This window comes from Camellia sinensis, chromosome 9, assembly GCF_055761805.1.
Source record: "Camellia sinensis isolate YWXY chromosome 9, ASM5576180v1, whole genome shotgun sequence".
NCBI classification, from domain to species: Eukaryota; Viridiplantae; Streptophyta; class Magnoliopsida; order Ericales; family Theaceae; genus Camellia; species Camellia sinensis.
Window position 1 is genome coordinate 133,049,691 of NC_138969.1, and position 288,358 is coordinate 133,338,048.

At 41.6% G+C, this 288,358-nt stretch overlaps 3 protein-coding genes, 2 long non-coding RNA genes and 1 pseudogene across 7 annotated transcripts; all 6 read right to left on the reverse strand.

Moving 5' to 3' along the window:
* Positions 1 to 67,209: 67,209 nt before the first annotated feature.
* On the reverse strand, positions 67,210 to 68,350 carry LOC145798765 (uncharacterized). Its single transcript, XR_014340323.1, has 3 exons — positions 68,295 to 68,350; positions 67,954 to 68,159; positions 67,210 to 67,585 (listed from the first exon to the last, which is right to left on the reverse strand). It is a non-coding gene; the product is annotated as an uncharacterized LOC145798765 (long non-coding RNA).
* A 471-nt stretch (positions 68,351 to 68,821) lies between these two features.
* LOC114316216 (uncharacterized) lies at positions 68,822 to 71,589 on the reverse strand. Of its 3 annotated transcripts, none has more exons than XR_014340325.1 (6): positions 71,557 to 71,589; positions 70,933 to 71,092; positions 70,215 to 70,761; positions 70,049 to 70,103; positions 69,884 to 69,932; positions 68,822 to 69,024 (listed from the first exon to the last, which is right to left on the reverse strand). It is a non-coding gene; the product is annotated as an uncharacterized LOC114316216 (long non-coding RNA). The 3 variants fall into 3 exon arrangements; XR_014340326.1 differs by lacking the exon at positions 71,557 to 71,589 and having other exon boundaries at positions 70,215 to 70,500; positions 70,628 to 70,761; positions 70,933 to 71,547; XR_014340324.1 differs by lacking the exon at positions 71,557 to 71,589 and having other exon boundaries at positions 70,933 to 71,547.
* Positions 71,590 to 74,553: 2,964 nt separating this feature from the next.
* Positions 74,554 to 76,940, reverse strand: LOC114295947 (uncharacterized). Its single transcript, XM_082889388.1, has 7 exons — positions 76,638 to 76,940; positions 76,212 to 76,488; positions 75,848 to 76,101; positions 75,527 to 75,751; positions 75,361 to 75,453; positions 75,175 to 75,276; positions 74,554 to 75,092 (listed from the first exon to the last, which is right to left on the reverse strand). The coding sequence occupies exons 1-7, from the start codon at positions 76,938 to 76,940 to the stop codon at positions 74,694 to 74,696; spliced, it is 1,653 nt and encodes a 550-aa protein (XP_082745514.1). The 3' UTR covers positions 74,554 to 74,693.
* A 2,063-nt stretch (positions 76,941 to 79,003) lies between these two features.
* LOC145799757 (uncharacterized) lies at positions 79,004 to 80,791 on the reverse strand. The gene has a single exon (XM_082889389.1). It carries the CDS (start codon positions 80,789 to 80,791, stop codon positions 79,004 to 79,006), a length of 1,788 nt encoding a protein of 595 aa, XP_082745515.1.
* A 14,751-nt stretch (positions 80,792 to 95,542) lies between these two features.
* Positions 95,543 to 189,244, reverse strand: LOC114281232 (O-fucosyltransferase 30-like; annotated as a pseudogene).
* Positions 189,245 to 241,210: 51,966 nt separating this feature from the next.
* LOC145799758 (uncharacterized) lies at positions 241,211 to 241,835 on the reverse strand. Its single transcript, XM_082889391.1, has 3 exons — positions 241,587 to 241,835; positions 241,341 to 241,479; positions 241,211 to 241,230 (listed from the first exon to the last, which is right to left on the reverse strand). The coding sequence occupies exons 1-3, from the start codon at positions 241,833 to 241,835 to the stop codon at positions 241,211 to 241,213; spliced, it is 408 nt and encodes a 135-aa protein (XP_082745517.1).
* Positions 241,836 to 288,358: the final 46,523 nt, after the last annotated feature.

Genomic DNA, 288,358 nt, shown 5'->3' on the forward strand with positions numbered 1-288,358 from the left:
ATTCATGTGTGCACCGCACTCTCCTCCATGGATGGCCTCCATCAGGCGCTTCGATTCTTCAGCTTCTACACAGAGCTTATGCATTCCCAGATGACCTCTCTTGTACAACTTACCCCTACAGATGATGAACTGAACAGCCATTCTTCTGATTGCCCTTTTATCCTTGGCATTTGCCCTTGGTGGATACGCCTCCTTTTCCAAGAAGTTCCAAATGTCGTAATACCAGGGGTTGTCGTCCTGAGCCTCATCTATGGCGGAAATTGACTCGTATGCTGGCGCAAACTTCTAGTCAATAATGACTGGACGCATCCGGACTCCGGACAGGATGTCTATCATGGAAGATAGAGTTACTAGTGAATCTGCGAACCTGTTGTTCTCTCTTACTAGGTGGGTGAAATTTAGCTTCTCAAATCGAGGAATTAACAAATCCAAAGTTTGGTGGCAAATTATCATTCTTTCCTCTTTGACTTTCCAGTCTCCTTTTGCTTGGGATACAACAAGGTTCAAGTCCCCAATAACGTCCAACCGTCTTGCCCCTAGTTCTAGGGCTGCTTCTAGGCCAGCAATACATGCCTCATATTCTGCTTCATTGTTCGAGACTTTGAACCGGAGCTTGAATGCTAAAGGGATACGGGAATCGTCCAGCGCTATCAGCAACACTCCTATCCCGTACCCGTATTGGTTCGACGCTCCGTTAAAGTACATCGTCCAAGTTTCATATTCGATGTGCAGAATGGCTTCATCTGGGAACAGGTACTCAACCGCTTCATCCCCTTCAACCGGGTGGTCGACAAGGAACTCCGCTACTGCTCTTCCTTTTACTGACTTGCGTGTTACATACTTCAGATCAAATTCAGAAAGCAACAGCAGCCAGCGAGCTAGCCTACCCGTAAGTGCCGGTTTCTCGAAAAGATATTTGATGGGATCCAAGCGTGAAACCAACATTACAGAGTGAGCTAACAAGTAGTGCCGCAGCTTCCTGGTAGCCCATACCAAGGCCAAGCAAGCCTTCTCCAATGGAGTGTAACGGGTCTCGTAATCCAGCATCTTCTTGCTCAGATAGTAGATGGCCCTTTCCACTTTGTCCTCTGACTCTTGTGCAAGCATTCAGCCCATGGTGGTCTCAGTTACTGAAAGGTACAATACCAACGGTCTCCCTGGTTCTGGCGGTGACAACACGGGCGGGTTCTGTAAATATTCTTTGATCTGTTCAAAAGCTGCTTGACATCGGCCGTCCCATTGGAATTTCTTTCCTTTCTTCAGGCGACCGAAAAGTGGTTCACAAGTCAAGGTTAATTTTGAGATAAACCGTCTTATGAATTGCACTTTACCTAGAAAGCCTCGCACCTCCTTTTCAGTCATTGGTGGTGGCATTTCCAAGATGGCCTTGATCTTGGAAGGGTCGACCTCGATGCCCCTTTGTGTAATCAGAAACCCTAACATTTTCCCTGCTGTAACACTGAATGTACACTTCTGGGGATTCAACCTCAGCCGAAACTCTCTGATCCTTTGAAAGAACTTTTGTAAGGCGGTGTAGTGGCCCTCTCTTTCTTTGGACTTGACAATCATGTCGTCCACGTACACCTCGACCTCTTTATGGATCGTATCATGCAATATCGTGGTTGTTGCCCGTTGATAAGTAGCTCCAGCGTTCTTCAACCCAAATGGCATCACTCTGTAGCAATATGTACCCCACGGGGTAGTGAATGCAGTCTTCTCCCGGTCTTCGGGTGTCATTACTATCTGATTATAGCCTGAGAAGCCATCCATAAACGAAAGCAAGGCGTGTCCTGCCGTGAAATCTACCAATTCATCAATGTGCGGCAAGGGAAAGTCGTCCTTTGGACTGGCCCTGTTCAAATCTCTGAAGTCTACACATACCCGAATCCTGCCATCCTTCTTCGGCACCGGAACAATGTTGGCTAACCAAGTTGGGTATTCGGATACCAGCAGGAAGCCTGCATCGATTTGCTTGGTGACCTCTTCCTTGATCTTAATGGCCCAATCAGGGCGGATCCTTCTGAGTTTCTGCTTGACAGGTCGGGCCTCGGGATCAAGAGGGATCCAGTGCTGTACAATCTCAGGATTGATTCCAGGTATGTCTTCGTAGGACCACGCGAAAACATCTTTGAAATCTTTTAATAAAGTGACTAAGCGCTCGCGTTCCTCCGAAAACAACGTGGACCCGATCTGGACCAGCCGCAGGTCCTCCTCAGTACCAACATTCACAGTAGTGATTTCATCCATTAAGGGTTTAACAAATCTTTCCTGCTCTTGATCAACTAACCGTTGCAAAACCGGAGGAATTTCTTCCTCGTCGTTTTCATCAAAATTTTGAAAATCCTGATTTAAGCAATAAATCAAAGGCACAGAAAAATACTCAGAAACCACATTCACATCGTTCTCATTAAATACTTCCAAGCCGTCTGATTCTTCTGCTACAACAGACTCGAAAGAGAAAGAAAATGACGACCTAGACAGGACTGTGGCATCCGGGTTATCACCCGCAGGAATACCGGACTCAGACTCAGTCGAGCTGGAACCTAATTCCGACTCACAGGACTCGGTGGAATCAGATTCCGGCTCACTACCTGACCCGGTGCTGTTGGACAAAAATCCTTCTTCATATTGCCAGACGAGAGAGGGTGCGATGGATGCATCCAAAATAGTTGCCGGTAGGCTTGCAGCCGTTTTGTTCCCAATCACGCATACCGAGGAGTTATCCCCCAAGCACTTCTGTTCGATCGAAGGATCTGAAAGTAGACATGCTAGTGCTACCCCCATTTCATTTTCAGCGTCCTCAGACTGCACTTCCTTACTGTGTTCAGCCTCAGCCGATAGATCTGCCTTCCCTTCGACGACGTCATTCTCAGGTAGTTGTAAATCAAAGAAGATCTCAAACCCCGGTACGTGCTTCTTCTTCGCATTCAGCCATGGTTCTGGGAAGCCGCAGAACGGAAAGTACTTCCCCTCCCGGACGAAGCGTCCGTTTAGGGTACCCTGAATGGGCCTATGCATCAATTCAAAAGGCTTCCCGGCCTTCTTTGCTTTGGCTCTCCCAGCCATCTCTTTACCCTTCCTTACCCAGTCCTCTTTGGTGGGCATATAACCCAATCCAAAGGTATGAGGGTTGTGTGGCACTTCGGCCAATGCTGCGACGCCCTTCCGGCCGCTCTTGCCCAATCCCATCCCGGGGATGTGTTGGAGCTTGTTCATGAGATAGACTGCCTGAGCACTGACATATACCCCTTAACTAGCAGCCATGATGTCCTGTACAACCCGAGCCTCAGCCAAGGTAAAACCCGATATGAACACATCTTCCATACCGTGCTCAATTTCTAGAACAGGAGTAGATACTTCTGGCGGCGGATGAATCGATGAATTTCCGAAAATGATGGCTACTCCCTTCCCATAGGGGTATTTCACCACTTGATGTAGGGTGGAGGAGACTGCCTTTACCTGATGCAGCCACGGCCGCCCTAAAAGCAAGTTGAAAGTTGCAGGAACCTCCAAGACATGGAAATCTATCTCATGTTGTCCCGGCCCAACCTTTGTTCGGATCTTAACTGTTCCCATTACTTCCCGGCTCGTGTTGTCATACGCCCGAATCACCTGGGCCGTTGGCACAAAATCCACAATTTTCAAACCGATCGCATAGGCTGTCCTTCCCGGGCAGACGTTGATGGCGGACCCCGTGTCGACCAGTACCACGGGTATCCATTTATCTCTGCACTCCACAGAGATGTAGAGTGGCTTGTTATGGTTCACACCCTCAGGTGGCAGTTCTTTGTCAGAAAAGGTCAACATCGGGGTAGTCCTTCCCGAAAAAACTAGGCCCACCAGCTGTTCGGGCGTGGTGTCTATAGAAAGCTTGGCTTTATCCATGGCTGAAAGGACAGCCTGTCTATGTACTCAAGAAGCCATAAGCAGCCCCCAGATGGAGATGTCTGCTTGTATCTTCTTCAATTGTCTCAATACGGCCTCATCTTCGAGTTGCTTTTCTTTTTGCTTCTCTACCTCCTTATCTTTTCCAGACGCCTCTGGTTGGTCCAGGTATGGAGGCTTGAAGTACCGTCCACTCCTAGTCATGTGATCGACTTCGCCGATATACCAGGTATCATCTGGTTGGTTACCTCCCCAATCCTCGTCTGTGTGGGCAAGACATAGATCGTCGTATTCCCACCACATTCCATCTGCAGCTGACAGGCAGCTGTCCGGTTCTGGCATGACTGTTCCAATACTTGCAGTACCTTCTATTCCTATGCTCACGGCATTCTCCATTTCTGTACTTGCGGCGGTCTCAACCCCCACATGGGCTTTTGCCTTCCTGATTCTCTCGGAATCTTCGAATCTTTCCCGTTCTGACTGTGTCAATGCAGTAGAATGTTCAATAATCCCTGTACTCAAAATGCTCCAATCCCGAGCGAAACTCTTGACACCGGCGCTCTCCGGCGATGTACTCTGTTCTTCGACCCTCCCGGCTGTTACTAACATTCCTGCCCCTGTTGGGCCTCGTTCTGACTGAAACTCTCCTACCACATCTGCCTGATCGTCCAACCATCCCGTGGCCTCTGTCTATTCCTCATAATCGAACCAGTTGACGGCTGAGTCTTCTGGATCTTGCTTACTGTAAAACTGGAACTTGGCAAGATCCTCTTCCACAGCTGTCAAATCATCCTTTCCCTGTCCTGGACTGTCCCCTTGGATTGCACACAACTCTCCTCCTGCTGGAAATTCCACATCTGGTCTATTCTGGCCCATTGGTGAAATGTAGTCACTCGAACTATAAGCATTCCCAACATCACTCCCAGACTCCGTAGACTCTGGCTCGACAACCTCCTTCTCCTTTGGAGTCTTCTCTCTCCTGCTCTCGATGGTCACCACCACTGGCTTGGGTTGGGTTATGGAGACGTCCATCATGCACAAATTGGTGCAATCAGGAAAGAAAACCTCCGGCTTAGGCAGGTAGGAGGGTGTGATATAGATATTAGGATCGTAGGACACGACCCTAGTGTGGATGAAATTGATTCTTTTGGGTGGTGGAGCTTGGTTATGTGTGAGGAGAGGATTTGTAGTAACATTGGGTTTCTCAGGAGGTAAAATCACCCCGTTATTGATGAGATCTTGAATCTCATGACGCACTCGAAAGCACAGGTCGGTGTCGTGACCGTGCTGCTGGTGAAATGCACAATACTTGGCTGGATTGTGGGCAGCGGGGAGTCTTTCCGGTAAGGGCCGCGGCTCTAGGGCCTTCAGATGCCCTTTTCTGATCACAACCCCCAAAGCTTTGGACAGGGGCATATAAAGCGGAGCGAAGGTTCTGGTGTTTTCGGGAGGGTATTTGGCTGTTTGTGGGTTGCTTCCAGACGCACCAGAGAATGGTGTGGCTGCCATAGTTCTCGGGGAAGGGTTGGTGGTGACCATACTCACTTCAGAGGTCCTGGTAGTTGTAGCGCCACTCGGGCCTGCATTAGTATTACGATTGAAAGTTCTGCGGGGTTGCTCCCGGTCATTATCAATCAAGCCTTGTTTTAAGGCATCCTCGATCTGCACCCCCATTTCATGCAGATCAGAAAAGGTAGGGAAGGGGAGTACAATCATCTTTTGCATTAGCTTCGGCTGAAGATTGCGCACAATCATCCGAATCTGGTCTTTGTCCGTGGGTCTTAAGGTCATCATCGAAGCCTTAGCCCGCCATCTGGTTACGAATTCTGAGAAGCTCTCCTTGGGTTCTTGCCTCGTTGTCTCGAGATCCCGGGTCGTGATCTCGATTTGTGTATTATATGAGTACTGCAGGATGAAGGCCTCAGCCATCTCGTCCCAACTTCTCTTGACGTCATCCTCCAATTTGGCATACCATGTGGCCGCTACACCCGATAGGGTCCGGCCAAATAATGACAGCTTCTGCAGTCTAGTGAGGCCCATTGGCCTTAGGACGTCTGAAAATAGTCGCAGGTGCACCATGGGATCCCCGGATCCGTCAAAACGATCAATTTGTGGCATCTTAAACCGATCTGGCAGCGTCACAGCCGCGTTGGTGTATCCGTCTCCAATGTCCGGAATGGACTTCACACCTTGAGATTTCTTGAACAGCTTTTCAAGCTTGCGCATTTTTAATGCCACGGGGTCGACCTCGGACTCGAAGGGAGAATCCGATTGATTGGTAGGATTGGGTGCCTTGGATAGTTGAGGCAAAATCGGGGGTGAAGCCGGCCCCGTTGGGATGTCTGTATCTTCTTGGACATTCCGGGCATTTAGCGTCTCTTCGGGTATCGGAACCCTTAGTGGGGGAGGGACTTGCTGTGAAGTAGATGCTCCAGTTTGCTGCTGCAATCTTACGATTAACTCTGCTTGCTCATTTATAACTGTGGCTTGTTGTTTGGCGAATTCTGCCTGTCGGACAACATCCTGCTGCATCACTTTCATGCTTTCTTGGAGTTGGCGCACCATCTCTTATAAACTAGCCATGCTGTTCTGTTCTGACTGAATTGTCGGTATATATTCCCTTTCTGTGGGTGAAACAGGATCCCGATCCCTACTGTACACAGGTGGGGTAGATAAAGCCCTCTGTACTGACTGTTGAACTGATGCCCTCTGCCTAGTTGCCCTCCGTCTAGTAACCGGGGGTAGAGAGTGGTACACTGGTTGTCCGTCTATCAGATCCTCAGATCGATGGAGCCGACGACCTCTAATCCAGAGTGCTTGGGGAATATTAACCGGGTTGGAAGCAATGATGTTAAACTACCTAGCAAAAAGATAAATAAAGCAGTAAATAAACAAACAATCGGACAGCATAACGGCATAAAATAAACACATACAATGCACAGTTGGGTATTCATAACACACAGTTGGTAAGCCGAACACACTGTTCCTCGACACTGATCACTGTTCCCCAAAATCACTGTTCTCAAAACTGAACCTGATACTCGCAGATAACTGATTCTCATAAACTAATACTGATGCCCTCAAGTCTAATACTCAATCTTGCAAACTGATATGCATGTTCCTGTAGAGCGACACTCTAAAAGCACAGAGCAAGTAAAGAGAGCCAAAACACCCCTATGTTGGGGTAGGGTTTCCCTGTCCTATTTTGTCAGGAGCTAGGGTTTCACTATGCACGCGGCAGTTTTCAAACAACCTAACATCGGGTAAGCAACCTGTTCTAACTTGCAATGGTCACTATGGAATTCGATATGCACTAGGTCGAATGGTCAAAAAGGGTGCCCCGGCAGAACCGGGGTTTGTGTTCCCATACTGTCAGAGCCCATAACCGGTCAGCCTTATGGTCATGCCTTGACAAGACAAGCCTCCGGCAAACCGTTCAGGAATGGCAGATGGCAAACACGGTGTCCTAGGCGCACCAATGCAAATGCAATGCAAAGAGACACATAAATGAAATCAAAATAGGATATCACGAGTTCGAGTCAAGCTCTCTAAGTACCCAGCAGAGTCGCCAGAAACTGTAGCACGTCCGCGAGGGACCCAGCTACAGTTCAGACTCGATTTGTGTCACGGTTCTTAATCTTGAACCAAAGAGTCCAAATCCGGCAAATCGTTTTGAGAAATAGATTTTTGAAAAGAAGTGCCAAACATGGACTGCTTTGCCAGATACAGAGTCGCCACCTAAATATTTTTTATGGGGGAATTTAGGAAACCCTGACTCGGTGCCGAAGGCCACATGTCCGTCATCACCGGAGTTGTCTCGGCTCGGGAGCTAGGGTACGATTGGGGAAGGTCAGCTATGAGCACCCCCTCTCGCCCGATCCGAAGATCGACCTCTACTAACCGTGATATCCATTTTTTGAAAACGTTATGTGTTCTTATTCCAGTTATTAGCCTAGAATTACTATATTATGCGCACAGCAAACAAGTATAGACTAGATTGCCTAATTTGGAAATAAGCATTGCATATCTGTTTGTTTTGGAAAAATGTTTTGGAATTTGCTACTCGCAAGTAGGCTAAAATACGGATTTTCAATGAACTTTTCCAACTCAGGCGGTCCAACCTTCACCCACAGGCGTTCAAACAATTTATCACATAAGCATTTAGCCGCATAGCAAGCATAATGTCATGGCAACACTCACACGCATGCGGGATGCTAAAGCATAAATACTTACATCGTACTCCGTGCCAAAACAATATACTAGTTAGCCAACATGCATGGTCCTATTTCATGTCAAATTGCCTAATGTAACACATACAGGATGCAATCAAAGTAGGCTCGGCTAACCTAAGCATGGCATGTGAAATGCGATCAATTGATGCACGTATTCCATTTGGAATTGAAGTACAAATGCAGTTAGCGTGATGTACCGAGCCTGATGCATGCAATACAAATGCATGAATGCACGCATGCATAGCATAAGGCATGCTAATTTTAAATATGCCCTAGTCTACCATCATAAGCAGGTAAATAAAAGGGAAGAAAGACGTGGTGTTGGAAGACATACACACACTCACGCACACTTATTACATCATTGCCCTCACTCAGAGGGTACAAATAAATATTACAGTCCGAATGATAAGCAAATAAATTATTACAGAATTTCTAATTTACTTAACATAATGAGTGCAAAAAATAAAGAAAGGTGACCACAGCCCCCGCCTCGGGATGCGCAAATGATGCATGCTCAAACCTGTGTCGCCTGAAAAGTCCGTACCATACCATTGTTGCCTCTGTTTTCACTGCCTTGCTTCTTTAAAAAATCCAATGTTCTGGGACAGGTTCCTTGCACACTGCAGAATACCATCGGCAGGGGGAAATTCCCACCGGCAGTGTATAACTTCCATCGGCTGATGATTGAGTCATCGGCCATTCACCAATGGCCGGTCGGCACTGAATTCTGCCGGTCGGCAGAATCTTCTTGCAGAAGACAGTTTTGACAGCAACAGAGGACAGACAGCATATGGCATGGGATTTCAGGCACATGTAAGCATGGTCATGTTCCCCATCATGTGTTGAACTCGGGGAGGCATGGCCCTCGATCCTCGAGCCATCAATGGTGCATGATAGCCCAAGAAATCAAGCTTGCCACTTGATGTAAAAATGCATGCAATCACACAAATGAGGACCAAGACCCTATCATACCGTAGTCAAGGGCCCCGGTGACCGAGAGTCAAGGCACATTACATCACTTATAGTATGAATGCTCCTTGACCCTCACACTTGGTTTGACACCCCAAACCAAGTAATGCAATGCATGTAATGGGAACAATGACTCAAAGGTACAACATGAGATTGGAAATGCAAGGCATGCCAAATGCCATGCAACTAATATGGCAAGTATGCAATGCTAGGCATGCAAGAGGCAAGTGTAATGCAAACATGGACAATTTAAGCAATAGGATCAACATATTACAACACTTAATGAAGCAATTATGCAATGGACATGAGACGAGCATGCAAAGGGGCCTTAAACCATAGAAGGGCAGACCTTGATCCACCCCAAAACAGTGGCCAAAAGTGCCTAAAAAGGTGGACAAATACTCATGCCAACAAGCAAGCCAATGGTCCTAAAGTTAAGGCGCAAAAGGGGGTACTTCACTTCCACCAACATGACCACTCATGGCATGAATTGGACAAGCCAAAACAGAAACTTAGCAAGCAAAAGTAGACCCCAAAACCTACTAACATGGAAGCTAAAGTGGCTCCAAAGAGACGTATGCACCGAAGCTCATTTCTAGGCATAAGAGGGCACACCCTCAAGGAATGAAAGAGGTCACACATGCACACATATAAACTTGATTTATGGACTGAAATATGGTCCTAAATGATTCCAAATCATGAGGATGGTCATAGCTACGCATGCTAGAGGTCAATATGCTCAAAGCTTACAAGCCAAAACACAAAGAGATGACACCAAACAAGGCAAGCATGACTGAAATAGATGGCCAACAGACCTTAAACATGGTAAAATAATGCCAACACCTTCATGGAACTAAGCCAACACATGCAAGAATCATGGCCTAAACACAATGTGCATTTCTAGGCCAAATAGAGGAATGTAAAGCGAGTATGTTAAGCATGCAAAAGGGCACAAATCCGACCAAAAACAGAGATTACATGTGACCTAAAAACAACCAAAAACCTCTGAAAAAGGGCCAAACCTAGTCAAGCATGCATGTTACCCTTTATGCCAAAATGCAAGGAAATAAGACAATGAAGGGAGAGGGGTGTCCCTCCCCTATGCAAGACTTCAAACCACCTTCCTCACCACTGAAAATCCACTGGTTTTCAGTGGTGAGAAGACCAAAACACTTAAGCAAACAAGGCCTTACCAAGGAGGCAACAAAAAGGCCAAATAAGGCCTAAGAGGGTGAGTTTGAACTCAAACCACAAAAGACCCTTAATGAAAGTTCTTAAGCATGAAAATATAAGCCTTTTTTATGTTATACACAAAAACTAAATCAGCAAGAAAGATAGGTAAAAGACTAGTGCAAGTTTGGGGAAACTAAAGCAAAGTGCTCACCCTTGAAGCACACCTCAAGAGCAGCCAATGCAGCCCCCTTCTTTTGATAAAAAACAGCCCAAAAACTCAAGAATCAACCCTCAAAGTCCTCAATCTCGGAGCAAGGTGTAATGGTGTGTGTATTAGTGCAAAAGTAAGGTAAAAACACACTTTTAGGCCAAGAAACACACACAAGGGAGGAGAGAGAGAGAAATATAGAAAGAGGGTGTATCTATATGTATAAGCTCTGGTTTTGCCTTCAAAGTTTCTAACCTAGAACAAGGAGAAGACCTCTCCTCTTATAGAAGTCCCTCTTGCCAAGCTTACACAACAAGCTTGCTTAGAGGGAAATCCCTCCATACACGTGTATGGAGGGAAGCAGAGTTGGTGCCAGCTATCACAGCTGGCACAAAATATCTACATAAAGTAGATGAACAGTGGTCGGCTACTCAAAATTGCCATTTTGACAAAAAGGAGTGCCGATTGGCAACAAATAGTGCCGACCGGCAAAATATATTGCCGACGGCGACAAAAACCAGCCGGTGGCCTGTAGCTACGGCCGGTGGTGTGTGGGGATGCCTCACAAGGCATTCCCTGCCCCTCCAAGGCAAAACACAAGTGTTTGGTGCAAAACCGGACACTAAACGGTCGAGTTCGGAGATCCTGAGGCAAGGCGCGTAGCCGGGACCTTCGGGAACTCCAAACGAACACAAACATGGATGATCACCGGGTGTTCAAACGGTGACGCCCAAGTCTTGAGGACGGTCAAAAATGGGGTGTCTACACTATCTAAGCATGGCAGCTAAGGAAAGCAGGAAAGCAGGAGCCTCAGAGGGAGAGCAATGCATGTAAGCCCGGTCACGTCGTTCGAACACCTTTTCCTCCAAGATCCGTGCTTCACACGCGTTTTTCAACGCCGCTCGCGAAGTTGATTCGCTAAAACCTTTCGGTTTCCTTCGTTTTGAACCGATCAAAATTTGTTTTCAGAGCCATTTTCTCCATTTTCACCACTTGAGGTTTGTTTCCCTCAAGTTTGTCTTGAGTTTGACGCCTTTTCCCTGGCTTTGACTTTTTTTCCCATTTTCTCTCTCTAAGAGTTGACTTTTGTTGACTTTTGGCACTTTTGGCCCATTTTTCTCATTTTCGCCTACTTTCACACCTTCTTTCCAGATGGCAGACGATGCTCCACATGACGGGGGTTCTCTGGGGATGGAGGGGCCTAGAGTCCGGCCTTTCGACCCGGAGAGGTATCGCCCCAAGGCGCATGCATTACCACGTAGTACAGTTCGTCACTTCAGCGGGTTTGCATGACATGCACCAGTGGATCTCCTGCTACGAGAGCCAGAGTCTCACATATCCCACGGTGCCTCCGAGATACGAACTGCATTCTTACATTTCCTACAATGTACTTTACATTTCTTGCATAGCTCGCACTTTTCCACTGTATTTCATCTGCTCATTCTGAACACATGTACACTATATTTCTGCTCATTCTGAACACATTCACACACTATACTTCTTCTTATCTACACAGGTAGACTCCCATATTACCGAAGGGTATGGGTCCACTGCAGCGAGGGAGTGGTATATGGACCTTCCCAACGGCGTCCAGCAAATCATTGATGTGGCGGGGTTCAGTTTGTTTTGCATAAGGCTGTCGCATCTCATGGCGAACAGGACCTGTAACAAGTCCGCGGGGGGGACCTCGCTGCTACAGTTCGGACTCGATTTGTGTCACGGTTCTTAATCTGAACCAAAGAGTCCAAATCTGGTAAATCGTTTTGAGAAACAGATTTTTGAAAAAGTAGTGCCAAACATGGACTGCTTTGCCAGATACAGAGTCGCCACCTAAATATTTTTTGTGGGAGAATTTAGGAAACCCTGACTCGGTGCCGAAGGCCACATGTCCGTCATCACCGGAGTTGTCTTGGCTCGGGAGCTTGGGTACGATCGGGGAAGGTCAGCTATGAGCACCCCCTTTCGCCCGGTCCGAAGACCGGCCTCTACTAACCGTGATATCCTTTTTTGAAAACTTTACGTGTTCTAAAACCAATTATTAGCCTAGAATTACTATGTTATGCGCACAGCAAACAAGTATAGACTAGATTGCCTAATTTGGAAATAAACATTGCATATCCGTTCGGTTTGAAAATGCTTTGGAATTTGCTACTTGCAAGTAGGCTAAAATACGGATTTCAACGAGTTTTTCCAACTCAAACAATCCAACCTTCACCCACAGGCATTCAAAACAGTTTAACACATAAGCATCTAGCCACATGTTAAGCATGCTGTCATGGCAATATTCACACTCATGTGATATGCTAAAGCGGAAATACTTACATAGTACTCCGTGCCAAAAAAAAGAACTTGTTAGCAAACATGCATGATCCAAGTCCATGTGAAGTGCCTAATGCATCGCATACAAAATGTTACTAGAATAGGCTCGGCTATCCTAAACATGTTATGTGAAAATGCACAATTATCACATATTCAATTTTTGATTTGAAGTACGAATGCAATTAGCATGATGTACCGAGCCTAATGCATGTAATACAAAATGCATGAATGCACGCATGCATAGCATAAGGTATGCTGAATTTAAACATGCCCTAATCTACCACCGTAAGCAGGTAAATAAAAGGGAAGAAAGAAGTGGGGTTGGAAGACATACACACCACCTGCACACACTTATTACAGATTTACCCTCACTCGGAGGGACCGAATAAATATTACAAATTAATTAACTACGCAAGCTAATTAATATTACAAATTAACTAATTTAATTAACAAATTAAATAAATTAATTAAAGTAGGAAAATGCCTCAGGAAGCGCGCCACCATGCATGGGCTGCCTCTGTTTTCCTTCCTTTCCTCCTCTGGAGGCTGTCAAAGCCTCAGAACTGATCCCTTGGACAGAGAGGATCACCATCGGCTGATTGAAATTGCCACCGGCAGTGTATTCCTGCCGGTCGGCACATTACACTGCCGGTCGGCAGAGTATTCCTGCAGAACCTGCAACTCACAGCAACAGAGGGCAAAACAAAGCATGGCAACACAATTCAAGGCATGTATGCACCAACCATGTCCCTTATCATTGTGATGACTCAAAGGGACATGTGCCTCGGTTCTCGGACCACCAATCACGCATTTCCATGCATGATGGCCCAAAGAACCAAGTATGCAACTTTGATTTCAAATGTATGCAAACCAATCAAACAAAACTCCCAATCCCTATCACCCAAGTCAAGGGACAAGGAATGCATGCAAGATGCAATGCAACCTAGGCATACAAGCTAAGGATGCAACATGGCATGGCAAAACACTTATGCAAGCATACAAGCATACATATGGCAATGCAAATAAATGGAAAGATGGACTTATACATGAATTAGGCAGCTCTAAAATAGACCTAAAACAGTGGCCATAAGTGCTAAAGAGTGAGGGCTAAATGGCATACACACACACATGCACATAAGGACCAACACTTAAGCACAAATCAAGCAACATTCAAACACACTTGAAAGGGACAAACATGAACAATTAGCATGCATTATAAGCCTTGAAATCATGCTAATACATGGTGCCAAACCAAGCAACAAATCAAGCCAAGCATGCACCAAATGGCTTAAGTGTTCAAAGCAAATCAATGAGGCATTGAACTACACTTAACATGACCAAACATGGCATGAAAAGAAGGACCAAAATCAGAGGTTTAGCATGTTAAAACAAAGCTAAAGGACTACTTAGATGGCATCTAAGTGACTCAAAAAACAAAGACATGCATAAACAACGAAACTTGGAGCATTGCTACACAAGCTTCCAAAGCATTAAAGAGGCATGCAAGGCAATCAAACAAGCATGGAAATGGGACTGAAATGGCATGTAGAATGATCCCAAATCACCAAAAAAATGCAAAGATGGCATGCTACACATGCACATACTCAAGGCCAACAAGCCCAAATACAAAGGAGCTATATCAAGCATGCCAAAATCAACCCAAACACTTATGGACAGACCTAGAACATGGCAAAATAAGCACATAATCTTCACAAGACTAAGCCTAAAACATGCTCCAACAAAGGCTAACAACCTAAGGCACATTAAGGCATAAACAAGGCATTACATGGCAACTATGCTAAGCATGCATGGAGTTCCAAAACCAACTTGAAATCATGTTATATTATGGATATATAAGCATGAAAAACAAACCAAACATGCTCAACACACACTTAAGCATAGGCTTCCTTAAGAGGCCAAAATGTGTCCTTTTCAAGGACAACAAGGAGAGGGGGTGGCCCTCTCCTTCTTGGGACTTCAAAGCATCATCTTCACCACTGAAATCCCTCAAGATTTCAGTGGTGAAGAGACCTCAACACCAAAATCCCAGAGCTAGCACAAAATGGCTCAAAATGAGGCCTTTTAAGGCCTAAGGGTGGTCAACAACCCTTAAACAACAAAACACTCTTAATAAACAATAAAGAGGGCCTAAAAACAGAACTTTTTTATGTTATACAATAATCACAAAAACAGCTCTAAGATAGGTATAAAATCAATGCAAAAAATGGGAAAAAAAAGGACTAGAATCTCACCTTGAAGACCCCTTTACAAATGATGCTCCAATGACCTCCTTTGGCTTGAATCCAACACCAAAATCTCAAAACAAACCCTTTAGAACCTCAGCTCCAAGAGGAAGGTGAAACACTAGGTGTTTGTGTGCAATAGTGAGACACAAAACACCTAGTGAACAAAATGAGAGGGAAAGAGAGATAGAATGTGTATCTCACCCAAACCCTAGAACAAGAGCTCAACAATGGCTGTTTTGCTCTCCAAAATATCCTAAGTCTAACCTTGTCTCTCCTTTTTTGCCTTAGAGAGAGCTCTTCTCTATATGCCTCTTGTAAAGCTTACAAGACAAGCTTTGCAAGAGGGAGATCCCTCCATACACGTGTATGGAGGGGAGCAAAAGCAATACAGCTGTCTAAAAATATCTGCAAAAGCAGATGAACAGCAATCGGCCGGCCAAAAATGCCATCTTGGCCAAAAAGAGTGCCGGTCGGCAACAAATAGTGCTGACCGGCAACAAAGAGTGCCGGCCGGCAAACTATATTGCCAGTGGCAGCAAAAACCAGCCGGTGGCATCTAGCCACTGCTGGTGGTGGGTGGGGATGGTCTACAAGCCCCACCCTGCCTCTCAAAGGCAAGATGCAAGTGTTTGGTGCAAAACCAGACACTAAACGGTCGAATTCGGGGATCCTGAGGCATGGCGCGCGAGCCGAGACCTCCGGGAACTCCAAATGAACACAAACATGGATAATCACCGAGTGTTCAAACGGTGACGTCCAAGTCTTGAGGACGGTCAAAAATGGGGTGTCTACAGTTGCCCCTCTTTGACAGAACTCGAAAGTCATAACAATGACGGGAGTGAATGTCAAAGCCCAGAGACGACCCATTTTTGACAAGGCCGAAGACTCAGACAAACATACAAGACAAATAAGATATGCGCCCGAAGGCAGGGGCAAAATGCAAGACAATGCACGAAGCCGAACATAACTTATGATCATGCAAAAAAAGCTGTAATGAAGCAAACATGCGACAGTTTTAAGCTAGCATACCAAACTACACTACAATGCAGAAAGGATGTAAGAGAATTATGGAATTCTCAATACGTCTCACTCGGGAGATACAATACCTGTGCGGCTCGTCTGGTTGCACCAGCTTCAAATGAACCGTACATACAATATCGCGCCTGAAAAGAAAACAAACTTAACAGGTACAATATTGTTAGCAATATGCACAGTAGCATACTTGAAATGCGTGACAACGCAAGGCAAGTGGGGAGCATAACAATGCTGTGGAAAGACAATCAGGTAAGTGGAGTAAACGGTCTACGCCGGCAACAAAATTGATCATGAACATGCGGTCTACGCAGGTGATGATATTTAGCAAATATGCGGTCTACGCAGTTGAAACATGCGGTCTACGCAGGTGATGAAACTGAACATGCGGTCTACGCAATCAAAACATGCGGTCTACGCAGATGTTGAAATTAAATACGCGGTCTACGCAAGTAATGAAATTAAACATGCGGTCTACGCGATCAAAACATGCGGTCTACGCAAGTATTGAAATTAAACATGCGGTCTACGCAATCAAAACATGCGGTCTACGCAGGTAATGGAATTAAGCATGCGGTCTACGCAATCAAAACATGCGGTCTAGGCAGGTAATGAAATTAAGCATGCGGTCTACGCAATCAAAACATGCGGTCTACGCAGGTAGTGGAATTAAGCATGCGGTCTACGCAATCAGAACATGCGGTCTACGCAGGTAATGGAATTAAGAATACGGTCTACGCAATCAAAACATGCGGTCTACGCAGGTAATGGAATTAAACATGCGGTCTACGCAGGTAATGGAATTAAACATGCGGTCTACGCAGGTAATGGAATTGAACAATTATGCGGTCTACGCAAGCAATACATGCGGTCTACACAGGTAAAGAAATTGAACGATAAATATGCGGTCTACGCAAGGAAAGAAATTGAACAATTATGCGGTCTACGCAAGCAATACATGCGGTCTACGCAGGTAAAGAAATTGAACAATAAATATGCGGTCTACGCAAGGAAAGAATTTGAACAATTATGCGGTCTACGAAAGCAATACATGCGGTCTACGCAGGTAATGAAATGATTACAAACATGCGGTCTACGCAGGTAATGTAATTAACATGCGGTCTACGCAAGTAATGAAATGATTACAAACATGCGGTCTACGCAGGTAATGAAATGATTACAAACATGCGGTCTACGCAGGTAATGTAATTAACATGCGGTCTACGCAAGTAATGAAATTAATATGGGGTCTACCCAAACGAAACATGCGGTCTACGCAGGTAATGATATAATGCGGTCTACGCAGTCAAAACATGCGGTCTACGCAGGTAATGAAAATAGTAATGCGGTCTACGCAATCAAAACATGCGGTCTACGCAGGTAATGAAAATAGTAATGCGGTCTACGCAATCAAAACATGCGGTCTACGCAGGTAATGGAATTAAACATGCGGTCTACGCAATCAAAACATGCGGTCTACGCAGGTAATGGAATTGAGCAATTATGCGGTCTACGCAAGCAATACATGCGGTCTACGCAGGTAAAGAAATTGAACGATAAATATGCGGTCTACGCAAGGAAAGAAATTGAACAATTATGCGGTCTACGCAAGCAATACATGCGGTCTACGCAGGTAAAGAAATTGAACAATAAATATGCGGTCTACGCAAGGAAAGAATTTGAACAATTATGCGGTCTACGCAAGCAATACATGCGGTCTACGCAGGTAATGAAATGATTACAAACATGCGGTCTACGCAGGTAATGTAATTAACATGCGGTCTACGCAAGTAATGAAATGATTACAAACATGCGGTCTACGCAGGTAATGAAATGATTACAAACATGCGGTCTACGCAGGTAATGTAATTAACATGCGGTCTACGCAAGTAATGAAATTAATATGGGGTCTACCCAAACGAAACATGCGGTCTACGCAGGTAATGATATAATGCGGTCTACGCAGTCAAAACATGCGGTCTACGCAGGTAATGAAAATAGTAATGCGGTCTACGCAATCAAAACATGCGGTCTACGCAGGTAATGGAATTAAACATGCGGTCTACGCAATCAAAACATGCGGTCTACGCAGGTAATGGAATTGAACAATTATGCGGTCTACGCAAGCAATGCATGCGGTCTACGCAGGTAAAGAAATTGAACGATAAATATGCGGTCTACGCAAGGAAAGAAATTGAACAATTATGCGGTCTACGCAAGCAATACATGCGGTCTACGCAGGTAAAGAAATTGAACAATAAATATGCGGTCTACGCAAGGAAAGAATTTGAACAATTATGCGGTCTACGCAAGCAATACATGCGGTCTACGCAGGTAATGAAATGATTACAAACATGCGGTCTACGCAGGTAATGTAATTAACATGCGGTCTACGCAAGTAATGAAATGATTACAAACATGCGGTCTACGCAGGTAATGAAATGATTACAAACATGCGGTCTACGCAGGTAATGTAATTAACATGCGGTCTACGCAAGTAATGAAATTAATATGGGGTCTACCCAAACGAAACATGCGGTCTATGCAGGTAATGATATAATGCGGTCTACGCAGTCAAAACATGTGGTCTACACAGGTAATGAAAATAGTAATGCCGTCTACGCAATCAAAACATGCGGTCTACGCAGGTAATGAAAATAGTAATGCGATCTACGCAATCAAAACATGCGGTCTACGCAAGTAATGAAATGATTACAAACATGCGGTCTACGCAGGTAATGTAATGAGATGCGCAAAACCGCGCAACGGAATGCAATGCACAAAACAGTGTGACGATTTGAAATACACAAAACAGTGCGATGATTTGAAATGCACAAAAAAGTGCGCCGATTTGAAATGCACAAAACAGTGTGCCGATTTGAAATGCACAAAACAGTGCGACGATTTGAAATGCACAAAACAGTGCGCCGGTTTGAAATGCACAAAATAGTGCGACGATTTGAAATGCACAAAATAGTGCGCCGGTTTGAAATGCACAAAACAGTGCAACGATTTGAAATGCACAAAACAGTGCGATGCGCAGAACAGCGCGAGGTTTGAAACGCAAAAAACAGTGTGATGCGCAGAACAGCGCGAACAACTTTGAAATGCACAAAACAGTGCGATGCGCAGGACAGCGCGAGGTTTGAAATGCACAAAACAGTGCGATGCGCAGAACAGCGCGAAGTTTGAAATGCACAAAACAGTGCGATGCGCAGAACAGCGCGAACAACTTTGAAATGCCCAAAATAGTGCGATGCGCAGGACAGCGCGAGGTTTGAAATGCACAAAACAATGCAATGCTAAGTGCGACATGCATGCCACACGGAATGTAAATGGGCTTAAATGCGCAACAACGCACGTATTCCAGAATGCATGACAATGCATGGAATGGAAATGCAATGATGATGCATGAGAAATGTGCACGATAATGCAAAGGGGTACGTGTTGCAACGCATGTAACACGTGCATAACAATGCAAATGTGTGGCGTATGACAGCGCAATGTAATGCACCGAAGTAGTGTGATGAACTCGTGCAACACACATGGGGCAACTTTTGAATTTAAAAAAGGATACAAAAAGGATACACCTTGCATGAATTCGAGTGCCACGCACTGGAGACATGGCCCGCGGTCAAAACGGAGGCCGGTTGAATGTCGGAGATGCACTTTCTTGCACTTTCTTGAGCTATGAAGACCCAAAACAGCTCAAATGGCCTAAACAAGGCTGTGGGAACCCCACCGGCCGAAAGATGAGGCCACCGGCTGGCCATCGGCACAAAAACAATTCCATCGGCACAAAAAAGTGTCGGCCGGCACAAAACATTGCCGACCGGCAAACAGTTGCTGATGCGGGGCAGTTTTGACTTTTCACCTTGGGTGTTATAAAATAGGGCTTCAAGCCCTCTTTTCTCATTTCCTCCACGCCGAAATCCCTTGCTCTCTCTCTCTAGAGCTTTTTCTCTTCCCCGTTTCTCCGTTTCTTCGCGTTCTACGCCCGTTTCGTCGTCGGATTCGCGTTTCTCTTCGCGTTTCGGACGTTTTCGACCGATCACATTCTCGTTTCGGTGCCTCGTTTGGCGTTCTCGCCTTTTCGGGGTTTGTTCCCCTCACTTTCCTCTTCATTTCCGTGCCCTTTCACATTCCGGCCTTCCCGGCCATTTCCGACCTTCTCGGGAGTTGACTTTCCGGTTGACTCTTCGTATTCCGACCCGGTTTTCCTTTTCCGGGCCATTTTCACACCACTCTCTTCATGGCGGACAACATTCCACGTGGCGGGACTCCCCCGGACCACGAGATGGATCCCGGGGTCGAGCTCTTACCACTGAGCAAGCGCCCGTTCGACCCGGCGACCTACCGGCCGGCGATCCACGTTCTGCCCCCAGACGGCCTGCGTCAGTTCCGGAGCTTTGAGAGGTACGCGGCGCCTGAGCTACTACTACGCGAGCCTACCTCCCATCTGTCTTTCAGCACTTCCAAGGTAACTTTTCATCTTCTGTTTTACTTTCTGCAATGTAGGATACAAAACTGCCATAGTTAGTTGTATTCTCTAACTGCTGAAATCTGATATGCCGTAGACCGTAGTTGACTGTAAACATACGTACAACTGATATCTTCTTGAGACTGACACATGCACACACACTGCACTAGCCCTGAATCACTCAAACACACTGTACTCACTATATTCTACTGCACACACACTGGTACCTAGTATTTGTCTGAATCTGACAAACTTGCATACATGTCATATCTGTCCTTTCAAAACTGCATTTTGAATGTTGTCTTGCAATTGTCATTTTCTGTTTGCAGGAGGGTTCCCATACCATTCGCGGGTATGGGAATACTGGTGCACGGGAGTGGTATGATGAGCTCCCTGATGCGGTCCAGCGCATCGTGGACCGGGCAGGCTTCGGCACCTTCTGCCGAGGGCTCTCCTGGTTGTCCACATGCAGGCCTCTCCTTGCCGCTATGGCGGAGAGATGGTGGGACACCACCGATTCTTTCCACTTCTCTGCTGCAGGGGACATGACGATGACCCCTTATGACTTCTTGATGCTCACAGGCATCGGGGTAGGGGGTGATCCGATCCCCTTCGACACCGACATGGATGAGTGGATCGCCGCTCAGGTCCATTTACTGGGGGAGGCCCCACCACTAGCTCGTCCAGGCTTCGTGCGGTACTCCTGGTTCGAGACACAGTTCAGGGTTCAGCCCGTTTTGGAGGAGGTGCAGATGACCCCAGAGGACGAGGAGAGGTATGCTCGCGGCTTCCTCATGTTCTTGTTCGGGACTACCATCTTCGCCGACCGGGAGAACACCGTGCCTCTCTGCCTTCTCAGCGCACTGGTGGACGTCCGGGATATCTTGAACTACGATTGGGGCGGCGCTGCTCTGGCCACCCTGTACGAATATATGAGCTCGGCTTCTCGTGGCAGCGGCCAGCTGCTTGGAGGTTACTGGCGGGCTTGGGAGGTACATTTCTTCTCCACTTTTTCATTCCTGTCTCGTACTTTCTGTACTCAGTACATTGCACACACTGTGGTCTGCTCTATACTTGCTGTATACTGTACACACGGCACACACATACATTCTACTTTACACTGACTGTACATTGCTCACACTGTACACTATACACAATACACTGCACAACACACGGCTCTGCCATTTCTGCTTCATTCTGTGTATCCTGCTTTATCTGATGGTCATACTGACATCTGTTTTGCAGCTGTGGGTTTACGCCTACTTTCTTAGGCTTGCCCCCGTGCCAGTCGCGGAGACTCCTCTGGCCGTCCCGTTTTCGAGTCGCTTCGATGGGAGATGCACCCGGCGACCACGGGAGACATTCGGCTTCTTCCGCCGATACTTCAATACCATTACCCCTACCGAGGTATGTTTTACTTACAGTTCATTTAAGCTTCGCTTTTCCACTGTATATTTCCAATAACAGTAGATAACAAACTGTCCGTCACTTTCAGATCACATGGCGGCCATGGGCCTCCTTGCCGTCGGTGATGCGGGGTCGGTTCCCTGGTGCTGAGGAGACCTCGCGTTTCCGGATCTTGCTAGAGGGCCCGGTCTGTTGGGCTTGGTACCTGGGGGAGCGTTTTCTACGCCAGACCCGCGGGTTACCTGAGCAGATAGTCCCGGCTCACCCTCCTGCAGAGATGAGGGAGACCGAGGGGCTGACCACTGAGCAGCTGGATGATTACTCCATCGGCTGGGAGGAGGCCGGCTTCCGAGGCACCGGCGACTATCAGGAGTATGTGCGGACGTACCTGATGCGCCCCCTGAGCGGTCGTCGAGCAGAGGGGGCCAGGCCTGTAGCATCGGCGGCTGGGGCCGGAGCGGGAGCAGGGGCTGGATCTTCGAGGAGGGCCCGGGTCCGTGGTAGGGGTAGAGTGCAGGGAGGACGGGGAGCTGGCTGGCCTGCCCTGCCTGCTGTACTGACTTTCCAGGGGCAGGGTGGGTCGACCTATCAGATCCCCTTCGCCCCTCCACCGGCTGGTCACGAGTTCATTGATGTCCCCGACTTACCTCCAGTACATATTACTGCATTTTTGTACAGTCATTCACCTCAGTTTACTTGATATTCCACAGAATATTGATGCCTCTGATACTTTTGCAGGCCTCTTCTGAGTACACCCGTCAGTCGTTGGCGATGAATGCCTCGATGATGGGGATGCTCCAGCGGACTTTTGACCTCCTAGCCCTCTACAGCATACCGGTATGTCCTTATGACACTGGCCTCAAACCATTCACATACTGATTCGCATAATCTGATGTACGGCATGACACCTGATCCACTGATCTCACAGTATTTGACACACTGCATACACTGCATTCTGCACCGTACTCTGTACTGATAAACTGCTCACGGCATTCTCACACTGCACTCATATACTGCATTCTGCACTGATAAACTGCTCACGGCATTCATACACTGTACTCACACACTGCATTCTGCACCGATAGACTGCTCACGACATTCATACACTGTACTCGACATTGCATTCTGCATTGATAAACTGTCTACAGTATACTGATGCACTTCACTTTTGTGCACTTTTTCAGCCTCCTTTCCAGATTCTCATGGCAGGAGGTGCTCCAGCTGGGCCTTCTGTCTCTGCTCGGGGGAGAGATGAGGGGGGCAGGATATTTCCCCGTACCAGGGGAGGGCGTACTCACGTCGGGAGTAGCTCGCGAGCTCCAGTCCCGGATGATGACGACGACGAGGAGTCAGAGGCGGAGGTCGAGGCGGAGTCCGAGTCATCGGAGGAGGAGACCGGAGGCGGTTCTAGCTCGGGCTCTGACGACGACGCTGATGATGCTCCTGGACCCTCGTCCAGGAAGAGGACCAGGACAGACTGACGGCCCTTCGGAGTTGCTTGACATGGATGCAGATTTTTGCTATCTTCTTCTTTCTGTACTTTTCTCTTTGTTGGTAGATAGATTGCCTTGTACTGCCGCAGGCAGATTTTTGCTTCCAAAACTTGTACATTTGAAAAGATAGTTAAATGAAACGGACTTTTTATCTGAAAAAGTGTTTACATTTACACATTTCATGCATTGCATCGCATTTCATCATGTTACACCTCAATGTGAATGAAATTGATTGGTTGTCTAAAAGTTAAACACTTGCACTGTAATAATCAGATAACTTAAACAGCCAACAACAAAATACACCCAAGCAACCCACTGCCTGATTCTGGACACACAGCCCTTGCTCTATTGGGGATTAATTTGCATACAGCTCATAACACAACATTCGATTCATTCTGCACACGACGATTCTCAAACAAACAGCCCAATTCGACAGGACGGACCTCAAAGATGGAACTGGTTGGAGTCGAAACATGTTCAAATGTAGAGAATGGCACAGCATTCTGAGCATAAATGATTTTTGAAATCGAATGAGGGTTTTTCAAACCGGGATATCGAGCCTACAACTGAACACAGCGGGGAGGACTCAAATATAAAGGTACACGACCTAAACACAACGAGACACGCTCGAAAAAGACCTAAAACAAAGGTGGAGATATACAAAACAAAAGACATGACATACAGACGCGTTAGCGAAGGTGGGGGACCTCGGACCACGAGGAGCCAGTTTCTCTAGGCAGTGTTTCCCGCCCTGTCTGATTTGTGATTCTCACATCACTCGGCTCTCGAGCTCGGATTTTTTTTCTCAAAACCCTTTTCCTCACTTTTCTCTCAACTTACACCTCTCTATTCTTCATTCTCTCATTTTTCATCCCTCCCTGGGGTGATTGATGGATAAATAGAAAGGTGTGGGTTCATGCTCAACACCGTTAGCTCACGGCTATTTCTTCCGGCGGGTAGAGCGCTCTTCTGGCAAGTAACGCCTGGCTCAACTGTGCCCCTAGCTCATCATTTTAACCATTCTTTGTTTTTGCTTTTTACTAAAACAGTTTTGATCAAAATGAGAGTCGGATTAACATACTTGTTCGATTTTTGACTTGAAAACCATGCAAGTCTGGCAGCAAGCACTGAAAATTTTCCTTTTTTGGGTCCAAGACAATGGTCCGATTTTGGAAAATGGAATAGTTTTCGAGAAAATAGTCAACTTCAGTAAAAATTTTCAAAAACTATTTTTCAAACAGCTGATGCTCAACAAGCATAGAACTTACCCTTCGAGATGCGCAACCTCGGATCGGAGGCAATGGAAAATTGCCCCTGGTTTAAAGGGGGTGGGAGGCAACGGAAAGTTGCCCCTAGTTTAGGATGGTGCCGCAGCAATCTGCAGACAGTCTTCATTGGCGGTGGTCGAGCTCTTGGACACAGCGATGACGAAGACGGTCACAACATATATATGGACACAATCACCTTGAAGGGTGTTGGCCACTGGACTTTGGGGATGAAATCGAAACCATTGCATGGACTGAGACGCTATGAAAGCGTTGGGGGCTAGACTTCATGGTGAAGTTGCCTACGTATCCCAAACATGGGAATCAAGCCTCACGTAGTTCCGGTTAAGGTCCACTCGGGTATTTTAACCTTCACTTTGTTTGGCTCTCACTTTTGCCAAGGCGCCCAATGCGGGTTTTCGACCTTGCGAGCTTTTTTATTTTCTATTTCTTGTATCATCTCTTTTTTCAATTTTCTTTTTTTTTTCTTTTTTTTTCTTTTCTTTTCTTCTTTCTTTTTTGTATTTTTTTTCTTGCTCTAACTTTTGCTTGGGCCGCCCTTCCGGGTTTTCGACCCAGCGAGCCTCTCAAAGGGTAAAAGTGTAACAAGTCCATGCCAAATGGTTTTTTTGGAATTGAAGCCCCTCTGTGTCCAGGAGAACGGCTGTTGCACTGATTCGCAGAAGAATCCATCACGGTTGCTCCATGAGCTTCTTCCGGCGAGATCCACTCCTTCTGATTTGGCTTTTGGTGCCTCTTGCTCGAGGGCTACTTCAAAACTGGCCACACGGGCCTTTCATGGCGTTTGTCCGTTGAACTTTCTGAATGTTCTGAACGGGTTCAAAGTCGGAGAACAAGTAGATTGAATCTTGAGGCTGAGAGCGATCCTAGGCTGCGCAATCTCAAGAGCGATTCCACACAGGTCTTCGCAGGGCCGCGTAAAACATTTTCTTTTGAAAGTTTTTAAGAAAGCGACAAATCGCTCGCGCCGAAGATAGTGTGGAACCAATCTGGATCAGGCCAGGATCCTCCTCAGTACTCACGCCGACAAGCATGGCTTTATTCATAAAAAGGCTTAGCACGCCTCTCTTTCTCTCAAAATGATCAAAATTTTACAAAACCCGAGGAATTCCTTCCTCTTCGTATTTATCACCGCAGTGTTCAAAAGTTTGTTTTTTTTGAAAAACTTAGGTTAATGCAATGAGTTTGGCACACAGGAGAGCAGGCGAGATGTACTGTCAGCCCATTCAAATTCTCCGGCACTTATGCTGAAAGTAAGCATGAAGTTGAGATAGCAACAGCTGTTTCAATCGGTTCTGTTGGTGCAACTAGCCCCTCGGCAGAAACAGACTCAAAAGAAAAACAGATAATTACAAAACAAAAACGGCGTTCGGGACAACAACCCCAGAATCGCCTGGTATTATATACAACGGGAACTGACTCGATACAACCAGACAGACCCTTAAGCAAAAAAGACTGACTCGATATCCAAGCCAGGATTTACAAAACTCGGTTTCACCGATGCTCAAAATGCGTGCCAGACGCTTCATCCAAAATACACCAAATGTTGCCCGCAGGCGTTTCACTTCACATACTCGCAGTATCTGAGCCCTCGAAATCCAACAACTGAGTGGTGACGGGCTTGCCTGAGGTGGGTGGTAGGATAACCTTGTTATCAATCAAATCCTGCACTTCATGACGAAGGCGGGAACATCCATCGGTGCTGTGACCGGACTGTTGGTGGTACGCGCAGTACAAGGTAGCATCATGAGTGGCGGGGAGATTCTTCGGGAGTGGCCGGGGCTCCAAAGGCTTAAGATGCCCATTCTTCGCCAATATTAGCAATGCCCTAGACAAAGGCATGTGGAGGTCGTGAAAGACCCTGCGCCCTCGGGGCAGGTACTTTGCCGTTTGAGGATTCTTGCCAGATGCGCTGGCGAAAGGATCAGCTGGCGCTGCCTTGGCCTTTTGAACCTTTCCCGGTGCAGGGTTGGGAACTACAGGAACTGTCTGGGCATGACGGGGCCCATCCCGGTTTTCTGCCTGGCTTGAACTGCCTTTGATCGGAGTGGGGAAAGCATCATCCACAGCTTTGGTCACTATTGCAGACGTTTGTTGCTTGTTCATCCCTCTGACTTTCAGAGCCTCGACTGCCCACAGCAGTTGCTCAATGGGGTCGGCATCTGCCTTCATTTTATCTTTTCCTCCGGCCTCAGCCTGGTCAAGGGTTTGGGTTGCTACTTCAGAGCGAAACCCAGTTGTTGCTGACATGTCGCAGCTATAGCCGGAAGCCACCTCTGGCTGGCTGAGCTCAATCACAATCCGCCCCAGTAGCGGGGGCTCCTGTGATACAAAATTCCCGGCATACGGCGCCGCTGGAGGTGAAGCCGACATTCCATAGGCGAGGTCTGCCACAGACCTTTGGAGATCGCCTATCATCCCCATCAATTCGAAGGTGGTGGGTTGACGAGCCTGGTATAACTGGGGAGCCCAAACCGGGTGCACAACGGGCGACCTGGGCGGGTATGACATACTGATGCTGGCCTCACTCTGCGGAACAGTCCCCTGTTCCAATGCAGCCGTCATAACCACAATTTCTTCTGAACTTTGTGTCGCCATAAATCTTGCCTCAGCAAGGGGAGACACTGACTGTTCTGTATCAACTCTGCAACTCTCTGAACCTTGAAAGAAAAACAGACAGCATTTCAGCCCAAACTGATCAATCACGGGTGTAGCCAAACAACTGTACCCTACTGCTGATCACTGTTCCCAGAAGTCACTGTTCCCAAAAGCTGAACCAATACCCGCGGATAACTGATTCTCACAACTGATACTGATACTGGTGTCCCCAGGTTTGATACTCAAACTTGCAAACTGACATGTGCGTTCCTGTAGAGCAACATTCTAAAAGCACATAGCAAGTAAAGAGAACAAAACACCCCTATGTTGGGGTAGGGTTTCCCTGTCCTATTTTGTCAGGAGCTAGGGTTTCACTACGCACACAGTGGTTTCAAACAGCTTAGCATCGGGTAAGCAACCTGTCCTAATTTGGAATGGTCACTATGGATCCGAATATGCACTAGGTCGAATGGTCAAAAAGGGTGCCCCGGTAAACCGGGGTTTGTGTTCCCATGCTGTCAGAGCCCATAGCCGGTCAGCCTTATGGACATGCCTTGACAAGGCAAGCCTCCGGCAAACCGTTCAGGAATGGCAGATGGCAAACACTGTGTTCCTAGGCGCACCAATGCACATGCAATGCAAAGAAACACATAAATGAGATCAAAACAGGATATCACAAGTTCGAGTCAAGCTCTCTAAGTTTCCCCAGCAGAGTCGCCAGAAACTGTAACAAGTCCGCGGGGGGGACCTCGCTGCTACAGTTCGGACTCGATTTGTGTCACGGTTCTTAATCTGAACCAAAGAGTCCAAATCTGGCAAATCGTTTTGAGAAACAGATTTTTGAAAAAGTAGTGCCAAACATGGACTGCTTTGCCAGATACAGAGTCGCCACCTAAATATTTTTTGTGGGAGAATTTAGGAAACCCTGACTCGGTGCCGAAGGCCACATGTCCGTCATCACCGGAGTTGTCTCGGCTCGGGAGCTTGGGTACGATCGGGGAAGGTCAGCTATGAGCACCCCCTTTCGCCCGGTCCGAAGACCGGCCTCTACTAACCGTGATATCCTTTTTTGAAAACTTTACGTGTTCTAAAACCAATTATTAGCCTAGAATTACTATGTTATGCGCACAACAAACAAGTATAGACTAGATTGCCTAATTTGGAAATAAACATTGCATATCCGTTCGGTTTGAAAATGCTTTGGAATTTGCTACTCGCAAGTAGGCTAAAATACGGATTTCAACGAGTTTTTCCAACTCAAACAATCCAACCTTCACCCACAGGCATTCAAAACAGTTTAACACATAAGCATCTAGCCACATGTTAAGCATGCTGTCATGGCAATATTCACACTCATGTGATATGCTAAAGCGGAAATACTTACATAGTGCTCCGTGCCAAAACAAAGAACTTGTTAGCAAACATGCATGATCCAAGTCCATGTGAAGTGCCTAATGCATCGCATACAAAATGTTACTAGAATAGGCTCGGCTATCCTAAACATGTTATGTGAAAATGCACAATTATCACATATTCAATTTTTGATTTGAAGTACGAATGCAATTAGCATGATGTACCGAGCCTAATGCATGTAATACAAAATGCATGAATGCACGCATGCATAGCATAAGGTATGCTGAATTTAAACATGCCCTAATCTACCACCGTAAGCAGGTAAATAAAAGGGAAGAAAGAAGTGGGGTTGGAAGACATACACACCACCCACACACACTTATTACAGATTTACCCTCACTCGGAGGGACCGAATAAATATTAAAAATTAATTAACTACGCAAGCTAATTAATATTACAAATTAACTAATTTAATTAACAAATTAAATAAATTAATTAAAGCAGGAAAACGCCTCGGGAAGCGCGCCACCATGCATGGGCTGCCTCTGTTTTCCTTCCTTTCCTCCTCTGGAGGCTGTCAAAGCCTCAGGACTGATCCCTTGGACAGAGAGGATCACCACCGGCTGATTGAAATTGCCACCGGCAGTGTGGTATGGCCATCGGCACAAAATTGAATCTGTCGGCAGAGAAAATGGTGCCGGTCGGCACATTACACAGCCGGTCGGCAGAGTATTCCTGCAGAACCTGCAACTCACAGCAACAGAGGGCAAAACAAAGCATGGCAACACAATTCAAGGCATGTATGCACCAACCATGTCCCTTATCATTGTGATGACTCAAAGGGACATGTGCCTCGGTTCTCGGACCACCAATCACGCATTTCCATGCATGATGGCCCAAAGAACCAAGTATGCAACTTTGATTTCAAATGTATGCAAACCAATCAAACAAAACTCCCAATCCCTATCACCCAAGTCAAGGGACAAGGAATGCATGCAAGATGCAATGCAACCTAGGCATACAAGCTAAGGATGCAACATGGCATGGAAAAGCACTTATGCAAGCATACAAGCATACATATGGCAATGCAAATAAATGGAAAGATGGACTTATACATGAATTAGGCAGCTCTAAAATAGACCTAAAACAGTGGCCATAAGTGCTAAAGAGTGAGGGCTAAATGGCATACACACACACATGCACATAAGGACCAACACTTAAGCACAAATCAAGCAACATTCAAACACACTTGAAAGGGACAAACATGAACAATTAGCATGCATTATAAGCCTTGAAATCATGCTAATACATGGTGCCAAACCAAGCAACAAATCAAGCCAAGCATGCACCAAATGGCCTAAGTGTTCAAAGCAAATCAATGAGGCATTGAACTACACTTAACATGACCAAACATGGCATGAAAAGAAGGACCAAAATCAGAGGTTTAGCATGTTAAAACAAAGCTAAAGGACTACTTAGATGGCATCTAAGTGACTCAAAAAACAAAGACATGCATAAACAACGAAACTTGGAGCATTGCTACACAAGCTTCCAAAGCATTAAAGAGGCATGCAAGGCAATCAAACAAGCATGGAAATGGGACTGAAATGGCATGTAGAATGATCCCAAATCACCAAAACAATGCAAAGATGGCATGCTACACATGCACATACTCAAGGCCAACAAGCCCAAATACAAAGGAGCTATATCAAGCATGCCAAAATCAACCCAAACACTTATGGACAGACCTAGAACATGGCAAAATAAGCACATAATCTTCACAAGACTAAGCCTAAAACATGCTCCAACAAAGGCTAACAACCTAAGGCACATTAAGGCATAAACAAGGCATTACATGGCAACTATGCTAAGCATGCATGGAGTTCCAAAACCAACTTGAAATCATGTTATATTATGGATATATAAGCATGAAAAACAAACCAAACATGCTCAACACACACTTAAGCATAGGCTTCCTTAAGAGGCCAAAATGTGTCCTTTTCAAGGACAACAAGGAGAGGGGGTGGCCCTCTCCTTCTTGGGACTTCAAAGCATCATCTTCACCACTGAAATCCCTCAAGATTTCAGTGGTGAAGAGACCTCAACACCAAAATCCCGGAGCTAGCACAAAATGGCTCAAAATGAGGCCTTTTAAGGCCTAAGGGTGGTCAACAACCCTTAAACAACAAAACACTCTTAATAAACAACAAAGAGGGCCTAAAAACAGAACTTTTTTATGTTATACAATAATCACAAAAATAGCTCTAAGATAGGTATAAAATCAATGCAAAAATGGGGAAAAAAAGGACTAGAATCTCACCCTTGAAGACCCCTTTACAAATGATGCTCCAATGACCTCCTTTGGCTTGAATCCAACACCAAAATCTCAAAACAAACCCTTTAGAACCTCAGCTCCAAGAGGAAGGTGAAACACTAGGTGTTTGTGTGCAATAGTGAGACACAAAACACCTAGTGAACAAAATGAGAGGGAAAGAGAGATAGAATGTGTATCTCACCCAAACCCTAGAACAAGAGCTCAACAATGGCTGTTTTGCTCTCCAAAATATCCTAAGTCTAACCTTGTCTCTCCTTTTTTGCCTTAGAGAGAGCTCTTCTCTATATGCCTCTTGTAAAGCTTACAAGACAAGCTTTGCAAGAGGGAGATCCCTCCATACACGTGTATGGAGGGGAGCAAAAGCAATACAGCTGTCTAAAAATATCTGCAAAAGCAGATGAACAGCAATTGGCTGGCCAAAAATGCCATCTTGGCCAAAAAGAGTGCCGGTCGGCAACAAATAGTGCTGACCGGCAACAAAGAGTGCCGGCCGGCAAACTATATTGCCGGTGGCAGCAAAAACCAGCCGGTGGCATCTAGCCACTGCCGGTGGTGGGTGGGGATGGTCTACAAGCCCCACCCTGCCTCTCAAAGGCAAGATGCAAGTGTTTGGTGCAAAACCAGACACTAAACGGTCGAATTCGGGGATCCTGAGGCATGGCGCGCGAGCCGAGACCTCCGGGAACTCCAAATGAACACAAACATGGATAATCACCGAGTGTTCAAACGGTGACGTCCAAGTCTTGAGGACGGTCAAAAATGGGGTGTCTACAGGACCGTCTTAGGCGCACTGGTAGAAGATGGTGGGACACCACCAACTCTTTCCATTTCTCCACCACCGGGGATATGACGATGACCCCATATGATTTCGCTATGTTGATGGGCCATCAGGTGGGAGGCCGGCCGATCCCGTACGACTCCGATTTGGGTGAGTGAGAGGCCGCTTGGACCTATTTGCTACGAGCACACCTGCCTATCTTCCGATTAGGTATGGTCCGATATACCTGGTTCGTAGACCACTTAAGAGGGACAGACCTAGTGACTGTAGAGGGGACTGAGTAGTATGCCCGAGGTTTTCCGATGTTCCTCTTCAGCACTACCTTGTTTGCCGATAGGGCGAACACAGTCGGGCTATATCTTTTGCACGCCTTAGTGGACTTATCCCAGGTTCGGTAATATGATTGGGGCGGTGCCGGCCTCGCTACTCTATACTGTTACATGAGCTCGACCACCCACAAGAGCAGGAACAGAGTGGACGGCTATTGGTTAGCCTGGGAGGTATGCTTTACTTTTCTGCTTTACATTCTCTGTCGTGCTTTCTGCTTTAGAATTTATGTACATTACACACACATAGTCTAATTTCTGCATTTGTACTTGTACTTTCCATACACTGTGCCACGCACCTTGCTTTCTGTATTTTCTGTATTCTTGTATTCTTTGCATTCTGCATTTTCTAGACATTGCACACATGCACTATTTTCCGTATTATCTGGGCTTATCTGTATTCTCACTGCCGCCTTCTTGCTTTTCACAGCTATGGGTGTACGCCAATTTCCCGGCGCTTGCTCCTGAGCCGGAGGTCGAGACGCCCTTTGAGGTGCCATACTAGCATCGATATGATGGTCGGTGCCAGTCGAGGACCCAGGAGACCCTCTCATTCCTTCGCCAGTAATTGGACACAATGAGGGCGGTAGAGGTAACTCAAAAACTCACAGTTCTTTCTACTTTCAACTTCAATTCATTTTACATATCTAATGGCAACTTATCAGCCTATGCAATTGCTGTCTGCAAATCACATGGAAGCCCTGGGCGACGATGCCAGAGGGTGCCAAATTTCATTTTGCCGGAGCTTGGGGCGCTTCCCGATATCGGCTCCTGCTTGAGGGGCCAGTAGGCCGAGCCTAGTTTCTTAGCGAGCGCTTTATGCACTAGACACTGGGCCTACCATTACAGTCGGTTCCATTACTGCCACCACCTTCTATGCGAGGCACAAAGAGTCTTTCCCCATAGGAGATTGCTGACTTCATGCGTGGCGCAGATACAGACCTGTTCATCGAGGACGGGGACTATATGACTTATCTCAGACATACTTCATGCCTCCTCTGACAGGTGTTCGTGTTCACACGGGGAGGGTAGGTGATATCCCTTCGTCGAGCGAGGCCCGAGTAGCAAATGCTCCTTCGACAAGCAGGGCCCGAGCACCAAGGGGTGGGGCTAGAGGGATGCTTCCTACCCGGCAGAGTGTTGGGTGGCTAGATCTTCCGACTGAGCTGACAGGTTGGCAGTACTCTAGAGTGCCTTATCAGATTCCGATTGAGCCCCCGTTGCCTGATTATCGATATGTCAGAACACCTAACTTACCACCGGTATACTTTACAGCTTTCATTTTTCCACTTTTGCGATACTCATTCATTCATTCACTAATCATTTCAACTTGCATTTGCTGCCCTCCATAGGATATGTCGAGGGGTTACTCGAGGTGTTGGCCTCATTCGAGGGCATGATCTTGAGGAGAGAGATGATACTTATCTCCCACGACATTCAGGTAATTTTTTAGTTTTCTTGCATTTCGGTTATCATATTTATGTTGATATACTGAAACTGACATCTCAATTGAACATTTTTCCATATTGCACTGATGCACTGCATGCATAGATCACATCTGATACATTGCATTGACATACCGTATCTGACTTCTGTATGTACTCACTCTGCACACCATACTTGCAACTGATACACATACTATGATTGATACATTCAAACTTTCTTTTCAGGTCACATCTCTACAGACAAGACCATCAGAGCCTTCTCCAGCAGCAGGGAGAGAGATTCCGGCACGTGGCTAAGGGAAACGTCGGGAGCCTGTCATGCACGATGACGATGATGAGTCTAGTGAGGACGAGAAGCCAGCGAGTCTCCAGTCAAAGTCATCTGAGGGTAGAGGCGACGGCACCAGCTCAAGTTCTGAGGGTGATGACGATGCTGAGGAGGGCTCCGAGGATGGGAGTGAAGACAGCTCTGGTTCAAGCTCCGGCTCAGATTCAGACAATGGCACTGATGGCGATAGCTCTGAGTCCGCTTAGCCGAGGAAGATGATGAAGAGGGCCTCTCGATCTTGAGATGGGTGGCACCAATTTAGACACTTTTTGCTTTGTTTCTCTTTTTGCTAGTAGTGTTAGTACATTGTACAGCCATAGGCAATTTTATTTTCTTTAAAACTTGTACTCTTTCTAAAAAGAAACCATGTTTGGAATGAAAACGGCTTTTTGATGAAAACGTGTTGTATTTCATATTCTGAGCATCACATTGCACCATTTTACACAAAAATGGGATTTGATGGAAATTGGATATTGTACATTGTCTTGACAATTGCCTAGTTAGGTAGTGAACCAACCAAAATTCTGAGAATTCTGAGAAACTCACTTTGGGTTCTTGCCTTGTTGTCTCGAGATCCCGGGTCGTAATCTCGATTTGTGTATTGTATGAGTACTGCAAGATGAAGGCCTCAGCCATTTCGTCCCAGCTTCCCTTGACGTCATCCTCCAATTTGGCATACCATATGGCCGCTACACCCGACAGGGTCCGGCCAAATAGAGACAGCTTCTGCAGTCTAGTGAGGCCCATTGGCCTTAGGATATCTGAAAACAACCTCAGGTGCACCATGGGGTCCCCGGACCCATCAAACCGATCAATGTGCGGCATTTTGAATCTGTCAGGCAGCGTCACAGTTATATCGGTGTATCCATCTTCAATGTCAGGGATGGTCTTGACTCCCTGGGACTTCTTAAACATCTTTTCCAACTTGCTTAATTTTAAGGCTGTGGGGTCCACTTCGAACTCAAAAGGAGAGTCCGGTATATTGACAGGCGTGGGCGCCTTGGACAGTTGTGGTGGAATCGGGGGCGGAGCTGGCCCCGCTGGAAGGTCTGTATCCTCTTGGACATTCTGGACATTTGGTGTTTCTTCGGGTATCGGAACCTTTAGTGGGGGAGGGACTTGCTATGAAGCAGATGCTCCGGTTTGCTGTTGTAACCTCACGATTAACTCTGCTTGTTCATTCATAACCGTGGCCTGCTGTTTGGCGAACTCTGCCTGTCGGACAGCATCCTGCTGCATCACTTTCATGCTTTCTTGGAGTTGGCGCACCATCTCCTCTAAACTAGCCATACTGTTCTGTTCTGACTGAATTATCGGTATATGTTCCCTCTCTGTGGGTGAAACTGAACCCTGATCCCTACTGTACTCTGGTGGGGTAGATAAGGCCCTCTGAACTGACTGCTGAACTGATGCCCTGGCCCTAACTGCCCTCCGTTTAGTAATCGGGGTGAAGAATGGCACACTGGTTGTCCGCCTACCATATCCTTGGATCGATGGAGTCGACGACCTCTAGGCCAGAGTGCTTGGGGAATATCTACCGGGTTGGAAGCAATTGTGCTAAACTACCAAGCAAAAAGATAAATAAAGCAATAAATAACCCGACAATCGGACAGCATAATGGCGTAAAATAAACACACACAACGCACAGTTGGGTATTTATAACACACAGTTGGTAAGCCGAACACACTGTTCCTCGATACTGATCATTGTTCTCAAATCACCGTTCCCAAAACTGAACTTGATACCCGCAGATAATTGATTTCTCAACAACACTGATACTGGTGCCCTCGGGCCTAATACTCAATCTTGCAAACTGATATGTACGTTCCTGTAGAGATACACTCTAAAGCACATAGCAGATAAGTGAGAGCCAAAACACCCCTATGTTGGGGTAGGGTTTCCCTGTCCTATTTTGCCAGGAGCTAGGGTTTCACTATGCACACAGTGGTTTCAAACAACCTATGATCGGGTAAGCAACCTGCCCTAGCTTGGAATGGTCACTATAGATTTCGATATGCACTAGGTCGAGTGGTCAAAAAGGGTGCCCTGGTAAAACCGGGGTTTGTGTTCCCATACTGTCAGAGCCCACAACCGGTCAGCCTTATGGTCATGTCTTGACAAGACAAGCCTCCGGCAAACCGTTCAGGAATGGCAAATGGCAAACACGGTGTCCTAGGCGCACCAATGCACATGCAATGCAAAGAAACACATAAATGAAATCAAAATAGGATATCACGAGTTCGAGTCAAGCTCTCTAAAATCCCCAGCGGAGTCGCTAGAAACTGTAACACGTCCGCGAGGAACCCCGCTACAGTTCAGACTCGATTTGTGTCACAGTTCTAAATCTGAACCAAAGAGTCCAAATCTGGCAAATCGTTTTTAGAAAACAGATTTTTAGAAAAGAAGTGCCAAACATGGACTGCTTTGCCAGATACAAAGTCGCCACCTAAATATTTTATTTTGTGGGAATTCAGGAAACCCTGACTCGGTGCCAAAGGCTACGTGTCCGTCATCACCAAAGTTGCCTCGGCTCAGGAACTTGGGTACGATTGCGGAAGGTCAGCTATGAGCACCCCCTCTCGCCCGATTCGAAGATCGGCCTCTACTAACCATGATATCCATTTTTGAAAACGTTATGCGTTCTTATTCCGATTATTAGCCTAAATTTACTATGTTATGCGCACTACAGACAAGTATAGACCAAATCACCTAAATTAGAACAAAACATTTCATGTTTGTTTCAGAAATGGTTTGCTACTCACAAGTAGGCTAAAATGCAGATTTTGCCACCCTCAAGTGGGCTTTAGAAGAAAATGATTTTGCCACTATCTAGTGGGCTTAAAACTCACAGTTTTAATGCATTATTCCAATTTAGGTGATTCCACCTCCATCCACAGGCATTCAAGCAGTTATATCACATAAGCAGCTAGCCTCATGGTAATCATGCTATCATGGCAACACTCACACGCATGCAAGGATGCTAAAGCAAAAGAACTTACAGAGTACTCCAAGCCAAAACAGAAACTAGTTAGTAATCATATGCATGATCCTAGTTCATGTTAAGATGGCTAATGCAACACATGCAAAATTCAACTAAGATAGGCTCGGCTAATCTACAATGACATGTGAAATGCTACAACTAACACGTATTCAATTTGAAATTAAAATACAAATGCAGTTACAGTGATGCGCCAAGCCCGATGCATGTAAGACAAATGTGTGGATGCACGCATGCATAGCATACGGTATGCTAATTTAAATATGTCCTAGTCTACCATCATAAGCGGGTAAATAAAAGGAAAGAATGATGTGGGGTTGGAAGACATACACACACTCACGCACACTTATTACACAATTGCCCTCGCTCGGAGGGTCCGAATAAATATTACAGTCCGAATAAATAATACTAAATTAATTATTAAAAAATTTCTAATCTAATTAACAAATTAAATGCAAAGAGAAGATGGTCGCAGCCCCCGCCTCGGGATGCGTGAATGATGCATGCTCGGATTTATCTTGCCCCGAAAGCCCGTACCATACCACTGCTGCCTCTGTTTACACTGCCCTGCTTCTCTGAAAACTGCCAAAATCCTGGGACAGGTTCCCTGAACCCTGTAGGACACCATCGGCTGAAGGGAATACCCACCGGCCATGGAACTTATCCATCGGCTGGGGTTTCATATTATCGGCCACCAATCCATGGCCGGTCGGCACTCTACAGTGCCGGTCGGAAAAAACTCCCTGCAGAAACTGGTTTTTGACAGCAACAAGGACAGACAGTGTATGGCATGGAATTTCAAGCAAATGTATGCGCGGACACACTCCCTATCATGCAAGGGACTCAAGGGAGCATGACCCTCGACCCTCTGGCCATCAACCATGCATTTTGATGCGTGATGGCCTAAGGGGCCAAGGTTGCAATTCAATGAAAATGCATGCAACATATAAATGAATACCAAAACCCTATCATGTCAAAGTCAAGGGCCTCGGTGACCGAGAGTTGAGACACGTTACATCACTTGTAGTATGAACACTTCTCCCCCCTCACACTTGGTTTGACACCCCAAACCAAGCAATGCAATGCATGTTATGCAAACATGGCTCGAAAATGCAGCATATCACTAAAATGCAAAGCATGCCAAATGTAATGCAACATATCATGGCAAGCATGCAATGTTCCTAACATGCAATGCTACAATACAACTCATCATGCAATGCTAATATGGTACAATGCAAACATGCGATTAGAGGCAACAAGTGATGCATACAACCATGTCTGAGAAGGGGCTTAGACTGAAATGGGAGGCCTCAAACACCCCCAAAACAGTGGCCAAAAGTGTCTCAAGTGATGGACAAAATGCACTACAAGCATGCAAGTCAAAAGGGGCCCAAGGCTAAGGCATAACAACAGGGCACTCCACTACCACTAACCCAAACAAGCATGGAATGAACTATACAACCCAAAAATAGAATTTTAGCATGCAAAATAGCTCCAAAACTCGCTGGTATGGAAGCCCTAAAATGACCCAAACACATAGGCATACACAATGCACATGTCAAGGCATGAAAACACAACACTTCAAGGCATTGAAAGAGACACAAAGGACAATGTAAGGCCACATTATATGGACTGGAACATGATCTCAACTAATGCCAAATGATGATAATAGGCCAAGCTAGGCATGTTAATGATCCATACACTCAAGGCTCATGATCCAAAACGCAAAGCAACTATATCAAGCATGCTACACAAGACCAAATCAGTGGCCAACAGATCTCATGCATGACAAAATATGGTCAAGAACGTCACAAAGTGAAGCCAAAATATGAGAGCATGGTAGTCAAAAGTCATGATGCATTTCTAGGCACAAACAAGGGAATACAAAGCAAGTATGTTAAGCATGCAAAGGGCCACCAATCCGACCAAAAACAGAGATAACATGTGACCTAAATAGCACCAACAACCAAGCATATATGCTACCCTTTGAGCCCAAAACATGCACAAATGAGACACAAAGGGAGAGGGGTGTCCCTCCCCTATACAAGACTTCAAACCAACTTCTTCACCATTGAAAATCCACTAGATTTCAGTGGTGAGAAGGCTAATACAACAAAGCAAATAAGGCTTAAAGAAAAAGACACCAAAAGGGGCCAAAAGAGACCTAAGAGGGGGATTTCGACCCCCAATGCCAAAACACCCTTAATGAAAGTTCTTAAGCATGAAAATATAAGACTTTTTTTAGTTATACTGAAAGCTCAAATCAATATGCAAGATAGGTCAAAAGCCAATGCAAGATTGGGGAAAATAAAGCAAGAAACTCACCCTTGAAGAACATTTCAAGAACAGTTGGTCCAGCCACTCTTTTCTGACCAAAATCAATCCAAAACCTTAAGAATCAACCCTCAATGTCTCTCAAACTCGAAGCAAGGTGTGGTAGTGTGTGTCTTAGTGCAAAACTAAGGTAAAAATGCACTTTTAGGCCACAAAACACACACAAGGGAGGAGAGAGAGTAAAATATAGAGAGAGAGGGTGTATATATCAGATATATATATGTATAAGCTCTGGTTTTTCTTTCAAAACCACCAACCCTTGACAATGGGAGAAGAGGGGTCCTTATATAGGCAAAGGGAAATGGTTTAAGCTTCTCAAAGAAGGCAAGTGAAAGGGGCAAAGGGGGCAAAGGAGTCAAGGCTTCTTGAGGAAGCTAGGACAGCTGGCCAAGCTTCCTCAAGAAGCTTGGCCAAAGGGTTCAACCTTCTAGAAGGAAAAGGGGTGAAAAGGCTCAAAACAGCCACTTCATGCACGGGGAGAAGTGTTGGTGCATTCCAGCTGGCACAACTGGCATGCACTAAGTCTGAAGGGTGGAAAAGGGTCACACCGGCCAGCAAAAAAAGGTCACCGGCCAAAACAAAGTGCCGGTCATCAAAATATAGTGCTGACCGGTCATTGGTTTTAAGAAACCACTGCTAGTGGCACCAATAAACGGCCGGTGATGTGAGGGGACAGCCAGTGGGGTGTGGGAATGGCCAACAAGCCATTCCCTGCCTTTCAAGGCAAAAACACAAGTGTTTGGTGCAAAACCTGACACGAAAAAGTCAAGTCGAGAGATCCTGAGGCGAGGCGCGCAGCCGAGACCTCCGGGAACTCGAGACGAACACAAGCACGGATGATCATCGAGTGTTCCAACGATGACGTCCAAGTCTTGAGGACGGTCAAAAATGGGGTGTCTACAATTGCCCCTCTTTGACAGAACTCGAAAGTCATAATAATGACGGGAGTGAATGTCAAAGCCCAGAGACGACCCATTTTTGACAAGGCTGAAGACTTAGACAGACATGCAAGACAAGCAGGATATGTGCCCGAAGGCAGGGGCAAAATGCAAGACAATGCACAAAGCCGAACATAACTTATGATCATGCAAAGAAAGCTGTAACGAAGCCCACATGCAACAGTTTTAAGCTAGCATACACCGAACTACACTATACTGCAGAAACGATGTAAGAGAATTATACGATTCTCGATATGTCTCACTCGGAGTATACCATACCCGTCCAGTTCGTCGGGTTGCACCAGCCTTAAATGAACCGTACATACAATATCGTGCCTGCAAAGAAAACAAACTTAACAGGTACAATGTGATTAACAACATGGATATTAATGTACTTGAAAATGCGTGACAACGCAAAGCAAGTGGCAAGCATAGCAATGCTATGAAAGCACAGACGTGTAAGTGGACCACGTGGTCTACGCAGGCGACGAAATTGATCATAAGCATGCGGTCTATGCAAGCAATGAAATTGCTTTCAAACGTGCGGTCTACGCAAGTAGAACATGCGGTCTACGCAAGTAATAAATTTGAACATAAGAATGCGGTCCACGCAAGCAGAACATGCGGTCTACGCAAGCAAAACATGCAGTCTACGCAAGTAATGAAATTGATTACAAACATGCAGTCTACGCAAGTAGCGTAATTAATTATAAACATGCGGTCTACACAAGCAAAACATGCGGTCTACGCAAGTAATGAAATTGGTTACAAACATGTGATCTGCGCAAGCAAAACAGGCGGTCTACGCAAGTAAAACATGCGGTCTACGCAAGTAAAACATGCGGTCTACGCAAGCAAAACATGCGGTCTACGCAAGCAAAACATGCGGTCTACGCAAGTAATGAAATTGATTACAAACATGCAGTCTACGCAAGTACCGTAATTAATTATAAACACGCAGTCTACGCAAGCAAAACATGCGGTCTATGCAAGAAAAACATGCGGTCTACGCAAGTAATGAAATTGATTACAAACATGCGGTCTACACAAGTAAAACATGCGGTCTACGCAAGCAAAACATGCGGTCTACGCAAGTAATGAAATTGATTACAAACATGCGGTCTACGCAAGTAGCGTAATTAATTATAAACATGCGGTCTACGCAAGCAAAACATGCGGTCTACGCAAGTATTGAAATTGGTTACAAACATGCGGTCTACGCAAGTAAGACATGCGGTCTACGCAAGTAATGAAATTGATTACAAACATGCGGTCTACGCAAGTAACGTAATTAATTATAAACATATGGTCTACGCAAGCAAAACATGCTGTCTACGCAAGTAATGAAATTGATTACAAACATGCGGTCTACGCAAGTAGTGTGTATGAGAAGAGTTGAATGTACACATGTAAGTAAAAACATGTTATTCACGATGCTAGAATGTAAAGTACTGTAACACAGCATAATTGAAACGATTTGTGGAATCCACAAGACATGAAAAGGATACGGGAAGGGACGTTCTTCGTACGTACCGAGCATTGCTCGTAGAAGTTGTGGCCTGAGGTCAACTCGAAGGTTCATGTTTCAAAAGTGTGCTTTCCCGCATTGTCTCGAGTGATGAAGGTGCCAAACCATGTAGTTAACCCGAACAAAGGTGCGAAAGGTGCGTTGACCGCAAGGGGAGTTTTACTGGTATCAATTCCGACACTTTGCTACCCTGCCATTCTATGCTCTACTTTCCTTTTTACTAGTAGTTTAAGCACATTGCACTGTCTCGGGCAGGTTTTATTCTTTCTCGAAATTACATATTTTGCAAAACACGTGATGGGAATCAAACGACCATTTTGTTCAAAAGATGTTGCATTTGTAAATTTTCTATGCATCGCATCGCAAGGTATCACACCACAATGTGAACGAAATTGAACCTGTTTTGAACATTGAGTACTTGCATCGTAATAATCAGGTAGTGAACCAACTTACAACTCGATAAGCAAAACAAAGGCATGATATAACCAATCAAGTGTGAGTACAACTCGATAAACAAATCAAAGACTTAAAGAGAGTGAAATACAACTCGATAAGCAAATGTACAATAACTCGATAAGCAGACAGGTGTGAATCCGCAAGAATCGATCACCGGGGGGGGGGGGTTTGGAGGTGGTGGAGTTCCCCAATCCCTAGCATAAACAGCTTAGGGAACAAGAAGGAAGACCATCGGCCAGGGGTAAAGGCCATCGGCCACAAGAAATGGCCATCGGCTAGAAATTTGTTCGGTCGGCAAAAAGTGATGGCCAATCGGCACAATATTTGGCCGGCCGGCCATGAATGAAGGAATCACCAGAATGTTGACACATGTCCTCCACCTAACCTTATCTCCTACCAAAGACCTTAGCTTCGTAGTTTTTCTCAATCCCACACTGATTTGCTCTAATGGAAGAGTTTCTTGCTCAAAATCTCACAGCTTGGATTGCTAGCTTGGATGGCTCGGAAAAGTTGAATTTCTGGGGTTTCGACATAAATGCACTATTCACTCTGGGTCGTACCCCGTTGCACCTTCCGTTTCTCCTTGCCGCGGCGAGGTTTTGGAATCCGGTGACGCATGTCTTTAGCTTCGCTGGGCAAGAGGTATGTCCTACCTTCGAAGATTTCCGAGCCTTAATGGAGTCCGAGCGCGACGAGGAGCTCCTGTCCCAACTTAATTTTTGCCATGCCCAATCCTTAGGGCAAATGTGTGGACTCATTATGCGTGACGCTCGGTCTCTGATTTGTGACAAGATGCTAGATATTCCGAGTTTGATCGATCGGTTTTCTGATGCCGGTGATCGCAACAACCATCATTGGCATGGCTTCCGACGACACGCCCTCTATTTGTGCATGCTATCTCATTTTCTATTTGTCTCAGGCTCCGGAGGGTCTAGTGTCCGGCTGACCAAGGTTGCTCAAGGCTTGAAGGAGGACAAGAGCTATATTGCCATGACTCTGGCTGAGACGTTGATGGGCTTAGACGCCTTTTATCGTCGTGAGACGACCAGATTAGCAGGGAGTCCACTACTACTACAGGTAATGTTTCCCACCCAATCTCACATATGTATCGCTCACATCACTCGGCCCTCAAGCTCGGTTTTTCTCACAAAAACCCTATTCTCACTTTTCTCTCATCGTACATGTCTCTATTCTTTATTCTCTCATTTTTCATCCCTTCCCAGGTATGGTTGATGGACAAACTGCAGGTTGTGGACTCTTACCCAGCATATTCAGCTCGCGGCTACTTCTTCCGGCACCGTCTAGTCAATGCTCTTGATGAGGGATGGTGGTTCTCTTGGATGTGCCGCTTGTCCGCAGACCGTATTGCTTGGCGGTGCCCTTGGCTCAGCCTTCCAGCAATGAGTTACAACATGTCCCGGCAGACTGGGATTCAATTGATTGGTCTCACTCACTGTGTATTCTACTTCCCATTCTGGATTCGACGCCAATTTGGCCATGATCAGACCTGCCCGCCAGAGGGGATAGAGTATCCTGCTGCATTCCCAGCCCGAGGTGCACAGCTTGCTCGGCAGGCCACCGCGTGGAGGACGAGAGAAATTCTGGCCCCCGCTCTCACTTTCAATTGCACTTTATCTGATGAGTGCTTGGATTGGCTTAATGAGGAGGCACAGGTCGGGCCCATCTTGGCGTCACAGGTTTCGACCGGGCTCTGGGAGGGGGCGCAGGAGCACCTGACTTGACTATGCCTCGGATTTATTGTTTTATTAGTACTTTCAAGTTTTCTTTATGAATGTAATAAAAAGCAACTTCGATTGTATGCAAGAGCAGGAGAACTCTGTTTTGAAATCAATGAAATTGAAGGTTGTGGCACTGAAAATTTTCTGCTTTGGTCCAAAAATGGTCTTAGTTGTAAAAAGATTAATTTGAACAAAGTCAACTTTTATTAAAACTTTTCAGAATCATTTTCGATATGGATCAGAACTGGACACACCTGAGATCTGTCTCTGAGATGTACAACCCCGGATCTCTGCAACTGGAAAGTTGCCCCTAGTCTGAATAGTGCCGCAGCACTGCATAGCAACGGAAAGTTGCCTCTAGTCTGCAAAGCACTGTACTGGGGACCTTAATCAAAGTTCTTGAATGCTGATAGACAAAGATGATCGAGATGATCAGAAGGACAGAGTTGATCGGGGAAAAGGTTACGGCTGAACTCCAGGATGAAGTTGCCTACGTATCCCAAAGATGGGAATCAAGCCTTACGTAGTTCAGGCCTGGGGTTCACTCGGGTATTTTCAATCTCCTTTTGCGCTCTAACTTTTGCCAAGGCCGCCTTTTGCGGGTTTTCAACCTTGCGAGCTCAGTTTTTATATTTTCCAATTTTTTATATGCTCTAAATTTTGCCTAGGTCGCCCTTTCAGGTTTTCGGCTTAGCGAGCCTCTCAGGGGTAATATTTTTTCAACTTGTCCATGTTGATCAGTTGGGAGAACTCTAGGCCATCTAGATCCATCAGAACCACAGCTCCACCTGACCAGATAGTTTTGATGATGTAGGGACCAGTCCAATTGGGTCTGAACTTGCCCCTAGGGTCGTGGATGGGAGCTCAGTTGTCCTTGAGCACCAAATCTCCCTCCTTTAGATTCGTGGACTTGACTTTCTTGTTGAAAGCCCGGGCAATTCGGCGCTGATAACTTTGAACATGGTACAATGCTTTCAGTCTTCTTTCATCAAAGAGCATGGGTTCCTCAAACCTGCTCTGCTGCCAATCTGCTTCAGCTATTTGACACTCAGCCAATACTCGCAATGGCGGAACCTCAATTTTGATAGGTAGAACGGCCTCCATTCCATAAACCAATGAATACGGAGTCGCTCCGGTAGAAGTTCTAATTGAAGTCCTGTAGCCCCATAGAGCAAACGGCAGCTTATCTGGCCAATCCCGGTAGGTTTCCACCATCTTCTGCAGTATGTGTTTGATATTCTTATTGGCGGCCTCGACCGCTCCGTTGGTTTGCGGCCGGTATGTGGATGACTTGTGAAAAGCCACGTTATATTTCTCCAACAAGTCAATCACTTCCTTCTTAAAGTGGGAACCATTATCCGAAATGACCTCGTTTGGGACCCCATAGCGACAGATGATATTGTTTCTAATAAATTTTGCAACGTGCGACGCCTTCAACACCGCATATGATTGGGCCTCGACCCACTTTGTAAAGTAATCTATCGCGACCACGATGAACTCATGCCCATTCGACCCTTTTGGAGTGATAGCCCCGATCACATCGATTCCCCAAACTGAAAACGGCCATGGCGAAGTCATGTTGTACAGCTTCGACGGCGGGATATTCATGCGATTTGCATGGATCTGACATTTGTGGCATCGCCGGACAAAATCGATACAAACTTCCTCCATGGTGGACCAGTAGTAGCCCTGTCTGAGGATCTTCCGTGCTAGCATTACTCCGTTCATGTGTGCACCGCACTCTCCTCCATGGATGGCCTCCATCAGGCGCTTTGATTCCTCAGCTTCAACACACAGCTTATGCATTCCCAGATGACCTCTCTTGTACAATTTACCTCCGCAGATGATGAACTGAACGGCCATTCTTCTGATTGCCCTTTTATCCTTGGCATTTACCCCTGGCGGGTATGCTTCCTTCTCTAAGAAATTCCAAATGTCGTAATACCAGGGGTTTTCGTCTTGAACCTCATCTACAGCAGCAATTGACTCATAGGTTGGCGCAAATTTCTGGTCAATGATGGTTGGACGCATCTGGACTCCGAATGGGATGTCTATCATGGAATATAGAGTTGCTAAAGAATCTACGAACCTGTTGTTCTCTCTTAGTAAATGAGCAAAGTTTAGCTTCTCAAACCGAGGAATTAACAAGTCCAAGGTCCAGTGATACATTATCATTTTTTTTTCTTTGACTTTCCAGTCTTCTTTTGCTTGAGACACAACAAGGTTCGAGTCCCCGATGACGTCCAACCGTCTTGCCCCTAGTTCCAGGCTGCTTCTAGATCGGCAATGCATGCCTCATATTCTGCTTCGTTGTTCGAGACTTTGAACCGGAGTTTGAAGGCTAGAGGGATACGGGAATTGTCGGGTGCTATCAGCAACATTCCTATCCCATACCCGTACTGATTTGACGCTCCGTCAAAGTACATCGTCCAATACTCGTCATCGATGTGCAAAATGGCTTCATCTGGAAATAGGTATTCAACTGCTTCACCCCCTTCCACTGGATGATCGGCTAAGAACTTTGCCACTGCTCTTTCCTTGACTGACTTGCGCGTCACATATTTTGGGTCAAATTCGGAAAGCAACAGCAACCAACGAGCTAGCCTACCCGTAAGTGCTGGTTTCTCGAAAAGATATTTGATGGGATCTAGTCGTGAAACCAACATTACAGAGTGAGCTAACAGGTAGTGCCGCAGCTTCTTGGTAGCCCATACCAAAGCTAAGCAAGCCTTCTCTAATGGTGCGTAGCAAGTCTCATACTCTAGCATCCTCTTGCTCAAATAGTAGATGGCTCTCTCCACTTTGTCCTCTAATTCTTGCGCAAGCATGCAACCCATCGTGGTCTCAGTCACTGAAAGATACAATACCAACGGTCTCCCCTGCTCTGGCGGCGACAACACGGGCAGGTTCTGTAAATATTCTTTGATCTGTTCAAAAGCAGCTTGGCATCGGCCGTCCCATTGTAATTTCCTTCCTTTCTTCATGAGACCAAAAAGTGGTTCACAAGTCAAGGTTAATTTTGAGATAAACCGTCTTATGAATTGCACTTTACCCAGAAAGCCTCGCACCTCCTTTTCAGTCCTCGGTGGTGGCATTTCTAAGATGGCCTTGATTTTGGAAGGGTCGACTTCGATGCCCCTTTGTGTAATTAGAAACCCTAGCATTTTTCCCGCTGTAACACCAAATGTACATTTCTGAGGATTTAGCCGCAACCAAAATTCTCTGATCCTTTGAAAGAACTTTTGCAAGGCGGTGTAGTGGCCCTCTCTTTCCTTGGATTTGACAATCATGTCATCCACGTACACCTCAACCTCTTTATGGATCATATCATGCAATATTGTGGTCGCAACCCGTTGATACGTAGCTCCAGCATTCTTCAACCCGAATGGCATCACTCTGTAGCAGTAAGTCCCCCACGGGGTGGTCAAAGCAGTCTTCTCCTGATCTTCAGGTGCCATCACTATCTGATTGTAGCCTGAGAAACCATCCATAAACGAGAGCAAAGCATGCCCCGCTGTAAAATCCACCAACTCATCAATATGTGGCAAGGGAAAGTCGTCCTTCAGACTAGCTCTGTTCAAATCCCTGAAATCCACGCATACTCGAATCTTGCCATCCTTCTTCGGCACTGGAACAATGTTGGCCAACCAAGTTGGGTATTCGGATACTAACAGGAAGCCTGCGTCGATTTGCTTGGTGACCTCTTCCTTAATCCTGAGAGCCCAGTCCGGGCGGATCCTCCTGAGTTTCTGTTTGATCGGTCGGGCCTCGGGGTCAAGAGGGATCCGGTGCTGTACAATCTCAGGATCGATTCCAGGCATGTCTTCATAGGACCACGTGAAAACGTCTTTGAAATCTTTTAATAAAGCGGCTAAGCGCTCGCGTTCCTCCGAAGACAACGTGGACCCGATCTGGACCAGCCGCGGTCCTTCTCAGTACCAATATTCACAGTAGTGATTTCATCAACTAAAGGTTTAACAAATCTTTCCTGCTCTTGATCAATTAATCGTTGCAAAACCGAAGGAATTTCTTCCTCGTCGTTTTTGTCAAAATTTTGAAAGTCCTGATTTAAGCAATATATCAAAGGCACAGAAAAGTACTCGGAAACCACATCCACATTATTCTCATTAAATACTTCCAAACCATCCGATTCTTCTATTACAACAGACTCAAAGGAGAAAGAAAAAGACGACCTGGACAAGACTGTGGCATCCGGGTTATCACCCCCAGGAATACCGGACTCAGACTCAGTTGAGCTGGAACCTGATTCCGACTCACAAGACTCGGTGGAATCAGATTCCGGCTCACTACCTGAACCGGTGCTGCTTGATAAAAATCCCTCTTCGTATTGCCAAACGAGAGGGGGTGTGATGGATGCATCCAAAATAGTTTATGGTAGGCCCGCAACCGTTTCATTCCCGATCATGCATACCGAGAAGTTATCCCCCAAGCACTTCTGTTCGATCGGAGGATCTGAAAGTAGACATGCCAGCGCTACCCCCATTTCATTTTCAGCGTCCTCAGACTACACTTCCTTACTCTGCTCAGCCTCAGCTAATGGGTCTGTCTGCTCTTCGGCAATGTTATCCCCAGGTAACTGCAGGTCAAAGAAAATCTCAAACCTCGGCACGCGCTTCCTCCCCGCGTTCAGCCACGGCTCTGAGAAGCCACAGAACGGAAAGTCCTCCCCCTCCCGGACGAAGCGTCCGTTTAGGGTACCCTGAATGGGCCGGTGCATTAAGTCAAAAGGCTTCCCCATCTGTTTCGCTCTGGCTCTTCCGGCCATTTCCTTTCCTATCCTTACGCAATCCTCTTTCGTGGGCAGATAACCCAAGCCAAAGGTATATGGGTTATGTGGCACTTCGGCCAATACTGCGACGCCCTTCCGGCCGCTCTTTCCCAATCCCATCCCAGGGATATGTGGAAGCTTGTTCATGAGGTATATCGCTTGGGCACTGACATATACCCCCTCGTTAGCGGCCATGATGTCCTGTACAACCCGAGCCTCAGCAAGGGTGAAACCTGACATAAACACGTCCTCCATGCCGTGCTTAATTTCCAAAACTGGCGTAGATACTTCTGGTGGTGGATGGATCGATGAATTCTCAAAAATAATGGCTACTCCCTTTCCATAGGGGTATTTCACCATTTGATGCAAGGTAGAAGAGACTGCCTTGACTTGATGCAGCCACGGTCGCCCCAAGAGTAGATTGAAAGTGGCGGGAACCTCTAGGATGTGAAAGTCAATTTCATGCTGCCCTGGCCCAACCTTGGTCTGGATCTTCACTGTTCCCATGACTTCTCGGCTTATGTTGTCATATGCCCGAATCACCTGGGCTGTTGGCACAAAGTTCGCGATTTTCAAACCGATCGCATAGGCTGTCCTTGCCGGGCAGACGTTGATGGCGGACCCTGTGTCAACAAGGACCACCGGTATCCATGTATTCCTACACTCCACAGAGATGTAGAGTGGCTTGTTATGGTTTTCCCCATCGGGTGGTAATTCCTTGTCGAAAAATGTCAGCATCGGGGTAGCTCCTCCCGGAAAAACCAATCCAACCAACTGCTCCGGCGTAGTCTCTATCGAGAGTTTGGCCTTGTCCATAGCTGAAAGGACAGCCTGTCTATGTACTCGAGAAGCCATAAGCAGCCCCCAGATGGAGATCTCTGCTTGTATCTTTTTCAATTGTCTCAATACGGCCTCATCCTCGAGTTGCTTTTCTTTTTGCTTCTCTGCCTCCCTATCTTTTCCATACGCCTCTGGTTGATCTAGGTGTGGAGGCTTGAAATACCGTCCACTCCTAGTCATGTGATCGACTTCGCCGATATACCAGGTATCATCTGGTTGGTTACTCCCCCAATCTTCGTCTGTGTGGGCAAGACATAGATCAACGTCCTCCCACCACATTCCATCTGCAGCCGACAGGCACCTGTCCGGCTCTGGCATGACTGTTCTCATACTCGCAGTACCTTCTATCCCTATACTCACGACATTCTCCATTTCTGTGCTCACAGCAGTCTCAGTCCCCACATGGGCTTTTGCCTTCCTGATTCTATCGGAATCTTCGAATCTTTCCAGTTCCGACTGTGTCAATGCAGCTGACTGTTCAATAATCCCCGTACTCGAAATGCTCCAATCCCGAGCGAAATTCTTGACACCGGCGCTCTCCGGCGATGCACTCTGTTCTTCAACCCTTTCGACTGTCACTGACATTCTTGCCCCTGCCGGGCCTTGTTGTCGCTGAAACTCTTCTACCACATCTGGTTGATCGTCCAACCATCCCGTAGCCTCTGTTGATTCCTCATAATCAAACCAGTTGACGGCTGAGTCTCCTGGATCTTGGTTACTGTAAAACTGGAGCTTGGCAAGGTCCTCATCCACAGCCGTTAAATCATCCGTTCCCTGTCCCAGACTGTCCCCTTGGATCACACACAGCTCCCCCTCTGTTGGTAGTTCCATATCTGGCCTATCCTGGCCTATTGACAAAATGTAGTCACCTGGACTATAAGCTTTCTCAACACCACTCCCAGATTCCGCAGACTCTGGCACAACAACCCCCTTCTCCTTTGGAATCTTCTCTCTCATGTCCTCGACAGTCATCACCGTTGGCTTAGGTTGGGTTATGGAGATGTCCATCATGCACAAATCGGTGCAATCGGAAAGGAACACTTCCGGTTTAGGTAGGTGGGAAGGAGTGATATAGATGCTAGGATCGTAAGGCATGACCCCAGTTTGGATGAAGTTGACTCTTTTGGGTGGTGGTGCATGGTTATGTGTGGGGAGAGGGTTTGTAGTAACATTGGGTTTCTCGAGAGGCAAAATCACCCCGTTATCAATGAGATCTTGAATCTCATGACGTAATCGGAAGCACAGATCGGTGTCATGACCATGCTATTAGTGAAATGCACAATATTTGGCTGGGTTGTGGGTAGCGGGGAGTCTTTCTGGTAAGGGCCGCGGCTCTAGGGGTTTCAGATGCCCTTTTCTGATTAAAACACCCAAAGCTTTGGACAGGGGCATATAAAGCGGAGCGAAGGTTCTGGTATTTTTGGGTGGGTATTTGGTTGTTTGTGGGTTGCTTCCGGATGCACCAGAGAATGGTGCAGCCGCCATAGTTCTTGGGGGAGGGTTGGTGGTGACCATACTCACTTCGAAGGTCCTAGTAGTTGTAGCGCCACTCGAGCCTGCATTAATGTTATGATTGAAAGTTCTACAGGGTTGCTTCCGGTCATTATCAATTAAGCCTTGCTTCAGTGCATCCTCAATCTGTACCCCCGTTTCATGTAAATCGAAAAAGGTAGGAAAGGGGAGTACGATCATCTTCTGCATTAACTTGGGCTGAAGATTGTGCACAATCATTCGAATTTGATCTTTGTCTGTGGGCATTAAGGTCATCATCGAAGCCTTAGCCCGCCATCTGGTCACGAATTCTGAGAAGCTCTCTTTGGGTTCTTGCCTCATTGTCTCGAGATCCCGGGTCGTAATCTCGATTTGTGTATTGTATGAGTACTGCAAGATGAAGGCCTCAGCCATTTCGTCCCAGCTTCTCTTGATGTCATCCTCCAATTTAGCATACCATATGGCCGCTACACCCGACAGGGTCCGGCCAAATAGAGACAGCTTCTGCAGTCTAGTGAGGCCCATTGGCCTTAGGATATCTGAAAACAACCTCAGGTGCACCATGGGGTCCCCGGACCCATCAAATCGATCAATGTGCGGCATTTTGAATCTGTCAGGCAGCGTCACAGCTGTGTCGGTGTATCCATCTTCGATGTCAGGGATGGTCTTGACTCCCTGGGACTTCTTAAACATCTTTTCCAACTTGCTTAATTTTAAGGCTGTGGGGTCCACTTCGAACTCAAAAGGAGAGTCCGGTATATTGACAGGCTTGGGCGCCTTGGATAGTTGTGGTGGAATCGGGGGCGGAGCTGGCCCCGCTGGAAGGTCTGTATCCTCTTGGACATTTCGGACATTCGGTGTTTCTTCGGGTATCGGAACCCTTAGTGGGGGAGGGACTTGCTGTGAAGCAGATGCTCCGGTTTGCTGTTGTAACCTCACGATTAACTCTGCTTGTTCATTCATAACCGTGGCCTGCTGTTTGGCGAACTCTGCCTGTCAGACAGCATCCTGGTGCATCACTTTCATGTTTTCTTGGAGTTGGCGCACCATCTCCTCTAAACTAGCCAAACTATTCTGTTCTGATTGAATTATCGGTATATGTTCCCTCTCTGTGGGTGAAACAGAACCCTGATCCCTACTGTACTCTGGTGGGGTAGATAAGGCCCTCTGAACTGACTGCTGAACTGATGCCCTTGGCCTAACTGCCCTCCGTTTAGTAACCGGGGGTAAAGAATGGTACACTGGTTGTCTGCCTACCAGATCCTTGGATCGATGGAGTCGACGACCTCTAGTCCAGAGTGCTTGGGGATTATCCACCGGGTTGGAAGCAATTGTGCTAAACTACCTAGCAAAAAGATAAATAAAGCAATAAATAACCAGACAATCGGACAACATAACGGCGTAAAATAAACACACACAACGCACAGTTGGGTATTTATAACACACAGTTGGTAAGCCGAACACACTGTTCCTCGATACTGATCATTTTTCTCAAATCACCGTTCCCAAAACTGAACTTGATACCCGTAGATAACTGATTTCTCAACAACACTGATACTGGTGCCCTCGGGCCTAATACTCAATCTTGCAAACTGATATGTACGTTCCTGCAGAGATACACTCTAAAGCACATAGCAGATAAGTGAGAGCCAAAACACCCCTATGTTGGGGTAGGGTTTCCCTGTCCTATTTTGTCAGGAGCTAGGGTTTCACTATGCACACAACGGTTTCAAACAACCTATGATCGGGTAAGCAACCTGCCCTAGCTTGGAATGGTCACTATGGATTTCGATATGCACTAGGTCGAGTGGTCAAAAAGGGTGCCCTGGTAAAACCGGGGTTTGTGTTCCCATACTGTCAGAGCCCACAACCGGTCAGCCTTATGGTCATGTCTTGACAAGACAAGCCTCCGGCAAACCGTTCAGGAATGGCAGATGGCAAACACGGTGTCCTAGGAGCACCAATGCACATGCAATGCAAAGAAACGCATAAATGAAATCAAAACAGGATATCATGAGTTCGAGTCAAGCTCTCTAAAATCCCCAGCGGAGTCGCCAGAAACTGTAACACGTCCACGAGGGACCCCGCTACAGTTCGTACTCGATTTGTGTCACGGTTCTTAATCTGAACCAAAGTGTCCAAATCCGGCAAATCGTTTTGACAAAACAGATTTTTAGAAAAGAAGTGCCAAATATGGACTGTTTTCCCAGATACAGAGTCGCCACCTAAATATTTTATTTTGGGGGAATTTAGGAAACCTTGACTCGGTGCCAAAGGCCACGTGTCCGTCATCACCAAAGTTGCCTCGGCTCAGGAACTTGGGTACGATTGCGGAAGGTCAGCTATGAGCGCCCCCTCTCGCCCAAACACATAGGCATACACAATGCACATGTCAAGGCATGAAAACACAACACTTCAAGGCATTGAAAGAGACACAAAGGACAATGTAAGACCACATTATATGGACTGGAATATGATCTCAACTAATGCCAAATGATGATAATAGGCCAAGCTAGGCATGTTAATGATCCATACACTCAAGGTTCATGATCCAAAATGCAAAGCAACTATATCAAGCGTGCTAAACAAGACCAAATCAGTGGCCAACAGACCTCATGCATGACAAAATATGGTCAAGAACTTCACAAAGTGAAGCCAAAATATGAGAGCATGGTAGTGAAAAGTCATGATGCATTTCTAGGCACAAACAAGGGAATACAAAGCAAGTATGTTAAGCATACAAACGGCCACCAATATGACCAAAAATAGAGATAACATGTGGCCTAAATAGCACCAAAAACATCTGATATGGAGCCAAAAACAACCAAGCATATATGCTACCCTTATGAGCCCAAAACATGCACAAATGAGACACAAAGGGAGAGGGGTGTCCCTCCCCTATACAAGACTTCAAACCATCTTCTTCACCACTGAAAATCCACTAGATTTCAGTGGTGAGAAGGATAATACAACAAAGCAAATAAGGCTTAAAGAAAAAGACACCAAAAGGGGCCAAAAGAGACCTAAGAGGGGGATTTTGACCCCCAATGACAAAACACCCTTAATGAAAGTTCTTAAGCATGAAAATATAAGACTTTTTTTAGTTATACACAAAGCTCAAATCAATATGCAAGATAGGTCAAAAGCCAATGCAAGATTGGAGAAAATAAAGCAAGAAACTCACCCTTGAAGAACACTTCAAGAACAGTTGGTCTAGCCACCCTTTTCTGACCAAAATCAGTCCAAAACCTTAAGAATCAACCCTCAATGTCTCTCAAACTCGAAGCAAGGTGTGGTAGTGTGTGTCTTAGTGCAAAACTAAGGTAAAAATGCACTTTTAGGCCACAAAACACACACAAGGGAGGAGAGAGAGTAAAACATAGAGAGAGAGGGTGTATATATCAGATATATATATATATATATATATATGTATAAGCTCTGGTTTTTCTTTCAAAACCACCAACCCTTGACAATGGGTGAAGAGGGGTCCTTATATAGGCAAAGGGAAATGGTTTAAGCTTCTCAAAGAAGCTAAGTGAAAGTGGCAAAGGGGGCAAAGGAGTTAAGGCTTCTTGAGGAAGCTAGGACAGCTGGCCAAGCTTGGCCAAAGGGTTCAACCTTCTAGAAGGAAAAGGGGTGAAAAGGCTCAAAACAGCCACTTCATGCACGGGGAGGAGTGTTGGTGCATTCCAGCTGGCATGCACCAAGTCTGAAGGGTGCAAAAGGGTCACACCGGCCAGCAAAAAAAGGTCACCGGCCAAAACAAAGTGTCGGTCGGCAAAATATAGTGTCGACCGGCCATTGGTTTTAAGAAACCACTGCCGGTGGCACCAATAAACGGCCGGTGATGTAAGGGGACAGCCGGTGGGGTGTGGGAATGGCCAACAAGCCATTCCCTGCCTTTCAAGGCGAAAACACAAGTGTTCGGTGCAAAACCAGACACTGAAAAGTCGAGTCGAGAGATCTTGAGGCGAGGCGCGCAGCCGAGACCTCCGGGAACTCGAGACGAACACAAGCACGGATGATCACCGAGTGTTCCAACGGTGACGTCCAAGTCTTGAGGATGATCAAAAATAGGGTGTCTACATACACACATTCCTTGAAAATGCTTTGTTTTGCCTCTGTTTCTCTCTGTTGCAACAAAAGCAGAAGTCCAGAAATGTGGGTGGCCGACCAGCCACTTGAAGTAGCCGACCGGCCAGTTAAGGTGGCCGACAGCCACTTTTTGTGGCCGACTAGCCACCAGTGAATTTTTGTGCAAGTGTGTTCCTATGTTGGAGCAGAGGTAACCTGGAAGTTGGGATGCAATTTTCCAAGATCAATGAGCCCAAACAGAGGCATCCGATGCCAAGGCAAGGGAATTTTCGGGAGGAAGCAACCGAGCATGCATGCATCCCTCGTCCCTCAAGGCCATTTAAATTGCTTTACTAGTTAGTTAGCGTAACTAATCATTCAATTCATTTTGTAATATTTTAATTAGCTTAGCATAGCTAGTGATTCAATTGTATTGTAATAATTAATTAGCTAGAATAGTTAATTAGTTCGTTTTGTAATGATTAGCTTAGCTTAGTGTAGCTTAGCTTATTCATTCGGACCCTCCTTCGCGAGGGCATAATGTTGTAATAAGTGTAAGTGTGCATGTGTGTGTACATGTGTTCCAACCCCACGTCTTTCCCCCTTTTATTTATCCGCTTTTAATGGTTAGATTAGGGATCATGTTTCAATTAGCATACCTTATGCTTGCATGTTTGCATCATTCATTTGTCTTACATGCACCGAGGCTCGGCGCATCATTGAAACTGTATTGTCAATTCAATACTTATTTGAATACATGTTTCAAAGCATGTTATCAAATTGTATCATATGTCATATTAGTAGTCGAGCCTTTTAATTGTATTATTGCATGTGTTGCATTAGGCTTCTTGTATAGTTAGGATCATACATCTTCCTAGCTAGTTTTTATTTTGGCTTGGAGTACTCGGTAAGTTTTACGCTTTTGCATGAGTGTGAGTATTGTCATGATAGCATGCTTTCCATGAGGCTATTTGCTTAAGTGATTAACTGCATGAATGCCTGTGGATGAAGCCTTTGTTGCTTGAATTGGAACAATTCAACGAATGTGTGTTTTAAGCCCACTTTGCGAAGTGACAAATCACGTTTTTAAGCTCATCATGTTTGATGGAAAATTTGCATTTTAGCCCACTTGAGGGTGAAAAATTCAAACCATTTTCGAAAACAAACGTGAGTTGATTTGTTCTAATTCTTGCGATTTTAGTCTATACTTGCTTGCGTACATGTCACATAGTAATGTTAGCTAATAATCAAAATAAGAACACATGAGGTTTATAAAATAACATATCATGATTAGTAGAGGCCGATCTTTTGATCAGGCGAGCGGGGGTGCTCCTTTCAGGACCTTCCCCTCTCGTACCCAAGTTCCTGAGCCGAGGCAACTTTGGTAATGACGAACACGTGGCCTTTGGCACGAGTCAGGGTTTCCTAAATTTCCCTACAATAAAATATTTAGGTGGTGACGCTGTAATCTGGCAAAGCAGTCTAGTTTTGGCATTATTTGATTCAAAATCGATTTTCTAAAATTATTTACCGGATTCGACTCTTTTGGTGTTTATCAGTTTCACATTGCACTTTACGAGATTAGATTTAGAACCGTGACAAGAGTCCGAACTGTAGGACCAATTCGAGCTCTCCGAAAGGGGGCGCGAAGAAAGTCATGCTACAGTTTCTGGCAACTCTACTGGGGATTTACAAAACTTGACTTGAACTCATGATATGTTCTTTTATTTACATTTATGTGTTTCTTTGCATTGCATTTGCATTGGAGCACTTAACTCACTGTGTTTGCCATCTGCTATTCCTGAGCGGTTTGTCGAAGGGTTGATTGGAAAAGCGTGCCATAAGGCTAACCGGCTGCGGGCTCTGCCACGATGGGAACATAAGCCTTGGATCTTGACTACCGCTGTACCGTTTGATCCTCCTTTAACTTCTCGGTGTTAGGTGCAAGAGCTATACTAGGTGGCCTTGTTGAGGTACCCCCTTTGACCATCTGGCCTAGTTGCATATCGGAGGCCATAGAGACTGTTCCAAACTAGGACAGGTTGCTCACCCGAATGCAGGATTGTATGAAACCACTTGTTTGCGTAGTGAAACCCTAGCTCCTGACGAAACTAGGACAAGGTAACCCTACCCCATCATAGGTGTGTTTTGGCTCTCATTTTAACTAGTATGTGCTTTACAGCGAAACTGCACAAGAATGTGCATATCAGTTGCCAATTTGGTATCTGATTTTGGGACAGAATTCAGTAAAGAGTATAGTCATTCCGCTATGCTCATATCTATCCTGGTGAAAATCAGGCTGAGGTGCTGTCTGTTTTCTCTTTTGCAAGGTAGTCCTGGAACTATATCTTCAGAAGGCTCCAATATCCCCCGAGTACATTGGACTTGTGTTGATAGACTTTGTCAGATCGGATATTCAGTTGAAAATAGCAACTAGTGTTTCTTTCGCCAGTGGCAGGGCAAAGAAGGGCCAGATAGGGCTCACCGGTTCAACTGATCCGACAGGCACCAGTTAGATCATCTTTGCCAACTCAACAGACCCGTGATGGCACAGAGTTCGGAAGAAGTTGTGGACATGATAGCAGCATTAAACCAGGGAATCGCTATGCAGGATGAGACCAATGCTGAAATGCAACGCTCATCTGGAGCACCTACCATCTTTTTTCTTACTGTTTTGGGGATGGTTTTGAACTGTAAAAACTCTGTTTTTGTGGCCTAAAATTGCTAGTTTGGGACTCTTTTTTTGTTAAAGAGTGGTTCACCCTTCTTGCATACTAGTTTGTAAAGCTTTTGTGCCTTTTTTCATCACTTTCAAATCAACTTTTTTGGGCCTTTTAACCATTGAATTTCAGAAGTTTTTCAGTGGTAAAAAACTCATTTTGAAGTCCAAAATTGGAGGGGTTAGCATGCCCTCCTTGTGTCTTGTTTGCATGCCTAGTTAGCTTTACATGTTAGCATGTTTTTCTAGCTTAACTTAGCTCACATCCAGCATGTTTTAGTCTCTAAAATAACCTGTTTTAGCTCTGTTTTGGGCTGGTGTGTTTGTTTGAGTCATGTTTTGCATGGTTGTGGTGTAACCCCATGTATTAGCTTAATGTTTTGGCTTTTGTGTGACTTAAGTCCAACATGTTTTAGACCATATTTAGGGTTGTTTTGCCCCTGTTTTTGGTTATTTGTTTCATTTAAGCCTTGTATGGCATGGTTGTAGTGTTTATTCCTTCACTAGCTTAGTGTTTTAAGGCTTTAACTAACATTGGTTTGAGTTGGTTGCATGTTTTAGTGTTTTTTCCACTTCATTTCAGCACTTATAATCTCTACAATCTCCCTCATTTCTTCACTTTTTGGTTTTGCTTTGAAAATGATTGCAAACCACTTGTTTGCCTAAGTGTGAAATGGAGGTGCTACACCTAATGGTTTAATCCCTTAGGGGGTTCATTACCAACAGTGTAATGCCTCTTTCATGTCGAAAGCAACTTGTGGTTTGAACCCTCTTTCCATTAGAGGACACTCACCAATGGACAAATGGATTAATGAATGATTTGGTAATTAAAATGAGTAAACAAAATTGACAAGCAAAAGAGGCAAGATAAGTATTCTTATGTTGCATTGCATGTGTTCAAATCAGACGTTAATTTAAACACAAGGAAAATGGAACATTTCATACTCAAAAGTGATGAAATATGTCATTTTCCTTGGTCTCCATTGCCCTGAATCATGCATGATAGGGTGATTGACATTTTGGTCATGTTTTGCATTTATTGAACTTGCACAATCGGTTTCACAAGCCATCATGCAATGAAATTTCTTGATTAATGGTTTATGAACCAAAGTTTGTCCCTCCTTTGATTTTCCCATGAAAATGAGAGGAAAAGTGTGCAAACAACCCTTGAGAATACACTGTTTTGCTCTATATTACAGCAAGGAAGTTCAAACCAGCAGTGGCCGATAGCCATCACCAGTGGCCGACCGGCCACCAATGGTAGCCGACCGGCCCCCTATCGGCCACCAATGAAATTTGCATGGTGCATTAGTAAGTTGGAACAGAGGTGTTCTAGAAGTGGGCAGCTTTTTTGGTGTTCAGATGTGCAAACAGAGGCTTTCAGCAGCAAGGTAGTGGCTTTTCCGGTGGAAACCGAGCATCCATGGGCCTCCCTCACTTCCCGGGATTAGCTAATTAGTTTTATTAGCATTAGATCAAGTATATGTGTTGTAATTAATTAGTTGTAGCTAATTAAGTATTGTAAATAATTAGTTAGTTTAACTATTTATTCGATTTCAGTTTGTAATAATTAATTAACTAGAATAGTTAATTAGTCTTGAGTTTTGTAATAATTAGTTAGCTTAATTAGTGTAGCTAGTTGGTTAGCTTATTCATTTGGACCCTCCTTCGCGAGGGCGTAATGTTGTAATAAGTGTGCGTGCGTGTGTATATCTTCCAACCCCACTTCTTTCTCCTTTTTACTTATCCGCTTTTGATGGTTAGATTAAGGTCACGTTTCAATTAGCATACCTTATGCTTGCATCCATTCATTCTGTATTGCATGCACCGAGGCTCAGCGCATCATTCAAACTGCATTGACATTTCAATATCTTATTTGAATACATGTTTAATCGCATGTTATCAAACAGATCCATATGCCATATTAGTAGCCAAGTCTATTAATTGCATCTTGCGTGTGTTGCATTAGGCATCTTCTATAATTAGGATCATGCATCTTTCTAACTAGTTTCTTTTTTGGCTTGGAGTACTTGGTAAGTTTTTACGCTTTAGCATACTTGCATAAGTGTGAATGTTGACATGATTAGCATGCTTGCCATGAGGTTATGTGCGTAAATGCTAAACTGCATGAATGCCAATGGATGAAGGCTTGTTGTTTGAATTGAAACAATTCAACAAATGTGAGTTTTAAGCCCACTTTGTTTAGTAGCAAATCATGTTTTAAGCACACTATGTTTGGTGGCAAATCCGCAATCTTCAAGCCCACTTGAGGTGGCAAATTCAAACCATTTTCGCAAAACAAACATGAGTTGAATTATTCCAAATTGAGCAAACTAGTCTATACTTGCTTGCGCACATCACATAGTAAAACTAGTTTAATAACCGGAACAGGAGCACATAATATTTATAAAAAATCATATCAAGATTAGTAGAGGCCGATCTTTGATCGGGCGAGCGGGGATGCTCAATTCATGGCTTTCCCCTCTTGTACCCAAGTTCCCAAGCTGAGGCAACTTTGGTGATGACGGACACGTGGCCTTCGGCACGAGTCAGGGTTTCCTAAATTTCCCTAAAACAAAAAATATTTAGGTGCAACTCTGTATCTGGCAAAGCAGTCCAATTTTGGCACTTTTTAAATTCAAAATCAATTTTCCAAAACGATTTGCCGGATTTGGACTCTTTGGTGCTTATCAGTTTCACATTGCACTTGTGAGATTAGATTCAGAACCACAGGAGTCCGAACTGTGAAGCCTTTCTTTTCAAACCTTCCGAAAGGGGGCGCGGAGAAAGGCGAGTCCACAATTATCAGTTTTTTCAATTTTTAAAATTAAGAATATTATCAATTTTGTATGGCAATGTTCCAGATAATTATTTCATTAACTGATAAAAAAAAAATAGAGCATGAGATTAAACATTTTTGCCCTTCTACTTATGGTTTAATTCAACTATTCAATAAGACCAAGAACATTATCAGTTTTTTTCCAATCTTAAAACTGAGAACATTAGTTTTAAAAACTAAATTTATTTTTTCTAGTTTTTTTTTTTTAATTTTGAATATCATCATGCTCCTTTATAGACACAAAATTATCAGTTTTTTCTAGTTTTAAAACTAAGAACATTATCAGTTTTTTCATTTTTAAAGTTTTTTTTTTCAATTTTGCACATCAATGTTCCATCATCATGCTCCTTTATAGATACAAAATTATCAGTTTTTTCTAGTTTTAAAACTAAAAACATTATCAATTTTTTCATTTTTAAAGTTTCTTTTTTTCAATTTTGCACATCAATGTTCCATCATCATGGCCCTTTATAGACACAAAAATTTCAAGTTTGTACAAAAAACTAATTCAATTTTTTCAATTTTTTTTCCACATATTTCTTTTTTAGTTTTTTCAATTTGAAAGATGATGTTTTAAAGTTTTGAAAAACAAAATAAATATCAAATCATCGTGTTCCTTTATAGATAAACATAAACAATGAACAATCATTGTTTGAAGGGCAATTCCGACTTTTAAAATTTTAATGGGACTTGACGGTCCAAAAATTCTTAATTAGGACTTAATGGAGTACAAGTTCATAAATTAGGACCTGTCTATAAATGCCCCCTTTTTTTTCAATTTAAACTCTAGAATTTCAATTTCGACTTAGACTGTAGAATTTCATCTATGTTTTAATGTGAAACTTCTGTCCATCTCAATTGCACTTCATCTTCTTCGTTCTTTCAGATGTTTGGGAAGCGACCCGTTCAGCTAAAAAGTCAAACAGTCACTAAAAAAACCAAAAAGCCAACAACCCATACCAAAAAGTCAAATATTCTCTTTTATCTCTACTTTTTGCACATATTTTCGTAAAAAGTCAAAAAGTCATCCCAAACATACTAGTTTTTTTTTACCCCATATTTTAACCAAACAGCAAAAAAGTTACTAAATTAGCCTGTTCCCAAACGAGGCCTCACCCTCTTGTTCAAACCCTTATATCTTGTTCGTCGTAATTCCGTTTCGCCTCATTTTTTCGTCATTAGATTCACCTCATGCTTTAGTTTTCATTCCACACATCTCATACGCCTTATTTCACCTCTTTTTGTATGCCGTCAAAACTTTGAAAATTGGCCAAAAATAATGGTAGCATTTGGTTTACTTTTCAAAAATCAACTCTATTTTTAAATTATGATTTGAATACAACATGTTAACCAAACATATTTTTAAAATACAATTCAAAATTACTTTCAAAACTTCTCTCTTCTCTATTTTTATTGTTATTATTAATTAATCAATCAATCACTTTTTCTTTCTCCTCTCCTTTCACATTTTATACATCAATCAATCAAAAAAAATTAAAAAAAATTACGAATCATCCCAAAACTATTTTCAAAACTCATAACCAAACAAATTTTCTTTTTTCAAATCATGATTCGAAAACTCAAAACACAACTCCATACTCAAATCATAATTCTAAAACTAAACTAAATGGGCTTTCCCCCCCCCCCTTTTTTTTTTTGTCCCCCTCTATCTTCTATCTCCATGCTTCTTCCTTCTTCCTTCTTCCTTTCCACAATTATTCTATATTTTTTTCTCTTCCTTCATAGCCCTTCCATTGAGTTCGTGGTGGCTACCAAATCTCCAACAGCGACGGTGCTGTTGAGTGGTAATAGGTATACAACTACTAACAAAAATAAAAAACCAAATGGGCCGGTGAGCATGTTTGGGTGCCTTGTTTTCCAATCAGGCATCATCCATTGCTTCTCTGTTGCCAAGAATATTATCATGATAGCAGCAAGAAAAAAAGGGGGAGGGGGGAGGGAAAGAAAAATCTTATTTTTAACCAATTTTTGGAGCTTCGATGGCATGCAAATAAAAGTGGAACAAGGTGTATGAGGGGTAGAATGAAAATTAGACCATAAGGTGAATCCAATGACACAAAAATGAGGTGAAATGGAGTTACGACGAGAGAGATACAAGGGTTTGGACATGTGAGTTTGAATCTGAAGAGAGAGAGAGAGAGAGAGAGAGAGAGAGACAGAGAGACAGAGAGAGAAGAGAGAAATTTTATTTTTGGCCAACTTTCAGAGCTCTGATGGCATGAAAAAAGAGGTGGAACAAGGCGTGAAGGGTGAAATGAAAATTAGGCCATGAGGTGAATCCAACGATGCAAAAATGAGACGAAACGAAATTACGACAAAGGAGATACAAGGGTTTGAACATGTGGGTTTGAATTTGAAAAATGGAAGAAGATGAAATAAGATAGAGATGGACCCTCCATTCATATTAAAATATGGTTGAAACTCTAGGGTTTAATTTGTCGAAATTGAAACTCTAGGCTTTAAATTGAAAAATACGCGAGAAGTCAATCTTCGCAAATTGCCCCATTATTGCTTTTAGGTTTCTGCTCCATTGCAAATGGATAGTGGTGAAAGTATTTTATGTGAATAAGTGGTTAATAGAAAGTTATAGAATAAACTACACTAATGTTTTTTAATTAAGAAAAATACACCAAGCCTTATAACTTTGGCAAAATTAAATTGTGCTTGCTTATTTATTTTATTTTTTTTAAAAAAAATTCATGTAAATACTTTATCTCCATTTCCTGCAATCATTCATTATTCGTATTAATGAAAAATAATATTATCTCTTTTATAATAAAATATATATTTACCATTGATTCTCTATATTTTGTTACTCAACATGAATGTAAGAAAATATTTTATTTATATATCTTTTCATGATTGTAGAAGTCAATGTTGTAGTTTATACATTTCTTTTAAAATTTTTGTTAGTATATATGTTTGCCTCTCATGTTAGAATTCTAAGTCTGTCTCTGTTTATTATGACTTGGTTATGATGATTTTTTATAATGTTGGTTATGATTTAGTTATGACTTATGATGGTTGTTATTTTAGTTATGATTGAAGAAGCCTTTAATTATATTTCAAGTGGTGTTTGGTTATTACCCGTTTTGGTATTGGTTATGATTTAATTATGACTTATTGTAATATCGGTTATGAACTATATTTTTGTTTTTTTTTTTTTATTATGTCTCAAGTGATAAGCTGTTATGCATTTTTTTTTCATTGAAACGAACCATTGTACTTGTTTTACTTATCACATTTATAGTATCAATATCACAAATTATTATAACTTAAAAAAAAAAAAGTATGCATTATAAAAAGATCCCAAATATTGTATAAGTGAAACATTTCTTAGCATCAATTAATTTGAAGTCTCTGCCATATCTAATGTTATAAAAATATATATATATATATATATATGTATAAGTGTAACATTCGTTGACAAGTTTTTTTAGGAACCACTATGGTCATGGTTGAGACAGTGAGTGGTAATTTGAAGTCTTTGCCATATTGAATGTTATAATATATATATATATATATATATAAAAGTGTAACATTCCTTGGCAAGTTCTTTTAGGAACAACTATCGTCATGAATGAGTCAGTGAGTGGAACAAAAACCCTAGTTAGAAAATACGTACACAAACACCACCAAAAGTATTCCAAACCACACGCAAAGTCGCACATACATACAAAAAGCACAACGTGGATTCCTCCGTAGATACACTTTTTTCTAATTATAACAAATAAGTTGTAACAATATCTATTACTATTATAAAGTGTGAACAATATCTATTACTATTATAAAGTGTAAGTGTGAACATTATCTATTACTATTATAAAGTGTGAACATCTTGACATATTTTTTATTTTTTTTAAATTTTAATTTCATCTTCTTAAATTTATTATACCTTCGTTTGGCATGCTAAACTTTTTGGCTTTTTAAATATTTTAGTCACAAAAAGATAAAATAGGTTTTTTAACCCAATAAGACAAAATATCACATCCAAACTATAATCATTTTATTTTTTCTCTCAAAAATGTCAAAAAAACCAAAAAACCTATCCCAAACGAGACCTTTTACCCCTAGGCTAAAATAGCCAAAAAGTCAAAAAGTCAACCCACATCGCAAACGAACCCTATATTTTCTAAAAGTCATGAAAAGTCATATATAAACCAACTATCTCTTTATTTTTTCAGTTAAACACTAAAAAATGATATATCTGCTTTCAAAAGTTCTATATAAATATAAATAAATTGTCTCCCTTCTTATCCAAAAAAAAAAAAAAAAAAAAGAAAAGAAAAGTCATCTCCCTATTTTTTATGTTGATGATGATTTAAGAACAAAAAATAATTACTCTTTCTTATTTTCTATGTTTGCTTTTATATTGATATACATAATATTTACAATTGTCTATCATAAATCAAATCACTGTAAATAATTTTTGTTGAATCTTAAAATTATATGCATTCGTTCAAGTCTAGATAGAGGAAAGCACATGCATTTTTAAAACAGAGATTTGTACTGCGTCTCAAAAATTCGCAAGTTGTCTTTATACACTTTCTTGTTGTTTAAATTATATTTTACGAACTGTAATATTTTACATGGTACTTTAATGATCAAGGTATGATGTCAAAATTCTAAATAAAAATCACTTTCGCTGGTTTTATTTTTTAAATATGTTTTTTAATTTTTAATTTTTCATATTTTTTCAATTTTAGTGATTAAAGATGCTGAAATTTTTTCGTATATTATATTTAAATTATACTTTTATTTCAAAATCTAATATCTAATAATCGAAATAGAATTAAAAAGTAAAATATTGGTAAAACTATTTCCAAATTCAAACAAGTATTGATTTTTTATTATTATATTTTTTTTGTTATTATTATTATTATTATTTAATATTAATACTTTTTTTCTAAAAATAATACACAACAAATTATTTTCTAAATGTATTTAGATTAAGTGAATCTAAATCTAAAAATAAAATTAAAAATAGAAAAGTATCAAATTAAGTAAATCTAAAAAGAAAATAAAAAGGGTCATTAAAAAAATAGTGTTAGACAAAAAACTTGAAAACCAAAAAATTCAAGATAAATTTTTTTAAAAATAAATCAAACCTAACAAAACATTATAAATTTGTCTTTTTTAAAAATTTTATTCGATAATATCTAATTTTATACAAATTATTCACAAATTCCTTTCAATTTTTATGTGAATTTAATAATCTAATTAAAAAATGGCGCACACACAAAAATGTAATAATAACCATTTATTTTATAACCAACTATTTAATTATGAATAATTAATTTGCAAACACTTATAAATATAGATCTATAAAAATCGTAAAAACAATTTGAAATTCCTATATCGATCGAAATATTAAGCTATAATATCATTCCATTTTCTTAAAAAAATATTCTATATTTTCTACATAAATAAAAATATACTAATGACTAATATTTTATTTTTCATCATGCAAGATATTTGTGGCACAGGAATCGAGATTCAATAACTCTTAATGTATAAAAATATATTACATGTTGATATTAATGCCTTCTTAGTAATTATTCGGTAATTCTAGAGTATGGACAGGTGGTATTCCATAATATTATGATTGGTGGAGAAGATAGATAGGTGAAATATTATGTTGGGTGATTGAGAAATATGAGAAGACATATTGAACGATAATTTATTTGGCAGTACAAACACAGTATTCTAAAAATATTTAATAATTTCCTGAAGAGTGTTAAGAATATATATATATATATATATATACATATATAAATAATAAATAAAATATAAAATAATTAAAGAGTGCAGTGAGTCCCACCCACTGCACTGATCAGCCGCCTCTCTCGTTCTCTTCTCACTACAAGAAATTGCATTTTTCGCAACGCAACAAAATATGTTGCTAAAAGGAAAAATTCGTTGGCAAAGAGTTTTGCCGACACACAAAGCTACGTTGGCAACCCGTAGGCAAAAGTGAGTTGGCAAAAGTTTTTGCCGACGAAATTATCATTGCGTTGGTAAAAGTTATACCTTCAGCGACGAACATAGTCGTCGCTAAAAGCCTCCATCCATCGTCGGTAATTTACCTTGCGTTGGTAAAAGTCATTCAAATATGATGATTGTGTGGCACTTTTCGCGACACAAATTTGCATGGGCAAAAAATATACTTTTAGCAACAACATATGCATCGGCAAAAGTAAACTTTTGGCGACACATTTACGTCGGTAAATGTTGCCATTTGCCGACGATTTGTTTGTCGCTAAAGCTTTACTTTTGGCAACGACAAATTAGCATTGGCAAAAAATACACTTCTACCAACACAATATGAGTGGGGAAAAGTAACTTTTAGCGACACATTTACGTCGGTAAATGTTGCCATTTGCCAACGATTTGGTTGTCGATAAAGCTTTAGTTTTGGCAACGACAAATTGGCATTGGCAAAAAATACACTTTTAGCAACACAATATGAGTAGGCAAAAATAAACTTTTGGCTACACATTTACCGACAAGTTATTTGTCGAGAAAGCTTTACTTTTTTAACAACGACAAATTTACAACGGCAAAAATAATTCAAACTCATTTATAATTTTTTAAAAGATTTACAGCTTTACAAGAGGCATCCCTCAGGCACCACTATAACAAACTAATAACATTGATATGAAATCACACAAAATACCCCCTCCATACCCTTCCATCCAAAACACCAGCAGTTGCCCGAAATTACACCTAATGACAACCCCCATTAATGAAAACCTGATCTATTACAGATTGGACAAAAAGTCCTACACCCTTCCAAACATCAACAACACCGCAGCACCTCATCGTAACAATCACCATCACAGCAGCATCACCACAGCATCTCAGCAACAACAGCAACATCACAGCAGCACCAGAAGAATAGCAGATTAGTATAGCAGATCAGCAAACTGATGCAACACAGATCATCACCAGTTCAGAAAACCATTTCAACTCAACAACCCAAACAAAATCATATAACCAAATCAGAATTGACGCAGCAATTAACCTTATTTACCAGAACAGTCAGAAAACAAATCAAACAAAACCAGCAACAAAACTATACAAAATGCTCAGAAATCAGTTTACCATGTTTGTCATCCATTAATTGTTCAAACAGCCCTCAAAACTATACAATTCTTAGTAACTTTTAAGTCATCAGGTTAACAGAAGTCAAGTAAAAATTCAAACTAATTCACTGGCTGTCATGTTTATACTAGGAGAGTAAGTTATATAAAAACACTCAATTCAAGTACACCACAATGTTTACCAAGCTAACCTTATACCAATGCACTGGAAACAGTAAAAGTAACTAAGCATTGGGATTGTCCATACACCAAAATGTTCACTGATGGCTCTCTTCATTGCTTTAGAATGTGACCAGGTTTTCAAAGTAGTCAGTCAATCCAGTGTTACATATGAGTGACAAGCAGCAGCAGCAGATTCCACTTTTGACTGACCAATATATGCTTCAGTATGGATAATCTGCAGTATAGTAATACAAGTTAGCTGATGAAGAATTACAAATTTGATTCTCTCCCTGGAAGCACTTATAGCAATATCATCATCATCTCCATCAAAGAAGATTTACAAATATCAGAATACAATTGAGAGTCCTACCTGCCTGTGCAGATTGTTAAGCTGAACTACATCATGATCGACAATACCTAAGCAACCTAGAAAGGTTTAAAAACAACAAAATAGTTAATTTCCGAAACAAAAAGTCCTAATGTAAGATTATATATTATGATTCCATTGAAGCACCCATCCATTTAGAGTGATGTTCAAACCACTTTTGATTTTTACAAAGCAAGCTTTTTTTCTTTTTTTCTTTTGGTCTGGTACAGATGAAGACAAGCTATCAACAACAAATCTCTATCAAGATCAAGACAGAAAACGTCTGAATCGGTCATAACAATAGACATTTGATTCCTAACAACAACCAAAAATGCAAAGACTTATTGGGATCGTACAAATTATGCATCAATCAAATACCAAAAGAAAAGTCATGTAAATATAATATAATTGTCATTTGTGAATTCTCAATACAGATTGGTGTCGTAAACAATAAGTGGGGGAGAAGAAATTTGACGGTGAAGGAAATGGACAAGGTATAAAGCTTGTTGAAAACAAGAATGCTGCACCTTTTTGAGTTGAGAATCATGATCTGATCCCTGGTTTTTCTATTTGTCAGTGAGGAGATGGCCAAAGAAACATCAGACAACATCTTCTGAATTGTATCAGAAAGTACTGCTGCAACACTAAAGGAGCAACTGCCTGGACTTGATGTTGCAAGGACAGAGTTTCGTTATTTGTCAACTCCGTCAACCACTGATTCAGGTGTTGTTTTCTGCGCAAAGCCATTAGTTTTTTTTTTTTAACCAAATTTTAATTCCACTTTTTGTTTCCAATAGTTACATGGTATCAAAGCCATATCACTACTAAGAAGCAGCCTATCAGTTCTTGTATTCCTGTCAAGTAAAAAAAATCTCCTATGGTTTCCTAGTGCTGTCTTGTGAATTTTCTAGTCTCCAATGGTTCAATAGTTACATGTTGAATATTGTTATAATTTAGCAATAAAAAGAGACAAAATGCTATATATTAGCAATGTTGCTCCAATGATGACTTTGCTCCCTCCATTTATTCTCCCATTTCAACTATCATTTCAAAATAACAAGTACATGCTACTTAATCAAACTTTATTAACTTAATTTAGAGTTACATACTGCAAAATAAAATAACATAAGACATAATCATGGAAGAGGAAGAACATAATAATCTGAGTTGCTTGATCATGCCAAAATTTTTGTGCCTGATCGTTCATTTAAAGGTATCTCAAGTCAGCTCTTGTGAAATGGATCCTGTGCTCTAACCATGATCACTTAAAATTGAAAGCATTTAGTGATACAAATTGGGTTGGTTCAATCGATGATAGACAAAATGCAAACATATGTGTGTATAAGAAGAGAACATGTGCCTACTGTTGGTGTCTCTCATTAGCCTTTTCCTGTATTTCTCTCTCTTCTCTCCCTCTCTCTCTCTCTCTCTCTCTCTCTCTCTCTCTCTCTCTCTCTCTTCTTGTCTTCATCTTTTACCCTAAATTTAATTGTCACCAATTTTATATGAAAATTTGTCTCAACAACACAATTCAAATTGTTATAAAATCTAAACATGACAAAGAAATTGGTAAGATTGTGAAGAAAGCCCACCTTCCAGCACCAAGTGCCCCCTCAAAAACATAAAGTTTCTCACTCATAGCTGTTTGAAAAACACAATAGTTTGTCTTAGAGATGAAATAGAAAATTTAAAAGTAGTGATCAAAAAACTGAATCCTCATGCAAGTGTTGCAGAGTAGTGACATAAGTAGATTGTACCAGAGAGAATAGGGCGTGCCCTTGTAATGGCATCCAACTGTCCTGATGAAATAATCTGCGTATTATAGAAATATCAGCTTCAGCCAGTTATAAAATAGCAAAACAAAAGCAAAATGATCCTCTACTTATGTGAGGAAGAAATAGGATATGAGATATATAATCTTACCATTATTTTGCCATTCAAAACCTCTGGCATTGACACAGATTCCAGTGAACACTGCTTCCATATAAAGAATACATCTAATTAAACATACTGACATATGCATAGCTCAGCTCCCATTCCTAATGCAATATTGAACCTGCTGCCATGTCATGATCCTTGCTCCATTTAGCAGCAACTAAAAGTGATAACTCAGAGCCCACCCAGCAACAGGGCAGCCTTCTTATAAGCCCAGAGAACTTGAGGCCAATCCACAGCAATAGACAACAATATCACCAACCTCAAGGCCACACTCCAAAACAGCATGTCAATTTAGTTTCAGTTAGGTAAAACAACATGTAAATCCAAATCTGTTAGAAGAAAAATTCCAAACAGCATGTCAATTTAATGTCAAGGGATGATCCATTGATGAGGCTTACCTCCTTCTGCAGCTTAATTGACAAAATCTCTGATTTTGCCCCAAGCTCAGAGAATACCTTTCCAAGAGCATCTCCTTCACAAGTGCCAAGAAGTTTGACTGCCTTCCCAAAATCTGACAGGGATTGCCCCAATTCTGTGGAAACACAATAAAAAATTAGGAATGAATTTTATTTGATTTTATTCAAATATTAGAACAAACAAAGAAGAAAGCGGAATAAATGAAGATAATCCACAAAATATGATTTAAAGTAAGTTTGAAAAAGTGGCACACCACAGAACCAAAAAAAATAAAGTCCTTAAATACCTCTGTGTCTCTTTACTAGGCGATATGCATGCTTCTGAGCTTCAGCTAAGTGATCTTCAAGCTCAAAGATATAATGTTTCAGTTTCTCATATTCAGGATTCGATTCTTCAACTGGTTTTTCCTTTCCAAGTACAACAGCACTTACTTTAGATTGTACATCCTGTCAAAAATCATAGAGAAGTCATATGGCAGATCATTCATCTTTTCAAATGGACATCATTCCCATTTCAGTGCCCCTTGCAATCCCAATTGGGAGCCAATGCAGTCACTTCACAGAGAAAAGATGACTGACTCAGATAACTGATGAGCTCTCTAATAGCAGAATTGTGCCCTTCGATTTATAAGATTGGTGCAAGGACTGGGGGACACTTTTTTTAAAGTGAACAAAATTCTTAATCAGTTCAATTTGACATATTAATAATAGGACTCTTGAACTATTGAGTGAGAGAGGTAATTTCAAGATCCACAGCATAGTTAGACTCTTCATCCCATGTACTATATCGCTATTCCACATATCACTGCTCATTATCATGTACATAGCATATCAAACACATAACTAAGCATCTTCTGGGGGAAAATAAAAAACATCATGACCACTAACAGAGTTGGTCTTTTTATGGAAACCTTATTGATTGCAGGTTCATCGCTTCCCAGTCCCAACAAATTGTACAGCAGGGCAGAAAGAGAATGTCCAAAATTCTCCAATGTTTTGTGAAATCATTTTAACATTAGATTATGGAATATTATTATTGGCCCACTAATCATTCGAACATTAGATCATCGAATAGTAGTTATTCACACACTCTATCATCATTCAATAACAAGGATGTGTTTACTTTTTAACCTCAAGTTACCTTGAAGATTTGCATCAACTCAGCTGGCTTCTTCTTAAAAATACCAGTCTCTTGAGATCTGTCCCTTTCCATTGTCTGCAAAATAAGGCAAGAAAATGACATCAGATTGATGACAGTGAAGAAAATGACATACTGACACTGCTTCCATATCAAGAAGACTAAGAAACTGTAGCTTAGGGAGTGATGCAAGAGGATCAATCTCAACCAAATTCGTTAGTTGATTGTTAGTGAGAACCAAAGTATGCAACTTGGGCAAGAACTCTGCAAATCCACAAAACAGAACATATTTGAATGATTGTAATTGCATAAGCATGTCACCTGCTTTGAGTGTATGAGAATTTTGTCAAACTCCCTCTTCTCAGCAAACGCAGTAACAACTTTTGGAGTCACTCTTGCTTTAATGTAAATTTTCAGTGCAAGGTCATTATCCATTGTCTGCAATAGAAACAGGATTCATTACATCAGAAATTCCAATAGAACATATCTGATAAATAATATAGAACAAGCAACTTTGGGAAATTATTTTCAATTCAGGTAAATTTTTGTAAGTATAGTTTAAACAATGAGTAAATTTGAAACAGAAAGATTAAAAATAAAGGATTACAGAAAAGTTTTGTATAAGAACTATAGCACAATAAACATCATGGGTGTCCTCGAATCCTCCAAATCAAACCTTCACAAGATCTCCAAGCTCCTCGCTACATTCAAGTTTGTCCTCTGCCAACCAATTTTCCAAAAGATTCTTTTTGTTCTGATTTACAAAAAGATGAGATAGTTCCAATGACTCAAAAGCATTGAGCTTTCCCCTAGTTAAAAGAGTTCCAAAGTACTGCAGCAAAGGAGGTGTTTGCCCAGCTTGCACTGGAACACTCTGCAAAGCATAAAGAGTAAATGAGGGCCTTGACATTTACACCTTCTGAAGACAAATGGTTAGGGCTGATATCATGTTAATAAAACCTGAAATTTAGCAACAGTGTCAGAAGTGCGCAGAATTCCCTGCGGTGACTCTGCAGCAAGTTCCGCAGCCTCCTTATACTTCCTCCTCCCAACCAACCCATCAATTCCCAGAACACCACTATCAGAGCATCTTTGACATGCTGTCGTAGGAGGTGGAGTTGGAAATAGGCACCGATAACATGGACCTCCATTGTAATTGTAAACTGTAAGCTACACAAATGATTTAAGGATGCAGTTGCAGTAAGAATTTGAACAATATAAAACAAGAAATTCCACAAAGCTAACTTTGAAAAGGACAAGCAGCATATTTTGACTTTTTTGTGTGCTTTTACCTGAAGGTCTCATTACAACTTCTAAATCACATATTAACACCTGCAGTTTCAGGTCCTTAGAAATAAAACCAACCCCAAGTTTAACCAATGACTGCCGTAAGCTGACTCTGATTTCACCAACAGATACAGATTCAACAGCACCATGTGAATTGTCAAAGTCATAATAACGTGAACAAACATAATCCTATAGATGCACTCTGTCATCAGATAAAATATTCCATTGACTCTTTCCTTATACAAGTATGATGTTCAATAAAACTCAAGCAAAAGCCAAATAGTTATATCTCCAACTAATTATATCCTTTTAAAACCAAAATTGCTTTCAGCCTTGGTAAAGGGAACCTTTATAAATAAAAAATCAAAAACCAAGAATAATATGAAAGGAAAAAACAAAAAATAGGTTGACATAGATGGAAAGCTTGTACAATAAAAATTATAAAATAAAAACTCACTGCTACCAACAAGAACAGAGGTATCAAAATATTCTCAGTCATCGTTCATACCATTTTAAAAGCCATCCAAAGAGAATCATTTCCAAGACATAAACTCAACTCAACAAGCCTTTGTCCCAATTACTTGGGGCCGGCTGCATGGATCCATTTCCTCCAGTTGATTCCCAAATTAATTAGAGAGACATGATAGCCAAAAAATGAATAAAGAATACAGCTTAAAAAGTGTTATGATGAGAAAGAATTCACAGAGAACAGTTAGACAGTCATTTTTTATTGGATGTATGATTTTCCAATATAAGCACAATGAAAATCATGGCCTATAATTCTTCCTAAAATATTAGAGAGACATGATAGCCAAAAAATGCAATAATAATGTGAAGACCACATAAATCTTCCTAAAATATGGACCATGAAATTTCCTAAAGATTAGCCCCATATTAGTAGAATGTAATATGTATCCATCAAGAAATTAATATCAACGTGATCTCAGAGCAGGATTTTATCGAAGCATCAAAGTGCGTCCACCATTAAAAAAAGAAAGCAGAAGAATGTTTGTGAGTGCATGTCGTACTTGTAATCCATTATTCTGACAACTGGTGGAGCACTAAGAAAATCAAAAAACGGTGAAGGAGATCCTCAGCCATGGAAGTAAAAAATGCTCAGCATCTTAACAGAGATGTAACCAAATTAATATCAAATGCATTTCAATATCCCAAATTTTATTCAAATATCCAACAAAACTAAACATAAGAATCCTAAAATGCGTCTAACTATATCCAACAATCCAAAACATAATAATTCCCAAAAGTATATAAACATTCAACAGAAAAACCTATAAAACGAAACAAAGAAAAATTAAATGAATGCCAACGTGCAAAACGATATATATCGCTACTGAACCACGAACATCCATCACCAACCTGTGAACAAAAGGATAAAAACATGAGTATTTTATTAATGCATTAACTTCAACAATAATATACAAATATAGTTAAAATTAATCAAAAAATTGTTGTGAAGCTTTCATATATATCAAGCTATTGTATACAAAGGTTGTAATGCTAGGATTGTAATACAAAGTTTATATAATTTTATATTGTTGACACATGTTAGGATTGGTTAAATAAAGTAAATCAATTTAATGAGGTGTCAAATTTACCTCTATTTCAACCAAGAGAAGTTTCATCCTCCCTTACACCCGATGCATCCTCACCAGCATTGTTGCTTGGAACTAACCCCGGAATGTTTGCTAGATCTATCCCATTTTTTGCTGCCAACATTTGAATGATAGTTTGCATTGTACTCATGCTTTGAGCCTGGTCAACTAACTGCTTTCCTTGGTCAGCTAATTGTTGTCGCTGGTCAACTAACTGCTGTTGAAGAACAATCACCTCGGAGTTAGGAGCCTCAAAATGTGTAGAAGATGAAGTACTGTCCTTGCGGATCCCGTATCCCTTCAAGAAGACCGACCTCTTCCCAAGTACTTCTCTAGAAATCTGCTCCTCAGACAATGGATGTGTGACACTAGGTTGAGATTGCTCAGCGATCTTTGAAACCATAGTGGCCTATGAATGAAACATAAATAAGCTTAAAACATAATATCAAAATGCAAACATTTATTATTGAAATTGAAATAGTTATGGTTACATGATGTTCCTCAGCTGTGTTATTTATCCACACTCCCCCATGTCGGTGACGTTTGTGGGTGTCCTCGAATAGTTTCGTAATAGTCGGTTTGCTTCCTTGTACCTTTCATTTCATTAGATTTTCTAGTCAATCAAAAAATTATATATTTATAATTTAGTATGTTCAAATTTGTAAATCTACACTTACAATGATAGATGCTCGCGATGCAAATGATCTCGAGCCACTCGTATGATTATACTTCACACAACCTCTCGCTTTCATCGCATTCTCTGACTTTACCTACAAATTAAAAAAAAATATTAGGTATTAATATACAGGAAGATGTTACTTTAGTAAATATTTTTATAAATACCTTCCAATCATCAGTTTCCCACAAATTGTCAATCATCCATTCCCAATCATCCTTTGTACAAGGATATAGTATCTGACTTTTGAGGTCAGATACATTGTTTTCTTTAAGGGATTTGTAGTGTGTGTGTAATCTACTTTTCCATTCACTGTACAAAGTTTGGCACTTATGATCAATAATACATCTCACATCCACATCATTATTGTAGTCCCCAAAGTCAAAAGTTTGCTGCAATTGGAAATAATAAAATTCAATATATTTTATATATCATTGCGATTAACATAAATAACATGTTAAATATATAACACATATATTTCAAATTACCCCAACTCTTGTAACAATGGACTCTCTTAACCCAAAGGCAATTTCTAGCCATCCATCATTTCGAACTGGGGCATGAACTCGAATTTGTTGACCAAGAGCAGCTGCTAGCGGTGTGGCGTATTCCCCTTCTATTGCTTTGGTCAAACGGTTAAGTGTAACGGGTATTCGATCACCACGTTCCTTTCTAATCTTCTCAACATTCTTTCCTCGGGTCGGTCCTCGTACACGTTTCTTGCCCAAAACTGGAATTGATGCTATTATGACCAAAATTTTATTCAATTTAGTCGACATAAAACATGAATGCACTAAATAAATATTGAGACAAGAAATTATCATTTCATTTAAGTGGTCATTTATTTCTCACCTCCACTGTTAGTCACAATACATGGACTTGAAAGGTGGTTAGGTTGAGTGGCGGAGGTAGGGAGCTGATCGGGCCTAGTATGTAAGGCGGGAAGATGGATAGGTTGGGTCGAGACCTCAGGTGTGCTCTCTGAATGATTAACTTGTGCAGTTACAGGTCGTCTCGGAAGAGTAAGTGTATCTTCATCAACAGTAGTTCTCTTTTCCCTAGGTATTTGTGAAGCTATTAGGCGAGCTGCACACCTATTTGTTTTCCTACCGGGACCCATATGAATATCCTGACATAATATAAAAAAGAATTGTTAGTACAGTTTCAATAATTTAAGGTTGCTTAATAAAAAATAAATTTGAAATAACTAAACATACCACAAGTAATATAACAAGTGAAAAAAATAGAGAAATTACTTTTTAAACACACATTTATTACCTTAATCACTTGAGAATCAAAAGGCTCGCCATTATCACTTGAAGAACTCAGTCCTTCATCATCATCAAGTGGTTGATAGTCCTCGTCATTATCAGTTTCGCCCACCTTTCTCTTTCCCACCCTACAACTTTCACTATTGTCCTTTTCAATAGAACCAAACATTGAATTCTTGAGGGACTTTATCCCTAGAGCATCAAATCTGATTTTATTTTTCCGGATTGTTTTTTTCCTATCCTTCTCATATTTCGTCATCTTCTGGACTAAGCCGCCGGGCTTAAGAAATGATTTACCGTTTCTGGACATCTTTGTAACTGTACATATGGCATATAATTAAATGAAATGAAATAGAGAAACAATGCTATGAAATTTGAAAAACAATGCCATGCAATGTAAACCAAGCAATTTATTATTAAATTATAACACTTGTCCATATAATTAAAAATTAAACACTACATATCATAATCTATATCAAGATCTATATCAAACACTACATATCATAATCTATATCAAGATCTATATCAGGATCTACATCAACATCAGGTTGTCTATGCAGTTCATCATCTTCATCATCATTATACTCTATGATTGTGTCGTCCTCGTCATCATTGTGAACTAAATTCTCTGCCATTAGTTGATCATTGAAAATGATCTCAGGATCCATATCACCCCTGCTGTATTGAACATCATTATCTTCGATCACTACCCCAACACCATCAGTGGTTTCATCCTGTTGAAAAGCATCATTAGAGACATCATCCCGCTCTGGTATATCCCATACTCCCCGATGCTTAACACGTTCAACGACTCTCCAATTTTTGCCTTTGCTGGTATCATTGACATAGAATACTTGTCTTACTTGACTAGGTAGAACAAATTGGTCATCTTTATACCAAAGTCTTGTAACATCAATACTTGTGACATGTTCATCGGAGTATATTCTATTCTTGTGACTGGTGTCATACCATTCACATTGGAACAAAACCACTGTACCCCCATGCAAGTATTTCAATTCCCATATTTTGCACAAGTAGCCGTAAAAATTAATTTGGTTCCCATTATGGTCCCCTTCTACGACCAACCCACTATTTTGGCAGGTACGACGATTTTCACGGTTTCTAGTATGGAATCGAATTCCATTGTAGATGCACCCAGAATAAAAGTCAATTACCGATCCAGGCCCATTTGCTAATGACCACAATTCGTCAGTTGCTTCAGGTGACCCTTTCGTTCACAAATCATTCATCTACATAAAACACCATATGACAAGTGTACTAAGTTAATGTGAATTGAAAGTTTCAACAATTGTATTCAGTTATTTTCTTTAGTATATCTTACACGATTTTTGAACCATTTTGGAAATTCTTCCCGTTGTACCCGACTTATGTCACGTCCTTGTACATTATGTAAAATATTCTTCTGCTCCCTACCCAAGGAAATGTGATATACGTAATTAACTTTGAGAGTTCGAAACAAAATGGAACGATTATGCATAAACGTAATTAAACTTAAATACATACTCAATATATGGCTCCACCTCAGAGCTATTGTACAACACAAACCAGTGAGCCATTTCTCGTTCATTTTGCGAAGGGTCAAGAGCCCTTGTGATAGGTGAGAATAGACGAGCATTTTGGGTAAAGACCTCCATCCCGGGACCACGTTCACCACCATCATCATTTCGTTCAGGTTTATCAATCCCTTTTAAGTACATTGAACAAAAAGTAAGACACTCTTTGACAATGTAAGCCTCAGCGATAGAACCTTCTGGACGTGCTCTATTACTGACATACCCTTTCAAAGTCCCGAGAAACCTTCAACAGAAATTGACAATGAAAATTATGCTTCTTGATGCAAGAAAATTACTTCTTAAACATTAGTCTTTTATGGGTGGATTTTTGTACAATAGTTTAGTTATAACAAATTAATAAATAGCCATATGTTCATAATGATTACCTTTCAATCGGGTACATCCATCGATATTGCACCGGTCCAGCAAACATGGCCTCACGGGGCAAGTGAACAGCCAAATGGACCATCACATCAAAGAAAGCTGGAGGAAAAATTTTCTCCAACTTGCAAAGTATGAGCACAATTCGTTCTTCCATTTTTTCCAAATCAGTCTGCCTTAATGTTTTTGAGCACAGTTCTTGGAAGAAGTTGCCCAACTCAAATAGTGTTGTACAGATCTCCTTGTTCACAAAACCACGCATGCCAATTGGTAGAAGTCGCTGAAGCAGGACATGACAATCATGGCTTTTCATGCCTGATAATCTTCCATTTTTAGAAGTCACACATCTTGAGATGTTTGCTGCATAGCCATCTGGATAACTAATCGACTTCAAGAATTCACAAAAACCATCTATTTGTCAAGAATCCAATGTGTAGGCTGCCCGAGGCTTTACAACGGATCCGTTATCTTTCCTCTGTAGATGCAATTCTTGCCTTATGCCCATTTCTTGCAAATCATCACGTGCTTTGTACGTGTCCTTGTTTTTCCCATCTATGGCCAACATCGTCCCGTAAAAGTTTTCACAAATATTCTTCTCAATGTGCATGACATCAAGATTGTGTCGGAGGTTTAATTTCTTCCAATACGGTAGCTCCCACATTATGCTTTTCTTTGTCCAATTCAATTCTTCAGACTCTCGTGGTCTTTTCTTGTTGGTAGGATCCTTTCCAAACTTGACTTCCCGCAATTGATCCAATTGAGCCATTACTTTTTCCACCGGTAAATCCAAGGATTTCTTTCTAAGCTCAGTTAAACCATCAAACTTCTTGTCTTTCCTCCAAAGGTGGTTATCAGGCAAGTAAGCTCGATGACCCACCCACCCAATCTTACTGATCAACCCGCGTGACAATGGATTATCATTACAAGGAGGGCAAGACAAATAACCTTTAGTTCTCCATCCGGATAAGTCACCATATGCAGGGAAGTCATTTATGGTCCACATTACAGCTGCATGCATCCGGAAGGTCTGTTCAGTGGAGGCATCGTAAGTCATCACGCCATTCTCCCATAACTCCTTCAACTCATCAATCAATGGCCTTAGGTAGACATCAATATCAGTCCCTGGTTGATTAGGTCCAGGAATAAGTAAGGACATCATGAAAAATGGGGCCTTCATACATCTCCAAGGTGGGAGGTTATAGGGCATGAGTATGACAGGCCACATGCTATAGGAAGTGCTCATGTTCCCAAAAGGGTTGAACCCATCGGTGGCTAGGCCCAACCTAACATTGCGAGTCTCCTGGGCAAACTCTGGATAATGCAAATCAAATTCCTTCCACTCTTTACAATCAGCCGGATGCCTCCCTACACCATCATCCACACGCTTATCACTATGCCATCTCATGTCTTTTGCCGTCTTCCTAGACATGTACAATCTTCTCAACCTAGGTGTCAATGGGAAGTAACGCAATATCTTGTGAGGGATCTTCTTACCCTTGCTATCATTTACTCTGTACCTAGATGCTTGACATGTGGGACATTTTTCCAAGTGAGCATTCTCCTTCCAGAATAGTACACAATCATGTTTACATGCATCGATGAGCTCGTACCCCAAGCCCAAGTCACGTAGCAACTTCTTGCACTCGTAAATTGACCCTGGCACCACGTGGCCTTCTGGTAAGAATCGCCTTTGTATCTCCAAAACCTTGTCAAAAGACTTATTACTCCACCTATTTTCTACCTTCACATGTAGCATCTGAATAACGAATGATAACAAAGTATCTGAGTTTTTGCAACCTGGGTACAAGCAACATTGGGAAGCATCTAGCAATTTATCAAAATGTCGTACATCCTCTCTTTCTAGAGTATCACCCTCCATAAAATTCCCCCTCTGATAGTCCTCTATCAGTTCATCATATTCATCTTCATCCTCATCATTCTCACCATTGCTTTCATCAAGGTTATTGTGTTCTGGAAGTTCACCGTGTTCTAACCAAGTGGTGTATGATACTATCATCCCACTTATGAGCAAATGAGCCTTCACACTATCATACTCCTGCTTATAAAAGTTACAACAATTGATGCATGGGCACTTAATCTCTCTAGCCTCACCCAAATGAGCCTTTGCAAATTCAATAAATGAGTTCACCCCATCTACATATGGCTGACTGAATCTATCAGAAATTAACATCCAACTCCTGTCCATGTCTGATCATAAGATAGTAGTTAATATCAACAGGACACAACCTTTTATTTTTTATTTTTTATTTTTTATTTATTTATTCTTTAAACATGAAGACAAAGTAGTTAATATAAGTGTAGAGTGACACATCATCGTCAATAAAGGTGCATCTACCTATAGGCTTTTTTAATTTTGTATCAAGGTTTCGACCAACAAATCCTTTAAAGTTCTATTATATTGCATATATTATGTATTAAGTTAAGTGTTTTTTACATTTATCAACAAAAAAACAAGAAAATATATATTTTTTTAATGTCTATTAAATGGTAAAAGGCAGTTGGCATGGCAATGTACCATTCCAATTCATTCCAATATCTTTCTTAAAGGACATTACCTAATGGGCTCCTACAAATTAAGGGCATAGGGAAGGACTAAGGGTGGCTACAGGCCTAACCTCTGTAATATTTGTGGGAAGGGACTACATTTATAATTCCAACCCATATTTTCATACACGGGAACTCAAGCATTTACCACTACACCAATCAATACGCCCTCTTTGATGAAACTTCTATGTTTATCTAAAAGGGATTTTCAGCTCTCCTAAAAAGCCCTACCACAAATTACATCCAGCCACTGCCTCTAAATTTTCTATTAATGAACCAATTTAAAAGTCGGGAACCAAAGTGACACAAACCTCAAACTATAGGGAGCGTTGGTATAATTCGCCCAAGATAAAAAGATCAAAAATAAAAAGTGCACTTTTGTAGTACACCCAAACACTCTCTTAGCTTAAAAAACCATCTAAAACCCAACTTAAAAAACTAAACTATTTAAACTTTTTTTGAGCTGAAAAGGAAAATAAGCTGAAAACAAAATAAGTGGAACCAAACACCCTACAATTTTAGGTACAACTACTAACGCATGTGTTTTCAAAATTTAAACAAAATAAGTTGCAAATAAGTGGAAACCAAACAGCCTTTTTATATACAACTACTAAAGCATGTGTTCTCAAATTTTAAATTAAGTTGGTTGCAAATTTTAACTACTAAAGCATGTGCTTTCAATTACTACATTGTATTTATGCTTTTATATTCACATTCAAACACGTAAAAAATCAGAAGTTGGCCCTTAAGCTTTATGGTATAATATCTTACTGCATCCTCTATTTCTAACATTACATTGTCTCCAGAGTGTTCTTATACTGGATGCAATAGACCATTTCCTTTGTGAGACAGAATTTCAACTCCTGAATAGGTGCTTCAGTGAGCAAGGCTACATGAAAGAGAATCCCAGTAAACTTCAGCATGGAAGTGGGTTAGTTAAGGTATGACAAATAAGCCACCTCTATGCCCTGGGGGCAAGGATGAAATGTCAACACTCATAGTAGGGGCACTAACAGGCTCAGAATTGGTGACTTGTATTGGGTTTAAGATGGAACAGATTTTAAAGCCTCTCTTATTCATATGCACCAGTAGAAGTGTTCTTATTTTATTACCTTACATAAATAGTCACTGTGGGTTCTTATTAATATTTGAAGTAAGAGGCCCACTGAGAAGATGAATAAATTCCTGGTGAATGGGCACAGGCATCCTCTCATACAGAGGCAAATCCATGTTCTAACCTAAACGTTTGATGTGGATTCAGGTTAGGTGTTCATTAAAATTTCATATCCTTTTAGTTTTGCATTTCAAAATGATATTGTACTGAACAACCCGTAAAGGCCCCATCTTCCCCAACTCAAGCATGGAATTTGTTTGGAAAAAGCATCCTTCAGAGAACCCCAAAATCAAAATAATAGAAGAAGTGAAAATAGACAAACATAGATTCATTTAAGAAATTGATAGAGAGAAGCAGGGGCATTGAGATACAAATCAAAAGGTAACAAACCTGTAATGGGAGACTGAAGCACCGATCTCGCACGGCAGCAGCAAACGGCACAAACCCTACGATCAAGAGTGAAATCGTGAGGGAGAGAACTACGAATTCTGAGATAAGGATTGAACGAGTGAAATCGTGGTGATTGATTTGGGGAGATTTGATGAGGGAAAAAAAAAAGGAGGGAATTTTAAGAGGGAAATGTCACCGATCCCCTGATCTTTACCTGCTCTACCCAAAAAAATAAATAAAATAATATAAAATAAATTATTCAAAATAATTTTTAGATTTGTTTTTTTTTAAAAAAATTAAAAATAATTTCAGAGCAATAAAAATCAAAATTATATTTTTAAAATTTTAAAAAGTATTTATGACCTAAAAGATTAAAACAAAAAAAAAAATTTAGATTTGTTTTTTTTGAAAAAATTAAAAATAATTTGAAAGCAATAAAAATCAAAATTATATTTTTCAAAATTTAAAAAGTATTTATGACCTAAAAGATAAAAATATACAAAAATAATAAGTTTTTTTTTTCACCCAAATTTTTTTTTAGTTTTTTAGGGAAAAAAAATTTGAAACTAGTTTCTGAAAATAAAAACAAACATATTAAAATTGATAATCTAACCATATTCTTTGAAAAAGTTTAAATTATCTCAAATTACTCATATCAACTTAAGAGTGTGTTTGGCCTCAATGGGTTCATTTGTGATCTAATTCAATGATTATTTTAATTTTACAATTCAGTAACTAAAATATTTAAAGCTCTTTCAAAAATTATTTTGAATGATTATATTTAAAGCTCTTTCACAAATTACTAAATCACATCATTCCACTAGCAAAACTTTTACCGACGAATAGTGTCATCGTCGCTAAAGGTTAACTCTTTGCCCACGCCAACTTGTCGTCGCCAAAAGTAAGCAGACTAATAGCAACGCTCATTGTGTTGCTAAAACATAAGCCTCGTAGGTAAAAGTTTTGAAATTTTGGCGCCAACCAAAAAATTTGGCGCTAAAATAATGTTATGCCTTTTTAGCGACGACAACAAATTGCGTCGGTAAAGGTATACTTTTACCAACGAAATTGATCACTGTGTCGCCAAAAATATACTTTTAGCGATGAAAAATTGACGTCGTCGCCAAAAGTAGTCGCCAAAAGTGCAATTTCTTGTAGTGTCTCTCTTCGCTGTCTCTCTCTCTCTTGGTTAACAAGGAAAAATCAATACCACTAATCAACCATTTAGCAACTGTATTACAAAGCCATATAACACAAAAATTGACATCTGATACCAACATCATCTTATCAGTATCTTATATGTTGGATGTTTTTTAGGTAAACCAGCGCAGTCATTTTTAAAACCTCAACAACTCAAAGAAACAACTCTACCATAGTCCACTTCATCTAGAGAGAGAAGATAAGTTGTTGGTAAAGTATATCAACACAGGGCTAATTTGGAAACGCAACAAAAAGTCAAAAATAACTTTTAATTTATTTTGGATTATATTATCTCTTAAAAAATTTTATACATTTTTTCAAAAAAAAAAAATCATAAAAACTAGTTGGTAGCCATTTTCCCAAAATTTTCCATAGTCCAATTCATCCAATCCTTTTTACATTTTTTTTTTCCAGCCAAAGAAATGCCCCAACTTCCCAAACACCACCTTAGGCATTGGGAACATATTATTTTAGTAATTTTTTGACTTTTAAGTAAAATATGAGATAAAAAAAAGGTAGTATGTTTGGATAATTTTTTAGTTTTTTATGAAAAAAATGTGCAAAAGTAGAGAAAAAAAGAAATTTTTGACTTTTTAATATAAATATGAGTGATTTGAAAAGTTGGTTAAAAGCTGATTTTTGTTTTGTTTTTGTTTTTTTGTTTTTTTTGACTTTTTTATCCTTTTGTGTGTAAAAAATGAAAAAAAAAATGATGTGACCAAAAATAGAATAAAAGCTAAAAAATTAACTTTTAACTAGCTTCCCAAATCCTCTCATAGTTGGTTTTTTAATTTTTTTTAGTGGCTTTTTGAAGATATTGCCAGTTTTTATGGGAATTTTGCCTGGTTTGGAGGCGTTAAGTCTGAGACTCTCTCTCTCTCCCTCTCTCTCTCACTGTGTATGTACGTTAATCTGAGACTCTCTCTCTCTCTCTCTCTCTCTCTCTCTCTCTTTCTCTCTCACACACACACACACTGTGTATGTATGACTGAGCTTTAATCTAAATTTTTTTTTTTTCAAATTATGGTCATTTTGGTGAGGCTTAATCAGCCCTTTGTTTTGGTGAGGCTTAATCAGCCCTTGGATGGATCACTCTCTCTCTCTCTCTCTCTCTCTCTCTCACTCACTCACACACACACACACACACACTGTGTATGTATGACTGAGCTTCAACCTGATTTTATTTTATTTTATTTTATTTTTTCAAATTACTGTCATTTTGGTGAGGCTTAATCAGCCCGTAAATGGATCACTAAGATCACTCTAGGATTTAAACTGTAGAGGACCTTAACGCGTTAAGCCAACTCCTAGGAAAGTAGTATAAAAGCCATAAACGCCTCAAGCATTGAAAATCAAAGCTTGGTAGCCTCGTAACCATTCCATTTTCTTTCTTATCTTAATACTCTATACATTCGATTTTGCCTATTTGTCACTATGTTCTAACTCATTCTTATCCATCTTTTGCATATCATAATCAGCCCAACAGGGCCTTAAATCCAAGACATGAACAACAACAACATCAACAACATCAACGTCTTATATGTGAACTTGAGGAGCTTCTGCCTCTCCCACCCCCACCTTCACCTCCGGCCGCAACCCACCTCTCACTACGCTGTCCTTACTGTCCTTACTCAGATGCTCCTCGCCTTCATCCAACTGAAATTTCAAGGATAAAATGTTTCTTCATTCGAAACGTACCAAAAGGCCATCTAGGTCGCCACTGTTAGTCTAATCTTGTATTGCTTCACCTACGAAGTTGAACTCTGATTACCGATCTATTCTCGAGTAATTCGCCATGGAATGATAGTGCTTGGTTTGGTTTCTTCGATGTCTCTGACTTCCTTCATTTTCCTAGGTAATAGGAGACATGTGTTGTATGCCTTTTTTTGGGCAAGCGAGTTGGCAGTGATTCGCCACCGATTCCAAATGGTGTGGAACTGGGTTTATCAGAGAATCATCGGTTATTTTCTGCGAGAATGGAGGCGGTGAATGGGACATGCCGGGAATAGGAGAGACCTACTTCCACGACATCTGTAAGAAATGAAAGCTATGGTGTATTGAGGGTTGTATGTGTCTCTGTTCTATTATGCTCTGTTCTGTTACTCTCCTTTTTTGTGGAACTGGGTATTTGAGTTACTTTATCTGTGTATGTAATGCTAATTGGGATTGGCAATAAGGTTTCTACAAACCCATTTTTTTGTAAGACTTCCTAAAATAAATTAAATAATCACACACAGAGATCATTGTCCTTTTTTCAAAGTTTCTACATATGTAAACATCCTAACAAGTTATGAAGTAATGTCCTAAATGTACTGCACAGAGAACAAATGTGTAGATCAGCATATGAAGTAATGTCCTAAATGTACTACTTCGAGCTTATCTAGAAGCATTGATGTAATGTGTAGATCATTGTCTTTTTCACTCTAGGATTTACATTGTAGAGGACCTTAACGTGTTGAGCCAACTCCTAACAAAGTAGTATAAAAGCCACAAACGCCTCAAGCATTGAAAATCAAAGCTTAGTAGCCTCGTAACTATCCCATTCCCTTTTTTCTTATCTAAATACTATATACATTCGATTTTGCTTATTTCTCACTGTATTCTAACTCATTCTTATCCATCTTTTGTAGACCATAATCAGCCTAACAGGGCCTTAAATTCAAGACATGAATAACAACAACAACATCAATGTCTTATTTGTGAACTTGAGGAGCTTCTACCTCTCCTACCCCCACCTCCGACCAGCACCCACTTCCCACCACGCCGTCCTCGCCATCCTCACTCAGACGCTCTTCGCCTTCATCTAACTGAAATTTCAAGGACAAAATGTTTCTTCATTCGAAGCGTACCAAAAGGCCATCTGGGTCACCACTATTAGTCTGATCTTGTATCGCTTCGCCTACGAAGTTAAACTCCAATTACCGGCATATTCCCGTGTAATTCGCCATGGAATGATAGTGCTTGGTATAGTTTCTTCGGTGTCTCTAACTTCCATCCTTTTCCTAGGTAATGGGAGACATGTGTTCTATCTGTTGTATGCCCTTTTTAAACAAGCGAGTCGGTAGTGATTTGCCACCAATTCCAAATGGTATGGAATTGGGTTTATCAGAGAATCATCGGTTATCTTTCGTGAGAATGGAGGCGACAAATGGGACGTGCCGAGAACAGGAGAGACCAGCTTCCACGACATCTGTAAGAAATGAAAGCTATGGTGGATTGAGGGTTGTATGTGTCTCTGTTCTGTTATGCTTTGTTCTGTTACTCCCCTATTTTGTGGAATTGGGTATATGAGTTACTTTATCTGTGTATGCAATGCTAATTGGGATTGGTAATAAGGTTTCTGCAAACCCATTTTGTTGTAAGACTTCCTAAAATAAATTAAATAAACACACACAGATCATTGTCCTTTTTCCAAAGTTTCTACATGTGTAAACATCCTAAAAAGTTATGAAGTAATGTCCTAAATGTACTGCTTAGAGAACAAATGTGTAGATCAACATATGAATTTGAATGGTGTAATTAGGCTAGTAAATAGATCGGATTCGGTTCGGATCTATCAAAATCCGAATTCAGTCCGATTAAGATAAACCCAAATTTGATCCGAATCCGTTTGGATCATATTCGATTATAGATCACCCAAATCCAAATCCGATAATTTCAAATATCAGATCTAATCCATTTATTTATTTATTGAGCTACAATTTTATATAGTTTCATTTATTTTTATTTTTTTTTTCATTTTGTGTTTTCTTCATTCAAATTGAGAATAATTGAATCGAATTATCGGATCAGATTGGATTTTTGCATATTGAATCCGTTTAATAAATGGATTTAGGTTATCAGATTGCTAGATTGGATATTTTGAAAATGGATTTGAATTTTCGATCAGATTTAGATTAAATTTGATCCATTGACAGCCCTAAGTGTAATTATGGATTTCTAGAGGGAGATTTGGATTCGAGCTTGTCGAGAAGTATTGAACGCCTAATTAAGATTTGGATTCGAGCTTATCGAGAAGTATTGAACGCCTTTGATAGCCCTAAGTGTAATTATGGATTTCTAGAGGGAGATTTGGATTCGAGCTTATGGAGAAGTATTGAATGCGCAATTAAGATTTGGATTCGAGCTTATCGAGAAGTATTGAACGCCTAATTAAGATTTGGACTTGAGCTTATCGAGAAGTATTGAATGCCTAATGGAATTATTAAAAATGGGAGTGTATGGGTTGGTTCGGATCAATATGGAATTATTACCTCACGCTCAGTCTATATTTTCTCCTTTGTTAATGATAGTAGGCACAATGCAAATAATCTATGTAGCTTCAACATCTCTTGGTCAACGTAATTTAAAAAAAAAATAGCATATTCCTTTGTATCTCATATGGGTTTCATAATTATAGGAATTGGTTCTATAACCGATACAGGACTCAATGGAGCCATTTTACAAATAATCTCTCATGGATTTATTCGTGCTGCACTTTTTTTCTTGGCAGGAACGAGTTATGATAGAATACGTCTTGTTTATCTCGATGAAATGAGAGGAATAGCTATCCCAATGCCAAAAATATTGACGATGTTTAGTAGCTTTTCAATGGCTTCTCTTGCATTACTGGGTATGGGTGGTTTTGTTGTGGAGTTGGTAGTATTTTTTGGAATAATTACCAGCTAGAAATTTCTTTTAATGCCAAAAATACTAATTACTTTTGTAATGGCAATTGGAATGATATGACCTCCTATTTATTTATTATCTATGTCACGCTAGATGTTCTATGGATACAAGTTATTTAATGTTCCAAACTATTCTTTTTTGGATTTTGGAGAATGGGGTGTGCTGGGAACATGAGAGACCTGCTTCCTTTCACAGTATCTATAAGAAATGAAAGCTATGATGGACTGAGGGTTGTATGTGTCTCTGTTCTGCTATGCTTTGTTCTGTTACTCCCCTGTTCTGTGGAATTGGGTATCTGAGTTACTTTATATGTGTATGTAATGCTAATTGGGAGTGACAATAAGGATTATACAAACCCATTTTCTTGTAAGACTTCCTAAAATAAATTAAATAAACCCACACAGATCATTGTCCTTTTTTCAAAGTTTCTACATGTATAAACAGCCTAAAAAGTTTTGAAGTAATGTCCTAAATGTACTGCTTAGAGAACAAATGTGTAGATCAGTATATGAATTTGAATGGTGTAATTAGGCCAGTAAATAGATCGGATTTGGATCGGATCTGTCAAAATCCGAATCCGATCCAATTAAGACAAACCCGAATTTGATCCGAATCCGTTTAGACCATATCCGATTATAGATCACCTGAACCCAAATTCGATAACTTCAAATATCCGATCTGATCCATTTATTTATTTATTGAGCTACAGTTTTGTATAGTTTCATTTTCTTTTTCATTTTGTGTTTTCTTCATTCAAATTGATAATAATCGAGTTGGATCGGAGTTTTGCATATTCAATTCGTTTAATAAACGGATTACATGGATTCAGCTTATCAAATTGCCGGATTGGATATTTTGTAAATGGATTCGGACTTTCGGATCAGATTCAAATTAAATCTGATCCATTGACAGCCATAAATGTAATTATGGATTTCTAGAGGGAGATTTGGATTCGAACTTATCGAGAAGTATTGAACGCCTAATTAAGATTTGGATTCGATCTTATGGAGAAGTATTGAACGCCTAATTAAGATTTCGATTCGAGCTTATCGAGAAGTATTGAACGCCTAATTAAGATTTGGATTCGAGCTTATTGAGAAGTATTGAGCGCCTAATTAAGAAGCATTGAATGCCTAATTAAGATTTGGATTCGAGCTTATTGAGAAATATTGAACGCCTAATTAAGATTTGGATTCGAGCTTATCGAGAAGTATTGAACGCCTAATTAAGAAGTATTGAATGCCTAATTAAGATTTGGGTTCGAGCTTATCGAGAAATATTGAACGCCTAATTAAGATTTGGATTCGAGCTTTTCAAGAAGTATTGAATGCCTAATTAAGATTTGGATTCGAGCTTATCGAGATGTCTTGAACGGCTAATTAAGATTTGGATTCAAGCTTATCGAGAAGTATTAAACGTCTAATTAAGATTTGGATTGGAGCTTATCGAGAAGTATTGAACGCCTAATTAAGATTTGGATTCCAGTTTATCGAGAGGTATTCAATGCCTAATTAAGATTTAGCATCCGCCTGGGTTGGGATGGGCTGGGCTACAGAAATAATGTCCAAGCCTGTTTGCAAATTAAACCCAACAAATTGTTTTGACAAATCAAGCAAAGCCATAAGCCAAAACCTTAGGTCCCAGTCCTGCAGTGTCTCAAGTCATTTAGCAACCTAAGAAACTCTTCAAATCTTATTAGATAATCGGATGATAATGATTCTGATGGTGACACTCATCCGTCAATCAGTACAAGCTTTGAATGACATTCGCAAATTTGATTGATGATTTTTCCTAGTTAAAAATATGGCAATTTAGGACACGAAATGACACTCACGTTCTCATATTGTTTTGTAGAAAAATGCTTCGTAACTCGAATTTGTGTGGCCCAAATGGTTCGAATGTATCAAAACATTTTGATACATTCGAGGCATTCAGGCCATGAAAATTCAAGCTACCAATCAGTGGTGTTGCCTTGTGCCCACTATTAATCATATGTTTCAGATCATTTAAACACAACCCCTATTATTAAACAAGCACAAAACACAAAATAGTTACTCGTGTTCCAGCGTCTATGATTATAAAATAGCAACTAGAAATAGTTGAAAAGGATTCTTCATTCCTGCATTTCAAACACATAAAACCAACATGCATAAGGACGCCCATTAGAAAAGGATCAACATTTCTTTCAAATTTTCCAAGTACCCAAACACGCTACCAATAACAATTTTCCATCTAACAGCACAATTGCAAAAGCTTATAGGAGCCTGGTTTTCTTATAACCAATACCCAATTCCAGACCATACCTCATTTTTCTAGTTAAAATGACAACGAAACATTATAGGACATTTCTAGGTTGATATAACACACAAAATCAACTTAGGAAGATCAAAAGGACTCCCTAAAAAGTTCAAGCAATGGTAACAAATGCCCAATTCCATACTGCATCTCATTTTCTAGTTATACTAGTGCTGCAAATGAGCCGAGCCGAGCCAAGCCAAGTTTTAGTATGTTTGATCTTGTTTATTAAGATTTTAATAAGCTCGAACCCGAACTCAATAAAAATTTAACGAACCGAGCTTGAGTCGAGTTGGCTTAGGTTTGCCTCGAGCTCGAACCTATTCACGAGCCTTAACGAGCCAAAAAATTTATAAATTCATACTTGTGTATGAGACTTAATTATAATTGAAACTTGGATTATACACTTATATATATAAACATTCTAAAAAAAAGTCAATTTTTTTATCAAAATAATAATATCTACTACCACTATTATATAAATATACTATCTATAATTAACTATTATTTACATTTATATTTTTTAAATATATAAATAACATATTTATCTTATTTTTTCTACATATTTTTACATTATTTAATAAATATTAAATATTAAATGAGCCGAGCTTACGAACTGAGCTTTAGAATGTTCGGGTTTGTTTATTAAAAACTTAATGAGCTCGAGCTCGATCACAAAAAAAAAATTAACGAACCGAGTTCAAACGAACTCTTATCGAGCCGAGCTCGAGCCTGTTAACAAATGACTCTGTTCATTTGCAGCCCTAAGTTAGACTAATTCCTTGGGAGTGTCAACTGACTGCATAAAGGAGAAATGCAAGAAAAGAGGTGTATAAATGACAAGTATTTAAAAAGATAAAAGCAAGCACTAAATTTGCATGGACCTGAAAACAGAAACCTAACCATACTGATCCCAATATGGACTTTTGGAAAAGAAATTTGCACATATATTCCCCCTCCTTAAGAACTTTAAAAGTGGAATAATACGATTATCATTTATGAATGCACACTCAAAACAGAGGACGCAAAAGATATTTTGAAAAATCTTAGGAAAATATACATATCACGAATGTCTTTGAAACCGGACTGGACTGTATCGGCCGGTTAAATCATCGACCAGTCTAAGTTCCGGTTCAGATAGACCATTAGAACTGGACATTTTGAAGAACCGGTGATTGTTAGATAAACTGTTTGAACCTGCAATCAGTTAAACCATAAGAACCAGCCATTCACAATGCATTCACTTAAAAATTTTTGTGGTGTTGGAGACTTGAATTTCCATTTCTATTGGGAAAGGCTTAGCCCAAGACCACTGAACTACACACTGCACTTACTATATCTATAAAGGTATATATTATTTATTATTGTTTCGACTTTATTAAAAATCATTACAACTTTCTATAAAATAACAATGCATATTATTCAAAATCTTAAATTAAAAATAAATTGATAATATAAGCATATATTTTTTGTAATTTAATAGCTATAGTTTATTAAAGCATAATTATCAACATATTTATGATGCAATTATAATGTCATTGTTCGATATTAATGCATAATTATCCAAGTTTCAAAACTTTGTGTTGGTGATAATTATAAATAAAACACTCGAAAATACAAATAATAAAAATTACAATAACTATTGTAAAGGCTGAGGCACAGGAAATTCGCTCTCTTTAAGGAGATTCAAGCCTTTTGCAGTTAGGCAAAGCCTCACACCGGTGCAGCAGAAAAAAACCTTGACTTGTCCCGCCCAAGATACAACAGTCCAACTAAGTCGTATGGTTCCTCAATACTGCACAATTGGTTGAACCCAAAGTTTCATCACATACACTCTTTATTTCTTTGCCTGATAATCTCTCAAATAAAAAACTAGCAAACACTTCTTTTTTGTTTAAGAGAGGTGAAAGGCTCAATTTATTGGAGAGGAAAACTTGGTCACCAAGAAAAAGGGTTAACTTGGAGGAAAAGTATAGGAGAGGAAACTTGGTGAGAAATTTCCTTGGAGAAGAGGAAACTTGATGGACAAGTTCCTTGGAGGAGAGGAAACTTGGTGAGAAAGAAAAAGAAAACTTGGAGAGAAAGGAAAGAAAATGAAACCTATAACACATTATAAAAATAAAATATCTTCTAACACATTGTATATCACACTAGGGATACAGAATTAATTAATGATTCAGAACAACCAATGAATATACAAAATCAATATCCCAAAGGGCATGCACCATTACACCCACAATAACAGCAAGAGATGGTCCTGTTCCCATGCATTTATGTCACATGTCATGTTGATGACCATGCCACTAATTTATCCATAGGCATAAGAATCTTTAGTAGAGATATGTGGAATTTAATATGAGTTACACGAGTGGATGGATGGATATGCTAGCTGCTTAAAGGAGAAAAGTAAGAAAATAGAGAGAGATGCAGAAGGAAAGATACTGACTTCATCGACTACAATGTCAAATAGGCTGGAACGTCTTTTTCTTTTTCTTCTTCTTCGTTGCTCTTTTTCTTCTTCTTCTTCTTCTTCTTTTTCTTCTTCTTCTTCTTCTTCTTCTTCTTCTTCTTCTATGTGTTCGATTCTTCTCTAGAGTTCGAATCACCATTTTTCTACTCCTGACTTCTTTGTTCCTCTTCTTCTCTCATCTCTGTTATGTAGTTCAACTATTATTCTCTATATATTTTTTATTTTTTTTTGTTTGTTCTATTTCTGTTCCTGATCAAAGCAAACATATGAGAGGCTGAAAACCAGAACTTTGATTGAAACATATTATAAGAATTTCAAATCACTTTTTCTTCTCTCTTCTTTTTTTTTTCATTTTTCCTACCTTTTTCTTCTTCATTTTTCTTGGTTCTTCTTTGCTACTGTTGTTGTTCTTCTTTGGTTCTTTTTTCCTGCACTTTGCTGAAAAAAATTATTTTAATTTGAACTACAAATTTTGTTCAGCACAACTCTATACCAATTCTTTGCTGAAAAAATGTTTGACTGCTACTTTGAATTGCTATATTTCGTTTTTTGAGGGGTCATTTTATATACATTTTGATAGCATTACTTAGTCATATAAAAATTATAGTCTTTTTTTTTTTCATTTTAATAGAATCTTACGATCATCGATCCAATCCGACAATCCGATTCAGCAGACCCCCAAAACGATCCTGTGTTCCTTCTACTTCTTCTTCTTTGCTCTTTGTTTTTTTCTTTCTTCTTTATGTTTTGGATGTTTATTGCCTGTTTGGTAATAATTTCACTTTCAGTTTTCAATATATATTTACAAAAATTTAAAAACCTGTCATAAAAACTTGTTTGATAATTTTTTTGGCTTATAAATGATTGTCTCAGTTTATAAATTTGAGGAAAATTTGTAAACTCAAAAAATGAGTTTACGTTGGTTTTTGAAAAGAAATTTAAAAATTTGGCCAACAAATTTTTTTTTTCAATTAATTTTTTTCTGAAAATAAATATAAATATTTTAGGCTTGAACAAACATATTTTTTAGTTTATATTTTTAAAATTTTTCAAATATTTTGTTCGAACCAAACGCGTTTGTAGTTTATGTTTTTTTAAAAATAAACAAAACCAATTTATAAAATTTTTGTAAACATAAACCAAAAACGTAAACGTTATCAAACGCTATCTTAGTGTTTATTTTTTATTTTATTATTATTATTATTTTTTTTTGTGGTTTTTGTTGAATGTGAAATGCTATGTAATATGCACTTTCATGGCTTTGAGAATTATTTTATAATTTTCCTTGATTACCATTTTTTTCAAAAAAATTGTCTTAGTGCTAGTATGAATCATTAGTTTATGTTAATTTATCTATTTTTTACTACGAATGTGTGCTTTGCTTCATTAAAGTACGCGCCTCACCTTGTGCCTAGGCCCCAAGAAACCTTTAATGCCTGAGTGCGCTTTGAGCCTTGAAAAACACTCTCAGATATTGTGGAGGTCTTGGTGTCAATATCCGAAGAATCTCAAAAGATCGTAATCTCAGCTTAAGAACAATCTCTATCTAATGTTCAAATGTCCCTAGTCTAGTACTGGCCTCCAGTGTTCACAAGATTTCTACTGTTTACTTTAGAAGAACTTCGCTATATCGTGTTTAGTAGCATCTCATTGTTTACACAACCAAACCAAAGTCAGGAGAAAAAAAAAAAAGGATTGTGGTAATCTGACAGCCAGCATAAACTTATAGGCATACCATATGAACATGGATTCCAAGAATTTTTCAGTTAGGGCATCTCCTACTTGCAACATCAGAGTCTGGGTATTGTGGAAAATGGGCAAGAGAGAGTGGATGATGCATATATATATATATAGAGAGAGAGAGTGAGAGGATGGGCAAGGATATCATGGTTTCACCCCCTCCCTCTCTATATTTCTTCTTTTGAAATGATACATTCCAGTACCAATTTTTTGAATTAAATAAATGCAGCCCAAGGAATGGTGAACATAAAATTTGTTATGATAATTCTTGAATGACTTAAAAACAAACAAATAACACAAAAGTAGTAATTTCATCAATCAGTGTCATGGCATTAGGCCCGAATTCAATATAATCATTTTAGCCAAGGAAAATTCTATTTCCCACAACATCCTCCAAACAAACAAACCAAAAAAAATCAATTGGGCAGGGTCGCATAGTGCATTATTTTGAAATGGAGAATCCAATAGGATTTTTTTATTATTATTTAAAATATGTATCCAATTGGCAATGTTCCACCATGATTTAAATTGAGATACAATCAAAATGACCAATGGAATTGTAAATTGGAACCTATCCATTATTATGTAGAATCAGAAATTGCCGAGTTTCAAACAACCTAAGGTGACATTCCAGTTACTCCACTCTCAACGAGTTAGAACTTGACATAGACATAGAGACAAAATCATCTCTAACAGACCAGAAGATGGAATCAGCAGCCGTTGGCTAATTTGAAACAGTACATTAAAACATTAACATATTTTAACTGATCTTTTACAATGATAAAAGTACCCAAAGTGCTCCACTATGATTGAGATTGTCCAAGTAGAGAAGCAAGCACTCATTGAAAGACGATAACCAGCAATGAAAAGCCATGACCTTCAAAATATGAATGAGCAGCTCTTCTTGTTCTCTAGATTAACCTTGTCCAAATATAGTCATTCTCCACAAAATGGAACACTAGCCAAGTTCAACTGAGATAATCCATCCTTTGAGAATGGGAAGCTCACTTGCAACAAAATTTCTAGCAAGCCAGCATGCTGGGTTGTTAAGAGTCATGAGTCATAACCAATTGATATAAGAGCAGCTAGCCACTTTATGTTTCAGAGTTTCACTTTTGCCAAGGAAGTTTAGGAAAGCCAAATTATAGAAGATTGCATTGCCTAACAAAAATGACTGATTCCGGGTGTACTTGCAATCGGTGAAATGCAATCTCTGAAATGAGAACATGAACTCCACCATCAGTGAATCTCAAACCTTTATAATAAAAACAAATGGCTACAATTCAGTGGTGCCTCAAATCAAGCATACACCATGTGTCCTCATCAGCTCTATACTCTTTGCAATTGTTGACCCAGTAGTTCCAACAAAACCAAGTGAAGTGCAGCTGCAAACAGTATAGCAATCCCGGTTTTCCCTTCATTGTTTAATTGTATTTCAAACTCGGTTCCGTGGATGTTGGTTGTTGTCTTATTCTCATTTCTATCCTTTACACTTTATATTTGAGTCTTGGGTTGTGTTGGGCAGGTTGGGAACAGGTTGGTTGTGTTTAGAAACCAAAGATTGATGCCCAGATTTTGGCCTTCACGCTCGAATGGGCCCTTTGTTTTTGCTTCTCCGCTCAAGCGTGATTATTCATCTCCCAGTATTTTGTTCTGTAGGTTATCGGACGCTCGAGCGTCCACTTTCACGCTCGAGCAGGGACCATCGACTGCAAAACTTCTGGAAGTGTGCATCCGGCGCTCGAGCGGCGCTTTTGACGCTCGAGCGTAAGTCTGTATCTGACGCTAGAGCGGGGCATTCCATGCTCGAGCGTACTTGTTTGTATATCAATCCGTGAAATCACTTTTTGGATCACTTTTTCGACTTTCTCTCTTTCTCTCTCTTACTTTTCAAAACCCAAACTTGAGAGCCTCTCACTCTAGACTTCAACTTCTCTCTACAAAATCATCTAGATCAAGTGATCTTCTACCTTGGTCCCTTTATATAAAGTGTGGGTTTTGGCTTGCTTTTCATTTTGATCCGAAAATTATTGGGTTTTGAGCACCTTCGAAATCCTTCATCTTCTCCATTTGGTCTCTCCATTTGAGGTAGGGACAACTACTCATATTTATGGTCTTTGACATAAACTTGTAGTCATTTAGATGTAATGTTGAAGTTGGGTAATTTTGGGGGTTAGGGTTTCAAAATATATAAAGAGGGATTTTGTTCTTTTGACTCATACATGTATATTTTGGGTCTTAAAATGAGGTTATTGATGTTTAATGAAAATATTTGAGCCTTTGGGTCAATGTTGAGAAAAGAGGGAGGAAAGCCCTAATTCGTTGTTATGAATTAATTTGTACAATTAATTTGGAAAGTTATGAAAATATGAAATTGAGTTAGAAATAATGAAATTGAGGAGTTATGAGAATGAATGGTGGAGTTAGATAAGTTAATCACTCACCTTTGGAAATATTGATAATTTATCTGTTTATGCATTTATTATCTGTTTAGAAATAATTGCTTTGGGCTATCGGTGGAGGATAGTCTTGATTGTTGTAGACACTGTATGTTGATTTAGGAAAACTGAAACTAATCACGTTGAATATGTCATTGAATATGACGGTTGGAATAATATATCGAATATGTGTATTAATTGATCATTGTATATGATAAGTGTTTATATACATTGCATTGTGTGGGAGGGAGCTAGGGGATGTACTCCACGGTTTGGGAGGAGATAGGGGATGGACTCCTAAACCGGATATTATTTGGGAGGAGATAGGGGATGGACTCCATTGATACAGCAAATATGTGTATCTATTGTGAAGTATGGAAGTGTTTTGATATGAGTTGTTATCTCATCTAAAAAGAAAGTGCTTTAATATGAGTCGTAGTATCATTAAATTGTTGGTCAGGTTCTGAGACATGTTATGAATTGAAAATTTGATAAGTAAAGAAAAGTGGAATGAAATATGGACATATCTGTCATGGAATTAGATTGTGTTGTACGTTGGTTTGTATGAGTTAAACATTTATCAAATGCTAATGTTTTAGTTATTGCTCATATTATGTTTAGCATATCTCTACTGGGCGTTGGCTCACCCTATATGGGACATCATTTTCAGGTGCAGGTGATATGCCACCTCCAAGGACGTAGCTTGGGAGGCTTAGAGGCGAAAGTATTTTTGTTGTTATATTTTTGTATATTACATGTAAATTCAAGCCAATGGCTTATCTGTATAAAGAGTTAGAACTCTTCTTTTGTTGAACCCAAGTGTTGACTTGGAAAGTTGTAAGCCCGTAGGACATTTACTTTTGTTGTCAACATGTAATACTTTTGTACTAAATACTCTGATGTATAGAATATATTATCATTTTCTTGTGTCATAAATGTAAGATTTATGGGTTGTTTTTTTGAGGGCGTTACAAACAGCTTCCTAAATGTATAGAACCATATTAGGTAAATATGGAGGACGACAATTTTGATTCATTCTATCAAGACCCTCTGAAAGAAACCCAAACCTCATCTCATTTCCAGACGCTGCAAGATTCTTTGCAGTTCTTGTCACTAGCTCATCTTTTTTTCTCAGAACATGAAACTTGAAGGCATTTGAATCTTTTGATAAGTCCTCCAAGAAACTTCCAGTCCAATTACATTGTGGAAGATCAGCCATCACAAAAATATGAATTGGGAGAGGACCTTCGCGTCTTAAAGATTCTATCTTTTGTTGTAAACCCAGAAAAGTAGTCTTATAGTGGTTCATGAACTGCCCATCCAACAATCTAAGCTGAGCACACAAAAAAGGACATTTGATTGTCTTGAATGCAAATTCCTTCCCTGCACTCATGATCTCAGGGATGAATGGGAGGAAGCTTATCTTCTCAATTAACGATTGCATTGTTTGATCTCTCGGAGATTCATGAATATCAATGTATAGCTCAGAACCTTTATATGGTGCAGTGAAAAGACTCCCAAATGCCAAAACAGTGGCCAATTCAGCTCTGGAACTAGGTTCAAGCATTTGATATACATCTCGACGCTTCTTGACATATGAAATTTTCTTTTTCTTCTTAAGTTGTTCATCAGCTGGAATGAATCTAATGTCCCATCTTCACCATCTTTCCCATAAGTCCAAACGGTTGTCCTGGAATCTTTTTCTAGAGCATATAAACAATTATCTACATTACCATTGTACCCAGATAATAGAGACCCACATTGCCTCAGGATGTCCAACAAAGACGGCTGTTTGTTTGACTCTTCAGAGCAAACCAAGTCTATATTTGCACCACACCAGATAGATATAAAAACTGTAAATCATAAAGCATTATAAATTAACGCAGCGGATAAAAATAATTCGTATCATACCTTAATGACACAACCTCGTGGGTAAATCACGTGCTTTCAAAATCTGATCAGTCAACGAACCCAGTAGTGGAGTGATACTAGAAAATGAGTATCACTCACACAAGTCACAGTGCAAAATGGCTTGATCGTTATTTTCTGGGAGAGAGTCAGAGAGAGAGTTTGGGAAAAAAAGTTATGGGTAAAAATCACATAACGTATATCTTTAGATTAACCATATAATCTGATATATAACCAATATCTATCTATCCATCTATCCATATCTATTGATATGATAGATATAGATATCCTGAATGGTTATCCAAATAAGTTTTGAATTCAAATTCAAACTTACATGGATAAGGTTCAAAAGGTTCAAGTTCAAAAGGTTCCAAGGGTCATGCCACATGGGCGCCCAATTTCTAACATCTCCCACTCGGACATGAGTTGGCATGACACTGCCACAACTCTATCTCAATCTCTCCAAAAAATAAACAATCTCATACTAGCCACTGCACCGTGCGATTGTTGAGAACACCTGCATGTGGGAGCTCTATACTAGAAACTCAAAATGAGCTAGCATAGAGACATCAACCCAAAAAGAACAGAAATAATGTCTCATATACCCTGGACCCATCTAATTACACCGGTTCAAAAAACATCTTTAATCCCTCAAAAGAGCATCTTTGACCCTCTCAATTCTTACAATACATTCACACCCAATCCGCTTCTCATACAGAGTGATGTGAGTTGCCGGCAGTGAATATACAACAGTGGTGTAATACTAGATGATCTTCCCTTTGCCCTCATGCCATTTAGTTTAGGATTAACTGCTTTCCCAGTGATGTCCCTTAAGGTCGAATCATACATGACCGCAGGAAACATACCAAAGTAGCAGAACATCAACCCTTTACCTTATGACATAGTAAAAAGTCAAAAAAGGGTACATAAATGAAAGTCATATCAATAATGACACGTAAGACTCAAACGGCGAGGAAACAGGGATCCATTCTCTCACCTCATTACTCAGTCGCTAAGCACATATAGTATGAATACATGTTACGGTGGAGTAACTCTTACAAAAGAGTGACGTCATTCTCGATACACCGTACAGATATAAGTCTAGTTGCATTCTAGTGCCTAACTCGAATTCTCTATTTGCTCGCCTTCTAGGCGCCAAATGAGATCTCGCATCTGGCTAATCATAACAGGCACAACATGGAAAGTGGGTACTAATATCCATGTTTGATCCTTAACACGACCTCATCTTGGTTGTAACCAAGGCGACATATATAGTGGATTATTTAAGCCTCTCTTGGCTCCAAATAAAAATAAATCACTAGTCCTTGCTCGCTCCCAAGCGCCAAGGGCGATTGCTCGTGTGAGTGAGCTAATCTTGCCTGCTGACATCATCATCTGCTAATCATTATGACACTAACCATAATAGTATCAACATCCCATCATCTCATAACAAATAAGTGATCGATTAAGAAAATTTTGACCACAGCTTGCGCAATTCTAGATTCCAAGCATGACCCTTATCAGCACCTCTTGCGATAAGCATATACAACAGAATCCATCATTTGCGCCTCATATGAAGTGGTTCAAGATCACTACCACTTGTGCAATTACCTTTCTAAACATATTTTGGTGACCAATTTGCGTTCATTCTGGATGCGCCCAACTAGCGCATTGAATCTTACAAGAAGCAAATTAATATACTACTAATAAAGCATTTTATCCACAATCTAATGAGCATGGTCAATGTCTAAATAACTCAGTTGACCATTTACCAAAGACACTTATCATGCCAAATACGCCCACATAGCGTACTTCAGGCTCCCACAACAAAAAAGATCAAGGAATATAGGTCATCTGCTTCTCCCAAAGACAATCCGAGGATTCACTTAATAGCTAAGGCTCTGCCTTTTACCGATAGGTAAGTCAATGGATTTGTAATTTTGCATCTAGAATCATTCTAGGATATTCTCTATGTAAATCATCGAAGACAAACCGAGAATTTTCCGAAAACAATCCCCAAGGACTGTACATCCGAGCATATAAATTACATCACCCATGTCCATCATATCTAAAGCAGAGGACTGCCCACCCTAGGTGGCGACAACCTTATAAATTCCTGGCTCATAATGACTAAGTAAGGAAAAACTTCTTTTGGACCATTGATCATGCCTCAGTGGTCTTCATCGATCATCATTGGCCTATCATGGCTTAACGAAATCTAAGAACCACTATTTGGATAACTGTTTTAGGCTGTAAAAGATTTATTGGAACTAGCAATCTTTTTGCGCTCCTAACTTTTCACCATAACAGCAGAAGGTAAATCCCTACGGATCTACTTATCCAATTCTCTAACGAGAAAGTTGGGTCATAATGTCCACAAATCAATGTTCCGAACTTATGTCAATCATAGCCTAAGTCAAAATAACCTCACTCCCTAGGAGGAAGTCTTCTCATGGTCTACACTTTCCTCAATGTTGTGACTTTTCGGTATCTAGCGAGCCTTATGCCTCAACAATGACTATCCAAATTGCGCATAACTTTATAACAGTTTTGCATTATAATGGAAAGTCAACCAAATTATAAAAATGGTTAATCCTCAAAGACTTTGTCTTAAACTGTGCAACATTGATCCACTTTCTAAAAATAGGGGACTAGAGCCTTAGGCATTATCCTAGGCTCTTTATTATCTTGCAGAGCAATCATGAATGTTTCCCTCTCAATCACCCAGTGATGACGTGGAAAATTTTCACATTCGCTACCACGCAACTAAGAATGTAGAGTATTCTTCTCTAATGGAGTAATCCATTAGTAGGCACATCGCTCCCACTGTCCCTAGGATATTGGAAATTTATTTCCATTCTCAACTAGGCTACATAGAGCGCTATGCTTAGAATTCTCTATCTTATAGAGTTCCAAAAACTCTATTCACGTCACCTTTACTAATAAAACTTTATGTAACTTAGTTACACTACCACAAAGCTGCTTAGCTATATGCACATGACCCGGAGGGTTTACATGACGGCATACAATAATGCGCCACACGACCCTTTGTGTTTACAAGACAACATACAATAATGCGCTATAAAACCCTAGGTCTTAACTTCGCAATCTTATGAGAAGTAAAATAAAGATAAGTTGCTTAACGATTACAGATCGCCTATAGATGGCTCTCCGCTAACCCATTACTCAAATGGAGTGTAAAATCTGATATGGAGGGCACTTAGTTAGGGATATAGGCAACAAACTAGTGGAATTCCCAATTGGGAAACATTTTGCGCCATTATCCACCTAACATTAACAATATTTAATTCCTTATCTCTACTACACCATTGTGTTATTGAGTATTATAAATAATCAATTTTCTAAGCATCTATCTCTCTTCACAGAGCTTTCTAAAAATAACTCAAATAGATACTCGCCACCTTGGTCAAAACTAAAAGCACAAAAGTTCTTATCTAATTGATCTCAACCTCATATGTGCAATGTAAAAAAAAAAAAACATCTCAAAACTTTTGACTTATGGGAGATCAAATAGTCTTGACTCAGATGCGTATCGTAATCTATAAATGTGTCGAGATTGAGGCTTAGCTATCATACCCTTACACATATCTAGTCACAAATATCATAGTGGACTAAATGCGCCAAAACAAATGACCTTCTATGGCTTTCCTACTTACTTGTGCGCACCCATTGCGAACAAAGTTACACATTCACATGAGAGCAAGATGTATAAGAGAGTGGGCCCAAGAAGGCCTACTCAAACCATCGTGTCATCATCTCATTAATGTGATTAAGTATAATAAGCCACTGGTTCATAACCAATGTCATAAACTAATTCCAATCATCTTAATGTGTGAGTTCTCGAAGACAAGTTTTAAAGGTTTAAGCCCAACTAGGTAATTACTCACGACTAATTTATATTCACTAGATCATAAAAGGATGTCATGGAGATATCAAGTGCGCCTAAGTCGCAAATTTAACTAGTAAGTGCTAATCCCCTGCACCTTCAAGTTAATTTTATTCTCCATACACTTTACTGCATCTAGTTAAAAGATGACGATACTCCTCTTACCATATCTATTTCTCGCTTCATAGTTACTTGTAATTAATTCTACTATCCACAAGAAGGAGATAATAAGCTATCAACTATGACAGCTCCAAAGTGACTTAAGCGCGAATTAGGCTAAAGAGTCTAATTCAACACAATGCTCTCACAAGCGATGCGTCAAATTCTTAGAGTCATAACAACCTTGTCGGTCTTGACCTTTTCATCATTATGCCGCAACGTTTGCGCTTAGTGCTAAATGCTATTCAAAAACGTTAGCCTAGCTAAGGAATCATACAAAGAAGCCCCTCCTCATGTCTCACACTCAAGTGTGGAAACAGTAAGTGTCCAGACTTAGACAAGTTGGCAATGCTAATAGATTTTGCAGTTTCTAAGCGCTAATCTTCTCACTTACTGTTAATAGATTTTGCAGCTTCGAAGCGCTAATCTTTTCACATAGTGTTAATAGATTTTGCAGTTTCTAAGCGCTAATCTTCTCACTTACTGTTAATAGATTTTGCAGCTTCGAAGCGCTAATCTTTTCACATAGTGTTAATAGATTTTGCAGCTTCTAAGCACTAATCTTTTAACTTCACGTGATATTTCAACGCACACTATTATAGTGCATGAAATTTTGCTCCATCCACTCCCAGTAATTGGGTAGAGAGCAAAACACTGCTCATACTGGCTACTCGTCTTACACTTAATGACTAATTTATTTAAGCTTGCATTTCTTGGATGACGTGACTCTTGAATGTTACTTCATCCAATGATCTAACATTATTTACAAGTCAAATTACAAAGTCAATCCGCGCAGCTCAATAGTCAAGATCATATATAGATCTATTGAGGGCTTACTAATTTCATAACTCCAAAACTCGCCAACCAAAACTACGTAGCGTTCCGCTAACCATAGCGCACACATTAGTTTTTATTATGCCAAACAAGGCAACAAAATCACGATGACTTTTAGTCATGTTTCCTTACTTTGGCTCAATTAAGATTTGACCTAAAATCTCCAAGACTTTTGCTCATCTAAAGAATGTGATTACATTGTTCACATTTGAACATTTTTAGTAAGTCTAGGTCAACCAATTAACTTCCATAAGCTAAGTCAATTTGGAGAGAAATTCGCATTGGGATTAATTTGATTAGCATAATATAATTTTGCTACAAAAATCTAAATTAAATAGTGACAATATTACACAAGTCGTAAGATCAAAAATCCGCTATGCTCGTAATCATCTCTTGCGCCACAGGTGACAATTATCCAAAATTTAATTTAATTTATGCGCAAAATATTGGTTTTCAGGAGTTAATCTATAAAGATTTCTCTCAACCGAATAACCTCTCACTGACTATGGCATGTCTAAAAGCATGATAAAAAAAATTCTAATTCCATACAATAGCATCATAATGTAGATTCACAATCAATGCATGCTATGTTACATTTAATAACGGAATTAAAATAAAAAATAATTAATCATGCTATTCTAATCACAACATATTACAAACCCAAAAAAAATAATATGCTGTATTTAATATTCAAATTATGCCATAACAGAAACTGTATCACTTCTGAAATTTTCTAGAATTTTTCTGAAATTTTCTAGAATTCTAAATAACTAATAAACACACATTAAATTAGAAATAAAAAATTCCAGAATCTGATAAACTAAAAAATTATTCCAGTAAATAGTAAAACATTTCAGAAGTCTACAATAAAAAATTCAACCTCAGAAAATAATTTATGCAATACCAGAAGCATTTTAAAGCATAAATAATGAATTATAATCACAGTAAAAATACTTTTTATTTTCATAAAATTTTCAAAATTTTACAAAAGATAGAAAATATAATTCTGAGTCTAACGGTACTAACCACGCTTAAAACAAAGCTATAACAAATTAATTATGACCATTTAACGTAATTCTGAATTTAAAAAAAAAACAAACAGACCCTTATATCAGCAGCCAAGCCAGCGGAGGAAAAAACGGTGCGGCTCAGAACGCGGCTCAGCTTGCGGCTCAGCGCACGGCTCGGCGCGCGGCTTAGCACGTGGCGCGCGTATGTGGCGTGGAGGGCGCGCGCGTGAAAAGCGCGGAACAGCGCGCACGTGGAGGTGCGTGAGAGCGCGTGAGAGCACACGGAGGCGCGTGAGAGCGCGTGGAGGTGCGTGGAAGCCTCCCACGGCGTCAGGTGGCGCGTGAGGCCCACACTCCGCCTTCCAGGGTGTTTTCTGGTTCGATTTTTGTACTGCCAGACTCCATTTTTCACAACAAAAACATTTATGGCATTAAAAATAACATTTAATGAACATAAAAATGAAGTGTATCACATGCTCAATCAATGAGAGTTGAAGTGCAAAAAACCGTGCACTTCATCTTCCTCCTCCATTAATTTTCATGCATATAATGTGTATATATTTATATAAAAAAAATACACATATTTTAATGCCTAAAAAATAAGCACGAAAAAAAAACCCATATAGGCTCTGATACCAATATAAATCATAAAGCATTATAAATTAACGCAGCGGATAAAAATAATTCGTATCATACCTTAATGACACAACCTCGTGGGTAAATCACGTGCTTCCAAAATCTGATCAGTCAACGAACCCAGCAGTGGAGTGATACTACAAAATGAGTATCACCCATACAAGTCACAGTGCAAAATGGCTTGATCATTGTTTTCTGGGAGAGAGACAGAGAGAGAGTCTGGGAAAAAAGGTTATGGGTAAAAACCACATAGCGTATATCTGATATACATATATCTTTAGATTAACCATATAATCTGATATATAACCAATATCTATCTATCTATCTAGCTATCCCTATCTATTGATATGATAGATATAGATATCCTAAATGGTTATCCAAATAAGTTTTGAATTCAAATTCAAACTTACATGGATAAGGTTCAAAAGGTTCTAAGGGTCATGCCACATGGGCGCTCAATTTCTAACCAAAACACTGAAATCTGTTACTCGAACATCTGAAGCAATTACTAATTTTGAAATATTAGTTACATCAGCCATGGATACGTATCTGCAACTAGTAAATTAAGTAAAATATCATAAAATAACTCTAAATTAATCTTCTATTCAATCAAAAACCAAACATGGTGATACGACTATGATAGCTATAGGCAAGCCAAGCAAACAAAAAGTTCATTATTATTACGAAATTCAGCAATATTTCCACAATAGAGTACATGTGCGAAAAATAGAAGAAAAACCCAATTATAGCCAGGACATAATCTTGAGATCCAAGTATATAAATGCATTTGTGTGTATATCTATTTTTTTATATAAAGAACACAACTCAAAACAATTTTGAAGCTTTGTCACGCCTTTTCCCCCCCAGGTATGCCTATACTGTTAACTGGTCCAGTAAATGCACCAAATAGTTTTCAAATTCAACCCATTTTACTCGTTCATCAGTTTTCCAAAAAATTTAGATGTAAAATTGCAAACGCCTTTGTCACACTTTCTTTTTCTACTTCAAGAAACCCATATTGTTAACTACTCCCATAATAACTGCTTTCAAATTGAACCCATTTTCCTCATTTGTCGAATTGCCAAAAAATTTAGATGTAAAGTTGCAAAAAATTAACAGGACTTAAATTAGACCCACAATCGATCTTGAGAAACTGAACAATTCACATCTATACAAAGTTCTATATATAAAGAACATGTACATATATACATATATATGATCTCAAATTACTTGCCTACGACTCTGAATGAGCTCAATCGTGTGGTTCCAGACAGCAAAACGAAGCTGGTTGGGACTCAAAACCGTAAATTTAGGGCAACTATCAAGAACAACTACGTGGTATCTAGAACCGGAGGGACAATTAGGGTTCGATTGAGTGTCGCGGCCATCAAAATGGCGTTCTTGAGCTCAGACAATTGGTTGTTGAACCCACTGTGGGGGTCTTACTAGTGGAATTTCTCTCTAGCTAGGGTTTTCTATGAGGTGTAGAGGTGAGGGGACTGAGCTTGGGGGGAATTTTTAAGGGTGGAGAGGAGAGAATTGGAAATGTACTTGTCGGAGAGGAAGAGGAGGAGAGATGATAAGGAAGAGGAGAGAGATTGGGAGGAGAGAGGAGGGTGATCTGAGAGGGGTTTCTTCTTCCATCCGATGTTTGTTTTGTTGTTGAAGTTAAGAGATTCCATCACACACACACTCTCTTCTTGGGTGATCAAAATTACTAGTTTTGATTTCAATTGGTGGTGGTGGTCTAAAAATGGTTCCATGATTTAACAGTACTGATTGGTTGTTGAGAAAAATATGTAAGAAAATGGAAAGAAAGAATAATTTTGTTGGGAGAGAATTCTATTACACATTCCCATATCATATATATATATATATATATATATATATATAATTATGATCAATTTTTTTTAGTTTTTTTTTTAAATTATGATTAAAAAATATGAGGTATATTTTTGTTATGTTTGGCTTTGGTGTGATTTTACTTTTTAATTTTCTTTTTTCTTTTTTCCTTTGTTTTAATTTTTTGAAAACATATTTTTAGATTTTATAAATGTTTTAGTTTTAATATTTAGATTACCAAAATGATTCGAACCCCCTCGAGGAGTGATCCCCTCTGGGCTTTGATTGCCCTGATTTTTTATTTATTTCCCTGATTTTTTATTTATTTATTTTTTCTTCTCCTCCTCCAATCACTAACTCCTACGTGTGTGTGGGGGTGGTGGAGGTTGGTGATTGAGGGGGTCTCAATGGTCAGGATTCATCTTAAGAAAATTCAATGGTTTAGGTCATTTCAAAAAAAAATAATTTTTTATTTTTTATTTTTTTTAATCGAGTAATTTGAGCCGTTAGATTATCTTTGGATGAATCTTAACCATTGCAAGGAGAGAATTAAGTAGAGAGCACAAGGAGAGAATCCTTGCTCAATCACTTCTCATTTAGATTATATGTATTTAAAAAGTTAAAAAACAAAGACAAAATTTGACTTATAGTAGTAAATAATTTTACTAAAGATTGAAAAATGCAAAAAGTAAAAAACTTTAAGGTAAATTACAAATATGAGAAATATTAGAGATTCCAAATATTTTACCAAATGTCTTATATGAATGTGGGATTCACATATGAAACATTTGGTAGAACATTTAGTAAAATATTTGAATTTCTAGCATTACTCTATAAATATCTGTTGAGATTTGATTATAATACAAATCCTCTCTATGGTTTTGGAAATTATATTCATGTTTTTAATTTCATAATAAACTTTTCCTTTTATTAATAAATCATCAAGTCAATTAAAAGTTTTTAATGATATTAGAAATATATTTTAATTAATCATTTAAATAATTTTATTATTGTATAAGAGAGCAATTATGATTTTTTTTTTGTTAATTTTGTTAAATGAAAAATTCTAACAATGAGATATTTGTAATTTTTCAAATTATAAGGGACAATTTGTACTTTAAGAAAATCTCAAGAAATATATTTGTAATTTATCCAAAACTTTAAAACAAGTTTAAAAAATTCAACCCAAACAAAGTTACAATTGAAAATTATTTTACACCAAAAGTTTAATATGAAAGCATCAAATGTTTTAGTATTATTTTTACTTTTCTTAAAATGAAAACCGCGAAAGTGAATTTGATACCACACGGGAACTACTCGGGGAACTACTCTCATTTTATTGATATTGAAAAAAAACCCATTAGAACGTCTTGACCCACAAAAAAACAAAAAAACAAAAAAACAAAAAAATAAATGTTTAAAATTAAGATCACTTTTGGAAAGGTAATAAAAGAATTAATTTATTGACTTATTTGGGCCACATCATTTCTTTATTTTTTTTGTACACTTTTTTTAAAAAAAATCAAAAAAAGAAAAAAAGAAAAAAAGTCTCCTTCCAAAATAGACCTAAGTGAGCTTGATTATTATTGTTTTATCATTGAGTTCTTTTTCTATATATTATGTCTATATAAGGACATCTCTAACGGTGTATCTTTTTTCCATTAAATTTGAGTAAAAATTTGAATAAACGTTTCATTTAATATCAAGTGCTCTAACGGAGGTATTTAAGACTTTATCAAACCACTGATCGACTGGGCGGACGACTGGGTAGATGTCCAGTCGGTCAACCGGCCAGTGTAAGTTTTTCACAAATTTTTGCAAAGAGATGGCCATTCAGGGAGACATCCGGTGGTGAAAATGCGATGGCTATGAACAATGAAATGATGAAAGGTCCAGGCGTCCTCAATTTGGTGAAAGATTTTTGATATCCTTAATTTGATATTCTTTTGATGAAACTATTAGAGGGTAAAAAAAGTTAATTTTTTTTATTAAATTTCAATTTGATGATCCATTTGATAAACTATTAGAGATGGTCTAAATGAGGAGGCTTTTCCATGATTTTATGTAAAACTAGTGATTACATTATTTCTTTTAAGTTTCTGCGACACTGCAAATGGTTGAGTATATATTTGAGTAACAGAAGTGGTGAAAGTATTTTATGTGAATTAGTTAATAGAAAGTTATAGGATAAATCATACTAATCTTTTTCAATAAAAACAAAAAAAAAAATACACCAAGTCTTATAAGTTTGTCAAAATTAAATTGTGCTTGCTTAATTTTTTTTTTTAAATTTATGCAATACTTCCAGCAATCATTCATTATTTTATTTATATATATATTTTCATGGTTGTAGAAATCAATGTTGTAGTTTGTACTTTTCTTTTAAAATTTTTGTTAGTATATATGTTCGCCTCCTATGTTAGAATTCTAAGTCCGTCTCTATTTATTATGACTTGGTTGTAATTCTTTATGATATTAGTTATGCCTTAATTATGACATATAATAGTTGTTATTTTAGTTATGATTGAAGAAGTCTTTGATTATACTTCAAGAGGTGTTTGGTTATTACCCGTTTTGGTATTTATGATTTAGTTATGACTTATTATAGTGTTGATTATGAACTATCATGGTTATAATTTTGGTTGTGGCTCAAGTGATAAATCATTATGCATTTTTTTTTTATACATTGAAATAAACCATTGTGCTTGTTTTAGTTATGGCATTTATAATATTAACAATACAAATTGTTATAACTTATATACAAAAAAAGGAGTATTTATTATAAAAATATGCCGAATATTGTATAAGTGAAACATTTCTTGACATTAATTAATTTGAAGTCTCTGCCATATTGAATGCTATAAAATATATATATATATATATATTCGTTTGGGAAGTGATTATTTTTTTGACTTTTTGACCATTTGATTATTTTAATAGGTTATTTTAGTTTTTGTGTTTGGGAAGTTGGGTTGAATTTTTTAGTTAATTGTTGTATTAAAAAATGTGTTTCAAATGATGTTGGAGACTAAGCCTTCATTTGGGATGTGACTTTTTGGCTTTTTAGCTATTTTAGCTTAGAGCTAAAAAAGTCTTGTTTGGGATAATTTTTTTGGCTTTTTTGAAATTATGAGAGAAAAAATGAAATGATTATGGTTTGGATGTGATGTTTAGTCTTATTGGATTTTAGCTTAAGGTTAAAAAGTCTCGTTTGGGATAAATTTTTTGACTTTTTTGACTTTTGTGAAAGAAAAAATGAAATAATTATGATTTGAATGTGATGTTTTGTCTTATTGGCCTAAAAATCTTATTGTCTTTTTGTGACTATTTTAGTCCAAACTCTACATGCCAAACAAAGCCTAAAATGACAATTTGTCCCTAACTTACATTTTTTCAAAATTAGTCTAAAGAGACAATTGTCATTTATTACCTATGGTGATAGACTGTCAATGTAATAGTGACTTAGGCTACTCTCATTTCCTTTTTTTTTTTTTTTTTTTTTAAAGAAGAAAACATAGGTCAGTGCTTTAGGTTACTATTTAAAACTATTTAACTTCTTTACGCTGTGTTTAGTTAGGAGATTTGGGAAGAGATTTAGAAAAGAAAATAGAAATGGTAGGAAATGAGAATAAAATATACCTATATTTTACCTAATTTGACACACATTTTCCTTTTCTATTTTTATATCCATTCCCAAATCCTTCGATGAAATACAACATTAACACTTAAGACTATTTTAATCCAAACCTAGGTTCCCATATATGTGTGTATCACTCCTCGACAAATTTTATGTTTTTAAGGAACCACTATCGTCATGGTTGAGACACTAAGTGGTATTGTAAAAACCCTTGTTAGAAAACACATAAAAAAACACTACCAAAAATATTCCAAACGACATGCAAAGTAGAAAAGCACAACGCAGAAGAGAAAATTGAATCTTCTTATGCCCCGTTTGTTTTTAGAGATAAAATAAAGAAATTAAAAGTGAGAAAATTAATAGTGAGGGGATTATTAGTGAGAAAATTAGTAAAATTATGTTTGTTTTGATGATAGTTGTTAGTGTGGGGATTGTTAAATTATTTTTATAAAAAATAAATATAAAATAATAAAACAAATAAAATTATGATTTTTATTTGACAAAAAAATTAAACATTAATGTTAAAAAAATTTCCCAACAAATAAAAAAAAAATTAAATAAAATTTGCAGGTGATCGGCCGAACGACTTGCCGGACTTTCAGGCGGACGTCCAGTAACACCCTAAGTCGAACGGACTAACTTCTAATACCACCTCCTTGCCCAGACTAACAATCCGCTTGCCCAAGGCGTTTCACAATCCGAACGGACTACTAATTTGGAGCACCATAACACAAAACAAACATGATATATGGTTATTGTTCATGATTGTTTGTCCGCTCCAAACTGCTACAGCAGCAAGCAAACAGACCCTTAGATACACTTTTTTATAATTATAATATTTCATAATAAGTGCTTGTTTGGCATTTGTTAAAATAACACATGCTATTTTAGCACATTATCCTATTTGGGTCACAATCATTTTATTTGGGTCGTATCACCTATCTACCACATCACTTCAAACCCAACTCATATATTATATTTTTTCGTAAAAAATCAAAAAGTATACTAATCTAGCACTTCTCAAACAAATATCATAATAAATTGTAATTTTCTTTTATCAAAATAATTTGTAACATTATTTACAAAAAAAATTATTCATAACATTTGCACTAACTAATAAAAGGCCTTGGTCAAAATAAAACTACTTACACATTTTTTTTTTGACTTATAAGCAATTAAACGAAAAGAAAAAATTAACTTATTTTTTCTAGTTTTAACTTTACTTTTTTTTTTTTTTTGGCACAAATCTAAATTCAAGATCTACACCCATTTTTTTTTAATACATTGGATATTGAGGGGTATCTAATCCACACACCCTCTTGATCTGGTCATCGGCTAGTTGTGACGGACGAAAAAAAAATAAAAAATAGAAATAGAAATAGAAGATATTTGTCCTTTCAACAATATTTATATTTAGAATATAATGATAATATCATGAGATATTATTTTATTGAATCATTGAAATAAGAGTCTTAAACGAGGTCAAATAGGCAATCACTCATTCAGCTAAGTAGAACATAAAATTAGTTTCACCTCACTTTTTTTTGTCAAAACTAGTTTGCTTGATGAAATATAATGGAATAAAATAATTATTCATTAATCTTTATGAATAACTATTAGTGTGTTTGATTTTAATTTTTTAGAAATTGAGTTTTTTATTTTTCGTATTTTTTTGTTTTTAGTGAATATTTTTAAAATTTCAAGTAATTTTTTTACTTTTTTAGATGCACTTTACTTAGATGTATCTAAAAAGTAAAATATTTGCGAACAAATATTTTTAAAAATTAACAAACACAGAAAATTACAAAAAAAAAACTAAATTGTCATATATATATTTTTATATTTTTCGTATTTAGTGAATTTTTTAAAGATTTTCTTCACAAAAATTATACTTTTTAAGTGTATTTATGTTAGGTATGTCTAAAAATTAAAAAAATTATTTAAAATATTAAAAAACTTCAGTAAAAATAAAAAACAAAAAAACATAGGAAAAATAAAAAGAAATTTTTTTTTCTGAAAAGTGAATTCTAGAAACCAAAACCAAGAGAGTGTATGTTTTTACAATTGGAAATTGTTTCATTTGTAATACACTTTTTTTTATCATTTTATTAGTGAATCAAATGAAAAAATGAATATTACGTAAAAATGATCATTTCTAGTAAACCAAATAAAACATGTGAGATACAACCTTGCTCCCCAATATGGTAATGGAGGCTAACAAACAGAAAATATACTAACTCTAAATATTGAATTAGAATCTTATCCAAACAATTGACGTGTGCTATGAATTCTACTTTTATATTGTGAGCACTGTACTTAGAATAAATCTCAATTACACCATTGATTTTGTAAAGCAAATTTTTTAAATGTTTAATGTTATTGGGGCAGTTAATTAACCAAGTCCCCCAACTCATGATCTTTTTAGATAGTTTCTTTCTTTTTTCCTTTCTTCATTGTCACCCCTCCACATAACTAAAACATGTCTTTTTCTCAAAAGATTTTCAACATATGCGCATACAAAAATGTTGGACATCCAACATGGTCCAACTCATTGAACTCAATGAACCTATTGACATCATATTCCATTGTGAAAGTGATTAACCCAAAGCCTCTCAACCCTTCCATGTCCCGCCCATGGAAAAGTTTCCTCACCCATTTATATTTTAGTCTCTATGCCCTCCCTGGACTCTTTTATACTCTTCTTCATCACCCAATCCATGCAAAAAAATTTCCCTTCTCTATATGGTCAATGGAATCCCAAAAGTAAATTTACATTGTCTCTAGCTCTTAGTGCCACCAAACTCTCTATAAAAAAAAAAAAAAAAGAAAAAGAAAACACCTCATACATTGAAAACCATAAACTTGGTAAAAATACTAATAGCTTCTCTGCTTTCCCTCTTTCTTAATCTTATACTCTATACATTTGATTTTTCATATTTATCATTGTGTTATAACTCATTCTTATCCATCCTTTCTAGATCATAATCAGCCAAACAAGGCATTAAATCCAAGACATGAACAACAACAACAACATCAATGTCTTATTTATCAGCTGGAGGACCTTTTACCTCTCCCACTACCACATTCGGCCCTCGCCCACTTCCCGCCACGCCATCCTTGCCTTTCTCACTCCGGTGCTCCTCGACTTCATCGAACTGAAATTTCAAGGAAAAAATGTTTCTTCATTCAAACGCACCAAAAGGCCATATGAGTTGCCATTGCTAGTCTGATCTTGCATTGCTTTGCCTACGAAGCTGAACTCCGATTACTGGCCTATTCCCGCGTAATTAGCCGTGGAATGGTGGTGCTTGGTTCAGTTTCTTCAGTGTCTCTGACTTCCATTCTTTTCCCAGGTAATGGCAGACATGTGTTCTATCAATTGTATGCTCTATTTTTGGCAAGCGAGTCGGCGGTGATTCGCCATCGATTCCAAATGGTGTGGAACTGGGTTTATTAGAGAATCATCAGTTATCTTCTGCGAGAATGGCAACGGCAAATAGGTCGTGCCAGGAACAGCAGAGACCTGCTTCCACAGAATGTGTAAGAAGTGAAAGCTATGGTGGATTGAGTGTTGTTTGTGAGTCTATATAAGTGTCTCTGCTCTGTTATGCTCTGTTCTGTTACTCCCCTGTTTTGTCAAGTGAAGATGTTGTTGAATTGTCTGAGTTACTTTATGTGTATGTAATGCTAATTGGGATTGGCATAATAAGGTTTCTACAAACCCATTTTCTTGTAAAAACTTCCTAAAATAAATTAAATAAACACACACGGATCCTTGTCCTTTTTTCAAAGTTTCTAAATGTGTAAACATCCTAAAAAGTTATGAAGTAATGTCCTAAATGTCAATATCAGATATTGCTTAGAGAACAAATGTGTAAATGAGCTCTTTGGTCCCCTTGAACCCTATTAAAATAGTGAATATGAATTTGAGCGATGTAATTATGGATTTGTAGAGTTAGATTTGGATTCAAGCTTATCGAGAAGTATTGAACGCCTTGTTAAGGTTAAGCATCCGCCTAGGTCAGGATGAGCTGGGCTACGAAAATGATGTCCAAGCTTGCTTGTAGATTAAGCCCGGCAAGTTTTATTGACAAAGCAAGCAAAACAGCAAGCCAAAGCCTTAGGTCCAGGTCCAAGTCCTTTCCAACAAGCTTTGCCTAGACGGGCTGTCAGAATGGTGTCCATGTTTACTTGCAAGCTAAGCTCAACGAGCTTTTACCCCAAACGGGTAGCCTAGTTGGTCAATGAATTTTCCCTAATATGCCTAACTCAAGTTCACTCTTATCGGTGTAGACGTCCCCGAACGCCTCGGGAGGGTGGGTCCCGTTCCGTTTTGTTCATTTGGGCTCACTACAGTTCAGGACTCTAAAATTGTCACGGTTCTAAATCTGAACCAAAGAGTCCAAATCCGGCAAATCGTTTTGAGAAAACAGATTTTGAAAGAAGTGCCAAACATGGACTGCTTTGCCAGATACAGAGTCGCCACCTAAATGTTTTATTTTGGGGAAATTTAGGAAACCATGACTCGTTTGCCTAAGGCCACGTGTCCGTCATCACCAAAGTTGCCTCGGGTTGGGAACTTAGGTACGATTGGGGAAGGTCACTTCGTGAGCACCCCCGCTCGCCCGATCAAAGATCGGCCTCTACTAACCATGATATCTATTTTTGAAAACATTATGCGTTCTTATTCCGGTTATTAGCCTAGATTTACTATGTGATGCGCACAGCATACAAGTATAGACTGGGTCGCCTGAATTGGAACAAAACATTTCATGTTTGTTTTTGAAAATGGTTTGATGGTGCTACCCGCAAGTAGGCTAAGACGTGGATTTGCCACCCTCGGGTGGGCTTAGAAAAACATGATTTTGCCACTATCTAGTGGGCTTAAAAAAAAAACTCACAGTCAACGAATTGTTCCAATCCAAATAACCCAACCTTCACCCACAGGCATTCAGGCTGTTATATCACATAAACAATTAGCCTCATGGTAAGCATGCTATCATGGCAGTCACTCACACGCATGCAAGGATGCTAAAGCATAAAACTTACCGAGTACTCCAAGCCAAAACAGAAGCTAATTAGAAATCCATGCATGATCCTAATTATACAGAAATGCCTAATGCAACACATGCAAGAGTGCAACTATAGCAGGCTCGGCTATTCTAGACATGGCATGTGAAATGCTACAGCTAACATGTATTCAATTTGGAATTGAAAATACAATGCAGTTAGTATGATGCACCGAGCCCGGTGCGTGCAAAACAAATGAATGAATGCAAACATGCTATCATACTGTATGGTAATTGAAACATGCCCTAATCTAACCATCATAAGCAGGTAAATAAAAGGGAGAAAGACGTGGGGTTGGAAGACATACATCGCACGCACGCACACTTATTATAACATTGCCCTCGCTCAGAGAGTCCGAATAAATAATATACAGTCCCAAATGAATAATTACAGTCCAAATATGTACAAAAACCCTAATTAATTAGCAAATTAAATTAGGAAAGCAATAAATTGGCATGCAAGCCAGGGACTGCCTCAAATCTGCTCCGGATGATGAATGATGCATGCTTGGGTTGCCTTGTGCGAAAATCCACTGCGATGCCCCGGTTTGCCTCTGTTTGCAATTTTTTTTGGAATGTGTGCCAAGCTCCGGAAGATTGCCGATTTCTGATTTGCTGTAACAGAGGGCAACAAAGGAGCATGTCAAAGTATTTTCACATATGTATGCATGACTACTCTTCAGGGAGTGTAGTCCTCGATCCTCGTGCCACCAATCGCGCATATCGATGCATGATGGCCGAGGAGTCGAATTGCACGACTCAATATGAAATGAATGCACATATAAACACAACAAGACCTAAACTCCATCATGGCTAATCCGGAGTGTCGGTGACTGGGAATTGAGACACGTTCCGTCACTCGAAGTATGAAACGTCCCTCGTTTCCCGTGCTCGGGCTAACTCCTATCCCAAGCACAATGCAATATGCATGACATGCATGAATGCAAAAAATATACAACCTAACATGCACAATGCTATGAGATGGCATACACAATGCACGATGTAACAAGGCATACACAATGCTCTAACATACAACCTAGCATACGCAATGCTATGAAATGAAATGGCATACACAATGCACAATGGACTTACACCAACATGAGTGGACCTCAGCCACGCTCACATCAGTGGCCATGAGATCAAAATGAGACACTCGAAATGCGTGCACACATGCACGCAAACCGAGGACCGATCCTAAGGCACAAATGCCACTCTAACAAGGCATGGCAAGGCACGGAATATGGCATACAAACATGCAAGTTTCAGCACTGAAATGTGATGCAAAATGATCACGAAACATGGAAACCTGGCACCCGATGCATGGAATGGCCCCGAAACACAAAACTAGGCATACACATTGGCCTATAGCTATACAAAACATGCATTATTTTATCATGAGGCTTGAAGACAGATGCAATACAGTCCCAAAACATGCATATTTTCAGTTTATAACAAGTCCCAAAAATGAATGCAAATAGGGCTAATCTATCATGCAAAAATGGCCCCAAAAGAGGGATTAAACACAAAGGGACAGCAGCTGGCTCCAAATGGCAAAGAGCCCTTCAGCAAAGTTGAAGAGGGGCTCAAAACAGGGCACTTTACAGTTTATATTAAGTCACGAAAATAATCACAAATAAGGCCAAACTATCATGCAAGAAAAGACCTAAAAGAGGAGTAAAGAGACAAGTGGCAGCTTCTGTTCTCAAACAGAGGAGATCCCTTCAGCAATGTTGAAGAGGGGCTTAAAAAAAGATATTTTAAAGTTTATATAAACATCCAAAACAGCTCACAAATAGGCTTCAAATATTATGCAAAAATTGGCCTAAAAGAGAGATAAAGAAGCAAGTGATAGCAGAAGTCCTCAAACATAGGAGAGCCCTTCAACAATGTTGAAAAGGGGCTCAAAACAAGATATTTCACAGTTTATGGAAAAGTCCAAAACAACTCAGAAATAGGCCTAAAATACTATGCAAAAATAAGGCCTAAAAGAGAGTTAAAGAGGAAAGTGATAGCTGTAGGTCTCAAACAGAGAAAGACCCTTAATCAAACATGAAAAGGGGCTCAAAATATGACTATTTACAGTTTAGGTCAGAGCCCGAAAATGCAAGCAAGTATGGCTTAGATACAAAGAAAAAAAAAGACTAGAAAAATGGAAGAAAATGACTCACCCTTGTAGAACCAAACTTCAGCAGCTTTTGGACCAAGGAAAGGTGCTCCTAAACTCTGAAAAACAGCCTCAAGTTGGTGGAAGTGGAGTGTGGGTTGATAGGCTATGAGTTGGTGTAGAAATGGTCCAAGAACGAAGGTGTTTTGAGGCTTGGAAGAGAAGGAGAGGGAGGATGAATGCAAGAGCTCCAATGGATTTTTCTAACCCCTCCAAAATGCAGCTGAGGGTGCTGGTTTTATAGGGAAAGGAGTGGAGGAAAGGAGGGAAAAATGGGGGGGAAAACCTATTCAAATTTCCCCCCAAAAGGAAAGACCCTCGGGTATAGGGTCTGGAGGAAAACAAATTGCACTCCTGGAACACACTTGGGGAGGGGTCATGGCTGGCCAGCTCAAAAGGGCCAAAATGGTCATCCAACCAGGTAGGTGGCCGGCCTGCCACCTTTTCTGGTCGGCCTGCTACTTTTTAGGACAAAAAATGGGTCTGCCGGAAAGAAAGGTGGTCGGTTAGTGATAGGGAAGTCCAATATGGCCGTTCAAGTGTCCAAATTGAAGCCCCAGAAGTTAGCTTTCCAATGGCGTAAACCTTGCATTAAAATTCCTCCTGTGGAAGATATTATGCTTGTTTTGGTGAAGCCGTACAGATTCAGTCCAACCGGAGTGATGCCCTACTTCAATCAACCATATCTCCCCCGTCCGGAATTGGCTTTAGGAGATTCTTGAGTGAAAAATGAAGCTCCGGAAGTCTTATTTCCAACGGTGGTGGCCTCATAGCTTGATTCTAAGTATGCGAATGAATAGGCCCGATTCGGCAAGGGCTGCTTGACTCTTTCTTAACAGTTCATGCCCATTTTCTCCCCCAACTGGGTTTCTTCCCTCTTCTCTTCTTTTCTTCAACTTCAGACCCCTAAGTAAGGTGTTTTGAAAGATTTTTCAAAGATTTCATCTCTCTTTCATTCATTTATGCTTTGTCCTTGCTTGGTTTACCGAAAAGCGCAACATTTAACAAAATGCGAGCGTTGGAACATCGTAGAAACTTTATTTGAAAAATGTTTTGAAAGAGAGGGCTTTAAGGTCTAAAATCTTTTGATCAAGATTGTTTTGGTCAAAAAAGGGGTATGACGTTGAGTTTTGACTCTCTCCTTGCCGAAGAAATTGAACCTTTCCCCTGCACACCTTTCTTTACCATGTAAACCATCAATCGCATCCAAGTCTTAAGGGCGGTCAAAAATGGGGTGTCTACAGTTGCCCCTCTTTGATAGAACTCGGAATTCAAGAAGTGACGGGAGCGAATGTCAAAGCCTAGAGACGACCCATTTTTGACAAGGGCGAAGACTTAGACAAATAGGCGAGATAAACAGAGATGCGCCCGCAGGGGTGCCCACAGGCAGGGGACAAGATGCAAAATGATATGCACAAAGCCAGACGTAACTTATGATTATGCAAAGGCAGCCGTAGCGAAGCAATCATACACAATGAATGCGACAGTTTAAGCAGGCGAATGAAATCAAACCAAACTACATTACATGCAGAAAGGATGCAAGAGATTTATGCAATTCTCACCACGTCTCACACGGAGAATACAATACCGTCCGGTTCATCTGGTCGCACCAACTTCAAATGAACCGTACATACAATATCGTGCCTCATGCTGCTGGGGATCTTTTGCTTCTTCTCGGTTGAACTGCAGGTATTACTTTTCTCCCTGACTATGGTCGCAGCTTTCTCTATTCTCCAACAGGGTGACAAACTAGGTTGATTCGGTATTCAGAATTGAGGCGCATACATATGCTATCTCAATCTATGGGGCTGCCATACAGATTTCAAGCCAAGGATATACCCCTGGGTATTTAAACCAGACTTTAGTCTCGGAAATCCCGAACCTTTGCGTTCTAGGCAAGATCCATTCGAACTCTAGTTTCCACCGTCTCAGTTGATCTCCTAGGAACTCACTGCTAGCACAGGAAGGTGGCTATACCAGACCACTGGAAGTCGTTCGGGCACGACAAACACCAAAGGAATTACACCTTTAGAGGATTTAAGTTCTCCTAGACCAAAGGGTGCACAAGACAGTGCGATGCAGAGTGAATGTACAAAACAGTGCTAAGAAGATGCACAAAATAGTGCGATGCTAAAGGTGTACAAAACAGCGCTAAGAAGATGCACAAAATAATGCGATGCTAAAGGTGTACAGAACAGTACGAGCATGGTGAATGCACAAAACAGTGCGGTATAGATAAGCAGCACAAGATAGCGCGATGCAATGCACTAACAAGTGTAGGTGGGATGCGCAAGATAGCACGAATGATACAATGTAATGCACAAAACAGTGCGATACGCTAAATAGCACAAGTGCAAACTGCACAAAACAGTGCGATGCGCAAGAAAGCGCGAGTGATTACGAATGCGGAAGTGCACAAGACAGTGCGATGCGCAAAATAGCGCGAATGTAAACTGCATAAAGCAGTGCGATGCGGTGCGCAAAATAGCGCGAATGTAAACTGCACAAAATAGTGCGATTGAGGTGCGCAAAATAGCACAAATGATAAACTGCACAAAATATTGCAATGCGCAAGAAAGTGCGAGTGATAAACTGCACAAAATAGTGCGATGCGCAAGAAAGCGTGAGTGATTTGAAATGCACAAGACAATGCGATACGCTAAACAGCGCGAGTGATTTGAAATGCACAAAACAGTGCGATACGCTAAACAGCGCGAGTGATTTGAAATGCACTAAACAGTGCGATACGCTAAACAGCGCGAGTGATTTGAAATGCACTAAACAGCGTGAGTGATTTGAAATGCACTAAACAGTGCGATATGCTAAACAGCGCGAGTGATTTGAAATGCACTAAATAGTGCGATACGCTAAACAGCGCTATTGATTTGAAATGCACTAAACAGTGCGGTACGCTAAACAGCGCGATAGATATGCAATGCACAAAATAGTGCGAGTGAGATACAAAGTGTAAGTGCACAAGACAGTGCGAGTGAATGCATGTTCTATGCAAATGAGCTGCATTTTCTATGCAAGTATGGAGGAGTGCATTTTCTATGCAAAAGATACAAGCATTTTCTATGCAAGAAACAGGAGCATATTCTATGCAATATTGAAAGCATATTCTATGAAAAATCGAAAGCAAGCATATTCTATGCATGAATCATAACGATGCGCGGCACGCATGTAACAAAAGTGTATGTGAAAGTGCATGTTCTATGCAATGAAAGGGCATCAAACATGTACTCTGGTGCCTCCGATTTACCTTTCGGAGGACTTTGTAACACACTCAGCTCAAAAAGGGCACACCCTGATCATATTGGCAAGATATAACATTTGCATGTGAAACCCTCGAGTGCTACTTGGACTGCCATTTTCACTTGAAACAGGCTTACACTTAGGGTCGAGATACACTCATACTCCAGAGAAACGGCGAGGCCTGAGAAAGTGCACTTGGAATGCAGTCTCGGATTTTGCTAAAGTTGAAACATGCTAAGATGCTCCAAATTTTCCCTCTTTTCTTTTGCTTTGCAGTCCGGAACCTAAATAACTTCAGATAGGTCTTTGTTTTACTATTCTGACATGACCTGGGTTGAACCCTGTGGCTTTATGAAAGAACCAATCCTGTTTTGCACAAATGTGGAGAACGACACGGCACTCTGAGCACAAAACGATTTTTGAAATTGAAATGAGAAACGGGTTCTCAACCGGGTATTGAGCCTACAACTGCCCACAGCCAAAACGACTCAACAATGGAAAACAAAGGTAAAACAACCTAAACACAACTCAACAAAGGAAAAACAAGGTAAAATGACCTAAACATGTATTGACACTCAAACGACTCAAAACAAGAATCGAGACAAACAAAACGCACAAACACAACACTTAGCTGTGTTACAAAGGCAAGATACCTCTTGGTGCACGAGGAGCCAGTTTCTCCGGGTATTGTTTCCCACCCTTTCTTATTTGTGATTCTCACATCACTCGGCCCTCAGGCTCGGCTTTTCTCACAAAACCCTTTTCTCACTTTTTCTCTCAGCGCACATCTATCTATTCTTCAATCTCTCATTTTTTTATCCCTCCCCTGAGTGGTTGACGGATAAACAGAAAGTTGCGGGTTCTTGCCCCTAGTATTCCGCTAAATTCTTCTTCTTGTTCACAACAGTGAGTTTCTCCCACAGAGGGGCTGCGCTACAACTAAGCGTGTAGCGAATCTGCAGCTGATATCGGCTGTCGATGCTCTGCCGGGGAGTTTGGACGTGGTTAGATCTGTCCAGATGAGGGAGTGGGATATCTTGATCCATTCCAGTTTGTGCTTCGCACTTGGCTTGATACCTCGTTGCTTGGAGGATGAGAGAGCTTTCAGCTTTTTTGTTGACAGTTTCAGTTGTGCCCTTTTTGGCAGGGATAGTGCCCTTCTTGGCAAGTATGGTGCCCTTTCTGGCAAGTATGTTGACAATGGGGAAAAGACAGAACACTTGACTCAACTATGCCCCTAGTTCATCATTTCGACCATTTTTTTGTTTTTGGCTTTCTACTAAAACAATTTTGACCAAAATGAGAGTTAGATTAACATGCTTGTTCAATTTTCTGATTCAAAATCATGCAAGTTAGGTTATGAGCACTGAAAATTTTCCTTTTTTGGGTCCAAGAAAAAGGTCCAGTTTTGGAAAAATGGAATAGTTTTTCAGAGAAGATCAGTCAACCTTAGTAAAAATTCTCAAAAACTGTTTTTTCAAATGACCACTGCTCAACAAGCATAAAACCCACTCTCGGGATGCACAACCTCAGATTCAAAGGAAAATTGCTCCTTGCTTGAGGGGAGCTGCATGGCAACGGACAGTCGCCCCTTGTTTGAACGGCACTGCAGCGCATTGAATGGCAACGGAAAGTTGCCCCTTGTCTGAATGGCCCGGCAACGCGTTGTAGTCAGTCCTCAGAGTGACGAACACAACCAAATTCTCGGATACAGAGAAAGCGAAGATGATCAAAACCATTACATGGGCACAGTCAATTTGAAGTGTTTTACGGCTGGACTTCAGAATGAAGTTGCCTACGTATCCCAAAGATGGGAATCAAGCCTTACGTAGTTTGGGGTTAAGGTACACTCGGGTATTAACCTCTCCTTTTGCGCTCTAACTTTTGCCAAGGCCGCCCTTTGCGGGTTTTCAACCTTGCGAGCTATGTTTTTCTTCTTTTCAATTTTTGTGTTCTTTTCTCTTCTTTTCATTTCTTTTTTTGATTTTCTTTTTTTGTTCTTTTCTTTGCATCTTTCTTTTTTGTTCTTTTCTCTTTTTTGTTCTTTTTCTTCTTTTCTTGCTCTAACTTTTGCCTGGGCCGCCCTTCCGGGTTTTCGGCCCAGCGAACCTCTCAAGGGTAAAAGTATAGCTTTGTCCATGTCAAATGGTTTTGAGATCCCGAAGTTATCTGAATCCAGGAGAATGGCTGTTTTTCGTTGACGATGCAAGAGTCCATCCAATGGAGGGTGAATTTGCCCCTAGTGTTTGTGGATAGGAACTCGGTTGTCCTTCAACAATGTCTTCTTCTTTCCTCCTTTCTGGGTTTTGGCATTCTTGCCGATCTTCATCTTGGACTCTTCGAGCACATTTGAAATTCTTGCCCCTAGTTCGAGGGGTGCTCCTGATCTAGCTTCGCAAGCTTCTTATTCTGACTTTGTTGCCGCTAATTCATGGGCTGCTCTGGATCCGGCCACACAGGCCTTACATTGTAGTTGACCTTTGAACTTTCTGAGTTCTAGTCCAAGGTTTGAAAATAAGGAGTCGAGTCTCGAGGCTGAGAGTGATCCTAAGCTGCACAATCTCAAGAGCGATTCCACACAGGTCTTCGCAGGACCGCGTAAAACATTTTTTTTTTGAAATCTTTTAAGAAAACAACTAATCGCTTGCGTTGAAGACGGTGTGGGGATCCTTCTCAGTACTCACGTTAACAAACATGATTTCATTCATTAAGGGCTTAGCACGCCTCTCTTTCTCTCAATTTGGTCAAAGTTTTGCAAATCCCGAGGAATTCCTTCCCCTTTGTTTTCATCACAATGTTCAAAAGGTTTTGAAAAACTTAGGTCGATGCAATGATTTTCAAAGCACAGAAAAGCAGGTGAAAAGCACTGTCATTTCATTCAGAACTTTTGGCACAACTGGCACAAGGCAGAAGCGAACACAAGAATGTGAAAATCACTGTTGTTCATTCAAATCTGTTGGCATTACTGGCTCCAAGAAAAAAACAGACTCAAAAGAAAGCAAAAAGACAAACACAAAACAAAACAATGATGCCCGAGGTAACACCCCCGAAATCACCTGACTATAACAAAACAGGACTGACTCGGTACAACAAGACAGACCCAACTGACTCAGTAAGAAAAGACTGACTCGGTACGACACAACAAGACTGACCTAATACCCAAGTCAAAAAGCACAAAAACTGGTATTTGCATATTGCTCAGAGTAGTGCATGCAATTCCCACGTCTGGAGTTAATCGAGTGCTGCCTGCAGGTGGTTCATCCCCCGATCACATAACATTATCCCCCCAAATTCACTGATCCAGTGCCGATAGACTTTGCTGAGCTCGGCGGGAGGATGGCCCCATTGTCAAATAGATCATGTACTTCAGGGCGAAGACGGAAGCAGTCGTCGGTAGTATGGCCAGTTTGTTGATGGTACGCGCAGTACTGGGTAGCATCATGTGTAGTCGGAAGAGGGTTCGGGAGGGGCCGAGGCTCAAGGGGTTTGAGATGGCCTTGTCCAACAAGGATTTGGAGAGCTTTGGACAAAGGCATATAGAGGGCATGGAAGACCCTCCGACCTCGGGGTTGGTACTTCAAGGCTTGTGGATTTTTGCTGGGCGCACCAGCAAAGGGATTGGCAGGTGCTGGCCTGGTTTGCCGATCTCTTCCGAGTGAAGGATTAGAGATAATAGGATCGTCTCTGGTATGACAGCCCTTCTCCCGATGTTCCCTTTGATTCAGACTGCCCCCAACTTGAGTAGTGAAAGTGTCATCCACAGCTTTTGCAACAACTGCGAGGACTTGCTCTTTGTTCAGTCCCTCGGCTTTCAAAGCCTTAATAGCGAACAGGAGATGTTCATGGGGATCCATGCCTGCCCCTACCTTGTTCTTTCCACTTTCCTCCACTTTGCTAAGGGATTGGCCTTCCTCAAATGCAGCCCGTCCCAAGATCGGGGAGCCTTTTGACATGAAGTTCCCGGTATGTGGTGTGGTCGATGATGGAGCCCATGTCCCGGAGGCCAGATCTGTCACGGTTCTTTGAAGATCTTTAATCATTCCCATCAACACAGAAGTAGTGGGTTCACGGGTTTGAGATGGTTGAGGTTCAGGTGCACCCATCATGCATAAGTCCATGCTTTCTGGGATAAACACCTCAGGCTTGGGTAGATGGGCCGGGGTGATGTATATGCTGGGGTCATAGATGGATGGCAGTATATGGATGAGATTGAGGTAGGCAAGAGATGTTTGGTCATTGGGGTCTGAAGGTGGAGCTATCGTCTGATTGTCGATGAGATTTTGGATGTCATGACGAAGGCGGTAGCAACGGTCGGTGCCATGACCGCGCTGTTGATGGTACATACAGTACTTAGAGGGATTATGTCTGGCTGGAAGTGGGTCAGGAAGAGTTTGAGGATCGAGGGGTTTGAGATGCCCTCTTTCCATCAAGGCTTTTAGTGCGCTAGTCAGGCTCATATAGAGGGGGGTGAAAGTTCTGCCCTGAGCTCGGGCTGGGCTAGCTGTTTATAGGCTTGGTTTGGCAAAAGGGTCGGCTGTGGCAACTGTATTGATTTCGGTGGGTTTGGGAATAGCGCTACTACCAGCGTTGGTACTCCCTGAAATCACCCTCCTTGTCGGTTCACTTGTTCTGGGAATGATCCCACTGTTGAACGCATTCTCGATCTGGACCCCCAGTTCGTTCAAACTTTTGAAAGTGGATAGCGGAGCGACTATCAATGTTTGCAACATATCATGCTCGAGGCTTCGCACCATCATCTGCACTTGATCCCTTTTAGAAGGGCGACGATCTGTCATCTGTGCTGCCTTTGCTCTCCACCTTGTAACAAATTCCACAAAAGGCTTTGTTGGGTTCTGGCGGGTTGCTTCAAGTTCTTGGATGGTCATTTCAACTTGGGTATTGTAGGAATACTGATCGACGAAGGCCTCAGCCAATTCTTCCCAATTTTGCTTCACTTTGTCCTCCAACTTAGCGTACCAAGTGGCTGCTACACCCGACAGGGTTCTTCCATACAGAGAGAATTTTTGTGGCTTAGTCAGACCCATCAGCTTTAGGACATCCAAGAAAAGTCGGATATGTACCATTGGATCCCCAGACCCGTCGAAACGGTCAATATATGGCATTTTGAATCTGTCTGGGAGCCGTACGGAGACTCGGTGTACCCATCCTCAATGTCGGGAATGGAGTTAAGGCCCTGTGCCTTTTTGAACTGTTTCTCAAGGTTCGCAATTTTCACTGCGGTCGGATTGAACTCATCAACATGAAAGGGTTGAGTTCTCTCATTAGGCTGCGCCAGCGGTTTTAGCACCTGAGCTTGAGTCAACCTTTCTCGAGGATCTGGACACTGCAAATCTTCAACTAGCGGTAGTGGGTCAAAGTTCGGCTGGGGTCCTAAAGCTGGATGTGAAGCAGATGCCCCAGATGGGCACTGCGTTTCAATACTGGTCTCAGCCTGCATGGCAGTTCCCTGATTTAACGCTACTATCATGGCCACAAATTCTTTCGAACCTTGTGCCATCACGGGTCTGCTGATGATGTGACTGGTGACTGTCGGATCAGATGAACCAAGGAGCCCTGTCTGGCCCTTCTTTGCCTTGCCTTAGCGAAAGAACACTGGTTGCCCTTGAATTGAATCTCTGACCTAACAAAGTCTATCAGCACTAGTCCAATGTACCAGGGGGATATCGAAGCCTTCTGAAGCTATAGTTCCAAGACTACCTAGCAAAAGAGAAAACATGCAGCATCTTAGCTTGATTTCACCAAAATAGATATGAGCATAACAGGATGACTGTGCCCTCTACTGAATTCTGCCCCAAAATTCGGCCTGTAAACTGTTACCCTTTGGTAATACTGAATTGGTGCCCGCAGGCCTGATGACCAGACTTGTAAACTGATACATGCATTCCTGTAGAGACGCACTCTAAAAGCATATAACAGATAAGTGAGAGCCAAAACACCCCTATGTTGGGGTAGGGTTTCCCTGTCCTATTTTGTCAGGAGCTAGGGTTTCACTACACACGGAGCAGCTTCAAACAACCTATCGGGTAAGCAACCTGTCCTAGCTTGGAATGGTCACTATGGATTCCAAATATGCACTAGGTCGAATGGTCAAAAGGGTGCCCCGGTAAAATCGGGGTTTGTGTTCCCATACTGGCAGAGCCCATAACCGGTCAGCCTTATGGTCATGCCTTAACAAGACAAGCCTCCGGCAAACCGTTCAGGAATAGCAGATGGCAAACACAGTGTCCTAGGTGCACCAATGCAAATGCAATGCAAAGAAACACACAAGTGCAGTCAAAAACAGATATCATGAGTTCGAGTCAAGTTCTCTAAATCCCCAGCGGAGTCGCCAGAAACTGTAGACGTCCCCGAACGCCCCGGGAGGGTGGGTCCCGTTCCGTTCTGTTTATTTGGGCTCACTACAGTTCAGGACTCTAAAATTGTCACAGTTCTAAATCTGAACCAAAGAGTCCAAATCCGGCAAATCGTTTTGAGAAAACAGATTTTGAAAGAAGTGCCAAATATGGACTGCTTTGTCAGATACAGAGTCGCCACCTAAATGTTTTATTTTTGAGAAAATTTAGGAAACCCTGACTCGTTTGCCTAAGGCCACGTGTCCGTCATCACCAAAGTTGGCTCGGCTCAGGAACTTGGGTACGATTGGGGAAGGTCACTTCGTGAGCACCCCCGTTCGCCCGATCAAAGATCGGCCACTACTAACCATGATATCTATTTTTGAAAACATTATGCGTTCTTATTCCGGTTATTAGCCTAGATTTACTATGTGATGCGCACAGCATACAAGTATAGACTGGGTCGCCTGAATTGGAACATAACATTTCATGTTTGTTTTTGAAAATGGTTTGATGGTGCTACCTGCAAGTAGGCTAAGACGTGGATTTGCCACCCTCGGGTGGGCTTAGAAAAACATGATTTTGCCACTATCTAGTGGGCTTAAAAAAAAAACACACTGTCAACGAATTGTTCCAATCCAAATAACCCAACCTTCACCCACCGGCATTCAGGCCGTTATATCACATAAGCAATTAGCCTCATGGTAAGCATGCTATCATGGCAGTCACTCACACGCATGCAAGGATGCTAAAGCATAAAACTTACCGAGTACTCCAAGCCAAAACAGAAGCTAATTAGAAATCCATGCATGATCCTAATTATACAGAAATGCCTAATGCAACACATGCAAGAATGCAACTATAGTAGGCTCGGCTATTCTAGACATGGCATGTGAAATGCTACAGCTAACATGTATTCAATTTGGAATTGAAAATACAATGCAGTTAGTATGATGCGCTGAGCCCAGTGCGTGCAAAACAGATGAATGAATGCAAACATGCTATCATACTGTATGCTAATTGAAACATGCCCTAATCTAACCATCATAAGCGGGTAAATAAAAGGGAGAAAGACGTGGGGTTGGAAGACATACATCGCACGCACGCACACTTATTATAACATTGCCCTCGCTCAGAGGGTCCGAATAAATAATATACAGTCCCAAATGAATAAATATAGTCCAAATATGTACAAAAACCCTAATTAATTAGCAAATTAAATTAGGAAAGCAATAAATTGGCATGCAAGCCAGGGACTGCCTCAAATATGCTCCGGATGATGAATGATGCATGCTCGGGTTGCCTTGTGCAAAAATCCACTGCGATGCCCCGGTTTGCCTCTGTTTGCAATTGTTTTTGGAATGTGTGCCAAGGTCCGGAAGACTGCCGATTTCTGATTTGCGGCAACAGAGGGCAACAAAGGAGCATGGCAAAGTATTTTCACATATGTATGCATGACTACTCTTCAGGGAGTGTAGTCCTCGATCCTCGTGCCACCAATCACGCATATTGATGCATGATGGCCGAGGAGTCGAATTGCACGACTCAATATGAAATGAATGCACATATAAACACAACAAGACCTAAACTCCATCATGGCTAATCCGAAGTGTCAGTGACTTGGAATTGAGACACGTTCTGTCACTCGAAGTACGAAACGTCCCTCGTTTCCCGTGCTCAGGCTAACTCCTATCCCAAGCACAATGCAATATGCATGACATGCATGAATGCAACTAATATACAACCTAGCATGCACAATGCTATGAGATGGCATACACAATGCACGATGTAACAAGGCATACACAATGCTCTAGCATACAACCTAGCATACGCAATGCTATGAAATGAAATGGCATACACAATGCACAATGGACTTACACCAACATGAGTGGACCTCAGCCATGCTCACATCAGTAGCCATGAGATGAAAATGAGACACTCGAAATGCTGCACACATGTACGCAAACCGAGGACCGATCCTAAGGCACAAATGCCACTCTAACAAGGCATGGCAAGGTACGGAATATGGCATACAAACATGCAAGTTTCAGCACTGAAATGTGATGCAAAATGATCCCGAAACATGGAAACCTGGCACCCGATGCATGGAATGGCCCCGAAACACAAAACTAGGCATACGCATTGGCTTATAGCTATACAAAACATGCATTATTTTATCATGAGGCATGAAGACAGATGCAATACAGTCCCAAAACATGCATATTTCCAGTTTATAACAAGTCCCAAAAATGAATGCAAATAGGGCTAATCTATCATGCAAAAATGGCCCCAAAAGAGGGATTAAACACAAAGGGACAGCAGCTGGCTCCAAATGGCAAAGAGCCCTTCAATAAAGTTGAAGAGGGGCTCAAAACAGGGCACTTTACAGTTTACATAAAGCCACGAAAATAATCACAAATAAGGCCAAACTATCATGCAAGAAAAGGCCTAAAAGAGGGGTAAAGAGACAAGTGGCAGCTTCTGTTCTCAAACAGAGGAGAGACCCTCAACAATGTTGAAGAGGGGCTCAGAAAAAGATATTTTATAGTTTATATCAAGATCCAAAACAGCTCACAAATAGGCCTAAAATATTATGCAAAAATTGGCCTAAAAGAGGGATAAAGAAGCAAGTGATAGCAGGAGGCCTCAAACAGAGGAGAGCCCTTCAACAATGTGAAGAGAGGCTCAAAAAAAGATATTTCACAGTTTATGGAAAAGTCCAAAACAACTCAGAAATAGGCCTAAAATACTACGCAAAAATAAGGCCTAAAAGAGAGTTAAAGAGGAAAGTGATAGCTGGAGGTCTCAAACAGAGAAAGACCCTTAATCAAATATGAAAAGGGGCTCAAAATATGGCTATTTAAAGTTTGGGTCGGAGCCCCAAAATGCAAGAAAGTATGGCTCAGATACAAAGCAAAAAAAGACTAGAAAAGGGAAGAAAATGACTCACCCTTGTAGGACCAAACTTCAGCAGCTTTTGGACCAAGGAAAGGTGCTCCTAAACTCTGAAAAACAGCCTCAAGTTGGTGGAAGTGGAGTGTGGGTTGATAGGCTATGAGTTGGTGTAGAAATGGTCCAAGAACAAAGGTGTTTTGAGGCTTGGAAGAGAAGGAGAGGGAGGATGAATGCAAGAGCTCCAATGGATTTTTCTAACCCCTCCAAAATGCAGCTGAGGGTGCTGGTTTTATAGGGAAAGGAGTGGAGGAAAGGGGGGGGGGGAAAATGCGGGGGAAAACCTATTCAAATTTCCCCTCAAAAGGAAAGACCCTCGGGTATAGGGTCTGGAGGAAAACAAATTGCTCTTCTGGAACACACTTGGGGAGGGGATCATGGCCAGCTAGCTCAAAAGGGCCAAAATGGTCATCCAACTAGGTAGGTGGCCGGCCTGCCACCTTTTCTGGTTGGCCTGCTACTTTTTAGGACAAAAAATGGGTCTTCCGGAAAGAAAGGTGGTCGGTCAGTGATAGGGAAGTCCAATGGTGGCCGTTCAAGTGTCCAAATGGAAGCCCCAGAAGTTAGATTTCCAATGGCACATACCTTGCATTAAAATTCCTCCCGTGGAAAAAGTTATACCTGTTTTGGTGAAGCCGCGCAGATTCGGTCCAACCAGAGTGATGCCCTACTTCAATCAACCATATCTCCCCCGTCCGGAATTGGCTTTAGGAGATTTTTGAGTGAAAAATGAAGCTCCAGAAGTCTTCTTTCCAACGGTGGTGGCCTCATAGCTTGATTCCAAGTATGCGAATGAAAAGGCCCGATTCGGCGAAGGCTGCTTGACTCTTTCTTAACAGTTCATGCCCATTTTCTCCCCCAACTGGGTTTCTTCCCTCTTCTCTTCTTTTCTTCAACTTCAGACCCCTAAGTAAGGTGTTTTGAAAGATTTTTCAAAGATTTCATCTCTCTTTCATTCATTTTTGCTTTGTCCTTGCTTGGTTTACCGAAAAGCGCAACATTTAACAAAATGCGAGCGTTGGAACATCGTAGAAACTTTATTTCAAAAACGTTTTGAAAGAGAGGGTTTTAAGGTTTAAAATCTTTTGATCAAAATTTTTTTGGTCAAAAAAGGGGTATGAAGTTGAGTTTTGACTCTCTCCTTGCTGAAGAAACTGAACCTTTCCCCTGCACACCTTTCTCCACCATGTAAACCATCAATCGCGTCCAAGTCTTAAGGGCGGTCAAAAATGGGGTGTCTACAATCGGCCTCGCTCATTTGCCCTCCTAAGGTGGGCCTAAAAGTCCCCACCTAGGACATGGTTCCCGCTTATCAAAAAAAAAAAAAAAAGGCCAACAAGCTTTTTCTGATGAGTTAAGGTACTCTGTGAACTAAAACCTTAACCTCTAGTTCTCTTATCAACTGGGTTTGACCTAGATAGGCTAATTTAAATAATTTAGCCATTCAAATTGATAATTCAAAGGATTCAAGTAGTATATACATGATAGCTTGAAGTGATAAAATAATTTTTTTTCTATAGAAGGTATCATAGTGTCTCAAGTCATTTAGCAACTTGTGCTAAAAAAAGAAAAAAAAAAGTTATTTAGCAACCTAAGAAACTCTTCAAATCTTATTGAATTATCTGATGATGATGATTCTGATGGTGACACTTATTAGTCGACCGGAACAAGCTTTTAAGCTTGATCGATGATTTTTGCTGACTAAAAATATGGCAATTGAAGACATAGAATGACCCACATGTTCTCTTATTATTTTGTGCCCACTATTAATCATATGTTTCGGATCATTTAAACATAACCCCTATAATTAAACGGCCACAAAACACAGAATAGTTACTCGTGTTCCAGAGTCTATGAATGTAAAATAGCAACTGCAAACAGTTGAAATGGATTCTTCATTCCTTCCTTTCAAACACATGAAACCAACATGTAGAAACAAGCCCATTAGAAAAGGATCAACATTTCTTTCAAATTTTCCCAGTACCCAAACACACTACTAATAACAATTTCCCATCTAACAGCACAATTGCAAAAGCTTATAGGAGCCTGGTTTTCATTATAACCAATACCCAATTCCAGACCGTACCGCACTTTTCTTGTTAAAATGATAACAGAACATTATAGGACATTTCTAGGTTTAGGAAGATCAAAAGGACTCCCTAAAAAGTTCAAGCAATTCTAACAAATACCCAATTCCATACTGTATCTGATTTTCTTGTTAAACTGACAACAGAACATTAGAGGACATTTCTAAGTTAATATACTACATAAAATAAACTTAGGAAAATTAAAAGAACTTGACGCAAAATTGCTAAAAGTTCAAGAAATTGTGACACAAGTTGATATAAACCTTACAAGGTCATAACTGACTTTTAAATTAACAATTCCTAGAAAGAAAAACTTATTAAAGGTCATCCAACAAAGACAACTATAACTAAATCCAAACTAGACAACACATTATTGTCATGTATTAACAAGTCTCTCTAGATCCCATCAGCATGTAGCACCCCGTAATCTCGAGACAGAGTTCTAAACTGCATGGATTTGATTGCTAATTAAGTTGACACATGAGCACCTCGAGCCAAGATTAGCCTGGAAAGCCGACTGCCTATTAGACGAACCTTCAAGCAGACTTTTCAACACATTGCAGACTTATATATAATCTCACCATCATGGTCGTGGTCCAAAACCTTATGGGCGTGAACTTGCCACCTCAACAGGTTGCAGGCGCGGCCAACCCCACCACGTGTGCAACCGCCTAGCAACCTAGGTCGTGGGCGTGACCCCTCTACTTGCGGCCCATTGCAGGCAATGCACCCATTCCTCAACCAACAGACTTGAAGGCACCATTTGGTCGTGGTCGGTAGCAGCCTATCACCTCTCCACCATCGCGAGCACGACTAAGCCAAGACAGAAAGTCTAGACTGCTGTTCCACAGCCAACCCAAAGCACACCAAGACTTTAAACCCCACTGACCAGGCCAAATTCAACTAGGACAACCCCGTGTCCCAATCAAAGGATAAAATGGGTTGACACCTGACCTGAGCCACTACACAAATTAAGAAGATTCATAACTCTATTTACTACATTCGCCTACGTCAATCTAGGGCTATCCATTCCCCTGACACCTCTATCTAGCGTCACTATATTATATCTCTTCACTACTGCCTCTGTTGGTCTCCGTTGTATATGACCAAACCATCTCAATCTATTCTCTCTCAACTTATGTTCTATCAGTAATACTCATATCCATTCACGAATATACTCATTCATAATCAAACACTGAAAAACAATAATAAATATTTGTTTTGGGAAAAAATTATTTTACATGAAAAATATTTTACGATGAAACAAACAGAGCCTTAAAAAAATAACACTTAATCTAATTTCATTAATAATTCGCTAGTTTTATAAAAATAATATTGATATTTTTTTAAATTTTGAGATGTGTATTTTATTTTGTATATTCATGTGTCAATACACTAGTTGTATTAGTTTTGATTGATTTATTCTTACTAAAAGAAAATTTGATGTAATTATACAAAAAAAATGTAAAATTTAGGGTAATTACACTCACTTGCTTTGAGATTTGAAAAAAATTACAATCATTTGCATACTTTTGACATAATTACACTAAGTTTCTTTTTAGCATGGTTAAAGTGACCAAAACTAATTTCAATAATAGGTAGACATTGAAAGAAACATATGCAGTGGCGGAACTACTTAGGGGATGGGGGAGGCCATGGCCACCAAGTTCTTGAAAATTACACTAGTACCTCTATATTTTTATGATATTTGTAAAATATATATTATGATTACCTCCTAACTTTTTGAAAATCATTTTATTAACTATCCATTTCATTAATTTTTCACAATGTATAATGATGTGATTTTCAACTATTTCTCACACTATTTAATAGCATCAATATAATGTAGTCATTTATATTTATAAAAGAGGTGTGTGCCACCAACTCTTTTTGGTTTTTTGTTTTAAAAAATCAAAGAAGCATGTATACTATTTATTTCATTTTCTAAACAATATAGTGATTGGATATTTTTAGATAAACCTAGGGTTTTGGTTTTAAAATCAAAAGAGGGGTTTTCAAAATGGTTTCTTGGAAATGATTGTGGGTTTGTAAATGTGGTTTAGTCGAGATAAAATGGTGGATTTTTATCCTTGGAATTGGTTTATAAAGAATAAGGGGTTTTTGTCCTAAAATGTGAATATTTGATTTTGTAAGGAGAAAATGAAAATGATGTTGGATTTTGTGAAATTGGAATGATGATGATGATGATGATGGTGGAGTTGGATATGCATTATTATTCCTATCTTGAAATTTTGGAAAGTTTATCTTTATTGGAAATTGCATTTTGTTTAGAGATATTTGTTTTTAAGCTATCGGTGGAGGATAGCTATGATTGTTGTAGAAATTGCATGAGAATTAGGAGAATTAAAACTAATTTCTCATCCATTTGTATTGAGCATCGTTGCATATTTAACACATTGAAAATGTATACTGTTTCAAGAAAAATGGGAGAATACCGTGGTGAAGGGTGTGGTATTATTGTTGGCTTGTGTGTCTTTGGTGAAAGTCCAGAAACCTATGTGGTTAGGTGGCGAGCCTTCCGGTTTGTACTGGTAAAAATGGCAATTGGTAGTGCTTGTATAGCCTACTTGTAGACACATACCTAGCGATTCCTAGTGTTGTATCTACTGCCTTGTTTTCTATTGTAAACAAAATGATTTGATGAATTGTGATATAATCTGGCATTGCATGGTTTTGGAAAGAGATATAAAACGTTTTGACACAAGAATTGTACATGCATTCACCTTATAGCTTTGTTAAGATTCATACATTATGTTAGAGTATCTCTACTGGGCTTTGGCTCACCTTATGTGGAAAACCATTTTCAGGTGCTGAGGATATACTTCCGCCAAGGCCGTAACTTGGGAGGACTTGGAGCCAAGAGCTTTTATTTATTTTTTTTTTTTGTTATTGTTGTAATTATTTTTGTACAAGCCTAGAGCTTAAACTGTATTGAGTTAAAACTCACCTTTGTTGTAACCAAGCATTGTCATGGAAAGTTATAGCCACTAGTGTGAGGAACGGGTACATAACCCGTGATATCTTTCTTTTATTCTTGATTAGTTAACTCGTGATAGGAGTGTTGGGGATTAATTTGAGGTCTCGTCGACCGTTGGCTTCACTGTTCTTGGAACCTTTTTCAGATTCTCGCCTTTATTTTGCTCCAGAGTTGAATTTTGCTTGTTTCGTAAGGTGTGAGATTGGATCAGTGGTGTCTCGGGTTTAGCTGATGTTTTTCCTAGGTGGATACAGGATCGTACATGTGGGGGCTTGGGCCACACGTGCAGTACGGTAAGGTTGTTAATGGTGCAGTACTGCTTTAATTGTACGAACAGAGGGCAGATGTAGAGGAGTGAGCTACACGTGCGGGGGTGAGTACTGCACGTGAAGAAATTCACTGAGTCCGAAAAATTTCTGCTTTTTCTTTCTTGGGCTAAACACCCATCCCACTTTCTACTTTCTCTCTCTCTCAGAAAATATCTTTCCTCTCCCTTTTCTCTAAAAACCTCCACCCACCACTATAAACTCTTGATTTCTTCCAATCCATTGGAGTTTTGACCTAACATCCTTCATTACTTTGGAGAGCCAATTGAGGGCTTCATCTTGTCCGGTGGAGATCGGATTTCGATACTGCCAAATTTAGGGATTTTTCTCCTTTCTTCTTCTTCTCCAAGGCTTGAGGTAAGGTTTTCTTGAGTTATATATATATATATATATATATTTGCAACTCTATGCTTATTTCGATCTCCTTCTTGTAGTTGAAACATGTAATTTTGGGTTTATGAACTCGAAAGGGGTTTTAAAGTGGGTTCCTCTCTATATATATTTTTATCCTTGAGGATATTGAACTATGTGGTTGTGTGTGTGAGTTGTTGAGCAAAAACCCTTTCAAGAATGGAGAAAAACCTAGTTTGGTGAAACCCTAGGAATTTGGGATTTTGGGTAATGTAGAGACATGAAATTCATGTTTGGGTGAGTGTTATGAGGGATTTATAAATGAGAAATTTATATATTATGTGTATATATATATGTGAGAAATTCCATGACACAACGTGAAAGAGTAGATTGTAATGCTTGTTGTTATAGCATATTGTTGATTGGCCTTGATATGATCAAATAAGAAAAAAAAATGATGAACACATAGAGAATGCGCATGTTATGGAATTGTTGTCTAATTCTCAAAAAACATGTGTATGCGTATATGCATAATGGAAGTTTTGCATAATAATTGTGATGATTATTGTATTATCTCTTGGGGTTTGTATTGTGATTTTACGTTGATGAGAGATATGGGTTTGTTGACCACAAATACAAGATAGTGTGGAGACATTGAAAATGGAAATATGAAAATGCAAGGATACTTACTGCAATGACACTCCATGATATTGTTGTTGAATATGATTTCTAAATTGCATTTTTGTTAATGCATCAAAGAAAAGAATTGTTTGTGTAACAAGATCATTTGATCGTGCCTTAGGGTAAATTGGTGAGGAGGTGCCACGTGCCTTTCGGCGAGAGACCGGTAAAGTGGTGAAGAGGTACCACGTGCCTTCCGGTGAAAGACTGGTAAAGTGGGGTTTGGTAGAGCTAATTAGACCTATTTGTGGACACTAGCCTGGGGATTTCCTAAGTCGTATTTACTACCTCTTGAAAAATTTTGTTGGAAATAGTTAGAGTTTCATGTTGTTTTTTTTAAACTTGGGTTGTGCATAAGACTTTCAAAAGTGAGAATTACATTTTGAGTATGCTATGGCATATGCATTCATCTCATGGAATTGTATAAAATGCATATACTTTGTTAGTTTTCTCTACTAGACTTTATGCTCACCCTAAGGGATCTTGTGCAGGCAAGGACATGGTGATTCTGCCAAATTAAAGGCGTGAGATGTGTTTGAGAATACAAGGCTCTTACCTTTTATTTTATTTTATTTTATTTTGTAATTATTTGGATAAGCCAAGGGCTTTATATGTATGGGTTTGAAAACCACTTTTGTGTAACTAGGCTTAAGACTTGGAAATTGTAGCCCTTCAGGGTTTTAATTTGCACTTGACTTATATTGCCATATGCTATAGATTCTTATTAACTTTTGTAAATGTCTTGATGTCTTAATGAATATACACATTTAAGATCTAATGGTGATGTAATGGATCAAACAGTATGATCTTATTATATCTATGTATGTTATGGAAGTGATCGCTTTGAAATCAAGATCCTGATAGTGGGAAATTTGTGCCCTTCTTACGTAAATATTTTGGGGGTATTACAACTAGGGCATTTATTTATCTGTTTAAATTTTATTTCATATCATTAAATTATGGCACATGTTATAGATTCAGAGTTAGGGCTTATAAATGTATAACTGCATGTGTTACCTTTTGGTACAATGGGATCATGAATGGAAGGATATTATATTCAGAATTGTGTTGTCATTTAATTAATATCGTGTGATGAATTATGGTTATTATTTTTGGGGCATTGCATTTGTAATGGAAATGTTCCATTCCATCATCTAACAGTGAGTGTAATAATCTTTTCTAATTTAAATTAATTAAATTCGTATGCCTATTTTACAATCATTAGATATGCAATGAAAATTCTTCATTACATATATGGAATGGAGAGGATCAAAATTCTTTACAATCTACTATAAAGCCATTTAAAATCTAAAACTTCTCATTTGAGACATCTTTTCCTGAACAATTTTAATCAATTTATCCATCTTGCTTCATTATGGATTATCAGAATATTTATAAAAAATAAATAAATTAATGGAGGCCCCAATTTTTTCCAACTTACAATTTTAAAATTTCTTCAATGAATTTTAGATTGACAATATATTGTTGCTTGACAATTATAACTCCATATACTTGCAAGTTTTTCTCATAATTGTAAGAGTGATATTGCCACATCATTTCTGTTCAATTCTACATGAAAATTATGTATGAATATTATTATTTTTTTTATTCTTTTCATTTTAAAAATTTACTCTATAATTGATTTTTCATTAAGATTTTTGGTGTAGAAATATTTTGAGTATTAATCAAACAAAACAAAAACAAAAATTTGTTTTTGGACAAAATCTTTTATATGAAAAATATTTTACAGCAAAACAAACGCAGCCTTAATCATTTTTGATTTGGCAATTTGCCAACCAACATTATTTTACTATATAACCAAACAACATGATAAGACGTAATCAATTTTTAAGTAGTATTACTCTAATTATAAAATTAGACCATATTTAAGACAGCTTTCTCTATCATGGATTTTCTATCAATCATCTCATTTATTCATAATTGAATCCAGAAAGTGAATCTAAAAAGTAGATTTATCTATTATTTTTCATTTTGATTTAACAATTTACTCGTCATCATCACCCCATCATAATGGTCCATAGCCATGACTTGAATGTATTTTAGCATAATATTTTTAAATATGCAAATCAAATACTTCTCAAAATAAATCAAAACAAAATTACAAACCTCCATTTCAAATATATTAATAATAAATCTCAGTAATGAAAATATCAATAATAAACACTAGAATAATTAAGTCTTAGTAATACTTGTACAAATCAACTCAAATAAGAAAGAAGAAACTAAATTATCAATTATACTTGTCCAAATCAACTCAAAAAAAAAAAAAAACTTCAATATCATAGCAACACTCACCCAACAAGTATTCTTCCTGAAGATCTCATAACTAGCAGACTCTCCAAGCTCTAAATCTAGCCAAAACATTTGCCAACCAAAACCTTTGCCACTCCCTTTTTAACCTGTAAAACTTTATAAATATCCCAACAAACAAATCAAACACAATATATAAGAATGTATATATTATAAATCAAAATTAATTTAATTTAATGTTAACAAAATTATATAGAACGGTCAAAATTAACACTTAAAAAATAATACTAACCAACCATATAATGTCCCCAAAATAATTTTACAATAAACCAACTCCAAACACTAGTACAATGTGATATTGTAGACGTCCCCGAACGTCCCGGAGGGAATCTCGTTCTGTTCATTTGAGCTCACTACAGTTCGGACTCAATGTCACGGTCTTGTATCTAATTTCGCAGAGTGCAATGCAAGACCGATGAATCATCAAAGAGTCCAAATCTGGCAAATCGTTTTTGGAAAACAGATTTTTTTGTAAGGAAGTGCCAAACATGGACTGCTTTGCCAGATATAGAGTCGCCACCTAAATATATTATTTTGGGAGAATTTAGGAAACCCTGACTCGTTTGCTTAAGGCCACGTGTCCGTCGTCACCAAAGATGCCTCGGCTCGGGAACTTGGGTACGATTGGGGAAGGTCAGCTATGAGCACCCCCTCTCGCCCGATTCGAAGATCGGCCTCTACTAACCATGATATCTAGTTTTGAAAACGTTATGCGTTCTTATACTGGTTATTAGCCTAGATTTACTATGTGATGCGCACAACATGACAAATATAGACTGAGTCGCCTGAATTGGGACAAAGCATCGCATATCCGTTTATTCGAAAATCGGTTTGAAATTTGCTACTCGCAAGTAGGCTAAAACATGGATTTCGAGGAGTTGTTCCAACTCAAACAATCCAACCTTCACCCACAGGCATTCAGGTAGTTTATATCACATAAGTATATAGGCACATGGTAAGCATGATGTCATGTTTAACATTCACACTCATGCGAGATGCTAAAGCATAAAACACTTACAGTGTACTCCAAGCCAAAACAATGAACATGTTAGTAATCAAATGTATGATCCAAGTCCATGTTAAATGGCTAATGCATCGCATACAAAATGTAATCTAGAATAGGCTCGGCTAATCTAAGAGTGGCATGTGGAATGCAACAAGTAACACATATTCAAGGTAGATTTGAAATACTATGCAGTTAGCATGATGTGCCGAGCCCTGTGCATGCAATACAAATAAATAGAGGCACCCATGCATAACAAAAAGATGCTAAATTAAACATGCCCTAATACTAACCATCAAAGCAGGTAAGTAAAAAGGGAGAAAGAAGTGGGGGTTGGAAGACATGCACACATGCACCCACACTTATTACAAATTCGCCCTCGCTCGGAGGGACCAAAAGAATAATACACTTTAATTAACCTACAAGCTAATTAAATAATTTATAGATCATCTAATTAATTAACAAATCAATTAGGCTAAGGAAAGCGTTAAAAGGCCTCGGGCAGAGGGATGCACACGTGCTCGGATTGGCTTCGCCCGGAAATCCAATGCCATGCACTAGCTGCCTCTGTTTTCCCTACTCTGCTCCTTTGAAAATGGCATAATTCCCAAGGAACACCTCATGAACACTAGGGAATGACATCGGCCATCAAGAATGGTCACCGGCCAAATGGAAGTGGTCATCGACCATCTATGGAGCTATCAGCCATCCATAATTGGTCGATCTGCACTTAATGTAGTCGACCGGCCAAAGCTTCCTGCAGAACCTGTTTTGACAGCAGTAGAGGGCAAAACAAGGCATGGCAATGCATTTCAAGCAAATGTGTGCACCGATACACCCCTTATCATGTTTATGACTCAAAGGGGGATGGTACTTGATTCTCGGACCACCAATCGCGCATTTCAATACGTGATGGCCCAAGAAACCAAGTGTGCATTTTGATTTCAAATGACATGCAAACCAAATAAACACATAAAGCTCAACCTCTATCATACTCAATTCAAGAGGCAAAGCATGCATGCTCAATGCAATGCAACCTAAGCATGCAAGCAAACAATGTATGCTAGGTACACAACCTATGCAAATAAGCATGCAAGGCATGGACCACTATGCTAATGACCAATCATGCAAGATGTAATCTAAACAAGAAAGCATGTAAGGCATGCAACATGTTAAGCAACTTAATCAAGGGAGATTGCATGCCAAATGCAACATGATTCAAGCATGCAACACATGCGATAGTCCAAGTATGCAACAACACACAAGGTGAGCATGCAACAACATGCAAACAATGGACTTATACCAATTTGGGCAGCTCTCAAACAAACCCAAAACAGTGGCCAAATGCTAAGGAAATAAGGTGCAAATATACATACAAACATGCATGCAAATGGACCAACACTTAGGCATCAAAGAAGCAACCTTTAAGCACACTTAAAAGGGGATAATCATGGACAAATGGCATGCATAATAAGCTCTGAAATCATGTTATAAGAGGTGCTAAACCAAGTAAAGAAGACAAGCCAAGCATGCAACAATGCCCAAAACTCAAGACAAGCCAAGGGGCTTAAACCAAAGCTTTATGAAGCAAGCCCCAAAGGGCCATGAGGGCCTAAAACAGGTCCAATGCAGGTCTAAACAAGACCAAAGACGCATCTAGATGGCATCTAAATGGTCTAAGCATGGAAGCATGGACAAAGGTCTAAACATGGAGCATAAGACACAAGCCTTTCAAAGCATCAAAGGGACATCGAATGCAAGCATTCAAGCATACCGTGAGGACTGAAATGACAAGGTAAGTGGTTCCAAACCACTGAAACAGAGCAAGTAAATCATGCTAGAGGGGTCAACACTCAAGGCTTAAAAGGGGGATTACATAGTAGCTATGCAAAGCAAAGCATGGATGACCCGAGCAACCAAAAATAGACCTTAGGCATACTAAAACATGCATAAAAGCTTCACAAAACTAAGCCAAAACAAGTAAGCATAGTGGTCTAAATGCTAGGCACATGTTAAGGCAATTCATGGCGTTACAAGACAAGTACGCAAGGCAAGCATGGTGTGTCTAAACCAATTAAAAACAGTGCTAAATCATGGCAAAATAAGCACAAATAACACTTAAGACATTGCCAACATGAACTGAAACAAGATGCTCACACATGAGGCTAAAATGGCCATTTTTGAAGGCAACAAGGAGAGGGGATGGCCCTCTCCTTCTTAGGACCTTAAAGCACCATCCCCACCACTGAAATCCCTTAAGATTTTAGTGGTGAGGAGGCCCAAACAAGATGATCCCAGAGCTCACCAAAATAGCACAAAATGGGGGCCAAACAAAGCCTAAGAGGGGTCAAACAACCCCAAAGCTCAAAACAACCTTAAACAACTATTTTAAGCAAGTAAAAACAAGACTTTTATATGTTATACACTAAGCTCAAAAATAGATGTAAGGTAGGCAAAAAGACTATGCAAAAATGGGGTATTTAAAGGTAAAGTTCTTACCATTGTAGACCCCTTCAAGAACAGCACTCCAGCTGCTTTCCTTAGCTCAAAACTAGCTCAAAAATTTAAGAACAACCTAATGTCTCCTCAGTAACCAAGGTAAGGTGTAAAAATAGGTGTTTGTGCAAAAAAGTAAGGACAAACACACACTTATACACAAAGAGAGGGAGATATAGAGATAGAATAGATACACTATGGCTAACCCTAATCCAGACCTCTGGAACACAACCCTCTAACCTTTGAGGAGGGAGGAGAAGCCCTCCTCTTATGGAGGATCACTCTTCCAAAGCTTACAAGACAAGCTAAGCAAGAGTGAAATCCCTCCATACACGTGTATGGAAGGGGTGTAAAGTGTATGCCAGCTAGCACAGCTGGCATAAAAATATTTGCAAAAGCAGATGCACAGTGATCGGCCAGCCAAAAATGACAAATTGGCAAAAACAATGGTTGGTCGACCATCAATAGTGCCGACCGGCCAAATATATGGTCGATGGCAACAAAACAATGGCCGGTGGCCTCAAACCATGGCCGGTGAGGTATGGGGGTGGCCAACAGGCCATTCCCTATCCTCCAAAACAAAAACACAAGTGTTTGGTGCAAAACCAAGCACAAAACAGTTGATTCAAGCAATTCTGAGGCAAGGCGTGTGGCCGAGACCTCCGAGAACTCAAGACGAACACGAACATAGATGATCACTGAGTGTTCAAAAGGTGACGCCCAAGTCTTGAGGACGGTCAAAAATGGGGTGTGTACAGCTGCCCCTCTTTGACAGAACTCAAAAGTCATAACAATGACAGGAGTAAATGTCAAAGCCCAGAGACGACCCATTTTTGACAAGGCCGAAGACATAGACAAAGCATACAAGCTACAAACAAAGATATGCGCTTGAAGGCTGGGGCAAGATGCAAGACAATGCACAAAGCCAAGCATAACTTATGATCATGCAAAGAAAGCTGTAACGAAGCATAACATGCGACAGTTTTAAGCAAGCGAAAACCAAACTACATTACAATGTAGAAAGGATATAAGAGAGTCATACAATCTCAACCATGCGCCATGCAGGAAAGACTAAGATCGACCATTGGGGACACCCGAGGTCTCAAACAAGATTCCGTTGCGTTGAACGCGAAAGGAAAAAGAGTGGCACAAGCATTGAAACATGTTCCAAATGCTCTTAACCAAGGAGGGAGAAATATAGGGACATATCCCGGTGTTTCGGAAATGTATAAGCATTGGAACGTATTCCAAATGTTCTTAACCAAGGAGGGAGAAACATAGGGACATATCTCGGTGTTTCGGAAAGGTATAAACATTGGAACGTATTCCAAATGCTCTTAACCAAAGAGGGAGAAACATAGGGACGTATCCCAGTGTTTCGGAAAGGTATAAGCATTGGAACGTATTCCAAATGCTCTTAACCAAAGGGGGAAAAACATAGGGACGTATCCCGGTGTTTCAGAATGGTTCAAGCATTGGAACGTATTCCAAATGCTCTTAACCAAAGGGGGAAAAACATAGGAATGTATCCCGGTGTTTCAGAATGGTTCAAGCATTGGAATGTATTCTGAATGCTCTTAACCAAAGAGGGAGAAACATAGGGACGTATCTCGGTGTTTCGGAATGAGAAGAGAAAACATAGGGATGTATCCCAGTGTTTCAGAAAGGTAGGAGGAACATGGGGACGTATCCTGGTGTTTCGGAAGGAAGAAGACACATAGGGACGTATCCCGGTGTTTCGGAAAGAAGGAAAAACATAGGGACGTATCCTGGTGTTTCAGAAGGAAGGTGAAGCATAGGGACATATCCTGGTGATTCAGAAGGAAGGAGAAACATAGGGACGTATCCTGGTGTTTCAGAAAAGGAGAAGAAACATAGCGATGTATCCCGGTGTTTTGGAATGGTGTGAGCATTGGAACGTATTCCAAATGCTCTTAACCAAAGGGGGAGAAACATAGGGACGCATTTCGGTGTTTCGGAAGGGAGGAGAAACATAAGGACGTATCCCGGTGTTTCGAAAGGAAGTAGGAACATAGGGACGTATCCCGGTGTTTCGGAAGGAAGTAGAAACATAGGGACGTATCCCGGTGTCTCCGAAGGAAGGAGAAACATAGGGACGTATCCCGGTGTTCCGGAAGGTAAGAGAAACATAGGGACGTATCCTGGTGTTCTGGAAGGAAGGAGAAACATAGGGACGTATCTCGGTGTTTCGGGAAGAAGGAACGTGCAAAATGATGCAATTGAAAGGGTGCATAACAATGCGAGTGGAATGCACGTAACAACGCAAGTGAACTGTGCATAACAATGCAACTAGAGTGTGCGTGACAATGCAACTAAAGAGTGTGCATAACAATGCGATTGAAACATGCATAACAATGCAAGTAGAACGTGCGTGACAGCGCATGTTAGAGATGTGCAAAACAATGCAATACAGGTACACAAGACAGTGCAAGTGAGGTGCACAAAAGAAGTGCGATAAGATGCATTTTCTATGCAAGTATGGGGGCATTTTCTATGCAATCATGGAATGCATATTCGATGCAATATTGAAGACATATTTCGTGCAAAAGATAGGCATATTTTGTGCAACATTGAAAGCAAAGCATATTCCATGCAGAATCGAAAGCAAGCATATTCTATGCATGAATCATAATGATGCACGGCATGCATGCAACAGAAGTGTATATGAAAGTTCAAATTCTATGCAATAGAGGGGCCTCAAACATGTACTCCGGTCCCTTCGATTTACCTCTCAGAGGACTTTGCAACACACTCAGCTTGAAAAGGGCACACCCTGTTCATATTGGCAAGAGATGACATCTGCATGTGAAGACCACATGTGCTGCTTGGACTGCCGTTCTAACTTGAAGCAGGCTTACACTTGAGGTAGAGGCGCACTCATACTTCGGTAGCATTAACAAGGCCTGAGGAGGTGCATTCGGAATGCAATCATGGAATTTGAAACAAACTAAGATGCTCTGATTTTCCCTCTTTTCTTTTGCTTTGCAGTCTGGAATCTATATAGCTTCAGATAGGTCCTGGTTTTACAGTTCACACATGACCTGGGTTGAACCCTGCGGTTTTATGAAAGAACAAATCTTGTTTTGCACAAATGTGGAGAATGGCACAGCACTCTGAGCACAAAACGATTCATTTTTGAAATTGAGAATGAGTTCTCGACCAGGTATTGAGCCTACAACTGACCACAGCCAAAACAACTCAAAAAAGTAAAACAAAGTTAAAATAACCTAAACACAACGAGACACGCTCGGAACGACTCAAAACAAGATTTGAGACAAACAAAACAAAAGACACGACATACAGATATGCACAGGGAGCCTGTTTCTCCGGGTATTGTTTCCCACCCTTTCTCATTTGTGATCCTCACATCACTCGGCCCTCAAGCTCTGTTTTTCTGAACAAGCCCTTTTCCTCACTTTTTCTCTCAGCGCACATCTCTCTATTCTTCAATCTCTCATTTTTATCCATCCCTTGGGTGGTTGATGGACAAATAGAAAGTTGCGGGGTCTTGCCCCTAGCATTCCACTAGATTCTTCTTCTTGTTCACAAAAGTGAGTTTCTCCCACAGAGGGGCTGTGCTACAACTAGGTGTGTAGCAAATCTGTAGCTGACATCGGTTGACGATGCTCTGTTGGGGAGTTTGGACATGATCAGATCTATCCAGATGAAGGAGTGGAATACCTTGCTCCATTCCAGTTCGTGCTTTGCACTTGGCTTAATACCTCGTTGCTCGGAGGGTGAGAGCTTTCTGCCCTTTTGCTGTTAGTTTCAGTGGTGCCCTTTCTGCCGAACAAGGTGCCCTTCTTGGCAAGTATGGTGCCCATTCTGGCAAATGCATTGTCAACGGGGAAAAGAAAGAACACCTAACTCAATTGTGCCCCTAGTTCATTATTTTGACCATTTTTTGTTTTGTTTTCTGCTAAAACAATTTTGACCAAAATAAGAGTTAGATTAACACGCTTGTTCAATTTTTCTGATTTAAAATCATGCAAGTCAGGCTATGAGCACTGAAAATTTTCCTTTTTTGGGTCCAAGAAAATGGTCCAATTTTGGAAAAGATGGAATAATTTTCGTGAAAATTAATCAACCTCAGTAAAAATTCTCAAAAACCATTTTTTGCAATGGGCCACTGCTCAACGAGCACGGAACCTACTCTCGAGATGCACAACCTCGGATCGGAGGCAATGGAAAATTGCCCCTTGTCTCAGAGGGCACAGCATGGCAACGGGAAATTGCCCCTGGTTTGGACGGCGACTCATGGCAATGGAAAGTTGCCCCTTGTCTGGATAATGCCGCAGCATATTGTAGTCAGTCTTCATTAGTGATGATCGCAACCAAACTCTTGGATACAGAGAAGACGAAGATGGTCAAAACCAATATATGGACACAGTCATTTTGAAAGTGCGTGGGGCTGGACTTCAGGATGAAGTTGCCTACGTATCCCAAACATGGGAATCAAGCCTTACGTAGTTCCGGCTTGGGTTCACTCGTGTATTGACCCTCACCTTCTACGCTCTAACTTTTGCTAAGGCCGCCTTTTTGGGTTTTCAACCTTGCGAGCTTTGTTTTTTTTTTCTTTTCAATTCTTCTCTTTTTTTGTATCTTTTCATTCCTTTTTCTTTTTTTTTCTCTTCTCTTCTCTTTTCTTTTGCATTTTTTTCTTTTCTTTTTTTTTCTTCTTTTCCTTCTTTTTTTGTATTTTTCTCTTGCTCTAACTTTTGCCTGGGTCGCCCTTCTGGGTTTTCGGGCCAGTGAGCCTCTCAAAGGGTAAAAGTGTAACAAGTTCATGCCAAATGGTTTTAGGGTTTTGAAGCCATCCGTATTCAGGAGAGTGACCGTTGTATTGATTTACAGAAAAATCCATCTTCGACTCTTCGAGCACATCGGACATTTTTGCCCCTAGTTCGGGGGGTGCCTCTATTCTAGCTTCGCAAGCTTCTTCTGATGAGGTCTGTTCTTCTTGATCTGACTTTGGTGCCTCTTGTTCGAGGGCTGCTTCAAATCCTGTCAGACAGGCCTTGCATTGTGGTTGATCGTTGAACAGTCTGAACCCAAGGTCCAAGGTTTGAAAGCAAGGGCTCAAGTCTCGAGGCTGAGAGCGATCCTAAACAGCACAATCTCAAGAGCGATTCCACATAGGTCATCGTAGCACTGTGCAAAACATTTTGTTTTTGAAAGTTTTTAAGAAAGCGACAAATCGCTCGCCCTAAAGATAGTGCGGAACCAATCTCAAGCCAGGGTCCTTCTCAGTACTCACGTTAACAAACATGATTTCAATCATTAAGGGCTTAGCATGTCTCTTTTTCTCTTAGTTTGATCAAAGTTTTGCAAAACCCAAGGAATTCCTTCCTCTTTGTTTTCATCACCACAGTGTTCAAAAAGTTTTGAAAAACTTAGGTCGATGTAATGAATTCGAGGTGCAAAAGAGTAAGTGAGATGCTCTGCCATTTCATTCAAATGCTTTGGCACAACTAGCTCAAAGTAGCAATAAGCACGGAAACATGATAGCCGCAGCTGTTTCATTCAGATTTCCTGGTTGCAACTGGATCCACAGCAGAGACAGACTCAAAAGAAAGCAAAAGGATAATTACAAAACAAAATAATGATATGCGAGGCAACAACCTTGGAATCATCTGATTTCTATGCAGTGGGACTGACTCGACAAAACAAGACAGACCCTTAAGCAAAAAGACTGACTCAAGACAATGAGACAGACCCAAAACAAAACAAAGAACTGACTCAACACCTAAACCAGAAATTACAAAACTGCATTCGCAAACGCTCCCGACAGTGCGTGCCAAACTCCACATCTGAAATACACCGAGCGTAGTCCGTAGGTGGTCCAACCCCTAATCACATACTTGCAGTATCCTCGAAGTCCCACAACTCAGTGGTGACAGACTTTGCTGAGGTAGGTGGGAGGATGACCTCATTGTCGATCAAATCTTGCACTTCGTGGCGAAGGCAGAAACAACCGTCGGTGCTGTGACCGGTTTGCTGGTGGTATACGCAGTACAAGGCAACATCATGTGTAAGAAGGAGATTCTTCGGGAGAGGTCGAGGTTCGAGGGGCTTAAGATGCCCCTTTTTAGCCAAAATTTGAAATGCCCTAGACAAAGGCATGTAGAGGGCATGAAAGACTCTGCGCCCTCGAGGCAAGTACTTCGAAGTCTGAGGGTTCTTGCTAGACGCACTAGCGAAAGGGTCGGCAGACACTACCTTGGCTTTTTGATCTTTTCCTGGTGCAGGGTTGGGAGCGGAAGGTACTGTTCTAGCATGACGGGGCCTATCCCGATTTTCTTCCTGGCTTGAACTGCCCTCGGCTAGAGTGGGGAAAGCATCATCCATAACTTTAGTCATGAATGCGAGTACTTGCTGCTTATTCATCCCCCCGGCTTTCAAAGCCTCGACTGCCCATAGCAGTTGTTCAATGGGATCAGCATCTGTTCCCACTTTGTTCTTACCTCTAGCCTCAGCCTGATCGAGGGTTTGGGTTGCTATATCAGAGCGGAACCCGATTGTTGTTGACATGTCATTGCCATAGTCGATCACAATTCATCCTAGTAGCAGGGGTTCTTGTGGCATGAAACTCCCGCCATATGGTGCATTTGGTGGCGGAGCCGACATTCCGTAGGCCAGATCGGCCACAGATCTCTGGAGGTCGCTGATCATTCCCATCAATTCAAACGTGGTGGGCTCACGAGCTTGAAACAATTGGGGCGTCCAGATCAGGCGCGCAACAGGCGACCTGGGTGGATGCGGTACATCGACGTTGGTCTCATCCTGCAAGATGATTCCTTGGTCTAATGCGGCTACCATAACCACAATTTTCTCTGAACTTTGGGTCATCATAAGTCCGGTGAATTTGAACGGTGACTGACGGATCAGTTATCTGTCTTGCCTCAACAAAGGAGAACACTGGCTATTCTGAACTAACTCTCTGAACCGAAAGAGAAAACATGCAGCGTTTTAGCCCAATTAGAACAGACACAAGCATAGCTGAATAGCTGTACTCTACTACTGATCACTGTTCTCCAAAATCACAGCCCCGAAACTGAGTCTGATACCTGCGAATATAACTGATTCTCAGAATATCGATACTGGTGCCCTCGGGCCCGATATTCGAACTTGAAAACAGACATGCACATTCCCTGTAGAGATACACTCTAAAAGCACATAGCAAGTAAATGAGAGCCAAAACACCCTATGTTGGGGTAGGGTTTCCCTGTCCTATTTTGTCAGAAGGTAGGGTTTCACTACGCACGCAGCGGTTTCAAACAACCTAACATCGGGTAAGCAACCTGTCCTAGTTTGGAATGGTCACTACAGATTCCGAATATGCACTAGGTCGAATGGTCAAAAGGGTGCCTCGGTAAAACCGGAGTTTGTGTTCCCATACTGGCAGAGCCCGTAACCGGTCAACCTTATGGCACGCAGCCTCAGGCTAACCGCTCAGGAATAACAGATAGCAAACACGGTGTCCTAGGCGCACCAATGTACATGCAATGCAAAGAAACACAAAAGTGTAGTCAAAACAAGTTGTCACGAGTTCGAGTCAAGTTCTCTAAATCCCCAGCAGAGTCGCCAGAAACTGTAGACGTCCTCGAACGTCCCGGGAGGGAATCCTGTTCTGTTCATTTGGGCTCACTACAGTTCGGACTCAATGTCACGGTCCTGTATCTAATCTCGCAGAGTGCAATGCCAGACTGATGAATCATCAAAGAGTCCAAGTCTGGCAAATCATTTTTGTTAAACAGATTTTTTTATAAAGAAGTGCTAAACATGGACTGCTTTGCCAGATACAGAGTCACCACCAAAATATTTTATTTTGGGGGAATTTAGGAAACCCTGACTCGTTTGCCTAAGGCCACGTGTCCGTCATCACCAAAATTGCCTCGGCTCGGGAACTTAGATACGATTGGGGAAGGTCAGCTATGAGCACCCCCTCTCGCCCGATCCGAAGATCGGCCTCTACTAACCATGATATCTTGTTTTGAAAATGTTATGCGTTCTTATACCGGTTATTAGCCTAGATTTACTATGTGATGCGTACAGCATGACAAATATAGACTGAGTCGCCTTAATTGGGACAAAGCATCGCATATCCGTTTGTTCGGAAATCGGTTTGAAATTTGCTACTCGCAAGTAGGCTAAAACATGGATTTCGACGAATTGTTCCAACTCAAACAATCCAACCTTCACCCTCAGCCATTCAGACAGTTTATATCACATAAGTATATAGCCACATGGTAAGCATGCTGTCATGTTTAACATTCACACTCATGCGAGATGCTAAAGTATAAAAAACTTACAGTGTATTCCAAGGCAAAACAATGAACATGTTAGTAATCAAATGTATGATCCAAGTCCATGTTAAATGGCTAATGCATCGCATACAAAATGCAATCTAGAATAGGCTCGACTAATCTAAGAGTGGCATGTGGAATGCAACAAGTAACACGTGTTCAAGTTAGATTTGAAATACTATGCAGTTAGTATGATGCGCCAAGACCGGTGCATGCAATACAAATGAAAGGAGGCACGCAAGCATAGCATAAGGATGCTAAATTGAACATGCCCTAATACTGACCATGAAAGAAGGTAAGTAAAAAGCGAGAAAGAAGTGGGGGTTGGAAGACATGCACACACACACCCACACTTATTACAAATTCGCCTTCGCTCGGAGGGACCAAAAGAATAATGCACTTTAATTAACCTACAAGCTAATTAATTAATTTACAGACCATCTAATTAATTAACAAATCAATCAGGCTAAGGAAAGCATTAAAAGACCTCGGGAAGAGGGATGCACACGTGCTCGGATTGGCTTCGCCCGGAAATCCAATGCCATGCACTAGCTGCCTCTGTTTTCCCTACTCTGCTCCTCTGAAAATGGCACAATTCCCAAGGAACACCTCATGAACACTGGGGAATGACATCGGCCATCAAGAATGGTCACCGGCCAAAGGGAAATGGTCATCGACCATCTATGGAGCTATCAGCCATCCATAATTGGTCGATCTGCACTTAATGTAGTCGACCGGCCAAAGCTTCCTGCAGAACCTGTTTTGACAGCAGTAGAGGGCAAAACAAGGCATGGCAATGCATTTCAAGCAAATGTGTGCACCGATACACCCCTTATCATGTTTATGACTCAAAGGGGGATGGTACTTGATTCTCAGACCACCAATCGCGCATTTCAATGCGTGATGGCCCAAGAAACCAAGTGTGCATTTTGATTTCAAATGACATGCAAACCAAATAAACACATAAAGCTCAACCTCTATCATACTCAATTCAAGAGGCAAAGCAAGCATGCATGCGATAGTCCAATTATGCAACAACACACAAGGTGAGCATGCAACAACATGCAAACAATGGACTTATACCAATTTGGGTAGCTCTCAAACAAACCCGAAACAGTGGCCAAATGCTAAGGAAATAAGGTGCAAATATACATACAAACATGCATGCAAATGGACCAACACTTAGGCATCAAAGAAGCAACCTTTAAGCACACTTAAAAGGGGATAATCATGGACAAATGGCATGCATAATAAGCTTTGAAATCATGTTATAAGAGGTGCCAAACCAAATAAACAAGACAAGCGAAGCATGCAACAATGCCCAAAACTCAAGACAAGCCAGGGGGCTTAAACCAAAGCTATATGAAGCAAGCCCCAAAGGGCCATAAGGGCCTAAAACAGGTCCAATGCAGGTCTAAACAAGACCAAAGACGCAATAGATGGCATCTAAATGGTCTAAACATGGAAGCATGCACAAAGGTCCAAACATGGAGCATAAGACACAAGCCTTTCGAAGCATTAAAGGGGCATCGAATGCAAGCATACAAGCATACCATGAGGACTGAAATGACATGGTAAGTGGTTCTAAACCACTGAAACAAAGCAAGTAAAGCATGCTAGAGGGGTCAACACTCAAGGCTCAAAAGGGGGATTACATGGTAGCTATACAAAGCAAAGCATGGAAGACCCGAGCAACCAAAAATAGACCTTAGACATACTAAAACATGCATAAAAGCTTCACAAAGCTAAGCCAAAACAAGTACGCATAGTGGTCTAAATGCTAGGCACATGTTAAGTCAATTCATGGAATTAAAAGACAAGTATGCAAGGCAAGCATGGTGTGTCTAAACCAATTAAAAATAGTGCCAAATCATGGCAAAATAAGCACAAATAACACTTAAGACATGGCCAACGTGCACTTAAACAAGATGCTCACACATGAGGCTAAAATGGCCATCTTTGAAGGCAACAAGGAGAGGGGATGGCCCCCTCCTTCTTAGGACCTTAAAGCACCATCCCCACCACTGAAATCCCTCAAGATTTCAGTGGTGAGGAGGCCCAAACAAGATGGTCCCGGAGCTCACCAAAATAGCACAAAATGAGGGCCAAATAAGGCCTAAGAGGGGTCAAACAACCCCAAAGCTCAAAATAACCTTAAATAACTATTTTAAGCAAGTAAAAACAAGACTTTCATATGTTATACACTAAGCTCAAAAACAGATGCAAGGTAGGCAAAAAGACTATGCAAAAATGGGGTATTTAAAGGTAAAGTTCTTACCCTTGTAGACCCCTTCAAGAATAGCACTCCAGCTGCTTTCCTTAGCTCAAAACCAGCTCAAAACTTCAAGAACAATCTAATGGCTCCTCAGTAACCAAGGTAAGGTGTAAAACTAGGTGTTTATGCACAAAAATAAGGACAAACACACACTTATACACAAAGAGAGGGAGATATAGAGATAGAATAGATACACTATGGCTAACCCTAATCCAGACCTCTGGAACTCAACCCTCTAACCTCTGAGGAGGGAGGAGAAGCCCTCCTCTTATGGAGGATCACTCTTGCAAAGATTACAAAACAAGCTAAGCAAGAGTGAAATCCCTCGGTACACGTATATGGAGGGGGTGCAAAGTGTATGCTAGCTAGCACAGCTGGCATAAAAATATCTGCAAAAGCAGATGCATAGTGATCGGCCAGCCAAAAATGACAAATTAGCAAAAACATTGGTCGGCCGACCATCAATAGTGCCGACCGGCCAAATATATGGCCGATGGCAACAAAACAATGGCCGGTGGCCTCAAGCCATGGTCGGTGAGGTGTGGGGGTGTCCAACAAGGCATTCCCTATCCTCCAAAACAAAAACACAAGTGATTGGTGCAAAACCAAGCACAAAACAGTCGAGTCGAGCAATCTTGAGGCAAGGCGTGTGGCCGAGACCTCCGAGAACTCAAGACGAACACGAACATAGATGATCACTGAGTGTTCAAACGGTGACGCCCAAGTCTTGAGGACGGTCAAAAATGAGGTGTCTATAGATATAAATAAAATAAGAAGTTTTTCTTAATCAAAGTTAATATATGTATGAGTGATTTTCCGATCACACTGCCCAACTTAGTACTCAGCTGGAGAACACTGGCAGAATAGATGACACCTGGCTGACTTGTAGCAGAAAGAGAAGATTCTGGCGGTGGCTCGTCAACCCGGGGGTACTCCGACGATCAAGTCAGTATATCTCTCAAAGATAATCAATAGTGTAAGACTCACTGAATTGAATATAAATTGCGTACCTTGACCCATGGGGGTACCTCTCTTTTATAGCTAACTCAATCCTTGTCCCAACAGGAGCCTGGCTCTAATGGACTTAGGATTACTATCAATCTTGGACTCCTAGTAGGATTACGATAAACTCCCTAAGAGTCTTATCCTTTCCCAACTGTAGTCTTCCCCTTTTCTAGGAGTCTTGTGCTTTATCCGCTTATCTCGGATTTTGATATCTTCGGAGGTAACCTCGGCCTTGCCGAGAAAACCTTAGCGTCATGACTAGGACACGTGGTACCTCGGCTGACACGTCGACGTCACCTTAGCCACGTGTTGGTACTCAGAAAATATATCCCCACAACTGGCCCCTAGGTTCTATTACCTCGGCATTCTGAGGTGATGGAACCTATATCATTCCTTTCTTCCAGTACGTCGGTTTACAGTATCTCAGCCGAGATCATTATGTTGGCCGACATGTCTTCGTTAAAGAACAAGAATTTCAAGAACCCTTTCACGCGTATGAGCTGTCATACAATAATTCAACCATTTACGACACGCGTCCTTCCTATATTGGATCGTACCTGTGACGTGCCTAAAAACCGTCTCGCGCCTGCGTGCGCCGTCTGACAAAGCCGTCTTCCTAGGCGCATTGATGGCCTTTTTGCCGCCGTTTCCAATTTTTAACAAAATTTGTTTTCGTTTTTTGGCCTTTCACTTTTCATCGTCTCTGTTGCTCTCTCTCTCTCTCTTTAGCTTTTCTCTCCAAATCCTCCAATGTTCAAGCTCTCCTTGCTCTGCAACTTGTTCCATTCATCCCTTCCGGCAGATTTTCCATTGTTTCGTTGCCTTCACGACTGTCACCCGATCTCGGCGATCCTTACACCGGCTTCCTTTCTCTAGTAAGTCACCATTTCTCCTGGTTTTTCAGTTCTTGTTGTGTTTCATGAAATTCTATTTTATCATTTAGTCGCCATTGCTATTTTACTCAAATATTTGATTTTGTGAATCATGTATCTGAACATGTTTATTTTATAATTTTGCTCTTTGTCCATGTCTTGAACACATGCATTGTTCACCACTTTCTTGCACTTTTGCCACTGTTCTTGACCTTGTACCCCTTGTACTCACTATGTTCTTGATAGTCCATCTTTGTTCTTGATTCTGGAACTTGTTCTTGTTTTCTATTTTTTTTGTGTCTTTTCCAGATTTGTGCCTTCAATCTTCATTTCCATAGACTTAGGTTTGCGATTTGTCTGTAGAACCCACAATTTAGGAAAAACTAAAACGAACTCCCTCTAGATCCATATAAACCCTTACCAAAGTGTACTTTTAGGTTTTTGGCCGAGGTCCTTTAAACCTTTCAAAAATACTTCTTCCTAAAATCCGATATCTCCATTTAAGCCGACATTATGGGTATGTGGAAACATAGGGTAAACACCCCATCTAAACTAGAATTCTTTAGACAAGAGTTTGAAATCCCAGCCGACGTCCATCTGAGGTTGGCTGGGGATGATGACTCCATCATGCCTACTGATGACTCCATGCCTTTCCCTGTGGTAGTGTAGACGTCCCCGAACGTCCCGAGAGGGAAATCCCGTTTCGTTCATTTGGGTTGACTACAATTCGAACTCAAATTGTCACGGTTCTTAATCTGATCTCACAATGTGCGATGCAAGATTGATAAATCACCAAAGAGTCCAAATCCGGCAAATCATTTTGAAAAACAGATTTTTAGAAAGAAGTGCTAAACATGGATTGCTTTGCCAGATACAGAGTCGCCACCTAAATATTTTATTTTGGAGGAATTTAGGAAACCCTGACTTGTTTGCCTAAGGCCACGTGTCCGTCATCACCAAAGTTGCCTTGGCTCGGGAACTTGGGTACGATTGGGGAAGGTCAGCTATGAGCACCCCCGCTCGCCTGATCAAAGATCGGCCTCTACTAAACATGATATCTTGTTTTGAAAACATATGCGTTCTTATTCCGGTTAATTAGCTAGAATTTACTATGTGATGCGCACAGCACACAAGTATAGACTAGATCGCCTAATTTGGAACAAAGCATTGCATATCCGTTTGTTTGGAAATCGGCTTGAAATTTGCTACTCGCAAGTAGGCTAAAACATGGATTTCGACGAGTTGTTCCAACTCAAACAATCCAACCTTCACCCACAGGCATTCAGGTAGTAATATCACATAAGCACATAGCCACATGGTAAGCATGCTGTCATGTTAACATTCACACTCATGCGAGATGCTAAAGCATAAATACTTACATCGTACTCCGTGCCAAAGCAATGAACTAGTTAGTAATCATGCATGATCCTAGTTCAAGTTAACAAATGGCTAATGCATCGCATACTGAATGTCATTAGACCAGGCTCAGCTAATTTAAGGATGACACGTGAAATGCGATAACTCGATGCACGTATTCAAGTTTGGAATTGAAATACTATGCAGTTAGCATGATGCACCGAGCCCGGTGCATGCAAGACTTATGAATGATGCACGCATGTGTAGCATAAGGTATGCTAAATTAAACATGCCCTAATACTAACCATCAAAGCCGGTAAGTAAAAGGGAGAAAGAAGTAGGGGTTGGAAGACATGCACACACGCACCCACACTTATTACAAATTCGCCCTCGCTCGGAGGGACCAAAAGAATAATACACTTTAATTAACCTACAAGCTAATTAAATAATTTACAGACCACCTAATTAATTAACAAATCAATTAAGCTAAGGAAAGCATTAAAAGGCCTCAGGAAGAGGGATGCACGCGTGCTCGGATTGGCTTCGCCCGGAAATCCAATGCCATGCACAAGCTTCCTCTGTTTTCCCTGCTCTGCTCCTCTGAAATTGGCACAATTCCAAAGGTATACCTTATGAACACTGGGGAATGCCACCGGCCATGAGGAATGGTCACCAGCCAAATAGAAGTGGTCATTGACCATATATGGAGTTATCGGCCATCAATAATAGGTCGGTCGGCACTTGATGTAGTCGACCGGCCAAAGCTTCCTGCAGAACTTGTTTTGACAGTAGCAGAGGGAAAAACAAGGCATGGCGATGCATTTTCAAGCAAATGTGTGCACCAATACACCCCTTATCAAGCTTATGACTCAAAGGGGGATAGTACTCGATTCTCGAACCACCAATCGCGCATTTCAATGCGTGATGGTGTAGACACCCCATTTTTTACCGTCCTTAAGACTTGGACGTCACCGCTTGAGCACTCGGTGATCATCCATGTTTGTGTTCATCTTGAGTTCCCGGAGGCCTCGGCTACGCGCCTTGCCTCAGAATCTCTTGACTCGACCGTTTTGTGTCTGGTTTTACACCAAACACTTATGTTTTTGCTTTGGAGGGCAGGGAATGGCTTTTGGGACATCCCTACACTCCACCGGCCGTGGCTTGAGGCCACCAGCTGTGTCTTGTTGCCATCGGCCAAAGGTGATGGCTGGTCGGCCAATTTGACAGCCGGTCGGCCACTTTGATGGCCGGGCGGCCAAATGTGATTTTCAACAGATATTTCTATAGACAGTTGGCAGCTGTCATTCTAGGCCATACCCTAGCCTATACCTGGACGTGGGAGCTTTGAGGAGCTGTAGATTGATATATCTCTATATCAATCAAGCTTCTTGACACAAGGAGAGACACAAGAGGAAGAGGAGGAGATATACAAAAAAAATCTCTCTCTCTCTCTACATTTTTCTGCCTTTCTCTCTATATTTATGTGTGTTAGAGTGCCCTAAAGGGAGTGTTCATCCACTTTCTTACACTAGAACACCTTGTAGCACATCACCTTTGAGTTGTTGAAGTGTTAGGGAGTTGTTTGAAGAGTCTTGGAGCTGGTTTTGATCCAAGAGGGTTGCTGGTTTGGTGTTTTGAAAGAAGTCTTCAAGGGTAAGATACTTACCCTCTTATTCCTTCTTTTTTTGTACAAGCTTTTAGACTATCTTGCATATTGATTCGAGCTTAGCCATAAACTGAAAAAAGTTTTATATTTGCATGCTTAACATGTTTGTTTAAGGTCATTTTGGTGTTGGGGGTCGTCCACCCCCTCTTAGGCCATGTTTGGACTCATTTGGAGCCTTATCGGTTGAGCTTTGGAACTTTCATATATTGGCCTTCTCACCACTGAAATCCAGAGGATTTTCAGTGGTGATGAAGTGGTTTTGAGGTCTTGTATAGGGGAGGGACACCCTCTCCCTTCATTGTCTCATTTGCTTGTGTTTTGGCTCATAAGGGTAGCATGTATGCCTAGCTTTGTTTGGCTTAATTTCAGAGGTTATTTGGTGTTTATTCAGCATGTTTTACCTCTGTTCCATGTTGGTTTGTTGGCCCCTCTCATGCTTAATACACTTGCTTTGTATTCTCCCATTTTGCCTACAAATGCATCTAGCCATTAGACCATCATGCTTGCATATTCTTGCCTAGCTTTGTGAAGCTTTCGATCATGATTTATCATGTTTGAGGTCTTTTGGGTGCTGGTTTGGTCATATTTGATATGTTTTGCATTGCCCCTTTGCATTCTAGCATGTTGGCATCGGGTGTGTGAGTCATGAGCATGCTTAAGTTGGGTTGTTTCAGTTGATTTGGAGTCATTTCACATGCCATTTCAGTCCCTATACCATGCTTACATGTCTACATTTATCAGCTCTTTCATGTCTTGAAATGTTGGCCTTCCATGTCTCGGGATAGGTCATTGTGCATGGCCATGTGTTTGAGGCTTTGGGATGCCATGTGTGTGGGTTTTGAGGCTCATTCTCACATGCTATAGCACTGTTTTTTGTTGGTCTAATGTCCATGTTTGTCTTCCTTTAGGCATGCTTGAGTTGGCTTTTGTACCTTAGTCTTGGGCTCGTTGATTGACATGTTTGTCTTACATGATTGGCACCATTATCTTGGCACCTTTGGCCACTGTTTTTGGGGTGGGCTGAGGTCCCCCTCTTTGTGGTCTAAATCCGCCTTTGCATGAGCATGTTACATTACATTAGAAGCATGCTTGCATTGTATCCTACTTGCATGTTTGCTTAATGTTGAGCTATCTCATATACTTGTTGCACATTTAGCATGATTTGTGCCTTAGCTTTATTTGCATGCTTGAGCCATGTTTGTATACTTGCATTGCATTGTTTAGCTTGGGGCGTCAAGCCAAACTTGAGGGGTGAGAAGTGTTCATACTTCAAGTGATGCAACATCTCTCAACCCTCGGTCGCCGAGGCCCTTGACTCTAACATGATGGGGTCTTGGTATTCATTTGTGTGTTGCATGCATTTTCATTGAATGGAAAGCTTGACTTCTTAGGCCATCATGTCTAATTGATGGCCCGAGGATCGAGGGTCATGCCCCCTTGAGTCCATGGCATGATAGCGAGTGCGACAATGCTTACATTTGCCTGAAAGTTCCATGCCATACACTGCTTGCCCTATGCTGCTGTCAATTGTAGGTTCTGCAGGAAGCTTTGGCCGGTCGTCTAAACACAGTGTCGACCGGCCAGTAATCTGTGGCCAACAAGTTAAAAGGTGGCCGGTGATCATTCTGTTAGGCTGGTGGTGTTTCTACTTGGTCGGTGGTATTCCCCAACATCCAGAGAGCATGCCCTTGGATTTTGGCAGTCCTCAGAGGAGCATGGCTGTGAAAAACAGAGGCAGCAGTGCTATGGCAGCGAGTTTCCGGGCGAGGCGAGTCAAGAATGCATCATTCACGCATCCCGAGGCAGGGTTGTGGCCACCCTCTTTTGTTATTAATTTGTTAATTAACTAGAGGGTCTGTAATAATTAATTAGCTAGGATAGTTGATTCATTATTCGGACTGTATTATTCTTTTGGACCCTCCGAGCGAGGGCAATTGTGTAATAAGTGTGCGTGAATGTGTGTATGTTTTCCAACCCCACGTCTTTCTTCCCTTTTATTTACCCGCTTATGATGGTAGACTAGGGCATATTTAAATTAGCATACCTTATGCTATGCATGCGTGCATTCATACATTTGTCTTGCATGCACCAGGCTCGGCACATCATGCTAACTGCATTGTGTTTCAATTCCAAATTGAATACGTTTTAGTTGTAGCATTTCACATGCCATGTTTAGAATAGCCGAGCCCATTTCTAGTTGCATTTCGCATGTGTTGCATTAGCCATCTTAAACTAGGATCATGCATATGATTACTAACTAGTTTCTGTTTTGGCTTGGAGTACTCGGTAAGCATTTATGCTTTAGCACATGCGTGTGAGTGTTGCCATAACAACATGATTACCATGAGGCTAGCTGCTTGTGTGATATAACTGCTTGAATGCCTGTGGATGGAGGTTGAATTACCTAAATTGGAATAATGCATTAAAACTATGAGTTTTAAGCCCACTAGATAGTGGCAAAACCATCTTTTCTAAAAGCCCACTCGAGGGTGGCAAAACCTGCATTTTAGCCTACTTGCGAGTAGCAAACCATCTTCAAAATGAACATGTAATGTTTCGTTCCAATATAGGCGATTTGGTCTATACTTGTTTGCTGCGCGCATAACATAGTAATTCTAGGCTAATAAATGGAATAAGAACACATAACGTTTTCAAAACTGGATATCACGGTTAGTAGAGGCCGATCTTTGATCGGGCGAGAGGGGGTGCTCATAGCTGACCTTCCCCAATCGTACCCAAGTTCTCGAGCCGAGGCAACTTTGGTGATGACGGACACGTGGCCTATGGCACCGAGTCAGGGTTTCCTAAATTCCCCCATAAAAAATATTTAGGTGGCAACCCTGTATCTGGCAAAGCAGTCCATGTTTGGCACTTCTTTCAAAAAATCTGTTTTCTCAAAACGATTTGCCGGATTTGGACTCTTTGGTTAAGATTAAGAACCGTAACACAAATTGAGTCCGAACTGTAGCGAGGCCTACGGGCGCGTCTACAGTTTTTGGCGACTCTGCTGGGGGTTTTAGAGAGCTTTACTCGAACTCATGATATTCCGTTTTGATTTCATTTATGTGTCTCTTTGCATTGCATGTGCATTGGTGCGCCTAGGACACCGTGTTTTCCATCTGCCATTCCTGAACGGTTTGCCGGAGGCTTGACTTTTTCAAAGCATGCCATAAGGCTGACCAGTTGTGGGCTCTGACAGTATGGGAACACAAACCCTAGTTTTACCGGGGCACCCTTTTCGACCATTCGACCTAGTGCATATCGAAATCCATAGTGACCATTCCAAATTAGGATAGGTTGCTTACCTGATGTTAGGTTGTTTGAAAACTGCTGCGTGCATAATGAAACCCTAGCTCCTGACAAATAGGACAGGGAGACCCTACCCCCTCCATAGGGGTGTTTTGGCTCTCTTTACTTGCTATGTGTTTTTAGAGTGTATCTATGCAGGGGAACACACATATCAGTTCGCAAGTCTGAGTGTCAGGCTCGCGGGCATTAGTGTTTTTGGGAATCAGTCATCTATGGGTATCAGATTTAGACTTTGGGACAGCGATTTGGAAACGGTGATCAGTGATTAAGAAACAGTACATTCAGCTTGTGGGCAATTTGTTGTGATACCCAACTGCGTGTTGTGTTTATTTTACGTTGTTACGTTGTCCAATTGCCCGTTTATTTACTTGCTTTATTTATCTTTTTACTAGGTAGTCGAGCACAATTGTTTCTGACCCAGTAGATATTCCCCAAGCACTCTGGATTAGAGGTTGTCGGCTCCATCGATCTGAGGATCTGGTAGACGGACAACCAGTGTACCACTCTTTACCCCCGGTTACTAGACGGAGGGCAGTTAGGCAGAGGATATCAGTTCAGCAGTCAGTATAGAGGGCTTTGTCTATCCCACCTGAGTACAGTAGGGATCAGGGTTCTATTTCTCCCGCAGAAAGGGAATATATACCGGTAATACAATTAGATCAGAACAGTATGGCCAATTTAGAGGAGATGGTGCGCCAGCTCCAAGAGAGTATGAAAATGATGCAGCAGGATGCTGTCTAACAGGCAGAGTTCGCCAAGCAGCAGGCCACGGTTATGAATGAACAAGCAGAGTTAATTGTAAGGTTAAAGCAGCAAACCGGAGCATCTGCTTCGCAACAAGTTCCTCCCCCGCCAGGAATTCCCATCCCCGGGGAGACAGCTAATATTCAGAATGATACGGACATTTCCACGAGACCACCTCCACCCCCGATCCTACCCCAAATCCAACCCCAGTTATAAAAAACACCTACCAACCTACCGGACTCTCCCTTCGAGTTCGAGACAGATCCCATAGCATTCAAATTGAGCAAGCTCGAAAAGCTGTTCAAAAGATCCTAGGGAGTCAAGACCATCCCTGACATCGAAGATGGATATACCGACGCAGCTGTGATGCTGCCTGACAGATTCAAGATGCCGTACATTGATCGATTTGATGGGTCCGGGGACCCCATGGTGCACCTGAGGTTGTTTTCAGATATCTTAAGGCCAATGGGTCTTAGCAGACTTCAGAAGCTGTCTCTGTTCGACCGAACCCTATCGGGTGTGGCGGCCATATAGTATGCCAAATTAGAAGATGATGTCAAGGGAAACTGGGACGAGATGGCCGAGGCCTTCATTACGCAATACTCATACAATACACAAATCGAGATTACAACTCGTGATCTCGAGACAACGAGGTAAGAGCCTAAAGAGAGCTTCTCAGAATTCGTGATCAGATGGAGGGCCAAGGCTTCGATAATGACCCTAAGGCCTACTGACAAAGACCAGATTCGGATGATTGTGCGCAATCTTCAGCCAAAGTTGATGCAAAAGATGATTGTACTCCCCTTCCCTACCTTTTCTGATCTACACGAAATGGGGGTGCAGATTGAGGATGCCTTAAAGCAAGGCTTAATTGATAATGACCGGGAGCAAACCCGAAGAACTTTCAACCGTAACACTAATGTAGGCCCGAGCGGTACTACAACTATAAGAGCCTTCGAAGTGAGCATGGTCACCACCAACCCCTCTCCAAGAACCATGGCAGCTGCGCTATTCTCCGGCGCGTCCAGAAGCCAGACCCAAACAGCCAAATACCCACCAAAAAACACAAGAACCTTCGCTCCACTGTATATGCCCTTATCCAAAGCTCTGGGGGTTTTAATCAGAAAAGGGCATTTGAAGCCCCTAGAACCGTGGCCCTTACCAGAAAAACTTCCCCCTACCCACAACCCAGCCAAATATTGCGCATTTCACCAACAGCACGGTCATGACACCGATCTGTGCTTCCGACTACGTCATGAGATTCAAGATCTCATTGATAATGGGGTGATTCTGCCTCCCGAGAAACCCAATGTTACAACAAACCCTCTCCCCACACATAACCAAGCTCCACCGCCTAAAAGGATCAACTTCATCCCAACTGGGGTCGTGCCTTACGATCCTATCATCTATATCACTCCCTCCCACCTACCTAAACCAGAGGTACTCCTTCCCGACTGCACCGACTTGTGCATGATAGACGTCTCCATGACCCGACCTAAGCCAACGGTGGTGACTATTAAGAACAAGAGAGAGGAGATCCCAAAGGAGGAGAAGGTCGTTGAGTCAGAGTCTACAGAATCTGGGAGTCGTGTTGAGAAGACATATAGTCCGGGTGACTACATTTCATCAATAGGCCAGGATGGGCCAGATGTGGAATTACCAACAGGGAGAGAATTGTGTGTGATCCAAGGGGATAGTTTGGGCCAGGAAACAGATGATTTAAAGACTGTGGAAGAAGACCTTGCCAATCTCCAGTTTTACAGTAACCAAGATCCAGGGGGCGCTGTAGTCAACTGGTTTGACTATGAGGAATCAGCAGAGGCTACTGGGTGGTTAGATGATCAACCAGATGTGGTGGAAGAGTTCCAACCAGCACAAAGTCCAGTAGGGGCACGGATGTCGGTGATAGCCGAAAGAGTCAGAGAACAGAATATATCGCCGAAAAGCGCCAGTGTTAAGAATTCCGCTCAGGATTGGAGCATTCTGAATGCAAGAATTATTGAGCAGCCAGCTGTGTTGATACGGTCGGAACAAGAAAGATTTGAAGATCCCGCGAGAATCAGAAAGGCAAAGGCCCATGTAGGGACTGAAATTGTTGTGCGCGCAGGAACAGAGAATGCTGCGAGCATAGGGGTAGAAGGTACCACGAGTACGAGAACAATCGTACCAGAACCGAACAGGTGTCTATCGGCTGCTGATGGAATGTGGTGGGAACATGAGGATTTATATCCCACCTACGGACGGAGATTGGGGGAACAACCAACCCGATGACACCTGGTACCTTGGAGACGTCGACCATATGACGAGAAGCGGACGGTATTTCAAGCCCCCGCACCTAGACCAGCCAGAGGCATCTAGGAAAGATAAGGAAGCTGAGAGACAGAAAGAGAAACAAGTCGAAGAAGAGGCTGTACTAAAACAGTTAAAAAAGATACAAGCAGACATCTCCATCTATGGACTGCTTATGGCATCACGAGTGCACAGACAGGCTGTCCTATCAGCCATGGACAAGGCAAAGCTTTCGATAGAAACTACGCCGAAACAACTAGTAGGCTTAGTTTTTCCAGGAGGAGCTACCCCAATGTTGACATTTTCTAACAAAGAACTGCCACCTAAGGGTGCGAACCACAACAAGCCACTCTACATCTCCGTGGAGTGCAAAAACAAATGGATACCCGTGGTGCTTGTCGACACAGGGTCCGCCATCAATGTATGTCTAGCAAGGACTGCCTATGCAATTGGCTTGAAGACTACGGACTTCATACCAACAGCCTAGGTGATTCGGGCATACGACAATAAAAGCCGAGAAGTCATGGGAACAGTGAAGATCCAGACCAAGGTTGGGCCAGGGCAGCATGAAATTGACTTTCACATCCTGGAGGTTTCCGCCACTTTCAATCTACTCTTGGGGCGGCCGTGGCTGCATCAAGTCAAGGCAGTTTCTTCTACCTTGCATCAAATGGTGAAATACCCATACGGAAAGGGAGTAGCCATTGTTTTTGGGAATTCATCGATCCACCCACTGCCGGAAGTATCTACACTAGTTTTGGAAATTGAACACGGCATCAAGGAGTGTTTATGTCAGGTTTCACCCTTGCTGAGGCTCGAGTTGTACAAAACATCATGGCTACTAACGAGGGGGCATATGTCAGTGCTCAAGCGGTATACCTCATGAACAAGCTTCAACAAATCCCCGGGATGGGATTGGGAAAGAGCGGCCAGAAGGGCATCGCAGCATTGGTTGAGGTGCCACATAACCCACAGACCTTTGGCTTGGGTTATCTGCCCACCAAAGAGGATTGGGTAAGGAAAGGAAAGGAAATGGCCAGAAGAGCCAGAGCGAAACAGATGGGGAAGCCTTTTGACTTAATGTACCGGCCCATTCAGGGTACCCTAAACGGACGCTTCGTCTGGGAGGGGGAGGACTTTCCGTTCTGTGGCTTCCTAGAGCCGTGGCTGAACGCAGAGAGGAAACGCGTGCCGGGGTTTGAGATTTTCTTTGACCTGCAGTTACCTGGGGATCACGTTGCCAGAGAGTAGACAGACCCGTTAGCTGAGGCTGAGCAGAGTAAGGAAATGCAGTCTGAGGACGCTGAAAATGAAATGGGGGTAGCACTGGCATGTCTACTTTCAGATTCTCCGATCGAACAGAAGTGCTCGGGGGATAACTTCTCAGTATGCATGATCAGGAATGGAATGGCTGCGGGCCCACCAGAAACTATTTTGGATGCATCCATCGCACCCTCTCTCGTTTGGCAATACGAAGAGGGATTTTTATCAAGCAGCACCGGGTTAGGTAGTGAGTCAGAATCTGATTCCACCGAGTCTTGTGAGTCGGAATCAGGTTCCAGCTCAACAGAGCCTGAGTCCGGTATTCCTGGGGGTGATAACCCGGATGCCACAGTCCTGTCCAGGTCGTCTTTTTCTTTCTCCTTTGAGTCTGTTGTAACAGAAAAATTGGACGGTTTGGAAGTACTTAATCAGAATAATGTGGATGTGGTTTCCGAGTACTTTTCTGTGCCTTTGATATATTGCTTAAATCATGACTTTCAAATTTTTGACGAAAACGACGAGGAAGAAATTCCTCCAGTTTTGCAACGATTAATTGATCAAGAGCAAGAAAGATTTGTTAAACCTTTAGTTGGTGAAATCACTACTGTGAACACTGGTACTGAGAAGGACCCGCGGCTGGTCCAGATCGGGTCCACGTTGTCTTCGGAGGAACGCGAGCGCTTAGTCGCTTTATTAAAAGATTTCAAAGATGTTTTCGTGTGGTCCTACGAAGACATGCCTAGAATCGATCCTGAGATTGTACAGCACCGGATCCCTCTTGACCCCGAGGCCCGACCTGTCAAATAGAAACTCAGAAGGATTCGTCCAGACTGGGCCATCAAAATTAAGGAAGAAGTCACCAAGCAAATCGATGCAGGCTTCCTGCTGGTATCTGAATACCTGACTTGGTTGGCCAACATTGTTCCAGTACCGAAGAAAGATGGCAGGATCTGAGTATGTGTGGATTTCAGGGATTTGAACAGAGCTAGTCCGAAGGACGACTTCCCCTCGTCACATATTGATGAGTTGGTGGATTTTACGGCAGGGCATGCTTTGCTTTCGTTCATGGATGGCTTCTCAAGTTACAATCAGATAGTGATGGCACCCGAAGACCGGGAGAAAACTGCTTTCACCACCCCGTGGGGGACATACTGCTACAGAGTGATGCCGTTTGGGTTGAAGAATGCTGGAGCTACATATCAACGGGCCGCGACCACGATATTGCATGACATGATCCACAAAGAGGTGGAGGTGTATGTGGACGACATGATTGTCAAGTCCAAAGAAAGAGAAGGCCACTACACCGCCTTGCAAAAGTTCTTCCAAAGGATCAGAGAATTTCGGCTGCGGCTGAATCCTCAGAAGTGTACGTTCGGTGTTACGGCGGGAAAAATGCTATGGTTTCTGAGTACACAAAGGGGCATCGAAGTCGACCCTTCCAAAATCAAGGCCATCCTCGAAATGCCACCACCGCGGACTGAAAAGGAGGTGCAAGGCTTTCTGGGTAAAGTGCAATTCATAAGACGGTTTATTTCAAAATTAACCTTGACTTGTGAACCACTTTTTGGTCTCTTGAAGAAAGGAAAGAAATTCCAATGGGACGACCGATGCCAAGCTGCTTTTGAACAGATCAAAGAATATTTACAGAACCCGCCCGTGTTGTCACCGCCAGAGCCGGGGAAACTATTGATATTGTACCTCTCAGTGACTGAGACCACAATAGGCTGCATGCTTGCGCAAGAATCAGAGGACAAAGTGGAAAGAGCCATCTACTATCTGAGCAAGAAGATGCTAGAGTGTGAGACTCCCTACACACCGTTGGAGAAGGCTTGCTTAGCTTTGGTATGGGCTACCAGGAAGCTGCGGCACTACCTGTTAGCTCACTCTGTAATGTTGGTTTCACGACTCGATCCCATCAAATATCTTTTCGAGAAACCAGCACTTACGGGTAGGCTAGCTCGTTGGTCGCTTTTCGCTTTTCGAATTCGATCTGAAATATGTGACACGCAAGTCAGTCAAGGGAAGAGCAGTGGCAGAGTTCTTAGCCGACCATCCAGTGGAAGGGGGTGAAGCAGTTGAGTACTCGTTCCCAGATAAGGCCATTTTGCATATTAATGACGAGTTTTGGACGATGTATTTTGACGGAGCGTCCAACCAATACAGGTATGGGATAGGGGTGTTGCTAATAGCACCGGACAACTCCTGTATCCCTCTAGCATTCAAACTCCGATTCAAAGTCTTGAACAACAAAGCAGAATATGAGGCATGCATTGCCAGTCTAGAAGCAGCCCTGGAACTAGGGGCAAGACGGTTGGACGTCATTGGGGACTCGAACCTTGTTGTGTCTCAAGCAAAAGGAGACTGGAAAGTCAAAGAAGAAAAGATGATGATGTATCACTGGACCATGGATTTGTTAATTCCTCAGTTCGAAAAGCTAAACTTTGCTCATCTACTAAGAGAGAACAACAGGTTCGCAGATTCTTTAGCAACTCTATCTTCCATGATAGACATCCCATTCGGAGTCCGAATGCGTCCAGTCATCATTGACCAGAAATTTGCGACAGCCTATGAGTCAATTGCTGCTATAGATGAGGTTCAAGACGAAAACCCCTGGTATTACGACATTTGGAATTTCTTGGAGAAGGAAGCATACCCGGTAGGGGTAAATGCCAAGGTTAAAAGGGCAATCAGAAGAATGGCCGTTCAGTTCATTATTTGTGGGGGTAAGCTGTATAAGAGAGGTCATCTGGGAATGAATAAGCTATGTGTTGAAGCCAAGGAATCAAAATGCCTGATGGAGGCCATCCATGGAGGAGAATGTGGAGCACATATGAATGGGGTAATGCTAGCGCAGAAGATCCTCAGACAGGGTTACTACTGGTCCACCATGGAGGAGGATTGTATCGGCTTTGTTCGGCGATGCCACAAATGCCAGATCCATGCGAATCGCATGAACATTCCACCGTCGAAGCTGTACAATATGACTTCGCCATGGCCATTTTCAGTTTGGGGAATCGATGTGATCGGGGCTGTTACCCCGAAGGGGTCGAATGGGCACGAGTTCATCCTGGTCGCGAAAGATTAATTTACGAAGTGGGTCGAGGCCCAATCTTATGCGGTGTTGAAGGCTTCACATGTTACGAAATTCATCAGAAACAACATTATCTGCCATTATGGGGTCCCAAATAAGATTATTTCAGACAATGGTTCCCATTTCAAGAAGGAGGTAATTGATTTGTTAAAGAAATACAATGTGGCTTTCTATAAGTCATCCACATACCGGCCGCAAACCAACGGAGCGGTTGTGACCGCCAACAAGAACATCAAACACATACTGCAGAAGATGGTGGAAACCTACCGGGATTGGCCAGATAAGCTGCCATTTGCTCTGTGGGACTACAGGACTTCAATTAGAACTTCTACCGGAGCAACTCCATATTCATTGGTTTATAGGATGAAGGCCGTTCTACCTATCGAGATTGAGGTTCCGTCATTGCGAGTATTGGCTGAGTGTCAAATAGCTGAAGCAGATTGGCAGCAGAGCAGGTTTGAGGAACTCATGCTCTTTGATGAGAGAAGACTGAAAGCATTGTACCATGTCCAAGGTTATCAGCGCAGAATTGCCCGGGCTTTCAACAAGAAAGTCAAGTCCAGGAATCTAAGGGAAGGAGATTTGGTGCTCAAGGACAACCGAGCTCCCATCCACGACCTAAGGGGCAAGTTTAGACCCAATTAGACTGGTCCCTACATCATCTAAGCTATCTGGTCAGATGGAGCTGTGGTTCTGATGGATCTAGATGGCCTAGAGTTCTCCCAACCAATCAACATGGACAAGTTGAAGAAATATTATCCCTGAGAGGCTCGCTAGGCCGAAAACCTGAAAGGGCGACCTAGGCAAAAGTTAGAGCATAGAAAATTGGAAAACATAAAAACTGAGCTCGCAAGGTTGAAAACCTGCAAAGGGTGGGCTTGGCAAAAGTTAGAGCGTAAAAGGAGAGTGAAAATACTCGAGTGAACCTAAGCCTGAACTACGTAAGGCTTGATTCCCATCTTTGGGATACGTAGGCAACTTCATCTTGTAGTTCAGCCATAAACTTTTCCCTGATCAACTTTGTCCATTTGATCATCTCGGCCATCTTTGTCTATTCAGCATTCAAGAGTTCGTTTATGATCTCCGGTGCAGTGCTCTTCAGACTAGGGGCAACTTTCCGCTGCCGTGCAGTGCCGCAGCACTCTTCAGATTAGAGGCAACTTTCCAGTTGCAGGGATCCGGGGTTGTGCATCTCAGTGACAGATTTCAGGCGTGTCCAGTTCTGATCCATATCGAAAATAGTTTTGAAAAGTTTTGATAAAAGTTGACTTTGTTCAAATTAATCTTTTTACAACTAAGACCATCTCTAGACCAAAACGGGAAATTTTCAGTACCATAACCTTCAAATTTCATTGATTTCTGTAGAAAGTCTTTCTGGTCTTGCATATAAATTAAAGTCGCTGTTTATTACATTCATAAGGAAAACTTGAAAGTACTAATAAAGCAACAAATCCGGGGCATAGTCAAGTCAGGTGTTCCTGCGCCCCCTTCTAGAGCTGGTCGAAACCCTCGGTGCCAAGTTGGGCCCGATCTGTGCCTCCTCATTAAGCCAATCTATGCACTCATCAGACAAAGTACAACTGAAAGTAGGAGCAGGGGCCAGGAGTTCTCTAGTCCTCCACGATGCGGCTTGCCGAGCAAGTTGCGCACCTCGAAACGGAAAGGCAGTTGGATATTCTATCCCCTCTGCGGGGCAAATCTGGTCATGGCCAAACTGGCGCTGGAACCGGAACGGGAAATAGAATACGCAATGGGTCAAGCCAATCAACTGAATCCCAATCTGTCGGGACATGCTGTAGCCCATTGCCGGCAGATTGAGCCAGGGGCACCGCCAAGCAATGCGGTCTGCGGACAGGCTGCACATCCAATCAAACCGCCATCCCTCGTCAAGGGCATTGACTAGACATTGCCTGAAGAAGTAGCCGCGAGCTGAGTATGCTGGGCAAGAGTCCACAACCTGCAACTTATCCATCAACCACACCTGGGAAGGGATGAAAAATGAGAGATTAAAGAATAGAGAGATGTACGATGAGAGAAAAGTGAGAAAAGGGTTTTGTGAGAAAAACCGAGCTTGAGGGTCAAGTGATGTGAGCAATACATGTGTAAGATTGGGTGGGAAACATTACCTGCAGCAGTAGTGGACTCCCCGCAAATCTGGTCGTCTCTCGATGATAAAAGGCGTCTAAGCCCATCAACGTCTCTGCCAGAGTCATGGCGATGCAGCTCTTGCCCTCCTTTAAACCTAGGGCAACCTCGATCAATTGGACGCTAGATCCCCCGGAACTTGAGGAAAACAGAAAATGAGATAGCATGCACAAACAAAGGGCATGTCGCCGGAAGCCTTGCCAATGATGGTCGCCGCGGTCACCAGTATCCGAAAACCGATGAATCAAACTCAGAATATCTAGCATTCCGTCACAAATCAGAGATCGAGCGTCATACATAGTGAGTCCACACATTTGCCCTAAGCTTTGAACATAACCAAAGTTAAGCTGGGGTAAGATCTCCTCGTCACACTCGGATTCCGTTAAAGCTTGAAAATCTTCGAAACTAGGGCATACCTCTTGCCCGCCAAAGCTAAAGACATGAGTCACCGGGTTCCAAAACCTCGCTGCGGCATGAAGAAACGGAGGGTGCAGTGGAGAGCGACTCAGAGTGAATAGTGCATCTATGCCGAAACCCCAAAAATTCAGCTTTTCCGAGCCATCCAAGTTGTTAATCCAGGACGAGAGATTCTGGGCAAGAAATCCCTCCATTTCGAGCAAATTAGTGTTGAATTGAGTAAAACTACGAAGCTGTGGCCTTTTGTAGGGGATAAGATTGAGTGGAGGACAGGTGTCAACATTCTGGTGATTCTTTCATTCACGGCCATAACAGCATGATTACCATGAGGCTAGCTGCTTATGTGATATAACTGCTTGAATGCCTGTGGATGGAGGTTGAATTACCTAAATTGGAATAATGTATTAAAACTGTGAGTTTTAAGCCCACTAGATAGTGGCAAAACCATCTTTTCTAAAAGTCCACTCGAGGGTGGCAAAGCCTGCATTTTAGCCTACTTGCGAGTAGCAAACCATCTTCAAAACGAACATGCAATGTTTCATTCCAATTTAGGCGACTTGGTCTATACTTGTTTGCTGCACGCATAACATAGTAATTCTAGGCTAATAAATGGAATAAGAACGCATAACGTTTTCAAAACTGGATATCACGGTTAGTAGAGGCCGATCTTTGATTGGGCGAGAGGGGGTGCTCATAGCTGACCTTCCCCAATCGTACCCAAGTTCCCAAGCCGAGGCAACTTTGGTGATGACTGGCACGTGGCCTTTGGCACCGAGTTAGGGTTTCTTAAATTCCCCCATAAAAAATATTTAGGTGGCGACTCTGTATCTGGCAAAGCAGTCCATGTTTGGCACTTCTTTCAAAAAATCTGTTTTCTCAAAACGATTTGCCGGATTTGGACTCTTTGGTTCAGATTAAGAACCGTAACGCAAATTGAGTCCGAACTGTAGCGAGGCCCACGGGCGCGTCTACAGTTTCTAATGGCCCAAGAAACCAAGTTGTGCACTTTCATGTCAAATAAAATGCAAACCAAATAAGCACATAAGGGCCCAACCTCTATCACTTGATTTCAAGAGGCAAGGCATGTATGTTCAATGCAATGCACCCTAGGCGTGGAAACTAAGTAGGCAACATGAACATGTGGCAAGCATGGAAAGCATATAACAAGTATGCAAGCTAATTGAGCATGCAAGATGCAATGCCAACATGCAAATATGCAAAACATGTGGCATGTTAAGCAAACAAAACAAAGATGAGAATGCATACCAAATGCACTATGACTCAAGCATGCAACACATGCGGTAGGCCAAGTATTCAACAACACACAAGGCGAGCATGCAACAACACGCGAACAATGGACTCATACCAATTTGGGCAGCTCTCAAATAAGCCCAAAATAGTGGCCAAACGCCAAGGAAATGAAGGCAAAATATGACATAGAAACATGCATGCACACATGGTTCATCACTTAGGCATTAAAGATTGACTTTTAAGCACACTTAAAAGAGGACAATTATGGACTAATGGCATGCATACTAAGCTCTGAAATCATGTTATAAAAGGTGCCAAACCAAGTAAACAAGACAAGCTAAGCATTCAACGATGTCCAAAACACAAGGTAAGCCAAGGGGCTTAAACCATGGCCATGCCAACCAAACCTCACAAGGCTAAGAGGACTTAGAATAGTCCCAAGGCAGGCCCAAACAAAGCTAAGGACACACCTAGATAGCATCTAAGTGGCCTACACATGGAAGCATACAAAAGAGGCCAAACATGGAGCACAAGACTACAACCTTTTAAAGCATTAAAGAAGCATCAAATGCAACCATACAAGCATACCATGGGGACTGAAATGATGCTATAAGTGGTGCCAAACCACTAAAACGTGCCAAGCAATGTATGCTCAACACTCACACACCCGAGGCTAGCAAGCCAAAATGCAAAGTAGCTATACAAAGCATGTCAAGCATGGCCAAAGCAATTAAAAACAGAGCTAAAGCATACTAAAACATGCATAAAGCTTCACAAGGCTTGGCCAAAATCATGCTAGAACAAGGCTCAAAGCACAAAGCATGTTAAGGCAAATTCATGGCATTACAAGACAAGTATGCTAAGCATGCATGGTGTGTCTAAACCAACTAAAAACAATGCTATATCATAACAAAATAAGCACAAATAACACTTAAGACATGGCCAACATGAACTTAAAAAGGGTGCTCACACATGACGCTAAAATGGCACTTTTTGAAGGCAACAAGGAGAGGGGATGACCCTCTCCTTCTTAGGACCTTAAAGCACCATCCCCGCCACTGAAATCCCTAAAGATTTCAGTGGTGAGGAGGCCCAAACAAGATGGTCCCGGAGCTCACCAAAATAGCACAAACTGGGGGCCAAACAAGGCCTAAGAAGGGTCAAAGAACCCCAAAGCTCAAAGCAACCTTTAACAACTATTTTAAGCAAGTAGAAACAAGACTTTTATATGTTATACACTAAGCTCAAAAACAGATGCAAGGTAGGCTAAAAGACTTTGCAAAAATGGGGTATTTAAAGGTAAAGTTCTTACCCTTGTAGACCCCTTCAAGAACAGCACTCCAGCTGCTTTCCTTACCTCAAAACCAGCTCAAAACTTCTAGAACAACCTAATGGCTCCTCAGTAACCATGGTAAGGTGTAAAACTAGGTGTTTGTGCACAAAAATAAGGACAAACACACACTTATACACAAAGAGACGGAGATATAGAGATAGAATAGATACACTATGGCTAACCCTAATCCAGACCTCTGGAACTCAACCCTCTAACCCTTGAGGAGGGAGGAGAAGACCTTCTCTTATAGAGGATCACTCTTGCAAAGCTTACAAGACAAGCTAAGCAAGAGGGAAATCCCTTCATACACGTGTATGGAGGGGGTGCAAAGTGTATGCCAGCTAGCACAGCTGGCATAAAAATGCAAAAGTAGATGCACAGTGGTCGGCCAGCCAAAAATGACAAAATGGCAAAATACATGGTCGACCGACCACAAAGAGTGTCGACCGAGCAAACATATGGCCGATGGCAACAAAACAATGGCCGGTGGCCTCAAGCCATGGTCGGTGAGGTGTGGGGGTGGCCCACAAGCCACTCTCTGCCCTTAAAAGCAAAACACAAGTGTTTGGTGCAAAATCAAACATAAAACAGTCAACTCGAGAGATCATGAGGCAAGGCGCGTGGCCGAGACCTCCGGGAACTCAAGACGAACACAAACATGGATGATCACCGAGTGTTCAAATAGTGACGTCCAAGTCTTGTGGACGGTAAAAAATGGGGTGTCTACAGGTAGCCTTCATTGAGTGTAGACTTCAGCTCCCACTCAACACCCTTTTTCATGAAATACTCCATTATTACAAGTTGAACCCAATGCAACTTTCCATCAATTCCTATCGAACCATCAATGGTATCATAGCCTTAGTCAAACAAGAAAACACTAGGATCACATTAGCCGATATCCAATATTGCTACACTATGTGTGGCCTCAAAAAAGACACCGGCTACGTTTACTATCTCAAGCCGAGGTCTACTGAATACAAAATCGTTGCCGACCTGCCGGACTCCAACAAGGGAGCTGGGGACGATTATTTCATTACTTCGGGGAACTGGGAGTTCGCCCCAGATGAAGACCTCTATCTCTTCCCTCTCCTTCGATCAGTCTTTGTAGAGGGCAATGGTAAGAGCCCTGCATTCATACCTACCTATTTTTTAAAGTCTTTCATACTTTATCAATTTCTTAATGTTTGTTTTTCTTGCAGCTGTTCCTAAGCCACAAAAAAATTTTCGCCAATCCTTCATTCCCAGGAAGGATTTGAAGAGACTTTTGGACTTGCCAGTCCATAAACGGAAGGCGCCTCTGCTTCTCAATTTTATTCTAACATACAAGTCGGCTTTGCCCGGCGTCCCTAGAAAGAAGAAGAAAAGCCTTTCTCCACCATCTGCCACAACTCCACAAACCTCATCCACATCTCGGACAGACCAAGGGTCAACTTTTGATCCAACTGAGCAACCGTCAACCTCGGCTTCATATTTGATTCCAATATCCCAATGCCGCCGTCAACCCCGAACAGTTTCTACTGTCGAGATGGGTCGCCCAAAACCAGTTGCCAAAGATCTCCTGCCTAACATTCCAACTGATGTTGACACCGAGCCAACACAAACCCAGCCTCCTTCAAAGCCAAAATGAATCAAAAAGGCTCAGCCAAAGGCAAAGGTGCCTCAGATCGATTCTGAGGATACCTTGCCAATTTCCAAATTGGCTCCAAGTGAAAAAACTGCCTCTGTCCCAACGAAGAGGCCCGCTGAAACCCTTCCATCCGAATCCACCAAATCCAAAAGCCCGAGGTCATCTTCTGCAACAACCTCGGGGTCTAAGAAGCCTGATGTCCCCTGGACCCCGAGATTACTCTAGAAGATAAGCCTGTTATAGCTAGTGATAGCGCCGAAGATATCAATGTTGATGTCGCCCTTAGTACTGCTCTACTTCTTCCTGGCGATCTCGACCGGAACGCCGAGTTGAGTGAGTACGAAAATTATGCTTTGATGCTCCAGCGATCTGTTCAGGTAAATATCTTTACTTGGTAATTTTTTCTCTCCTGTACTTTCGAAGATTTTGTAATAACTTTTGTCTTGTATTTTTTCAGGCTATCCAGCATGCCCATTCTTTCTCTATTCAATCTTTGAAAATCGGGAGAAGTTGGCCGAGATGAAGTGGGAGTTCTCTACTCTTCAAAAAGCCAACAAAAGCCTTCAATCGAAAATGAAGAAGTTAGAGAACCAGGCCGAAGCTATGCCGAAGAGAAATTTGAGTTTGCTGAGGCCATTAGGAAGGTTGCTGACTCCCAAAAAAGAGAGGCCGAGGAGAAGATGGCCCAGGCCCAAAAAGAGCTGCAGGAGGCCTTGGCTACCAAAGAGGCTGAAATTAAGAATGCCGACGAGAAGGCGTATACCCAGGGCATGGCCGATATCACGGAGGCCTACGAAAAGCAAGTGAAGGAGGCATGCAACAAGGGTTTCACCCTTGGTTGGATGTCCCTTCTAAAAAAGCTTAATGTCCCTAAGGACTTGCCTTTGAGAAACGCCGACGCCATTCATCTTCCATTCCCTTCAACACCAACTCCAGCTCAATTTGAGGACGATGACTCTGAGTCCGAGGAGGGGGAGGTTTTGGTAAAGAAGTCCAAAGATGCTACTAGGGCCAAGTCTCCTCCTCAAAATGAGCAAGTCCTGGACTTGACTCAAGATGAGGAGGATGAGGAGGTTTGCAAAGATGCTGCTCCTCAGAAAGCTTTATCCGATGTTCCTCTTGCCGATAAGAGCCTAGATAAAACCCTGCAAGAAATCGACGCTGAACTTGTGGCCGAGAAGGTTGCCGAGACGTCTTCTCAGCAATCCTTCGAGGTCCAAACCCAGCCTGCTGAAAACTCTTAATTTTGATGTTTATTTTTTTCCATCTTTTGTACTTTTGCTTTCTTTTTTTGGGAACGATTGTAAGCTTTTGGCCGACGTGCCTTTTCTGAATATTAATACAACTTTCCTTCTCTGAGTGCTTGCATCTTTGTCTTCTCTTTACTACTCTTGCATGATTCTATACTTAGAAGTTTTGGCATGTCTTCAATATACATGTCAATCCATGTGCAACCTTCTCGGGGTGACACACCTCGGTTGTACAAATCGATGATTTATCTCGGCAAGTACCTAACTACCTTTCTCGACGTAATCTTGGTTTCACCTTGTAAATATAAAAATTCAACAAGTGTTTAACCTTAGTCTTCAATCTTCTAAATTGTCCACAAATTTCAACAGGTGTTTAAACATTGATCTCGCTTTAACTTCAACTTGTAAATTGTCCACAAATTTCAACAAGTGTTAAACAATGATCTCGGTTTAATTTCAACTTGTAAATTCTCCACAAATTTCAACAAGTGTTAAACAATGATTTCGGTTTAACTTCAACTTGTAAATTGTCCACAAATTTTAACAAGTGTTAAACAATGATTCGGTTTAACATCAACTTGTAAATTGTCCACAAATTTCAACAAGTGTTAAACATTGATCTTGGTTTAACTTCAACTTGTAAATTGTCCACAAATTTCAACAAGTGTTAAACAATGATCTCGGTTTAACTTCAACTTGTAAATTTCAACAAGTGTTAAGCAATGATTTCGGTTTAACTTCAACTTGTAAATTGTCCACAAATTTCAACAAGTGTTAAAAAATGATCTCGGTTTAACTTCAACTTGTAAATTGTCCACAAATTTCAACAAGTGTTAAACAATGATTTCGGTTTAACCTCAACTTGTAAATTGTTCACAAATTTCAACAAGTGTTAAACAATGATCTCGGTTTAACTTCAACTTGTAAATTGTCCACAAATTTCAACAAGTGTTAAACAATGATTTCGGTTTAACTTCAACTTGTAAATTGTCCACGAATTTCAACAAGTGTTGAACAATGATCTTGGTTTAACTTCAACTTGTAAATTGTCCACAAATTTCAACAAGTGTTAAACAATGATTTCGCCTCTCTCTGCCCCCTTATGTGAACCTAAGTTCTACTTGGGTTCTCATTATACATGTATTCTAGAGACAATGTCAAGTATCTTGAAAAGAAAACCACGCTGAATCTTTATTTATTTACTTCGGCAAATGACAAAAGAACAAAGGAACTCTAATGATAGAAAAATTTCAAATTGCAAGTGTTCCAAGGCCTTGGCAACTCTTTGTCCTCATTATCTTCAAGCCGATATACCCCATTGCCCAGCATCGAGATGATTCTATAGGGTCCTTCCCAATTTGGGCCAAGATTGCCCTCTCTGGGATCCTTCTTGTTGCCGATGACTTTCCTTAAGACGAGGTCACCAATATGAAATTCCCTTGGGCTAACCTTCTTGTTATAAGCTCTAGCAAGTTGCTGCTGGTATGCTGCGAGCTGAATTGTAGCTTTCTTCCTTCGTTCTTCTAGAAGATCTAGATCTCGGGCTAAGAGTACAGCATTAGTCCCATTCTCTACCCCCTGGGTTCTGATCCCAGGGATGCCGACCTCCAGCGGAATGACTGCTTCTGTGCCATAAGCCATGGCAAAGGGGGATTCCCCTGTTGATCTTCTCGGCGTAGTCCGATATGCCCAGAGTACATTGGGCAATTCGTCTACCCACTTTCCTTTCACTGCCTGCAGCCTCTTCTTTATCCCATCCAGAATTACTTTGTTGGATGCTTCTGCTTGTCCATTGCTTTGTGGAAAGCTTGGGATTGAAAAGTAGTTCTTGATCTTGAACTTTGCACAAAAATTCTTGATTAGCTTACTGTCAAATTGAGTTCCATTGTCTGCAACAATTGCTCTTGGAATCCTAAACCTAGTGATAATGTTCTTTCAAATGAAGTTCTTTACGTCCACATCTCGGATCTTGGCAAGAGGTTTAGCTTCTATCCATTTAGTGATGTAATCTGTTGCTACCAGCAAGTACTTCCTTTGTCCAGTTGCTTGGGGTAGTTGCCCAACAAGATCCATGCCCCATTGGGCAAATGACCAAGGACTGGATACAGGGTTCAGGTCTTCTGTTGGCTGGTGTATCAGAGGTTCAAACCTTTGGCATTGTTCACACTTCTTTACATAGGCTTCTGCATCTTTCTGCATGTAAGGCCACCAATACCTTGGGTGATGGCCCTATGAGCGAGTGATCTGCCCCCAGAAATTGGTTCATGTATTTCATATAAAAAGTCTTCGACTTGTAAAGCGTGTACGCATCTTAAAAGGGGTCCAGTGAAGGACCTTCTGTAGAGATGTCCTTCTGCTGTCAGACTGAATCTTGCCGACTTCAATCTGATCTTGTGTGCCTCCTTGCGGTCATCTGGCAACTTTCCTTCTTTTAGGAATGCAATGATTGCATCCATCCAGCGTGGTCCCATGTCTACACACATCGCTTCGCGCTCTGTGGTCAGTGGTTCGATGCTCGGGCCCGACAAGTAATAGACCATTATGGTCCTTGCTTTTCCAGGTTGTATCGCACTAGCTAGGTTGGCCAATGCATCGGGGCGACTGTTATCATCTCGGCTTACTTGAAGTAGTCGGCAGTTCTGAAACAAGGCTGACAACCTAATGGCCTCCTTTGCGTAGGCCGACATTCGTTCATCTCGGGCTGCAAACTCGCCCGTTGTCTGGTTAACTATCAGTTGTGAATCACAAAAAACTATTACCTCATATGCTTACACGGCTGCTGCCAGCTTCAGTCCTGCAATGAGTGCTTCATACTCTGCTTCATTGTTTGAGGCCTTGAACCCCAAACGAATTGATTGTTCTAGTACCTGCCCATCTGGGGATATCAATACTACTCTCGCCCCTGCTCCCTATCGGTTTGAACTCCCATCAACGAACAGTCGAAAGGAGTCGTCGATGTAAATGCTGTAGGGTCTGAGTTTTTCTTCTTTCTTTTGTTCTTCCGCGTTTGCCTGGGCTTCTCCTTGCTTGTCTGGACATCGTTCATCTTGGCTCAACGGAGCCCGATATACGATGGAATCTGGCGTGAACTCGGCCACGAAGTCGGCCAGAACTTGGCCTTTGATTGCTGTTCAGGACCTGTACTCCAGATCATACAGGCCTAGGGTGACTGCCCATTTGGCTATTCTTCCTGTTAAGTCTCCCTGCTGCAATAGGGACTTCAATGGATGTTCTGTCAGTACCACAATTTTATGGGCCTGGAAGTAATGGTTCAACTTCTTTGAAGCCATTACTAAAGCTAGTGCCAATTTGTCTAAGGGTAGATACTTCGTTTCTGCGTCAGTTAGGGTTTTGCTTACATAGTAAACAGCCCTTTGCTCCCCTTTTTCTTCTCGGATTAGTACTGCACTTATCGCATGTTCTGAAATTGCCAAGTACAGGAACAGTTCCTCCCCAGGTTCTGGATTCAAAAGAACTGGAGCTGTGGTCATGTAATTCTTCAGATCGGCAAATGCTTCTTCGCACTCCTCTGTCCAAAGAAAGTCCGTGGCTTTGTTCACTAAGTTGAAGAAAGGTTGGCACTTGTCTGAGCTTCTGCTTATGAACTTGTTCAGGGCTGCGGCCCTTCCAGTTAGCATCTGCACCTGTTTTGCTGACGTCGGGCTCTTCAACTCTAGGATGGCTTTGATCTGATCTGGGTTGGCCTCAATGCCCCTTCTGGTCACCAGGTATCCTAAAAACTTACCAGATCCAACTCCAAATGCACACTTCGATGCATTGAGTCGGAGCCGATATGTTTTAAGGATTTCAAAGACTGCTTTTAGATCAGCGAGATGACCCTCAGGCTCCTTGGTCTTAACGACCATGTCATCAATGTAGACTTCTACTATTCAGCTAATCAAGTGTTTGAACATTTTGGTTACCAACCTTTGGTAAGTTGCTCCGGCGTTTTTTAACTCGAAAGGCATTACTCTGTAACAATACAGGCCTTTTGGGGTGATGAACGCGGTTTTCTCTTCGTCTGGGGGGTACATGGCTATCTGGTGGTACCCCTTATAGGCATCTAGGAAGCTCATTCTTCTATGCCCTAAAGTGGCATCTACTATCTGGTCAATCGTGGGTAGAGGAAAGTTGTCTTTAGGACAGGCTTTGTTGAGGCTGGAGAAGTCTACGCAGACCCTCCATTTACCGTTCTTCTTTTTTACCACCACTGTATTGGATAGCCATGTCGGGTAGTGAACTTCTCTAATGGCCCTGGCCTCTAGAAGTCTATCTACTTCTTTCTTTACTGCTTCAACGTGTGCCAACGTCGGTCTTCTCGCTCGTTGAATTATAGGTTTGGCTGACCTATCAACGTTCAGCTTATGGCAAGTGACCTCGGGGTCAATGCCTGACATTTCATAAGGTGTCCAAGTAAACACCTCAATATTTGCTCTCAAAAAAGCTTTCAACTCTTTTTCTTCTTCTTCGGCTAAGCATGAGCCTAGAAGAAAGAAGCGTTCTTCATTCCTATCCTGGACAAGGGTTTTCTTCAGTGCCTTTTCGCTCTTTTCGGTTGGCTCCTTCCCAACGTCTTCTAGGACTTCCACATCCTCATCTTCAATTTCTACCTTTTTTGGCTCTCGTATGCTGCAGGTAGATTTCATTGCTGCCATGGAGCAATTCTTCGCCTGCAGCTGATCGCCTCTGACTTTCTCTATCCCATGCTCTGTTGGGAATCGCGATAGTTGGTGCAATATTGAGGGAACTGCCCCCATCGTATGCAACCATGGCCTTCCCAAGATGATGTTGTAAGGGGAGGGTGTGTCGATGATGGTGAATTCTGTCTTGATCTTCCTGGTGCCAGCCTGCAACTCCAAGCTTATTGTTCCCAGTGGCCATGACGGTGTTCCATTGAACCCAACCATTGGGCCATTGGATTGTTCCATATCATCTGGGTGAAGGCCGAGCTCCTTGTAACATCGGATGTACATGATGTCACAAGAGCTACCTTGGTCAAACAGGATGCGTTTCACTTGGCACTCCCCAACCTGGAGGGATACTACCAAGGCATCATTATGCAGATGCTAGACCATCTCTAGGTCAGCTTCAGTAAAGGTTATCATTGGTCCCTGGCACTCTTCTGCCCGATGTCTTTTCTCCCTGACTTGGTAGACATATTGTAGGTGTTTTACCTTCTGGGTCGCTCCTCGGATTTCGTTTTCGTTGATCTTCGAGTGGATTACGTTGATTACCCAAGGTCCTCTTGCCTGCAGCTGCTGTGCTAGGGGAGGTGGGGCAGCTGGTGCCTGAGGCAACCTTGCCCATTTTTCCCTTGTCCTGGTCTCATCGACAAGGTCTCTCAGATGTCCTTGTCTCACCAGGTCTTCCAAATGTGTTTTCAGGGCTCTACAACCCTAAGTTGTATGCCCATCTTCATTGTGGTAGGCACAATGCCTACCAATGTTTCTTCCCATAAACTCTGAAATAGGGCTGGTTCCGAATTTGATCCATGACTTTGTGAATTGGGATTCAGAACACAGTTGTCACTGCCTGTACAGCCCTCAGTTCTACCCCTTGTTTGGAGGATCCGCTGTTACTTCAGCCTCACTTCGGCGAGCTGTTTCTTTTCTCGTGCTTTGTTTCCTTATTCCCCGACGTATCTTCCTCGGCTCTGGCATACTTCTCGATTCTGGCCATGAGTTCCTCCATACGTTTTGGCAATGTCTTTGCCAATGACTATCGTAGTGGACAGTCATCTTTCAGGCCGTTCTTGAAAGACATGACTGCCACCTCTTGATTACATTCAGGTATTCGGTTGAACACCTCATAGTATCTTTTGGCGCAGGCCCTAGGGCCTTCATCTTTGCTGATCTTTAGAGCCATCAATGCATCCACTCTCAATGGCTGAAGTTTGTTTGTCATGAACCTGGCCACAAACATCTCGGCCAGGCCTTCCCAGGCCTTCACACTTTCCTTTGGTAGTTTGTGAAACCAATCTGATGCAATCTCCCTGATGGACGAGGGGAACACTTTGCAGAGCAACGGCTCGTTCCCACTATATAATGCCATTGAGTTCAAGTATAATCGAACATGGAAGTTGGGGTCTGACTTACCATCGTATATTTGAAACCTCGGCATACTGAATCTCTCTGGTGCCTCGAATTTGTCTAATTCCACCGAGAATGGTGTTCTCAGCTTAACCGGTGAAGTTACCTTGGCATCGGCGTTCCGTTGCTTCCTCCTGAGGTAATCTCTCAAGTCTTCTTTGCTCTGCCCAGGAGCTCGGCTATCTTTTGACTTCAGCCTTTTCGGTACACTACTCTCGGCCTCGTGGTGAGCCCTTTTTGAACTTTCTCCATGAGTTGTGTCGAAGCACAGCGCCTGTCCCTGAACATGCCGATGTCTTTTGGGGTCTACCTCCTTTGTGCGATGCGTCCTCCGTGATTCTTCTCTTCTTGACTCTCTTCGTTTGACTTCCCTGGAGGGTCAGTGAGAGTGTCTCTCACTCCCATTGTGCTGAGGGGCTACGGGGATTGTTTTCTGCCCTCCCTTCTCGGTATTGGCCGCTAGAATCGGCATGTCGCGCAGTGGGAACGGTGGCTGCATGACGTTATTTTGCATCATGAAATTGATGACCGACTGCAGATCTGCCAGTTTGTTTGCCATCTCTTTTACCTCTTCGTCCCTCCGTAGGCATCTATCCTTCCAAACCTGGAGGTCGTCCTCATTGTAGTAACCACTTCGATCTGGCTTCTTTGGTGCGTCGCTAATCTGGCCAACGTCTTTCACTTCCGTGATTCGGTCACGAGTTTCTGCTTTGCATTCGTCTCCTTCGACATCAAGGTCAATAGGTTTCCCACTCCCAGCAGGAGTGTCTTCCCCAATCTTTTCCTTCTGTCCGTTACTGGCCATCTATTCTTCTTTCGTTTCCACAGACGGTGCCAAATTGTGTGAGTGATTTTCCGATCACACTGCTCAACTTAGTACTCAGCTGGAGAACACTGGCAGAATAGATGACACCTGGCTGACCTGTAACAGAAAGATAAGATTCCGGCGGTGGTTCGTCCACCCGGGGGTACTCCGACGATCAAGTCAGTATATCTCTCAAAGATAATCAATAGTGCAAGACTCACTGAATTGAATATAAATTGCGTACCTTAGACCCATGGGGGTGCATCTCTTTTATAGCTAACTCAATCCTGGTCCCAACAGGAGCCTGGCTCTAATGGACTTAGGATTACTATCAATCTTGCACTCCCAGTAGGATTGGGATAAACTCCCTAAGAGTCTTATCATTTCCCAACTGTAGTCTTCCCCTTTTCTAGGGCTCTTGTGCCTTATCCGCTTATCATGGATTCCGATATCTTCGGAGGTAACTTCGGCCTCGCCGAGAAAACCTCGGTGTCATGACCAGGACAAGTGGTACCTCGGCTGACACGTCAGCATCACCTTAGCCACGTGTTGGTACTTAGAAAATATATCCCCACAATATACAAAAGGTGACACATGCGATATATATTCATAAATCGTTCATCCTGAATCTACAACATGTGTTACAAGAGGTAATAGGAAATGAAAGCTAAACAGATATTCATATGCCCTAATGGCTTAAATCTTTCCAAGACTGTGCTTGGTTACAACAAAATGAGTCATAAGCTCAATACAAATAAAGCCCTAGGCTTGTGAAAAGTAAATGCAAAATAAGTAGGAATTGAGCCTTCAGCTCCACAACCTTCCTGAGCTAAGTTCTTGGCGAAGGCATATCACCAGCACCTGAAAGTGTTTTTCCCAAGTATGGTGAGCCAAAGCCTAGTATAGACAATCTAGCACAATATATGAACCTTAACAAAGATATAAATATGATGTGCATATACAATGCCAATGATAAAGTCATTTGTATTGTCACAAGATCATCATATGTCAAGTTTCGTATCTCAAGCCATTTTATCTTAATTCGTTTCATGACAATTCATTTCACCTCAATTCATGAGTCAAATCCATTGTTATCTAAAGAACCCAACTGAGGCTACAACTTAGTGGTTCTCTAACCAATACAATCATTACACAAACACTTCAAATTTTCCATTTTACAAAAATTTCGTCCACTAGAATTGGCACCCTTGTATACATGCACAGTTTTCGAGGCTTTCACCCTGGACACATAGGCCAACTTAATTCAATGGAGTCCATCTCCTTTCTTCTCCCAAACAAGGAGTACATCTCCATTCTCCTTCCAAACATCATACATATATAATGTATTAAAAACACAGTCATATACAATGACAACCAATAAAAGATTAGTTTCAATTCATCTAATCCTCATGCAATTTCTACAACAATCATAGTTATCCTCCACTGATAGCCCAAGACAAATATTTCTAAATAGATATACAATCTCCAAAACACATATACTATCCAAATTTCCATAGGTGGGAGATAACAAGTACCTAACTCCACCATTTATATAAACATTTATCCAATTTCACATTCCCAACGCCAATTCCATTATATATACAAAATAATTATTTGAAATATTTTAGGGCAAAACTCCATTTTCTTCCAAATCCAATCCATGTGTCAAAATCAACAAATTTAACGCCACATCCTCATATCTACACCCATAGCCATTTTCAGTACCTTCATTTGAAAACTCCTATTTTGATTTTAAACCAAAACCCTAGGTTTGTCTAAAAATCCTCCAAAACCCAACATTATTTACACAATCAACAAATAACTAAGTTAAAAAATCATAGGAGAGTGTAGAAAGTCCCTACCTCACGGTTAGAAGACGAGCAAAGCAAGGAGAAGACTTCAAAGACGCCAAAATTGACTTCTGTTCGGATCAAAATGGAGTTCTTGAGATGCACTACCCCCTTTAACAAAGGCACACGGGTAGAGAAACAACTAGATCTAGGTGAAAATGTAGAGAGAATGTATGTTTCAGACAGAGAAACTCAGGATCTAGGGTTTTGAAATGTTTTAGAGAGAGAAAGAGATGAAAAAGTGATGTAAAAGGGGGCTATTGCGAACTGATATACGCATAGTCCGCTCGAGCACAAGAAGTGACACTCGAGCACAGAATACACACTCCTAGTAATTTTACAGACAATAGACCAACGCACGAGCACAATAAGTGCCACTAGAGCTGAGCCCACTCAAGCACAAAAAGAACCTCTCGAGCGTAGAATACACTCTCCTAGTAGTTTTGCAGACCTACAAAAGTACTGAGAGTTCACAAAGCCTGCTCGAGCACAAAAAGTGCCACTCGAGTGGAGGAGCAAAATTTTGGGAAACAAGAGTTTGGAAATTAAGCAATCAACCTGTCCCAAAGGCAACCACAACAATCCAATAGCCAAATTTAAGGAGATACAAGGGAAGCAAGATGTGAACAACAATGTGAAACCATGGAGCTCAAGTCTAGGATACAACAAGGGTCGAGTCAAAATCAGAATCGCTATAACCTCCCCCCCTTAAGGAATTTCGTCCCCAAAATTTCAAATCAAGTTTTAAGGTTATGCTTAAACCAATTCCAATAATGATCATTAATCAATTCCAATTATGTGACCTATTATCCGGTCATCCATTCTCATCAACTCAATGCACAAGTTCCAACAATGAAAATATAACTCACATTTTCCTAAAACATACAATGTTTACGTTAAATCCATGTTTCCAAAACATACACAACATATACAATGTTTTCATATTCATAAAACATATCAATGCTTTTATATTTCATTAACACAATCAAAACTTAAATATGTGTTCAAACATCAACAAATAAGTTCGAATACTTCTCATAGACTTCCAACTCACACTCCTAAGTTGCTTCTTCAACCCCATGATGTTTCCATAATACTTTAACCAAGGGAATTGTCTTGCGTCGCAAGACTTGGTCCCGGGTATCCAAGACTGTCACCGGTCTCTCCTTATAAGAGGCATTCTCATCTACCTCTAAGTTGGTCTAATCCAACACGTGCGATGGATCCAGCTCAAACTTCCGAAGCATGCTAATATGAAACACATCATAAACCCCAGAAAGCTGTAGCGGCAAGACCAGGCAATAAGCTACCTCTCCAATCCGCTCAAGGATCTTAAAAGGCCCAATGAATCGAGGGGACAACTTCCCACTCTTTCCAAACCTTATCAAACCACTCCTAGGTGATATCTTCAAGAATACATGGTCTCCCACCTCAAAAAACAAAGGTCTCCTCCTACGGTCGGCATAACTCTTCTGGCGACTCTGAGTTGTAACCAACCTCTGACGGATAAGTGCAACTTTTTCCGTCATATCCTGGACTAACATTTGGACCCAACATAGGTGCATCACCCACCTCTATCCAACACATAGGAGATCTACATGATCGGCCATACAAGGCCTCAAATGGTGCCATACCAATACTTGACTAGAAGCTATTGTTATAGGAAAATTTCACTGAGGGCAAGTGTTTCTCCCATGAACCCTTAAAATCAATGACATAACCCTGAATCACATCCTCTAAAAGCTGAATGGTGCGCACTGACTGCCCGTCAATCTGAGGATGATACGCAGTGCTAAAGGTCAATCTAGTGCCCAAGGCACTCTGTAGGCTCTGCCACAATCGAGCCGTGAAATGCGGATCTCTATTTGAAACAATCGTCATAGGGACATCATGCAACCTCACTATGTCTCTAATGTAAAGGTCGGCAAGATAACCTACTGAGTCACTCACATATATAGGTATAAAGTGCACCAACTTAGTCAACCGATCAACTACCACCCAAATGGCATTACTACCCCATTAAGTCGTCGGAAGGCCCACAACAAAATCCACAATGACAAGCTTCCACTTCCACTCGGCTATAGGCAAGGGTTGTAACAAACTCGTTGGCCTCTGATGTTCGGCCTTCACTTGTTGACAAGTAACGCACTTTGACACAAACACGGCCACATCCTTCTTCATTCCCCTCCACCAAAACTGGCGACAAAGGTCGTGACATATCTTTGTGCCTCTCGGATACACCGCAAGGCGTGAATGGTGAAATTCTCGGAGTACTTCCTTTCGGCAAGACTCTAGCACGAAGAGATGATCAAGGTATCTAACACTCGAGTCAGAGTACACGTTCAAGCCTCTTTCTACCTTCCCACTAGAGATCTTCTACCAGAGGGATTCTACCTCAAAATCACCTTTATGTGCTTCTATTACTGGATTCATAAGTGTAGGTTGTGCCACTACTGAAAATAAGGCTGCAGACTCAACAGATTCAGCAAGATGTAAGTCAAACTCCCTAATAGCACCCAACATCTCTGATTCCTGGATGGCAATACAAGCTACACTACTAATGGATTTCTTACTCAAGGCATCGACCACAACATTGGCCTTTCTCGGATGATAATGCAACTCGAATCATAATCCTCTATAAACTCCATCCACCTCCTCTGCCTCAGATTCAAGTCTTTCTGTGTAAACAAATATTTCAGACTCTTGTGATCAGAAAACACTTTAAACTTCTCACCGTACAGATAATGCCTCCAAATCTTTAAGGCAATGATCACCGCTGCTAACTCGTAATAACCATACCGCATACGAAATGCCATCTTCGGGATATCCTCCTCCGTTACTGTCAACTGGTGATAACCCGGTCTCAGGTCTATCGTAGAAAAGCAACAAGACCCCTTTTAACTGATCAAACAAATCATCTATACAAGGCATTGGGTACTTGTTTTTAACAGTTACCCAGTTCAACTTCTGGTAATCTATACAAAGTCACAATGCACCATCTTTCTTTTTGGCAAAAAGAGTCGGTGATCCCCAAGGCGATGTACTAGGGTGGATAAAATCCTTATCTAAGAATTCCTAGAGTTGAATTTTCAACTCGCTCAACTCGACAGTTGCAAATCTATGTGGTGCCATAGAGATCAGTGCGGTACCAAGCACTAAGTCAATGGAGAACTCGATCTCTATGTGATGTGGTAAACTAGTAAGATCCTTGGGAAAAATGTTCGGGTATTCACAAACTACCCTTGGCAACTCAACTCGGACTTCATCACACTCACAACTCAAAAAGTTGGCAAGAAGGAAACTAAGTTCACTTCGTCCACACGGATCATACACTGGTGATAAGACTCTATCAACCTACAAGAAATAAAAGCAATCATCGCTTAGGGTACATACAGTAACCCTCTAACGGTAGCAATCAACACAAATGCAAAAGGAAGCCAGGGACCAGCAACCTCTATGTCAAAACCTCGACACCCCTGCTTCAAAACAATCTCACCACCAATAGGTGACTCTACACATATAGAAGATGCTAACTGAGCCAACTCTAACCCCAAAATCGATGCAAATGCAAATGAGATAAATGAATGGAATGTACTCATGTCAATCAACACATTACCAATTGAATTCCAAAACAAAAAGGCACCTCTCACTACCGAAGGCACTGGTATAAGATCTGGCGTGGTAATAACATATACTTGCCCTGTAAGTCTCTACTCAACTTGCTTACCCCTCGGAGCATAAGCCGGATGCATTGACTGAGCCGAAAAGGCTCTCTGATTGGCCCTCGAGGCCTGTGCTGGTTGTGTAGGCTGGTGGCTCTGTGTCTGTCTCAAACCAGACGCACAGAGAATGCCGCCAAATTGAGGGCAAAATCTCTTCATATACCCCGCATGCCCACACTGATAATAATTGAGCGGCTGCCCTCATCACTAACTCTGGCTCTGAGAATGAGTGAGCGGCTGAAGACGATGCAGATCGTTGCCATCCTCCTCTCTACGGGCAAGCTGGAGACTTGTGGCCTAACTGACCACACTTGTAACAAGTGAAATTTCCCTAACCACTTCTTTCAGAACCTGAACTCGACACTGGAAAACTGGACCTCAACTGAGCTCCCTGGGACTATTTTGGGTTAGAACCCCACTGTCTCTTACTGTCCCCCTAAACATCCCGACTCCTCTTGGAGCCCCTTATCCTCTCCTCTTCCATCTGCATTACAGTATCAAGATGAGCCGCCACCTCCACAAGGCATCCATAATCCCTAATCATCGACCTCACCACTTTGAACATTAGCCTGGTCTTCAATCTCTTCTTGAACTCTAAACAACGGCGCTCTTCAGTCGCCATGAGTTCTGGTGCAAACCTCAATAAGCTAGTAAATGTGGCCTCAAACTCGACCACCGGAGTGTTCAATTGCACAAGCTTGGGGAACTGATCTCTTAACTTCTCCCTAACAGTGGGAGGCAAAAAATTATTCTAGAAGGAGCTGACAAAACCCTTCCAAGTCACCCCTATGCGCTCTCGCGCATACTTTCACCACTGACCCGCATCTCCCTTCAACTGGATTGATGCCAAGGTCACTCGCAACTGGTCATCCTCGATGCCAAGTATCTTGAATGTTTTCTCTATCTTCTCTAGCCACTCATCTACCTTTAGTGGCTCCTTGGGATCACCCAAAACTTCATCCAAATTCGATCGCAAACACTCCCGCTTCAGAAATGACGGCCTTGCCTTAGTTACTTAGGCATGGACTTGATTCTCAACCCTGAGACTATCCATAGACTCCCACAATGCTCTGGCCATTTTGCGGGCTAAGGCCATAGCCTGTTGACCAACTGGTTTGACCACATTGGCCTGACCAACCCTTCTTCTTGTGCCAAAATTTCATCAAGTAAAGGCACTTCATGCTTCCTAGGCCTACCACGCCTACCACCACCATGTCCACGTCCTGACATCCTAATGAAGGTAACCGAATAGATTAGTACGTTTACAAATGTGTTGAAGCTAACTCACTCGTGTCCTAAAGCAGTAGACAACAGTGATTCACTCCGCCTAAGCACATAGTCACGTAAACACATACAAATTTCCTTCTTAGATAATGACCGTCCCGCGACATTGCCAAAGTTTCGATTAGAAGCAACAGTGATTAAGTGCTCTTCTAACATGACTTCTAGAAACCCATAGAACCAATCAATATCTTAGGAATTAAATTCCATACACATATAATCACATAAGCATGTTATCATTTAAGCACACTGTACACACTAATATCTCTATCAATCGAGATGAACCCATTATGGTAATAACCACTTCCTACGTACCAGACTATTCAAACCAATACATTTTGATACTAAGTTGTAACACCCCCAAAATAATTTTATAATAAACTAACTCCAAACACTAGTACAATGTGATATAAATAAAATACGAAGCTTTCCTTAATCAGAGTTAATATATAAAAGGTGACACATGCGATAGACATTCATAAACCATTCATCTAGAATCTACAACTTGTGTTACAAGAGGTAGTAAGAAATGAAAGCTAAACAGATATTCATATGCCCTAATGGCTTACATTTTTCTAAGACCATGCTTGGTTATAACAAAATGAGTCATAAGCATAATACAAATAAAACCCTAGGCTTGTGAAAAGTAAATACAAAATAAGCAAAATTCTTAGCGGAGGCATATCACCAGCACCTGAAAATGTTTTTCCTAAGTAGGGTGAGCCAAAGCCCAGTAGAGACAACCTAGCACAATATATGAATGTTAACAAAGATATAAGTACGATATGTATATACAATTCCCATAATAAAGTCATTTGTATTGTTACAAGATCATCATATATCAAGTTTTGTATCTCAAGCCATTTTATCTTAATTCATTTCATGACAATTCATTTCACCTCAATCCATGAGTCAAGTCCATTATTATCTAGACAACCCGACTGAGGCTACAACTCAATGGTTCTCCAGCCAATACAATCATTACACAAACACTTCAAATTTGCCATTTTATGAAAATTTCGTCTGCAGGAATCAGCACCTATGTATACACGTGCGGTTTTCGAGACTTTCACCCTGGACACACAGGCCAACTTAATTCAATGGAGTACATCCCCTTTCTTCTCCCAAACATGGAGTACATCCCATTTTTCTTCACAAACATCATACATATACAAAGTTTTAAAAACATAGTCATATTGAATGACAACCGATAAAAGATTAATTTCAATTCACTAATCCTCATGCAATTTCTACAACAATCATAGTTATCCTCCACCGTTAGCCTAAGACAGATATTTCTAAATAGATATACAATCTTCAAAACAGATATACTATCTAAATTTCCACAGGTGGGAGATAACAATTATCTGACTCCATCATTTATATAAACATCTATCCAATTTCACATTCCCAACACCAATTCCATTATTTATACAAAATAATTATTTGAAATATTTTAGGGCAAAACTCAATTTTCTTCCAAATCCAATCCATGTGTCAAAATCAACAAATTTAACACAACACATCCTGATATCTACACCCATAGCCATTTTCAATATCTTTATTTGAAAACCTCGCTTTTGATTTTAAACCAAAACCCTAGGTTTGTCTAAAATCCTCTAAAAACATTATTTACACAATCAACAAATAACTAACCTAAAAATCATAAGAGAGTGCAGAAAGTCCCTACCTCTAGGTTAGAAGACGAGCAAAGCAAGGAGAAGACTTCAAAGACACCAAAATCGACTTCCGTTCGGATTAGAATGGATTTCTTATGATGCACTACCCTTTTAACAAAGGCACACAAGTAGAGAAACCACGAGATCTAGGTGAAAATGTAGAGAGAAGGTAGGTTTTAGAGAGAGAAACTCAAGATCTAGGGTTTTTAAATGTTTTAGAGAGAGAAAGAGATGAAAAAGTGATGTAGAAGGGCGCTGCTATGAACTAATATACGCATAGTCCGCTCGAGCGTAAGAAGTGACACATGAGTGCAGAATGCACAATCCAAGTAGTTTTACAGACGATAGACCAACACTTGAGCGCAATAAGTGCCGCTCGAGCTGAGCTCGCACGAGCGCAGAAAGAACCGTTCGAGTGTAGAATACACTTTCTAGTAGTTTTGCAGACTTGCAAAAGTACCGAGAGCTCATAAAGCCTGCTTGAGCACAAGAAGTGTCGCTCGTGCGAAGGAGCAAAATTCTAGGCAATAAGAGTTTGGAAACTAAGAAACCATCCTATCCCAAACGCAAGCACAACAATCCGATAGCCAAATTAAGGAGATACAAGGGAAACAAGATGTGAACAGCAATATGAAACCATGAAACTCGAGTCTGGGATACAACAAGACTCGGGTCAAAATCGGAATCGCTATAAACCAAAAATTTATCTTATCTCAAGGCGTATGAGATGCACTACAACAATTTACACTTCTGGCGACTAAAAAATGCATTGGTCGGTGTTAGTTTGGGATTTAGCTAGCAAATTTTTTTTAGTCGGGATATATTACTTGTTGGCGACTAAAAAAAATTTTAGTCGCTTAATATACCATAATAGGCGACCAAAAGAAATATTAGTCAGCGTTAGTCTAGTTTTTAGGCAACTAAAGTATGTTTTAGTCGTGGTGTGCTAAGTTTTATTGACTAAAATAATTTAGTCGGCAAATAATAGCCATAGTTTTACCGTTACCCTTTGGCGACAAAAAAATTGGTCGGCAAATATAATGTTTTGGTGACTAAAAATTTTTTTAGTCACGGTATATTCATTTTCTCTGACCAAAGAAAAACTAGTCGCCAAGTGTCTACTTTTAGCGACTAACATTTTATTCGCTGTTAGATTTCGTTTGGCTACTAAACAATTTAGTCGTTATTACTTAAATTTTTGCCGACAAAATTTTACATTAGTCGCCAAAGGTGCCAAAATTTTGGTGAGAAAATAAAATGCTATTGTTGCTCGCCTAGGTATTCTCCTCTATTTAGGAATACAAAACACTTCTCTCTCTCACACACAATCAGTCACCACCACACCTCACCTTACTGCTAGTGCTCACCACCGGGAAGCATTCGACATCGCACATCGCCACCGCTACTGCCACTGCCGCAATACCAGGTTATCTCTCGCTCTCCCTCTTGGTCCCGAGCTCTCTCTCGCTCGCTTTCTTGTTGTATCCCCAAATCGATGCTTGTTGTATCCCCAAATCGACGAACAACGACGCGATGACGAACAATTCATTGCTGATCTACTCTGGTTCTCCCTTAATCTCTCCACCGTAGGGTTTTGACTTGATCTTCTTTCACATTTTAGGGTAATTTTTTCTCTATTGCATATATGTATCCATAGACTCGTGTCTCTGTGTTTATAAAGATGGTCAAATTTATGTAATTTTTTCAGGTAAATTGTTTGATTTTGTTGGACTCTTTGTGGTTCAATTAATGATTAATTTCAGTTCGTTAAAGTAATTAGATAGATTGTAAGCCATGGGTTCCCATTCTGTTTTCATGTTATGCTTCATTGTTTGGGGTTTAATTTTGTTCAAGGTATGGTAAGTTAGATTGTAATTTGTCTGATTTGTGAGTTTTTTTATTTTGTTTTTGGTTGTGAATTTTAGGTTTTCAACTTCAAGAAGGGGTTCATTCATCCAATCAAAAAAAAAAAAAACACTTCGAGAAAGGGAAATCAGTATTGGCTTTAACTGCGCAAACCACAAAACCTGCACCAAACCTATCTCTCTTGCAAAGTGCCTAAGTTTTCCAGGTAATATGCAATGGAGTTTGTTATGTCACGTGGTAGATGGCTTTATTCCTGATTTATTATGTATTAATGTATGGATTTCATGAAGTTTAATTTGATGGATAAGAGTCAAGATTTCTTTCATATATATATATATATATTTTGGACTTGGGGCTTTGTTTTTTGGAAAGACAGAGGGACTAACTATGGACTTTGAAGGATAGCTTTCCTTGGTTATTTCATTTCAATAATAAGAAAATGAGATAAAATATGCATTCATGTATAACATTTTCCTTTTTTTTTTCAGAGAATGTTTTCCACCCAGTCACACGTAGCATAAATGTGCTAATCTTCTTTTTAATTGGTGTGAAATCTTTTATTGACAAAGCAGTTGGCGTTAGACCAAGAGATTCAAAAGTATCACATCAATTTCTTGCTTACATATTTTGCTATATTTGATGTCATTCTTAATATACCCCATCTGTAGTTAGCTAGAAATAAGGATATTAGGGTGATGATTCTTTTATTAGAATCATAAACAAATATGATTATGATTTTCTTCTTAAACTGGTGCATGATTTTGGTTTTGTACTTGTGTTCATTCTTCATTTTCTGATACTTGTACTATTCCTTGCATATATATTATTTCTCATAATGAGCAATGAAGCTTAGAATGGTAGAAGTGTTGCATGGAAAATGTTGACTGCTACCCCTACCTCTATCACTTCTTTATCTAATTGAAGTTAGGTTTGATTCAAGTGTAAAAAAAAATTTAGTGCTAATGGTGCTAATGGGCTGAAACTGTTTAGATTCAATTCAAGTTGGACTGGAGGCACGTTGTCTTTATAGGTGATACAAGCACTTCAGCTCCTATTCCAGCAAGTGGTTCTCAAAGGTCACTCCATTAGTATTGAAACAATTAGACGTCTGTTTCATCTTTATATGAATCTATCTTTATGACATCAGTTCACTTGTTTGGCCAAGTCAATTTATTTCATTGAATAACAAAATTTTCTGCAATAATACCTGAGGAGATCATTTTGAAGGCCATTCTCTACATGGTCAGATATAGAGCTCTCTCTCTCAACCATATCAAGCAGTCTCAATCTGATAACTGATTTTTGCAAGAGTGAAGGTTGCCTCCAGCCTTCCTTAAAATTGAGGGGAGTGTAATCAACTGAGGTTGAGTGTTTGAGAGATTCATATTGTGGGTTGAGTTTGGTGAGTTCTTATAGTGAGGCTCATGTTTAATCTCTTTTCTAATGTGGCTTCTGTTTGTAGGTGTAACATGTGGAAGCTTTTCTTTGAGGGATGTGAGGTCACTATAAGAGGGTTGAGTGGTGTTAGCCATATAGTGAGTGCTAACTTATTTATTTACCTGCAGGTTTTGACAACTGGCTGGTACTTGGTAGGCGATGTTATTGTTGTGGGTTGAGATTTGTGAGCTATAAATTGTTATAGTTTTTGATTTCTCTCTCAGAGAGTCCATGGTTATTCCTGAATACCTATCACTGTTATTAGTCTTTGTTGAGTTGTGTGTACAGTGTGAGTTGAGTGAATTAGCCCATATATATTGTGAGCATTGTGCAATACAGTGTTGTAGGTGTTGCAGTTTTCATTGCTTTATATATGTGCTGTTGGTTTTCCCAGGTTACTCTAATCAGTGGTGGAGTAAGCACTGTGTTGTCCCCATTGAGGCTAGAGCTTGTCAGAGGATCACCAGGACCAGGCTGTATTGCTGCGCCAGTCTAAGTGGAGTTCCTTCACATGGAGAGTACTTTGTCTTTCCTTTTACTTTTGTAATGGTTGTAACTTTTTTTTTTTTTCCAGTTCTTACAATTGGGATGTTTTGTATAAATGTTATATTTGGGTTTGTAACAGTTTTCCTTCGTGTTCCTTGAGTTTGTAAGACTTGTGCCAATGGTGTTAAATTGGTCTAGTTTATGCTTCTGTTCATGTTCCCTATCTTTTGATTGGAATATGGATCTTGAACAGTTGTCTTCTTATTTGGTTCTGTTTTTAGTTGCTTTAGGTCCTGGGGTTATGCCCCTTGTAATCTTGTAAATTTTTTGTTTTTATTTATGACTTATTCACCCAATTTTTTTTTTTTTATTTCATTGAACTAATTGTTTATTAGTACTCTTAATATCTTGGACTTCTTTGATTGATTCACAGATATTTTTTTCTTTGATGTTTAAAATCATATTCTAGACATTAATGAATTTTATGGTTGTTTATTAGTACTCTCATCATTTGATGCTTATTGGAAATTAATAAATTTTATGGTTGTTTATTAGTACTCTCATCATAAAGAAGAGACCTCCAACGGTATGAACTCCCTCAACTTGTTTTTCTGGTAATCTTTTTGTTCTCCTCCTTTCTCTCTCAGATCTCCTTTCTCTTTGTCTCCTCTTATTTTATGATTTGAAGCTACTAGATTTTGGATCAATGTATTCCCCAATTCTTCTCTTACCTGATGTTGCCTGTCGTGATCTTGAATTGGTTAATTCTCTCCCTCTTTCATCAATTTTGTTATTTGAATTGTTATGTTTGGTTATGTATGTTGAATTTTGATCGAGATTGCTATAATTGATCACCTAAGTTTGTTGATGCTCATGCTCTATTTTTTTCCCTTCTATTGCTTCAAATTCGTACAATTGATGAGACGTAATTTTAGTGTTTCATATATGTGTGGACACCCCATTTTTGACCACTCTTAAGACTTGGGCGCCACTGATGGTTTACTTGGTGATGAAAGTTGTGCAGTGCAAAGATTCGATTTCTTCAGCAAGAGGAGCTTCAAATCCCAACTTCACACCCCTTTTGGATGAAAACGATTTTGACCAAAAGATTTTAGACCTTAAAACCCTCTATTTCAAAATATTTTTTGAAAGAGTTCCTACGATGTTCCGACGCTCGCATTTTGTTAAATGTTACGCTTTTCGGTAAACCGAGCAAGGACAAAGTGGAAATGAATGAAAGAGAGGTGAAATCTTTGAAAAATCTTTCAAAACACCTTATTTAGGGGTATGGAGTTGAAGAAGATGGGAGAGGAGAGAAGAAAACTAGCTGAGGAGCAGTTTGGCCTGAATTCGGGTAGGATCGAAACTAAGTAGTCTTCACTTAAATAGGCATAACTTTTTGGACAGTTGGAATTTCGATGTGAGGCTCCCACCATTGGAAACAAGGCTTCAAGGGATTCAATTTAGGCTCAAGAATGACCTACAAAAGAGTCCAGATAAAGGATATATTCCCATTTGAAGTCGGGCCCAAAAAGCAGATTTTTCTGGCCAACCAGAGGTGGAGAATGCTGGCCATAAATGGGATTTTTTGGCCATGTGCCGGCCATGAATGGCCTATGCCGGTCCCTTTCCATCCAAGAGTGTCCCATGCTAGCCAACAATGTGTATGTGCTGGCCATCAGTGATCCAGTGCCGGCCATTGATGCAGAAAGTCAGTTTTTGGCAGATATTTTCGTTCCAGCTGTTAAAGATGTCCCTTTTGGGATATTTTCGACCTGAGCTTATATTCTTCTATATATAGAGAGCCTTCTCTATTGTTTTAGAGGTGAGAACAATTTAGCAAAGGTTTGGGAGCCTCTTTCTCTAAAACCTCTCTCTCCAGATTTCTCTCTCTCTTGAGCATTTGTGCTTAAAGGCTTGCATACATCAAACTTTAGCTTATACATCCTTGATGAAAGTGGTTCAACTTTGGGATGAGGTTGCTTGAGGTTCTCTTGGAGCTTATTTTGAGCTCTAGAAGATGGTTTAAGCTCAGATTGTTGCTTAAGTGCTATCTTCTCTTCAAGAGGTGTAAGACTCACCCTTTTAGCTTATTCTGCACACTTGTTTTGCCACCTTTGCAAACTATTTATGGCCTGGTTTTCAACTACAAAGACCTCTATTTTTCAGTCCTAAAAATGGTAGTTTAAGGCCTTTTTGAGTTAAGGGGTTGTCTCTCCCATTTGTTCCTTAGCTTGTATAGCTCTTTGTGCCATCTTTCAAGGCTTTCAAATCAAACATTTTGGGCCTTTAAGCCACTAAAATTCAGAGTCATTTCAGTGGTGGAAAACCTATTTTGAAGTCCAAAAATGGAGGGGGTGGCCTCCCCTCTTCTCTCTCTCTTTCATGCCTAGTTAGCATTACAAAGTAGCATGATTTTGTGGCTTAACTTTGCTTAATCTCAGCATGTTTTAGGCTTTGTTTTGATGTGTTTCAACTCTGTTTTTGGCTGGTTAAATCACTTGTTGCTTGCTTCTTACACTTGTAGTGTAATTTTGTTCACTAGGCTTGCATGCCTAATGAGTTAGCCTATCATTTTAGCTTGTGTTAGCTCAACTCCAACACATTTTTGCTACTAATTTAGTATGCTTTAGCTCTGTTTTGGGTGGTCTTGGTCATATGTGCTTTGCTTTGTATAGCTATAGTGTAAATGGCCTTTACTAGCTTTGAGTTTTAGGGCCTCTAGCATGCTTTGCTTGTGATGTTTGCATGATATAGCATCATTTTGTATGTGATTTCAGAGCATATATTACTGTCACACTCTCACATATCCCACTCTTTCATTGCTTTTGAGAGTTGTGCTTTGTGTCTTGTTTGTGAGCCAACATGCAAGCATGTTTTTCTTTCCTTCAATGCCTAACTTTCAGCATGTTCAGGTCACTAATTTGGCATGATTAGGATCTTTTTTGAGCTGGTTTGATCACATGAGCTTTGCTTTATATGCTTGTAGTGCAATTGTGCTAAATTGCCTAGCATGTGCTATTGTTTTGGCCTCTTAATATAGCTATTCTTAGCTTATTTCAAGCATGTTTTAGAACTCTATTTAGGGTGTTTTAGGACTATTTTGGATTGTTGGTCCCTTTTTATCATTGTATTGCATGCCTCTAGCATTGTGTCCATCACTAGTTTCAATGCTTTTGGCCCTTAGCTTGTCTTGCATGTGTTGCTTGCATGATTTAGTGTCTTGATCATGTCATTTCAGCACTGAAAGTGTGCCACCTCCCTCATTTCTTCATTTTTCCATTTGTTTTGAGGATTGGCTAAGCTTAAGGTTGTGTTCAAGCTTGAGATTGAGACTTATGCTCAATGGTTTTAGCCTTCTTTTGAGGGTTTCTACTTACCAAAGGCATGATCTCTCTCATGTCTTGAATCATTCTTTGGTTGACCCCTCTCGCATTAGAGGACTTTCACATTGAACTTAATCGGTTAAAGGACTAATTAGTAATGTAAAATGTGTAAACAAGAATTGGACAAGTAAAACTTGAACAAGATAAGCATGTTGTTTGCATTGCATTGTGTTCAATCGGACGTTATATTGAACACAAGGTAGATTGGCCCGTTTCATAATCAAAGTGATGAAAATGAGCCAATCTCCTTTCTCTCCATTGCCCTTGATCATGCATGATAGGGTGGCGGTACCTAGAGTCATGTATTTGTGCATTTATTGAATGTGTACAAGTTGGATCTTTGGCCATCATGCATTCAAAATGCTTGATTGGTGGTCTTGGATCCAATGGTGCAACTCATTTGATGTTTTGAGATGATAAGGAGAGGGTGCAGTACAAACATACCCTTAGGCGACCCTCCATTTTTCCTTTGTTTCAGCTCTGTTGCAGAATGGTGATGTAGCACACCAGTGGTCGGCAGTGCTTCATCAATAGCCAGCAAGGCGTCATCTTTGGCTGACAGATGGCCGGCAGCAAGCTCCCACGGCCAGCAGGCCACTGGTGCAATCCTCAACCGTGAATTGGTAAGGCAGAACAGAAAGTTCTTGGAGTAACCCTACAAACAGAGCCTCTCAAGAGCAAGCTGGTGGGCTTTTCGGGGCGAGAAATCGAATGCATGCATGTTCAACTTTCTGAAGCAGAGCAGAAGTAGTGTAATTTAATGCTTTACTTGTTAGTCAGCATTGGTTTTGTAATTTAATTAATTAGTGTGCTAATTAGTTAAGTGTTGTAATAATTAAGTAGCTTAGCTTAGCTATTTCTTTATTGTTGTAATTAATTAGCTTCAAGTAGTTAATTAGTTGTTGTGTAATAATTAGTCTAATTAGTTTAATTAGATTAGTTAGCTTAGCTTAGTTTAGTGGAGCTTAGCTTATTTATTCAGACCCTCCTTCGAGAGGGCGCAATGTTGTAATAAGGGTGCGTGTGTGTGTGCATATCTTCCAACCCCACGTCTTTCACCCTTTTATTTAACCACTTTCAATGGTTAGATTAGGGCACGTTTTGATTAGCATACCTTATGCTTGCATGTTTGCATCATCCATTTGTCTTGCATGCACCGGGCTCGGCGCATCATTCAAACTACATCGTATTTCAATACCTATTTGAATACGTGTATCAATCGTTGCATTCATATGCCATCTTAGATAGCCGAGCCTATTTAGTTGCATTATTACATGTGTTGCATTAGGCATCTTGCGTAGTTAGGATCATGCATATTTCTAACTGGCTTTTCCTTTTGCTCGGTGTACACTGTAAGTGCTTACACTTTAGCATACTTGCATGAGTGTGAGTGTTGCCATGATAGCATGCTTGCCATGAAGCTATTTTCTTAAGTGCTAAACTGCGTGAATGCCTGTAGGTGTAGGTTTTGTTGCCTGAATTGGAACAATTTGACGAATGCGAGTTTTAAGCCCACTTTGCGAAGTGGCAAAATCATGTTTTAAGCCCACTTGAGGGTGGCAAATCCGCGCTTTAGCCTACTTGCGAGTAGCACTTTCAAACCATTTTCAAAAACAAACATGAGTTGTTTTATTCCAATTCTCGTGATTGAGTCTATACTTGTATGTGTGTGCCACATAGTAAAGTTAGCTAATAACTGGATAAGAACACATGAGGTTTTTAAAACAACATATCATGGTAGTAGAGGCCGATCATTTGATCGGGCGAGCTGGGGTGTTCATTGCATGACCTTTCCCTCTCGTACCCAAGTTCCCGAGCCGAGGCAACTTTGGTGATGACGGACACGTGGTCTTTGGCACAAGTCAGGGTTTCCTAAATTTCCCAAAAATAAAATATTTAGGTGGCAACTTTGTAATCTAGCAAAGCAGTCTATGTTTGGTGTTTTTTAATCAAAATCGATTTTCCAAAACGATTTGCTGGATTTGAACTCTTTGGTATTTATCAGTCTCACGTTGCACTTTTTGAGATTAGATTCAGAACCGTGACAGGAGTCCAAACTGTAATAAGACCAATTTGCGCCTTTCCGAAAGGGGGGCGCGCGAAGAAAGTCGGGTCTACAAAATGTTTGTGATTTCATTGAATAGAAATAATGATTAGATTGAACAGTGGTGGAGCCAGAAATTTAATATGGGGGCATCTATTAATTATAATCTCAAAATTTTTCTTTCCCAATCAATAACAATAACATAATAATAATTTTTCGAGCTAATATTAAACACAAAAAATTAATATTAGCACACATTAATATTTTTAATTTTAGCACAATCAAATCTCTAATTTTAACACAAAAAACAACAAACCAAAATTCCTAATTTTAACGTAAATCACCACCAATCAAAGTTCATAATTTTAGCATTTTAAAGAGGTCTAAAATTCTATAAAAAATTTACATGACTCACGAGATTTTTTGTTAACATGACTCATGATTTCTAGGGTTTTATGGGTTTGATGTGGTAAAGAGGTTTGATTTAAGTGGTTTGATACGTTTTCCCTCTTTTCCTTTCTCTCTCATTAGGCTGAAAGCCCTAATTCGACTGTTTGTGTAAGAATTTCCATGTATGGCTGCTCATTGATTGTGTATGTATTTGATTATTTGAATTGAAATTTGATGCTACGATTGTTAACACGATATGGATGTAATTGATCCTACTATTCATGTATATTGCTGAATAATATAATTGGAAAGGATACAAACTCAAAAATTTTACTACGAAATTTATCCAAAAGTGAATTTTTGATATAGATTAAAATTTAATATGATGTGGGTCAGCATCATATTGAATCTGGTCTACACAATTTTAATTTTACGTGATTTTTTCCACATTTTTTCTGTGTAGTAATGTAAATTGCTCAATTAAAAATTACACATCAAATTATAAGATACAAATAGAGAGCAAAGCTTATATTAAGGTCTTGAGCATCTCCAACCCACTAGGCATATGATGCTTGTTAGTCAAAATGCCTAATATGACTCACTTTTTTCAACTCCAATGCACTAGGCATATGCTTAGGCATTTTGGCTCAGCTCACATTCACTAGCTACATGTAGCTAGCCTTCAAGGCTAGGCAAAATGTATTTAATCATTAAGATTATTTCCCTCCATCTTTGTTGCTGACGTGGCATTCTATGAAGTTAATAGTATTTGGATGAATAGCTAAAATAAAGAGCATGGTTGGGGTAGAAACATGAAATCATTGACAGGCAAAATAAAATGTGTACTTTATAGTAATATTTAGATAGGTAAAATGCCTACTACCATTGGAGATGGGTGTAAACATGGAAAGACTTTACAGCATTACCATGCTCTCTCTCTCTCTCTCTCTCTCTCTCCCCATTTCTCTTTGCTCACTCTTCTCAACCCTCCTAGCTTCTTTATCCATTTTGTGTTCATCTCTCTCTCTCTCTCTCTCTCTCTATATATATATATATATATATATGTATCAATCTTAACTCTACATCTATAGATTGAAAGATCTGATCTATCTAGATTATAGATATAGCATATATTGAGAATGAGAGACCATGTTGTTTAGAAAAGGCATTGCCTTGGTTTTGTTTTGGTGGTTTTGGGGTCCTTAGAGATATGTTTGGCACAACAGAAACAGATCAATAGAGGAAGTTTTCCAAAAGGTTTTGTTTTTGGGACTGCCGCTTCTTCTTATCAGGCTAGTTTTTTTTCTTCATGCACTTGAATTTTATTTTCTGTTCCATTGAACATATTCATGCGTTAATTTACTCATGAGTTGTTTCATTTACTCATTTGTACTTTTGGTTTTTTTTCTGACTAGTATTTTTTTATCTCCTTGGGATTTTTATTTTCTAGATCAATGGAAGAAGTTATTTGGCTATAGCATCAGCTTTAGAATCATCTGAGCATAAGTTTAAATGCTTACTGGATTCCCCGAGGCCATGGGAGGCACAAGGAGTTTAAAGAAGCTTCCAAAGTGAGTACTCAAGTAATTTTTCTACCTGAAAGACTTAGATTCTCCTCCTTCTTATTCAGATAATTGGCTATAAAACTCTCCTCTTTCTTATTCAGATAATTGGCTATAAACTCCATGCTCTTTCTTTTCTCTGAAACATTGTTCTTTTAATGAATGCGACTCCAGGGTGATTATGGTGTTTAAATTCTAGTTCTGTCTGGTATAAATTTTGAAATCACTACTGTAATTATAGCGCACACACAATATAATGGTTGATGATGTTACATATTTCAAACTTAATAACATATGTGCATAAATGTTCTTTTATTTCCATAGAACTTGTCGAACTATTTAGTTGACTATACATATTTATATCTACAAATTGTCAGAAAATTTGCTTTATGCATCTTTCAAATTTGAGGTGCTATTGTAAAGAAGCTAGGATATGTATAAGATTAAGTGTTGTAGAAGATTAAGGAGTAGTGTTTGAAAATAAACTATTTAAGCATCTTATTTCCAATTTTTTAGAACTCAAGTACTTGGCATTCTTTTGCTCATCTTGCTGTCCATTTGTTACTCTTGGTGGTGGTTCACGTTTTTTATTCGAAGTTTATGTTCATCTATGTGTCACTAGATTCCTTCTTAATCTTAATATAAGCTTCTTGTTAGTAGCATCATAATTGACTGTGTGAATGAATATTTAGTAATGCTCATCCTCGTTATGCTTTGAGCCTTTTGGTACATGTTTGGAACATTCATGTTACGAATGGAGACACAAATCAAATGAAGTTTTATACTTGTTAATAAGTTTGAAAATTAGGTGGCCGAATACCATATTTTATACATGCAGATTTGCAGATTCATTAGTAGAATGGTTTTCAGTTAAGGAAAATTGGTGTTGTCATGGAATTTCACTTGTTCAAGATGCTCATGTTCTCATAAAGTTGAGTTCAACTGGTTGTGATTTTCCTTTTTTGGATATCTGGGTTTTTTAGTGATTTAGTTAATAGGGTGTGAATTAGAATTTAGATTATAATTTACATATGAATTAGAATTTTGATTTGGTTGTTATTTTGGTTCATCTGTGTGTTTGTTTGTTATTTTGCACACGATTAGTAGAAGTCACCCTGCATCCTCAACGAAAATCCTAGGTTTTGTAATCTTCTGATTTGCCATATGGGTCTTTCTTGTTCTTATTTATGATTATTTGCTTCATAATTTCATTTGGAATATCTGTCGAGAAATTGAAAGTTTCATTGGATTTAGATTATGGGTAGAATTTTTGTGATGGTTTTACTCCAAATAGAGCATGAAAATCTTAATACTACCACAACCTCTCTCTTTTTCTCTTTTTTTAAATCCTTAATTTTTTTTTATTTTTTTGTCTACATTGGTAGTATATAACTTCTCTGGGCACAAATTAAACTATAGCTTTTGAGAATTGCCTTGTGCATTGAAAAGGCATTTCTAGTTAATTTGAATACTTAAAAAAGTCTCCATACTTTTATTTTTTATTTTGTAAATCAAAGCATTATATTACAACGGGAAAAAATATCAGAATCATACCTTGTAGCGAAGAACCTCGTGGGTAAATCATGTGCTTCCAAAATCTGAACAACGAACCCAACAGTGGAGTGATACTACAAAATGAGTATCACCCACACAAGTCACAGTGCAAAATGACTTGATCGTTGTTTTATGAGAGAGAGTCAGAGAGAGAGAGAGTATGGGGAAAATGGTTATGGGTAAAAACCGCATAACGTATATCTGATATACGTACCTCATAGATTAACCATATAATCTGACAAATAACCACATATATATCAATCTATCCGTCTATCCATATCTATTGATATGATAGATATAGATATCCTGAATGGCTATCCAAATAAGTTTTGAATTCAAATTCAAACTTATATGGATAAGGTTCAAAAGGTTCAGGTTCAAAGGGTCATGCCACATGGGCGCCCAATTTCTAACGTCTCCCACTCGCACATGAGTTGGCATGACACTGCCACATCTCTTATCTCAATCTCCCCAAAAAAGAACAATCTCATACTAGCCAATGCACCGTACGACTGCTAAGAACACCTGCATGTGGGAGCTCTATACTAGAAACTCAAAATGAGTCAACATAGAGACATCAACCCAAAAAGAACAGAAATAGTGTCTCATATACCCCAGACTCATCTAATTACACGAGTCCAAAAAAACATCTCTAATCCCTCAAAAAAAGCATGTTTGACCCTCTCAATTCTTGCAATATATTCACACTCAATTCGCCTCTCATACAGAGCGATGTGAGTTGCCGACAGTGAATATACAGCAGTGGTGTAATACTAGGTGATCATCCCTTTGCCCTCATGCCATTTAGTTTAGGATTGACCACTTTCCCAGTGATGTCCCTTAAGGCCGAATCATACATTGCCGCAGGCAACATACGAAAGTAGCAGAACATCAACCGCTTACCTTATGGCATAGTCAAAAGGCACAAAAGGGTACATAAATGAAAGTCATATCAATAATGACACGTAAGACTCACACGGTGAGGAAACAGGGATTCATTCTCTCACCTTATTACTCGGTCACCAAGCACATATAGTATGAATACATGCTACGGTGGAGTAACTCTTCCATAAAGAGGGACGTCATAATCGATACACTGTACAGATATTAGTCTAGTTACTTTCTAGCGCCTAACCTGAATTCTCAATTTGCTCGCCTTCCAGGTGCCAAATGAGATCTCGTATCTGGCTAATCATAATAGACACAACATGGAAAGTGGGTACTAACATCCATGTTTGGTCCTTAACACGATCTCATCTTGGTTGTAACCAAGGCGACATGCATAGTTGATTATTTAAGCCTGTCTTGGCTCCAAATAAAAATAAACCACTAGTCTCATCCTTGCTCGCTCCCAAGCGCCAAGGGCGATTGCTCGTGTGAGTGAGCCAATCTTGCCTGCTGATATCATCATCTGCTAATAATTATGACACAAACCGTAATAGTGTCAACATCCCATCATCTCAAAATAAGTGATCGATTTAAAAAAAAATTGACCACGGCTTGCGCAATTATAGATTCCAAACATAAGCCTTATCAGCACCTTTTGCGATAAGTATATACAACGGAATCCACCATGTGCGCCTCACATGAAGTGATTTAAGATCACTACCTCTTGCGCAATAACCTCTCTAAAGATATTTTGGTGACCAATTTGCGTTCATTCTTAATGCGCCTAACTAGCGCAGATGCGCCCAACTAGCGCATTGAATCTTACCAGGAGCAAATTAATATGCTACTAGTAAAGCATTTTATACACAGTCTAATGAGCATGGTCAATGTCTAAACAACTCAGTTGACCATTTACCAAAGATAACACTTATCATGCCGAATACGCCCACATAGCGTACTTTAGGCTCCCACAACAAAGAAAAGATCAAGGAATATAGGTCATTTGTTTCTCCCAAAGACAATCCGAGGATTCTCTCAATAGCTAAGGCTCTGGCTTTTACCGATAGGTAAGTCAATGGGTTTGCAATTTTGCATCTAGAATCGTTCTAGGATATTCCTTATGTAAGTCATCGAAGACAAAACATGAATTCTCCCAAAGCAATCCCTAAGGATCGTACATCTGAGCATATAAATTACATCACCCATGTCCATCATATCTAAAATAGAGGACTACCCACCCTTGGTGCGGCAACCTTATAAATTCCTGCCTCATAATGACTAAGTAAGGAAAAACTTCTTTTGGACCATTGATCATGCCTCAGTGGTCTTCATCGATCATCGTTGGCCTATCATGGCTTGACGAAATCTAAGAACCACTATTTGGATAACTGTTTTAGGCTGTAAAAGATTTATTGGAACAAACAACCTTTTTGCGCTCCTAACTTTTCACCATAAAAGCAGAAGGTAAATCCCTACGGATCTACTTATCCAATTCTCTAACGAGAAAGTTGGGTCACAATGTCCACAAATCAATGTTCCGAACTTATGTCAGTCATAGCCTAAGTCACTATAACCTCACTCCCCAGGAGGAAGTCTTCTCATGGTCTATACTTTCCTCAATGGTGCGACCTTTCGTTATCTAGCGAACCTTATGCCTCAACAATGACTATCCAAATTACGCATAACTTTATAACAGTTTTGCATCATAATGGAAAGTCAACCAAATTATAAAAATGGTTAATCCTCAAAGAATTTGTCTTAAACTGTGCAACATTGATCCACTTTCTAAAAATAGAGGACTAGAGCCTTAGGCATTATCCTAGGCTCTTTATCATCTTGCGGAGCAATCATGAATGTTTCCCTCTCAATCACCCAGTGATGACGTGGAAAATTTTCACATTCGCCACCACGCAACTAAGAATGTAGAGTATTCCTCTCTAATGGAGTAATCCATTAGTAGGCACATCGCTCCCACTGTCCCTAGGATATTGGAAATTTCTTTCCATTCTCAACTAGGCTACATAGAGCACTGTGCTTAGAATTCTCTATCTTATAGAGTTCCAAAAACTCTATTCACGTCACCTTTACTAATAAAACTTTATGTGACTTAGTTACACTACCACAAAGCTGCTTACCTATATGCACATGACCCAGAGGGTTTGCATGACCACATACAATAATGCGCCACACGACCCTTTGTGTTTACAAGGCAACATACAATAATGCGCTATAGAACTCTAGGTCTTAACTTCGCAATCCTATGAGAAGTAAAATAATGATAAGCTGCTTCACGGTTACAGATCGCCCATAGATGGCTCTCTGCTAACCTATTACTCAAAATAGAGTGTAAAATCTGATATGGAGGGCACTTAGTTAGGGATATAAGCAACAAACTAGTGCAATTTCCAATTGGGAAACATTTTGCGCCATTATCCACCTAACATTAACAATATTTAAATCCTTATCTCTACTACACCATTGTGTTGTTGAGTACTAGGAATAATCAATTTTCTAAGCATCTATCTCTCATCACAGAGTTTTCTAAAAATAACTCAAATAGATACTCGCCGCCTTGGTCAAAACTAAAAGCACGAAAGCTGTTATCTAATTGATCTCAACCTCATATGTGAAATGTCAAAAATCATCTCAAAACTTTTGACTTATGGGAGATCAAATAGTCTTGACTCAGATGTGTATCGTAATCTATAAATGTATCGAGATTGAGGCTTAGCTATCATACCCTTACACATATCTAGTCACAAATATCATAGTGGGCTAAATGCGCCAAAACAAATGACCTTCTATGGCTTTCCCACTTACTTGTGCGCACCCATTGCGAACAAAGTTACATATTCACATGAGAGCAGGATGTCATAAGCGAGTGGGCCTGAGAAGGCCTACTCAAACCATCGTGTCATCATCTCATTAATGTGATTAAGTATAATAAGCCACTGGTTCATGACCAATGTCATAAACTGATTCCAATCATCTTAATGTGTGAGTTCTCGAAGACAAGTTTTAAAAGTTTAGGCCCAACTAGGTAATGACTCACGACTAATTCATATTCACTAGATCATAAAAGGATGTCATGGAGATATCAAGTGCGCCTAAGTCACAAATTTAACTAGTAAGTGCTAATTCCCTACACCTTCAAGTCAATTTTATTCTCCATACACTTTACTGCATCTAGTTGAAAGATGACGATACTCCTCTTGCCATATCTATTTCTCGCTTCATAGTTACTTGCAATTAATTCTACTATCCACAAGAAGGAGAGAATAAGCTATCAACTATGACAGCTCCAAAGTAACTTAAGCGCGAATTAGGCTAAAGAGTCTAATTCAACACAATGCTCTCACAAGCGATGCATCAAATTCTTAGAGTCATAACAACCTTGTCGGCCTTGACCTTTTCATCACTATGCCGCAACGTTTGCGCTTAGTGCTAAACGTTATTCAAAAACGTTAGCCTAGCTAAGGAATCATATAAAGAAGCACCTCCTCATGTCTCACACATAATTGTGGAAACAGTAAGTGTCCAGACTTAGACAAGTTGGCAATGCTAATAGATTTTCCAGCCACTTAGCGTTAATCTTTTCACTTAGTGTTAATAGATTTTGCACCTTCTAAGTGCTAATCTTTTCACTTAGTGTTAACAGATTTTGCAGCTTCTAAGCGTTAATCTTTTAACTTCACGTGATATTTCAACGCACACTATTATAGTGCATGAAATTTTGCTCCATCCACTCCCAATAATTGGGTAGAGAGCAAAACACTGCTCATACTGGCTACTCGTCTTACACTTAATGACTAATTTATTTAAGCTCGCATTTCTTGGATGACGTGACTCTTGAATGTTACTTTATCCAATGATGTAACATTATTTACAAGTCAAATTACAAAGTCAATCCGCGCAGCTCAATAGTCGAGATCATATACAGATCTATTGAGGGTTTACTAATTTCATAACTCCAAAACTCGCCAACCAAAACTACGTAGCGTGCCACTAACCATAGCGCACACATTAGTTTTTATTATGCCAAACAAGGCAACAAAACCATGGCGACTTTGAGTCATGTTTCCTTACTTTGGCTCAATTAAGACTTGACCTAAAGTCTCCAAGACTTTTGCTCATCTAAAGAATGGGATTGCATTGTTCACATTTGAACATCTTTACTAAGTCTAGGTCAACCAATTAACTTCCATAAGCTAAGTCAATTTAGAGAGAAATTCGCATTGGGATTAATTTGATTAGCATAATATAATTTTGCCACAAAAATCTAAATTAAATAGTGACAATATTACACAAGTCGCAAGATCGAAAATCCGCTATGCTCGTAATCATCTCTTGCGCCACAGGTGACAATTATCCAAAATTTAATTTAATTTATGCGCAAAATATTGGTTTTCGGGAGTTAATCTACAAATATTTCTCTCAACCGAATAACCTCCCACTGGCTATGGCATGTCTAAAAGCATGATAAAATATTCTAATTCCATACAATAGCATCATAATGTAGATTCACAATCAACTCATGCTATGTTACATTTAAAATTAAAAAAAATTAATCATGCTATTCTAATTACAACATATTCAAAAAATAATAATATGCTGTATTTAATATTCGGATTATGCCATAACAAAAAGTATATCATTCTGAAATTTTCTGAAATCTTTCTGAATTTTTCTGGAATTTTTTCTGGAATTTTAAATAACTAATAAACACACATGAAATTAGAAATAAATATTCCAGAATCTGGTAAAATGCAATAACCATACCAGTAAATAGTAAACTACAACAATTGTATACAATAAAAAATTCAGCCTCAGAAACTTAATCATGCAATACTAGATGCATTTTAAAGCACAAATAATGAATTATAATCACAGGAAAAATACTTTTTATTTTCATAAAATTTACAAAATTTTACAGAAAATCGAAAATGTAATTATGAATCTAACAGTACAAACCATGCTTAAAACAAAGCTATAACGAATTACTTATGACCATTTAACATAATTCAGAATTAAAAAAGAACAAACAGAGCCTTAGAACCAAGCCAGCTGGGAAAAACGGCTCGGCTCGGCTCGGCTCACGCCGCTCAACTCAGTGCAACTCGGCGCGAGACGGCTCAACGGCGGCGCGTTGCATGGCGCACGCGTGGCTGCGCACGTGGCGCGGCGCGAAGCGTGGCTAACGCGCGCTGGGAAAGGCACGGACAACGCGTGCGTGGAGCGCATGGGAAGAGCGCCTAGCGCGTGGTCGCGCATCGAAGCGCGTGGAACCGCTGGGCGGCGTTATGTAGTGCGTGAGGCACACGCGCCGCCTTCCATGGTGTTTTCTGGTCTAATTTTGGTACTGTCGGACTCTACTTTTCACAATAAATACATTTATAGTCTCAAAAATGACATTTAATGGACATAAAAATGAGATGTATCACATTCTCAATCTAATTTTCATGCAAATAATATGTATGTATATTTGTATAAAATTATACACATATTTTATCGCATACAACTAAGCACGAAAATACCCATATTAGGCTCTGATACCCATGTAAATCAAAGTATTATATTACAGCGGGAAAAAATATTAGAATCATACCTTGTAGCGAAGAACCTCGTGGGTAAATCACGTGCTTCTAGAATCTGAACAACGAACCTAGCAGTGGAGTGATACTACAAAATAAGTATCATCCACACAAGTCATAGTGCAAATTGGCTTGATCGTTGTTTTATGAAAGAGAGTCAGAGAGAGAGAGAGAGAGTATGGGAAAAATGGTTATGGGTAAAAACCACATAACGTATATCTGATATACGTACCTCATAGATTAACCATATAATCTGATATATAACCACATATATATCAATCTATCCATCTATCCATATCTATTGATATGATAGATATAGATATCCTGAATGGTTATCCAAACAAGTTTTGAATTCAAATTCAAACTTATATGGATAAGGTTCAAAATGTTCAGGTTCAAAGGGTCATGCCACATGGGTGCCCAATTTCTAGCATATTTTTTAAACAGAAATTTATTAATATGATACTAAAAGTTCTACAAAAGTAGGATCGTATTGATATTATTGTGTAGGATGAATCTAGAATTGTTTTCTCAAGTTCCTATTCAAACCTGTTAGAACGTTGATTATGGGTTTTGTTCGTTTTGTTTTTATTTCCAGACTTTGAATAGGTTTTGATGCGTAATATTTGTACACCCGCGCATGAGGGGAAAAAATATAAAACAGCCCCAAACCACTCTATAGATGTCACGGGTAGCTTCCTTGTGACAAGTAGGACCTGTGGGGACAGCCGGGATGTAATTAGCACACGTAGGTTGGGAATTGAAGTGAAAAACACCTTAAACTTAGTTAAAAAAGGTCACTCAGAGGGAGAAAATACTAAGCAGCCCCCAAACCACTCTATGGATGTTAGGGGCAGCTTCCTCATGACAAATAGGACTTGTGGGGACAGACGGGATGTAATTAGCACAAGTAGGTTGGGGGTTGGAGTGAAAATGCCTTAAACTTAGTCAAAAAAGGCCGTTTAGGAGGCGAAAATGCAAAGCAGCCCCTAAACCACTCTATGGACGTTACAGGTAGCTTTCTTGTGACAAATAGGACCCATGGGGATATACGAGATGTAATTAGCATACGTAGGAGTAGACGTCCCCGAACGCCCCGGGAGGGAGAGCTCCCGTTCCGTTCGATATTGGGCTCACTACAGCTCAGGACTCTCAAATTGTCACGGTTCTAAATCTGAACCAAAGAGTCCAAATCCGGCAAATCGTTTTGAGAAAACAGATTTTTGAAAGAAGTGCCAAACATGGACTGCTTTGCCAGATACAGAGTCGCCACCTAAATATTTTATTTTGGAGATATTTAGGAAACCCTGACTCGTTTGCCTAAGGCCACGTGTCCGTCATCACCAAAGTTGTCTCAGCTCGGGAACTTGGGTACGATTGGGGAAGGTCACTTCGTGAGCACCCCCGCTCGCCCGATCAAAGATCGGCCTCTACTAACCATGATATCAAGTTTTGAAAACATTGTGTGTTCTTATCCCGGGTATTAGCCTAGATTTACTATGTGATGCGCACAACATACAAGTATAGACTGGGTCGCCCGAATTGGAACAAAACATTTCCTATTTGTTTTTGAAAGATGGTTTGGTACTCGCAAGTAGGCTTAAAATGCAGATTTTTGCCACCCTCAGGTGGGCTTAAGAAAAGATGGTTTTGCCACTATCTAGTGGGCTTAAAACAAACAGTTGATGATTTATTCCAATCTAAGTAACCCAACCTTCACCCACAGGCATTCAAGGCAGTTATATCACATAAGCATATAGCCTCATGGTAAGCATGCTATCATGGCAATCACTCACACGCATGCAAGAATGCTAAAGCATAAAAACTCACCGAGTACTCCTAGCCAAAACAAAAGCTAATTAGAAATCCATGCATGATCCTAAATATGTTGAAATGCCTAATGCAACACATGCAAAAAAGCAACTATAGCAGGCTCGGCTATTCTAGACATGGCATATGAAATGCTACAGCTAACATGTATTAAACTTGGAATTGAAAATACGATGAAGTTAGTATGATGCGCCGAGCCCGGTGCATGCAATACAGATGAATGAATGCAAACATGATATCATACTGTATGCTAATTGAAATATGCCCTAATCTAACCATCATAAGCTGGTAAATAAAAGGGAGAAAGACGTGGGGTTGGAAGACATACATCACACTCACGCACACTTATTACAGTATTGCCCTCGCGCAGAGGGTCCGAATAAATATATAGTCCCGAATAAATAATTACAGTCCCGAATAAATACAAAAATCCTAATTAATTTACAAATTAATCTAGGAAAGGTATAAACTGGCAAGCAAGCCAGGGACTGCCTTGACTCTGATGAATGATGTATGTTTGGGCTGCCTTGCGCGGAAATCCACTGGGATGCCCCAATTAGCCTCTGTTTTGCAATGATTTCTTGGAAAGCGCGCCAAGCCCCGGAAGACTGCTGATTCTTGTTTTGCTGCAACAGAGAGCAGGAGAGGGGCATAGCAATGTATTTTCACAAATGTATGCATGCCTCGATCCTCGTGTCACCAATCACGCATCTCGATGCATGATGGCCGAGGAGTCGAATTGTGCAACTCAATATAGAATGAATGCACATGAAAATAAAACTAAAACCTAACTCCATCATGGATAATCCGGAATGTCGGCGACTGAGGAATTGAGACACGTTCCGTCACTCGGAGTACGAAACGTACCTCGTTTCCCGTGCTCAAGCTAACTCCTATCCCAAGCACGATGCAATATGCATGATATGCATGAAATGCAACTAAGATGCAACCTAGCATACACAATGCTATGAAATGGCATACACGATGCACGAGGTAATATGGCATACACAATGCGCTAACAGATAATCTAGCTTACGCAATGCTATGAAATGAAATGGCATACACAATGCATAATGGGCTTACACTAACATGAGCGGACCTCAGCCACACTCACATAAGAGGCCATCAGATGAAAATGAGACAACTCGAGATGCGTGCACACATGTACGCAAACCGAGGACCGACCCTAAGGCACAAAATGCCACTCTAACAAGACATGGCAAGGCATGAGATATGATATGCTAGCATGAAAATTTTAGAACTGAAATGCGACACAAAACAGTCCCGAATCATGACGATATAGCACCCGATGCATGAAATGGTCCCGAAATGCAAGATTAAGCGCATGAAATGACTTGTAGCTACATCAACCATGCATTATTTGCTTATGACATGTGAAGACAGATTCAAGGCAGCCCCAAAAAAAGTATGTTTTCAGTTCTAATCAAGGCCAAACAGCAAGCACAAATAGGGCAAAACTAGCATGCAAAAATGGTCCTAAATGTGAGATAAAGAAGTGAGTCACAGCTGAAGACCTCAAACAGATTAGGGCCCTTCAACAATGTTGGAGAGGGGCTCAAAATATGACCTTTTACAGTTTAAAAAAATGCCAAAAACCAGCACAGGTATGTCTAAGATCTCATGCAAGAAAAGGGCCAAAAGATGGACAAAGAAGCAAGTAGTGGTTTCTGGCCTCAAACACAAAGGGGCCCTTCAACAATGTTGAAGAGGGGAAAAAAATAATGCACTTTACAGTTGATGGCCGGACCCAAAACAGTATGCAAGAATGCTCAAAATGCTGTGCAAAATAAGGCCCAGAAGAGAGATATAACACAAAGTGCATAAAGGATACCTCAAACAGTGAAAGACCCTCTATGAAACATGAATAGGGGGTGAAAATAAGGTCATTTTTAGTTCGGACCTCAGCCCAAAAACAGAAGCACAATAGGTTAACAAATCATGCAAAAATAAGGCCAAAAGAGAGATATAATGGCAAGTAGAAAATGGAAGCCTCAAAAACTGATGAGCCCTTCAAAAATGTTGAAGAAGGGCTCAAAAGAAGCAACTTTACAGTTTATGACATGCCTCAAAACAGTTTATACATAAGCCAAAAATACCACACAAGGAATAGGCACACAAGAGGGGTAATGAAGCAAGTGCAACAAGGAGGCCTCAAACAGTGAGAGGCCCTTAATGAAACATGAAAAATGGCTCGAAATAAGCCTAGTTCCAGTTAGGGTCGGAGCCCAAAACAGCAAGAAAGAATGACTTATGTATTGAACAAAATATGGACCAAAAAAGGGAGAAATGGAGCTTACCCTTGAAGACTTGTCTTTGGAAGCTCTTTGGCTTGAGTTGCAGCACTCCTAGGCCTTGAAGAACAACCTCCAGCTGCTGGAATGGAGGATGGAAGGGTGAGGCTTGGTGGTGGTATGAAAAGGGGTATAGGACTTGGAAGGTTTGAAGCTTGGAAGAGAAGGAGATGGAGGTGTATGTATGCAAAGCTCTTAGGGCAATTTTGTAACCCTAAAATCAGAGTTGGAGCCCCTGTTATATAGGCAAGAATGGGAGGAAAATGGAGGGAAAACCAACCAAGTTTCCCTCCAAAAAGCAGCCCCCTGGATACAGAATCTGGGGGGAAAACAGATGCATATTTGCACTGTAGATGATGTAAGGATCATGGCCGGCTGCTTATCTAGGTTACAGGTGGCCGGCCGGCTACTTCCTATGGCCGGCCGGCCAAGGGTCAAAAGGGTCAAGTGTGATTAATGGCCGGCCACCACAGAAAGGGGGCCTCTGATGTGTGCACAACACAACCATGTGGTTAAACACTGAAAAAAAGTGAACCAGGAGAGAGAACAACCCACTTTTCAAAGGGGTTCAAAAGGGTCAACAACAATTACTGGCCGGCCACCAAATATTGGTGGCCTCCCAGATGTGAACATCACAAATATGTGGTTTAGGGTTCAAGAAAATGGCCGAAGGGTGTTCAACATTGGCTTTGAAGTGAGGAAAATCGGGCGACGGAGGGCGATGAAGGGATAAAGTTGGCTGACAGAACAATTACTGGCCTCCTACCCTTCTACGGCCTTTCTAATGATAAAACAGAGGTCCCCGCCAAAAATGAGCTCAAACTGATGCAGAATGAAGGTTCGGGGGCCGAAACGCGCAGTTCGGGGCCCCGAAAACTGACTGTTACGCACCGGGAGTGGTGTTCGACCACGAAGTCGGTGTCTCGGGCTACAGTGTCCCTCAAAAGGGAGCAAATAAGGTGTATGCCAAAAACCGGAGCAAACGGAGATGGTTAAGCGGTCCCGAACCGAGGCACACGGCCAACGATTTCGAAAAATCGGAAATCGGACTCTAAACGGGCAAAAGTGGCCTACGACCACGAAACGTAGCCTACGGCCATTGAGAGATGGTCTACGAGACCTCTCCCTCCCTTCGCGAAGAGAAAACAGAGAAAATCAAGCCTGGTTCGCAAACCGAGGCAAAGCACAAAAGAGTCCGGAAGTCCGGAGGCAAGGCTCGCAGCCGAGACTCTGAAACCTCTGAACGAGCACGATATGCAACATCACCAAGCGCTCAATCGGTGACATCTGAGTCTTAAGGTCGGTCAAAAATGGGGTGTCTACAGTTGCCCCCCTTTGACAGAACTCGAAAGTCATAAGAACTCGAAATTCATAAGTGACGGGAGTGAATGTCAAAGCCCAGAGACGACCCATTTTTGACAAGGCCGAAGACTTAGACAAACATACAAAATAAACAGAGATGTGCCCGCAGGCATGCCCGCTGGCAGGGGCAAAATGCAACTGACAATGCAAGAAGCCAAAGGTAACTCAATGATCATGTAAATGCAGCAAGATGTAATGAAGCAAGTATTCGCAAATAGATGCAACAGTTCTAAGCAAGAATGCAAAGCAACAACTACATTTCATGCAGTTAGGAATGTAGAGAATTATTCAATTCTCGTCGCGTCTCACACAGAGAAGATACGATACCTGCGCGATTCGTCTGGTCGCACCAGCTTCAAATGAACCGTACATACAATATCGTACCTACAAAATAAAGAAACTCAACAAGCACAACATATCTAACAGCATACTATTCAATGTGATATCGAATGCATCGCAATACGGGAAGAAACGCTCGTTTCGGCGAGGGTGACTCGATCGCAGCCTCCGGTCCACCTCCCGGAGAGGTTACAATATGTTCAAAAGGATATGCCTCACTTTCGATGAGTAAACGATGAGACATGCATTGGAAGTTGAAGCTGAAGTTCCGGCGGGGCGATTTCGCGCCAGAAAGTGCACTTCTCTTGTACTTTTTCAGGTCTCGGGGACTCCAATCCTCCTCAAAATTTGCAGGGACCTTGGAGGGCATGTGGGGAAGATGGCCGGCCAGTTTTATGGAGAGGGGGATGTGGCCGGCTAGTTCTTGAAAAGTAAATGGCCGGCCAGCTAGAAAAAGTGGCCGGCCGGCCACTTTGCCTAATCCGGGGGCAATTTTGTCCTTTTAGTCTCTTTTCTTTAAATACATCCACCCAAACACTTTGAGTTCATTTTTGCAGCTCCAAAATCCTCCTCTTTACCTACCCAAACCATTTTCTCCCTCAAATCCGGGGCCCTATACGCGTTTTCCAACGTCCCACGCAAGTTGTTATCGCGAAATCTTTCAGTTTCAAGCACTTTGAGCCGATTAATTTTTTGGTTTCGGAGCTTCTTTTCTCATTTTCGCCACTTGAGGTGAGTTTGTCTCAATATTTGGAAGATTTTCTCGGGAGTTGACTTTTGTTGACTTTTTCATTTCCCGAGAGTTGACTTTTGTTGACTTTTTCTAATTTGGGCTCATTTTTGCCCCTTTTTGCAGATTTCTTGAAATGGCGGGTCAATTTCCCCATGATGGAGGTTCTCCAGGCGCCGAGGGCGAGCCTGACATCATGTCTCTGCCTCCGAGGGTCCGCCCCTTCATACCCGAGAGGTATGATCCACCAGTACACGTTCTTCCGCGGACTGTTTTTCATCGTTTCACCGAGTTCGACGAGCAGGCACCTGGGGATCTCCTCCTACGGGAGCCTGAGTATCATCTCTCCCATGAGGCACGAGAGGTATTTACTTCATTCCTACCTTTTCTGTAATGCATTACGAATTTTTCTTGAATTCTATTTGCGTTTCTGAACACATGGTTCAATCACTTGAATTTCTGAACACTCAGCCCATAAATTGATTGTGAACACACAACACACACTGATTGAGGGTTGAACACGCAGCCCAAACACTTATTTTTTTAGAGCACACAGCCCAAATTGAAAGTGAACACGCAGCCCACACTGATTTTCTGAACACACAGCCCAGACTGATTGAGAGTTGAACACGCAGCCCAAACACTAATTTATTTATTTTTTTTTTTAGAGCACACAGCCTAAAATTGAAGGTGAACACGTAGCCCACACGGATTTTTAAAGCACACATCCCCAAATTGAAGGTGAACACGCAGCCCACACTGATTGAGAGTTGAACACGCAGCCCAAACACTGATTTTTTTAGAGCACACAGCCCAAAATTAAAGGGGAACACGCATCCCACACTGATTTTTAAAGCACACAGCCCCAAATTGAAGGTGAACACGCAGCCCAAACACTGATTTTTTTAGAGCACACAGCCCAAAATTGAAGGTGAACACGCAGTCCACACTGATTGAGAGTTGAACACGCAGCCCAAACACTGATTTTCTGAACACACAGCTCAAATTGATTTTCTAAACACACAGCCCAGACTGATTTTCTGAACACACAGCCCAGATTGATTTAGAGTTTGAACACGCAGCCCAAACACTGATTTTCTGAACACACAGCTCGAATTGATTTTCTGAACACACAGCCCAGACCAATTTTCTGAACACACTGCCTAGATTGATTTAGAGTTTAAACACGCAGCCCAAACACTAATTTTCAAAATATACAGCTCAAATTGATTTTCTGAACACACAGCCCAGACTGATTTTCTGAATACACAACTCAAATTGATTTTCTGAACACACAGTCCAGACTGATTTTCTGAACACAGAGGCTAGATTGATTTAGAGTTTGAACACGCAGCCCAAACACTGATTTTTTAGAGCACACAGCCCCAAATTGAAGGCGAACACGCAGGCCACACTGATTGAGAGTTGAACACGTAGCCCAAACACTGATTTTCTGAACACACATCTCAAAATTGAAGGTGAACACGCATCCCACACTGATTGAGAGTTGAACACACAACCCAAACACTGATTTTTTTAGAGCACACAGCCCATAATTGATGGTGAACACGCAGCCCACACTGATTGAGAGTTGAACACGCAGCCCAAAATTGAAGGTGAACACGCAGCCCACACTGATTGAGAGTTGAACACGCAACCCAAACACTGATTGTTTTAGAGCACACAGCCCAGAATTGATGGTGAACACGCAGCCCACACTGATTGAGAGTTGAACACGCAGCCCAAAATTGAAGGTGAACACGCAGCCCACACTGATTGAGAGTTGAACACGCAACCTAAACACTGATTTTTTTAGAGCACACAGCCCAGATTGAAGGTGAACACGCAGCCCACACTAATTTTTAAAGCACACAGCCCCAAATTGAAGGTGAACACGCAGCCCACACTTACTTTACTTTGCACGCAGCCTATTTATTTTATTCGCACGCAGCTTTATTCATTTTCTGCTGAAACATGTGTTCATTCTAAATGCAGGTGACTTCTCGCAACGTGCGAGGGTATGGCTCTACAGCGGCTAGAGACTGGTATGCTGAGCTCCCGGAGGCCGTTCGGGATTTGGTTGACTTAGCGGGGTTCGGGCCCTTCTGTGCTGGGCTATCTCGTTGTCCTGCCAGGAGGACACTGATGGCCGCCCTGGTGGAGAGATGGTGGGACACCACCAATTCTTTCCATTTCTCTGCCACTGGGGATATGACCATGACCCCTTTTGACTTCGCTGTATTGACCGGTCGTGATGTGGGAGGCTAGGCGATCCCATATGATGATGACATGGGCGAGTGGGAGGCCGCTTGGATATATCTGCTAGGGGCTCGCCCGCCTGTCGACAGAGCTTCGGGGAGAGTCCGATATACCTGGTTCTCTTCCCACTTTCGGTGGGTAGAGATGGAGCCCGGGACTCCTGATGAGGCGGTGCAGTATGCCAGCGGCTTTTTGATGTTCCTCTTCGGGACCACTCTGTTTGCTGATAGAGGGAACATTGTTGGGCTCTATCTGCTGAGTGCCTTGGTGGACCTGTCACAGGTCAGGCGGTATGATTGGGGTGGTGCCGGCTTGGCCACCCTTTATTGCTATATGAGCGCGACTTCCCGCGGACGGGGGGATTTACTCGGCGGCTATTGGAGAGCCTGGGAGGTACTTTCTTCCCTCTTGATTTACATTTCTGCTCCTCATTATTTGCACATTGCACACACGGCGCACTTTATACTCTGTATCGTGCATTTTGCCCTCAGCATTTCACATTCTGCTTTGTTTTCTACAGTTGTGGGTCTATGCATATTTCCCGACATTGGCCCCGGAGATGATGGTAGCGTGACCTCTCATGACCCCGTACTCGCTTGTGTTTGAAGGCCGGCACCGGCCAAGACCTCGGGAGTCTCTCCTTTACCTGCGATAGTATTTTGACACGGTGCGCACATCGGAGGTACTTCAGAACTCTCAGTTCTTTCTGTTTTCATCTTTGATTTATCCTGTACATCTCCAATATCTACTTGGTTTATGCATCTGTTATCTGCAGATTACGTGGCAGCCGTGGGCGCCCTTAGGTGAGGGTCTCCGATTCCAGTTTGCCAGAGGGTGGGGTGCCTCCCGGTACAGGCTCCTGTTCGAAGGGCCGGTTGGTAGGGCCTTTTTCTGGGGAAGCGTTTCTTGCGCCAGGTCTGGGGGTACACTTCTCAGGACCCTCCCTCAGCACCTCCAGCCGATATGCGGATCGCTGATGTGCTCATTTCCCTGGATGTTGTCAATGCTATGCTGGGCATTGATGCTTTGCTATATATTGAGGAGGGGGACTATGCCACTTACCGCCACATATACCTGATGCCTCCGTTGACGGGAGTCCGTACTCCGACGATGAGGTCTACTGGTATGCCATCTTCGAGCCAGGCCCGGGCTCGGGCTGTAGACGTCCCTTCCACCAGCAGGGCTGGTACATCCAGAGGTGGGGGTAGGTCGGTTCCCCCGATTCCTTCGACTCTTCCTCATCCTGGGTGGCCGGACATGCCGACTGAGCTGATGGGATGACAGTTTGGGACTACCTTTCCGATTCCGATAGAGCCTCTGATGCCCGGTCATCGATATGTCATTGATCCCGACTCACCGCCGGTATGCTCTATTGCTTTTCATCTATCATTCAAATACTTAGACACTCCTTCATTCGTTGATGATTTGAGCTTGTATCTGCAGCCACCCAGAGAGTACATGGAGGGGGTGATCGGATTGGTAGCCTCACTCGAGGGCATGGTCTTGCGGAGGGAGGCACAGTTGTCTATCATGGGCTTCCAGGTACCCTTTAGTTTTCTCGCATTTATCATATTTCTGATGACATACTGATTTCTACTGCATTGATAGGCTACTTGTGTAGAGCACATCTGACACACACCCCACTTGTACACTGTGTTTTCATGCACCCGCTTCATGTAGTTTTTGCTTGTATCCGCATCTGATGTACATATTTGGACTGATGTATTTAATTTGAACTCTTTGTTCTCAGATGCCTCCGGTATACGCTCAGCCGCAGGCGGGGCCGCCTGGGCCTTCTCGGGGAGCTGGGCCATCTAGGCCCTTTCATGGAGCTGGGCAATCCAGGCTTTTCCGAGGAGCTGGGCCATCCAGGCCCTCTCGAGGGGAGGGTTCATCCCGCAGACGCAGAGCACATATTGCGGAGGAGGAGCCTGGTGAGGATGAGGAGGAGGAGGTTACAGACCGTCAGTCGGAGACATCTGCTGATGGAGAGGACGGCTCCGGCCTTGGGTCCGGGAGTGGAGGCGAGGCTGAGGGGGATCCTGAGGATGACGACTCCGACTCAGATGATGGCGATGGCGATGGTGGCGGAGAGTATATTCCGCAGAAGAGGACGAAGAGGGCCTCTTATCACTGCTCTTGAGAGCACAGAAGTGGCTGTTTCCTGTTTTATTTACCTTTTTTGCTAGTAGTTGTAGCACATTGTACATTATCGGGCAGTTTTATTTTCTGTAAAACTTGTGCCTTAGTCTGTAAAATGTTGTAATAAGTAAGGCATGATGGGATGAAACCGCTTTTGAAAAAAGGTATTGTAATTTAAACACTTAGCATCATATCGCATCATTCTGCATCATAATGAGATTGAAAGGAAATGTGTATTGTGCATTTTTGCCCAGTCAGGAAGTGAACCGCGCAACAACCTAACTTTCTAAGATATAACAAAACCTTAGCAAGTTTACAACTCGATAAACAAAGCACAATAATGTTGACAACTCGATAAACAAGACTCAAATAAAAAGCTTAAACAAAGAGTAACAGCTCAAAAATATGGAATGCGACAACTCGACAAACAACTCGATAAGCAAAACGACAACTCGATAAACAAAACAAAAACTTGATAAAAAAAACTTAACAAAACGAAATGTACTTCGGACGATTTGGGCAACGGAACGCATCCGAAACAGAGGGGAATAGAGGCCTTCGACACATCTGTTGCATGGAAATGTTTGAAACTTTCCCTCGGAGGGTAAAACAGGGCTGAAGGAACACATTGGAGGAAGGCCGGCTACTTTTGGGGGCCGGCCGGCCAGATTCATTGCAGAGGGGAGGCCATCGGCCAGTTTTGAAACAAAAGATGGCCGACCTGCCAGAAAATATGGCCAGCCGGCCACTTAACTCTGCAGCCGCCCAATTTGTGACACTTGTCCCCTTGAATAGTGTCTTTTCCTCTTTAAAAGCCTTGGCTCCGTGTTTTGATTCAATCCATCTTAGTTTTGCACAAAAAATGGAGGCGTTTCTCGTTGAAAATCTCACAGCTTGGATCGCTTCTCTAGATGGCTCGGAAAAGTTGAATTTTCGGGGTTTCGGCTTGAATGCACTATTCACGCTGAGTCGCACTCCGCTACATCTCCCTTTCCTCCATGCCACGACGAGGTTTTGGAACCCGGTGACACACGTCTTTAGCTTCGGCGGTCAAGAGGTATGTCCAACTTTTGAGGATTTTCAAATTTTGATGGAGTCTGAACGTCAAGAAGAGATCTTGCCCCAGTTCCGCTTTGGCCACGCCCAGGCTTTAGGGTGGATGTGTGGACTCACCGCGCATGATGCTCGGTCTCTGATCTGTAATGGGGAACTGGACATCCTTGGTTTGATTAATCGCTTTTCTGACGCCGGTGACCGCACCAACCATTATTGGCAAGGTTTCCGGCAACACGCCCTTTGCTTGTGCCTGCTGTCTCACTTTCTGCTTTCCCCGGGCTTTGGCGGATCTAGCATCCGTCTGATTGAAGTTGCTCATGGCTTGAAAGAAGGAAAGAGCTGTATCGCCATGACCTTGGCCGAGACGTTGATGGGCTTGGATTCTGTCTATCGCCGGGAGACGACTAGATTTGCTAGGAGTCCACTGCTGCTGCAGGTAATGTTTCCCACCCAATCTTACATATGAATTTGCTCACATCGCTCGGCCCTCAGGCTCGGTTTTTCTCACAAAAACCCTTTTCTCGCTTTTCTCTCAACGTACATCTCTCTATTCTTTATTCTCTCATTTTTCATCCCTCCCCAGGTATGGTTAATTGACAAATTGCAGGTTGTGGATTCTTGCCCAGCCTACTCCGCTCGAGGCTATTTCTTTCGACAGCGCCTAGTCGATGCCCCTGATGAAAGGTGGTGGTTTGACTGGATGTGCAATTTGTCCACAGATCGCATTGCTTGGCGTTGTCCTTGGCTCAACCTCCCAACAATGAGCTATAGCATGTCTCGGCTGATCGGGATCCAGTTGATTGGTCTAACCCACTGTGTGTTCTACTTTCCGTTCCAGTTCCTGCGCTAGTTCGGTCATGATCAGATTTGCCCACCAGAGGGGATTGAGTACCCGGCTGCTTTCCTGATCCGAGGTGCACAGCTTGCCCGATATGCCACAGCATGGAGGACTAGAGAGCTCCTGGCTCCTGCTCCCACTTTCAGTTGCACTTTGTCTGACGAGTGCTTGGACTTGCTCAACGAGGAGGCACAGGTTGGGCCTAGCTTGGCGTCAGAGGCTTCGACCAGCTCTGGGAGGGGGCGCAGGGATACTTGACTTGACTATGCCCCAGATTTATTGCTTTATTAGTACTTTCAAGTTTTCTTTATGAATGTAATAAAAAGCAACTTCGATTGTATGTAAGGGCAGGAGAACTCTGTTTTGAAATCAATGAAATTGAAGGTTGTGGTACTGAAAATTTTCCGCTTTGGTCCAAAAATGGTCTTAGTTTTAAAGAGATTAATTTGAACAAAGTCAACTTTTATTAAAACGTTTCAAAACCATTTTCGATATGGATCAGAACTGGACACGCCTAAGATCTGTCACTGAGATGCACAACCCCAGGTCCCTGCAACTGGAAAGTTGCCCCTAGTTTGAAGAGTACCGCAGCACTGCATGGCAACGAAAAGTTGCCCCTAGTCTGAATAGCACTGTACCGGAGATCGCGATAAAAGTTGATAGACAAAGATGACCGAGATGGTCAAAGTGGACAAAGTTGATCATGGAAAAGTTTATGGCTGAACTTCGGGGTGAAGTTGTCTACGTATCCCAAAGATGGAAATCAAGCCTTACGTAGTTCAGGCTTAGGTTCACTCGGGTATTTTCACTCTCCTTTTACGCTCTAACTTTTGCCAAGGTCTCCCTTTGCGGGTTTTCATCCTTGCGAGCTCAATTTTTATGTTTTCCAATTTTTTTGTGCTCTAACTCTTGCCTAGGTCGCCCTTTCGGGTTTTCGGCCTAGCGAGCCTCTCAGGGGTAGTATTTCTTCAACTTGTCCAAGTTGATTGGTTGGGAAAACTCTAGGCCATCTAGATCCATCAGAACCACAGCTCCACCTGACCAGATAGCTTTGATGATGTAGGGACCAGTCCAATTGGGTTTAAACTTGCCCCTTGGGTCGTGGATGGGAGCTCGGTTGTCCTTGAGCACCAAATCTCCTTCTTTTAGATTCCTGGACTTAACTTTCTTGTTGAAAGTCCGGGCAATTCTGCGCTGATAGCCTTGAACATGGTACAGTGCTTTCAGTCTTCTCTCGTCAAAAAGCATGAGTTCCTCAAATCTACTCTGATGCCAATCTGCTTCGGCTATTTGACACTCAGCCAAAACTCGTAACGACGGAACCACAATCTCGATAGGTAAAACGGCCTCCATCCCATAAACCAATGAATACGGAGTCACTCCGGTAGAAGTTGTGATTGAAGTCCTGTAGCCCCACAGAGCAAATGGCAGCTTATCTGGCCAATCCCGGTAGGTTTCCACCATCTTCTGCAGTATGTGTTTGATATTCTTGTTGGCGGCCTCGACCGCTCCGTTGGTTTGCGGCCGGTATGTAGATGACTTATGAAAAGCCACGTTGTATTTTTCCAACAAGTCTATCACTTCCTTCTTGAAGTGGGAACCATTATCTGAAACGATCTCGTTCGGGATCCCATAGCGACAAATGATTTTGTTTCTGATAAACTTTGCAACGTGTGATGCCTTCAACACCGCATACGATTGGGCCTCGACCCACTTCGTGAAATAATCTATCGCAACCAGGATGAACTCATGCCCATTCGACCCTTTTGGAGTGACAGCCCCGATCACATCGATTCCCCAAACTGAAAACGGCCATGGCGATGTCATATTGTACAGTTTCGACGGCGGGATGTTCATGCGGTTTGCATGAATCTAACAATTGTGACATCGCCGAACAAAACTAATACAATCCTCCTCCATGGTGGACCAGTAATAACCCTGTCTGAGGATCTTCCGTGCTAGCATTACTCCGTTCATATGCGCACCGCATTCTCCTCCATGGATGGCCTCCATCAGGAGCTTTGATTCCTCGGCTTCAATGCATAACTTATGCATTCCCAGATGACCTCTCTTATACAGCTTACCCCCACAGATGATGAACTGAACGACCATTCTTCTGATTGCCCTCTTATCCTTGGCATTTACCCCTGGCGGGTATGCTTCCTTTTCCAAGAAATTCCAAATGTCATAATACCAGGGGTTTTCATCCTGAACCTCATCTATAGTAGCAATCGACTCATAGGCTGGCGCAAATTTCTGGTCAATGACGACTGGACGCATCCGGATTCCAAATGGGATGTCTATCATGGAGGATAGAGTTGCTAGAGAATCTGCGAACCTGTTGTTCTCTCTTGGAAGATGAGCAAAGTTTAGCTTTTCAAACCGAGGGATTAGCAAGTCCAAGGTCTGATGGTACATCATCATCTTTTCTTCTTTGACTTTCCAGTTTCCGTTTGCCTGAGATACAACAAGGTTTGAATCCCCGATGACGTCCAAACGTCTTGCCCCTAGTTCCAAGGCCGCTTCTAGGCCGGAAATGCACGCCTCATATTCTGCTTCGGTGTTCGAGACTTTGAACCGGAGTTTGAAGGCTAGAGGGATACGGGAATTGTCAGGTGCTATCAGCAACACCCCTATCCCATACCCGTATTGATTTGACGCTCCGTCAAAGTACATCGTCCAATATTTGTCGTCGATGTGCAAAATGGCTTCATCTGGGAAAAAGTACTCAACTGCTTCACCTCCTTCCACTGGATGATCAGCTAAGAACTCTGCCACCGCTCTTCCCTTGACTGACTTGCGTGTTACATATTTCAGATCGAATTCGGAGAGCAACAGCAACCAACGAGCTAGCCTACCCGTAAGTGCCGGTTTCTCGAAAAGATATTTGATGGGATCCAGTCGTGAAACCAACATTACGGAGTGAGCTAACAGGTAGTGCCGCAGCTTCCTGGTAGCCCATACCAAAGCTAAGCAAGCCTTCTCAAGCGGAGTGTAGCGGGTCTTGTAATCCAACATCTTCTTGCTCAGATAGTAGATGGCCCTCTCCACCTTATGCTCTGATTCTTGTGCGAGCATGCAGCCCATTGTAGTCTCAGTCACTGAAAGGTACAATATCAACGGTTTCCCCGGCTCTGGTGGCGACAACACGGGCGGGTTCTGTAAATATTTCTTGATCTGTTCAAAAGCAGCTTGGCATCGGCCGTCCCATTGGAACTTCTTGCCGTTCTTCAGGAGACCAAAAAGTGGTTCACAAGTCAAGGTTAATTTTGAGATAAACCGTCTTATGAATTGCACTTTACCCAGAAAGCCTCGCACCTCCTTTTCAGTCCTTGGTGGTGGCATTTTTAAGATGGCCTTGATTTTTGAAGGGTCGACCTCGATGCCCCTTTGTGTAATCAGAAACCCCATAATTTTTCCCGCTGTAACACTGAACGTACACTTCTGAGGATTTAGCCGCAACCGAAATTCTCTGATCCTTTGAAAGAATTTTTGCAAGGCGGTGTGGTGGCCCTCTCTTTCCTTGGACTTGACAATCATGTCGTCCACATACACCTCAACCTCATTGTGGATCATGTCGTGCAATATTGTGGTCGCGGCCCGTTGATAAGTAGCTCCGGCATTCTTCAACCCAAACGGCATTACTCTGTAGCAGTATGTTCCCCACGGGGTGGTGAATGCGGTCTTTTCTCTGTCTTCCGGTGCCATCACTATCTGATTGTACCCTAAGAAGCCATCCATGAATGAGAGCAAAGCGTGCCCTGCTGTGAAGTCCACCAACTCATCAATATGCGGTAAGGGAAAGTCGTCCTTCGGACTAGCTCTGTTCAAATCCCTGAAATCCACGCATACCCGGATCCTGCCATCCTTCTTCAGCACTGGAACAATGTTGGCCAACCAAGTGGGGTATTCGGATACTAGCAGGAAGCTTGCGTCGATTTGCTTGGTGACCTCTTCCTTAATCTTGAGAGCCCAGTCTGGGCGGATCCTTCTGAGTTTTTGCTTAACAGGTCGGGCTTCGGGGTCAAGGGGGATCCGGTGCTGTACAATCTCAGGATCGATCCCAGGCATGTCTTCGTAGGACCACGCGAAAACATCTTTGAAATCTTTTAGTAAAGCGACTAAGCGCTCGCATTCCTCCGAAGACAGCGTGGACCCGACCTGGACCAGCCGCGGGTCCTCCTCAGTACCAATATTCACGGTAATGATTTCATCCATTAAGGGTTTGACAAATATCTCCTGCTCCTGTTCAATTAAACGTTGCAAAACCGGAGGAATTTCGTCCTCGTCGTTTTCATCAAAATTTTGAAAGTCTGAGTTTATGCAATAAATTAAGGGCACAAAAAAGTACTCAGAAACCACAGTTACTTGATTCTCATTAAGCTCATCCAAATCGTCCGAATTCTCGGTTACAACAGACTCAAATGAGAAAGAAAAAGAAGACCTGGACATAACAGTGGCATCCGGGTTATGATCCCCAGGATTACCGGACTTAGACTCAGTCGAGTTGGAACCTGATTTCGACTCACAGGACTCGATGGAATCAGATTCCGGCTCACTACCTGACCCGGTGTTGCTAGACAAAAATCCCTCCTCGTACTGCCAAGTGAGAGAGGGTGCGATTGATGCATCCAAGATAGTCGCTGGAAGGCCCGCAGCCGTTTCATCTCCAATCATGGAAACCGAGGAGTTATCCCCCAAGCACTTTTGGTCGATTGAAGGATCTGAAAGTAGACACGCCAACGCTACTCCCATCTCAAGTTCGGTGCTCTCAGAATCCACTGCCTTATACTGCTCAACCTCAGCTGATGGGTCTGTCTGCTCTTCGGCAACGTCATCCCCGGGTAATTGCAGGTCGAAGAAGATCTCGAAACCAGGCACGCGCTTCCTCTCCGCGTTCAGCCATGGTTCTGGGAAGCCGCAAAATGGAATGTCTTCCCCCTCCCGGACGAAGCGTCCGTTTAGGGTACCCTGAATGGGCCGATGCATTAATTCAAAAGGCTTCCCAGCCTTCTTTGCTCTGGCTCTTCCGACCATCTCTTTACCCTTCCTCACCCAGTCCTCTTTGGTGGGCAGATAACCCAATCCAAAGGTGTGAGGGTTATGTGGCACTTTGGCCAATGCTGCGACGCCCTTCCGGCCGCTTCTTCCCAATCCCATTCCGGGGATGTGTTGTAGCTTCCTCATGAGGTAGACGGATTGAGCACTGACATATACCCCCTCATTCACAGCCATAATGTTCTGCACCACTCGAGCCTCAGCCAAAGTGAACCCTGATAAGAACACATCCTCAGTGCCATGCTCAATTTCCAGGACTGGCGTGGACACTTCCGGCGGCGGATGGATTGACGAATTCCCAAAAACAATAGCTACCCCTGTCCCGTGAGGGTACTTCAGCATCTGATGCAAAGTGGAAGAGACTGCCTTGACCTGGTGCAACCACGGTCGCCCCAAAAGTAGGTTGAAGGTTGCGGGAACGTCCAAGACATGGAATTCAACGTTGTGTTGTCCTGGACGAACCTGAGTCTAGATCTTGACAGTCCCCATCACTTCCCTGCTAGTGTTGTCATAGGCTCTGATCACCTGAGTAGTTGGCGCGAAGTCCGCGGGTTTCAACCCGATTGCATATGCTGTTCTGGCTGGGCAAACATTGATGGCGGACCCGGTATCAACAAGTACCACCGGTATCCACTTGCCTCTACATTCCATGGAAATGTAGAGGGGTTTATTGTGATTTATGCCCTCAGGCGGTAGTTCCTTGTCTGAAAAGGTTAATGCCGGGGAACCTCCTCTCGGAAAAACCATCCCAACCAGCTGTTCTGGTGTAGTATCTATAGAGAGTTTAGCTTTGTCCATAGCAGATAGGACAGCCTGTCTGTGCACTCGTGACGCCATAAGCAGTCCCCAGATGGACATGTCCGCTTGTATCTTCTTTAGTTACTTCAGCACAGCTTCCTCTTCGATCTGCTTCTCCCTCTATTTCTCAGCTTCTCTATCCTTCCCGGATGCCTCAGGTTGGTCTATGTGTGGGGGCTTGAAGTACCGCCCACTTCTCATCATGTGATCAACCTCATCGAGGTACCAAGTGTCATCCGGTTGATTACTTCCCCAGTCTTCGTCTGTGTGGGCAAGACATAAGTCATCGTCTTCCCACCACATTCCGCTGGCGTCCAAAAGGCACCTGTCTGGCTCCGGCATGTTTGTACTCACTGTACTTTCAGCCTGTATGCTCACAGCATCCTCTGTTCTCATGCCCACAGCACTTTCGATCCCTTCATGTATTTTAGCTTTTCCGGTTCTCTCAGGACCCTGTTGCCTTATCTGCGTCAGTGCAGCTTTTTGTTCAACTTTCCCTGTATTCTCAATGTTTCCATCTTGGGCGAAATTCTTCGTACCGGCGCTCTCCGGCAATGTACTTTGACTTCCGGCCCTTCCGGCCCCAACTGATACTCCTGCCCCTGTCGGGCCTCGTTCTGGGTGGATTTCTTCCACAACAACGGGTTGATCGTCTAGCCACCCGGTAGCTCCTGCTGACTCCTCATATTCGAACTAGTTGACTGTTGCGTCCCCTGATTATTGGTCGTTGAAGAACTGGAGGTTGGCTAAGTCCTCTTCCACTGCTGTCAAGTCATCTGATCTCTGCTCAAATCCGTACCCTCGGATCATACACAGTTCTGCACTTTCTGGCAACCCCACACTCAGCTCAGATTGGCCCACCGATTGGATGTATTCACTTGGGTCGTAGGCTTCCCTAGCAAAATTTCCAAACTGTTCAAACCCAGCCTCGACCATTCTATCTCCCTCTGCAACCCCTGTTGCACTATCTTCCATAGTCACCACCGCTGGTTCAGGTTGGGTTGTAGAGATGTCCAACATGCACAAAAGGTCAGTGCAGTTGGGAAGGAGCACCTCCGGCTTGGGTAGATGGGTAGGAGTAATATAGATGCTAGGATCGTAAGACACGACCCCAGTCTGGATAAGGTTGACTCTTTTGGGAGGCGAAGCTTGGTTGTGTGTAGGGAGTGGGTTGGTTGTGACGTTAGGTCTTTCTGGGGGTAGGATCACATTTTTGTCAACAAGGTCTTGGATGTCGTGACGCAGCCGGAAACAGTGGTCAGTATCATGGCCGTGCTGCTGGTGATATGTATAGTACTTGGCTGGGTTGTGAGAGGGAGGGAGTGGATTTGGCAACGGCCTCGGCTCTAGGGGTTTTAGATGCCCCTTTCTGATCAGGACCCCCAGAGCCTTAGACAAAGGCATGTATAGTGGGGTGAAGGTTCTTTAGCCTCTGGGCGGGTACTTATTGGCTTGGGTATTACTTCCGGATGCACCGGAGAAGGGTGTGGCCGCCATGAGCCTTGGAAGGGGAGGGGGAATGGTGGTGACCATACTGACCTCCGAAGCTCTTGCAGTTGCAGCGCCACTCGGGCCTTCATTGTTGTTACGGTGGAATGTTCTCCGGGGTTGCTTCCTGTCTTGGTCAATCAGACCTTGCTTCATCGCGTCTTCGATTTGTACCCCATCTCGTGTAAATCTGAGAAAGTGGGAAAGGGGAGTACAATCATTTTCTGCATCAACTTTGGTTGGAGATTGCGCACAATCATCCGGATTTGGTCCTTATCAGTGGGCCTCAAAGTCATCATCGACGCCTTTGCCCTCCACCGGGTTACAAAGTCTGAGAAAGTTTCCTTGGGCTCTTGCCTTGTCGTTTCGAGATCACGGGTTGTAATCTCGATCTGGGTGTTATACGAGTATTGTGCGACAAAGGCTTCAGCCATTTCATCCCAATTTCTTTTGACCTCATCCTCTAACTTCGCGTACCAGATGGCGGCCACACCCGACAGGGTTCGGCCGAACAATGAAAGCTTTTGTGGTCGGGTTAGGCCCATTGGTCGCAGGATGTCTGAGAATAGCCGAAGATGGACCATGGGGTCTCCGGATCCGTCGAAACGGTCAATTTGCGGCATCTTGAACCTATCGGGCAATGTCACAGCTTCATCGGTATATCCGTCCTCGATATCCGGGATCCTTTACCCCTTGCGATTTCTTGAAGAGTTTCTCAAGTTTGCTCAATTTCAGAGCTGTATGGTCTATTTCGAACTCGAAGGGAGAGTCCGGGTGGTTGACAGGCGTAGGCGCCTTAGACATCTAAGGTAGAATCGGGGGCGGAGCCGGCCCTGTTAGTGCGTCTGTATCTGCTTGAATGTTCTGGGTGTTTGGCAGAGTGTTCTGGGTATTTGGTGTCTACTCAGACAGTGGAGCCCCTGGCGGAGGAGGAACTTGATGTGAAGCAGATGCCGCATTCTGCTGTTGCAGTCTTGTAATTAGCTCGGCCTGCTGGGCCATGATCTCGGCCTGTTACTTGGCGAACTCATCTTGGCGAATGGCATCCTGCGGCATGGCCCGCATGGTCTCTTGCATTTGGCGCATCATCTCCTCAACTCCTGTTGGTGCCACCATACTGTTTTGATCTATCTGAACTACTGGCAGATCTATCTCTATAGCAACAACGGGGATCTCAATCCAACTGTCCACTAATGGGGGAAACCACTGTTCTGGTGACCTCTGTTCAGACACACTGCGCTTTCTCGGCTTTCTTCTGACAACGGGGGGTAGAGAATGGAACACTGGCTGTCCGTCGATTAGATCCTCGGATCGATTGAGTCGACGACCTTCGTGTCCAAAGTGCTTGGGGGGTATCAGCTGGGTTTAAAGCAATTGTGCTAGAACTGCCCTAGCAAAAAGATAAATAAAGTAATAAGGAAATAAATAAACAGGTAAACGGACAGCATAACAGCTTAAAATAAATGCATGACACACAGCCGGGCATAACAACACACGATCGACAAGCTGAATACACACTGTCCTCAAACACTGATTATCATCCCCGAATCACTATCCCCAAAGACTGAATCTGATACCCGCAGATAACTGATTCTCAAATACTGACTGATGCCCGCAGGCCTGATACCCACAATACTGAACTGGTGCCCGTAGGCCTGATGCCCAAACCTCGTAAACTGATACATGCATTCGTATGAAGACGCATCCCAAAGCACATAACAGATAAGTGAGAGCCAAAACACCCCTATGTTGGGGTAGGGTTTCCCTGTCCTATTTTGTCAGGAGCTAGTGCTTCACTACGCACGCAGCGGTTTCAAACAACCTATAAACGGGTAAGCAACCTGTCCTAGTTTGGAATGGTCGCTACGGATCCGAATATGCACTAGGTCGAATGGTCAAAAAGGGTGCCCCGGTAAAACCGGGGTTTGTGTTCCCATACTGGCAGAGCCCACAACTGGTCAGCCTTATGGTCATGCCTTGACAAGACAAGACTCTGGCAAACCGTTCAGGAATAGCAGATGGCAAATACAGTGTCCTAGGCGCACCAATGCAAATGCAATGCAAAGAAACACACAAGTGTAGTCAAAACCAGATATCATGAGTTCGAGTCAGGTTCTCTAAATCCCCAGCAGAGTCACCAGAAACTGTAGACGTCCCGAACGCCCCGGGAGGGTGAGCTCCCATTCCATTTGATATTGGGCTCACTACAGCTCAGGACTCTCAAATTGTCACGGTTCTAAATCTGAACCAAAGAGTCCAAATCCGGCAAATCGTTTTGAGAAAATAGATTTTTGAAAGAAGTGCCAAACATGGACTGCTTTGCCAGATACAGAGTCACCACCTAAATATTTTATTTTGGAGAAATTTAGGAAACCCTGACTCGTTTGCCTAAGGCCACGTGTCCGTCATCACCAAAGTTGCCTCGGCTCGGGAACTTGGGTACGATTGGGGAAGGTCACTTCGTGAGCACCCCCACTCGCCCGATCAAAAATCGGCCTCTACTAACCATGATATCAAGTTTTGAAAACATTGTGTGTTCTTATTCCGGTTATTAGCCTAGATTTACTAGGTGATGCGCACAGCATACAAGTATAGACTGGGTCGCCTGAATTGGAACAAAACATTTCCTGTTTGTTTTTGAAAGATGGTTTGGTACTCGCAAGTAGGCTTAAAATGCAGATTTTGCCACCCTGAGGTGGGCTTAAGAAAAGATGGTTTTGCCACTATCTAGTGGGCTTAAAACAAACAGTTGATGATTTATTCCAATCTAAGTAACCCAACCTTCACCCACAGGTATTCAAGGCAGTTATATCACATAAGCATATAGCCTCATGGTAAGCATGCTATCATGGCAGTCACTCACATGCATGCAAGAATGCTAAAGCATAAAAACTCACCGAGTACTCCAACCCAAAACAAAAGCTAATTAGAAATCCATGCATGATCCTAAATATGCTGAAATGCCTAATGCAACACATGCAAAAATGCAACTATAGAAGGCTCGACTATTCTAGACATGGCATATGAAATGCTACAGCTAACATGTATTCAACTTGGAATTGAAAATACGATGCAGTTAGTATGATGCGCCGAGCCCGGTGCATGCAATACAGATGAATGAATGCAAACATGCTATCATACTGTATGCTAATTGAAATATGCCCTAATCTAACCATCATAAGCTGGTAAATAAAAGGGAGAAAGACGTGGGGTTGGAAGACATACATCACACTCACGCACACTTATTACAGTATTGCCCTCGCACAGAGGGTCTGAATAAATATATAGTCCCGAATAAATACAAAAATCCTAATTAATTTACAAATTAATCTAGGAAAGCTATAAACTGGCATGCAAGCCAGGGACTGCCTTGACTCTGATGAATGATGTATGTTTGGGCTGCCTTGCGCGGAAATCCACTGGGATGCCCCAATTGGCCTCTATTTTGCAATGATTTCTTGGAAAGCGCGCCAAGCCCCGGAAGACTGCTGATTCTTGATTTGCTGCAACAGAGAGCATGAGAGGGGCATAGCAATGTATTTTCACAAATGTATGCATGCCTCGATCCTCGTGCCACCAATCACACATCTCGATGCATGATGGCCGAGGAGTGGAATTGTGCAACTCAATATAGAATGAATGCACATGAAAACAAAACTAAAACCTAACTCCATCATGGATAATCTGGAGTGTCGGTGACTGAGGAATTGAGACATGTTCCGTCACTCGGAGTACGAAACGTACCTCGTTTCCCGTGCTCGGGCTAACTCCTATCCCAAGCACGATGCAATATGCATGATATGCATGAAATGCAACTAAGATGGAACCTAGCATACACAATGCTATGAAATGGCATACACGATGCACGAGGTAATATGGCATACACAATGCGCTAATAGATAATCTAGCTTACGCAATGCTATGAAATTAAATGGCATACACAATGCATAATGGGCTTACACTAACATGAGCGGACCTCAGCCACACTCACATAAGAGGCCATCAAATGAGACAACTCGAGATGCGTGCACACATGTACGCAAACCGAGGACCGACCCTAAGGCACAAAATGCCACTCTAACAAGACATGGCAGTGCATGAGATATGATATGCTAGCATGCAAATTTCAGAACTGAAATGTGACACAAAACAGTCCCGAATCAATACGATATAGCACCCGATGCATGAAATGGTCCCGAAATGCAAGATTAAGCGCATGAAATGACTTGTAGCTACATCAAGCATGCATTATTTGCTTATGACATGTGAAGATAGATTCAAGGCAGCCCCAAAACAAGCATGTTTTCAGTTCTAATCAAGGCCAAACAGCAAGCACAAATAGGGCAAAACTAGCATGCAAAAATGGTCCTAAATGTGAGATAAAGAAGTGAGTCACAGCTGAAGACCTCAAACAGATTAGGGCCCTTAAACAATGTTGGAGAGGGGCCCAAAATATGACCTTTTACAGTTTACAACAAACCCCAAAAACCAGCACAGGTATGGCTAAGATCTCATGCAAGAAAAGGGCCAAAAGATGGACAAAGAAGCAAGTAGTGGTTTCTGGCCTCAAACACAAAGGGGCCCTTCAACAATGTTGAAGAGGGGCCAAAACTAATGCACTTTAAAGTTGATGGCTGGACCCAAAACAGTATGCAAGAAAGCTCAAAATGCTATGCAAAATAAGGCCCAAAAAAGAGATATAACACAAAGTGCATAAAGGATACCTCAAACAGTGAAAGACCCTCAATGAAACATGAAGAGGGGGTCAAAATAAGGTCATTTTTAGTTCGGACCTCAGCCCAAAAACAGAAGCACAATAGGTTAACAAATCATGCCAAAATATGGCCAAAAGAGAGATATAATGGCAAGTAGAAAATGGAAGCCTCAAACACTGATGAGCCCTTAAACAATGTTGAATAAGGGATCAAAATAAACAACTTTACAGTTTATGAAATGCCTCAAAACAGTTTATACATAAGCCAAAAATACCACACAAGGAATAGGCACACAAGAGGGGTAATGAAGCAAGTGCAACAAGGAGGCCTCAAACAGTGAGAGGCCCTTAATGAAACATGAAAAACGGGTCAAAATAAGCCTAGTTCCAGTTAGGGTTGGAGCCCAAAATAGCAAGCAAGAATGACTTATGTATTGAACAAAATATGGACCAAAAAGGGGGAAATGGAGCTTACCCTTGAAGACTTGTCTTTGGAAGCTTTTTGGCTTGAGTTGCAGCACTCCTAGACCTTGAAGAACAACCTCCAGCTGTTGGAATGGAGGATGGAAGGGTGAGGCTTGGTGGTAGTATGAAAAGGGGTATAGGACTTGGAAGGTTTGAAGCTTGGAAGAGAGGGAGATGGAGGTGTATGTATGCAAAGCTCTTAGCGCAATTTTGTAACCCTAAAATCAGAGCTGGAGCCCCTGTTATACAGGAAAGAATGGGAGGAAAATGGGGGGAAAAAATGGAGGGAAAACCAACCAAGTTTCCCTCCAAAAAGCAGCCCCCCGGATACAGAATATGGGGGGAAAACAGATGCATATTTGCACTGTAGATGATGTAAGGATCATGGCCGACTGCTTATCTAGGTTGTAGGTGGCCGGCCACTGTAGAAAGGGGGCCTCTGATGTGTGCACAACACAACCCTGTGGTTAAACACTGAAAAAAGTGAACTAGGAGAGAGAACAACCCACTTTTCAAAGGGGTTCAAAAGGGTCAACAACAATTACTGGCCGGCCACCAAATATTGGTGGCCTCCCAGATGTGTACATCACAAATATGTGGTTTAGGGTTCAAGAAAATGGCCCAAGGGTGTTCAACATTGGCTTTGAAGTGAGGAAAATCGGGCGACGGAGGGCGATGAAGGGATAAAGTTGGCTGACAGAACAATTACTGGCCTCCCACCCTTCTACGGCCTTTCTAATGATAAAACAGAGGTCCCTGCCAAAAATGAGCTCAAACCGATGCAGAATGAAGGTTCGGGGGCCGAAACGCGCAGTTCAGGGCCTCGAAAACTGACTGTTAGGCACCGGGAGTGGTGTTCGACCACAAAGTCGGTCTCTCGGGCCACAGTGTCCCTCAAAAGGGAGCAAATAAGATGTATGCCAAAAACCGGAGCAAACGGAGAAGGTTAAGCGGTTCCGAACCGAGGCACACGGCCAACGATTCCGAAAAACCAGAAACCGGACTCCAAACAGGAAAAAATGGCCTACGACCACGAAACGTAGCCTACGGCCACTGAGAGATGGTCTACGAGACCTCTCTCTCCCTTCGCAAAGAGAAAACAGAGAAAACCGAGCCTGGTTCGCAAACTGAGGCAAAGCACAAAAGAGTCCGGGAGTCCGGAGACAAGGTTCGCAGCCAAGACTCTGAAACCTCTGAACGAACACAATATGCAACATCACCAAGTGCTCAATCGGTGACATCTGAGTCTTAATGTCGGTCAAAAATAGGGTGTCTACAGTAGGTTGGGAGTTGGAGGGAAAAACGCCTTTAACTTAGTTGAAAAGGCTGTTCGGGGGGCAAAGATACAAAGCAACCCTCTAACCACTCTATGGATGTCACAAGTAGCTTTCTCGTGACAAATAGGACCTGTGAGGATAGATGGGATGTAATCAGCACACGTAGGTCAGGAGTTGGTGTGAAAAACGCCTTGAACTTAGTCGAAAAAAGTCGTTTCGGGAGCAAAAATGCAAAACAGTCTCCAAACCACTCTATAGATGTCACGGGTAGATTCCTCATAACAAATAGGACCTATGGGGACAGACATGATGTTTGGATTGACTAATCAATGGCTACATTTTTGAATTGTCACAGCTTGTATGCAATAGGCTAAACCATTTCAATGATCTCTCAATACATTGAAATATTTACATAACAGCATGACAGTTCTGCTAAATGTCACAACCAAACAGGGTCCTGAAGAACCAAACTTTGGGAGAAACATACCTAATTTGTAGGCCCAATTTAACCTTAATTTTGACCTTTAATCATCTTCTGGTTTAACAAATAAGCACTGCCAAGTTGTTTTAGAATTTTTTTTTTTTTGTCATTATTGCTGAATATGATGTATAACCTTACATTGATTGTCATTTTTTAGGGGCTAATTGGACTTTTACTCCTATACACTTTACGTTTACATTTCAATAATGTTAATTTGATTTTCAAAATATTATGATTGCAGGGATGAAACTACACCTTAGCCAAAAAATATAAAATTAAAAAAATCCCTTTACAGATCTAATAACTTAATTTTGGCGTAGAAATTATGTTCAAATGCTATATGGAACTAATGGGTGTAGTTTTTGTTTTGTAGATGGCTTTTGACATAGACATGTTGATCTTCCATTTTTGTGTACGAGGGATAATCCTAACAATTCAATAATCCCGCTTTTTTGTCGTCCTCTGCTTTTTGTGTGGAAGTTTGAATGAATCATACATATAACTTTTGGCGGGGTACAGAATACTTTTGACATCGAATAAATATTTATTGTTGTGGTATGTAGATTACCTTTTGTTGTGGTACAGATTACCATGGTAATATGTACCATGCCAAATGGCCATTTCACATAATAGTAAATATATTTTTTTGTATGGAGGACATTGTTTTTGTATGCTTATTTGTTATGTATGAAGTTATTATTTCCAATTGGAATATATACTTGGTTTGTATAGAATTTGATATTATAAGTTATTTTTTTTTTGTTGGATGCTTGTAAGTGAAATACGTGTTGTCGAATGGGTAATAATATATACGTACTGTTTTGTTTTTATACCTGTTATAGGTTGCGTTGGATATATACAAGTTGTGGAAACAAATCTTTTGGCTACTAAATATTTAGTAGCCATTTAAAAAAGACTTTAGGCAGCTAATGATTTAGTAGCCAAAAATAATATATAAAAAAAGAAAACACTTTTGGCAATTAAATATTTAGTTGTCAAAATATAAAAATTATATGATAGGCGACTATAATTTTAGTAGCTAAATAAAAACAATTGGACTTTCGTTGACTAAACATTTAGTAGATAAAAAAAGGTAGATTAACCAAAAAAAACAATTCGCGATTAAAACTTTGGTCGCCTTAGATACCTTAAGTTTTGTCGACAAAAATTTTAGTAGCTGAAAATGCGATGTTAAATTAAATTGAAAGCTTTTGGCGACTAATAGATTAGTATTAGTCGCTAATTTAACCTAATCAGCGACTAAAGATTATTTTTGTCGCCAGTACATTTACTTTTGGCGATTAGAAAATTAGTCGCCATTTATAGGACTTTTGGTAACTAAAATTTTTTTAGTAGCCAATACCTTCCCCGACAATCTTCCTGCAACAAATCCAGCGACCAAAATATTTAGTCGGAAAAGCTTTTCGGCGACTGAAATCTTACTTTTGGCGGCTAAAACTTTAGTCACCAAAAGTGCAATTTCTTGTAGTGATATGACACGCGATAAACCAAATCTCGTCAAACTTTACCATATCCATCCACACCCCAATTGGTTCCCCACGAATTCTTGACCTAGTAGTATTCTATTTCATCTTCTATGCCATATCCTATCAACAACATTGCATGTTTAACTAACATTTTTGTTCTATTATTATCCTCCTCCTCCTCCTCCTTCTTCATCTCCTCCTCCTCCTCCTCCTCCTCCTCCTCCTCCTCCTCATCATCATCATCATCATCATCATCATCATCATCGTCTTGATAAATTCCCTACACAAAAAGAAAAAATGGATAAAAATTATGATAATTTTAAATAATAATAATAATATTAATAATAATAATAATAATTAGTATTATTATTATTTATAATCATATGTTACTTACATGTCTGAAAGTGGTGAGGGGTTGGTAGACATCCACCATACTAGCAATCAGATGGTTATCAATGAGTTGTACAAATTGATTAGGGAATTCTTCAAATTTGATGGTTTCATAATCTTCGATATATAACCTTTGTGTCTGAAAAACAAGAATACAAAAAATAAAATAATAAAAATTTGATAATTCGTGATTCATTTGAAAAGTTAATTTATAAAAAAAAGTATACACATATATAACTACTTTACATGTGGGTTTGGCATGCACTCTCCACTCATTCCATGATATGGATAATCTTCATCCACAGATACCCCATAATTTTGTATAAAAGTCAAAGCCTTACTAAGATTAGAATTACAACATCCCATTGCATCCTCCTGGGGATCTCTAGGCAGATATCTAACCCAAACACAATCTATAATCTCCTGTACTAACAATTGAATGATGTCTTCAGTTTGTAACATGTAAAGTGACTCACAGGCCGCAGTTGCGGCCATTGTTGCAGGTAGACACCCCATTTTTGACCGTCCTCAAGACTTGGACGTCACCATTGGAACACTTGGTGATTACCCTTGTTTGTGTTCGTTTGGAGTTCCCGGAGGTCTCGGCTCGCGCGCCTTGCCTCAGGATCTCCGAACTTGACTGTTTAGTGTCTGGTTTTGCACCAAACACTTGTGTTTTGCCTTGGAGGGGCAGGGAATGCCTTGTGAGGCATCCCCACACACCACCGGCCATGGCTAGAGGTCACCGGCTGGTTTTTGCTGTCATCGGCACTCTTTGTTGCCGGTCGGCACTAAATTTTGTCAAAATGACATCTTTGGCCGGCCGACTACTGTGCATCTGCTTTTGTAGATATTTTGTCACAACTGTCTTGCATTTGGCTCCCCTCCATACATGTGTATGGAGGGATCTCCCTCTTTAGAAGCTTGTCTTGTAAGCTTTACAAGACAATAAGCTCTATAAAGAGAGGTCTTCTCTCTTGTTGCAAGGGTTAGACACTTGAGACACTTGAGACACTTTAGATATTTTTAGACAGCCATTTTTAGGGTTTTGAGTTCTAGGGTTAGAAACCATACACTTTCTATCTCTATATCTCCCTCTTGTGTGTGTTTAGGTGCATTTGTGTCTTACTATTGCACACAAACACATAGTGTTTCACCTTCACTTAGCTACTGAGGTTCTAAGAGGTTGGTTTTGAAGTTTTGGAGCTGTTTTCAACCTAAAAGGAGCTGTTGCAGCATCATTGTTGAAGGGGTCTTCAAGGGAAAGAAACTAGCCCCTTTATTTCCCATTTTTGCATTACATTTTTAGCTGTCTTAAAGTCATTTTTGAGCTTAGTGTATAATACAAAAAAGTTCTGTTTTTTAGCCCTCTTAATTGTTTATTAAGAGTGTTTTGTGGTTTGGAGGTGTTTGACCCCTCTTAGGCCTTGAAAGGCCCCATTTTGTGCTATTTTGAGTGAGTTTTGAGACTTTGGTGTTTGGGCCTCTTCACCACTGAAATCTTGAGTGCCTTGAAGTCTCCAAAAGGGGAGGGCCACCCCCTCTCCTTGTTGTCCTTAAAATGGACCCTTTTTGACCTCTTGAGGGAGCATCATGTTAGACTATGTATTGATCATGTCTTGGTTGTTTTCCATGCTTATTATGCCATGATATAATCTTACTATGTGTTGGTTTTGGTACACCATGCATGCTTAGCATACCTACCATGTAATGCCTTGTTTTTGCCTTAATATGCCTTGGGTTGTTAGCCTTTGCTCGAGCATGTTTTAGGTCTCGTTTTGTGAAGCTTGTGTGCTTATTTTGCCATGCTAAAGGTCTGTCCATAGTTGTTTGGGTCGGCCATGGCACGCGTTATATGCCCCCTTTGCATTTTGGCTTGTTGGCCTCAAGTGTGTGAGTTGGTAGCATGCACTATTTGCTTTATTCTAATGATTTGGCATCATTTTTAGCATAATTTCAGACCTTATAGCATGCTTGTATGTTTGCTTTGGACACCTCTTTGAAGCTTTGGAAGCTTGACTTGCATACCCAATGTTTTGGCCTTTGTGTATGCTTTTGATTTTGAGCCACTTAGATGCCATCTAGGGGGTCCCCTTTGCATGGTCTAGGTCTGCTTTGAACCTATTTTAAGTCCCCTTAGCCTTGTGAGGCTTGGTTGGCTTGGTCATGGTTCAAGCCCCTTTGACTTGCTTCAAGCACTTGGGCCATTTGTTGCATGTTTAGCTTGACTTGTTGCTTGGTTTGGCACCATGCTTTAACATGATTTTCAATGCTTACCTTGCATGCTATATGTCCATGATTACCTTCTTTCAAATGTGTTTGAGAGTTGTCCCATTTGTGCCTAAGTGTTGACCCTTAACATGTGCATGTGTGTATGTGCTTAGTCCTTTATTTTGGTTACTTTGGCCATTGTTTTAGGCCTATTTAGAGCTGCCTAAATCATGTATAAGTCCATCTTTTCATCCGTTTGCATTGCCTCATGTTTGCTTGTATGCTTGCATAAGATGTCTTGCCATGCCATGTTGCATCCTTAGCTTACATGCCTAGGTTGCATTGCATCTTGCATGCATGCCTTGTTCCTTGACTTGGTGATAGGAATTGGGCCTTGGTTTGTTTGTTTGGTTTGCATTTCATTTGACATGAAAGTTGTACACTTGATTCTTTGGGCCATCATGCATGGAAATGCGTGATTGGTGGTCCGAGAATCGAGACATATGTCCTCTTGAGTCAAAAACATGATAGGGGACATGATTGGTGCATATATGCCTTGAATTGTACTGCCATGCTCTGCCTTGCCCTCTGTTGCTGTCAATTGCAGATTCTGCAGGAACACTCTGCCGACCGGCAGTGCCAAGTGCCGACCGGTAATCCTGTCTCTGCCGATAGCTTCATCAATGGCCGGTGGCCACATGACACTGCCGGTGACAATCCTATTCAGCCGGTGATGTCTCCCAGCAATACAGAGGTTTTGGCAGCCTCCAGAGCAGTAAGAGAAGGAAAACAGAGGTAGCCTATGCATGGCGGTGCGCTTCCGAGCAGGACCGAGCATGCATTGCATCGAGCTCTTCTCCCGGGGCGGTTTATCTGATTTTCCTAGCTTAAATTAGTTTGCTTAGCTGATTAGGCAATTTGTAATATTTAATTAGCTTGCGTAGTTAATTAATCTGTAATATTTATTTGGTCCCTCCGAGTGAGGGCAATTTTGTAATAAGTGTGGGTGAGTGTGTGAATGTCTTCTAACCCCCACTTCTTTCTTCCCTTTTATTTACCTGCTTTGATGGTTAGTATTAGGGCACGTTTAAATTAGCATACCTTATGCAATGCATGCGTGAATCCATACATTTGCTTTGCATGCACCGGGCTCGGTACATCATGCTAACTGCATTTGTATTTCAAATTCCAAATTGAATACGTGCATCAATTGGTTGCATTCCACATGCCATGTTTAGGTTAGCCGAGCCTACTCTAATTACATCTTGCATGTGTTGCATTAGTCAATTTGACATGAACTAGGATCACGCATGTTTGCTAACAAGTTTATTGTTTTGGCACGGAGTACGATGTAAGTATTTATGCTTTAGCATCTCGCATGCGTGTGAGTGCTAACATGATAGCATGCTTACTATGTGGCTAAGTGCTTATATGAGATAAATTGTTTGAATGCCTGTGAGTGAAGGTTGGATTGTCTGAGTTGGAAAAACTCGTTGAAATCCGTATTTTAGCCTACTTGCGAGTAGCAAATTCCAAAACATTTTCCAAAACAAACGGATATGCAATGCTTATTTCCAAATTAGGCAATCTAGTCTATACTTGTTTGCTGCGAGCATAACATAGTAATTCTAGGCTAATAATTGGAATAAGAACACATAACGTTTTCAAAATCGGATATCATGGTTAGTAGAGGCCGGTCTTTGGACCGGGCGAAAGGGGGTGCTCATAGCTGACCTTCCCCGATCGTACCCAAGCTCCCGAGCCGAGACAACTCCGGTGATGACGGACACATGGCCTTCGGCACCGAGTCAGGGTTTCCTAAATTCCCCCTTAAAAAAATATTTAGGTGGCGACTCTGTATCTGGCAAAGCAGTCCATGTTTGGCACTTCTTTCTCTAAAAATCTGTTTTCTCAAAACGATTTGCCAGATTTGGACTCTTTGGTTCAAGATTAAGAACCGTGACACAAATCGAGTCCGAACTGTAGCGGGGTCCCTCGCGAACGTGTTACAGTTTCTGGCGACTCTGCTGGGGAGGTTAGAGAGCTTGACTCGAACTCGTGATATCCTGTTTTGATTTCACTTATGTATTTCTTTGCATTGCATGTGCATTGGTGCGCCTAGGACACCGTGTTTGCCATCTGCCATTCCTGAACGGTTTGTCGGAGGCTTGTTTTGTCAAGGCATGACCATAAGGCTGACCGGTTATGGGCTCTGACAGTATGTGAACACAAACCCCGGTTTTGCCGGGGCACCCTTCTCGACCATTCGACCTAGTGCATATTCGGATCCATAGTGACCATTCCAAGCTAGGACAGGTTGCTTACCCGATGTTAGGTTGTTTGAAAACTGCTACGTGCATAGTGAAACCCTAGCTCCTGACAAAATTGGATAGGGAAACCCTACCCCAACATAGGGGTGTTTTGGCTCTCTTTACTTGCTATGTGCTTTTAGAGTGTTGCTCTACAGGAACGTGCATATCAGTTTGCAAGTTTGAGTATCAGAACTGAGGACACCAGTATCAGTGTCAGTTATGAGAATCAGTTATCTGCGGGCATCGGGTTCAGTTTTGGGGACAGTGATTTCTGGGGAACAGTGATCAGCAGTAGAGTACAGTTGTTCAGCTACACCCGTGTTTGATCTGTTTGGGCTGAAATGCTGTTTGTTGTCTCTTTCAGTTCAGACAGTTGGAACAGAATAGCTAACATCCCCCCTTGCCGAGGCAGGACTCGTGATGACCCAGAATTCAGAAGAGATCGTAGTTATGATAGCTGCATTAGAGCAAGGGATCACTCTGCAAAGTGAGGCCAACATTGATGTGTCACATCCACCCAGGTCGCCTGTTGCGCACCCTGTTTGGGCCCCCCAGCTATACCAGGCTCGCGAGCCTACTACATTTGAACTAATGGGGATGATAGGTGATCTCCAGAGGTCTGTGGCGGATCTCGCCTACCGAATGTCAGCTTCACCGCCAGCCGCACCATATGCCAGGAGTTTTGTACCCCAGGAGCCCCCGTTGTTGGGGCGAATTATGATTGAACTTAGCCAACCGGAGATGGCCTCCAACTATGGTAATGACATATCAACATCAACTCAAACCCCCGATCAGGCTGAGGCCAAAGGAAAAGACAAAATGAAGGCAGATGCCGATCCCATTGAACAACTGCTGTGGGCAGTCGAGGCTTCGAAAGCCGGAGGGATGAACAAGCAACAGATATCCGCAGTTGTGGCAAAAACTGTGGAGAATGCTTTCCCCACTCCACCTGAGGGTAGTTCAAGCCAGTCAAAAAATCGGGATAGGCCCCGTCATACCAAAACAGTTCCTCCTGTTCCCGCCCCTGCACCCGGGAAAGATCAGAAGGCTAAGGTGGCGCCTGCCGACCCTTTCGCTTGTGCGGCTAGTAAGAGCGCTCAGACTCCAAAGTACCCGTCCCGGCGGCGCAGGACTTTTCATGCTCTCTACATGCCTTTGTCCAAGGCACTTCAGATCCTTGCCGAGAGGGGGCACCTTAAACCCTTGGAGCCTCGGCCCCTCCCGAAGAATCTCCCTGCCACGCATGATGCTGCCCAGTACTGCGCGTACCACCAGCAAACAGGCCATGCCACCAACAATTGCTTCCGCCTCTGTCATGAGGTGTAGGATTTGATTGACAACGAGGTTATCCTCCCGCCTACCTCAGTCAAGTACGTTACCACCCAGTTATTGGATTTTGAGGACACAGATACTGCAAGTATGTAATCAGAAAGTGAACCACCTGCGGGCGGCATCTGGATATATTTTGAATGTGGCTTCTGGCACGCATTTTTGAACATTTGTGAATGCTAGCTTTGTAAATTCTGGCTGGGGTGTCGAGTCAGTCTTTTGTTTTGAGTCTGTCTCTTTGTTTTGAGTCAGTCTTTTTGCTTAAGGGTCTGTCTTGTTGTAGCAAGTCAGTCCCCTTTTGTATAGAATACCAGGTGATTCTGGGGTTGTTGTCCCGAACACCATTTTGTCTTGTAATTACCTGTTTTTGTTTTTGAGTCTGTTTCTGCCGAGGGGCCAGTTACACTAACAAATCTGAATGAAACAGCTGTTGCTATCTCACTTTCATGCTTGCTTTCAGCATAAGTGCCAGAGGATTTGAATGGGCTGACAGTACATCTCGCATGCTCTCTTGCGCGCCAAACCCATTGCATTAACCTAAGTTTTTTTTCAAAAACCTCTTTCGAACACTGCGGTGATAAAAACGAAGAGGAAGGAATTCCTCGGGTTTTGCAAAATTTTGATCAAATTGAGAAAAAGAGAGGCGTGCTAAGCCTTTTTATGAACGAAATCATGCATGTCAGCATGAGTACTGGGAAGGACCCTGGCTTGATCCAGATTGGTTCCACACTATCTTCGGCACGAGCGATTCGTCGCTTTTCTTAAAAACTTTCAAAAACAAATGTTTTACACGGCCCTGTAAAGACCTGTGTGGAACCGCTCTTGAGATTGTGCAGCCTAGGATCGCTCTCAGCCTCAAGACTCAACCCCCTCACTTTCAAACCTCGAACCCGTTCAGAAAGCTCAACGGTCAAACGTCATGCAAGGTCTGTATGGACAGATCAGAAACAGCCCTCGAACAAGAGGCAACAAAGCCGAATCAAAAGAGTAGATCTCACCTGAAAGAGCTCGTGGAGCAGCCATGACGGAGTCTCCTACAAATCATTGCAACAGCCGTTCTCCTAGACACAGAGAGGCTTCAACTTCAAAAACCATTTGGCATGGACTTGTTACACTTTTACCCTTTGAGGGGCTCGCTGGGCCGAAAACCCAGAAGGGCGACCCAGGCAAAAGTTAGAGCAAGAGAAAAAAAATACAAAAAAGAAAAGAAAAGAAAAGAACAGAAAAAATGTGAAAAAGAAAAGGAAAAGAAATGAACAAAAGAAAATGAATAATAAAAAAAAAAAGCTCGCAAGGTCGAAAACCCGCATTGGGTGCCTTGGCAAAAGTTAGAGCCTGAAAAGTGAAGGTTAAAATACCCGAGTGTACCTTAACCGGAACTACGTAAGGCTTGATTCCCATGTTTGGGATACGTAGGCAACTTCACCACGAAGTCCAGCCCCCAACGCTTTCATAGCGTCTCTGTCCATACAAATGGTTTCAACTTCATCCCAAAGTCCAGTCACCAACGCCTCCAAGGTGACTGTGTCCATATATTTGTTGTGACCGTCTTCATCATCTCTGTGTCCAAGAGCTTGACCACCGCCAATGAAGATTGTTTGTGGACCGCTGCGGCACCGTCTAAACAAGGGGCAACTTTCCATTGCCACGAGTCGTCGTAAGACGCCACTCAAACTAGGGGCAACTTTCTGTTGCCATCCACCCCCTTAAGCCAGGGGCAATTTTCCATTACCTCTGATCCGAGGTTGCGCATCTAAAAGAGTAAGTTCCATGCTCGTCGAGCATTGACTGTTTGCAAAATAGTTTTTGAAAATTTTTACCGAGGTTGACTATTTTCTCGAAAACTATTCCATTTTCCAAAATTGGACCATTTTCTTGGACCCAAAAGGGAAAATTTTCAGTGCTTATAGCCTAACTTCCATGGTTTTCAAATAAAAAATCGAACAAGTACGTTAATCCGACTCTCATTTTGATCAAAACTGTTTTAGTGGAAAGCGAAAACAAAGAATGGTTAAAATGATGAACTAAGGGCACAGTTGAGCCAGGCGCTCTGTCTCCTCCCCGTCGTCAACATACTTGCCAGAAGGGCACCCTACCCACCAGAAGAAATAGCCGTGAGCTAACGGCATTGGGCATGAACCCGCAACTTCCTATTCATTCATTGATCACCTTGGGGAGGGACGAAAAATAAGAGAATGAAGAATAAAGAGGTGTGAGTTGAGAGAAAAGTGAGGAAAAAGGGTTTTGAGAGAAAAACCGAGCTTGAGGGTCGAGTGATGTGAGAATCACAAATGAGAAAATGGTGGGAAACGATACCCAGAGAAACTGGCTCCTCGTGATCTGAGGCCCCCCTTCTTCGTTAACGCGTCTGTATGTCGTGTCTTTTCTTTTGTTTACCTCAACCTTTTGTTTTGGGTCTTTACCGAGCGTGTCTCGTTGTGTTTAGGTCGTGTACCTTTATTGAGTCCTCTCTGCTGTGTCCAGCTGTAGGCTAGATACCCCGGTTTGAAAAACCCTTATTCAATTTCAAAAAAAATCGTTTATACTCAGAATGCTGTGCCATTCTCTATATTTGAGCATGCTTTAACTCCAACCGGTTCCGTCTTTGAGCTCTGTCTTGTCAGACTGGGCCGTTCGCTCCGAATTTGCTGTGTGCAAAATCAACCGAATGCTGTGTTATGGACTGTATGCAGATTAATCCCCAACAGAGTAAAAGGCTGTGTATGTCCAGAATCAGGCAGTGGGTTGCTTGGGTTTATTTTGTTGTTGGCTATTTAGTTATCTGATTACCACAGTGCAAGTGTTCAACATTAAGACAACCAATCATATTGCATTTACATTGAGGTGTAACATGGGATGCGATGCAATACATGAGATATGTAAATGTAACACTTTTTAAGCAAAAAGTTTGTTCATTTCATAATCTTTTCCAAGTACAAAGTTTTGAGGAAAACAAAAATCTGCCTACGACAGTACAAGGTAATCTAACTACCGACAAAAGGAAAAGTACAAGAAAGAAGAAAAACGACAAAAATCTGTATCCATATCCAGCAACTCCGAGGGCTAACGGTCTGTCCTAGTCCTCTTCCTAGACGAAGGTCCAGGAGCATCATTAGCATCGTCATCAGAGGCCGAGCTAGCGCCGCCTCCGGTCTCCTCCTCCGATGACTCCGACTCTGCCTCTGCCTCTGCCTCTGCCTCCGCCTCCGCCTCCGGTCTCCTCCTCCGATGGTTTGGAGGTGTTTGGCCCCTCTTAGGCCTTGAAAGGCCCCATTTTGTGCTATTTTGAGTGAGTTTTGAGACTTTGGTGTTTGGGCCTCTTCACCACTGAAATCTTGAGGGATTTCAGTGGTGAAGATGGTGCCTTGAAGTCTCCAAAAGGGGAGGGCCACCCCCTCTCCTTGGGCCATTTGACATGAAAGTTGCACACTTGATTCTTTGGGCCATCATGCATGGAAATGCCTGATTGGTGGTCCGAGAATCGAGACACATGTCCTCTTGAGTCACAAACATGATAGGGGACATGATTGGTGCATATATGCCTTGAATTGTACTGCCATGCTCTGCCTTGCCCTCTGTTGCTGTCAATTGCAGATTTTCCAGGAACACTCTGCCGACCGGCAGTGCCAAGTGCCGACCGGCAATCCTGTCTCTGCCGATAGCTTCATCAATGGCCGGTGGCCACATGACACTGCCGGTGACAATCCTATTCAGCCGATGATGCCTCCCAGCATCCAGAGAAGCAATACTGAGGTTTTGGTAGCCTCCAGAGGAGTAAAAGAAGGAAAACAGAGGCAGCCTATGCATGGCGGTGCGCTTCCGAGCAGGACCGAGCATTCATTGCATCGAGCTCTTCTCCCGGGGCGGTTTATCTGATTTTCCTAGCTTAAATTAGTTTGCTTAGTTGATTAGGCAATTTATAATATTTAATTAGCTTGCGTAGTTAATTAATCTGTAATATTTATTTGGTCCCTCCGAGTGAGGGCAATTTTGTAATAATTGTGGGTGAGTGTGTGAATGTCTTCCAACCCCCACTTCTTTCTTCCCTTTTATTTACCTGCTTTGATGGTTAGTATTAGGGCACGTTTAAATTAGCATACCTTATGCAATGCATGCGTGCATCCATACATTTGCTTTGCATGCATCGGGCTCGGTACATCATGCTAACTGCATTTGTATTTCAAATTCCAAATTGAATACGTGCATCAATTGGTTGCATTCCACATGCCATGTTTAGGTTAGCCGAGCCTACTGTAATTACATCTTGCATGTGTTGCATTAGTCAATTTGACATGAACTAGGATCACGCATGTTTGCTAACTAGTTTATTGTTTTGGCACGGAGTACGATGTAAGTATTTATGCTTTAGCATCTCGCATGCGTGTGAATGCTAACATGATAGCATGCTTACTATGTGGCTAAGTGCTTATATGAGATAAACTGTTTGAATGCCTGTGGGTGAAGGTTGGATTGTCTGAGTTGGAAAAACTCGTTGAAATCCGTATTTTAGCCTACTTGCGAGTAGCAAATTCCAAAACATTTTCCAAAACAAACGGATATGCAATGCTTATTTCCAAATTAGGCAATCTAGTCTATACTTGTTTGCTGCGAGCATAACATAGTAATTCTAGGCTAATAATTGGAATAAGAACACATAACGTTTTCAAAATCGGATATCATGGTTAGTAGAGGCCGGTCTTTGGACTGGGCGAAAGGGGTTGCTCATAGCTGACCTTCCCAGATCGTACCCAAGCTCCCGAGCCGAGACAACTCCGGTGATGACGGACACGTGGCCTTCGGCACCGAGTCAGGGTTTCCTAAATTCCCCCTTAAAAAAATATTTAGGTGGCGACTCTGTATCTGGCAAAGCAGTCCATGTTTGGCACTTCTTTCTCTAAAAATCTGTTTTCTCAAAACGATTTACCAGATTTGGACTCTTTGGTTCAAGATTAAGAACCGTGACACAAATCGAGTCCGAACTGTAGCGGGGTCCCTCGCAGACGTGTTACACTGCACAACAGGCTTAAAAATATATATATATATATATATATATATATATACATATTATGTTAGCAATTGAATAATTAAAATAAGGGATTTTTACCTATAAATTTTATTTCATGCACTTGTATTTCATTAAGCCCCATGATTTTTTTCTTAATCAATAAAGTCTCATCATAAAAGTTGTTTGAAAGATTAAATAATTTTTTAAAATATTTTTGACATTTTTACCCTTATTTATATGCAAGCACAAATCTAGAGAAATAGTCAGTACACTTATGGTAGCTATTATTTTTTTACGTTTCAAAATTTAAAATTTTATATAAAAAAAATATACACATGTTTTTGGTAAAATTTATATTTTTGAAAACTAGTCGACAATATCTGTCAAACAAGATCTCAATTGCATATAAAATTATAAAATATAATATATATATATATATATATATATATAAACTTCACACTTCTTTCAATTTAAAAATGTAACTTTTGAAATTTCAAATTTTTTAGAAATTTGTTTTTAAAATTTCACATTGTTTATGAATTGAAAAAAAAAATTAAATTCAAATTTCTAGTAATGTGAAATTTCACATATTTGAAATGTAAAAAAAAAAAATTAAAATAAATTTCCCAATACCATATTAAGTTTTAAGGATATTTTTTCAATTTTATAGAATAACATATGTGAATGTTAGCACTTGTTAAGAATAAAAATAATTTGATTTTTTTTTAAAGAGCGCTAATATTCACAATTTCAATGAATAAAAAAATATACTAGCAAAAAAATATATATATTAATATTCACACCAACTTTCACACTTTCTAAAAATACACAATATTGTATGAATATTAACATTTATATTTATTACATTTCTTTCAAAAATCATACTAGTAAAAAGTTTCCCATTCTAACTATGGTAATTTTTTTACAAAAATATAGATTTTGATTAAATATAAAATCATATTGTAGAAGATAAATTATGTTAGATATTTTAATGAAATCTTCTCTTATAATTAAGTTACCTATTGAATTATGATTCCATTGTCAAATTTGGAGATATAATAAAACAAAAGTGTTTTTTTTTTAATAATTATTTATAGATATATTTTATTTTGAAAGTTATGAGATTAAATGAAATTGAAAATTATGAATAGGACCAAATAAAATACAAGTTTTAAATATAAGAATATTATATTAAATATTAAATCCTAAATTTGCTTACTACATAAACCCTGACGCATGACTGGAGATAAAATATCTGGTCTAGATAAGTGCCAATTGAACTCCTGTGATTAGAAAATTTTATATAATTATCATTTATGACTCGCCAACTAGCAAGTTAATTTATGAAACATTTCAAATTTGCTAATATCATTTAATGAAATTACATTTAAAATAGAATAAACATTTTTTTATTATTATTTTTAGATCCTTAATAATATTGCTTTAAAAGAATAAGGATAAACAATTTTCTAATAGTAGTTCAGGTCGTCCAACAGATATGGTTTACTATTTTGTACAAAAATAGCTCCTAAAATTAGTTGCTTTTTACTTTGTTTTAAGTGATTTCAAAACTTTAAAATTTAATAATTTTTGGTTTATGTCTCCATTTTTTTGTAAAATTTATATTTTTAGAATTCTATTCAAAAGATCTTTCAAATAAAATCTATGAGCAATATGAAATTCCGAAGAAAAAAATTTATGAAGTTTTACTGTATCCGTTTTTATGTCATATTGAAATTTCTCTGGCTTTTATAGAGTGAAGTTTCACTCAGTAAAAGAGAAAAACACAGTGACATAGAAAAAATTATGTATTTTAACAAAAAGAAAAACACAAATACATTCTCAATTGGGGGCCAAGTTAGTTCACTTACCCACTCATATACATTCTCAACTGATAGGTGAAAGTTCAATCATTGACATAAGCAAAGATAGGTGATTTACTCAAAAGATCATGGTTAAAATGTTTGTATCTTTCCTATTATATGGACTTGTAATGGTTATTTATTTCTTTTCTGTTATAGACTTTAATGATGGTTGGTGTTGGGCTTGTGGTTTGTTTTGATGGACTTTCTTGTAACGTCCCAAAATAATTACTATAACCCATACTCAATATCAAGAAGTGATCACAATGATAAAGAAGTTATCTTTCATTGATTTACAATTAAGCTTTACAAAAGAGTGATATAACAGAAAGACAAGATAAAAGTTAGACAAATAAGAAATGCCCTAAAGGCTTGCATCTTTCCAAGACGATGCTTGGTTACAACAAAAGTGGACTTAGGTCCAATATAGTTAAAGCCATTGGCTTGTACAAAAATAAATATAGCAAATACACAAAAGAAGCTCTCGCTCCAAGTCCTCCTAAGCTATTGCCTTAGCGGAGGCATATCATCAGCACCTAAAATGTTTTTCCCACATAGGGTGAGCCAAAGCCCAGTAGAAATAACCCAACACAGTATATGAATCTTAACAAAGCTATAAGGTGAATGCATATACAATGCTCGTGCCAAAGCATTTTATATTTCTCTCCAAAACCATGCAATGCCATGTTATTATCATGGTTCATAAATCATCCCTTTTACAATAGAAAATAGGGTAGTGAATCACACTCTGGGAGTTCCAAAACAAATACAAACTTTCCCGAAAATTTCGTCTGGAGGAAACCGTAAATTGGTACCCATGTAAACGTTGGCTATAAAAGCATTACTATTGCCATTTCACAAAAATTTCGTCTGCGATATCGGCACCCATGTATACACGCAGTTTTCGGGACTTTCACGCTGGACACACAGGCCAAATTATTTGAAGTAATAACAACTCTTTCCCAGATTCACCAATTTTCTCAAAACAGTAACATTTCCAATGTATTAGTGTGAGATAATGCTCAATGTAAATGAATGAGAAAAATAGTGTCAGTTCTCTTAATTCACAAGCAATTTCTACAACAGTAATAGCTATCCTCCACCGATAGTCCAAAACAAATATTTCTAAATAGATAATTAATATTCCATAAAGATAAACTTTTCAAGTTTCAAAAGGTGACTGATAATACATATCCAACTCTACCATCCTCATCAATATCTTTCCAATTCGATAATTTCAACATCAATTTCATTATTTATAGACAATCAACATTTGGGACATTTAGAGTAAAATTCCTTTTCTTTCCAAAATCAACCCCATGTATCAAATCAACCATTTCCACCCAACTCCACATTATTTCTAACATCAAAATCATTTTCAAGACTCTATTTGAAAAACCTCGCTTTTGATTTTTAACTATAGCGATTCTGGTTTTAGACCCGACCCATTTGATATTCTAGACTCTGGGTTGATGGTTTTGTATTATTGTTCTTGTCTTATTCCTCTTTTCCCTCCTTGAGTTTGGCTATTAGGTAGCATTGGTTGCGTTTGGAACAAGTTGGTAGCTTGGTTTTCAAACTTTTGTCCCCTAGAATTTTACTCCTCTGCTCGAGCGTCATTTTTTACGTTCGAGCGGGTTTTGTGAATTTTCAGTACTTTTGCAGGCTTGCAAAACTACTAGGAGAGTCTATTCTATGCTCGAGCAGCCTTTCTTGAGCTCGAGCATTGGTCTTCTGTCTACAAAACTATTAGAAGTGTGTATTTTACGCTCGAGTGTCACTTCTTATGCTCAAGCGGAACAACTCATTGTGTCTGGATGCTCGAGCATCACTTCTTGCGCTCGAGTGAACTGTGCCTATATCAGTCCGTAAAAATCACTTTTTACATCACTTTTTTATATCTCTCACTAAACTTTCTAAAAACCCTATGTTAAGACTCTCTCTCTCTCTAAAACTCATATTTTCTCTTCTAAAACACTTGGATCCATTGATTTCTCCACCCTACTCCCATTGTTAAAAAGGTAGAGTCGTTTAAAGCCTTGTTTTCATCTGAATAGAGTTGAATTTCGGCTTCCTTGTGGTTTCTTCTCTCTCTCTCTCTCTCTCTCTCTCTCTCTCTCTCTCTCTCTCTCTCTCCGTGGTCTTCTAGCTTCAAGGTAGGGATTCTTTACACTCGTGCATGATTTTTAACTTAGCTATTTGTTTTTCAGAAATAATACTGTGATTTTGGAGGATTTTGAACAAATCTAGGGTTTTGGTTTAAAATCAAAAGAGGGGCTTTCAAATAGTTGTATGGAAAATAACTGTGGAAGTGGAAATGACGTTAAGTTATGAACAAATCGTTGATTTTGACTATGGGGTTGGATTTTGGACGAGAAGGGGTTTTGCCCTAAATGTCCCAAATATTTATTTTGTATAAATAAACGAAATTGATGATGGAAATGTGAAATTGGTTGGGTATTAATATTGATGGTGGAGTTGGATATGTATTATCGCTCACATCTTAAATTTTGAAAAGTTTATCCAAAATTGAGATTTTATATTTGTTTAGAAATATCTATTTTGGGTTATTGGTGAATGATAGCTATGATTGTTGTAGAAATCACATGAGGATTGCATGAATTGAAACTAATTTCTTATCTACGTGAATTGAACATTTGTTGCTCATTTAATACATTTTAAATGTATATGATTCTGAGAAAAAGGGGTGAACGTTGGAAATAGGTGTTTATCACCAAATTAAGTTGGCCTGTTGTAGCTCGACTTTTTCGCACCCCCTTTCGGAAGTCGAAATAAGCCCTACAGTTCGGACTCTTGTGGTTCTGAATCTAATCTCACAAGTGCAATGTGAAATAGATAAACACCAAAGAGTCTAAATCCGGCAAATCTTTTGGAAAATCGATTTTTGAATCAAATTGCCAAAAATGGACTACTTTGCCAGATATAGAGTCGCCACCTAAATATTTTGAGAAATCTTTTGGAAAATCCATGACTCGTGCCAAAGGCCACGTGTCTGTCATCACTAAGATTGTCTCGGTTCGGGAACTTAGGTACGAGAGGGGAAGGTCGTGAATGAATTTGAGCACTCCCGCTCGCCCGATCAAAGATCGGCGTCTACTAATCATGATATGAATCTTATGTACATTGTATATTCTTGTTTTGATTATTAGGCTAGCATTACTATGTGATGTGCACACACACAAGTATAGACTAATTTTGCAAGAATCGGAACATTTCGATTCATGTTTGTTTTGAAAATTATTTCGAAATATGTACCACTAGAAAAAGTGATCGCATATGAATATGGTTCAAATTATTCCAATTCAAGCAATAAGCCTTCATCCACAGGCATTCAAACAATTTAGTACTTAGCCTCATGGCAAGCATGCTAGACATGGCAACAATCACACTCATGCGATATGCTAAAGCGAGTCAAGGCTCACCTGGTACTCCAAGCCAAAAAGAAATGATAAAGTTAGAAAGATGCATGATCCTAACTTATGCAATATGACTAATGCAACTCACCCGATAAGCAATCTAAATAGGCTCGACTATTAAACATGATACGTGAAGCAATTTTGATAGCATCTGGTCTAAGCATGTATTCAAAAAAGTATTGGAAATAACAATGCAATTAGAATGATGAACCGAGTCTCGGTGCATGCAATTCGAATGGATGCAAACATGAAGTATGCTAAACAAAACATGATGTCCTTAAGCTAACCATTGTAAGCTAGTAAATAAAGGGAGAAAGACGTGGGGTTGAAAGACATACACATTATTACAAGATTGCGCTCTCACGAAGGAGAGCCCGAATAAATTAACTACGTAACTAAAGCTAAGCTAATTAAGTAATTATTACAAAATGAAATGCATAACTAGTAAAACTACTTAATTAATTATTATAACAACATACGAATTAACTAACTATGCTAGCTAACTAAAATATTACAAAACGAAATTGAATAATTAGTTTAACTAGCTAATTAATTACAAAAACAAATCAAGATTAACTAGCTACAACTAATTAATTACAACAAACATTTAAGCTAAATATTTAAGCTAAAACAGGCCTGGTATGCGAGGAATGCTCACGCGCGTGCTTGGTTTCCACCCGAAATGCCATTATTTTGCTTCTGGAGAGCCTATGTTGCACAATAGAACACTAACACCTTTGCCAACTTCCAGAATAACTCTGCTATGCTTGAAGAACACACTGCTAAATTTTGCATTTGTGGCCGGCTGACCGCCAATGATAGCTTGCCGCCCACCAGTGATGGCTGGCCGGCCATCAAAGGTGGCCTACCGGCCGCTTAAAATGGTCTGCAGGCCACTGCTACCCAGTTCACCTTGCTGCAACAAAGAACAAACAGAGCATGCACAGGGTGTTTTCAAGGGTCTGTTTGCACAACACACCCCTCCTTTTCATGAGCAAATCAAATGAGTAATGAACTTGGTTCACAAACCACCAACTCAAGCAAGTTCATTGCATGATGGCTTGTGCGCGAAAGTGTGCAAGTTCAATAAATGCAATGAAATGAGACTTATACCACTTCCCTTTCATGAAAGGATCAAGGGAAGTGGTGACCTTGGAAACTTGAATCATTTCATTACTAGTGAGTATGAAATGGCCCAAGTTTCCATCTGTTCAATTAACGTCCGATTGAACACAACCAAATTATTATCTTTCACCATTTTAGTTCCATTTTAATTACTCCATCTTAGATTACCATTCATTCTTTAATTCAATTAAGTCCAAAGGGTGAGTTTAAGTCCTCAAATGGAAAGAGAGCTCAAACCAAGTGTTGTCTTAGGCATGAAAGAGACATCATACCGTTGGTAATGAACCCCCTAAGGGATTAAACCATTAAGCATGACATCTCAATCTCATGCTTTAAACAAACAAGTTGTTTGAACCACTTTTAAAGAAAAACAAAAGCCAAGAAAGGAGGGAGGTTGTAGAAGTGATTATGCATGATCACAAGTATGGAAAGCCATAAATAAATGCAATCAACTCAAACAAGAAGGTGTCTAAGGCCTAGAATACCAAACTCATGAGGACAATTACACTATAAGCATGCAAAATGAAGCTGAAATGCAACTATCAACCAAAAATAGTGCTAAAACAATCTAAAAATAGTCCTAAAAAATGCTGGAATTAAGCTAACAATAGCTAGATTAATAGGCTAAAACATATCACAAACTAGGCTAGTAAGTAAGACACAAGGAGGGGAGGCTAACCCCTCAAAATTTGTAATTCAAAACATGATTTTGGCCACTAAAATAATTCTGAAAATCTGTGTTTAAAAGCACAAAAATAGACAATAAAAGGGTGGGAAACACAAGGGTAAAGGCCTCCAAAACAAGGTACAAAGATCGGTGGATCACCCCTCAACCTTTAATGGCCTTAAAACCCAAGTTTCAACCCAAAAATACAGCGGTTTTACAGCCCAAAAATAGTTGGAAAATTCCAAGAAAAAGAGTAGAGAAAAAAGCTAATAGACAAAGCCTTATACCTTGTGAAGAGGAAATCAATTCCAAGCAACAAAACCAAGCAAACAACACCCTCAAGAGCTCCAACAAGGCTCTCGGATACCTCAACTCAAGTATGGAGAGATTTGGTTAAGGGTTTATAGGCAAAGGTTAAGGATTTGTAGGCAAAAGTGTAGGAATTGGCTAGAGAGAGAGAGAGAGAAAGAGAGAGAGAATTGTAGAGAGAGGAAAAATTTTGTTCTAAAATGTTTCCAGCCTTAAAACATGAGAGGGAGGCCTCCTATATATAGAAAACATGAATTCCTCTCAAGAATATCCAGCCCTACATGTGGGAGCAGATGCATGCATTTGTGAAAATAGCTGGCACATCTGTCACAAAATATTTGCAAAAGAAATTGAAGGCCGGTTGGCCATCACTGGTGGCTAGATAGCCACTAATGTGGCCGGTAGCCAAAAAGTGATAGCTGACAGCCCAAAAAGGTGGCTAGCAGGCCACCAAGGGTTACAGGCTTGAAGAACCAAGGCTTGGTCCAAGAATGAGGCAACAAGAGTGTAGGGTTTGAAGGGCTCAAAGCGGTGGCATTCCGCTGAAGACTTCAAGCACTTGACGAGCAAATAAACTCATCATCGGGTGTGTATGCAATGGAATCCAAGTCGTAAGGGCCGTAAAAAATGGGGTGTCTACAGTTGCCCCTCTTTAACAGAACTCAGAGTAATGAAATGATGTGAGTGAATGTGAAACCCCAAAAACAACCCATTTTGGCAAGGCCATAAGACTTGGACAAACGATCAAGATATATAAAAAAAAAAAATCAAGATAAAAGTACATGGTTACACCTATTGGCTGCCTACGTATCCCTTTGCGAGGAATCAAACCAACATAGTTCTGGGGCAAAATGCAAATGATCTGCACAATGCAACTTTGAAAGCTGGACTCACATACTATGCAAAGTCGGCCATTTTGAAAACTTATGATCATGCAAGATGAAGCAATAAGCAATAACAAATGCGATAAGCAAGATAACGAAATAACAACATATGAATGAGCAACTTCGAGTTAAAAACCAACACAGGTTCCATGCAAAAAGGTAAAGCCACACTCTAACCACGCCAAAACAAGAGACGAGGAAAGAAAACACAGCTTAGGGTTGCGTTTGACGCATCTTGAGAAACTGAGAAAACTGCTCGAGGTCGCATTTCATACATCCTGAGAAACTGAAGAACGAAAATTGCTCGGGTTCGTGTTTCACACATCCTGAGAAACAGAGGAAGAAAAACTGCTCAAGGTCGTGTTTCATGCATCGTGAGAAACAAGGAAGACCAGCTGTAGACACCCCATTTTTGACCTTCCTCAAGACTTGGACGTCATCGTTTGAACACTCGATGATCATCCATGCTCGTGTTCGTTTTGAGTTCCCGAAGGACTCGGCTGCGCACCTTGCCTTAGGATCTCTCAACTTGTTTGTTTTGTGCTTGGTTGTGGACCAAGGACTTGTAGTTTTTGCTTCTGAGGGAAGAGGGTGGCTTGTTGGCCATTCTTACAACCCATCGGCTAAGGCTTTGTGCCATCAGCCTTGTTTTCCTGCTATCGGCCATAAGTGTTGGCCGATCGGCACTCTTTTTGGTCGATCAGCCATATTTCTTGGCCAAGACCTTTCTACCTGCTTTTGCAGATATTTTTGTGCCAGCCGTGACAGCTGGTGAGCATAATTCTCATCCTCCATACAGTGTATGGAGGGATTGCATCATGACTCAAGCTTGTTCAACAAGCTTGAGAATTGAAATTCTATAAGAAGGGAGGCCCCTCTCCCTTTCCAGAGGTTCTGAGAATTTGATATAGAAGTTATATCTCTCTCTCTATATTTCCTCTCTCTCTCTCTCTCTCTCTCTCTCTCTCCATATTTGCTCTTGTTCGTGCTCAAAAGTGCAAATCTTCATACTATTGCACACAAACACCTACTAGAACACCATCCTTTTGTTGCTGAGGTACTACGGAGTTGGTTTTAGTGTTTTTGGGTTGGTTTGAACTCAGAAAAGCTACTGGAGTTGTGTTCTTGAAGGTGTTCTTCAAGGGTGAGTAAACTACCTTTTAATCCCTTGTTTTGGCTTAAGCTTTTAGACCTATTTGCATGCTGATTTAAGCTTAACTCTGCAGTAAAAAGTTCTGATTTTTCATGCTTGTGATGTTTGTTTAAGGTCACTTTTGTGTTGGGGGTATTCTAAACCATCCTTTTAAGCTATTGGGACCACCTTGTTTTGGCCTTCTCACCACTGAAATCTAGAAGATTTTCAGTGGTGGAAAGGTGGTTTTGAGGTCCCAAATAGGAGAGGGTCCTCCCCTCTCCTTGTGTCTTGTATGCTAGTATGAATGGCTCATAAAAGCAACATGTTTGTTAAGCTTTTTTTGGCTCAATTTCAGCAAGTATTTGGTGCTATTTTGCCATGCTATACCTCTGTCTAAGGTTGGTTTAATAGCCTCTCGCATGCACCATGCACTTGTAGTGCAATCCTCTCTATTGCCTTAACATACACCTTGTGTTTGGACCATCATTCTTGCATGTTTTGGCTCAACTCAAAGAAGCTTTTAGCCTTGTTTTACCATGCTCAAGCTTTGATTTGTGTTGTCTTGGTCATGCATGCATTGTTTTTGTATAGCCATGGTTCATGCCATGTTTGGTTTTGATAGGTGTAGTGCAATCCCCTTTGTTGGCCTCACTTGCATCATGTCTTATGCCTTTCATGTTGACTTGTTTTGGCTTTGGTCCATGCATGTTTTAGACTCATTTTGGCATGACCTAGGACTGTTTTGGTTGTCCTTGGCCCTTTGGGGCTTGGTTCATGTGGCCTTGGTACAAGATCCTTGGCTAGCCTTATGCTTTCAACCTCCTAGCATGCCATGCTTGTATTATGTGCATGATTTGGCATCATTCCTCACATGATTTCAAAGCTTATTTCATTGCCACATTCTCATGTTTGTCACACCTTGCTCATGTTTGAGGATTGTGCATTGTTGCCTAGTTTATGGACCAATATGTGTGCATGTATGTTTTCCCTTTTGGTGCCTTAGTTTTGGTGTCATTGGCCACTGATTTGGGCATGATTGAGGTTTTCCCATTTTGGTTTAAGTCCATCTTTGCATGTTGTTCAAATGTTGATACATTGCATCATGCTTGCATGTTTGGGTTGCATTGTGTTTTGCATGCTTGTTGCTTACATTGTTGATACATGCTCGGTGCATTGCATGTTGTTACATGCTTGTTGCACTGTATGATTTTGCATGCTTGTTGCATTGTATTGTGTGTGCATACCTTGCCTCTTGATCAAACATGATAGAGGTTAAGGTTTCTTATGTGTTTTGTGCATTTCATCCACATTGAATTGTGCAACTCGGTCTCTTTGGCCATCATGCATCGAAATGCATGATTGATGGCTCAAGAGTAAAGCACTACACTCCTTTGAGCTTCAAACATGATAAGGAGTGTGGTTGCGCAGCATTTTCTTGTAAATGTATTGCTATGCCTCTGTTTGTACTTGGCTGCAGCAAAAGGAGCAGTTTGCAGGAAGAGATGGCTGATCGGCTATCTATTGTGCCGATCGGCTACAAATATCTGGCCGATAGCATCAAAAGTGGTTGATGACCCTTATCCCTTGGCCGATGACCATACCATTTGGCTGATGACCACTCAGCATATCTATGAGGTGAATCAGAAGTGTTTCAGAAGTTGGCACAGTTTTCAGAAGTCTAAAACAGTGCAAACAGAGGCAACATGAGGCATGGCAACGGATTTCCGAGCAAGGCGATCGAGCATGCATCATCCATCACTTCAAGGCAGAGCTGTGGCAGCCTGTTTTAGTTTCATACTTGGCTGGTTTTGTAAATTGATTAATTTTTTAATTAGTTAAGGATTTTGTAATAATTAATTAGCTAAGATAATTAGTTAATTAATTGGTTTGTATTATTCATTCAGACCCTCCGTCGAGAGGGTGAATTTTGTAATAAGTGTGCGTGAGTGTGTGAATATCTTCCAACCCCACGTCTTTCTCCCTTTCACTTAACTGTTTATGATGGTTAGTTCTAGGTCATGTTTTGATTAGCATACTTATGATAGCATGTTTGCATACATTCATTCATATTGCATGCATCGGGCTCGGCACATCATACAAACCACATTTTATTTCAATACATTTACTTGAATACATGTTCGACAACATGTTATCAAGTTGCACCTCATATGCCATCTTAGAATAGCCGAGCTTATTTCTAGTTGCATTTTGCATGTGTCGTATTAGCCGTCTTAACATAAACTAGGATCATCCATGATTTCTAACTAGTTCTCTGTTTTGGCTCGGAGTACACTGTGAGTGTTTTCATTTTAGCATCCTTGCATGAGTGTAAGTGGCTGCTATGATAGCATGCTTGCCATGAGGCTACCTGCTTAAGTGTTTAACTGTATGAATGCCTGTGGATGAAGGCTTCATTGCTTGAATTGGAACAATTCATCAAAATATGAGTTTTAAGCTCACTTGAAGTGGGAAATCATAATTTTTTCTAAGCCCACTCGAGGGTGGCAAATCCACGTCTTAGCCTATTTGTGAGTAGCACCTTCAAACTATTTTCAAATAAAACATGAGATGTTTTGTTCCAACTTAGGCGATATAGTCTATACTTGTATGTTGTGCGCATCACGTAGTAATGACAGATTACTAAACCAGAATAAGAACACATGTGCTTTCAAAAACAAAATATCATGTTAGTAGTGGCTGATATTTGATCGGGTGAGTGGGGGTGCTCATTGCATGACCTTCCCCTCTCGTACCCAAGTTCCCGAGCCGAGGCAACTTTGGTGATGACGGACACTTGTCCTTAGGCACGAGTCAGGCTTTCCTAAATTCCCCATAATAAAATATTTAGGTAGCGACTCTGTATCTGGCAAAGCAGTCCATGTTTGGCACTTCTTTATAAAAATCAGTTTTCCAAAACGATTTGCCGAATTTGGACTCTTTGGTGATTTATCGGTCTTGCATTGCACTTTGCGAGATTAGATTCAGAACTGTGACATTGAGTCCGAACTGTAGTAATCTAATGAACAAAACAGATTTCGCACCATTCGCGCGCGGAGCAGGGACGTTCGGGCACGTCTACACCACCTGGGTCCGCACTTTGCGTGTCCTGAGAAACAAGAGAACCCGCTCGGGCTCACGTTTCGAACATCCCGAGAAACAACATGTCCAGAGCCATGCTTCGCGCATCTTGAGATATAAGAGCAACCGCTCGGGCTCGCGCTTCGCACGTCCCGAGGTAAAATTCGCCCAGGGCCATGCTTTGTGCATCCTGAGATGCAAGAAAAATAGCTCGAGCTCGCACATCGCACGTCCCGACATAAAACTTGCCCAAGGCCGCACTTTGCGCGTCCTAAGATATAAGAAAAACTGCCCAAGGTTGAGCTTCGCACGTCCCAAGATAAAACCTGCCCAGGGCCACGCTTCGCGCGTCCTGAGATATAAGAAAAACCGCTCGGGGTCGTGCTTCGCACGTGCTGAGATAAAACCCGCCCAGGGCCGTGCTCCGCGAGTCCTGAGATACAAGAAAAATGGCTTGGGCTTGTGCTTCACACATCCCGAGATGAAACATGCCCAGGGCTGCGCTTCGCGCATCCTAAGATACAAGAGAGGGATGTGTGATAGATGCACAAAGGTAAACAAATGCGATAGATGCACAGAGTGAATGTGTGCGATCGATGTACAAAGTGATTAAGTCAATTCAATGACAACGCATATTCTATGCATGATGGATAATCAATGTATTGAAAGCATGTTCTATGCAAGAAACAAAAGCATATTCTATGCATGAAATTAGAGCACATTCCTTGCAAAATTGATAGCATGTTCTACGCACAAATGATAAATGATGTATGGCGTACGTGTGTAGACGTGCCCGAACGTCCCGGGAAAATCCCATTTTGTTCATTGAGCTTACTACAGTTCGGACTCAATGTCACGGTTCTTAATATGATCTCGCAAAGTGCAATACGAGATTGATAAATCACCAAAGAGTCCAAATCCGACAAATCGTTTTGAAAAACTGATTTTTAGAAAGAAGGGCCAAACATGGACTGCTTTGCCAGATACAGAGTCGCCACCTAAATATTTTATTTTGAAGGAATTTAGGAAACCCTGACTCGTGCCTAATGCCACGTGTCTGTCATCACCAAAGTTGCCTCGGCTCGAGAACTTGGGTACGATTGGGGATGGTCATGCAATGAGCACCCCCGCTCGCCCGATCAAAGATCGGTGTTTACTAACATGATATTTTGTTTTTGAAAACACATGCGTTCTTATTCCTGTTTATTAGCCTAGAATTACTATGTGATGCGAACACGAACAACATACAAGTGTAGACTGAATCGCCTAAATTGGAACAAAACATCTCATGTTTGTTTTTGAAAGCGGTTTGCTACTCGCAAGTAGGCTAAAATGCGGATTTTGCCAGCCTCAAGTAGGCTTAAAAAAACATGGTGATTTGCCACTCTCAAGTGGGCTTAAAACTCGCAATCAATGAATTGTTCCAATTCAAGTAATCTAACCTTCACCCACAGGCATTAAGGCACATATATCACATAAGCAATTAGCCTCATGGCAAGCACGCTATCATGACAGTCACTCACACATGTGCAAGGATGCTAAAGCATAAACACTCACCGAGTACTCCAAGCCAAAACAGAAACTAGTTTGTAATCAATGCATGATCCTAGTTCATGTTAAGATGGCTAATGCAACACATGCAAAAATGCAACTAAGATAGGCTCGGCTATTCTAAGATGGCATATGAGATGCTACAGATAACATGTATTCAAACAGGAATTGAAATACAATGCAGTTAGTATGGTGCGTCGAGCCCGGTGCAAGCAAGACAGATGAATGAATGCAAACATGCGAAGCATAAGGATGCTAATTGAAACATGCCCTAAAACTAACCATCATAAGCTAGTAAATAACAGGGAGAAAGACGTGGGGTTGGAAGACATGTATCACACACACGCACACTTATTAAAACATTACCCTCTCTCGGATGGTCCGAATGAAAAGTATAGAACCAACTAACTAATCTAAACTACTCTAATTAAACTAGCTATTACACAACTCAAATGAATAACGAATCACAGCTAAATATTACACAACATTAATTAATTAACAAATTAAATTAAGGAAGCAAATAAATTAGCATGCAAGCTACATGAAATGGACTGCGTCAACTCTATTCCAAATGATAAGGATGCGTGCGTGCTTGAGTCGCCTTGTCGGGAAATCCATCACGATGTCTCAACTCGCCTTTGTTTGCAATTGATTTCAGGAAGTTGCACGAGGCTCCAGAGAGGTGAAACTCCACCCAGGGAAGCTGTGGGAAGGCTGCCGACCAGCTATAGGCATTGGAGACCACCTACCGACCACCTTTGGTGGTGAAGACCAGAAAAGGTGGTCAGCCTGCCAGATAACCTGGTCGGCTGACCAGTTTATCCTCCTGGTTTCTGCTTTTTCTGCAACAAAGGCAAGAGAGAAAGAAGGAAAAGTATTTTCAACATATGTGTGCCCAGCCACTCTCCCCATCATTGCATAAGCTCTAGGGAGTGTAGTCCTCGATCCTCGGGCCACTAATCACGCATCCCGATGCATGATGGCTGAGGAGTGGAATTGCGTGACTCAATGGGACATTAATGCACATATGAGCAACTAAAACCAACAACTCCATCATGAATAGTCAAGAGTGTCGGTGACCAAGAATCGAGGCACGTTTCGTCACTTTGAGTATGAAACGTCTCTCGTTTCTCGTGTTTGAACTAAACCCTACTCTAAACACCATGCAACAAACAATGTATGGACAAATGCAACATTAGCATGCGATCTAAATGCAATGCAACTGAGTGATGCGAAGATGCACGGAATGACATGCAAGCATGCAAATGGCATACACAATGCTATGAGCTAATCAATTGCATACTCAATGCACATAGATTATATGACATGCATACACAATGCACTAACATACACAATGTTATGAATGAGGCATACACAATACAATGATCAAACATGCGATGACATCGGTCGAAAACGTCCGAAACGCGAAGAGAAATGCGAATCCGACGACGAAACGGGCGTAGAACGCGAAGAAACGGAGAAATGGGGAAGAGAAAAACACTCTAGAGAGAGAGGGCAAAGGTTTTCGGCGTGAGAGAAATGAGGAAATAGGGCTTGAAGCCCTATTTTATAACACCCAAGGTGAAAAGTCAAAACTGCCCCGCATCAGCAACTGTTTGCCGGTCGGCAATGTTTTGTGCCGGCTGGCACTTTTTTGTGCCGATGGAATTGTTTTTGTGCCGATGGCTAGCCGGTGGCCTCATCTTTCGGCCGGTGGGGTTCCCACAGCCTTGTTTAGGCCATTTGAGTTGTGTTTGGTCTTCCTAGCTCAAGAAAGTTCAAGAAAGTACATCTCCGATATTCAACCGGCCTCCGTTTTGACCGCGGGCCGTGTCTCCAGTGCGTGGCACTCGAATTCGTGCAAGGTGTATCCTTTTTGTATCCTTTTTTGAATTCAAAAGTTGCCCCATGTGTGTTGCACGAGTTCATCACACTACTTCGATGCATTACATTGCGCTGTCATGCGCCACACATTTGCATTGTTATTTTCATTACCTGCGTAGACCGCACGTTTTGATTGCGTAGAACGCATTGTTATTTTCATTACCTGCGTAGACCGCATGTTTTGATTGCGTAGACCGCATGTTTTGATTGCGTAGACCGCATGTTCAATTCCATTACCTGCGTAGACCGCATGTTTTGATTGCGTAGACCACATGTTTAATTTCATTACCTGCGTAGACCGCATGTTTTGATTGCGTAGACCGCATGCTAATTCCATTACTTGCGTAGACAGCATGTTTTGATTGCGTAGAGCGCATATTTAATTCTAATACCTGCGTAGACCGCATGTTTTGATTGCGTAGACCGCATGTTTCGATTGCGTAGACCGCATGTTTTGATTGCATAGACCGCATGCTAATTCCATTACCTGCGTAGACCGCATGTTTCGATTGCGTAGACCGCATGTTTAAATTTCATTACCTGCGTAGACCGCATGTTTCGATTGCGTAGACCGCATGTTTAAATTTCATTATTGCGTAGACCGCATGTTTTGATTGCGTAGACCGCATGTTTAATTCCAATACCCGCGTAGACCGCATGTTTCGATTGCGTAGACCGCATGTTTAAATTTCATTACCTGCGTAGACCGCATGTTTTGATTGCGTAGACCGCATGTTTAATTCCAATACCTGCGTAGACCGCATGTTTCGATTGCGTAGACCGCATGTTTAAATTTCATTACTTGCGTAGACCGCATGTTTTGATTGCGTAGACCGCATGCTTAATTCCATTACTTGCGTAGACCGCATGTTTAATTCCAATACCTGCGTAGACCGCATGTTTCGATTGCGTAGACCGCATGTTTAATTTCATTACCTGCGTAGACCGCATGTTTTGATTGCGTAGACCGCATGCTTAATTCCATTACCTGCGTAGACCGCATGTCTTACTTGCGTAGACCGCATGTTTAAATTTCATTACCTGCGTAGACCGCATGTTTTGATTGCGTAGACCGCATGCTTAATTTCATTACCTGCGTAGACCGCATGTCTTGATTGCATAGACCGCATGTTCAGTTTCATCACCTGTGTAGACCGCATGTTTCAACTGCGTAGACCGCATATTTGCTAAATATCATCACCTACGTAGACCGCATGATCATGATCAATTTTGTTGACTGCGTAGACCGCTTGCTCCACGTACCTATTTGTATTTCCACAGCATTGTTATGCTCCCCACTTGCTTTGCGCTGTCACGCATTTCGAGTACACCACTATCCTTGCATTGTCATGCATGTTGCCAACCATATTGCACCTGTTAAGTTTGTTTTCTTTTCAGGCATGTTATTGTATGTACGGTTCATTTGCAGCTGGTGCAACCAGACGAGCCGCACAGGTATTGTATCTCCCGAGTGAGACGTATTGAGAGTTCCATAATTCTCTTACATCCTTTCTGCATTGTAGTGTAGTTTGGTATGCTAGCTTAAAATTGTCGCATGTTTGCTTCATTACAGCTTTCTTTGTATGATCATAAGTTATGCCCGGCTTCGTACATTGTCTTGCATTTTGCCCCCGCCTTCGGGCGCATATCTTGTTTGTCTTGCACGTTTGTCTAAGTCTTCGGCCTTGTCAAAAATGGGTCGTCTCTAGGCTTTGACATTCACTCCCGTCATTGTTATGACTTTCGAGTTCTGTCAAAGAGGGGCAACTGTAGACACCCCATTTTTGACCGTCCTCAAGACTTGGACGTCACCGTTTGAACACTCGGTGATTATCCATGTTTGTGTTCGTTTGGAGTTCCCGGAGGCCTCGGCTCGCGCGCCTTGCCTCAGGATCTCCGAACTTGACCGTTTAGTGTTTGGTTTTGCACCAAACACTTGCATCTTGCCTTTGAGAGGCAAGGTGGGGCTTGTAGACCATCCCCACCCATCACCGGCAGTGACTAGAGGCCACCGGCTGGTTTTTACTGCCACCGGCAATATAGTTTGCCGGCCGGCACTCTTTTGTGCCGGTCGGCACTCTTTTTGGCCAAGATGACATTTTTGGCCGGCCGATTGCTGTTCATCTGCTTTTGCAGATATTTTTAGACAGCTGTATTGCTTTTGCTCCCCCTCCACACACGTGTATGGAGGGATCTCCCTCTTGCAAAGCTTGTCTTGTAAGCTTTACAAGAGGCATATAGAGAGAAACTCTCTCTAAGGCAAGGAGAGGGCTTTTAGACATTTTTGAGAGAGGAAAATACAGACCAAGCTCTAGTTTTTCTAGGGTTAGGGTTAGATATACACTCTCTATCTCTCTTTCCCTCTTATTTGCACACTAGGTGTTTTGTGTCTCACTATTGCACACAAACACCTAGTGTTTCACCTTCCTCTTGGAGCTGAGGTTCCACAGAGTGTGTTTTGAGATTTTGGTGTTAGATTCAAGCTCAAGAAGGCCATTGGAGCACCATTGTCGAGGAGGACTACAAGGGTAAGAAACTAGTCCCTTTTTTTCCCATTTTTGCTTTGATTTTATACCTATCTTAGAGCTGTTTTTGTGCTTGTTGTATAACATAAAAAAGTTCTGTTTTTAGGCCCTCTTTATTGTTTATTAAGAGTGTTTTGTTGTTTGAGGGTTGTTGACCACCCTTAGGCCTTGAAAGGCCTCATTTTGAGCCATTTTGTGTTAGCTCCGGGATTTTGGTGTTGAGGTCTCTTCACCACTGAAATCTTGAGGGATTTCAGTGGTGCAGATGATGCTTTGAAGTCCTAAGAAGGAGAGGGCCACCCCCTCTCCTTGTTGTCCTTGAAAAGGGCATATTTTGGCCTCTCAAGGAAGCCTATGCTTGAGTGTGTGTTGAGCATGTTTGGTTTGTTTTTCATGCTTATATATCCATAATATAACATGATTTCAAGTTGGTTTTGGAACTCCATGCATGTTTAGCATAGTTGCCATGTAATGCCATGTTTATGCCTTAATATGCCTTAGGTTGTTAGCCTTTGTTGGAGCATGTTTTAGGCTTGTATTTGTGAAGATTATGTGCTTATTTTGCCATGTTTTAGATCTGTCCATAAGTATTTGGGTTGATTTTAGCATGCATTATATAGCTCCTTTGTATTTAGGCTTGTTGGCCTTGAGTATGTGCATGTGTAGCATGCCATCTTTGCATTGTTTTGGTGATTTGGGGTCGCTTTATATGTTATTTCAGTCCCATTTCCATGCTTGCTTGGTTGCCTTGCACGCATCTTTAATGCCTCATAAGCATGTGTTGCGTGCTCCATGTTTTGATGCCTTTGCATGCCTTTGAATTTGGGCCACTTAGATGCCATCTAAGGAGTCCTTTGGCCTTGTTTTAACATGCTAAAAATCTGTTTTTAGTTGTTTAATGCATGCCATGTTTGGTCATGTTAAGTGTAGTTCAATGCCTTATTGATTTGCTTTGAACATTTGGACTATTCGTTGCATGTTTTGGCTTGATTTTGTTGCTTGGTTTGGCACCATCCTAACATGATTTCAATACTTATGTTGCATGCTAATTAGTCCATGATTCCTCCTTTCAAGTGTGCTTGAATATTGCTCGTTTTGTGCTTAAGTGTCGGTCCTTATGTGCATGTGTGTGTGTATGCCATTTAGCCCTCACTTTTTAGCACAATGGCCACTGTTTTAGGCCTATTTTAGAGCTGCCTAATTCATGTATAAGCCCATCTTTCCATCCATTTGCATTGCCATATGTATGCTTGTATGCTTGCATAAGTGCCTTGCCATGCCATGTTGCATTCTTAGCTTGTATGCCTAGGTTGCATTGCATCTTGCATGCATGCCTTGTTCCTTGAAATGGTGATAGGAATTAGGCCTAATTTGTTTGATTGGTTTGCATGCATTTGAAATCAAAGTTGCATACTTGGTTCCTTGGGCCATCATGCATGGAAATGCGTGATTGCTGGTCCGAGAACCAAGGCACATGTCCCTTTGAGTCATCACAATGATAAGAGACATGGTTGGTGCATACATGCCTTGAATTGTGCTGCCATGCCTTGTTTTGCCCTCTGTTGCTGTGAGTTGCAGGTCCAGCAGACTTTCTTTGCCGACCGGCAGTGTAAGGTGCCGGCCGGCAACCTTTTCTCTACCGACAGACTCAATTTTGTGCCGATGGACACATACCAGTGCCGGTGATGATTCCACTCAGCCGGTGGTACTCCCCAGTGCCTAGGGATGCAACCCTGAGGTTTTGACAGCCTCCAGAGGAGCATAGGAGAGAAAACAGAGGCAGCTTGCGCATGGCGGCGCGCTTCCCGAGGCGTTTTCCTGTTTTAATTAGTCTATTTAATTTGTTAATTAAATTAGGCAATTTGTAATATTAATTAGCCGGTGTAGTTAATTAATTTGTAATATTTATTCGGTCCCTCCGAGTGAGGGCAAATCTGTAATAAGTGTGCGTGGGTGGTGTGTATGTCTTCCAACCACACTTCTTTCTTCCCTTTTACTTACCCGCTTTAATGGTTAGTATTAGGACACGTTTAAATTAGCATACCTCATGCTATGCATGCGTGCATCCATGCATTCGTATTACATGCATTGAGCTCGGTACATCATGCTAACTGCATATGTATTTTCAAATTCCAAACTGAATATGTGTTAATTGTGCATTTTCACATGACATGTCTAGGTTAGCCGAGCCTATCTTAGCAACACTTTGTATGCGATGCATTAGGCACTTAACATGGACTTGGATCATGCATGTTTGCTAACGAGTTCTTTGTTTTGGCATGGAGTACGATGTAAGTATTGCCGCTTTAGCATATCGCATGAGTGTGAATGTTGCCATGTCAGCATGCTTAACATGTGGCTAGATGCTTATGTGTTATAAACTGCCTGAATGCCTGTGGGTGAAGGTTGGATTGTTTGAGTTGGAAAAACTCGTTGAAATCCGTGTTTTAGCCTACTTGCGAGTAGCAAATTCCAAAGCATTTTCAAACCGAACGGATATGCAATGTTTATTTCCAAATTAGGCAATCTAGTCTATACTTGTTTGCTGCATGCATAACATAGTAATTCTAGGCTAACAATTGGTTTAAGAACACATAAAGTTTTCAAAAACGGATATCACGGTTAGTAGAGGCCGGTCTTCGGACCGGGCGAAAGGGGGTGCTCATAGCTGACCTTCCCCGATCGTACCCAAGCTCCCGAGCCGAGACAACTCCGGTGATGACGGACATGTGGCCTTCGGCACCGAGTCAGGGTTTCCTAAATTCCCCCATTTTAAAATATTTAGGTGGCGACTCTGTATCTGGCAAAGCAGTCCATGTTTGGCACTACTTTTTCAAAAATCTGTTTCTCAAAACGATTTGCCAGATTTGGACTCTTTGGTTCAGATTAAGAACCGTGACACAAGTCGAGTCCGAACTGTAGTAACCCCAAATGAACAGAACGGGACTCATCCTCCCGGGGCGTTCGGGGACGTCTACAGTTTCTGGCGACTCTGCTGGGGACTTTTAGAGAGTTTGACTCGAACTCGTGATATCCTGTTTTGACTTCATTTATGTGTTTCTTTGCATTGCATGTGCATTGGTGCGCCTAGGAACACAGTGTTTGCCATCTGCCATTCCTGAACGGTTTGCCGGAGGCTTGTCTTGTCAAGGCATGTCCATAAGGCTGACCGGCTATGGGCTCTGACAGTATGGGAACACAAACCCCGGTTTACCGGGGCACCCTTTTGACCATTCGACCTAGTGCATATTCGGAATCCATAGTGACCATTCCAAGCTAGGACAGGTTGCTTACCCGATGCTAAGTTGTTTGAAACCGCTGTGTGCGTAGTGAAACCCTAGCTCCTGACAAAATAGGACAGGGAAACCCTACCCCAACATAGGGGTGCTTTGGTTCGCACTTACTTGCTATGTGCTTTTAGAGTGTATCTCTACAGGAACGCATATACCAGTTTACGAGTTTGAGTATTGGGCCCGAAGGCGCCAGAATCAGTATTTTTGAGAATCAGTTATCAGGAATCAGTTATCCGCGGGTATCAGATTCACTATTTTGGGAACAGAAATCTGGGAACAGTGATCAGCAGTAGGGTACAATTGTTTGGCCACACCCGTGTTTGATCAGTTTGGGCTAAAATGCTGCCTGTTTTTCTTTCAGTTCAGAGAGTTGTAGAGTTGATACAGAACAGCCAGTGTCTCCCCTTTGCTGAGGCAGGATTTATGGCGGCACAAAGTTCAGAAGAAATTGTGGTTATGACGGCTGCATTGGAGCAGGGGACCGCTCCGCAGAGTGAAGCCAGCATCAGTATGTCACACCCGCCCAGGATGCCCGTTGTGCACCCAGTTTGGGCTCCCCAGTTATACCAGGCTCGTGAGCCCACCACCTTCGAATTAATGGGGATGATAGGCGATCTCCAAAGGTCTGTGGCAGACCTCGCCTATGGAATGTCGGCTTCACCGCCAGCGGCGCCGTATGCCGGGAATTTTGTACCACAGGAGCCCCCGCTACTGGGGCGGATTGTGATAGAGCTCAGCCAGCCAGAGGTGGCTTCCGGCTATAGCCACGACATGCCAGCACCAACCCAGACCCTCAATCAGGCTGAGGCCAGAGGAAAAGACAAGGCGAAGATAGATGCCGACCCCATTGAGCAACTGCTGTGGGCAGTCGAGGCTCTGAAGGCCAGAGGGATGAGCAAGCAACAAACATCTGCAATAGTAACCAAAGCTGTAGATGACGCTTTCCCCGCTCCAATCAAAGGCAGTTCAAGCCAGGCAGAAAACCGGGACGGGCCCCGTCATGCCCAGACGATTCCTGTAGTTCCCAACCCTGCACCGGGAAAAGTTCAAAAGGCCAAGGCAGCGCCAACTGATCCTTTCGCCAGCGCATCTGGCAAGAATCCTCAAACTACAAAGTACCTGCCCCGAGGACGCAGGGTCTTTCACGATCTCCACATGCCTTTGTCTAGGGCATTATTAATATTGGCAAAGAACGGGCATCTTAAGCCTTTGGAGCCCCGGCCACTCCCGAAGAATCTCCCCGCCACTCATGATGCTACCTTGTACTGCGCGTACCATCAACAGTCCGGTCACAGTACCGATGGATGTTCCCACCTTCGTCATGAAGTGCAGGATTTGATTGATAACGAGGTTATCCTACCACCCACCTTGGGCAAGCCCGTCACCACTCAGTTGTTGGATTTCGAGGGCTCAGATACTGCGAGTATGTAAAGTGAACCGCCTGCGGGCAACATTTGGTACATTTTGGATGAAGCGTCTGGTACGCATTTTTGAGCATCGGTGAAACCGAGTTTTGTAAATCTTGGCTTGGATGTCGAGTCAGTCTTTTGTTTTGAGTCTGTCTCTTTGTCTTGAGTCAGTCTTTTACTTAAGGGTCTGTCTTGTTGTATCGAGTCAGTCCCCGTTGTATATAATACCAGGTGATTCAGGGTTGTTGTCCCGAACACCATTTTGTTTTATAATTATTATCTGTTTTTGTCTTGAGTCTGTTTCTGCCGAGGGGCCAGTTGCACCAACGGAGCCGATTGAAACAGCTGTTGCTATCTCAACTTCATGCTTGCTTTCAGCATAAGGACCAGAGAATTTGATCGGGCTGACAGTACATCTCGCCTGCTCTCCTGTGTGCCAAACTCATTGCATTAACCTAAGTTTTTCAGAAAACAAACCTCTTGAACACTGCGGTGATAAAAACGAAGAGGAAGGAATTCCTCGGGTTTTGCAAAATTTTGATCATTTTGAGAGAAAGAAAGGCGTGCTAAGCCTTTTTATGAATGAAATCATGCTTGTCGGCGTGAGTACTGAGAAAGACCCTGGCCTGATCCAGATTGGTTCCACACTATCTTCGGCGCGAGCGATTCGTCGCCTTCTTAAAAACTTTCAAAAGCAAATGTTTTACGCGGCCCTGCGAAGACCTGTGTGGAATCGCTCTTGAGACTACGCAGCCTAGGATCGCTCTCAGCCTCAAGATTCGACCTGTTGTCTTGAACCTCGAACTTATCCGGAACATTCAACAGTCAACCGTTGGAGGAGGCCCGTGTGGCCAGTTTTGAAGTAGCCCTCGAGCAAGAGGCACCAAAAGCCAAATCAGAAGGAGTGGATCTCGCCGGAAGAAGCTCGTGGAGCAACCGTGATGGATTCTTCTGCAAATCAGTGCAACAGCCGTTCTCCTAGACACAAAGAGGCTTCAATTTCAAGAAACCATTTGGCATGGACTTGCTACACTTTTTACCCTTTGAGAGGCTCGCTGGGGCGAAAACCCGGAAGGGCGACCCAGGCAAAAGTTAGAGCAAGAGAAAAATACAAAAGAAAAAAAAATTCAAAGAAAAGAACAAAAAAGAAGAAAGAAGGAAAAGAAATGAAAAAGAAAAAAATAGAAAATGAAAAGAAGCTCGCAAGGTCGAAAACCCGCATTGGGCGCCTTGGCAAAAGTAAGAGCCAAACAAAGTGAAGGTTAAAATACCCGAGTGTACCTTAACCGGAACTACGTAAGGCTTGATTCCCATGTTTGGGATACGTAGGCAACTTCATCATGAAGTCCAGCCCCCAACGCTTTCATAAGCGTCTCAGTCCATGCAATGGTTTCAATTTCACCTCAAAGTCCAGTGGCCAACACCCTTCAAGGTGATTGTGTCCATATATGTGTTGTGACCGTCTTCGTCATCGCTGTGTCCAAGAGCTCGACCATCGCCAATGAAGACTGTCTGCGGATTGCTGCGGCACCATCCCAAACAAGGGGCAACTTTCCGTTGCCACAAGCCGTCGTGAGACGCCATTCAAACTAGGGGCAACTTTCCGTTGCCTCCCACCCCCCTTCAAACCAGGGGCAATTTTCCATTGCCTCCGATCCGAGGTTGCGCATCTCGAAGGGTAAGTTTCATGCTCGTTGAGCATTGACTGTTTGAAAAATAGTTTTTGAAAATTTTTACTGAGGTTGACTATTTTCTCGAAAACTATTTCATTTTCCAAAACTGGACCATTGTCTTGGACCCAAAAAGGAAAATGTTCAGTGCTTGCTGCCTGACTTGCATGCTTTTCAAATCAAAAGTCGAACAAGTACGTTAATCCGACTCTCGTTTTGATCAAAACCGTTTTAGTAGAAAGCAAAAACGAAAGAATGGCTGAAATGATGAACTAGGGGCACAGTTGAGCCAGGCGTTCTGTCTTTCCCCCGTCATCGACGTACTTGCCAGAAGGGCGCTCTACCCGTCGGAAGAAATAGCCGTGAGCTAACGGTATTGAGCATGAACCCACACCTTGCTATTTATCCATCAATCACCCCGGGGAGGGATGAAAAATGAGAGATTGAAGAATAGAGAGGTGTAAGTTGAGAGAAAAGTGAGGAAAAGGGTTTTGAGAGAAAATTCGAGCTTGAGAGTCGAGTGATGTGAGGATCACAAATCAGAAAGGGTGGGAAACAATACCTAGATTGAACTGGCTCCTCGTGGTCCGAGGTCTCCCATCTGCGTTTACGCGTCTGTGTGTCGTGTCTCTTTCATTTGACGGTCTCGTCTTTTGTTTTGAGTCTCTCCCGAGCGTGCCTCGTTGTGTCTAGGTCGTGTACCTTTATATTTAAGTCCTTTCCGCTGTGTTCAGTTGTAGACTCGATATCCCGGTTTGAAAAACCCTCATTCGATTTCAAAAAAATCGTTTATGCTCAGAATGCTGTGCCATTCTCTACATTTGAACGCATTTCGACTTCAACCGGTTCCACCTTTGAGGTCCGTCCTGTCAGATTGGGCTGTTTGTTTGAGAATTTGCTGTGCGCAGAATGAAACGAATGCTGTGTTATGGGCTGTATGCAGATTAATCCCCAACAGAGTAAGGGCTGTGTATCCGGAATCAGGCAGTGGGTTGCTTGGGTTATTTTGCTGTTGGCTGTTTAATTATCTAATTATTACAAGTGCAAGTGTTCAGTTTTCAGATAACCAATCAATTTCATTTACATTGAGGTGTAACATGATGAGATGCGATGCAATGCATGAGATGTGTAAATGTAAACACTTTTTCAGATAAAAAGTCCGTTTCATTTCATTATCTTTTCAAATGTACAAGTTTTGGAAACAAAAATCTGCCTGCGGCAGTACAAGGTAATCTATCTACCAACCAAAAAGAAAAGTACAAGGAAAGAAAGAAGAGATAGCAAAAATCTGCATCCATGTCAAGCACTCTGGGGGGGGCCGTCAGTCCGTCCTAATCCTCTTCCTGGACGAGGGTCCAGGAGCATCATCGGCGTCGTCATCAGAGCCCGAGCTAGAACCGTCTCCGGTTTCCTCCTCCGACGACCCTGCCTCCGCCTCTGACTCCTCGTCGTCGTCATCATCCGGGACTGGAGCTCGCAAGCTGCTCCCGACGTGAGTACGCCCTCCCCTGGTACGGGGAAATATCTGGCCCTCCTCATCTCTCCCCCGAGCAGGGACAGCAGGTCTAGCTGGAGCACCTCCTGCCATGGGAATCTGGAAAGGAGGCTGGAAAAGTACACAAAAAGGGAAATGCATCAGTATACTGTAGACAGTTTAAAGGTGCAGAATGCAGTGTGTGAATACAGTGTATGAATGCCGTGAGCAGTTTAGCAATACGGAATGCAGAGTGTGAGTACAGTGTATGAATGCCGTGAGCAGTTTATTAGTGTAGGGTACGGTGCAGAATGCAGTGTATGCAGTGTTCAGATACTGTGAGATCAGTGTATCAGGTGTCGTGCCGTGCATCAAATTATGTAAAGCAGTGTATGAATGGTTTCAGGCCAGTGTCAGAAGGACATACCGGTATGCTGTAGACGGCTAGGAGGTCAAATGTCCGCTGGAGCATCCCCATCATCGAGGCATTCATCGCCAACGACTGACGGGTGTACTCAGAAGAAGCCTGCAAAGGTATCAGATGCATTAGTATTCTGTGGAATATCAAGTAAACTGAATTGAATAACTGTACGAAGTGCAGTGATACATACCGGCGGTAAGTCGGGGATGTCAATGAACTCATGACCAGCCGGTGGAGGGGCGAAGGGGATCTGATAGGTCGACCCACCCTGCCCCTGGAAAGTCAGTACAGCAGGCAGGACAGGCCAGCTAGCTCCTCGTCCTCCCCGCACTCTGCCCCTACCACGGACCCGGGCCCTCCTCGAAGATCCAGCCCCTGCTCCCGCTCCGGCCCCAGCCGCCGATGCTACAGGCCTGGCCCCCTCTGCTCGCCGACCGCTCAGGGGGCGCATCAGGTACGTCCGCACGTACTCCTGATAGTCGCCGGTGCCTCGGAAGCCGGCCTCCTCCCAACCGATGGAGTAATCATCCAGCTGCTCAGTGGTCAGCCCCTCGGTCTCCCTCATCTCTGCAGGAGGGTGAGCCGGGACTATCTGCTCAGGTAACCCGCGGGTCTGGCGTAGAAAACGCTCCCCCAGGTACCAAGCCCGACAGACCGGGCCCTCTAGCAAGATCCGGAAACGCGAGGTCTCCTCAGCACCAGGGAACCGACCCCGCATCGCCGACGACAAGGAGGCCCATGGCCGCCATGTGATCTGAAAGTGACAGACAGTTTGTTATCTACTGTTATTGAAACATGCAGCGGGAAAGCGAAGCTAAATAAACTGAAAGTAAAGCATACCTCGGCCGGGGTGATGGTGTCAAAATATCGGCGGAAGAAGCCGAATGTCTCCCGTGGTCGCCGGGTGCATCTCCCGTCGAAGCGACTCGAGAACGGGACAGCCGGAGGAGGCTCCGCGACTGGTACGGGTGCAAGCCTAGGGAAGTAGGCGTAAACCCACAGCTGCAAAACAGATGTCAGTATGACTATCAGAAAAAGCAGAATATACAGAATAAAGCAGAAATGGCAGAGCCGTGTGTTGTGCAGTGTATTGTTTGCAGTGTACAGTGTGAGCAGTGTACAGTCAGTGTAAAGCAGAATGTATGTGTGTGCCGTGTGTACAGTATACAGCAAGTATAGAGCAGACCACAGTGTGTGCAGTGTACTGAGTACAGAAAGTAGGAGACAGGAATGAAAAAGTGGAGAAGAAATATACCTCCCAAGCCCGCCAGTAACCTCCAAGCAGCTGGCCGCTGCCCCGAGAAACCGAGCTCATATATCCGTACAGGGTGGCCAGAGCAGCGCCGCCCCAATCGTAGTGCAAGATATCCTGGACGTCCACCAGTGCGCTGAGAAGGCAGAGAGGCACGGTGTTCGCCCGGTCGGCGAAGATGGTAGTCCCGAACAAGAACATGAGGAAGCCGCGAGCATACCTCTCCTCGTCCTCTGGGGTCATCTGCACCTCCTCCAAAACGGGCTGAACCCTGAACTGTGTCTCGAACCAGGAGTACCGCACGAAGCCTGGACGAGCTAATGGTGGGGCCTCCCCCAGTAGATGGACCTGAGCGGCGGTCCACTCATCCATGTCTGTGTCGAAAGGGATCGGATCCCCCCCTACCCCGATGCCTGTGAGCATCGAGAAGTCATAAGGGGTCCTCGTCATGTCCCCTGCAGCAGAAAAATGGAAAGAATCGGTGGTGTACCACCACCTCTCCGCCAAAGCAGCAAGGAGAGGTCTGCATGTGGACAAACTGGAGAGCCCTCGGTAGAAGGTACCGAAGCCCGCTCGGTCCACGATGCGCTGGACCGCATCAGGGAGCTCATCATACCACTCCCGTGCACCAGTATTCCCATACCCGCAAATGGTATGGGAACCCTCCTGCAAACAGAAAATGACAATTGCAAGACAACATTCAAAATGCAGTTTTGAAAGGACAGATATAGCGTGTATGCAAGTTTGTCAGTTTCAGGCAAATACCGGGTGCCGGTGTGCTTGCAGTGAAATACGTGTGCTGTGTCAGCGTGTTTGGGTGTTTCAGAACAGATATAGCATTGTGTGCAAATTTAACAGATTTAGACGAATACTGGATGCCAGTGTATGCAGTGAAATACAGTGTGTGCTGTGTGTTTGAATGATTCGGGGCTAGTGCAGTGTGTGTGCATGTGTCAGTCTCAAGCAGATATCAGTTGTATCTATGTTTACAGTCAACTACGGTCTACGGCATATCAGATTTCAGCAGTTAAAGAGTACAACTAACTATGGCAGTTTTGTATCCTACATTGCGGAAAGTAAAGCAGAAAGAAGGAAGTTACCTCGGAAGTGCCGAATGAAAGGTGGGAGGTAGGCTCACGCAGCAGTAGCTCAGGCGCCGCGTATCTCTCAAAGCTCCGGAACTGACGCAGGCCGTCTGGGGGCAGAACGTGGATCGCCGGCCGGTAGGTTGCCGGGTCGAACAGGCGCTCGCTCAGTGGTAAGAGCTCGACCCCGGGATCCATCTCGTGGTCCGGGGGAATCCCGCCACGTGGAATGTCGTCCGCCATGTAGAGAATGGTGTGAAAATGGCCCGGAAAAGGAAAACCGGGTCGGAATACGAAGAGTCAACCGGAAAGTCAACTCCCGAGAAGGCCGGAATGTGAAAGGGCACGGAAATGAAGAGGAAAGTGAGGGGAACAAACCCCGAAAAGGCGAGAACGCCAAACGAGGCACCGAAACGAGAATGTGATCGGTCGAAAACGTCCGAAACGCGAAGAGAAATGCGAATCCGACGACGAAACGGGCGTAGAACGCGAAGAAACGGAGAAACGGGGAAGAGAAAAACACTCTAGAGAGAGAGGGCAAAGGTTTTCGGCGTGAGAGAAATGAGGAAATAGGGCTTGAAGCCCTATTTTATAACACCCAAGGTGAAAATTCAAAACTGCCCCGCATCAGCAACTGTTTGCCGGTCGGCAATGTTTTGTGCCGGCCGGCACTTTTTTGTGCCGATGGAATTGTTTTTGTGCCGATGGTCAGCCGGTGGCCTCATCTTTCGGCCGGTGGGGTTCCCACAGCCTTGTTTAGGCCATTTGAGTTGTTTTTGGTCTTCCTAGCTCAAGAAAGTTCAAGAAAGTACATCTCCGATATTCAACCGGCCTCCGTTTTGACCGCGGGCCGTGTCTCCAGTGCGTGGCACTCGAATTCGTGCAAGGTGTATCCTTTTTGTATCCTTTTTTGAATTCAAAAATTGCCCCATGTGTGTTGCACGAGTTCATCACACTACTTCGGTGCATTACATTGCGCTGTCATGCGCCACACATTTGCATTGTTATTTTCATTACCTGCGTAGACCGCACGTTTTGATTGCGTAGACCGCATTGTTATTTTCATTACCTGCGTAGACCGCATGTTTTGATTGCGTAGACCGCATGTTTTGATTGCGTAGACCGCATGTTCAATTCCATTACCTGCGTAGACCGCATGTTTTGATTGCGTAGACCGCATGTTTAATTTCATTACCTGCGTAGACCGCATGTTTTGATTGCGTAGACCGCATGCTAATTCCATTACTTGCGTAGACCGCATGTTTTGATTGCGTAGAGCGCATGTTTAATTCCAATACCTGCGTAGACCGCATGTTTTGATTGCGTAAACCGCATGTTTCGATTGCGTAGACCACATGTTTTGATTGCATAGACCGCATGCTAATTCCATTACCTGCGTAGACCGCATGTTTCGATTGCGTAGACCGCATGTTTAAATTTCATTACCTGCGTAGACCGCATGTTTCGATTGCGTAGACCGCATGTTTAAATTTCATTACTGCGTAGACCGCATGTTTAATTCCAATACCCGCGTAGACCGCATGTTTCGATTGCGTAGACCGCATGTTTAAATTTCATTACCTGCGTAGACCGCATGTTTTGATTGCGTAGACCGCATGTTTAATTCCAATACCTGCGTAGACCGCATGTTTCGATTGCGTAGACCGCATGTTTAAATTTCATTACTTGCGTAGACCGCATGTTTTGATTGCGTAGACCGCATGCTTAATTCCATTACTTGCGTAGACCGCATGTTTAATTCCAATACCTGCGTGGACCGCATGTTTCGATTGCGTAGACCGCATGTTTAATTTCATTACCTGCGTAGACCGCATGTTTTGATTGCGTAGACCGCATGCTTAATTCCATTACCTGCGTAGACCGCATGTCTTACTTGCGTAGACCGCATGTTTAAATTTCATTACCTGCGTAGACCGCATGTTTTGATTGCGTAGACCGCATGCTTAATTTCATTACCTGCGTAGACCGCATGTCTTCATTGCGTAGACCGCATGTTCAGTTTCATCACCTGCGTAGACCGCATGTTTCAACTGCGTAGACCGCATATTTGCTAAATATCATCACCTACGTAGACCGCATGATCATGATCAATTTTGTTGACTGCGTAGACCGCTTGCTCCACGTACCTATTTGTATTTCCACAGCATTGTTATGCTCCCCACTTGCTTTGCGCTGTCACGCATTTCGAGTACACCACTATCCTTGCATTGCCATGCATGTTGCCAACCATATTGCACCTGTTAAGTTTGTTTTCTTTTCAGGCACGTTATTGTATGTACGGTTCATTTGCAGCTGGTGCAACCAGACGAGCCGCACAGGTATTGTATCTCCCGAGTGAGACGTACTGAGAGTTTCATAATTCTCTTACATCCTTTCTGCATTGTAGTGTAGTTTGGTATGCTAGCTTAAAATTGTCGCATGTTTGCTTCATTACAGCTTTCTTTGTATGATCATAATTTATGCCCGGCTTCGTGCATTGTCTTGCATTTTGCCCCCGCCTTCGGGCGCATATCTTGTTTGTCTTGCACGTTTGTCTGAGTCTTCGGCCTTGTCAAAAATGGGTCGTCTCTAGGCTTTGACATTCACTCCCGTCATTGTTATGACTTTCGAGTTCTGTCAAAGAGGGGCAACTGTAGACACCCCATTTTTGACCGTCCTCAAGACTTGGACGTCACCGTTTGAACACTCGGTGATTATCCATGTTTGTGTTCGTTTGGAGTTCCCGGAGGCCTCGGCTCGCGCGCCTTGCCTCAGGATCTCCGAACTTGACCGTTTAGTGTTTGGTTTTGCACCAAACACTTGCATCTTGCCTTTGAGAGGCAAGGTGGGGCTTGTAGACCATCCCCACCCATCACCGGTAGTGACTAGAGGCCCCCGGCTGGTTTTTACTGCCACCGGCAATATAGTTTGCCGGCCGGCACTCTTTGTTGCCGGTCGGCACTCTTTTGTGCCGGTCGGCACTCTTTTTGGCCAAGATGACATTTTTGGCCAGCCGATTGCTGTTCATCTGCTTTTGCAGATATTTTTAGACAGCTGTATTGCTTTTGCTCCCCCTCCATACACGTGTATGGAGGGATCTCCCTCTTGCAAAGCTTGTCTTGTAAGCTTTACAAGAGGCATATAGAGAGAAACTCTCTCTAAGGCAAGGAGAGGGCTTTTAGACATTTTTTAGAGAGGAAAATACAGACCAAGCTCTGGTTTTTCTAGGGTTAGGGTTAGATATACACTCTCTATCTCTCTTTCCCTCTTATTTGCACACTAGGTGTTTTGTGTCTCACTATTGCACACAAACACCTAGTGTTTCACCTTCCTCTTGGAGCTAAGGTTCCAAAGAGTGTGTTTTGAGATTTTGGTGTTAGATTCAAGCTCAAGAAGGCCATTGGAGCACCATTGTTGAAGAGGACTACAAGGGTAAGAAACTAGTCCCTTTTTTCCCCATTTTTGCTTTGATTTTATACCTATCTTAGAGCTGTTTTTGTGCTTGTTGTATAACATAAAAAAGTTCTGTTTTTAGGCCCTCTTTATTGTTTATTAAGAGTGTTTTGTTGTTTGAGGGTTGTTGACCACCCTTAGGCCTTGAAAGGCCTCATTTTGAGCCATTTTGTGTTAGCTCCGGGATTTTGGCGTTGAGGTCTCTTCACCACTGAAATCTTGAGGGATTTCAGTGGTGCAGATGATGCTTTGAAGTCCTAAGAAGGAGAGGGCCACCCCCTCTCCTTGTTGTCCTTGAAAAGGGCATATTTTGGCCTCTCAAGGAAGCCTATGCTTGAGTGTGTGTTGAGCATGTTTGGTTTGTTTTTCATGCTTATATATCCATAATATAACATGATTTCAAGTTGGTTTTGGAACTCCATGCATGTTTAGCATAGTTGCCATGTAATGCCATGTTTATGCCTTAATATGCCTTAGGTTGTTAGCCTTTGTTGGAGCATGTTTTAGGCTTGTATTTGTGAAGATTATGTGCTTATTTTGCCATGTTTTAGATCTGTCCATAAGTATTTGGGTTGATTTTAGCATGCATTATATAGCTCCTTTGTATTTAGGCTTGTTGGCCTTGAGTATGTGCATGTGTAGCATGCCATCTTTGCATTGTTTTGGTGATTTGGGGTCGCTTTATATGTTATTTCAGTCCCATTTCCATGCTTGCTTGGTTGCCTTGCATGCATCTTTAATGCCTCATAAGCATGTGTTGCGTGCTCCATGTTTTGATGCCTTTGCATGCCTTTGAATTTGGGCCACTTAGATGCCATCTAAGGAGTCCTTTGGCCTTGTTTTAACATGCTAAAAATCTGTTTTTAGTTGTTTAATGCATGCCATGTTTGGTCATGTTAAGTGTAGTTCAATGCCTTATTGATTTGCTTTGAACACTTGGACTATTCGTTGCATGTTTTGGCTTGATTTTGTTGCTTGGTTTGGCACCATCCTAACATGATTTCAATACTTATGTTGCATGCTAATTAGTCCATGATTCCTCCTTTCAAGTGTGCTTGAATATTGCTCGTTTTGTGCTTAAGTGTCGGTCCTTATGTGCATGTGTGTGTGTATGCCATTTAGCCCTCACTTTTTAGCACAATGGCCACTGTTTTAGGCCTATTTTAGAGCTGCCTAATTCATGTATAAGCCCATCTTTCCATCCATTTGCATTGCCATATGTATGCTTGTATGCTTGCATAAGTGCCTTGCCATGCCATGTTGCATTCTTAGCTTGTATGCCTAGGTTGCATTGCATCTTGCATGCATGCCTTGTTCCTTGAAATGGTGATAGGAATTAGGCCTAATTTGTTTGATTGGTTTGCATGCATTTGAAATCAAAGTTGCATACTTGGTTCCTTGGGCCATCATGCACAGAAATGCGTGATTGCTGGTCCGAGAACCAAGGCACATGTCCCTTTGAGTCATCACAATGACAAGAGACATGGTTGGTGCATACATGCCTTGAATTGTGCTGCCATGCCTTGTTTTGCCCTCTGTTGCTGTGAGTTGCAGGTCCAGCAGACTTTCTTTGCCGACCGGCAGTGTAAGGTGCCGGCCGGCAACCTTTTCTCTTCCGACAGACTCAATTTTGTGCCGATGGACACATACCAGTGCCGGTGATGATTCCACTCAGCCGGTGGTACTCCCCAGTGCCTAGGGATGCAACCCTGAGGTTTTGACAGCCTCCAGAGGAGCATAGGAGAGAAAACAGAGGCAGCTTGCGCATGGCGGCGCGCTTCCCGAGGCGTTTTCCTGTTTTAATTAGTCTATTTAATTTGTTAATTAAATTAGGCAATTTGTAATATTAATTAGTCGGTGTAGTTAATTAATTTGTAATATTTATTCGGTCCCTCCGAGTGAGGACAAATCTGTAATAAGTGTGCGTGGGTGGTGTGTATGTCTTCCAACCTCACTTCTTTCTTCCCTTTTACTTACCCGCTTTAATGGTTAGTATTAGGACACGTTTAAATTAGCATACCTCATGCTATGCATGCGTGCATCCATGCATTCGTATTACATGCATTGAGCTCGGTACATCATGCTAACTGCATATGTATTTTCAAATTCCAAACTGAATATGTGTTAATTGTGCATTTTCACATGACATGTCTAGGTTAGCCAAGCCTATCTTAGCAACACTTTGTATGCGATGCATTAGGCACTTAACATGGACTTGGATCATGCATGTTTGCTAACGAGTTCTTTGTTTTGGCACGGAGTACGATGTAAGTATTGCCGCTTTAGCATATCGCATGAGTGTGAATGTTGCCATGTCAGCATGCTTAACATGTGGCTAGATGCTTATGTGTTATAAACTGCCTGAATGCCTGTGGGTGAAGGTTGGATTGTTTGAGTTGGAAAAACTCGTTGAAATCCGTGTTTTAGCCTACTTGCGAGTAGCAAATTCCAAAGCATTTTCAAACCGAACGGATATGCAATGTTTATTTCCAAATTAGGCAATCTAGTCTATACTTGTTTGCTGCGCGCATAACATAGTAATTCTAGGCTAACAATTGGTTTACGAACACATAAAGTTTTCAAAAACGGATATCACGGTTAGTAGAGGCCGGTCTTCGGACCGGGCGAAAGGGGGTGCTCATAGCTGACCTTCCCCGATCGTACCCAAGCTCCCGAGCCGAGACAACTCCGGTGATGACGGACATGTGGCCTTCGGCACCGAGTCAGGGTTTCCTAAATTCCCCCATTTTAAAATATTTAGGTGGCGACTCTGTATCTGGCAAAGCAGTCCATGTTTGGCACTACTTTTTCAAAAATCTGTTTCTCAAAACGATTTGCCAGATTTGGACTCTTTGGTTTAGATTAAGAACCGTGACACAAGTCGAGTCCGAACTGTAGTAACCCCAAATGAACAGAACGGGACTCATCCTCCCGGGGCGTTCGGGGACGTCTACACCTCTAGCTTCGGCGGGTCTAGCATTCATTTGATCAAAGTGGCCCAAGGTCTAAGAGAAGGCAAGAGTTGCATTACCTTCGTATTAGCCGAGACCTTGATGGGTTTAGATGCCTTTCATCGATGGGAGACTACCAGATTCGCGGGGAGTCCACTAATTCTTCAAGTATTGTTTCCCATTTTTTCTCATATGTGTTTCTTACATCGCTTGGCACTCATGCTCTATTTTTCATCTCAAAGCCGTTTTCTCAGTTATCTCTCAACACACATCTCTTTATTCTTTAATCTCTCTTTTTTTCATCCCTCCCTACGTGTGGCTTGCGAATAAGCTGAAGGTAGTGGACTCTGGCCTTGAGTACTCAGCTCAAGGCTATTTTTTCTGCCACCGACTAGTGGATTTCCTGGATGAGGGATGGTGGTGCAACAGGTCTGCTGTTGACATAGCTTGGCATTGCCCTTGGCTTCATCTAACTGAGATGAGCTACTGCATGGCTCGACAGCTTGGCATACAATTGATTTGCCTTACGCACTGCGTGTTTTACTTCCTTTTCCAATGCAGGCGTCAGTTTGGGCATGATCAGACCCACCTAAAGGAGGGGGTAGAGTACAAGGTCAGCTATCAGCTACTTTACCTCTGGCACAGGTGCAACTATTGGGGGAATCTCCAGAGGAGCCCTGTCATGAGGAACCTCGT

Bases quoted from the DNA above. Each gene is read 5' to 3' on its own strand.
- LOC114295947 (XM_082889388.1), bottom strand. From the start codon at position 76,940: ATGTCCAGAAACGGTAAATCATTTCTTAAGCCCGGCGGCTTAGTCCAG. The intron at 75,752-75,847 runs GTAATTTGAAAT...TTCCAATTGCAG, and splicing joins CCATTGTTACAAGAGTTGGG to CAAACTTTTGACTTTGGGGA. The intron at 75,277-75,360 runs GTAAGTGTAGAT...ATGAAATGAAAG, and splicing joins CATCGCGAGCATCTATCATT to GTACAAGGAAGCAAACCGAC.
- LOC145799757 (XM_082889389.1), bottom strand. From the start codon at position 80,791: ATGGACAGGAGTTGGATGTTAATTTCTGATAGATTCAGTCAGCCATAT.
- LOC145799758 (XM_082889391.1), bottom strand. From the start codon at position 241,835: ATGGCCGCAACTGCGGCCTGTGAGTCACTTTACATGTTACAAACTGAA. The intron at 241,480-241,586 runs GTAAAGTAGTTA...CTTGTTTTTCAG, and splicing joins AGTGCATGCCAAACCCACAT to ACACAAAGGTTATATATCGA. The intron at 241,231-241,340 runs GTAACATATGAT...CTTTTTGTGTAG, and splicing joins CACCACTTTCAGACATGTAA to GGAATTTATCAAGACGATGA.